This window comes from Mustela putorius, unplaced genomic scaffold, assembly GCF_011764305.1.
Source record: "Mustela putorius furo isolate JIRA1106 unplaced genomic scaffold, ASM1176430v1.1 tig00000228_pilon_pilon_pilon, whole genome shotgun sequence".
Lineage (NCBI taxonomy): Eukaryota > Metazoa > Chordata > Mammalia > Carnivora > Mustelidae > Mustela > Mustela putorius.
Window position 1 is genome coordinate 21,714,487 of NW_025421322.1, and position 279,079 is coordinate 21,993,565.

Below are 279,079 nucleotides of genomic sequence, written 5' to 3' on the forward strand. Positions count from 1 at the left end.
AGACTGAACAGGAGAGGCATACACTTTCTGGAACATGTAGAAATGGTCAGGAAGTTACAGTCTTTGCTCAAGGCCATTAAAAAAAGAAGAAGAAGAAGTAGTGTCATAGAACATGACTGCTCTGCCCCCCCACATGAGTTATCTCCACTTCAGCACATCAGTCACATCAGCACTACATATGACCTGTAACACACGGGTAGCATGAGTTCACATGAAGCAAGAGTTATGTAAGGAACTGGGGGTTTTGCTGAATAGTCCCGTCCATTGTTGTTGTTTTTCCCTTTCTTGGGCTTATGTCTCTCTCTTATGTAAGGAACTGGGGGTTTTGCTGAATAGTCCCGTCCATTGTTGTTGTTTTTCCCTTTCTTGGGCTTATGTCTCTCTCTCATGCTTCTGAGTCAATAGTTGTGCTTTCTCACTTACCAGACTCAGCAAGGGGAGCAGACATATGGGCCAAGGGTGGAAATGTCTAGCAAGATTCTCTCTTACAGCTGCGTTTCATCTGCAGCTCACATGTGCCTAGATGAACCAAGGGACAGATGCCCTCCCCATCTTCCTCTTGGCCAGTGTGGTGGGACAGAAGGTGAGGCTGGTCGCCTTTCTGTCTTAAGAGAATTGAAGCTTCACTTTGCAGACAGCAGCTTGGTCCTTGGAGGCACAGGAGGTGTTACCTTTGGAAGGCTTACGCTCAATATTTTCTGATGGCCAGTACGTCACCCCACTCCTGGATCTGGGGGACATGGCACCTCTCCCAGGCTCAGAAAAGAGCAAGGGATTACTGCCAATATTTCAGTCCCACTGGTGCGATGAGATCGCACCTTAGTGCAAATCCATCATTGAGCTCCAAAGCAGTGACTTCCTCTGCCTTTTCCAAAACCAACACTCGACTATTTGATGAGTCATCGGTTCCCTGACATTTGTAGAATAAGCTTGAACTTCTCCCAGAGGGAGGAAAATTATACTGTGATCACACCACATTCTGGCTCTCCTTTGCCTCCCCTTCTTCTCCAGCCTCTACAAGCAAGGAATCTGTGAGCTTCACAGTGGAAGCCTCTGGAGCTCCTCTGATCTAATTCAAGTGAATGAGCTGAGCTGGTCTGTGGGTTTGCAAGAAAGAAAGGAACTAAGGCTCTCACCAGCCTCATGCAAGATCTGGACACTCAGGTTTATCCTTATAACTGAGAAATCTCAGGAGGAACGTGATGGGACCAGTTGCTAGATTAGTATCAGTTATGTGTTTGTTCACTATTGCCCTTGAAGGGTGTGGGAGGCCAGGTTAGAGTCAGTCAAAGACCAGTAGTTACTGATGGCACTGGGAGGGAGCTCATAGGAGGATATGACGGTGCCCAGGAAGGTCATGGACAAGATGAATTAATGGAGGTGGTAGTGTGGCAAAAAGAAGTTGAAGCAAGAGCTTTGAGATGAAGCAGTTAATGATGGTAGAGGGGAAAGGGGGCTGTGTCACTACGACTGCTTTCTCAGTCTGGGGTTGATTCTTATACCTTAATCTGCAGAAGGACAAATGGAAAAAATGACCAGCTCCTGTGTGAGTCTGAACTCTTTCAATTATGTGTCAAATTCAAGCCCAAACCAGCTGAAGTAAAAAAGACATTTGTTGGCCCATGAAAGGGTTAGTGGTAATGCTTGGCTTAGGCAGGGAACCAGGTTGTTTCTCTTTACCTTGTTCTATGCCCACTATAATACACCATATCTGGAGTGGTCTTTTTCTCCAGGAAGAAGAATATCTCGTTCCAGCTTTACATCCTCCTGGGTTCAAGTCTAGTGGGAAAGAGAATCTCTCTGAATGTTCGAGCCAAAGTCCCACTGTGTTTCTGGTCCTGATTAGGTCCCATGCCATTCAGAACCACTCACTGTGCCCAGGGAGAAACAAATCAAAATTGGTCAGGTCTGAGTAATATGCCCATAAAACTGGAGTGGATCCTTATCACTCAAATTGTGTGAATCCAGAGTGATAAGGGAAGGTGGTATCTTAGGAGGAGATTGGAGTTCTTCTACCCAAAGGGGTAAAGGTGGATCCCAGTAGCCAAAGACACTGTAAATTCCCCTCACAGTTTACCGAGTCTTTTTTATAATCTATATATTCTGATGGCTTCAATGAAGATAAACAAGAGTCAACTAAATAGTCTGACTGATGTGACAGTTTAATTGTGTGTGTGTGTGTGTGTGTGTCTGTGTGTGTGTGTGTTGGCCAATCTTCATGCCAGCTTTATCGCAATTATCTAATAGAATTCTCCTAATGCTCCCTTGAGGTAGGTGCTTTATTAACCTCATTTTACAGATAGGAAAGTGAGCTTTGGTGAAGTTAAGCTACTGTTGCAACTTTTCATTGCTAATAAGTGAATGAGTCAATATTCTCAACCAGCCCAACCTAAGCTAGAGATCGTGTTTGAAAATTAAGAATCATAAAATCTGGTCCAGAGTTTTCACAAGGATTTTCTCTTCATAATCCCTGGGGGACAAGACGTCTTGCCCACAGTCAGGTAGGGAATATGTGTAAAAGAACCTATATAATTTAAAATCACATAAAAGAGCTAGAGTGCCCAGATCTCTGCTAAGAATTCCTTGAATTTATTTTGTCTCAAAGTTAAAGGAAGGCAAAAACTTGACTACAAAGACAAAATGTCACTGGGTTCTAGAATTCAGTCCATCTTGCTGGATGAGTCAAGTCTCTCCAAGCAGCTGACTAGGGAAGAAGAAATACAAAAGGAATAAAGATCAAGAGGGAAGTGTGAGAAGAGATGGGTATTGAAATGCCCAGCCATTGTCAATGTCTCTGGGCAGCAAAAATGTAAAAGCAATTTATGTTATACATATTTTGTTAAGTAAGGTAATTTGATGTTCTTTTCTCCCTATGAAAATCACTTAAAACTCCTTGTTCTTAGGCACTCATCCATTCCTGGGACATTTATCAAGTTCTTATTGGATAGCAAGAATACACTGATGCATAATGGAGACTTTTTTAAAATTTAAATTCAAATAGCCAACCGATAGTACATCACTAGTAATGGAGATTATGATCCAAATAGCCCCAGCCAGGGAGGAAGCAGTGGCAAACACTCACCAAAAAGTGTCAAGATAAATATCTCTTTGATAGATTGTGATGGAAACACAAAGATGGGAGTAAATAATCTTGACTTTGGAACAAACTATTGGTGAAAGTTATATAAAGAATTCTACATTTAAATTGAGTAGACAAAAAAGTTAAGAAAAAATAAATAAATTGAGTAGATGAAGATCCAGAGATTGGGGTGGAATGGGATGTAAAGTCCAGAAATTCAAAATTACAAAATTCTAATCATTGACTTCAGCTAGAGAGATTCTCCAACTTGCTCTCCTTTTATGTTTGAGACAAGGCACATAATTCCAAAAATTAGTGGCAGCTTAAGATTGAGAACCCTGGTTTTTAAATTCATGATTTAACCTGGGGCTTATCTTACTGCTGATTCATTGAATAGCTGATGAGTCATTGAATCAGACATAATACTAGGTGCTGAATACTCATTATCTCTACTTTTCACAATATCCAAAGTCGTACCTATGACTATCCCTATGTTACAGGATGAGCTGGTCATAATGTGAGAAACATGTCTGAGAACCAGCACATGGTGGAATCCAGACTGGAACCCACATCTGATTTCAAAGCCATAGAGTCTTTCCTCATGTCCCTGATTCAGGCTGTTTATGTGAAAGGGGACAGTGGAGAGGCCGGACTCATTTGACCAAGTCTGAAACTGGGTTTCAGCAAAGGAGGGGAACAGGACAAAAACACTTCAGGTTTCTGGCTGGGGTATTTTCAAGGCCCAGAGAGGATGTCACCAACACAAAGAAGAAACAGAGTTCTCATTTCAGGAAGACAGAAGTTGTGAGTAAGATGGGGGCCTCTAGATTACCATTAGATCTTCATCTCAGCCCAGTTTTTCACCCATAATGGCATTAACTGTCTCAGAAGGTGAAGAGAGAATGAGGTTCATCAGTCACCATCTATCACTTGATGATAAGAGACCCTTCAGAGGCACTATGCAAAGAGCTCTGAATAGATAATGAATGAGACAAGATCTGCCACTTTGGAGATGAGGGAGATAAAGAGATTAAAGTATAACACTGGCTAAAGTTACTAAGAGATGGCAAACAAAGCCCTATGCAAGGAAAGAGATGAAAGATGATTGAAGATTATTACATGAGGTATTTAGGGGACTCCTGGGTGGCTCAGTGGGTTAAAGCCTCTGCCTTCGGCACAGGTCATGATCCCAGGGGCCTGGGATTGAGCCCCGAATCGAATCGGGCTCTCTGCTTGGCAGGGAGCCTGCTTCCTCCTCTCCCTCCGCCTGCCTCTCTGCCTACGTGTAATCTCTGTCTGTCAAATAAATAAATAAAATATTTTTAAAAATGAGCTATTTAAGATGCAATGCCTTTCCAAAGGCAAAGTACTAACAGAAATGTAAAATAATATAAACTAGCTCCTCATGGTTTGCCCAAAACTTTCCTGGTTTTAGTACTGACAGTCCTTCAATCCAAGGCATCTGGTAACCCTACATGGGGATCAAAGTCAAATGCCTAAAGACAAGCAAAGTAAATTGATGTAGTAGGGCAAGTTGGAGAAAAACAAATTGAAACAAAATTAAAATGCAAAACACAATTAAAAATGGAATTGTACACTATCTAGAGTAGAAAGAACAATGGGACAGGTGGTGATCCAAAGCAGCAGTTAGGAACTATCCAGCCAACCACCTGTTTCTATCTGGCTACAACACTTAGAACAGTGAAAAATTTGTCATGGTTGGGAAAAAAGCCAAAGAGCAATATTTCTTGATGCATGAAAATGAAATGAAATTGAAATTTCAGTGTCCACAATAAAGTTTAGTGGGACAAAGCAAAGATTCTTCTTCATTGACGTGGTGCCCATGGCTCCTTTTGCACCTACAATGGCAGAAATGAGTAATTAGAAACTAGATGGCAAAACCTTTTATGGAAAATATTTATGGCCAACCGCTGTTCTAGAGAATGATGGCCTTAAGAGCAGCCAAATGAGCTTCCACTGATTGTTGACAAAACAATAGCTTTCAGGGACTAACCAAAAAACTCTTAATGTTTTAAGAGAAGTCAAAAAGCTGGATTTTTATGTGAAATCTGTTGATTTTCAAATTTGGCATCTAACTCCTTTTTTTAAAATACCCCATGGGCACAACAAAGCAATCTGTGCTTTGTATCCAGACTTCAGGCTACTATTTTGCAAAGTGTGATGTACACAATGTGTGCTATGCTAACACTTACCCCAAGAGGTAATTCTATGAGTTCCTTAATTTGAAGGCAGATCTATTACTACTGCCTTCATCAATTGTTTTCAATTTCAAATGTGTTTGCCATGCAACTGCTTTACCCAGTAGTGCTTTTGCAGGGTTGTCAAATCTCAACAGCCTGTGCAAGCTTTTTCCCATCCTAGATAGAATCAAATCCTCCCTCAACTCTACCCTCAGCCTGCATTTTTGTCTATTTATCCTATTTCTTATGTCTTATTTCTTCAAAGAGTTGTGTCTACTTACTGCCTCCAGTGTACTCTCCCATTTTCTCCTCAACCCAGTGCAATTTGACCATTCTTCAGGCCACTTCACTGAATGTCCTTTCAGGATGGTCAAAGATGACCACCTTATTGCAAAATTCAACAGATGCTTTCAAATTCCCATCTAACTTCTCTCTGGCATTTGATGTCACTGACCACCACCTCCATGTTAAAAGTATCTTTATCCTTGAGTTTCATAATACCCACTGTTTCCTAACTCTCAGGCTGCTCTTTCCATGCCTTTTTCTTTTATTTTCTGAGCTTGATTTTGTCCCAGTAATATTTATTAAACACCTGGCATGTAGCAAGCATGGTGCTAAGCATTTTCCAAATGTAGCTGGTAGATATCTCACTCCACAGGAAGTAGAACTTTATTTACCTTAAATAAATTTCATTTCTAATCTATGTGTCCAGCTTACATGGCTTACATCATGTTTTCATTTAGTCTTTCTTCAGGTTCCCTCCATCCCCCCCCAGGGTGATGCCAGAATCTAGTAAAGGAAAAATGATATGAGAAGTTCAATTGATGTGCATATCTTCACTGTGCATGTGTCTAGGTCCCTTAAGGTTTGTTGATTTCCTGTTTTCAAGCTCTGGCCAGGACCCCCAGGGCCTAAGATTCCAGCTCCCCAAAACGATCACATAGCACATCCTGGAGTGGAACCATAAGCTCAGATCCACAGACTGCTCTCCAGTTCTGAATCCAAGGAAAGGACCCTCCTAAAAGCTATTTCTTTTCACCTATTCAGTGGATTTCTGTTTCACAAAAGAGAAATCTATTCATTTCAGACTACTTCAGCTCCTTGTCCCTCTTCTGCAAAAAGACCCAAAGCCAAAAAAATACTTCAAGAGGGTATATCTTCCTTGGTGGGAAATAGAGATAAAAGTGAAGGAGCAAATTTACAAATTAGGTTTCAATGAGATATCCTACCATAATTCTTACACCAACTCTGAGAAATAGGTATTATTATCGGTGTTTTACAGATGAAAAAATTTGAATTGGAATTTATGTTGCCCAATATCATGTAATTGCAAATTTATTTGAGAGAAAGAGTGCAAGTGGGGGAAAGGACAGAGGGAGAAGGAGAAAAATCTCAAGCAGACTCCGCAATCAGAGCCGAGAGCCCACTCGGGGCTCAACCTCTCGACCCTCAGATCATGACCTAAACCGAAATCAAGAGTCAGACTCTTAACTGACTACACCACCCAGGGGCCCTGGCAAATCTTCAGCTTTTAACAGTGGCCTGATACGGCCTGTCCCCTTGCCTCTAGCCTGAAATGTTGGTGCTCTTCCTTTTCCAGAATGCTGCAGAAGGTCTTTAACATTCAATCGCTCAACGGCACACTGATCACCACTTGAGGTTTTCTGGGAGCAACTACCTAAATGCAGGGAAGGAATTAGAGGGAACAGGGCCCAGTGTCATACAAGAACTTGAGTTTTGCCTGCTCCCAATAGCCAGAATGCAAAATTTCAAAGGGCAGGGTCATCCATTTTATATTCCATTTTATATTCCAGCCAAAATGGAACATCCCTGCCAAGAGGGGTCAAGGACATGTGCTTCCTAAAAATGCAGCCCAAACAGGAACTCCCGCCACTCTTGGTGGGACCTCCGGCAATGTTCTATTTATCCCCAACCTACAAACTCAAACATCTAACACTGGTTCCTCACTGTCCCATACTGTCCCTCTGCTCAAGTCATGGGAGAATTCCCATTGCTTTAACCACTTCCCACCCACAAGGCAGCCTGGTCCTGACTCAGCAGAGACACAGTGAGAGACAGTTGAAGTGAGAGAAATCCAAACAGGAGGAGTCATCGGGACCTACCGCACCCACCCTCTTCCCAACCACCACGAGGAATCATGGGCACTGGATTTGGGGGCAGTGGCTCTTGGGGCAGTTCTACAAACCCAACTGGCCCCAAACCTTACTTTTGTTCAGAGCTTTTTTTTTTTTTTTAAGTTAACTCTCCTAAAAACAATTCCGAATGTTTTTCCTCTTGGGAAACTATGTGGCTTCTTTCCTGGTTTACACTATTTACAATGAGCTCATTTTAGAGGCAGTTTCTGAATCCATCCCCATGCACAGGACCACCATGCTAGCGAGCCGCTGGCAACTTGCTCAATGAAAGCATGAATGGACTAAGGTCTCAATATAAAAAAATAACAAATACCCCAACTTAAAATAGTCTTTCAGGCCTCATTTTAATAGAGGCCCTGTCCATTCAGGGACTTTTGTAAATAGCCCCACAATTAATGACATGTGTTTATCGGCAAAGCCACTCACCTGAAATACAGAGTGGTTGATGTTCTCTCTGGGGATAAAGTTTATTTATGAGAAAGAAAGATTTGACCTCCAGATAAAAATAGAGCAACTAAATTTGCCACCACTCACCCCAAAAGCCTCGCATATAACCTATTTTGAGAAGAGTTCAACTTGAGGTGATACAGAAAGCCAGCTAAGCAAGGAGGTTGCAATGGTTGCCGCTATTAACAAAAAACAGAATTGACCCCTCTCTTCTAATGTTACTGTTGGGAAACAGCATCATAGCACTTAATAGGTATCAGGTGTATTTTATACAGAATTACAGTTAGAACATACCATGTCATTGTTGCAGATGTATGTCAATAATACTGAAACACTAAATCAGATTCTGCCTCACCTTTGCTTGACATTTCTTCATTTTCCATCCAAATGCCTCAGTTGGCCTCTAAGGATCTAGTCGCCTGGTCCCTATCCACCTCGCCGCTGTGCTCAGGTACATCTGTCTCCTTTTGGGTCCTAACACATTCCAAGATCTTTCCCACCCCCAGTCCTCGGCCACACTATGCTTCCCGGTCCCTGCCCCTCTCACCCTCCAAGTCTTGGCTGTCAAGTCATCTACAAGGCTCTTCTCTTCCTACCCCTTGTCCCCCTGCACCTGTCTAATTTCTTCACAGCATATACCACAAGCACAACATCAGGAACCACATCTATATTTTGCAATGTTGTCCCCAACAGAAAGTATCAGTCCCAGCATGTAGCAAGTGATCAGTACATCGTTATTGCCTATCAGATGAAGACTGGGTCATATTCCAATTCATTTCTTTCATACTTTCACCCTCACGCAAACTAAAAAGCCCAATGCAAGCATTCTTCCCCATTGCCATCCTCATTTTTCTCCTTTCTGTAAAATCTCCCCTGAATTCCTCATTTTTCAGTGTTTAGAGACAAGGCATACAAAGGGCTAGAGATATGCGTGGAACATAGTGGGTGCTCGGTAATTACAACAGTCTTTAGTATCTTCGTGTTCACTTATTCCCAGGGATTCCAACAGCTGGTTTCCAATTATGGCTTTTTTCCCTTACTACTGTTGTCATGGTTCCCATATCCCAGTCAAACCTCTCCTACTTCTACTGTAATGGGTTTTTTATTTGACACAATGTTCTCCTTCTTAATTTTTAAAGGAAACAAACTTTATAAAAATTAAAACCCCATTTCACTGACCATAAAAGGGACAACTATAAAAATTCACATAATCAAAACAAAGCCGTATGTTTTCCTCTTCTCTTTTTTAAAGGGGGATTAGCAACTATTAGAGATATGAGGACACTAATGTGATCCTTTCTCCAAGACACAATCAGAAGGACTGAAAATCTCTCAATGACTTCCTCACTCTGTGTTTCATTACTTAAAGCTGTGTCCATCTACAATCACCCCATCTACCATTACGACCCTTGTCCTATTCTATTATTACTAACACTTTTCATGTGGCATTTATTATTTTCTATCTAAATGGGTTAGTTACACTTTTATAACTATCCTCCATCGCACTATCTTATTTCTCTTTATATCCTCCATAGCTCATAGGTTGACCTTAAGCAAAATATATCCTTAAGAGAGTCTCAGTTGAGTTTAATACGTAGAGCTTTGAACCAACTTATCAAAAGAACCTACTCCTCCAAAAGTCAAAATATTTTTGAAAGAGATTGGTGAGAGAGGGTATTCAGAAGTTCTTCTGGTTCCCCTCCCCCTCTGCTCTCCTGATTTCTCAGAGATGCGTACCTAAACTATTTCATCCAGGCCCCTGTAACTGAATATCATGGATGTCTCTTTGACTATTTGCATTCTATTCAGCGAGGTAGAGAGCTCAATACAAAAAAAAAAAAAAAAAAAAGAGAGAGAGAGATGCTTTTTATGCATGAATATACCCGAAGCAAACCCTCTAAGTTATAAGTGAAACAAAGGCCAAATAAACCAGAAAAAAACTGAATGTGTGATTTATTATATTTAAGATTGGTCTATAAGGCTTAAATATGTCTGTCATAATTAACAGTAAATGAATGCAACTTTACAAAATCAGTATTTTGATACAGTACAGGACTACATGTGGCAATTGTGCATTGGAAAATTAATATTTCCTCAATGCAAATATCAAATTTGCAGCACCATTTAGAAGCTTCCACTAAAAATGCAAGCTGCAGTATTTATTACAAGCTCTACTCAGAACACAAGACTACCTAAATCAAGCGTTAGAGAAAAACAGTGGAGTCATTCAGGCGTAACATGTCAGATTTGGTACAGGATTAAAATACTAACATTTTTTTTAATGTCCTGGTTTCAAATTAATAAATACAAAAACAATATAAAAATATACACCAGTTGATAAGACTGCACTGCAGGTGATCAGATAGTTAGATCTCACTCTCATATGTATGCAGGTATGTCTTTAGTGCCAGAATTTCTGGATAGCTGCGGCTTGTCTTTCGGAAGAAATCCAGACTGGTGAGCTGTTCGATGTCCCGCACCCGAGCGGTGTGCATCTTCATGAGTTCTTCTACCCATTGTGACTCGTCCTCCGAGCTCTGCAGTGGAAATAGAAGACAATCAGAGCCAGACTTTTCCAGAGCAGGTTCTCCAAACAGTCAATTTGCTGCGAGTCCACAAATGAGCCCTCCATCCTCCTGAACCCAGAACCGGTGTGTCTTGTTCCTTCCTGGCCTCCGCAGCCACTCTACCACATTCCTGCTGGGAATGTACCACAAATACATGCCCTTGGCTGTGAATGTTTTCAACAGCAATTAGCTGTACCAGATAAATGAGACATGTGGTGTGAAAGGGCATTTGACTCAATAGGTTTTCAGAACATAAAATTACAAAAACAAAAGGCCCTGGAGGATTCAGCAATGTGTTTCTTTCCCCGCTACTGTTAAACCACACAGGTGAGCACAGAGCAAGGGTAATCTGGAATGCTCTTCTGGCTCCTGAGGAAAGCAAAGAGCTGATGCCCCACGCACAAAATCTCACACGTGCTTTCTTAGTCTTTCAGAAGAGCCCACAATCGAGTACATACATGGTCTATCAAATGACAAGGAATTGATATTTTTAATAATGAGTTCAACTTAAAGCAGCTCAGTAGCTACATCTGGTGCATTAAAGTCCAAGAAACCAAGGTTGGAATTGTGGCTTTATGACTCCCTAAAGAGGAGACCTTGGCCAAACTACTTAACCTCTCTAGGCTTTCTTCATTGGTTCCCATGGTAAATAATGCTTACTTCATCAGCTTTTTTGGATAGTGGGAAGAAGAAGAAAAAGGAAGGCGGGGCGGGGGGGGGGGCAAAGATAAAGTAAGGAAACAGCATCATAGAAAAAAGGAAGGAAATCTCTTTCTGTCTTAGCAATTTGCCAATATGGCCTCCTTGGCACAAATTCCAATGACGGATGTTCAGATGTCCCACACCAAATAATTCATTCATATCTATGATGAAACTAAAAAGTAATTCAGGAGGAGTAGTACTTTGCACTTTATAAATATCTTCTTTCACTTTTGTGAGAAGTCAAGAGAAAGAATGAGATCTGAGAGCACTGAGAATTCTGGGGGATAAGCCTACCTTCATCAGTAGACCTGAGCAAATAATTTCATTCCCAAATGCCGCCCAGGATTGCAATAGCTCCCAAGAGCCATTCTACAAGTTGGAAGGGTGGCTGTGTGTCCCAAGGCTGAGCATGTTCAAAAATGCCCTCGCCCAACTCCTTCACCGCACGTGTTCTCAATGAATTCACCACCAAAGCCCAAGAACCTGCAATGGGTTTTCTCGGAAAGCTCCAACCCACACAGACCTGGACACAGGGCTCTAGCAGCTTTTGCCAGTGCTAAAAATGTACCACGAGGGTGTTGGTTCAGGAAGCTGAGGGCCTGGTCATCCCAGGCAAAATGAAGAAATAGGAAGAAATTGCTTTTCAGGCTGGGGAAGTAAGGATTTTAACCCTCCGTGCCCCACCCTCCTAACCCAAGCTAACCAAGTTCTCTACGATTCACAGGAAGAGACAAGCCTAAATATAACTCTGCCCACAACGGTACTGACCAATCCTCACTGTGACCATATAATTAACAAAGTAGGAGGTCTCCAAATGGATCAGGACCCCCTCAGAGTAAGTAGAGTAAGCATGAAGCTATATTTTGGGAGAATTTTCATATTCAACTCTTTATTTGATTTTTCAGTGGTCTAATTTCTCTTTTGTAAATGCAGTCACTCAAATGTACAAAGGGGTGGAAAGGTTTTTCCTAATTTAAATACTGGCCTGCTGCGATTATAAGGATTCAAAGAAGAAAAAAAATTGTCTTTTGCTATTTCTTTCCTTGGGAAGTAATTTGCCAATTTCACTTGAAGGGCATTTTCTTCTGGTTCTCACATGCAGAAATCTCACCTGCCACTAGTGGTTAGGAAATACTGGCCATACAACACAGGAAGAAAATATCTTCTGCCTGATGCAAGCTGGCAATCCACAGAAATATTTGCTAGGGGAGACTCTGGTGTGAAAGGCAAAACTAGGAAAATTCAAATTAAAGTTCATGTGCACCAAGGGAAAGGAAGGAAATGCTTTCAAAATAAATAATTAAGAAGATAAATGCGAACAAAAAGCCCACCCATCAACTTGCTTATTGTCTTTCTTGCTACAGACATTTACTCTTCACCTACCTTTTCTCCCTGACTTTCTCCTAAATAAGTTTGTGATTTCAACCCCCAGCAGTTGTAAGGTGACCTTCAAAGCAAGGACAGGCATCTGTGCAGGCAGAATAAGCATAAGACACAGGCTCGTCACGAACTCTACAAGAAATATCTTTAAGTTCTATGCAGAGTCCAGAGCCAGAAAGGATCGGAAGACCTGGGAGGATGTCTGTGGATTCCATTTGGCAGTTGTGCAATTTGGGGTGACTGAAGATGCCATTGAACTGAGCGTCCCATCACCAAATTCTCCTAATGACAGAGAGACCAGAACATATGCTCCCCAGGAATCTGTGTGTACCTTAAATGGCCCACTATCAGTCTGGAATGTCTTTGTAGTCTTCTGTCTTAAAAATGCATGGCAATTTACAATTTCACCCCATAATATATGGGGTGGTTTTTTGTTTGTTTTTTTTTTTTTTTTTGCAGAAATTTCCACCTCCCCATAAGCTTGTAGTAAAACTCAAGTCCAAAGACAGTATATCATGTTTTGCCAAGGCATTACATCACGCTGGTACACTGCTGGCTACACTTGTGGTTATGAGTAATCAAAATGGAGGACACTGAGCTAATAAATTGACAACCGCCTTTCACTTTCAGTTCCCCCGCTTCTCCACCTCCCATCAAATTACTGATAAGATCTTACCGATCCTTCAGTATTATACTGCTGCCTTCCACCCTCTTTTTGAAATTCCCAAGACCATAGCTTCACTTCCTGTTCTATGACCTTAATCAAATGAATCTTGCCAAAGCACTTTGAGCACCATGCTTGACCCATTCCAACTTCAATTTATCTCCCTAAAGCCTAAAATGTTGCTGTTATGTGTCAGCATTTTCCATAGCTATGTAATGCCTGTGCAACTGAAGCTTCTAAGGTCCCAAGGTTCTGCTACGGAAATCTGATAAACTTGAAAGAGGATGGGCTTTTGAAGTCAGAAGACTTGAATCTGAAGTTCTGCTCTCCTACTGACTGTCCAGGTAACATTGGATCATACTTTTCCTTTATTACCTAGAGCTTTCAAAACAGTGAATAAAATGGGAGTGGAGGGAAGACCATATATGCCTGCCTGGTAGAGTAAAGAGATGATTAGAAATAATTTATGAGGAGGAACGGCACAGTTCTTGGCTGGCAACTCAGACTCAGAAAATGGCGGCAGTGATTACCTCTGCCACTATGGCTACTATGGCTACTATTTTTATTTCAAGTTTGACTCCAAAAACTTTTCAAATCTTATGTCCCACCATTACCCTCATTTTCAATATTCTGGTCAAGCTTCATTAGCTTTCTTGGCCATATTTCAAATTTCCATTTTTTCCTGTATTGCTTACTTGGCTTTGGATATATCCACAGTTGCCATCTTTACCCACAGCTGAAGCCATAGTCCAATAGCTACCTTTCCCATGCAGCTGATAATCTGTGGTGAAGCCATTTTTTTAATTCAATTAGTCAACATATAGTACCTCATTAATTTTTGATGTGGTTTTCAATGATTCATTAGTTGTGTATAACACCCAGTGCTCATTCTTAGAGCTCTTTGCCTTTTGTAGCCGTTTCTGCCCCTGTTTTATTTGCTCTGGCCCACAACAGACCCCTAGAGTAGTAAGTATGTTTAGCAGACTGCTGCTTTACCCACCACAACTTACACAATTTAGGAACTGAGTAGGATTTGTGACTAAAACCCTCTTCCCTAGATTACATTCCTGCTCCTTGTAGTCTATAAAGCAAAATCATAGGGACTATTCTAAAATCAATCTTGGACTGCAGCTGTTCTGTCACATTAAAGAGATCTGGGGAAGAGATGTGATCGGTCCCCAAGTGTAGGCAGAATGAGCCCAGAGCCAGGAGCCCACAGCACGACTCCATCCCCTGCCAAGGTGTTCCTCAAGATGCCTTCCTGCCTCTGTGGACAAGTCATCTGTGCTATTTGAGAATGGGGTCAGAGTCACCTGTTACAACTGTTCTCATAACTAGCAGTAGGTAAAATATCTGATTTATAATGTCTTTATGCCTCTGTGTATGTATCTTTTAAAAAGTTCTTATTAGAGACACTTTCAAACATCCACAAAAGTAGAGACTAATATAAAGAACCCCTGTGAATTCTTACCTAGTTTCCACAAGTATCACAATGTTGTTCCTGTCATCTTACCTTTACAAAGTATGTCTCTTGCAAAAGCAAAGACATTTGGGTACTTTGATCAGTGGACAAAATCGAACACATAATTAGAGCCACAGGAAATAACACCCTCACACTCTTCCTCCCCACACCCTTACAGGGAAGGTGACAAAGCTATTCAAACACCAAGTCCCCAGGTGATAAGTCAGGTTTTGTTTGGATCCTTTCTTCGTTCTACTTGGTTACACTATATAGTCCAAAAGGCTCATAGTAAATGTGTAAGTTTCCCCGGTGGGAATCTACATTAAGAAACAAAGGTGACTTGTTTTTTAAAGGACTTGGTCTTTTGAACTCACATTGCAGCTCTCATCATTGTCAGGTCGGTGAGGGAGGATGAAGGAGGAGACGGAGAGGGGGCCGTCACACTTGTCGGCCGGCTGAGTGAAATCCAGGCAGCTGGTGATGATGCTGTAGTAGTGAGTGGGTATGGGAATAGAACTGCCCTCCACGTACCTGGAGGGAGAAGGAAAAATAAAATGACCACTGATGTAGTTTGTCGTAGTAGCTTTCTTTTTTAAATGGTGACCAATGAATATTGTCTAAGTCATTAAAATTAACTCCCATTCAACAGAATCATTTTTCACTTCTAAGAACTAGCCTTCTTCTGTGTTTTGAACCTAATGCTTTTGCTGCCAGAATCCCCTCTTTCTGTAGACTTGGCAGAGTGAAAGTGATGGTCCAGGCAAAGAAAACAACACAAGCCAAGACTTAGAAGCTAGACAGGATGAACATATCAAGAGAGTAGAAATATGAGGCTGGAAGAGTCAATAAAAAGCCATAATTTGGGGTGCCTGGGAGCTCAATCTGTTAAACATCTGCCTCAAGGCATGATCCGAGGGTCCTGAGATCGAGCCCCACATTGGGCTCCACGCTCTGCCTCTCCTCCCAACTTGTGCGTTCTCTCACTACCTCTCTCTCTCTCTCTCAAATAAATAAATAAAATCTAAAAAAAAAAAAAGAGCCATAATTTGGTGACTTCTGAGGGCTAAGTTGTGGGATTTGGGCATTATGGTTTAAGGAGTAAGACCTCATCAAAGGTTTCTGTGCCAGGAAGAGTCATCACGAGATCCCATGTTTCAGGAAGATAGCTTGCACAAAATTGTGTAAAGTGGACCTGAGGGAGGAGATACTGGAGAAAGGGGAATAACAAGCCCTTTCAAACCACAATGAGATGCTGAACTTGGTACAGAGACCTCATTTACTCAAGGAAATACTAAGGACTGATGAGCTAGTGATGAACCAAGAAATTAAAAAAAAAAAAAAATCTTTTCCAGTAAACTGAAGTACAGAAACTCACAATTCCTTACCTGGTTTTTATTAATTTCAATCATTTTCAAAATATATGATTGAAATATGATAACTTAATTTTGGCTAAAACCTGTTACAATGATTAGCAATAAAATAAATGTATAAATAAGATGAAATTTCTCTTATGGATGATGAGAAAAAGAGTAGGAGAACTGCTGTTTTATTAATTATATATATGAAAAAACAGCTTTTTATTCCTAAGTATCTGTAAAGCACAATTAAACCCTCCCATATTTTGTGCCACTCTCTGTTTCATGCATGTATAGAATTAAATGACTTCTAAAGAGGGGAGGCTGGGTGGCTCAGTTGGTTAAGCAGCGGACTCTTGATTTCCACTCAGGTCATATCTGAGGATCCTGGAACTGGGCCCCGTGGCGGGCTCCCTGCTCAGTGGAGAGTCTACAACCCCCCCTCCTTCTGCCTCTCTCCCTCCACTCATTCTCCATCTCTCACTTTCTCTCTCTCAAATAAATAAATAAAATCTTAAAAAAAAAAAAAAAGACATACTGAACCAGAAAATCTAAGGGATTCCAAAAGCCCCCCCCCCCACAAAAAAATAGAGATAAGGGAAAATGATCATCTTTCCACTGAAGAGTTGTTAAAGAATAAATGACAAATTAAAAAAAAATCTTTTGGTGCATTTCTCTCATGGAATGGAAAAGTCTATGTTTTCACCACAAAACTCCATTCCATTCCAACCACCATTACCATGTTTCATCAAAGGTCCAAAAGCACCAAAGAAGTCATAAGGAGATTCAAAGAGCAAAGGATTTCAGGGGTATCAGCTCTTCTTGAGTGTGTGAATATTTGAAAAAGAGCCCTAAGTGAGCTCTTAGAATTTAAAACACACCCTGAACAGAAATGACAAACTTACTGTTTGATTTTATCCTGTGTGTCATGTAAGCCATCGTAGTCATAGTCAAAAATTGGTCCACTTATCACATTAACTCCATTTCTTTCTGAAGCATATTTCTTCACCAATACCCTTTGGAAATAATTCCAAATTCCTGTGGGGGGAAAAATTCTGTAATTTATGAACAAAAACTCCTTGCTGTGGTTGAATTCTCTTTAGGATGCATTCTACAAGCCAAAGGTCACAAGCCAAGAGACAGTAGAGCTGTTGCGATTCTTGAAAAGAATTCTCCTTGAAGTATCAGCTGTGTGTGGGTCATTTATGAGCCAGCAAAGGGAAAGGTATGGAGACATTGGTAGGGGAGTTTAGCTCACCTAGCCCAGTGAGTCAGGGAAGGGTTTCTCACTGAAATTGCTCCTGAGTTCTGAAGGATAAGTGGGTGTTTTCTAGGCAAAGTGGTGGAAACACACCAGGCAAGGGAACCGTGTGTACAAAAGAGGAAGTACAGTGTTTGTGAGAAACTGAAAAAAAGGCCTTCATCTACCTTTTCTTCCTTCCTTCCTTCTACAAGCTTATTTCCAAGTTTGTGTCTCTAGCCCTTCAAAGGAGCTCCAGATGTGTGATTCAAGCATGCATTTCATGGTCCTCTTGAATACCTAATAATCATGGCTAGCAAAAATTTATCAGAAGAGAATTCTTGGTCTTCATTCCCAATCCTGCTTGAACTTCTGGCATCTCCATCAGTTAATTTCACTCACTCACTCACGTGATCAGGTCCAAATCCTAGGAGTCATTGTCAAGTGGCTCCTTTCACATACACGTGAACAAGCCCTTCCAGGTTTACCTCTGTAATACTTTCCCATCATCCAAACCTGACCACCTCTCACCATCTTCACAGCATCCAACCCATCTCAGCTACTACCTTCTTAGCAAAGAACTACCGCAGAAGACAGCTTCCCAGTTAGAAACCCTTACTTTTGCACATCCCATTACGTAACAGCCATTGGGATTATTTTGCACTGTAATCAGATTGTTTCACGTTCTTCCCAACTTCCTGTTCTAACATTCCAGGTGGTATCTTACTGTAATTAGAATAAAGTCCCAACTTTCCACTGTGGCCCCTGCCTGTCTGCATAACTTTACTTCCTACTTCTTTCCCCCTCGGGTACATGGCTTTCGTCCTGCCTTCCTCTTCGCCGAACTTGCTTCAGACTAAGCTTTTGCATTTGCTCTTCCCTTTGCTGGGAAACCTCCCTGATCTGTGCACGTCTGCTTTGTCCTCCTTCTTCATTTCTCATGTTCAACATCACCCCTGGGAAGGACTTCCCTGCTCATCTTAGCTCCAGCTTATAGTATGGTCAGTCGGACAGATGGAAGGAAGCAGAGTGGGGGAAAAGGAAAAGTGAAAGAAGGGAATGACAAGAGAACAGGAAAGGCACGTAATGAGCTGGTTCTAAGATGTTAGGTATAACTTAACTGCACTCTGCTCTACATGGGGATGGGGATGGCGAGGTTCCAACGATTATCACTTCTTATCTCCCCTTATTAAAAAGCACTTGGCTATTTTTCTCATGGTGCTTCTACTGTTCTTTATACCTCCTGATACTCTACTCTGAATGAGAAAGACAGAGCAGCCCCCCAGAGCCCAAATGCCCCAGATATTTGTAAGCGAGAAAGGAGGCCAGGGGGAGAGTATTTCAAACGTTAAGCAGAAAAACTGGAAAGGCAGAGAGGGAAAGAAGTAACAATGAGAACAGTCAAAAGACCAAACCCACAGACATGTGGCATGTGAAAAAACCATTCCCCTAGGGAAGAACAGGGAGCCCTCTGTGAAAGGCCTCTTGCCATGCCAGCCTCAGGGTGGTACTGTGTGTTTCCTTTATTACACTTGGTCAAAAGAGCATCAGCAAAGAATAAAGAAATCCTGGAAACCCTGATTTGTGGAAATTAAATGAAGATGCATTCCATGTAATATGATGGCAAATGTATCTATGTGGATTTCTGAAACATTTCTCAGTGGGGCCTAAGAAAAAACCCAGGAAATCTCCTTTTAAAAGCTTACTTTAATTTTCACTCATAAGCCATGGATTCTAAACCCTTGAATAAACCTTCACTTACTAGCTAGGACATCAAATAAACATTTTTTTTTTCTCTAAATGATGTTGGCCATTTCGCTGATGTCAAATTGGTGGAGATTGGTACTTTTGATGGCACTCTACCGTCACATGTTTGGATTCTGAAACTTTATTTCAGCCCCAAGGGTCCTGTAACACAGTCAGTGCTTCTTTGCCAAGTGGAAGCTGGTAGAGGTGCTTCCCTTTCCTATATTTTCTATAAGCATATAAGTCTCTTCACGGAAAGGGAGGTAAATGTTATTCCAGAATGTTTTCTCTATCTCTGAATACATGGATGGATGGATGGATGGATGGATGGATGGGCAATTGAGTGGATTCTTTGTAATCAGAAATAGGAAATGGATTATTCTGGCCATTGGACAATTAAGTCATAAACCCATATAAGCCATAGAGATCATGCAATCAAATCTCATAATTTTATAAATGAGAAGTTAAATGACATTTTTATGATTATATAGCTAAGTGGTCTACTCGGGGGACTAGAACTTGGCTTTGGGGGCAGGGCTTGCTATGCCATTCATAGCATCACTATCATCCACCATCATGTCATATATAAAGAAATTACAAGTGTTCAATGAAACTAGAATAATTTTCAAAGCTCTTTCTGGATTTCACAGTCAACAGTCAGAATACATCATCACCATCAACCCTAAAAGAGAGAAGTGCTAGTAGCTTTTAACAGTCAGTAAATAAATGTAGGTGTTGTTAAATGCCAAGTGGCCTCCATAACAGTTGATTAAGCTTCTGTCTTTAGCTCAGGTTATGATCTCAGGGTCCTGAGATTGAGCCCTGCATCTGCCCCCCCCTGCCCCCCCCCCCGGCTCAGTGGGGAGTCTGCTTCTCCCTCTCCCTCTGCCCCTCCCCCCCGACTCCTGCTCTCCCTCTCTCACTCTCAAATAAATAAACAAAATCTTAAAAAAAAAGAAAGTTTTTAAAAAAATAGAAAATATAAACACATGAAAGATACTATTATTATAAAAATTAATATAGAGGTAGAAAATGTAAGCAGTAAATTTAGAAATATTTCTTTTCATAAGTAGTAGTTTACTAGGTAAATATCAGACTTACGTTTGAAAGCAGGGTACATCGGAACCATATTGGTTACCAGGAATGCATCATATTTAGCTTCTGGTGAAGAGCTCAGATCTAAACATTAGGCAAACAAACAGTGTCCATCATTTACCAAAATCTACATCAATAAAAAATCAATTTTCTAAAATGGTCCAAACAGCATGAAGTAAATGGCGAATGGATCTACTCCTTTATTTCTACTCATTCCCTACTTGACACAGCATTCCCTGCTTCCCCTCCGACCCAATCTCTTTTCTTCACCAAGAGCTCTCTCCCCAAAATTTTTACAATGTTTCTTCTTCCTACAGAGTTTTGGGTCAACTAAGTATTATGTAAAAGAATTCCTTGATTTCACTAGTCTAATTTGGACTTAAAAATGTCATCAAGCTACTGAGAAATAATAAAAACACTTCCCATATTCTTAAGCGACCACCTGTATAGAATTTAAAACATTAAAGTCTTAATGATAAACTATTTCACTTTCAGGTTCCCACTTAATGATGTGAATGAAGGCTCATTATTATTTCTTTCCCTCTCTGCTTTTCCAGTTTTTCTGCTTAACATTTGAACTACTCTCCCACTGGCCTCCTTTCTCTCTTACAAATATCTGGGGCATTTGGGCTCTGGGGGGCTGCTCTGTCTTTCAAATTCAGAGTAGAGTATCAGGAGGTATAAATAAATCACATATAAATAAATATATATATACAATGTATATTCCCTTGTACTTCAAAATGCTCCTAGAGAACAGGATTTGTGAAAGGTGGTCTCTCTTCTGACTGATTTTTGGAAAGATCCCACAGAAGTTCACCTCTTCAATCTCTTCAGTGTTTCTCCAGAAAAAAACATGAAGACCACTGAAATCTTAACAGTCCAAATTCCAGAAAATAACATCCCTCAAGAATGGTCAGATCCTGATGTTCTATAACTTACAAGGAGGGAAGAGGAATCCATAGGACATCTGTTTATCATTTTTGTAGGCCAAACAGCTTTGACTGAAACTCGGAGACACGCGGACATCAGGCCGAACGCAGCTGGTCAGGTACTCAGGGACGCCCGAGACCTCTGCCTGCATGGTGAGTCAGAGGTAGTTAGGAATGTCATCACAAAGACTTTGCTGAAGCAATGGGGAACTACAGAAGCCAGGCTGAACCAAAACCCCTCTAGCTTTCCCTAGAGCTCATACTCTGATATCCTGACTCCAAAACAAAAGCCTCAGTTTCAAATACAGTAAGCCAGGAATTTTCAAACTCCTGTATTATTTAGTGACAGAACTCTTTTATCAAAATCCTAAGTAAAACAACAATATAAAAAGCAGAAATTGCACGGTTGAAAAAAATGGGTAGGATTCCACTGAAGATAGCTTAAAAAATAAAAATAATAATATAGACATATCATCTATACAAAGAGATACTGAACATACAGCTGTACCAGGGGCACAAATGAACAGGAAGCTGGGTGTGCAGCACCGGAAGTATTCACTTTCTAATCAAAAATCAAAAACATGCCTCAACTGCCAAATACATTTTTTTTATTCCAGATATAAATTTACCTATCTCATCTTCACCAAAACTGAGACGCCCAACATCTTTATTAAATTAAATCTTTATTAAATATTTTAAATCTTTATTAGTTAATCTTATTAATCTTTAATTAAATTAAATCTTTATTAAAAAAGAAGAGGTTGGCAGTCAAGGACGCCATGCAGGGGTGAGGCCAGGGGTATATGGGAACTCTGTGTCCCGATGCAATTTTGCCGTGAGCTTAAAACTGCTATAAAAAAAAAATAAATAAATAAATAAAGGCTATTAAAACAAACAGCCAAATCTGGGTGTCTTCAGTAACTACTGGGCAACAGCAAGCAGAGTTAAAGCGATGACAAGCATTAGAATCCTCCCTTCGATGTGTCGATAATTGAACATATTCCCGTGAAGTTGTTAGAACATTGAATAGAGCCTAATGCAAAATATCTTGCAATAGATTCGATGTCAGATTTCTTTCATCAAAAAAAATTAAAATCTTTTCCAAGACAGATTTCTGTTAAGCAAGCAATCATTACGTGAGTGCAAGGCACGTAATCGCAAGACGAATATAAAACCCAACTTTTTCAATGACCTGTTTGGAAATAGTGTATGATGTCCAGAGTGGCATTAGGAATATTTCACTATAACCACTTTCAAAGTCAGTGTGATATAAGATATCATATCTCGTCCGATAAAGCACTGCGGGCCGACCGTAGAGGAGGTGTCTCTCTAAGAAAAAGAAAATAGACTGTGTTAAACACACATTAAACTTTACAACAAATGTGAAAGAAATATTGGAAGAGTCAAGTTGTCCAAAATTTGCTTGCTTACTTATTAATAGTGTGGTTCCTTCTTCTTAATTTAATCAAGTTAGTTTTCCTAACACTTTGTGGTTTATCTGACCACCTAAGCATGGGTCAAAGCTCACTGTTACCAAAAGTATTATGTAAATGCCATATTTGTGTTGAATGCTTTTTTTTTTAGTTGTAAAGAATTTTAATCTGTAGAGGAAGGAAACATGATAGTAAATATTACAATGATTCAGCTCAATGCAAAGTCAATAGGATTATTACAGAATTCATTCATTTGACCCCTGAAAAGGCTCATCAAATTAACCAATGATTTAATTAAGAGGAAGGCACTCTTTGATCATTATTTGCAAACTGCAACTCAAATGATGCATTATTTCAGCATAAACGGTGAGTAGTAATGAGCATTTAAAGTAAGCAGCTTTGTCACATGGAGGAGAACTCTTTAAGTAAGAACTTAAAGGAACATGTATAGATAAATTAAGTGGGCATTCAGGAGGGTCCTTTAAATACAGAAAAGGGAACATCATTACGGACCAAAGAATTCAGTTAAGACCCAAGAATGGGGACCTCCAAGAGAAAGCTCTCCTCTTGGGGGGGGGGGGTGTCTAAAACCTTACTCTCTTAAGAAGAAGAGAAGTGACTTTATTGTGCAAACCTTTATTCCACACCCACGATAAATGCCTGGAGTGTGAGCTGCCCGTTTTGGATAGGCTAAAGTCAGAACTTCCATAGATTCTTGGAAATTGAACGGACCAAAATGTTTAGAGATTGAGGCTGAGGCAATTCACAATTCCCTAAGTGATCATCAAAAAAATTTTTATGATTATTTTTATTACAGGAAATCAGTTCCGGCAATCACTTATTAAATTATGTATACATGTTGCTTTAATTAAAGTATTACCATTCTATGCAAGTAACAGAGAAAACTCTTTGTAGAATGTTTTGCAAGACTTTCCCAAGTAGAACTGCTGATTTGAGGCAAAGTGACCCACACTGCTATCGCAAAAGCCTGGCTTCTTCAGCATTGCAGTAAAATGGAGAAGCCTTGTTCAAGCTGCCAAATTTGGGGACCCACCCTAAGAATTAGGACATACTAGGATAACCTTATATAAATGAAATATAATGAAGAAATAAGAAGCCAGCAAATCATAACAGTAGTACTTGGGGACAGTTAACCAAGTCAGACTTTCCTTCAAAACTCAAACCAAACCTTTTCTAGGTTCAAAATTTCCATTAACGTTTTCCTTGTTTTCATTTTTGCTGCCTCTGAACTTCCTGGTTTCAGCTGGAAGCAGAAGTATCAAAATTCTTTGAGAAGCTATTCTCTTTTTATCATTCAAGTTTTAATGCTTACCAAACACATTCCTCCAAATTCAAATGCAGGGCTAGCATTCAATCTATCCCATTGAGAGACAACAAAACGGCAGCCATGTTTTTCCTTGCAACACCCCTCCTAAGATCAGCCACCAACAATAGTCTTGGGCAGTCTAGGTTCCACCAAATCTGGCCTCCTCTCCAGTCCTCATTTACTTCTGCGAAGCCTGGTTTATTTATAATACTCTGGTCATTATCATCCTTAGCAATTCTATGCTGATTTGTTTTCTTTCTACCAGGAATGGCTTCTCCAGCAGTCCTGTCACTGATCTCCCTTCAAATTTTTCATTAATGTATTCTCTCTTTTCAAACATTTACTGAGCACCTTTTTTGTGCCAGCCCTTGGGCTATAGTAGAGAGATACTGGGCCAAGATAATGATGAGAGAGTTCTTACTGATGTAGGAAAGATGTTAGGGTTCAGAGTTGAAGGCCAAGAAAAGATTCTTGAAACATCTTTGGTGCAAAAAGGTGGTTTTATTAAAGCACAGGGGCAGGACCCGTAGGCAGAAAGAGCTGCCCTGGGGCTGTGAAGAGTAGCCCCGATTATCTACTTTCAAGTTGGGAGAGCTGTTAGGATAGCATAAGTCTCTAAGGAATTTGAAAGCAAGGTTTCCAGGACCTTGAGGGGGCTAGCTGTTGTTAGGAAAAGGCCATTTATCTAATAAAACCTTAGTCATGAGACCCTTCAGATGTGTATCAGTGGGTCATATGCTTGGGGGATGATTGCCAACATGTATCTTGGGGGGTAGAGATAAAGGAAATTTCCAAAGGAATTTTTACATGTTAAAGTAGACTTGCAGGATCCTGGGGGATCAGGCTAAGATTGCCTTTTGCCTTTAGCAAAGTATCAACTTCGAAGCAGCTGTGTTCCTAGAGGAATGTCACTCTGCCTGTTTCAAGGACTTGTCAATGGGCTATAAGTGGTCAGGAAATTTAATTTTTCTTTTGCCTCTGTTTCCCACAACATTACCTTTGAAAAGCTCACAGTTCAATGGGAGAGACAAACATAGCACAAATAACTCAAGTGCAATAATGTATGAACTTCATCAGAGATATTTACAGAGTGCGATGGGAACCCAGAGCATCATGACTGCCATGGATGGGGGTGACATGGCATCAGTACAGTCCTTACAGAAGGTAGAAAGCTAAGCCTGCTTCCCTAGCATAATTGTTAACAGTGCCCCTTTCCATACTCAAATGTGGATGACAAATAACACGCTCACATAGTCCAGCGCCCCATGGAAGAGAAATGAAGGAGCGAGGGAGAGAGGAAAGGAAAAGTGATATGTTAAGATTCACTTTCTTCTGAAAGATTTCCCCAGTTGAGCGTCTCCATCTCTATTCACTCTTCTGCTCTGAATTTAGAGAAATGTGCACTTCAGTTGTGCCTGGGTGGCTCAGTTGGTTAACGGTCTGCCTTTGGCTCAGGTCATGATCTCAGGGTCCTGGGATCCAGCCCTATGTCAGCTCACTGTTGAGTGCCTCTCCCTCTGCCACTGCCCCTCCCCCAACTTGCGTGCTTTCGCTCTCTCTCTCTCTCTCCCTCAGATAATTAAATAAAATCTTGAAAAAAATTAAAAAAAGAAATGTGCACTTCATCATAGCTCCCAAGCTAAGCACAACTGCTGTTTTGGGCACATATCTGATCACAAACATATCATTATGTGACTAATTTCTTAACTATTAACGGGTATATACAGCATGAAGGAAAAACAATACAGTGGTTTTGACGGTTTCCTAAAATCTAACCAATTTCCCTGATTATCCCAAAGAATTTACCCAGGTCTTCCTAAAGCAGAATTGTTTCATCTAAGAAAGAGGTGAAATAATCTTTGCAGAAAGAAACACAAGTTTTGTGGTCCAGAGTCAAAATTTAGATTTTCCTTTTTCAGTTTGTCAGAGTAGAAAAGAACCACTGATTCTTGGTCACAGCCTGACTCTGCTACTCTTTGTAACATCTTGGACAAGCCATCCATTGCATTTCTGTTTAGCAAAGAGTTCCTGCTTGAGCCATAAAACTGTACTTGAGTCTCAGTCTCTGGACACATAAGCTCTTCATCTTGAGACCAGTCATCCCAGAGAGGAGACTGCAAGTCTCCACTTGTGAAATACGTTCCTCTTCATTTCTTGTTATGGGTCTAGACTCCATGTCTTCTCAGCCTGGGTTCCTGTTCCATGGAATTCCAGACAGAGTCTTCATTCCATACCCCAGTTCCCTGTTTACAGTAATCTCTGGCATTTTGGGTACATGCTAAGGTTCTCCTCCAGATACCACATTTGGCAAAATACTGTGAGGCAAATCTTTTTAAGTGGTGTGGACTTCCTCAGGGCTCATTCTTTTGTCTTCCAAAATTTGGTCATTCAGACGTTGAGTTTGTATTTCTTTTCCCTCCTCAGCTTCCTGATTCATATTCCCACAGATTAGGAGGCTGACTTGAGAACCACATGAAAATCTCTCTTTTTTAGTCTTTAAAAAAAAAAAAAATTCACCCCTACGTAATATGCTGTTGGATTTTACCACATAATCTCTATCCAAGGTCTTTCCTTTTCCTTCACATCCTTTCTCCTCCTTTCCCTTGAAGGGCCTGCTATCATTTATCACCATGTCAACCTCCTCTGAGATTTGATTCAATGCCTGTCAATGTCCTGTTCTTTCTTATCTTAACCCTTAATATACTATGCTGTAATTCATCAACCGGCTAAATCTCATGATAAAATAATAACTTCATGAGATAAAGATTTTCTCTGTTTTGTTCATCATTGTATCTCTACCTCTAACAATACCAAATGCATAATATCTACCTGGTAAATACTTGTTGAATACATGCATGATTGTATTATTCTTTTTTAAAACACGGTTCTTTATGACTCTCAAGAACTAACTTTTTATATATGACCTGCTTAATAAAACCCTGAAAGATACACTAGCCAGATCAGTATCATCTTCATTTTACTAATGAAGGAACTGGAGGCTCATGATTTGTACAAGATAATTCAGCTACAAAGCAGTACCCAGAATGTAGGCCTCTATCCTCCTGGTCCATTATTCCTCTTTAGCATTTTGGGCGGCCTCCAAATCGATGCTAACTCCTGGGTTATCTAAGGAGGGCATACTGGAATTAAGATCTGGCTACTCCCAGGCATGAGTTCTGCCTGACTCATGCTTGGCAAGAAGCTAATAAGAACAGCAGTGCCTTTCTCAGTGCCTTGAGAAAGAAAAACAAACATGGAGGCATCACAATTCTGGACTTCAAGTTATCTACAAAGCTGCAGTAATTAAAACAGTATGGTACTGCCACAAAAATAGACCCACAGAACAAAGGACCAGAATAGAAAACGCAGAAATGAACCCACAACTATATTGTCAATTAATCTTCAACAAAGATGAGAAGAACGTCCAATGGAAAAAGACAGTCTCTTTAACAAATGGTGTGGGGAAAACTGGACAGCAACTCACAAAAGAAAGAAACTGGACCACGTTTTGTCACCATACACAAAAATAAATTTGAAATGGATTAAAGACTAAATATGAGATAAGAAATCATTAAAATCCTAGAAGAGAACACAGGCAGTAACCTCTTTGACATCTGCTATTGCAACATTTTTCTAGATATGTCTCCTGAGGCAAGGGAAACAAAAGCAAAAATAAATTATTGGGACTTCATCAAAATAAAAAGCTCTGCACAACAAAGGAAATAATCAACAAAACTAAAAGGAATGGGAGAATATATCTGCAAATGATATATCTGATAAAGGGCTAGTATGCAAAATATATAAAGAACTTAAACAACTCCATACCCAAAAAACAAATAATTCCATTTAAAAATGGGAACAAGACATGAATAGACATTTTTCCAAAGAAGACATACAGATAAGAGACACATGAAAAGATATTCAACGTCATTGATCATCAGGGAAATGCAAATCAAAACTACAACGATATATCACCTCATACCTATCAAAGTGGCTAAAATCAACAACACAAGAAACAGGTGTTGGTGAGGAGGTACAGAAAAAGGAACCATCATGCATTTTTAGTAGGAATACAAACTGGTACAATAACTCTGGAAAACATTACTGAGTTTCCTCAACAAGTTAAAAATAGAACTACCCTAAGACCCAACAATTGCACTACTAGGTATTTACTCAAAGAATAGAAAAATACCAATTCAAAGGGATACATGCACCCAATGTTTATAGCAGCATATCTACAATAGCTAAATTATGGACAGAGCCCAAGTGTCCATTGACTGATGAATAGATTATATATATATCTATCTATATATATATATATATAAAATGAAATATATATATAATAATACATATAAAATGAAACATCACTCAGTCATGAAAAATAATGAAATCTTGCCATTTGCAGCCACATGGATGGAGCTAAAGAGTATTATGCTAAACAAAATAAGTCACCAGAGAAAGATAAATGCCATATGATTTCATTAATATGTGGCATTTGAGGAACCAAACAATGGATCAGAGGGCAAAAAAAGAGAAAGGCAAACCAAGAAATAGACTCTTAACTATAGAGAACAGATTGATGGTTACCAGAGGGGAGGTGTGTGGGAGATGGGCTGAGTAGGTGATGGAAATTAAGGAGAGAATTTGTGCTAAGCATGGGTGTTGTATGGGCGTACCGAATCACTAAACTTTACACCTGAAACTAATATACTATCTGTTCATTAACTGGAATTTAAGTAAATCTATTAATTTTCAAAGAAAGAAGAGCAATTTGTATCAAAGCATCTAGAACTTCAGAAACCACATCCAGACCCTGAGAAGCACTGAGATTCTCTTGATGTTTTCTCTTTATATCAGCCCTTAGAATGGGAAGCATTTACAGAGAAAAGCACAAGGGCTTTAGTGCCAGGTAGAACCGAAGTCAAATCTCAGCTCACCTCTTGAAAGCTCTGCGATTCCGTTAACTTAACCTCCCAAAGCTTCCTATTTCCCTGGGACATCGCACTGTTTAGAGACGAAGTAGGTAAAGCACCTAGCTCACTCTTGATCCAAAAGTGGTTGTAGTTGTAACTGCAGCGATTTTGTAAAAGGCATATCCTTAACTTCAACAGCACCATGAATACTGGTAGGCAGAGGCTATTAAATTTCAGTGTCTGTTCCATCTAATTCATCTTGAATCTTACTATAAATCATAAAGAATTACACTATTTATTGATTTCTTCCAAATCTTCCACAACCCACACAGAAGGATAAACACACAGATCCTTTCTCTAGATAGCTAACATCTCCAGAAATAACAAAAATTAAAAGATCTCAGCATCAAAAAGAGTGACACAGAAGATTCCCTGCTAGTCTAGTCCCTTTCTGCTTTAAAATTCATAAGAGTTATTAGTGTTTCAGTCATTTTTCTATCTAAACTACCTTCTTATTGTATGTGATAAAGGGTCCAATACATTTGGTGTTAAAATGATTTTTAATTCCTTTCTTCATGAAGATGATAGTGAATGTTAATCTAACAAATTATAAAACATTTTTAAACCAATGTAAATAGAGGGAAGACTAAGGTAATAATAAATAGTATAATTATTCTGAAAGTGAAAATTATACCTGGCTATGGTGCCCAAACTGCTTGCTGTAAGAAATTTAAAATTTTCCATTTTATTCATTCATTCATTCATCCATCTATTGACTCGATGGCTCAAACAAAGAAGTTTTCATTGCACAGAAAATTTGTTAAGACATGACATACATGTGATTTGGAAACAACAGTAGTCATGCAATTAAAATCCAGAAATCTCCACAAATCTAAAAATATTAAGGCTTTAGCAAGCAGTTTAGATCACTGCCTTTGAAGATTATCTATGTTTTTTCCTCTACATTTTAGTGAAAGACTAGATCCTGTAACAGTTTAAATATTTACAACAAAATACTGCCTGAGATTAATTTAATAGACCTCAAGTATCCCCTGGGTTGTTTCACTACTGTGATGTACAGCTTGTACACATGTATTATGTGTGAGGAAGTTTGTAGCATATGACATTAAAATGGCCACATATGAAGGTTACGAATGGAATGTGCAAAGTACATGATTTCTTATAGAAAAAAAAAAATTAGCTACCTATAGGTGTATTAAGGAAAAAAACTAGGAAAAAGATAATACAACTTTATATTTGTATAGGACTTTAGGTCTGCGAAATCCTTTAAAAGTCTCAACATATATTCAAAGATATCCAGAAGGGAGAGGTGATATTCTGAACATGACATCGGCATGTGCTCACACACACAGGGATTCAGCCTCGTGAAGATCTCCTCTAGCGGAGGACACATCCAAGATTTCAAGTGGGAGACTAGATTTATGACCCCAGAAACACCATAAAGACTGGAGAGAATTCTGACAAAGAAAATGTCACCTTGTAGCTTCATAAATGACTGAGACAGGACACATGAGGAGACAGCCAATGACCAAGAGGCAGAGATACAGGAACACAAGGGAGAGACTACAGAGACTTACACATTATCCAGAGTCTAAACAAGGAAATGCTTTGCACATAATAAGATAATGGTATATAATTATTTTTATTCCATGTCATAGTGCTAAAGTCTCTCTTGTACCATTAAAGACTATCCAGCTAGGTCAGGAGCAGACCAAAGAGAGAGGCTACCATGATTCTCCCTTAAAATTTTCTGTCACCAGTGTGATGTCCATATGCACGAAATTATCAGTGTCATAGCTGACAGAACCAAATTTTCTCAGAGAAATCAGTTTCCAGTCCCAGGCTGGCACTCAACTCACACCTGGGAAGGTCTAGTTCCATGAAAGCATATCAGCTTTAAACTTCAGGGATGTGAAATTATCTTGAAATAAGACACTTACATTGACTTCTGAGTGGAGCCATGAGGAGGAAAAGTCACTAACTATAGCTCCTTTCAGCCCTGAAAGTCTGTGCTTCACCTAGAAGGTATTTATTTTCATGTTCAGAAATTTGAGACTGCTGTTTATGCTGAGTCGTGAGACTGGTTCTGTCACATGAGCATACTGCCACCAAGATAAATGCAGGATTTTTTTTTCCCCCTAAATTCAGGACTTAGTATCCTGAATAGCCAGAGCCTGAACCAGCAAAAACACAAGAGTCCATTAAGTTATCATATTTAACTATTTTATGAGTGCCTTCTAGAGGAGAAACATCTAGATTATTTCTCTGCCTTAGTGACTGAATATTTGAAAAACTCTGATCCTAAGACTCTGTACCCTTTGACCCTGGCAACGTTTCCATTTTTCTAAGTATAATGACAGTGTAGTTCACTAGCAGCTAGGTGTCAAACATTTCAAATCACTTTTAGAGTTTGTGAGAGATGTGCAGACCTTCTACCAACTGAATCCTATTTTCAAAGCTGTTAATCCAATTACATACCCAAGAGTCTGTGGGCTCCGTGAGGCAGAAAGGGAAAGAGGAAGAAGATGAAAATCTTCCTCAAAAGGGCAAATAAAGGCGGGGCGGGGGGGGGGGTTCCTGGGGGCTCAGTCTGCTAAGTGTCTGACTTCAGCTCAGGTCATAATCTCAGGGTCCTGGGATGGAGCCTGAGGTGAGCCCCATCTTGGGCTCCCTGCCTTGCCAGAGAGTTTGCCCATCTCTCTCCCTCTGCCCCTCTCCTTGCTTGTGTTTTCTCTGTGCCTCTTTCTCTCAAATAAATAAAATCTTTTTTTTTTTTTTAAAGGGGAAAGTAAGGGGCACCTGGGTGGCTCAGTCGGATTAGTGTCCGACTCTTCATTTCCACTCAGATCATGATCTCAGGGTTCTGAGGTCAAGCCCAGAGTGAGGCTCTGTGTTGGGCGTGGAGTCTGCATAAGATTCTCTCTCTCCCTCTGCCCTCTCCCCCAAGCTCCCTCACACTCTCTTTAAAAAAATAAAAAAGAAGAGTCAAGTAAATAAAATCTACTGGTTTCCTTGTCCTTGAAAACAACACATATGATAAACAAGGCCCCACCTAAGCTAATAACCCACATAATGCTCTCAGGAGAATTCCACAATGTGTCTCTCTTCACTGCCTGACTTGGAGCCACTGCGTTTGAGTTCTGTCTGCTTTGTAATACACTTCTTGTCATTCCTTTGCTGTTGTAAGAAGCTACGCCATCTCCTGTAGTAACCTACACTGAAGTCTTTCCCTCCCTTTCTATGTTCTTCTCATTTTCTGGAATTTCGAAACCAGAAGGAAGAGCCTGCGAGGCAGCCTGCATTATTGTTCCTTCTTATTGACTGCCTTTCTGGAAAGGACTACATATGACCACCCATTGGCATGTGTCTTACTGGACAGCATCCCTGTGGAAAGAAGACTTCCCTGCTCCCTTGGTCTCAAGTGCCCTGGTTTTACCAGTCCACCAGGAACCGTCATCACAAACGCCTTATAAAAGCAGAAGTACTGAGGATCACTTCACGGGCCTGCTCTTCCTCTCTTCCCTCTTCCAGAAGAAGGGCGTGCCCCAGTGGGGGGGCTGTTCCCTCAGCCTGGATTCCAGAATAAAGCGTACCCACAGCCACACCAGGCCTATGGTCAGCCTTCCGAAGTGCGAGCAAGAAACGCAACTTTCTTGGTACAAACCACTGAGACTCTCTTCTTTAGTCATAAGCTTGCAAAAGTTGACTAATACACACATGTTATCATTGTATATTGTATTTTTGTACATAAAATAAGAGGAGAATGAGTTAGAGGGCTCAAGAGGATCCTTTTAGAGAGGGGGAGTTCTGATTTGGTTCGTTCTGCATGTCTCTCCCCATGACATATCATTGCCTCTCTGGTACCTCAGCTCCCTCATAGGTACCAGCTGCAATTAGGTATTACTGTGACTTCCAGTCCCTTCACAGACGTCCCCATCAGCACCTTCACTTACAGCCCACCAGATCACAGTGCTATGCCTGTTTGTTCAGAGAGCCTAAAAGCGACTGAGAAAAAAGCTAACGGCATTTTCCTGGCTATTAAAAACTGGCATCTTGCATACACAGAATAAACCAATACCCTTTGCCAGATGGATATGAAAATCACGTCACAACCCAAACTTTAATTTTCAAACATATTATGCTTACACTATGAAATAAATAAGAAGTCTCTTCAATCTCTGAAAACTAAAACCGAAAACTTATCTGATTGTTTCTCCCCCGTCAACTCCTCACCTTCTGTAGACCCTTTTATATGAAGGCGTCTGTTGAGTTCATCCAATTTGTTCTTCATGTGTGAAAACCAGAAAAGGAAAGGAGAAAAAAAAAAAAAAGCAAATCAGAAATGTCCTATCTTTTCTGCAGGCTTCTTTCTACTTAGCATCTTGCTAAATTCAAAAGAAGACCCTAAATTCCGTGGATTCTGTGGAGGAATTACTATGGGCATCTCAAACTGACATTTCAGGTTCTACCTCCGAGATCTATGATCACGAGCACCTTCTTTAATCTCTCCATGACTTTGTTTCCTTTCCCTAAAGCTGTGGATAATCGTGGAAGCAAGTTCCAAACTACCTGATAAGAATGGTTATCTGGGCAGATATGTAAACTAATTAGGATATTACCTCAATATTTCAGATTAATCCTAGGTACACTAAGGTGATTCCTAAACTAATAAACCAAATCACTTTTTCTAAGATTGGAAAGTAATGGCTCAGCAACTCTATCCTTCGTTATACGTCCTAGAGACACTCTCACATACGTGTATGAGAACATGGGCCATAATGTCTACTGCGGCCTTGTTTGGAGGATTACCAACTGGAAATTACCAAATGTTCTCAAATAGGAAAATGAATAAAATCATTATGGTATATTTACACAATTAAATATTAACAATTAGAAGTAAAAATGAATGAGCTAAAATTATGTATTAAAGTGCATAAATCTCAAAACACGATGAACAAAATAATTGCAGGACACATTTAATATAGTAGTGTTTACATACAAATGCATAATATACAAAACTACACTATAAATTATTTTAGGGAACTATGTTACAGATTAATTAATATATTATTTAATATATACTTAAATATATATTTAATATATTAATATTAATATATTATTTAATATATACATATGGAGTAGAAGTACAGAGACCTGCCTGGCAGTTATATATATTCAAGTTACTATATTCAAGATGCTAATTACCTTTAGGGCAGGAACAAAGTGGGATTGGCAGGAAGGATATACACATAGAGCTTCCCCAGAATCTGTGACATTTTCTTTCTCATGAGTTGTGTATTGTGGAATTTATTTTATTAATCAGTATACCTTCTCAGGATGTCTGCATTTTTTTTTTTTAAGAAAAGGAATGAAGTCTCTTGGGAAAACCCAGGGACCAAATAAAGACAATCCAGAATTCGTCTAAAATGGTTTCCGATAACAAAAGCAAAATATCTCTTGTTTTCCAGAAGAAAGGTAATTCAGAGAGCAAGATACAACTAGGAGATTCCTCTAAAGTTATATTTGGAATCCAACTCAAAGGCTACTTCCTATTGCCTTTGGCAATGCAACACCTGCAGCTCAGGTCTAAGAAATTACCTGCCTTACAGTAATTAGCTTTGTTGGTTCTTGTCAGGAGCAAAAGTAGGAAGGAGAGATAAAAGGGGATGGGGGAAGAAGAGAAAACTGAATTCCTCCAGTGGTGAGCTTTTCCCATCCTGTGGCTCCCAGGTCCCTAGGAATCCTGGAAGGTAGGAAATAGTAGGAGGGAATAGGACAGGCAGGAGAACTATGTTCCATTTTTCCAAGGTCTAATAGACAGTTCACACATTTATCCATAATAAAACCACACATGCAAAAATAACAGATCTTTTTCTTTCTTTCTTTTCTTTTTTCTTTTTTTTTTTTTTTTTTGCTTTGCGTTGGAATCACAGCCACTCAGTGAGTGTGGTAACACTGATTATTTCTTGCTGTCAAAGCACAGATTGGTAACTATAAAGGTCTTTGATCAATATAAAATTCAATAAGCAAATTGTTGCTTAACACTTGCAGTGTGGTGTTCAGAAACTACCCAAACACAATGTGCTGGGTGGTTTTCTATTCGCACCATCCTCCTCCCCAGCCATGCTACACACCCACCTCTACCCTGCTCTGCACCCCGGGAGACTGACCTTGCACCAAAAAGCCAGCTTGCCCTCCAGCTCCCTGTCAGCCTCCACCCACGCAAGGCACCAGCGGGGCATTAGAGGAGGAACTACAGAGAAACAATTTCCTACCTAAACGGAAATCAGGTACCCTCCTCTTATCTCATGCTTGCACTGAGCAAAGCATTTGTCACAGGTCATGTTCTATCTTCCTCTGGGCTTCGCTAGCTCCAAAACTGTAAGATTTTCCACTCTGGAGCCATATTTGTTCCTCACAGTAGGGATATAGGAGTGAATAATGCCAGGTCCCCCCCACCGGGTTGCGGTGTACTAGAAGCACCCATCTATCCTGTAACTCGTCCCTATATCGTCCTCTCTCCATGTTCAAGGTCAGGATTGACACCCCGCTAGCCCCCAGGTGCTATACCATCCCTCACTACCTTGCCTCCACCTGGCCCAGCCTGTGTAAATAACCCTTTCAGTAAACATAATTCACATAATCCCTTTAAATGCTCTTTTTTAAAAACCTTTGTGAATAGGCCATCTGTTTCCTATTGGGACCATGACAGATAGACACACGATCCAGGTTGAAAAAAGAAAGCATCTTTGGTTGGGAATTGTGACTACAGAACAGCATCATGAATTCTACTTCTCTGCCTTTGTTCTCTCTACACCTATGAGCCCAAAATCGTGGCCACAGGCCATATACGGCTCTTTCAATTTAAAGTAATTAAACAAAATGTAAATTTTTGTTCCAAGAGCTTAAAAACCATATCTGCCCAGTGGCCAGCACAGATACAGACACAGACTATTTACATCATTACAGAAAGTTCTAGTGGACAACACTGCTCTACACCCAGCAAGTTCTTCCATGATAAACATAAAGATGATTTCTACCTTTGGCTCTACCTTATCGTCACAGTTACAGCCCAGGTCAAAATCAGATTGAAGGTACATAATCCCTGGGTAGTTAGGCCTGGTAACTTCCTCTGGCATGGTCGGCCTGAAGGTGTTAGTGCGCAGGAGATGATTCAAACTTCCGTGGGTCCCATTATTAGGAGCTGGCTTCAAGCCCAGGAGATCTGGTGAGAAGAAAGAAATAAAGCCAGGTGCTTTACAAACATTTTTTGATGAGATTCAGTAAGTATAGAAAACACTTATATTCCAAGGGTCTGAAAACTCTGAACACAAATCCCAATTAGATAAAGCCAAAATTAGTTGTAGGCACTCTCTTCTTAGTTCCCAAACCACGCTAGCCTGACCATGTCTTGCCACAGCTTTCTGAAATAGCCACGGTCATTGCCCGACCATAGAGAGACATTCCCAAAAAGAAAAAGGGAAGGAACGGGGCCCTGCCTAGTTATGGCTATGTCTGTGACCTCTTCAGGGACTACCAGCATCAGGGTCAATGCCTTTCTATGGCACTGAGACTTTTTATCCCAGCTTTTGAAATGAGACCTATAATCAATAAGTAATCTCGAGCCTGCCCTCTAATGCACTCCACAGAAGTATGGGGAGAAGAGGAGGCGTTGGCCCGGTGCCTTGAAAGGCTGCTGTGAAATGAACAGGCTGATTTCATAGCAAGTGAACAGTTGCCAAGCGGGCACACAGTGACTTGCCTAAGCTGAGAGGCAGGACAGGGGAGTGCTAGCAGCCAAGATGGGAAAAGAACCCAGGAGACCCGACTTTCAGACTCCCCCTCTAACCACTAGACTGGCACTCCCTTACTAAATAGGAAAAGTTGTCCTCACTCAGTGACTAGAAGCTCAAGGAAGAAAAATAATTAGCATCACATAAATAGCTGGCCAGGATGCGAGCTGGCAACAGTTTAACTGGGCTGCAGCACGAGAGATGGAGGCGGGGAAGCTCTGTGAGGAACTCTTCTTGCTTCACCAGGTCTCTGACCAGTGGTGTCAAATTGTAATGTGATGTGAGATCAACCAGAGGCTGCCAACAGCAACACCATGAAAACTCCCCATTAGTCAACTGTTAAAGGAAGACAAAGGAGCCTTAGAAGGGGATGAGATTCTGTCCTTTGAACCAATGGGCATGTTACCACCATTTTTTTTTCTTTTTTTTTTTTTTTTTCTGGCAGGGAGGTGAAGTGGTCCTAGAAAACAGACACCTCAGTTCTTTCTCTGACCTTGAAGAAGTTCATACGATAACTCAGATCGCTTCATTGGCCTTGATTAGATAAGTGACTTACCACACATAACATTGTAAAGTTCAATGTTTTCAAATGGAGGCACTTTAGTCTTGTACTTAAATGTTGGGCCATAGCCTACAAAAACAGTCTTCCAAAAGAAAAGAAAATGAACAAAAACAATTAGACATTGCTACTATCTAGTAGCCACCCCTCCCCTGTTCATGAACACTGTATAACTTCATTCATGCCCCTCTTCTCCAGCCCGCCTGAGAATCACCAAAATACATTTTCAATGCATAGGTCTGTGGTCATACCTGCATGCTGTTAACCTTATTATCAAATCCATGGTCTCCCTGGAAAAAGCATTTTCCTGATGGTTTCTTATATACATCCAAAGGTTTCCTACATTGAAATAATTGTAGGATTAGCCAGGATTTCTCATGAAAGCCCTCATAAAAAGGCCATTTAGGCACACAAAATATCCCTCGGAAGCAGATTTTACAGGCATATATGTCTCTATTTTAATTGTATCATTCTTGCAGTGTTGAAAAGATGATGCTATTTATTTTCCCTAAGTGGCTTTATTTTGACAATTGGCCCCCAACAAATGGGAACCCTGAACAGAAATCAGGTACCCTCCTCTTACCTCATGCTTGCACCAAGCAAAGTTTTTGTCAAAGGTCATGTTCTGTCTGCCTATATGCTTCTCTAGCTCCAAAACTGTAAGATTCTCCACTCTGGAGCCATGTTTGTCCCTCGTGATAGAGATATAGGAGTGAACAATGCCAAGGCCATAATAGGCTTGCTATTACAACATGGGATGTTTCATCAATGAATGGAGGTTAGTATTTTATAAAAATATTTGCACACAAATTTACCTATCAGTAGACTACAACTAGAGAGTATAGCTGAGTATAACTGAGTGGTAAACCTAACATATAATAGTAACATGTTTCACCAAAGCCCAGACTCACCTAGAAAACATCTCTATCTAGAAAGAGCAAGTGAAAACATTGCTCTCTAGGCATCAAAACCACTTGACCTTCCTCCCTGACAGGAAGATGCCTTTTGCTTTGTGTCACAAAGCACTTTTCCAAAAACACTTTAATGTTTATTAATACCAATTTTCTCATGGGTCCCATTTCTATGGATCCTTGTAAGTATTTACTGGGTCTATTGCATGGAGCTAAAGTGCTTGGTGGGAAACAAATTGAACATCTGGGACCTCACTCTTAGGAAAAGAACTTTCCACTTGGGATAATGAGATATGTGCATATGATAACACAACAATGCAAGAGTTTGAAATGCAAGAATTAAAAAGATTTACTGATGATTAAAATATCTGGCTTCGGTCTCCTCTAATTTGGTCAATTGCTATCATCTCTTACTTCTGCTCAACTCCCAGTTTTCCATCATTATCAACCTACCAATTGCACGGAAGTTGCTCTCTTTTCCAAGCCCCCCATATGTAAAAGGCCCTGCAGAGGACACACTCAGCCAAGCCCATGTCTTCTACATCTTCCCAACTATTCCATGAAGATGCTCTATATCCATTATAAATGATTTCAATAATTTCTGGTCTTCGGATATCTCTCCTCATAACCCTACTATTTAATTCTGTGTAGCCCCCTAACAATTGCCGTAGGATATTTATGTATTTGTCACGTGTGTCCCACCAGGTGTTTCATACTGATGTCATTTTCTAGAGGACCACCATCTTCTCGTCATCTTTGCTCCCTTATAAACTCATTGACGTTCCTAACGAGAGTGTATATAGTACTTCAATTATTACCACAGACCAGCTCACCAAGCTTTTCTTAAGGAGAAAGTCAGAGCAGGACTGAGTGGAAAAGGGCTTCTGCCAGGTCTGTTTGAAAATGGATAAACTTTTAATGATTAATTCTGCGGAAGTGCTTAGAATTTCCAGATACATCCTATATCAGATTCAAGGGCAAAAAAATGGTCTCTTAAATATTGGAAAGTCTTTTATAGTTCAAAAGAAGGCGGACATCTGAAATATTTAAGGCAATATAAAACTTGCCCGCAGTAACAGAAGTTTTAAGATGAACAACATTTTCTAAACTCTTCTACAAATGCTGCTACGGGGTAAGTCTTGTCAACCCAGACCAAATCAGTCCAGTTGTGGTAAGTTAATGTCCCAGGCACACTTTTGACCTGATAGGTAATAAGAATAGAGAGTAGGTTGTAAATTTAAAAAATAAAAGGAAAGAGAAAGAGAGAGAGAGACCACACAGAGATGCACTGAGAGACTTCAAAGAGACACCAAGAGGCTGGGATCCAGAAAACAGAGATGCGTTGGCTCAGCACGTAAGTGTTTATCTAGCATAAAAAGTCTTTGCAAATGGTGGGATTTCCAACAGAGATTTTTTTCTTCTTTTTCTTTTATTTTTGATTCTGAATGGCTAAGGACCTTATAGCACTCCAGTTACCAAAGAGGTGGTTACGAAGATCAAAAACAGTCCCTGCCAATCCCCAAGTTACCTTGCGACGTGCCATCTGCGGTCCACCAGTAAATGGATGTCCTCAATTCTTCTGTTGTTGGCATAGTGCAAGCGTTTGGGAAGGTGCTGTTTCATGTAAGGCTTAAAGTGCTGATCTGGTTTCTTACACTGAAACAGAAATGCAAATTGGACTTTATATGGAGTATTTTCTAGGGAAAGTCCTAGATAGTCTGTCTCTCTCTAGAATCGAAGGAGGTTTTTTAAGTCAAACAAAAGGTTCGTTAGTGAATAAGTGGAATTTGTTATCCCCCATCAAATAACACAAGCTGGAAACAATTAGGTTTAAAGGGGATTTGACAGCTTGGTAGATGACACGGAAGGTTATCAGAGGGTGTTAGGAATTTTTTAAGATACATTCTTGATTTGTGAGACTGTCACTAAAAGCAACTCAAACTCTAAAGCCTTTTCCAACTACTTTAAGTCAAGGGATAGGAGGTTGGGTGGAGGAGGACGTTGACTTGGGCCTGTGTGATGACATCCTGCATGGGGCATGGCGGGGAGGGGTGATGGAAGGGGTGATGGGCAGATCTGGTTCAGAGAGAGTAAGGATTTGTTTACTCATGAATGAGTATTTTTCAGTTCTAATGGAAAGATCAAATATTCTGTTTGTATCACTGCCAAGACCATTAGGGAGCCTGCAGCTGTCCACAGTTTTGAAGTTTTGAAAACTCTTAGAGAAACAAATATATGGGATCGCCGGGCAGTAAGGAAAATGTTCCTCCCGCCCCTCAGGGTAAGGGATCCTAGGAAGTGAGCGTGTGGAAGCTACTCTGAGGGCAGAGGCCGGGTGACCTTCAATACTTACCGTGAGGTTAGCAATAATGGCTTTGGGGTCATCTGTTCAAAGAGAGAAGGAGAACAATTTCAAAAGAGATGACAATAATCACTAAGAGAAATAATTTTTACAGCAAGACTAAATTCTTTCTCTTTCTCCCCACCCCAAAGAGTTATCAATTTAAGATTTGTTTAAAAAATATATATAATTGGGGCACCTGGGTGGCTGAGTCAGTTAAGAATCCGACTCTTGGTTTCAGTTCAGGTCATGATCTCAGGGTCCTGGGACCCAGCCCTGCATCAGGCTCGCCACTAAGCAGGGAATCTACTTGTCTCCCTCTCCCTCCCCCTGCTCTCTCTCTCTCTTAAGTAAAGAAATGAATCTCTAAAACACACACACACACACACACACATACGTAAAATTGCATGTTGGTATTTTAAAATTTTGGCCAGTGAAATGGAGCAGAAATACTCCAGTGGTAAATTTCCCTGCTAGATCTGGTTCTCCTCTTCTGGAACGGAATTCCTCCTCCCAGAGCACAAGGATAATGGAAGATAAACATCATTAAGTTACCCCCAAATGGTCCCTCCAGATCTTGGCTTTAGTTTATTTGCAATTTGACATCAGGAACCCAACTGGGCATTTGGGGCTTTTAGCATAACTTCCTATTTATCTGCATATCTAGGAAACAAGTTATCAACTTTAAGATGAAACTTTAATCCATTGAGTTATTTTTCTCCACAGAGAGTTTGGTTTCCTCAGTAACACCATGGGTCTAATTCCACAGGTAGTTGTCCCTCTCCAGACACACACTCACACATGAACCTCCTTTATTTTCACTACCAGTGGACAAAAGATATTTTAGTCAGTACCCTGGAAGAGCTAAAAGCAAAACTATGTAAATGATGGCTATGTATAAACTATGGATAGGATTATATTATCTGAAGGCCCCTTTTCGGGGGGAGTGGTGTGGAGAGAAGCAGCAGATTGTAGGTTGGTTGAATTTCATTTTGTTTTCAAAAAATCTGCTTTAGTGTGTCATTATAGAATCAGCAGAAAAGGAAAGCAGCATACAGAAGAGATAGCAACTCTCAAGAAGCAATCCTCCCTGAAATTTACATGTCAGTAGAGTAGGTCATGTCTATACCCCAGGGCCTCATTCATACTAGGCGCTCAATAAACATGTTAATAAATACAAATAAATATTTGTATTTTGTTGAAAATGCATGACTAAACTTGCCTTGCAGTGTAAGTACACACCTGTCAAAGACAGTTTTCAGAATCTTGGTTCTAAAGCTATGAAATCTGAAGCTAAAATGTGTATCCCATTCTTCTTAAATTTCTACTTAAATTGGGGCTCAATTTTAGGTGCACCTTTTTTAAAAAATATTTTATTTATTTATTCGAGAGAGAACCCAAGCGGGTGCTGGGTGGGCAGAGGAAAGGGAGGAAGCAGACTTCTCACCGAGCAGGGACCCTGATGTGGGATGGGCTCCATCCCAGGACCCCGGATCAGGACCTGAGCTGAAGGCAGACGTTTAACTGACTGAGCCACCCAGGCATTTCTTAGTCTTTTAATGGAAAGCAAGTGGAAATGGAAAGCGTCTTTTAATGGAAAGCAAGTAAGGAATCATGGTAGCAAAATGATTAGCCCAAATTGTGTCCCAATCATGTGCAAGCTTTGCAGACACTTTCTCTCTGGTCTCCCAGCTACTCTGGGAGGCAGTTGCTATTAGAATCTTCACAAAGCCAATGGGCATTTAGAAGAGAGGGGCTTGCCCACAGGGACTCCAGCAAACTGAGAATACTATGCTTCAAAGCTCTGCACTCTGCGAGCTCATAAACCACAGTCCTCAAAGGGACCCCAGTGGGCAAGTTCACGTTCTTTGATAATGAAGAAAAATAAATAGCATGAGGCAATCTTGTGCTGAGATAAATCCCAGAGAATGACTGGAAAATACCAAATGCCCAAGCCCATGCTTAAGACACCAACCCTTCAGTCCTGAAGTTCTCAGGCCTCTCTTGCTGACAGCTCCCACTTTGCCTGCGGGGAAGAGGTCCCCCAGCACAGGCTGGTGCTTGAGGACCGGGAGTCTGGTTTCACATCCCAGCTCTGCCACTTCCTAGCTCTCATCCTCCTAGTCAGCGACGTCACCTCTCTCTGGGCCTTGATTTCTACTCTGCAAAATGGGACAGTAACACTTGGCCCACAAGGTTATTAGAAGGATTAAAGAAGACTGCATGTTTAGCTGAAATAGTGATATGACCAAGACGTCATCACTGTAGCGAACATTTATACAACTCTATGTGCTAAACACTAATTCATGTGACATGCAGATAATCTCTCATTAATCTTTCCAAAAATCCTTACTTTGTAGATGAGAAAACCAAGGCATGGAGATTATAAGTAGCTCATCCAAGGTCATGGAGGGACCACCTGGCAGAGTTAGGATTTGAACCCAGACATCCCACCACCAATGTCCATATCGTTCACCACCCCCTCTACTGACCCTCACCAAAAGAAATCACATATCTGCAAGTGTTTGTATGGTATGAAATATTTAATTATTGGTGCTTATTATTTCATTGGCCCCAAGAAAATTTTCCTTTTCCCCTAAAATGGCTTTCCCATTACATTTACTGATTTGTGAAGGACCTTTCAAAATAGACAAAGCCTTTCTTGCCTAAGCTCTAATATAAAAGTACTAAATCAAGAGGTATCCTAGTGACTTGTGTCCTGTCGCTGGCCGGGGCCGGCCTGTCTCAAGTAAGCAGAGAACTGGGGAGGACACGGAGGACAGAAAGGGCATGGAGAGAAGCAGCAGAAACACTGATCATTTGTTTATTTTACAACGTTGCCTGGAGCTGACCTTGGAATAGTTCCCTTTTGTGTTGACTCAGGAACGCAGTTCGGGAAAAACTTAATTTTCCAAAGCTTTGCACTTGTGCCAATGGTTTCTTATTCCCAAGGCTAAAACCTCTAAAAGATTTTCTTCCCCCCAAAATGCAGCATGTCTCCAACAAAACTGTGGACTTTTCAGAAGCTACATGGGCACCACCTAAAACACCTTAGTCTATAAATAAAAGTTCTCGTCAGTAGCATATGTAACCTGAACGTGTACAACATAAGGGACCAGATTGTTCCTGTTCATATCTTGTAGAACAGCCACGATTTCCCGAGGGCGTCATCATTCTCCTGTGTTCTGTCAATCACTTTCATAAAGGTGAAGAGTCCCCTTCAACTGGGCTCCTAGGGGCATCCAGGGTCTGCGTGTGGTTCTGCCAACCCTGTCCTAGACTCCCCAGCTTCAGCGAGAGAGCAAGCCTGCACCTCTTGTTGAAACAGTCCTCTCCTGTAAAAGCTTATGGTTATATGCATGTCTCAAATTAAATGTATTTTCCACATAAAGAAAACAAGAGCAAATATTTACATAATGCTACCATGTGCCAGGACGCACTCTAAGGGATGTGCATAGATTCACTTTCACAATAACTCAAAGCTTCCGATTTTTCAGATGAAAAAAATGAGGCTTAGACTTTACATGACTTATTCAAGGCCACCTAGCTAAGAAGTAGCAAAATTAGGATTTTTACGCAAGTAGTCCAGCTTCAGAGAAAAAGCCCTTACATACTCTACTATATTACCATTCTGACAACTTAGTATTTTAAGACTCAACTTACATTTTGCATTATTGTTAAATTTGGGCCGAATTCTTCCTAGAGTTCCGGGCACTAACGTAATGTCATCCACATTAGTCAGATAATTGCTCAAGAACTCCGTTCTGTCGCATGTGACATCTTCCATTCCTAAGGGAGAAAAAGAAGTGTTTTCAGGCCATGGTAAACTTAAAATCCTAACACAGACACTAAAAATATCATCCAGGCATCTCCTTAGTTCATTTGTCACAGCTTAATGTGAGGACCCCTCTTGATTTTAAATTTTTTAATGCTTCTTTATATCACTTTTCACCAGGTTTTGATTTAGTCACATCATCTCGCAGTGCTAGAAGACTGAAAATGCATCATCTCAACGATCATCTTAAGTCATTCAGCAAAAACAGCAAGACAAAGGAAGTAACTATGATCTTTCTTTTAAGCTACTTACATAGCCATTACAAAAAAGATCTACTCTAAAAAACAAAACAAAACGAAACAAAACACAAAGAATCCTAGATTTCCTCAAACTCTTCCCACTGGGGGTGGTGTAAATGACCAGAATATATAGTCCTGTGTCTCTTTTATAAAATGTAATTTTTCAATTCTCTTTCTCTCCAATATATCTCTTGACTTGAGTACATAATCACCAGTCCTCACTCTGTCTCCACTGGTGACCTTGGATGTTACTGACAAAACAATACTGGCAAGAAGAGATGAGAAAAAAAAAAAATGTCAGCCCCAATGACCACCCAAACTGAAAAACAAAATATTGCTGAAAACAAGTTGTAAACAATATAATCAGTCAAAACTAAAGGCTAGTGACTAGAACACAAAAGGGTCTAGGGAATTTTTTTAACCAAAAAGTATTCCTCCTTCATACAAGATTTGTTTCCTGCCCCCTTACAAAAAAATGTCTTGATCAATGTTAAAAATAAATAAATAAAAAACAACACAAACTCAAATCTCAGAATAACAGGCTAAGGAGGCTGGTCATTTTGAGATTTCTGAGATGACATGGAACTGTGAAGATTTAATATCCTTCTTGGCACAATCCAATAGATAGATATTCTTTAAGAGCAGGGAAATAAGGGATTCTGTAAAGGACACCTTAAGGTTTTGAAATAAAGAAATATAACCCAGAGTGGCACAGACCTAATAAAATCCTAATTATTCCCTCTTGATAGTCCCAGATCAAGACACCCCCACCTCTTTCTTCAATACAAATTGGAATGAAAAAAGACAAAACCATATTCCAACATAGCATAAAGGGTATAGAACTTGTCCTTTAACATTTAAACTCCCAGAAAGAAAAAGTAAAAAAATGAACAGCTACTGTTTTAGTACACTGTTAATTCAGGAAAAGGATGTCTACAAATCCATATTAGTGGAAGACTGGAAAGATCTTCCACTGGTTATATGTCTAGGAAGTCACTTCTGCTGCCCCAGGGTGAACCATCCCTCTTGCTCTCAAAGACCATATGTGAAGGGCTTCTCAAGCATCATCCCCTCTCATCCTTCCAACTCTGTGTAGAAAGTGTTAAGTGTTCTCTTTCTGCATAGGAGAAGGCCACATCTCACGGCTCTTGAGTGGCACAGTACAATTTGAACTCCATTGAAATCCACTCTTACTCCAAATCCCAGGCTCCAAAACACTAAACCACACTACCTTTCAAGAAAGGGATGCTATGGCTTTCCAAAGCCAACGCGATCTACTCAACTCAGAAGCCTGCTCCTGGTAAGACAAGGTTTTAATCTAAGACCTTTAAATGCTCTAGTATATGATTGGGACCCATCCACTTCTTAGATATCAAGCTTCAGCCTGTGAGCAAAGGCTCTTGACATGTCTGGGCAACTTAAATTGAATCAGCTGTGTTCCATGTTCCAGATTCTCTGTCTTATCTGTAGCTCTACACCAAGTCAAATTCATGGAGCATGATTTCACAGAGGGTTGCATTTAGCCCCTGCCAAAGATCAAGTCAGTCCCACAACTTTTTAAAAATTTCTCCTAAATGTTCTAGAATATTCTGGAAAGAAAATTACATACCCAAAACAGACCTTTGACTAGGGAGACTTGTCTGCCTTTCTTAATATCAAAGAGTCTGCCAATTTTATCCCCCAAATGCTCTCCTAGAAGGAAACATGAGACCACATTCCAGGGTCACTCTTTCAAACTGAGAATTCTAGAATGCAGGAGGTACTCTCTAGAACTCAAGATGCACAGCTAGGAGATACAAATGCTCTCTGAGGACTCCCTTCCAGCTCTCTAATATCTAATGTTTAGGATGTTCAAAAAAGTGGTCATGAATTTTTCTCCTTTATACAGTGCTTTAGAAAAAATCTGCTTCTTCCTCTCTTTAACAGTTTCTGTAACTGAAGTAGGGCCCTCTGGTTTGGGTTTCAAATTCCCTCAGTGAATACAGGGTTATCATTTGATTTAAACACCTCTTTTTTGCTAAGGACCCTTGTCTCTTCTTCCTTATATTTAGATTTTTTTTTTTTTTTTTTTTTTTGCCACATAAACGGATAGGATCCTTTGGGGGAGGTGACTAACAGAGATGCGGTAGTAGGACTCGATATGTCACATTCATGGAGGAAGTGATTAACACCACAAGCAAATCTTTAGTAAGACACACACTTTAGTAAGAGACAGAATTTTGTAGAAAGACTTCCTTTCCTGCAAAGAAAAGGAAGACACAGGAAGTCCCTGGTTTTGATCAAAATGGTTGGATCATCTCATACCTTGAGTCATGGCCTGATTTCTTTCCCTACCCTGAAGAAAGGGGGAAGGTGGTGAAGAAAGCAATCTGGGATTCTGAGGGCAAGAGTTCCTCCCCCAAACACCATCAGAAACATGATCTATGTGGGTGCCCTATCAGCAAAGAGAAAACAAAGCTTTACCATGGTCTCCAACAAAGATGACATTGACACAGCGATGCAGCTTCAGCTGTTTCAGTCCATCCATTAATTGCCCCACTGTTTTGTCAATTTCCCTCAGAGGATTTGTCATCTGGAAAAAGGAGCAAATTAGTCCCTGCAGGTATTTTTTTATCCTTCCAGTTTCTCATAGTTCTTCTATCCCTAGAACATTCTGGAAAGAAAACTTTGGGCCCAGAGGCAGAGCTTTGCCTGCCACTCTTAATGGAAGCCTGTTCTGAGCACTTTTATTTGTATTATTTCAGGAACATAAAACCTCTCCTCATCCAATCCCTTTCAAAATTCTGTGATACAAAAATATCAGAAATATGAAGGATAATTCTTTTCTTTATCAGAGATAAAATGACCTTTCTAAAATGTAAAAATGTTATTTAAATCCAAGAATTTTGAGAGTGAGAAGAAAGTCAGATGGATAGTTAAAGCCTCTTGTTCATTAGGTTAAATCACATCAGATTTTGAACCACGGCAGAAGATGGAGGCTAAGTGAATCAAAAGCAGTTCTGAGGTAAAATGGTACCCTTCCACTGGATGCTAAAACAGAACCTTATTACTACAACAGAATCCATCTAATATTTCAAAGAATTGAACTGCCAATGTCTGAGAGCAATTGATTCTTGATAGAAGAACCTCTTCCAAGAAATAAGCTGCTATTTCTCAATTTAGTCCCTTTCAAGCTGATTTTGAGTTAAAAAAAAAAAGAAGATTCTATAAAAGTCCTAACTTCACAAGAAGGGAACCACTGAGCTTGTTCTAGATTTCTTATTCAGCCTGAGGAAACACAAGAACTCAGTTCCCTGAGGAACATTTCCAAAGCCGAAGAAACATAATCGGTCTCTCATATTCTTGCTTCCAGTGGAAGCATCTAAGAGAATGAATGCTCCCGCACAATAAAGGCTTCCCCTCTCATGGCATCTCTGTGCAATGGAAAGGTTTCCAGGAAACACCTCATCAGACAAACACTTGACAGTACTCTGGATGAATGTTACAACTTAGCTTCAGCCAAACACATACACACAGGAAGACTGGTCAGAACAGCGGGGACTACGTATCATTTTCTTAAATTTCAGACATACAATATTATCTTCCATTAGCATCTTCTCAGATGACCCAAGACCTTTCTTCATATCATGTCCTCAGTAAAAATTAGGTGTAAACTTGTTTTTCTTCATGACAGGGGTCAGTGTTTCAAACTCTGTCCCAAAGAGTAAGCCACAAGTTCAAGTCTCAGGATGATACGTGCAAGGAGCATCTGAAGCATTAATATGTGTGGGACTAACTGGTATTTGCTTCTGAGAAAAGCAAGCTCTCCTCTAAGACCTTCACCTCGACAAAAAAAATGTGCCATATATATCAGTCCTTGGCGATGACTCAGCTGAAATCCAGGACCTCCTTCCAGTGATTAGCTCAGATAGTCATAAGCAAGACAGTGCCTTGGAGATATCGGAAGGTTTCAAGAGAAGTGACAACCTATAGCCTGTTCTGAATGTACTGAAAAGAGCAAATATCACTCATGTATCTATGAGAAAATACACACAATGCCAACTTTCCATTGTTTTCTCTTTCCTTCTGTCTCAGCCGTTCTCTTATCTACAAACTAGGACCTTTTCTGAAAGGTACAGGCCATTAATCTAAGCCAATTTTCTGTTGAGTTCTAATTTACATTGTCTTTGAAGACTCCCCTCACTGCTTTTCTGGATTGTTCTCAAGAACCAAGGCTACAAAGCATCGTAACAGATTCCATGAATAAGTGCAAGCAAATCCAATAGCCTTCCTAACAGTCATTCAAGCCTAAATGTTAATACCAGTTTTAGGGCAACTAATTCTAGAAGGTTCTTTTTTCCTATCTTGCTGAAAGCTCAGGAGGTCATCACATTAATGTTAACCTCTGAAGTATCAGATTCTTCTGGACTCCAAGCCAAGGATGACACAACCTGAGTTTTTCTGAAACTTATTCAGCTGATTTTCAAACCAAGGCGCTGAAGGAAACCTTTGACTCAGACCTGCCCGCCACAAAGCTTTGGAACAATAGATAAACTTACTTTGTCCTGACGAGTTTCCGCAGCATAATGATCCATCCTATGTAATTTTCTTCTTCTTTTCTTTGGAGGAGCAACTGGTCTTTCCTGTCTCCTCTTAGGGATAACCTTCCTCTTAGGTCTCTTAGCCGGAGTAAGAGGTGAGCCATAACTACTCTCCTGTACTGGCGGATAGAGATGTCTGGACTCAGAAGTCGTCTGTCCCTCTGGGTCAGATAATAAAGCTCACACTTTGCCATCTGGGGTCAGCAGAGCCTTAATTAGAAAAACTAAGGCTCCTTAAGTGAGAAAAAGTGGGTATGAGGAGTGATTCCAGGAACTCTATAGAGAGAAGCCTCCTCAATCTACCTTGACACAGCCGTCAGTCTCTTCACGAGAGCAAGACAGTCTAAGAGAATCTACCTATGTGGGTGACATACTGTTCAGCATTCCATAACTCCTGCCTTGGAGAGAGACTGGTCCTTCATTATCCAAACTCTCCATTTTTAAAGTACTAGAAGAAAACCAAATAGAACACTAGCCATTTGGTCATTTCAAGGTGACAGCGGGATACATATAGGTGACTCCCGTTCAGAATCCGATGGATATCTGTTCACACCACCGATATATATCAAAACAAGGGTCACCTGCACTGGTGAGGATTAGGAAAAAATATTTTTAAACCAAGGGTGGAGTGACACATAAATAATAAGCAATCCTCCTTGGTCATGAATGTGTACTTACACAAATCGAGACTTTCAGCAGGAGAGAGAACTTCTCACTAATAATTTAGGTTTTCAGCACAGGGGAACTTTAACCCCAAGATAACCATAAATAAGACTGTCTTTTAACAAATTATCTTATAAAATTAGGTAACATATAAAAAGTCATCAAGATCTCTTCATCTTGGTCTTAATATGAAGAACGAATCAACGGGCTGATACTCTTCCTATCAGAAATCCCCTTGTTGCGGGAAGTGAGGACAGTACTTGGCGTCCTATTTTGAAAATCTAGAGAGCAGTGAAGGTGACACAGAAGCTGAATAAGGAAGATAACTTTTTGGGATTTCCAAATGCTGGAGAAAAACAAGCCCCTGATTTGTTGATGGTGCAAAGGTGAATTAAAGCAGCAAGCCCTAGGGTCTCCCTAATTGAGCCTCTCTCTTGCTGGGACTGCTCCAAGAACCATTCAGTTGCAGGAAGGGGCAGGAGGAACAATGTTAGTGTATCCAAGGAGGAGGCCATCCGCCATGCCAGGTCACTGATTCTAGAGCAAGCGACTGCAAAGGCTTTTCTATCTCATCCTCTCTCTCCCGCAGAGCGATGGAAAGACCCAGCCCCACAGACTCCGTTTGTTTTTTGTTTTTTGTGTTTTTTTTTTTTTTTTAATGCATCTAGTATTCAGGCAGTTCTCCATGAGAAGAGAAGCAAAAGAAAAAGAGGGTTTCCCAGTTCATGGTCACCGAACCCATTTCAGCTAGCACTCGTCCGCCCATCAGACACTCGGCCATTCGCAAGACAAGAGACCTCAACATTCCGAAGACTCCGCAAGCGGGCCCGTGTGGTTGCAGCGGGTTAGAGGAGCAGTGGGAGAAACAGAATTTAGTCAAAATGAGTTTTCATCCAAGGATTACATCTCAGGTAGTTTCTTCTTCGAATGTTAGAGGTAGACGAAAGCTGTCTTCACTGACCAGCCATACTTTAGTCTGACTTAGAAGATTTAGCCTGAGGTTATTAGGAGAATGGAAGGTAGAGGGGCAAATTTCCCTGCTTTTCAGAAGGATACTTTGCCATCTGAAGGTAGAAACTAGCCAGCCAAAGCTCTGCCTCTAGGCCTGGAACAGCAGCCGAACAAGGAGTCATAGAGAAAGCGGAGAAGGTCAAGGAGAAAAAGATTGAGCCAATAATCAAAAGCAAGCATGTTTCTGAACATTCACCATTACACTACGAAACCAGGAGCAATAAATACACCATTTCTTGTGACTATTAGCCCACCGTTTGGTCATCTCATTTAATAGCCTTTGAGAATCGTCCTGAAAAAAGTATACTTAGATAGTAAGCAAATAAAGCACAGATTTTTAACTGCATCATAGCATGTAATATTCTGCCAGACTGAATTTCTTCAGTTCAACTTCAGGTATAAGGTATTTTCTCCTTAGATGTAAATGATGATATGTCACTGATTTTATAAATAATATTTTGGCTCATAAAGTCTTTATTCATATACCACATGTATATAATTGACAGAAACCAATTAGTCGACTACAGAAGAGAAGTTTTGCTGGCTTGTTTTGGTTTCATGTTTTTAAAGTGTAAACAGTTTTGCTTTTCACTCATTAAAAATAAGATTCCTAGAACCAAACGAAAAAGAGTTGAAATCTGAAAATATTCCTTGCCTTACCAGAAGAAAGTGGCCAGGTTTCCAGGTTAGCCAGAACTGAAGATACATTCCAAAATATCTAATTAAGAGTGTTTTACCCAGTGGAAATATGAGAATATTCCAGCTTACAAGAGGTATTAATATTAGAAAGAACATAGCATGAATATTTCCAAGTCTTAATTTGAAACTTCTAGAGGGGGAAAAAAAATCTTTGTATATTTCTGAGTAGCCTGAGCACAGTGCCATCATTAACAACAAATTCAAGCAGCCTCTACTGTGTTCTATTATGACTGCTCAGCACTTAAAAAAAATAAGCTTTTCGCTTTATTTCTTGATTAAAACACACACACGCACATACAATTTCAAGTATGTTAATTACAATGGAACTACATGTATGAGAAATCCAGGGATGTTTGCGGGTTACGAATGCTTATTGCTGAGCTGTATAACTTTCAAAGAACTGAGGACTGTGAGAGTTCCACCTGTTCATAACGTAAAAAGCCAACTTTTGACCTAAAGAATATGTTCTGTCTGAATCAAACATGGCTGTTTACCTGACCGCTCTGCTCATCTCCTGGAGGTTTAAAGGGTTCCATGGGAAGAACCCAGGAGCTCTAAGATTCTGCCTCTAAGTCCACTTAAAGGCCAGGTGACCTGAGTCACCCCATATCTCTTTAGGTACCAACCTCCTGCTTTTAAGAGAGTGGTTATACCAACCTCTGGCTTGCCTAAGCCATAGCATCTTCTAAGGGACATTATTATCCAAGCAAAGTTCAACTTTTAAATAAGGCACATGGAACTGCTTAGGATTTTTTTTTAACATTTTAATAAAATGTGGTTCCTTTGGTTCACTTTAGATTAATCTCAAAGAAAGTTATCCTAAAGATAAAACAGCCATGCTTGCACTGGCAAGAGTAAGATTTGCGTTTCATACAGATGTTTATCTCATTTTATCATTTGTGTTTCATAATCATGTGACACTCGTTAAACATCAAAGGGAGAGGAAAAAGAGCATCAGACTTATAGAGCTGCAATGATTTAAGGCAAACCAAGAATGCTTTCACATAGCCATTACTTTGCAGTGTTTGAAAAAAAACACCACAGCATTGATGCTCAAACATTCAAAAATACTTGGGTATTTCTGGTGTATACAGTATTTATTGCCTTTAGCTACATATGCTGCATTTTGCTCAAAAATATTTAAACCAAGACATACTTCTCTATGTTTCTTACTCAATCTTATGCTGAACACAATGAACTTAATTATCATCAATGGTGCTATTCTAGGCTATTAGAGAATGGGAGGCAGTTTCCATCAGCAGAGTTTTTGAAATGATTTCTCCTCCCCAATCAAGCTCAAGCATTGATGTAGACCTCACCACTCTAGTTAGAATGAGAGATGGAAACCATTTTAGATGTGCAAATCCCATCCTGTCTTAAAATGATCTATACTGCAACACCAGGAAGATTTCCATCTCCAGATGACGGAGGGACATCATACATTACAGCCCTCCTCTTCTTCCCAACTCTGAATTTGAAATTCGACTGGTTAGCGTCTAACAAACAGATGGCTTTCAACTGAGATTCCTGACTGTTTGAGAAAAGGGCATTACATTGCTCTGCTAAATAGATTCGTCAGTAGCGCATTTCCCTTAATTAATGATCACTTTCATTTGGGGGAGTAATGGATATGTTCACAGTTTTGATTGTGGTGATGGCTTCACAGGTGTCTATGTCCCTGTGTCAAAATTTATCAAACAAAAAAGTGTCCAGTGCTAGAACAGATGCCAGGTTGATTGTACCTGCTAAGGCTATTAGGGCTACTTAGCTGACCTACCTTCTCTGAAATGCATAATCCTTTCAAGGGAACTGAAATTCAGCTGGAGTGTTTTGTACTGCAGGTTTCAACCTCAGATGCCTTTCCATTCCTAAGCCAGGGATGGCAAATGCCAACCTTTCCTGATCCCCTGCCTTCTGATGCCTTCAGGGATGGCACATACCCCTCGTATGAACACCAACTTTGGGCTAGGTTTGAATAGCAAATCAATCGGAACAGAAATTCCTGCTTAAGAAGTAGGTGTGTTTAAGATTTTTTTAAATGTTTTTTAATCTTGTAGTTTGAGAAGTAGGTGTGTTTAAGATTTTTCTTTTTAATGTTTTCAATCTTGTAGTTCTTTGACTATATATAAACCTGCAGATGCAAATACCCAAGAGACTTTATACAAATCCAGAAATCCAGTCAATAGCCCGGGGGCCCAGGTTCTCCTCAGGAAGATGATAAGCTACTAACCTCAGGGCCAAAAGGGCCATATTTGTGTCCGGAGAAATCAGGTTGTTCGGAATAGAAGGCATAGACCGAAGGCCTGCGGGGAAATTGGAAGGTTCAGAATCTCCCCCAAACCACAGATAGCAAAGAATATCAAGTATCCCTCCACACTGAGAAAAACTCCTCTCAAATCTAGTTAAGTAATCTCCCAACCACTATTAATCTTAACACGGAAAAGATCTCTTTTGTTTCTTGGGGGGTGGGGACAGGAGGGGATTCTACTCTTTCCACATCTACCACCCCCTCCACTACCCCCACTGTGCTAACTGCCTGGTACCACCTTCAGGGAGCAAATGTCACCAAGGATTATCTGAACGCATACTCAGGTCTTTGATCCTCAAGATAATAGAGCCCAGTGGAAAGTCACATGGACCACAGGGCCAGCGGCCTGAACGAACATCTCCATTAGAGGGAGAACTCAGTCTTACTGTTTCCCCAGTCCTTGGGAGGCTGCTGCTGGCTCATTTATCAAAGCCAGGAACCCCCCAGAGCTCTGCTGTAGTGTCCGGGATGAACAGTTGTACTAGCCCCTATAATTAAGGGGTCCCCTATGGTCTATGTCACCATATCTTTCTTAGGGAACTAAGGCTCAAGGCTGAGAACCACAAAACTTAGGAATCCCACACCTCGACCGTGCCCATCTAGTCCTGATCCTGTTCTGACCAAGGAGGGAAATGTGCTAGAAAGAAGAAAGAGGGCAAGTCAGGGGGACAGCAATAAATACCTTTCGTCGTCTGGCAGGGTGAGCCACTGCAGAATGGTTAATATTCTCCGCTCATGAGGGATGACCCTGGTGTGGGGTGGGGGAGATCATAACAAGCAAACATGAGGTGAGGTCACAGTTCTACACCCTCCAGCCTGCTTAGTCCTTGCTCTGGTAGCCAGGCCAAGGGCTCTCTATCTACCACCACCTGTTTGCACTTCCTTGTTGCAAAAGGCCTTTTTCGAATTCGTGTTTAAACTTCCAATCCATCTGCAACATACTGTATGGCTCAACCTCTGTCGCATTAGAGAGACCAGAAACTCTGGTTCACAGTCAAATGTGGAACCTGCCCCATTGATCAGAGACTCTGCTATAAGTGGAAAGGACCCCAGGCTCAGAAACCTCACCATTGAGTGAGTAAAGCCATCAGCTGTGGCCGCAGAGGGACCAGAACATTTATCCCCAGTCAGCATCTTGCTGGGGCTGTGACCACACTTGACCTCTATGCCACTTTGACCTCTCCGGGCCTTAGTTTACTTATTGATAAAAGAAAGATGACTGTGAAGATATAATAAGACAAGACAGAGGCACCTGGATGGCTCAGTCAGTTAAGTGCCCGCCTTCAGCTCAGGTCATGATCTCAGGGTCCTGGGATGGAGCCCGCATGGGGCTTTCTGCTCAGCAGGGAGCCTGCTTCTCCCTCTTCCTCTGCTCCTCCACACCTCATGCACACATACACACCCTCTCTCTCAAATAAGTAAATAAAGTCTTTTAAAAAATGAGACAACCCAGGCAAAAGGGCACATGCAGTGCCTACCACATAGTATGTTCCAAAAAATTTTTAATTTTTATTAATGATCATGAGTTATCATTCTAACTCTAAAGACCTATATGACTTTCAAAATGTTAATCTGAAACTCCACTCTTCCTCTATAAAATAAGGGGTTAGGAAAGGTAGTCTTGAGATTCTCTTCTAGCTCTATAAAAATCTATCAAGAACAGGCCCATATAATTATGAGACTGACAAAAAGGGTATAATCTTCATTCACAATGACTTTTGTGTTTAAGTCTCATTCCTCTGTTGAAATATAATTACCCGAGATCTGGCACCAGCTTTAAGGGCTCTCTGCTAACATGACAGCACCGGAGCTGGGGCTGGGTTTCGTTAAGACGTTCATGCGCAGAGCAATGTTTTTATTTATGGGGGAGACTGGTTTGCTGTTTCCTAACAAGGAGCACCACGGGCTTTTCTGCTCCCCCATCTGAGACCGGGAGTTAGAACTTGTTTATGGCAAACTCAAACTAAAGCCCAAGTTTAACCGTGGTTACTAAAAATGGCTGCGGCCAAGAATGAACCCTAGCATAAATTACGTTCCCCAGGGGGTAATGATGTGTCAGTGTGGGTTCATGGGTTGTAACACACACACACATGCACACGACTCTGGTAGGGGACACTATAATGGCGAGCATGTGTTGTGGGGACCGGCGGTCTATGAGGATTCTCTGTACCATCTGCTCAATTTGCTACGAACCCGAAACTACTCTAAAAAATAAACTCTACTGAAAACTTCTGTGGGATGCTGGTGAGCGATCTACACTTCTGCTCTTGGTGGATGTGAACAAGGCCAAGCCACGAGAAAGACGCATCTTTCTCCAAGGCAGAAACCTCCAGCCGGCAGGAGCGCTAACCCTGGAGCTCTTCCCCTATGTCCACCCTCTACCAGCCACACTCGCCAACTCCTAGATGGGACATTTGTCATTCCTCTGGCCCCCTCTCAGACGAGGACTATCCCACCAGCCCAGAAAAAGAGTCCTAATTTAAACAAAATCCAATGCCCTTGAATAAACAGGCCCCTGTTTATTATATCCTATAATGGAATTAGGACTAGGCACAGCAAAGCCACGTTAATCACTTCAGGTATTTAATTCAGCAGCCTCAGAAATCCCCTGTATCTGGACAAAATAATTACATATTTAGAATTCTTTCCTAACTTAGAAAAAAGCAAATGTTGTTGTGCTTCCATTTTACCTCACTTCCCTACCTATCTACAAGCTGCTTCATATTGTGTAATCGGTGTTAAGTCACAAACGTGGACTCTGACGGACTTGCTTGATGCCAGTGGAAAAACACAAGCTAATGGAATTTGTGTGGCGCTCACAACACACACCTGCTCACACCTCTGCTAGATACAGGGTTTGGTCAGTGGTGAGCAAGGAATAAAAGTGTCCATCCCAAGGCCAGAAGGTTTGGGGTTGAATCCTGACTCCAAAGTATTATCGTGATGACACTTCGCCAAGTTACTTAACCTTTCAGGGCCTCTATAAAATGAGGATAATAATAATTCCTATCTCATAAGTTTGTTGTAAGGATTCACAGAGAGAACACATGTAAATCACTGCGGATAGTGCCCAGGACATTGAGTTTAGAGAACGTTAGCTTTTGTCTTCATGTAATACTGGCTTCACCAGTCCACAGAGACGACACACTCATTCGTGACATACTTGTTCAACATGTGTGATGTTCAAGGCTTTTGTGTGAATGTGAATAAAGATACAAAATACTCCTACTAAAAAGACCCTTACAGAAGAGTCACAGTCCTCTGTTTAGGAAGACAAGGACGGGATTGTCACTTCTGGGCAGGGGCTGAGTGTGTGTGCGCCTGGTAAGACCCGGAGAGGGGCACTGTAGAGGACTGGGTATCCTTCCTAAGTATGATCCTGGGCACAACACTTTACTTCTCTCAGCCCCAGTGTCCTAATCTCTCCAATGAGGAGGTGGACAGAGTGGTCTTGAACTTTCCTAGGAGTTCTAGATTATCTCTATGAGATTATCCCAGGAACCAAAAAGACATGGGCCCTAGCCATGTTTTTTTTTTAGCCTAGTGTTTTTTTAAAAATATTTTATTCATTTATTTGACACAGAGAGAGATCACAAGTAGGCAGAGCAGCAGGCAGAGAGAGTGGGGGAAGCAGGCTCCCTGATGAGCAGAGAGCCCGATCCCAAGACCCTGAGATCATGACCTGAGCTGAAGGCAGAGGCTTAACCCACTGAGCCAACAAGGTGCCCCGCCATTAGTGTTTAAAATCCAACACAGAGACAGCGCAAACCGACGTGGCAAAGGAAGACTGTGAGCCCAAACAGAAAGGAAAATGGAGCTCATGCTGTTGTCTTCACCATCATGGTTTGATAGAGAAGTTGTCAGGAGACCAAGTATGTCAGACATGGTTGGAAAAGATAATACTGACTGGATGGCTCAGTCAGTTAAGCATCTGCCTCAGGCTCAGGTCGTGATTCTGGGGTCCTGGGACTGAGTCCCACATGGGTCTCCCTGCTCGGTAGAGAACCTGCTTCTCCCTCTTTCCGCCGCTCCCCTTGCCTGTTCTCTCTCTCTCACGTGCATGCTCTCTGTCACTCTCAAATAAATAAATTAAATTTTTTTTTAAGTTTTTTTTTTTTTTTTAAAGGAGGAATGGAAAATGAAGGGCTAGATGAGGTATTTAGTGTTCAGGGGGGACGAATTACCTCAGGACACATATCCTCATTGCCCACTCAATGTCCAAAGAGATGATGTGAATTAGAAAACAAATACCATTTATCGGTTACTTTCTATGTACTAAGTACCCTCTTACTCTCTTTCGATAAGTTAGCCCATGCCATCTTCACAACACCCTATGATGAAGATGTTCTCATTGCCATTTAAAGATGAGGACATTAATATACTGAGAGATTTAACTACTTGTCCACAGTCAGCAGACTATGAACTGGCAAGGTGGGGATTAGAACCAATGTAAATACGCGTACATTCAGGGAATTACTGCCTTTGAACATGAATTTACACACACACACACACACACACACACACACGCAATGTAATGGGGCATCAGCTGAGGATGACTTTAGAATAAAATGTTATCATGTAGGGACACCTGGGTGGCTCAGTGGGTCAAAGCCTCTGCCTTCTGCTCAGGTTATGATCTCAGGGTCCTGGGATCAAGCCCCGCATCGGTCTCTCTTCTCAGCAGGGAGCCTGCTTCCCCCACCCCCTGCCTGCCTCTCTGCCTACTTGTGATCTCTGTCTGTCAAATAAAGAAATAAAATCTTTAAAAAATTTTTAAAAATAAAATGTTATCATGTAAATAGCAAGAATAATTCTAGGTTGCAGTCCTGAGCCACGTTAAAAAGATGGCTTTCAGAGTCTAAGTCTGCGGTCTAAATCTAGTTCTAAATTCAGGAATTTTCAGAATGTACCATGTGTCGATTCCCCGGATGTATATTTCATTAAATAACTGAAAGTATAACCCTGGCTTGTTTTTTTTGCTTTTGTTTTTGTTTTTTTGTTTTGTTTTGTTTAGTTATAAAAAGATTAAAAAAAGAAAGAAAGAAAGAAAGAAAGAAAGGGAAAACTGACTCCAAGTCACTCCCAGAATACAGAGACAAAAGAACAATAGCCTGGAAAGCAAAGTAAAACTAAAGACACATTTAGAGCACACAAAAGCTACCTTCTTAGAAGTAGCTCGAAATGGGTGGAGGAAATTACCATTCAAAATCAGAACACTGGGCCTTTTCAATGAAGCTCCACGACAGAATGGGGGGGGGGCAGGGTGGGGGACTAGGTATTAATTATGTTATTGGCCTCTTTCCATTCTGCCAAACAAGTATGTTGTGGGGCAGAAGAAATCATTTCTATAAACATCTATGACCGTCCAGGGTTAAATTGGTAGATCAACATGTCATTTACGTGTCATTTCTAACATACCCACACTTAATTCTCAACTCAAAAAACCTCTTAAAAAAAAAAATAGGCAGGAAAAGGAGACTTTTACAAGGTCACTGTCTTACCTTCAAATCACCACACCCAATTTCAATTTAGTCCTTCAAATCTGAAAAAGCTACTTTTATTCCCGAATTTGGAGAATATAGACGGTCCCATTCTAGATTAATGTGAACCTGTGATTGCTTTCAGCACACTACTATTATAGAATAGTCAGATTTTTGTTAAGGCATAAGAGGCAAATATGGAAAGAGCTTTAGGTGGTTAAAAAAAAAAAAAAGGAAAGAACATCTCAGTGGGAACAAAATCCCCATGAAAGTTGAAACAGATTCCTTTTCTTACTAAGGAGCCTTAAAAATAATCAACATGTTGCCACTTCTATTAGGTAAGTTTCATCATAAGACTATTTTATGAACATTAACTACTAATACCCCATTGCCTCTGTGGGGAGAAGAAGTAGTTCCATCTTTCTTATTAGGGAAATCCTAGTGTTTGGTGGAAAATGGATTGGAAATCCATTTGTCTCCTATCTGGAATTTCCAATCTCTAGTCCTCTACATCAGCTGTCTGAGACCACACTAGACTTTTAATGTTGTCAGCCAATATAAATATAGCAAGTCATAATATATTGAAAGAAAATGATAATGCAAACCCCAGCAATAAATAGTCTAAGAGAAACATACATTCCCCAGGTGGTAAGTTACCAAAATCAACAGGGACAGAAAAATCTTTAGGATGACAAGAAGAAGAGAAAATATTCTTTACATTCTGTTAAGAACGATGGGGGGAAAAAAGAGAGAGAAGACCTCTAAAAAAAATACTTGGGAGATCATTCTAATCAGAAAATATTTAACAGCTTGAGTTCTTTTAGATTTAACTGAAGTAAAACCAAACTGAGTTCCTGTTTCATCAGCTAAATCATGACTGCAATTTTACAAACATTGACAAAAAAAGATAACTTACACCGACCAGAAGAATGTCCCAGCTTTCACCCCTTGCTTGATGGCTGTGATCCATAGCTAATGAGGAAAATATAAGAGGCTTATAAAATATTCTGAGTTTTTGTCAAAGAAGAAATTTTTAAAATATATTAGGTCAGATATCTTATACTTTACCCACATCCCACCATAAATTTCATATTATTTGTAATCATTCACTTTTCACATCTGGAAGTCAGAATTATTATTTTCATAAATGCCATTTAATACATTCTCTGCAAAAGCTTTCAAAAACTCTTCTGTGATCCTAGTGGCATTTTTAACTCTTATTTCATCTCAAAAGTCTCCCTGTACCTGTCTTTTCTGATCATTGTTTTGAACATTTCACTTATATGACGGAATTCTGCTCATCAAAGGACCCAGGAGTGGACCATATGTTTCCTGTACTATTGAAAGCCAACAGAGGAGAACCCCAATGGTACACAGATGCCAGAATCTTGGAACTTGGTTTCGTCTTGTTTTAAACAAGGTGAATGAAAATGACGAAAAGAAAAAAAAAAAGGCTATTTTTTATCCTGGATTTTCTCATGTATCTTTTATTTAGCCTTTCAATAAATAGAATTTAAGGAATAAGCTCCTGGGATAAGTTAGGGGAACCAAGCATTTCATTGAGGCTTTTAAAATATTCTTTCCAGCACATGTTGTAGGGCACAGAAGATTCAGTGGTTAAGAACCGGAGCTCTGCAACCAGATCACTGGGTTTAAAGCCTTGCCTCTGTCACTTACCAATGGTGCAGTCCTCCAGTGAGTTCCTTAAGCTCTCTGGGCTTTGGTTTCCTTTAAAATGTAGATAGTATTACCAAGCACGTGGGATTATTCTAAGCTTTAATGAGTTAATACTTTTAAAGTCCTTAAAGCAGTGTCTTAGCATTTGGTGACCGCTGGATCAATTTTAATCTTAATTATGATGCAATGGAAAGAAATATAATCCACTTATTCTAGGAACATTAAAAACAGCTTAGGATGGCCAGTGTCCCACTGAACATAAGTGTGTACAAAGAACCTTCCCCCCACTCCTCAGGAGGCAAGCAGGAAATGTGGCTGCTTTGTTATAAGACCCAAGCAGAAATGGTCTAGGAATTGCAGCAACCCTTTTCAGGTTTCCTTGTATCCAAACTTCCAGAGGGTCTTACAGACTCCAGGGGAAACCTCTGGGGTTTGAGGAAAGGGGAAAATTGGGAGGTGTGGTGTTTCCATGAGGTTGGCTATGTCTTTGGAAGGGTCTGAGACATCCGGCCTTGGGGAATTCTGCAGATTCCCAAACCCCTGAGGAAGGACTGAAGATCTCCAGCCTGGAAGAATCATAGCTCTTGCAGTTGGCAAGAAAGGGATGGGCAGGAGAGCTTGGAGAACTCTCTCAGACTGGAGGAGGTGTGAACTGCCTTGGGAACACCAGCATGGGGGAGGTGGTGCCCTCATCCCATAGGGATGGGTCATAGCGATAAGGATCTCTGATGGCTCTGACTGCCCTTCCAGACTTTAGTTCAGAGCATCCGTCTGCTTTACAGACAAACTCTGACATGCTGTACCGCAGGCCAACCAGGATTCAAAATTCATTTCGTTTCAACCAGAATTCATTCTTTTTTTTTTTTCCCTTGGTGATCACATTTTTGAAAGGGTTAGGGGAAAAAAGATCCCTTTAGTTTATGAATTTTTGAGTTATCTGCAAGCCAACTCATTTTGGGAGTGGAAGAATCCTTGGTCATTATTTCTTAATCTCAAAATCTGGGCAGGGTTCTCTTTTGAATGTCTTCTACACTTGAAGATGCGATCATGCAAATCTCCCTTTTTCCATACACAGTAAATTCTTTGTTTCAGCTAACTCTTCAGAGAGGGCAATTAGTACAACACCATCTCCCCAAACAAAGAGCATCGGGAATATTCCAGTTTATTGATCTATATATCTCCGTGTGTTTTCTCATCGATTTCTATAGTAGTCACAGTTTCTTCCACAGTTTCCAGTATCATATTTAAATGTTGATCATAAGCATGTAATCTGCCTCAAATTTCTCTGTCCTTTCTCATTTCCATATGAATTTGTTCATCTAGACCGAGCCTGATGATACCCAGGGACTCTTCTAGAGTGTAGGTGGTTTGCTGCTGGTCCACGTGGTCTACCAAGTTTCAAACCTTGCGCTCTATCCCACCTCTGGCAAGAGAACACGAGCCCGTCCCCTACCCACCCCGACTGCCTCTAGAAACTGAGAAAATGCAATGTCAGGGAAGTAGAAAGAAATTTGCCATGCACCCTTTGCTTTGAGGGTTTGCATTGGTCATTTGAGACTGGGGCAGATCTTCTGGGGGAGGCATAAGCTGGGCTCATAAGGAAAGGTCATGTCCAGGCACTGGGCACGTCCATTCTATCTCATTGGCAGCAACCCTACCGTCAAGATTCAGTCAAAACTAAGTTCTGGGCATCCACCAAGTGACTCAAAACCACATCAGATCCCAGAGAGACCATTTCTCACACACACACACACACACACACACACACACATACACACATATATATATAGAGAGAGAGAGAGGAGGATAAGGAGGGGTTCCGAAGGACAGAGAGAATTTCAGGCAGACTCCCATCTCAGCTTGAAGCCCTCACCTGCCTTCTGGATCCCACGACCCTGAGATCATGACCTGAGCTAAATCAAAAGTCAGATGCTTAACGAATTGAGTCACCCAGGTGCCCCAACCAGTTTCTTACATTAAATGATCTATTTCCAAACTTACTTTAATTTCAGAGACTCACGCTAGTGTTTTCCTATCCAAACAACTGCATACAAAATCCAGTGCCTTCATATTTACAAAGAAGTTGTACTAGGCATTATCCTGCAGTTGCGAAATATAAGATTAATCTGGGGTTTTCTAACGGAAATTTTTTAATGCAATTTTGCCAAATCATGAGCTCGCACTTTCAAAAGTTATGTTGTAGAATTATGCTGATGTTGACGTTATCTGGGCAACAGGAAGCCCTATGGGTAACCTTTAGCTCAGCAATGCACAAGGAAAAGAGCACCAGAAGGATCTTTGCAATGGTATAAGGAAAGAGCACGGGGAGAGAGAGTGGCAGAAGGGAGTATGCTAGAATGTTCCCAAGGGTAAAGTTAGGGTCATGTGCCCTTTATACTTTTGTGCACTTCCCCAGATTTTTACAGTGACAATTAACATCTTTGTAATTAGAAAAAAAAATGGTCAACTGTAAGAAGCAAGCAAACCATGAAGACAATTAAATGGTAATTGTTTATTTATATATATATTTATTTATATATAATTGTTTACATATCTAATTTTATATGTGTATGTGTATATATGTGTGTGTGTGTGTATTTTTTTTAATTTAATTTAATTTTTTTTTCTGGAGCACCTGGATGGCTCAATTGTTTGAGCGTCTGACTCTTGATTTTGGCTCAGGTCATGATCTCAGAGTCCTGGGATTGAATCCATGGCAGGCTCAGTGATCAGCAGGGAGTCTGCTTGAGGTTTCTTTCTCCCTCTCCCTCTGCTCATCTCCCCAGCCCCCCAACACTCTGTCTCTCTCAAATAAATAAATAAATCATTTTTTAAAAATTTATTTCTTCTCAAAAAAAAGGAAGCAAAAACATTCTTCCTGCTTTTTGGTACAAATCATATTGGCCATATTTTCCAAAAGAAAAGTGGGAGCATGGTCAGAAAAGTGCAAAAAGTGAACAAATGGAAGAATATTTAAAATTTAAAAACATTTAAAAACCTCAAACAAAGGGATCCTCGTGGTAATGCAGCCATTCTGTCAGGGTTTAGCAAATGGTGGGAGATTAAAACATGACATTCTTAAGTTAAATCAGATCATAAGTAGCTCTAAAAGCTCCTTTGTAGGTCATATGTATATATTATATTTCTGAACACAGAAATTAATTCTAGTAATTACAGAGGAAAAAAGTCACTAAAATGTTGTTTTAAAAAAAAAAAATTGAAACTGAGCTTCGGGGGCTATTAGAGAAAGAGAGAGAGAGAGAAGTTTCAAGTTCCTTGTTAATTCAGAGAAAAGGGAATCAGTATTTCTCTGAATTTGAATGAATATAAATTTCCCCCCAAGACTGGTAAAACAGCACAACAAAAATAACCTGACAGGATACTGGTTTGGTTTCCCCACCTTTAATGCCAATAATTCTCCATTGCTCTGCTTTATCTAGAGGCAGCTTTCAACATTTATGTCTTAGTTACGACATTTTGAAGAGGGAACAAGTGGGAAAATTTTTGCACCTACTTGATATGTTATTAGGAATTTTTTTAAAAAATGCTTTTTCATTGGAATCAGAGGATTTAAATGTGAAATCCAACACATGATCACATTAAATTAAATGTGACTAGGAGAAGGGGAGAAGTTTTGAAAAACAAAATAAGCAAATAAGTTTTTCAAAGACAGGAGCTACTATTATAGTGTTTCTAGCAGTTCTTCGCAGGGAAATGATTCCTTTGCATTCAAAAGCACAGAGCCAGGATGAATGGAATTCTGGGAGACCAGAGAGATTGGCTGGGGCTGTAGCATCTGCTGTAGGAAATCACCTACTGAGATTCAGATCAGAACAAGCTACCATATGAGGACTGGGGTTGCAGCAGAGCAGACTGTGAGCCCGCTTAGGAAGTGCTTAGGGCCTGAAGACAATGACTGATAAACTACAAGGAAAAAGTACAGGCAAATATGCCTCAGATATGGTCCAGTTCAAGTTCAATCCAGGACACAGTAGTGGGGTCCCTGAATGCATCAGGCTGTGGATTACAGCCTGAGAATAAAGAGATTGTACCCCCTTGGGGTCCAAAGTCTAAATTTCAAAAATATATGGTCACATTTATGACAGAAATAATGTGAAAACCCAAAAGAGGGTCCCTGAGCTTAGCCAGGGCTGGAGGAGCTTAGCGACCGCCTGGGGACAGATATTTCAACTGAAATTTGAAAGATAACTAGGAGTCTAGGAGCAAAGCGGTTAAGTGAGCTTAGAGACCCCTCAGTGCAGAGCAGAGTCCAACCTAAGTACCTTAGGATACAGTAAAAAGAGGGGGAGAGAAGCCCAGATTTATAGCAATCTATAGGAAAGAAACAACAGAATAAGTAAAAAGTAAAATTTTCCTGACAAGACAGCAAAACCTCCCACTAGCAGGATAATGAACTAGGCAGGAAGAGAGGTAAACAATGACTGGCCCTTTCCGTCAAGCCAACCCTTTAGGGCGGGAATTTCACGCCTGCTCTAATGTCACCCTGCTTCTCTTTGCCATCATTCTTGCATTTTCCCACTACAGTAGTTCACGAGGGTGGTCTCTGGACCAACTCACTGCGTGACCGCTGCTGGCAGACGCAGCAGCAGACCAAGCCTCTAAAGGAGTGGTAAGAAAGCACCTGCTCTTCCTGGAAACGCCTGGCTCTAGAAACTGTGGCTTCGGAGGACTTGCATTGTTGAAGGTGGGGGGTGTTGGGCTTCTCAAATCCCCATCTTTTGTGGAGTTGGAGTCTCGTAGGGAGTCTCATTCATTGTCCACTTTGCTGAGTCCAGATTTAAACTAAACAGAGAATTTCCCACTGAGATATCTTCGGTAATTGCAGGATTAGAGCGGAGAGATTTTTCAAAGAAATGAACACGCTTAAGGAATTTCAGTAGAAGTATGGAGCGTACTGTCGTAATAAGAACCGAGTATAATTTTAAAGCAATGACAACAACAAAAAGAATCCCATTAAAATATGTATGAGAACTGTAGCATCATAAAGTGAATGACAACTTTTAATAGCCCATTGGGAGGACTAACAGATTAAAAGCAGACCTGAGTTGGCTAAAATGGCTATATCTGTGCTACAAAAAAAAAGGGGGGGAGGGGTGAAATTAAATTAAAGAAATTATTTTTGGAAGCCTAATGTAAGATTCAAATTTTCAGATGCATGATATACAAATGCCTCACTCCATCTATTAAATTTTAAAGTAGGATTAGAGTGGTTCTTATTTATCATTTACTCTGACTCCTTTCTTATTTAGCCAAATGTCTTTCATGGTTTCATCATTCAGTAAAAACAAACTGAGTTTAATTTCATTACCTAAGATTTTTATAAATATTTTCTCAACCCCAGTTATTTTTTTCCACTGGTGATTTTGGGAAATGCAGAAGCCTCTGAGAGGATAGGATAAATGCCTGAGAAACATTTATTAAGGCTCATCTCTTCTTCTAATATTTCTAGTTTCTTATATTCTTATTCTGTAGTTCCTTACAGTTTCTGTCACTATATTCTTTGTATATGCTTAATTTCAATAATAAATACATGTTTAAATTATAGCTACTATGTTCCTTGAAATTTTTATGGTGTCCCCTTTGTTCAAGAAGATAGAAATACACATCAAGAAGAAGACCGAAGTACAGATTCCACTGTTAGTCGTTGTCAACACTAGGAAAACACTAAACTTGGTCAAATCTGTCAACATTGAGAATCAGGAAAGAGGCAAACAGAATTGAAAACGACTTCATTCCATGCGGCAGCTTAGCAGCATTCCCTCTGCTCTGTTTCTGCAGAAGTTAGTGAAGGTGTGGACGGATCTTCTGAGCCACGCCAACCCAGAGGGAAACTAACGTCAACACTTGGGGTAAGGTGATCCAATTTGATAAAATTACTATTGCTCTCTATCTCCTGTGTGGTTCCTCAGGCAACTTTGTTTCCATGACAAAATGAATATAAAAAACCAATGAGCAATATTTGACAGAACTCTCATGTTAATAATTTTATTTACACATAAAATGTTCCTCTATCATAAAATTTGTGAAATCCACCCTGTAAACCAATTTCACTAAGCTCACAGCTCAGGTCATCACAGACTTCTGGGAGTCCAGCCTGAACAAAGACAGCAGAATCAGAACCTCTACTATAAAGAAACACTTTACAGACATACAAGGAGTCTTCCAATACTTATTATTTTTTTTTTTTAATGAGAAGCCTATGTTTAGCTTTGCATACGGTTTTGTTAGGCATGCATCTATTTTTGTAATCATGAATGACCTTTAATCAAAGCAATACCATTTTTTTCTGACTTTTTGTTCTCTAGCTTGCCCGCAGATTGGAGCAAAGATTTCTGAGTATGGAACTGCTCGGGGATGGTAGATTCACGGACGTGTGCAGACACTGGCCATCTGCATGTCATGGCCAATACACAAGGGTCTCAGCCCTCTGTCCTAACCAGAGCTCTGGGAGGTCATGGCCTCCAGTCAGAGTTGACATAAGGTGGGACCATTTGCTGTCTTTCTTCTTCTTTTCTTTCTTCTACATGTTTTTCACTGGCTGTGTATACTGCGCCATGTTCCTGTGGGGAACTTGGCCCTTTTACCCTGGGGCGTGTGTCCTTGGGTCAATTCTGCACATTCAACAACCTTGTCTCACGTTGCCCTTTTGCTCATGTCTGACCAAATCAAGTTGCCTAACCTCGCATACAGTCATGGGAAAAATATGATGTAGAAAGCCACCTACATCCTTTTTTTACTTTCTGCCCATCCATTAGATCCGAAGTAAACAGGATGAGTTCTTTCAAAGTATTAATTTGCTGGTCCAAAATGAAGATAGGGTTCCACTTACATGTAACTTCCAAGAATTTCAAAAAATGGATTAAACAAAAGAATTCATGAATTTCCAGTGGGTTCATTGAGCTCCTTCTTATCAGCAAGTTTCTCTGTCTCTGTTCATATGGTACCTGGGCCAAAATTTGGGGGTAGTCCTAATCATTCACTTCTCTTTTTCATCGTACCCCTAAATCTAGTAAATCAGTAAGATCTGACTATATATTCCTTCCTCAAAATGTCTCTGAAATTCACCTTTCTGTCACCATTTCCATCACCAGCATCTAATAAAGACATTTATCCTCTGGCACATTTATAATCATAACCTCACCTACACATATACACACATATATAGAGACACACGTGGACATAGAGATATACACATTATTTACACACATATATATAGGTATTATGTGCACAGATATATATACACAACACTAAAGGGCAGAAACATTGCCAAGTCTGAGGAAATTATATGCATCTTTTATGCAGGTAAAAATTTGGGGATGAAAAGGTTCAGTGCACAGACACACATACACAGAAAATGCAGAACTTACTGGTTGACCTCCCCACCATCTGTGATTGAACTTCTCTCGTCCTCGAAGGTGGAAAGTGGCATCAAATACAGGATCATACATTGAATTGCCAACAATTCCATGTGATTCTGGATACAGTCCCTTTGTGTAAAAGAAAATTTATTGTTAAACTACCAGTATGATAATCTGTACATATGAGTTATATCACATATTTTCTTATCATAGGAAGTTTTATAGCAATGTTTAATTCCCAAATTTATATAAGATACATGTATACTCTGTGTGTGTCTGAGAAAACATGAATGTTGTCTTATTAATCATAAGCGATCTGAGAGACTTAACATGATGATAATAAAGTTAATATTTGGGTTTTTTTAACTGTTGCGATTTAGTAAGATGACAATAACTTTTATTGCAATACGTTAACCTGCAAATTGAAATTTACTTATGTGCCTCCAAAGAAGCTTCTATTTATAAATACACTTTTCCTTTTCCCTAAGTTCTACTTCTACCTCAGAACCCCTCGAATTCATCATAACAAAATAAATAAACAAACTGTGTTTTTAAAGAAGAAAACAAGGTAGGACTGGGAGTATCTGAAAACGAAAACAAAGTGCCCCAAAGTCAATATTTTTATTTGAAAACCCAGAAAATAAACAACAGATTCTGTGGTATCTGACAGAAGCTTAATGTATATGTTCAAACAGAACGGTACCTAAAAAAAGTTTTCAGTTTTGAGGTGACCGTGAGGTTCAGTCGCTGACAAAGTTGTAAAAGACACTTACCGTGAACAGCTCAGGCAGACAAGATAAAAAACAGACAGATTTTCCTGGACCACTGAGAAACATGTTTTTTTTTAATCACCCTTTAAGTCATTTCAGGATGAAATCTACACCCACTCCCTTTGAATCTACATCCTTTGAAAAAATACTTAGGAGGCACCCTGGTGGCTCAGGCAGTTAAGCGTCTGCCCTTGGCTCAGGTAATGATCTTGGGGTCCTGGGATGGAGCCCCATATGGGAACCTCCCTCCCTGCTCAGCAGGGAGTCTGTTTCTCTCTCTTCCTCTTCCCTTCCCCACCCCGCTCGTGTGCTCTCTCTCTCTCAAATTAATTAATTAATTAATTGATTAAATTTTTTTTAAAAAAAGAAAGGAGAGAAAAAATACTTACAGTGGCCAAAGTGTATAAGTTAGGGAAAGTTTTCGTTGGGTACACGGGCCTCATGTAGGGAGAGTGTGTGCCGCAAGACCCTAGGGACAGAATTTTAGACATTAGGACAAGAGACCCAACAGGAGTCACTTCACGTATGGGACTCCACTTCAGAAACCACCAAAGACTTGAGTTACAATCACTTCTGTATTTCAAATAATAGACTACATCTACTTGTCCAGAGCTCTCAAAGCTCATAGCTGAGCATGCACTGGGCAGATCATGGATACTGACGAGAATACACTATGAAAAGGACTTACGTAGCTTTTCAATGTTAGGCATGACCTTGCTGCCTTTCTTCATATATGATGCACGGAAACCATCGACCGAAAAGATGATTAACGGAGGGCGAACAAACCTTCAAGAATAACATATTAAGCTTTAGAAAACATCCTGCTACAAAGTTTCCATTGTGCCTTCTCATTCTGCACAACTGAGACCAGGAGTTTCCAAGATGAAACTTCAAGTGAGGCTATTGATTAAGGCCTGGGCTGCCAGCCACAGGGCATTTGTGATTACCAAAGTCCAGAGTTAAGTGACCAAGGTCATAAAATGGCCAGGGAAGAGACTGGACTCCAGATTTCCCTTGCTGCCTCTCACACTGCAAACAAGGTTTTTCACACCGTATAAAGTTGTTTTATTTGCCTGGAATAGGTGTTCTCCCATTTGCTACCCATAAAACTCCTATTCATTCCTTAAAACCCACCTCAAGGTTTTCTTTTCTATAACATTAGCTGCTCACACTTCTGAATTCCTTTAAGATATTAATTCATACCTCTTTTTGCATTCACATACATACTACATTATTTCGATGCATAGTTTATGTCTTATCCATCTTTCTATTTCATAGACTTTTAGTAGGGCTTCAATAAATGCTTATCAAATACATGAATGAATGAGTAAATGAGAATGAAATTTATAGCAGTGGCACTCTTGTCCCTAAAACTTATAGAAGAATTCTTTTAGGTTTAATCATAAAATAACTTTAAAAATAATCAAAATTGGGACGCCTGGGTGGCTCAGTTGGTTAAGCGGCTGCCTTCGGCTCAGGTCATGATCCCAGCGTCCTGGGATCGAGTCCTGCTTCTCCCTCTGCCTCTGCCTGCCTCTCTGTCTGCCTGTGCTCACTCGCTCACTCTCCCTCTATGCCTGACAAATAAATAAATAAAATCTTTAAAAAAAAAATAATCAAAATTGATGAAGACCTTTAAAAAGTTCATCTTTTTAAAAGCCTCTGAGCCTCATTTAACTACAGCAGGATCTGACAAAATAGGTCCTCAGTTATAGTCTGAGGACAGAATTGGCCAGTCAGACTTGAGAATACTAAACTGCAGGAAAACATTTTTTCCTGATAGTTTGACTTGAGTTTATTGAAGCCACATAACAAATTAGGCATATTTCAGATGCGTCACAGATAAAGCACATAGAATGATACTATCAAAGAGTTCATTATAGTTGTGACTATTCTCCATTAACAGGACTTCTACTGCTAGACTGCTTTGTCCCCCAAAATAACTGAACACATGTTAAACAGTCAGAAATGACGGCCATTCCATTCAGAAAGTCCAAAGAGGTACAAGTGGCTCATTAAAGCCAAAGGAGGAGATGAAAATCAAGACAATATCAAAATACTCAGATTTTGCATCGCAGGCTATGCTACCGAGAAACAAAAATCCACTTGAACAAATACATTCATGATAACACACTTGTTGATAATTTATTTTCTGCCAGGCATTTTAAGGGTCCATGAATTTTCAGCAGTTTCCTGGAAGGCGTAGTAAGTGTCTCACGCCGGTCGCCCTTGAGCTGTGGGGGTCACTCAAGCTTTGTTACACCCCAGCGATCAGTAGTTGTCAAGTTCCTGCAGCATCCAGTAGGAGTTACCAGCTTGGATGATATTTTTGAGAAGTTCTGTAGTCTTCCCCACACCCCTGCCCAAAAAGGCAGAAGCAGCCTTCCCAGAAAAAAAAAAAAAAAAAAAAAAAAAAAACCTCCAAAAAAAAAAAAGAACACCAAAAAATAAATAACAAATCAATGCCAGAAATGTATCTTTCCTTCTCTGGTGGTATTTACATACACTTTGTAAAATCTTCAGCTACGGTAAAGTACAGAGATATTCAGTCTTTAATATGTGCAGAGGCAATAGAAGAAAAGGTTTTAAAAAGTCCCTACTTTGGGGTTCAGTGGTTAAGCCTCTGCCTTCAGCTCAGGTCATGATCCCAGCATCCTGGGATCAAGCCCTGCGTCAGGCTCTCTACTCAGCAAGGAGACTGCTTCTCCCTTTTCCTCTGCTCCTCCCCCTCTGTCAAATAAATAAATGAAATCTTAAAAAAAATAAAAATAAAAATGTACTACTTCAAGATGTACATTCTAGCTTTCGATGAATTAATCACTTACAAGTACTTGAGTATAAGTTTACCTGTATAAGATGATCTCAGCTTTTACATTGTTTGTCACCATTTACCTATCTGCATCCTGGGATGTTTTATCAACTAATATGTAAAACTTCATCGTGTTTATAAAAGGCACTTACCCTGCAGGGCATTCCGGGGTCTTTATCTCCTCACAGTTGTCATCTACCCAGTGTGTCTCTCCTATAAGGGAAAGTGGGTAAATTCACTTGTGAATCTCATGGTCAATGCCAGCCAGAGCCCTAAAGACCGCAACCCTAGTCCCCGTCCGTGTCTTGCTGGATACTCCTTGCTTATGGAACACCATCTAAACAGAAACTCTGAAATAAAGTCCAGTGGTGGTTTGGCTTACTAAAGTACACCCATACATAATGGAAAAGCTAATATTTAATAGCCCCAAGTGGTGTTTATGCGAGCCTTCTGAGTCTAAATGGTTTGTAGATAAAAACACCAGTGGCGTCAGTGAACAAAATTTCATGTTTGTTTCCCTCCAGAAATAAACTGTTTGGTCATTAGATGGAACATTCTTTTCTCCACCACTGAACATCTCAGAGCCATAGAAACTATGGCACAACTTCCCTTCAGTTGCGGGGAAAGGCTTAGAATACTCAGGAATGATAGATTGGAAGATTGCAAGAGAAAGATGATTTGCCACTGGATCAGCGTTCAGCCTGTGAATTTAGGGAAAAAAATCAATGCTCTTTCAATTTTCTCTTCCTCCAAGGTCTAAGAGCTTTCCTGAGTTACCCCGTCAAGAATGGAGAACAGAAAAATGTTCAGGTTTAAAACTAAAGAAACATTAACAACGAGGAGAAAATGAAAATTATCAAAAAGCATTTGCTTTAAATGGCCCTAAGGCAAATAAACATCACATATTTTGACCATCAGAAATCGGAAATCGCCCTGGTCAATAAGAAAGAATCTGACTCCTGACAGCTGGGTAGGTTAGTAACATGCTCCTTAAACTGGGGGGAGTTTTACCACGTATCTAGTAACCCAGGGCTCTTACAAAAGTACTACAACTAGAAGTTTTAACCAGGAAAATCCAATGTTGAATGGTTCAGTGACCAGCGACACCTAGGACTTTTTCTGGTCTTTTCTCTTCTAATAGCCTCTGTGGTTTATTGTTACATTTACTACATGGGGGGGGGGGGTGGGGGCGGGGAATAAGAGTCTCAGTTGATTGTATGCTTTATCAAAAGTTACAATAACTGTTTGGGCAGGGGAAAGTTTCCAAATTCAGGATTTATGGAATACCTTCCCGCCACAAACTGAACACGAAACACGTTCAGAACGGATTTGCTTTTTTCCTGAAATCTTTTCACAGAAACTCTTTTTAAAGGTTCCATGGCACAGCTAGGAAGAAGGACTTAATTTTGACAATAAAGTGACTTGCAAAGTTTACATAAAGATTCTTGGATCTTTCCATTAACCTCTGTAATTGGGTGCTATGGTAACTTGAAATCCTTAGAGACAGAAACATCATCTTTTATACTTTTGTTAGTTCACCGACTGGTATTTACTATTAGAATAAAACCATCATATTCCCCAATTGACCATACCAAGAGAACAGATATGCGTGCAGAGCTTTGGGGTACAGCAGGAACTGTGCGTGCCCCGACCCTCTTTACCAGCTGGTATACACATCTTCAGGCTGCTGCTAGTGCCTCAGTTTAGAGCTTACATCCAATGGGTACAAAAGCCATATTCCCCCCACCTCAAAGGGTAAGAACGCTATTATTTACCTTCCAGACCTTGCAGTAAATCACGCCAAGGTGAGGCTTCCCCTAAAACCACATCCTTGTCGGCTGCCCCCTGCCCTGACCTCCTTCTTGCTCCCTGACGTGGTTTTCCCACAGAGCACTCCCTCAACACGTTCCACGCAAGGCATTCCATCTCAGGCTCTGCTTTCAGACAACCTGATCTAAGACCAAGACAGGAACTTTAGTAAACTCTTCATTATTAGGAGTCCACCACCTTCTGGAATTGGGGGCGATTTCCTTGTTATTTCGGATCCATGAAATGCAGGGAAGCAAAACCAAGAAAAAAGCACGAGAAATTTAAAAACACAACCCCGTCCCTCCTTCCAAACCCATATCCAAGGTGTTACAGCCCCAACATCCAAGACTCCTTGGAGCATCTCCAGTTTTTAATCTTTTAAAGCTCTAGCCAACCCATGGAAACATGTACCTTTGCAAACCACTTGGTAATTAGTACAGCAGTCCCCCCTGGCCAGGCAGTCTTCTGAGCAGTGACAAGCATGGTCTTCGTTTCTTACTTCTCCGCATCTGTCCTTGGTACACTCCCAACCGCCCGCTGAAATCGGCACAATAAAACACTGTCACTGCCTCTCACAGACCAAATGAAAGAGGCCACAATTGCTCACAAGTGTTGCCAACAAAAAGAGCTAAAAATCCCACATCATTTAATCTGCTTGTGAAATTAGAGTTGGCCTGAGGCCTAGATGATATTTGGAGGACTTACAAATAGGTTGAATTCCTAATTTTTCAAATCAGAGTACGAAGCCAAACATAATTGGGCTCCTTTGGAAAAACGGAACCCTTACCATTTGTACACTGTACTAAAAAAAAAAAAAAAAAAAAAAAAAAAAAAAAAAAAAAAAAAAAAAACAACAACAACAACAAAAAAAAAACCCAGGAAAATGTATGGTATGTAAGGTTTGTGATAGGTGTTTCCACCATCTTAGGCAGAGTAACTACAGCTGGGCTCTTTTATTTCCCAAAGTAGCTTTGCTTGACATTAAGGAACTTGATTTAATTACAAACGATAATGCAACCAAATCCTCTCCTGCTCTAAGTTGCAGCTGGAGGGTCCAGTCCTAAACAGAGAGATGTAGAGTTTAAAGGGATATGAAAAACACTCGCAATGCCAACCATCAACCAAAATATGGCCTCATCTACAATGAGGGGTCATAGCCCCTCCTCTCCGGAGGCCAGTAGATGGGTTACAGCTAGGAAGAAGGACTTATGGTCCTTCAGAGCTCATGGACTCTATCAACAGTAAATATTTAAGAAAATTAATATTTTCATTTAAAAGAGAGTGCTAAGCGCGTCCCGGCGCGCAGGTTTAAAGACCCTTTGGGGGTCGCCCGTCCACCTCAGGTCGGGCGGTCGGCCGGTGGGGAGGAGGGTTCCCTTCTCCCAGACTCTGCCACACGTACGACCCCCCGGGGCCGGGGTTGCTGCACCACGCCACAGTCTTTGCGCGGCCATCGGGAGGGGGCTACCTGGCGGCCCCGTCGGGTCATGCGTGTGCGTGTGCCCCACATCCCTCAGTGGGGGGGGGGGGGTAGGTGGGAACCCACTGGGAAAAATAAAAATAAAAGAGAGTGCTAGGGGCACCTCGGTGGCTCAGTGGGTTAAAGCCTTTGCCTTTGGCTCGGGTCATGGTCCCAGGGTTCTGGGATCGAGCCCCGCATCAGGCTCTCTGCTCAGCAGGGGGCCTGTTTCCCCCCTCTCTCTTTGCCTGTCTCTCTGCCTACTTGTGATCTCTGTTTGTCAAATAAATAAATAAAATCTTTAAAAAAAAAATAAAAGAGAGTGCTATATTTTTTTGCTTGCATTTTCATCTACTAGACTGGAAGCTCCATAGTAGGGGGGGAAAAGAAAAACACATCTCTCTTCACCGTTATGTCTCCAATATCTGAGACTGTGCTCCACACATGCTAGGTGTTCCCTGAACATGCATTCCATCTACTTGCAAATTATCATGAAAATAAAACACAACTCTTTAAATTCGGGGTTGATGTACTAAGAAACTTCATAATAAAGTCATTTATTCAATACATATTTCTATTATGTTTTCCATGTTCCAGGTGCTGGGGGTGTGGGTCATGAAGAACAAGAAAGACAAGACAAGACATCTTCGTGGAGCTTCTATTCCAATTGGGAAAGACAGACCATAGGCAAGCAGACCAGGAGAAACAAGATAATTTCAGCTCATGTCAAGTGCTATGAAGGAAATAATACGATGGTACTGATAGAGAGTTACAGAGTGGAAAAGGGATGCTACTTGACATAGATTGGTCAAGAAAACCCTCTCTGAGCTAAGGACACTTGAGGTCTTCACCCCTTATTTTATGTTGTAAGTGGAAGGCAGTGGTTTTAGGAAGCTATGTTGCTACTTAGTAATATTCTACCAATAGACACTTTGCTAAATGAATAAATGAATAAAGAAGTACTAGTTGCCATGCTAGAAAACCATACAACTATTGTTTAATTTCCCTTCTTTTAGAATTACATTTATATCCAAATTTTCTCTGATTTTTTGATATCCCCTCTTCCTCTGCCTTCACTTCCCAAGCAGATGAAATGCTTAAAATTCCTTTATCCAGGACCTGCTATTCTCAATGGTTAGCAAATTTCCAAGGATACTTAGACTGATTTTTTTCCCCAATTCAAGGATAATTCATATAACACATATACTTTTATTGCTGCTCTAGTTTCATAAGAAAATCCCTTTGTTTATTAAAAAAATCACTATTAACAAGCTGAACTTATTGATGAACTACTGGCTTTGTGTAAAAATGGAATTTTTAAAAGCCAGGGTTCAGAGTGAACCACAAGCAAGGTAGAAGTCAGTCAGCTGTATAATTTTGAAAACAAACATGGAAATAAACAGAAAAAAAAATTAACCTTATGGAATAATAAGAAAGTTACCTATTAGATCAGAAAAAGCAATTTTTTAGTGAAAATATGTATTTTAAAAGTGAGAATGTGTTGAAAAGGGAGTGCTGAAAGGTTCTTGTGCCTTTTGAGAGGAATATAAACTTTGAGAAGTGTTAATTGTGTATCATATATTTATATTTTTAAAATGTACACTTTGCTTCAAAATCCCACTCCTAGGAATTTGTCTTAAGGAAAACAAAATTCAAATAATCATGAACCACATTCATTGATACATTCTTCATAATACCAACAACTGGGGAAATCTAAATAATGATCAGTTACTCAAAAAGCAGGTTGCATCTGTTCAATGGAATACTATTTAGACATTCAAAAAGACAGTGTGTAAAGAGATATATGAGTATAGACACATCCCCTTCCAAACATATACATATATACACTCATATAAATACATGTACACACACACTCATAGTAGTCAAGGTCTACACTGAAACATTGTGCTTATCTCTGGAAAGTGGCCTGTAGGCCATCTCTGAGGCCTGTAGGATCTCAGGGACTTTTATTTTTTCCTTCAACCTTCTGTTATTGTTTGATATTTGATTCTTTGACATTTGGCATATGTTATCTTGGTACACAGGAAAATAAACTACTTCAAAAATGTTGTTATCATCTGTATTTATTACATCTGGAAAGAGAGGCATGAACGACATTCGGAAAGAGCAAAGGTAGAGTGGGGACATCCACTCAACTTTGCAAGGAGCTCTAAGATCAGGAATCTGGACCTCAGAGGCCATGTCAGAGGCCAGATGCTCGTGGTGCAAAGGAAACGAACATCGGTTAGGTCCCCAGTGCCAAGCAATCATAGGCTGCTGGTTTGAAATAATGTTTCGGAGCCAAAGGGCTCTACTAGAACATCTGTTCCATCCATATGTTCAGTTTACAAGGTTCTCAGCATTTAAGTTTGCAGACCCACGGCTAAGGAACCTGGGAGAAGTTCCAAAGAAAAGTAACAAGAAAAAAATGGCTACATGTTTGGAAAATGTATTATACAGAATACAGCCTAATAAAACTCTTCTTGTTTGGTGGGGGAAAAGCAAACAAACCAGAACTGGTAAGGGAGTTGGCATCGGTTTTTATATAAATCAAGGGCTATTTCTTCAGTAAAGGAGAATAACGTGTCTGTTTCTAATGATATCATTAGAAATATGAGGCTAATATCAATGATAATATGAGTCAGATTTTTGAAAGAATCATTTAAATCATAAAAGTCCAAAACCAAGTCATAACTTATCAAGGAAGCTGTGTCTAGAGATCTTAGCACTGTTGACAGTCATCTTTTCAGAGTTTACATACAGTGCTGCCCAGAGGCGTGCCGGATAGCCTGCAAGGTTTCTCCCGGGTCCTACTTAAAGTGTTGGGCTTTGGAAACAGAGCAGGTGGGGTGGCAAATGTCTCCAAACCGCTTCTTCTCAACTCAAGTGTATTCATTCTGAAGTCCATATATTCTACTGATGGTTCCAGTAGAGCAGACATGGCAAGAAAGGCCAGGATGACTGAGAGGACTATTTCGGAGCTACCCTGAGCATGAGACCCCAAGTAGAACTCCATAACAACTTTCCACCTGCACAGAGAATGGGGAATTACATCAGAGCAGGCCAATAGTTACTACATGATAAGACGAAATAACGCAAATGTTGTATACTGAGCAGGGAAGCAAAAATTTAAAAAATTAAAATTAAAACAGAAAATTAAAAATAAGAATGCTGTTAGTTTCAGTCCATGTACCCTAGCAGTGAATGTGGGAATTGATAGCAAGAGACAGATGATGAAGATTGGGGGGAAAAAAAGCCTGGCCATAAATATTTCCAAAATCAGTAAATAATGACCGCGGTTGCAAAGAACGTTCTTTGAGTGGACTTGGTATGCAAACAACAGTCACAATCAATAATCATCCAAGAAACAAAACTAACGCACACAGTTTGGTTTGACTAAAGCAAGGTGCAAATGCCGGGGAGAATAACAGTGAGGGCATTTAAGCTCTCCAACCAAGTCTCCAGAGGACCCAAAATTTACCCACCTGTCTTCAGACAAAGCTCATCGAAGTCATGGCAGCAACTGCTGTAGCTCTTACATAGGTTATCACAACGACAGTCAGGGGGCCCAACTTCTTGAAGTTCAAAGCATCTGCCCTTGCATGATCCAGAAGTGTTGGTCCAGGGGGAGTCAGACAACACTGCAAGATATAAGAGGCAACGGCGATGGGATTGGGAAATGGGTCCTGTCATCATGGAGAAGGGGCCGTGGGAAGGAGCACAGCATGGTGACACAGTCAGGCTCTAGCTGAGCAGCCTGGCACCATCACCTTCTAGCTGTGAACCCTGGGCAGGTCACTGTGGACCCCTGGCAGGTCGCCAAACCTCCTGCCAGTTTCCTCATCTGCAAAGTGGGGGGATTAACAAAAGTAACTGGAGATTATAATGAGAATTCAAGGAAACAATCCAAGCAGAACACTTAGCAGTCTGTCAAACACAGTAAGTGCAATGAATGTTGGCCGATGGTTTTATTTTACTGTTTACAATTATTATTACTACAAATCTGGGAGGGTTAGTGTCTCTGCGGATGTTAACGATGCCAACAGAGAAGAGAACATTGATGTACACATTTAGAAACAAGAGTTCATGTCCCTCTTTGAAAAGCTGTAACTTTTTGTAAGGAGATTTGAGCCTAAATGATCCGAGAACAGTCTGAACATACGGAACTGAAATAGAAGACTTGTAAGACCTCTTCCAGCCATTAAATACATCTATACTCATAACTGGGGTTACACAAACATGAACACCATAATCTCAGCTTGTCAAAAATAAATCCTTTTTATTTTCTATGATATGACTATATATCTAGAAATCTCAGGATCAACTAAAATTTTAGGGAAAAAATAGGTGAGACAAAAATTCTACATGTTTGTATTATATAAGTTCAAAAATTCAATGGAAGTTCCATTCCTCATAGTTCTTAAAAGATATGATATTAGGTATAAATTTCATCAGACGTGTAGGACGTACCTGAAGAACACATTAAAACTCTACAAGAAGGTATTTCAAAAGATTTCATTAAATGGAAAGATATACCATCTTAGAGATAAAAATAATATTATAAAAATATCAGTTTTTCCTAAATGAACCTAAAGGTTCAATGCAACCACAATAAAAATATAAAGAGGAGTTTTTTAACTGGAGAGGATATTAAAAATTTATAAAAAAATGAATAAATGAAATGAAAAGCACTTGAAAGTAAGAGTAATTTGGTGAAGACTAGATAGTAAAGTATATTCTGGAGTTAAATAATTAGAACAGGAAATAAGTAGATCAATGCTGAAAGTGGGAATGGGAAATAGAGTCAAATATATGAGAATTTATTTATGATTAAAGCAATTGGAGAAAGAAAGAGGCATTAATCAGGAGGTAAAAGAAGGATTAATTAGTAAGTAGTGCTGGAATAACTGGCCGACTGGAAAAAATGCAATTCTGTTGTCATCATAGCTTACAAAATAATTAATTTCTGATGAATGGAAAGCATAAGCAGTGTCCTACCTGTTGCTAGGAATGAAATTTTTTGTAAAACAGAACACATTTTGGTAATGCATATGAATCTTTCACCCAGAAATTCCATTACTAGGAATTCACCTCTCATGTATATTTGTACAAGTTTACCAAGATACATATAAAAGAATCACCGTATCCATTAATGGAATATTGCCCAGCCCTTAAAAAGAATGAGTTAGAGCTGTGTAGGGTACTATGGAAAGATCTATAAAATTATATTAATGTGTTTTTTTTAAGAGCAAAGCAGCAGAACAGTATGATAGTATTAAACATCATATTCTGGGTCATAAATAGAGGTAAAGAGAGCGATAAGGATATAAATAAATATAAAAATAAAAACAGAGCCAGAGAAGGGGGGGCAGAGGCATTGAGGAAAGGTACAGGTGTCAATAACCTTCCTCTCACCCCCGCATAAGAAACTCTTTACAGGAATTATATTTGAGCAAAATGACTGAGAACAAGAGAAGCAGAGGGATTTTTCTTTTCCTTTCTGTAGTTTGAAACTTCTAGGATTTTATCAATTCTTTTGTTTGTTTGCTTATTTCTATCCCTCTTATACATATAACATATATATTTATAACTCTGTGTACATATTTATGTATAAAGTATATATTATATAATATATACTATATAGAAATAGCTTAATTGTTATTGATGACATGCTATGTATACTCTTACTTCCTTTTTTCTGTGTATGAATTTTTCATTTTTTTACAATTGGCATGTATTACTTTTGAAAACAAGCAAACAGAAGAAGCAGGCGGAGAACAGAAGTTAAATAACATTTCCAGGTTCGCTGAAGCCATTCATCTGAACATCCCGTCCATCCCTCAGTCCTTTGTCCTTTTAAAAGTCAGAGTCACCCCATCATAGCCTTTATGGCATCAGATCAGTTCAAGTAAAGCAAACAGATTCACTAGACCATGAGATGTGAAACACTTGTGCATGGTTGATTCTGGGATGTTGAAACACATACAAACCGCACCAGCTCAGTTTAGGAAATAATGTCGGGTTTCCAATGCAGTGCCGTACCTCTGGTTCAAAAACCACATTTTTCTATTGACTTTGGCCAACCTAGCAACAGTGCATGCTGGGCCATAAGGAACTGCAGGGGGAGGAGAGGTTGAGATGTGCAAAAAGTAAAAATAGAGAAAGTCCTATAATAAAAACAAAGATAGGAAAAGCGCTTATAATTGAATTATTCTTTTATTTAGGGGTACCGCTTAGACAGACCCTGTGGCCATTTAATAAATTCTGAGCAGAATTCACTCCCGTGAGCTGCATACACAAATACGCTCAGCGAGGCTTATCGCTGAGATGATGCTACGAGGTCCAAAGGCACATGGTTCGTGGTTGCTGACTCGTCCTGTCTTCTCTTCTTTATGGCGTCCACCTGGCATTTGAAATATTCCTCTGGGCATGCCCTTTGCTTTTCCTGCATCACGACCTCTTCCCTATTTCTCTCTTTACTTTTAAAACATCTGTGTGGAATTTTAGCCATTTTAAGCCTTTCTCCATCCATGTCAGTCACGTGATTTTTACTGCATCCCTACCGCATTGATTATCCTGACTGTATCCCCCACTTTGTTCTTGAAAATCATTGACTCTCTCTCAGTTGCTTCCCCCTAATGATCATCTTTGCCAAGCCTTAAACGGAAGACAGCTTTGTGAAGGAAGTGTTGCTCATGTGTTCATCACGCAAACACACAGATGGTAAAAAGTGTTGGACTCAAGGTTTACCAACAGCTTGCAAGTAAGGCTAAGTTCGGGGGCCGGGACGGACTGGGGACACACAGGCCAAATTCGTTCTTGGCTGGCTTGGACTCTGCTGACAATGGCAGCCGGAGATATGCAAAGATGAATTGATCCATGTAGTCCTTCCAGTCCAATAATCTGAAGAATTTGAACTTCTGCACCTCTGTGAGTCAAGTCAGGTGGTAGAGTAGAGCCACATTCACTTTGCCTTTCCAGGGCCTATCCCATCCCCACCATCTTCCTAACAAGCTCTGACCCCCATACTCTTGTTTCTGGCTTTTTCATTCCATACCCGTGTCTCATGTCTTTCCCTCCGCCCCACACCAGCCTAAGGTATTAGGTCTTGGCTTTTTATTGGAAAATGTTAAACCTGGTTCCATACAGAAATATTCTCTGACTTATTATATGTCTAAATTCTAAAATCTGTAAAGCTTTCCTTTACGTGACCTAAACCAGGAGTACATCGATCTGAGCGCTCAGGTTCTATAACTTACTGAATGGGGTGATAAAAACTGCAGGATCAGTTTGATGAGGACTTGTGGTGCCTCATAATTACGGAGACGCCCATAAAAGTTCAGAACCAACAAGGAAGACAAATGACAAAAACAAACACCTAGAAAGGATCAAGTCGAAAATGTGGGAAAAGTATGAAGGTTTAGAATTTCCTACGAGACATCTGCCAGTGCTTTTGTGAGATTCAAATTCTATCGCTGCCTTCCTCATTACATATTTAAATAATGCTATTTTGCTTAAAGTTGTAACTCAGTTCCAGAATCTTAAAAAATAACTCTTACAGTCTCTACAGACCCTTTTCTTAAAATAGGGACTTCAAATTTTAAAACAGGTATATATGTACATATATGAGAGGCATAAAAGTGTTACATGCTCCTTATTTTTCACAGAAGCGTTTTGTGATTTAAATACCACCAATGTAAAAATGTGATTTATTATGCTCAAATTCATAATTCTGATAGACCCAGGTGAAATTGTTTTCATTTAGGTAAGTAAAATCTTATTTCTAAAACATTCCATTGGGACGCCTGGGTGGCTCAGTCAGTTGAACATCTGACTCTTGTTTTCAACTCAGGTCATGACCTTGGGGTCATTGGGTTCCACACTGGGCTCCACAGTCAGCAAGAGTCTGTTTGAGATTCTCGGTCTCCCTCTTCCCTCTACCCCTCCCCCCTCCCCCCACTCTCTAAATAAATAAATAAATGAAGTCTTTCTAAACGGGTAAAACAAAAAATACAATGGGGGTGCCTGGGTGGCTCAGTGGGTTAAAGCCTCTGCCTTTGACTCAGGTCATGATCCCAGGGTCCTGGGATCGAGCCCTGCATCGGGCTCTCTGCTCCGTGGGGAGCCTGCTTCCTCCTCTCTCTCTCTGCCTGCCTCTCTGCCTGCTTGTGATCTCTGTCTGTCAAATAAATAAAATCTTTAAAAAAAAAACACACAATGTTCCATCTTAACCATACATAGGCATCTTACCACACAGAGGCAGTGTCATAGACTTCTGGTGCCATTTATATGGGGAAAAACTACCGATAATTTAACAGGCCATTGGGAAAGGACGTAATCCATGACAAGAGTGGTGACCTACCCATGAGTTCATCCCAGACGCCCAATCCTATCATCCTCTAATCCCCATCAATCCTCTAAATCCCTCGGCAAAATGGAAATTTTCATATCTGGAGGTTGATCAGTGAGGGAAGCAGTACTGAAGTTTGAAAACCTTTCATTTCCTAAAGCTGGAAGACTCTTTCTTCAAGTTTTGTGCGGTGGCCGTGTGTCCAGGGTCTGAGAGATGGCGCCCTGTCTCTTCCTCCCGTTCTCTGAGGTCTTCAGCCCAAGTGCTTCCTGAAAGTGAGAGGGAAGCCTTACAAGGGGCTGTGGGCTGTGGTTATGTGGCCTCCTGTTTAAGGGCACTGACACAGAACTGGTTCTCCTCTGTCTGCCTGCCATGTCTGAAGTAGAAACCACAGGGAAAGGAGGCTGTCAACATGGATGACATTCAAGATGCTGACCAACTCTAGCATTTCATGTTCTCTTATGCCTCTTCTGGAGTATATGATTCATCCTTTCTGGTCATACTCTCTCATACCACCGTGGCCATGTGTTCCTGATACGACTGACCTTATCCCACAGGGAGTAGCCCTTACAGACAAGTCTCCATGTCAGCATCTCTGCTTCCTAAAGACATCAGTTCCTATAGATGCCCACTCTGGTGACACCACTCTTCTCTCCTCCTTGTCAGATTCTGGACCAGCTATCACGGACAACTTTTTCAGTAAATGGGCCTACCTGGGAAGTTTTCAGACACCTGCACTTTTAAAGAATTTATTAACATATCATTCTCATGTAGAAAGTTCTCATATACTAGAAGAAAACTGATTTATGTGACGTAAATAAAATAGATTAAAAACTTTAGCTCAACTTTTGAACCCCCCGGGTAGCATTTAGGATGGTAGTCAGTAGAGTATGTCTGAATGGTTTGCAAATCTGCCCCCAAACAAGGAAATATTGTTGTCAAAATCACAGGTACCAGCGACTTGAAAAGGTAAAAGGTTAGACACTGGCCTTCAAACATAAGTGAAGATAAATTAAATGTATCATCATACACTTAACACCTTATATTCTCATCACCCCTAATATGGCATTTTGTTTTCAAAAACCTTTTCTGATAAAAAGGTAACCTTATGCCTGTTTTCCTGATTGGAAAATCCGAACCCTCAGGCTAATCTGAGCTAAAAAAGGGCCTGGTTAAAATTTTAGATCATCTGAATACAACTATCGCACTGTTTTTGTTCACAAAGGATTTTTCCAAATTCTGTACACAGTCTATGACTCTGATGAAGACATGATTGGGAAAGGTTTTTGGTTTGAGAATCTGTGTGGTAACTATGGGGGACTAAGATTTCTGGGTATACCGACAAGATAGAGAATTCTGTGTAGTTTTAAGATAAATGAAAAACCCCTATTCCAGAGCTTCATTTAACAAAGCCCTGAATGACCTGTGCCCTCTTTAGACTCTACTCTGCAAAGTTTTATTCCATTTACTTAAATCACCCCATGACTCGAGGTGCCTGGGTGGCTCAGTCTGTTAAGCGACCGACTCTTGATCTCGGCTTAGGTCATGATCTCACTGTTGTGAGATCAAGCCCTGCGTCAGGCTCCATCCTGGGTACAGAGTTTGCTTAAGATTCTCTCTCTCCCTCTTCCACTGTCCCTCCCCTCCTTGCCTTTCTCTGTCTCTCTCTCAATAAACAAACACCCCTGACTCCACATTTTATTTAACATCAAGTCCCAAAACCTGATCTTAAGTCATGACAGGGTCTTCCTTCCAGAATCACGGCTGTTGTATCTGTCTGCTTTGCAGCTTCCTACATGCTGCTCTGCCACCATCGAGACAGTTTTTTTATTGTAGAAGGCAATTCTCAGACTTATCGGATGAACACGAACCTTCTCGTCCCTCTTACCCTGGTTGTCTTCTCTGCGATTCACAAAGACTCACTTTCCTCATAAAGCTGTGAGAGACACTCCTCCTTGTCTATCTGCCCACGAATTTCATTCACACTCACACACTTTTAAGCTCTGGAGTCACTAAAAATGATGACGACTTGGGTGGGGCTTTCGAGTCTCTCTTTGCCAGTCACTCACAAGCTCACAAACTTTCCTGGGCCTCGAAAGTATTAAGTGGCTTGAATTTCAGAGGATAGCCCATTTCCATCCGGAGACTGAAAGGGAATCCATCACAGATTTCAGTGAAATCGCCTCCACTCCGCACTACAAACATACGCATACACATATGTCTTTGAGTACAGACACACACACACACACACACACACACCTGTATGCATACCAATTCCCTCACAACCTTAAAGGTAAATCAAGCTGGCTACCCCCCAGACATATGCAACAAAGATGTCAAACGGATGTGCACTTCCTATTTACATTCTCTTTGAAAACATACTCCATCCATCCCGTGCCCCTGATTGCCCATTATATTTACCCAAGAGAATTATACTTAGCTCTGCTCGTTTCATATCTCCTAAGAAATCCGTGGATCTCTTACCATCTGGTAGAAGAAATCCCATTCTAGCATTACTTCCGGTGGGTCACTAGGCCCTAACAATAAACCAGCCAACAAGTGTGCTAGTTAGTTAATTATAACAGTCTGTTTGCACAGCCACAGCCTTGAAACTAACATCCCAGTCCAGAGTACAGCAGTGAGGGTCTGCCCCATGGGTAGAACTTTCTCACCTAATCCTGAGGACTCTGAGAAACTACGTTTACCAAACAAGAAGGTGCGTGCTTTTGAATGGGAGCTCTTACTCTGGACAGTCTGAAGCCAGCCATAAATTAATACCCTTGGAGTTCCATTTGGTCACACAGTCTTGGAGCTCTGAGCTTCTCCGGATTTCTCTGGAATGTGAAAGCATTGCTGAAAATTGGCATGGCTGCCTTTCCTTTTTAGTATCTTGTCCTAATACACATATAAAAGTTTGCCCAGGGTTTTCTGATGTGAAGGTCTTGCTTACAGAGCAACTGGCCTCATACATTCTCTGAGGGAGGCCCTTTCAGGGCACATAGAACATTTAAAAAGATGAACCTGATTAAACTTTCTGCATGATGCACTCATCCTGGTTTCCAAAGTACATCTCTGGGCTTTATTCAGGAGAAATCAACCATTAGTGCCCCAAACCCTGGTAAATTACGCAAACAGATAAATTAAAAATAAGAAGCGTGCAGGCATACCAAAATCCTAAAACTCAGACATAAACGTCATCGTATCCCCACTAAGATTCAAAGAAGTAGGATTTCCACTAAGATTATTTTAGAAGATACCATAAATTAAATAATCCACAATTTAATTAAATAATTCAAGGAGAAAATATGCTGTGCTACATTTAAATTCACTTAGATGTACACATTACAATATAAATTACATTATTTTTACAGACGTAACATAGACTCAGTAGTTCTTAGAGCTGCTTCTTATAATGTATGGAGATAATTATGCATAAAAAATATTTCAGGATTAATAAATCTGTTCTATACTTTCCAAGTTCTCCAGTAGAGCGCATCCAAATTCAAGGATCAATGAAACAGAATGGATAGAATCATGAGCTATTTTTTTTTTTAATCCAGAAGGAAAATTAGAAATCATCTAGGCCTGCGTCTCGTTATACAGCTAAGGACACAGACATCCCAAGTGACTTGCCCAAGGCCACACAGCAGATTCTAAGGATCCGAGTGGTCAGTCCAGGACCTCATGACTGTTTGCCCCAAAAAATCAACTATGAAAATAATGAGTTACTTCATTTTACACATTCATTAAGAAAACAGCTTGTCCCCTCTTGGTTTTGGCTGAAGTAATATAGGACTCTAAGGCAGAAAAGAGGTTCCTTCTAGAAAGAACCAGCAGTGGGCTCTCAAGGGGCTCGTTTGCCCACAGGATAACACTAAGGCTCCAATCCTCCTGTCAGTCTGCGCAGTTACAGTCAGTGCTAATGGGAGTTATACTTGTCTAGAACAAGAAAAATAGGTCTTTGAAGACAGCATTTGTTACCAATAAAAACAGGATTCTCCAGCCCAGTGATCTCTCCTCTTTCTCCCCAACAGAAGACAACTCATTTTGCCCATTTGGCTCCCTGGGGTGCAATTTTTATGATCTATTTTCTCACTTTGCACCCCAACCACACCCCACTTGGACTCACTAAACTACTCCCCATATTATTCTTTCAATCTTCTGGCATGACTCAAAAAGCAACTTACTTGAGGTGAGGATGACCTAGTATTCCATATATATATATTCCATATATGATATATGTATATATATATCATGACTTGGTTAATAAAAGTTCATGCTGGCTCAGTAGAGACAGGTGATCGTCTTTGAGATCAGTCAGGTCAAAAAATACGGAGAAATCCAAAATCCGCAGAAAGGTAGACAAACATGCTGAGATGTCAGAAAAAGTCAAGAAAATATTGCCCCCTAGAGTACCCATTACTTAATATGTAATTTTTATTTATAAAACCATCAGCAGCTCCAATTTCCAGGAAATTAACCAACTCATTACTTAAGACCTGGTCAGTTAAGCCCCCTCGGTCTGCACAAGGAGCTCCTTTATAAGAATTCCCACACTGCTTATGGCACAGTGTATTGTAAAAGGAAACTCTTTCACTTTGGTTCTATTAGTTAAGTCAAGGTACACTATTAAAACTTACCTGCCGTTATGCCAAAAGAGAAAGCTGGGTGCAAGTCAATCCTGGGAGCTCTTCAAAGCATCTCCTCTCTCTTATATTTTTCCTATTCTAGGTAAATCATAATCTCATAGTCCTAAATTCTGAAGTCTCAGGAAGACAGTTCACTGCTTTTTTGCTCACTGACACCCCCTTTATAAATTTTTTTTTGGTAGATCAGAAGTTTCTGGAGACAAATTCTACATTCTATGCCACGTGACAATAAATCAAAGTCATGTCTCTCCAGTATTAAACCAGCACCTGTTCCCACCACTTCTCTCTCAGCCTTGTCTGCTAACGAGAGTTTTAATTTTATCTTAAAATGTGTGAGTTTCAGAGTACAAAGATTGAAATAGCCAGTTATCACGGAGCGAGCCTACATGTTCTTGTCATCAAAACCACATTCTCTCACCTGAATTAAACACAGAGCTCTTTTTACTCCGAAGAAATCTGGGACTCAATTAGTTACACTGCAAGGTTAGCTTAAAGATGCATTTCATTAGGAGCTGACAAGGACTACCCAGTGCCTAGTATTTTAAAAGGACTGACAGCACGAGCAGTGGCCACACTTACCTGTAGGAGGGCCTTCATCCCAACCTTCTGCCCTCTTTATTCGATGAGCTGTGAATCCTAAGCAGATATTGACTCCGACAGCAAAAGTGAACAGGGATATGACCTAAAGGAATAAGGAGATTGAGGTGTCAAACCAAGGAGTCAGATGTCAGGAAGGCAACCGGAAGGACTTCAACATCACCACCCTACCCTATGCCTTCCGAAATGCACCACAAAGCGCCGTCTTCAGTTTTAAAACAAAAAGAAAAAAAATCCCAAATCAGGAACCAGTTCTCCCCTCCAGTCCTTCCCCAGCGATGCCGTAATCTCTCCTACCTGATAGGGCTGGCCCGGGCTTCTCCTGGCCATGGCCGAGGGTTCTTGGAAAGCCTTCTGCAGTGCGCTGTTCTCTTTTGCCTACACTGAATGCACTGCTTTTTGGGGCTCTGAGTCCAGTCTATTAACTACAAGTAATCCCACCTGGGAGGTTGACAGCCGCCTCTGATTTGCCCGGAGCTAGATTTCATCACGATTGGTTCACAAATGGCAGCTCTGAGCCCGAGAGGCTGGAAACATCCCTCTCCTTCTCCCCACCCCCTTATCAGTCCCGCCCCTAACACACACACACACACTTTCATGTGGTTTCCTCTGGTAACATGAGGGTTTCTTATGTTGCTGTGGTTAATAACAGTGCATGTTCATTTTCCTTCCCTCACAAAAACATGGTTTTTAAAAAAGAAACCAAATGTATTTGATCCGATCAAAATGAAACAGAGCTGCAAAAGGGTTTCCACCAGCTTTAAGCTTTTAAGGTTTACAATGTCATTATTCAATGTAGTCAACCTCACGGCTGTATTTAAACACACACACACACACACACACACAGACACACACACACACACACACACACACACGGAAAGTTTTATAATTTATGAACCTAACAACTTTCCCTGTCTTTCCCATTTATTTATTTTTCTCTGGCAGTTTAAATGACCCTGTCCCTACTGCCACATGCTCGGCTACTCCCGACTACTCAAATATTTCTCACGATAAAATCTCCCAAGATTGTAACTAAACACCAGAGATAGCATTATTTTTCCTCGTGGTATTGTTAGCGTTTAAAGAAGTAACTTTTATCAAAATGCTGGGAATGCCAGCTAAGCAGCAGAGAGTCCTTCTGCTCTGTGAGGAAGGACAAAATAACTTCAGCCTGTCTCTTCTTCCTGAAAAAATACTGTCAGCTTGGTTTATATTTGGAGGGGGAGGGGAGAGAAGGGGAGGACGAAGGGGAAGGGGCGCTGGATGGGGAAGCTTTATTAGTAATTGAATTTAGGAAGGAAATCCCAATGACAGCAAGAAGTTAGCTTTAAAAATTGTTTCCCTGATTATTCCCCAGTTGTGCTGTCCTCTAGCCGCCGCCGCCCCCCCCAATGCTGTCCTCTAAGGCCGTTGTCAATGTTAAAATGTTAAGTTTCTTTAGGAAGCATTTGGCAACCAGAAGGCTTCTGAAAGAAATCAAGGTCTCTAAATCTGAAAGTTATTTAAATATTGTCTGCTTTTAGGATTCAGAGGAGGGAAGAAGGCTTGCCTTCAGTTTCCCTTGCGCCCGGGGGGGCGGGGCGGGGGGACCATCAATCTCGGCTGAGGGCATGTGTGTACATTAACAAATACAGCACTTAGCATGCAACAGATTGTGAACCGGGCAGTAGCTCTGCTCAAATCAAACACGAGAGCACAAAAGCAAGACCTTGTTTACAGCGGGTTGCACAGTCGGCCTGGGTTTCATTATATATTCTAGAATTCAGTAACAGCTAATTGAGAAAAGGAAAACACACTGCCAAACTTCAAGTTGCCTTTTTAGAATCCGTTCAGCTTTGTACTCTCACAGAGAGGGCAGGCTTGTGGATTTTTCTCCAGAAGTCCCTTGCTTTATTTTCGGTGCCATACTGAAATGATTTGGAGTCGGGTATTGAGCAAGGCTTAGGAACGATGTTCGACCCCTGTAAGAGTCCTCTACTCCTCAGGTTCGAGTTCAAGGTGCAGCCTTGCTTTTTACAGCAGAAAATGATACACCGAAAAGGAAAAGCTCAAGGCAAACCTGGGATTGCCTCGTATTGTATGCCAATGGTGTTCTGAATGTTCCCCTAAAACCCTGCTTCCCCTTCTCTCCAACCTCTCTGGCCCTTGCCAACAACTTCAGATTCTGTCTGACATTTGATTATAGAAACCCAGCTTGAGGATAATGAAGCCTCCTCTTGAGGGGGGAAAAAAAGACTCAGAAGCTGAGCATCGTCCATTAATTTTTTTTTTTGACATACAGTGAAGCTGTGCAGAGAAAAAAGCCTTAAGTGTAATAGTCGATCCATAATTGGCTTCTGTACAGCACTTGTTACCAATTATCTAAGAGGACTGAGCTCAGGCATTATTTCCATCAACCGTTCTGTCAAGGAGTTTTGTCTTCAGGTCATTGTGCACACGGAACCCATTAAAACACACATATTCACATGTGCATGTGTGCATGCGCACGCGCGCGCGCACACACACACACACACACACACACACCCCATCTAACCATACAGAGTTAAACAGAATTTTATTACAAGACATCATGATGAATTACCTCTCGGGGGATGACCGAAGTCCCCACCTCAGGCTACAAATACAATTACAATCGACTACAATCGACTACAAAATACAATTACCTTTCATTATCAAAAACAGAAAACCAAAAAAATCTGGAAAAGCATACCGTAGGTCTAGAAACTCAACCAAGTGACTGCAATGTGGTCCCAAACCTTCTGTTAACACAACCCAATCAAGAAAGTCTACCTAATCTGGTAGTTTTCAGATTCTGGAATAACGCCCCCCGGGGCTGGGTCAGTAAACAAGGAAGTGTAAAAGAAAGACTCAAATTAACTTCCAGAATGGTTTATCAATCCAGCCATATGTCAGAGAACACTGCCCCCTGGCAGAAAAAAAAAAAACAAAACCCAGAACTATAACAAATCTTGCTACAGACTCAGGCCTTAGTAATCACTCTGTGGTTCTCGAGCTTTATTGGGCATTAGAATCAGGCCAGGATTTGTGGCCTGCTCCCCAAGATTTGGAGTCACCCCTATGGGTGTAGGGGGCAAGGCAAAGAAATGAGGATTCTAGAGGTCAGACAAGAACTTTGCAGTAGGTTTTTCTGACACAAGGGATGTCAGAAACACATTGAGAGCCCAGAGCATTGTAATAAATTATTCTGCGTTAATAGGTTTATGTCCTGTGTGTTGAATTGCTTGGTCTCCTTCCTAATGTAATTTTCATACATGATGAAAAGCATTCATTCCCTATTAAGTGGACATAAAAGTCGAGAGTTCTTCATGACACACCATGGCTGTTCCTCCATGGGAATCATCTCCAAACTGTAAGCAGCAGAACAGAATTTTATTTACTTTGCTGGTGGCACAAAGCCGCAGTGTGTGTGTTGCCTGATCGCGATACAGTAGTTGCATTTATACTAACTAACGCACAGTCTATCTTTCATGAAATGGTTCTGTGAATCCTTGTTCCAGAGCCCTGATGAAGGTAAGAGGGCTTGAGGTTCGTAGTGAGATTCGAAAGATACATAATTGAAGGTTGTCATTCTAACCTCCTGCGGTAATTACGGAATGTTCATGAACTGATTCAGCCTTTATCGACATCCACTTTCTCGTGATGCAGAATTAACTGCATCATGGCATCTTGACTGCAGCTTGACCCTATTCCTGGAATTCCCTTAGAGGTCGGTGTTGGGCAGTTACTAACCACCTGATTTTTCAGCGGTATCTCTTGGCATAAATACAGAACATATGCTCAGAAAGTACGAAAAGAGCAGCCACGTGTCTTCTCCCTATTTTAATTTAAAACTCTCTGAGCTGAGTCTTGCTTTTAAATTCTGCTGTGGTTGCCGGCTGTTAGAAAATTCAGGAGAAAAACAGGATAGCAGTCTTTGCGAAAGGGGTTTACCAATCTAAATTGAGCAAAAAATTATGGTGGCTAATGGAGGAGCGAGCGCGCACAATTGCTCCCACAAGTCGGGACAGCAGATGTGTACAAAGCAGACACCACTTAAGATTCTAAACCACTGATGCAAGGTTTTATGGGTAATCTATGGCCCCAGGGGGTTCTTCAGTGGAGAAATAATATACATCTATTCAAATGCGAAAAGGACTTATGTTATTAGTTATTACACCATTGAAAGCTGAAATCAACACTGGCACATCTTTCAATGACCACAATTTATATAGTAAATCTCTCTGCATGATACTTATTTCCAATGGAATCTAAGCATATGCCCCCCCCCTCCACTGCACACACACCAGAACAATCTCTTTCCTCTAAGAATCTTCATTCATTGCACAAATATTCATTAGTTTCCACGGCATGCCAAGCACTGTTCTGAGCACTAGGGGTATATGGGGAGCTGAACCAAGCATTGCCCCCTGAGCCCCCTAAAATCAATCAAACAGACACAGAAATAAAAGCAAAGTTGCACCTGGCTACCTGTAGAAATGCAGAGGTAAATTTGGCTATGAGAGCATACAATTTTGCATTGATCTAGTTAGGAGGCTCATGGAAGACTTTGTGGGGTATCAGTGGGGTGGAGATGTGCAGGGTAAGTGGGACCAATGAGGTAAGAGAGGAGAAGATACTAGACAGAGCATACAGCATGAGCAAAGCTTCTGTATAGGGTGGAGGGCCAGCGCACCCATGATACGGAAAGACAGCTGGTCGACTAGAGCTGCAAAACACAAGTGAGGGTAGCGCGCAAGGACCAAGGGGTTAGCAGGGGCCAGCTCGGTGGGGCTTCATCTGTCATGTGGGGTGTTATTGCCTGGCCCTACGAGCAATGGAAAACCATAGAAGGGCTTATGAAGGTGATTTACCCAGATTTGAAGGACAAATCTCTGTACAATGTAGACAGGAAGTGGAGGGAGTCAAGGGCAGATCCCATCAATCAGGTGGGAGTGACAGAGCTAGTGACAACTGGCACCAAGCCAGGTCGTAGCAATGGGGACGGAGAACACTGGGAGAATTAGGGAAAGACCCGTCAATGAACTGGGTTCAAGGAACAAGGCGCAGGAAGGTGTGAAGTGTGACTCCCGAGCGAATTAAGCTGGAATTGGATGGTGATGACCAGGTACACAGAGCGCTCAGGAAAGTCACTCCTTCGGTGCTAACTGGATTAGAAAACAGACGTGGAGATACGCACCCGCTTGCTAACACTCCAGAATTAGTTCAAATGAAGGGATATGGCTAATAGCTTTAACACCTTTGTCCCTAATTGTAAAAAATCACCTAAGGCAGTTGCATTCAAGTTACCTTGGACTTGAAATACTGAAGATACACGCATTCATGGCTGAGATTCAAAAGGAACTGCTGCCAGGAACACTCCAGTCCGTTGCTAGCTCTAGCTCATAATACAAACACTTTAAAACGTAGAAGTCAGTTTGTCTACTTGTTCTCAGCTACTCTCAAAGCCGCATGCTCAATTTCCAGGTACGTGGAGGAAGGACGTAACAGGTGGGCGAAATGGCTCCCCTGCGTGTGCAGGAGCTCGAGCGAGGTTCTGTGGGCGTGTCGGCTCTGTACGGAGCGCTGTGGAACACGCTGCACGTATGGCCGCGTGTGCAACTGCAGAAAAGACGTCCACCCCCGAGCTAAAGGCTCATCCTTTGCCTTCCCATCTCTCACCCCAGCAGGCTGCAAAGCTGCTGCCCGTTCCACTTGCAGATGAAGAAATGGAAGATCCAAAATTAAGGGACATCTCCAAGACAGATCTAGAACCCGGGTCACCTAAGCCAGCTTCATTCCCTCTCCCACCCTCGCATGACTTCCCTCTGTTACACCACATGAGGGCCTCGACTCTACACATGCAGAATGCAGCTGCCCAGGCAAGGGGCTCACCTCCCAAGTTCACTCCTTCTCATGAAAACCTCCTGCAATCCCTCCGTCGCTTGTTCCTTATCATCAGACACCAAGTCTATGGGTTCTAGATATTGATTCCAGCTATTACCATCCTTTCTCAGAGCTGGCTGAGCGTTACTAATATCTAAATGGTCTTCCCATGTGAATATTTTAGATGCTCCCCTCATCTTCATTCTTTGGGACACACATGGGCAGTTTGTCTCATGCAAATGGTTCTACCTGTTTGCATCTTCTGTCCCCTCCAAACACCCTTTCTTTGAGACCTCTCTTTTTTTATATATAAGATTTATTTATTTGTTTGAAAAAGAGAGCATGAGCAGGAGGAGCAGAGGGAGAAGGAGAGAATCTCAAGCGGGCTCCATGCTGAGTGCAAAGCCGCAGGTAGCTTTTGACCCTGAGATCACCACGTGAGCTGAAGCCTAGAGTCTGCCGCTTAACCCACTGTACCAACCAGGTGACCCAAGTTGTGGTCATTAATCAAGCCTCTTTTAATTCATTCCCATTTAGTGCCCAGAGAAGCTGGCATAAAATGCAGATCTGCTGATTTTCCTCCCAATCTCAAAATCTGCAGCAGTTCTCCAAGTGCGATCCCTGGGCCAGCAGAGCCGGGGTCACCTGGAAAGGTGCAAATCCTTAGGTCCTACCTCACGTCTACCTAATCAGAAATTCAGGGGGTTGCAGTGGGTAGAGCCACCACTCTGTGTTAACAGCCCCCCCGCCATGTGTTTCTGCTGCAAGTTTGAGAACCACTGACCTAAAGCATAAAATCCAAAGTCCTTGGCAAGGCAAATAGGATTCTAAATCCAAAATTAAGTTCCCCGGAGTCAGATCCCAGCTCTACTACTGTTTAACTGTGAGACCTTACATTACCTTTGGCGAACTGCTTCTCCACCCTAAGACTCTGTTTTCTCATCTGTATCCAGCTCATAGGATTCCTAAGAGAATTACCTGGAATAATCTGGGCAAATTGCCTAGCTCAATGCCCAGCACAGAAGAATGTTTAGTAAATGTTAAGTTTGTTTAACTAGAGAAAGATTTGCTGTTCCTCGATTAAGGTATGCCCTCTCGCACATCCATTCTTTAATATAGATTGTTGCTTTGGTCTAGAATGCCCTTCTCCACCAAATCTCCCTGGCAAACTCCAACATATTCATGAAAATTCAGGTCAGGGGTCATTCCTCTGCAAAACCCTCCGTGATTTTGCCTCTCCTATACAGACCAATGGACTCTTCAGCTCTGCTCCCTTATTGCTGATAAATCCCTTTTGAGGCCTCTCTGTCCCTTGGGATCTCTTTGAACTCAGGGACCAGTCATCCTTGTACTCCACAGCGCTTTGCATCTTTCCTGGGATATAACAGGCAGACAATAAACGTTTGTTGAAGGAAGTACTTGGTGTCAAGAACTTTGAATTGGAACTTCAAATGAACTTCAACCAAACTTCAACCCTTGCTCTCTTACTAACTGATAAAGTTCTAGAACCTAGGTGAGGTTCGGTGGGCTGAGGTCCGGAGCCGATAACCAAGAAAGAATTCTTGAGACATCTTTGGTGCAAAATGATGGTTTATTAAAACACGGGGACAGGACCCGTGGGCAGGAAGAGCTGCTACCCTGGGTTGTGAGGGATGGCAGGTTATGTACCCTGCGGTTGGGGGGAGGTGAAGGAAAAGGGGGGTTTCTACGGAGCTTTCATATGCTAAAGAGGGCTTTCATATGCTAAAGGTGCCAGGATGTCCCAGGCCTGCCGGAGGCCTTGCCCTTGCCGCTGGATCAATGTTGTCTTTAGACCAGCCATTAACATTAAGATAGTTGGGAGACTTTTTGGTGGGGTGTCACAATCCTGCTATCAATCATCTTTGTTAGTGAGATTTAGGACATTTCTAAGCCAAGGGAGACTCCTGTCTAGCCGGATTGTGAGCTCTGCAAGTTAACTATTTGCTTATTGTTCATGGCAGTCAGGGCTGCCTGAGGGATGCTACACATATGACAGAGGGGAAGCGGATGGGGGGTGGGGGTACAAGGCTCCAGCTTTTGCTTTGTCTTCAGCCAGCCTCGTGCTCCCTCATCACTAACTACTACCTGGGTCACTTCAAGCCCATGTTTCTGCATCGATAAAGCAGAACTCTTGGGTGAATGTAGTCCTTTGTAACATTTTTAAGCATAAAAACCTTATTTTCAAATAAAATCTCAAAATGAATAGTAACATCTAAATTGGGAGCTGCTCCGCGTTAAGTGGGGGGAGCCAGGATCCTGTCCCACCAGCCGCCTCCCCGTCTCCAAGTTCGAGCTAATTTCCACACAACTCCTCATGCCATTTTTCAGCTCTGAAGTCCTCCTCTTTCCATAGTGCTCACCCAAATCTCAGTCGACTCATAGACTTTCCCAAGGCTATGGGTTATTAACAAAAATAACGTGAGTTCTTACAACACGGAGCTGATGTGAAGACGAACTGGTAAGAATGCATATTAAGCAAGTATGTTTGAAACACTGCTTGAAACATAGAAAATGTACAAATATTAGCTATTATTGCATATAGGAGGCTAACGAGTACATCTGTTATCATATTCTCAGCAGTCAGCAAAGATCTGAGCACGTAATAGGTGCTTAGTTGTGACACAGGTTCTAGGAAAATTCCTTTACTTTTCGAGAGACGATATGGAGCTTAAAGTTGGAAATGTTACAAACCAGCCTTGTCACATTCTCTCTGACCTCAAGAGAAAATGAGCGGCTTTTATTTGGCAGAAGGTGGGGTGAACCTGGGGACAGCCTTGAAGGCATGAGTTTGAATTACAATAACAAAGAGCCTCCACTCGATTGGAAAGCCCCAAGAATTTGAGCTTCAACTCAAGAAATTTGTTTGAACACAAACCTCAAAGGAAGTTTATGCTTGCTACTGGAATGGTATCATCACATGCTTAGCAGCACAATGGTACCCTCTTGGAGAGGAAGCAAAACTGCTCTTTCTGTGATTTCCCCTGCAAGCAAACAAGAGCTAGTAACATCCAACCAACTCGGACCAGAAGGGAATTTCCTCCGCCTGAGAAAAGATTTCTGTGAAAACCTACAGCCAACATCATACTTAATGCTGAAAGACTGAATGCTTTCCCTCCAAGACCCAGAACAAGACGAGGATATCTTTTCTCACCACTTCTAGTCAACACTGCACTTCTAGCCAGAGCAATTAGGCAAGAAAACAAACAAAGGGCATTCCACTTGGAAAGGAACAAATACAGCTATCTCTATTCACAAGACAACATGAACTTGTATGTAGAAATCTTAATGAATCTATTTTTAAAACTCTTCAAATAGCTAAATTCTGAAAAGTTGCATGATACAAGCTAAATACTTTGAAAAATCACTTGTGTTTCTGTACACTAGCAATGGACAATCTAAAATAAAGTTAAGAAGACAATTGCACTCATAGCAGGATCAGAAGGTATAAACTACTATGAATCAATTTAACAGAAGAAGTATTAGATTTGTAAACTGAAAACTAGAGAATGTCACTGTAATACATTGTGGAAGACCTAAATAAATGGGAAGACATCCATGTTCATAGATTGGATGACATTATTGTCAAGATAGCAAGAACATGAAAAAGGTGGTCCACAGCATGGGAGAAAATATTTGCAAATCATACATCTACTAAGGGGCTAATACCCAGAATATACAAAGAACTCTTGCAACTCAGCAGTTAAAAAAAACACATAACCCACATTTTTTAATGGACTGGAATAGACATTTCTAGAAAGAAGACATATAAATGGACAATGAGTACAAGAAAAGATGTTCAACAACATTAGTCATTAGGGAAATACAAGTTAAAACAACCATAAAATACTACTTCACACCAACTAGGGTGGCTAAAATTAAAAACATGCAATAACAAGTGTTGGAAAGGATGTGACAATAATTGGAACCCTAATATATTATTGATAGGATTGTAAAATAGTGTAGCCACTTTGGAAAACAGTTTGGTAGTTCCTCAAAATGTTAAACATGGAGTGCCCATATGACCCAGCAATTCCACTCCTAGGTATACACTAGAGAAATGAAAACATATGCTCATATAAAACCTTGTAGACAAATGTTCATAGCAGAATTATCAATTCATGAATGGATAACTAAACTTAAGTATATCAATACAATTAAATGTTATTCAGCAATAGAAGGGAATGAAGTCCCAAAACACATTATAATATGAATGAACTTGGAAAGAAAATCAGGCACAAAAAAACTAAACACAAAGGCCACATATTGTATTGTTTCATTTATATAAAACATCCAGAATAGACAAGCCCATAAAGAAAGAAAGTAGATTAGTGGTTGTCCAGTGATGTCGGAATGACTGTTTTGTTTGGGGGTGATGAAAACATTCTAAAATTACACAGTGATGATGTTTGCATATCTCCATGAAAGTAATAAAAACCACTGAAATGTACAGTTCAAAAGGATTGGTTTGAATGGTTTATGAATTATATCTCAAAAAATGCTGCTTAAAAAAAGAGAGAGAGAGACAGAGAGAGCTAGTGAGATTATCCCTGCAGTGAAGCAAATTCCAAAGCATCTGGACCCACAGGAAAGGAACATTAACCCTGACCTTCAGCTCTCAGGTCAGTGCCTTCCAAGCTGTGTACAGAGTCACCTCAGTTACCCTCCAAACCTTTCAATTAACAGGGACAAGCATTTGAGTCGTGGTGTGGACCTATTTAAACCAGCCCCTGTGTGTGATGAAACCCTTCACATTCCTAAAAATAGGAGGATCTCTTTCGGACTACTTCAGTCTCGGTCATAATACTTTAATCAAGTTCCCTGTTTCCTTTTTACTTTAAAATAAAATGAAAACCCAGTTCTCGCCTACAGATCTCAAGGGGCTTGGATCTTAATGGCAACACACTGTAATCAGAGTTTGTGGGACAGCTGTGGGAATTCAAGAACAATGTCTTGGAACAACATGGACGGCCCTTGAGGACGTTATGCTCACTGAAATAAGTCAGACAGAAAAGACAAACACGGAATGAACTCACTTAATGGCTGGACTCTAAAAAAAGCTCATACACCCAGAGGCGGGGGACAAGGAGTAGGCAAAATGGGTGAAGGGGGTCAAAAAGTACAAACTTCTAGATACAAAACACATAAGTCATAGGGATATAATACACAGCATAGTGACAATAATAATACTGTATCGCATATCTGAAAGTCAACAAAAAGGTAGACCTTAAAAGTTCTCGTCTCAACCAAAAGAATTCTCTAGCTATGTTTGCTGACAGATATTAACTAAACTTATTGGGGTGATCATTTTGCAATGCATACCAATAGAGAATCATTCTGTTGGACACCTGAAACTATATAATGTTATATGTCAAGGCATTTTTTTAATTTAAAAATTAATTAAATTTTTAACTTTAACAATTAAAAAAAAAAAAAAAAAGCCCTATGAGAAGAACCAAGGCCCGCTCACTCTTTCTACTTTGTGATCAGGAAAACCAGAAGTCTACTCATAGGCAAGATCACAGAGTTAACATACCTTTGACTGGGAGAGATCATGGCAGCTCAGACAAGGTGGAGGGAAAGGGGAAAGCAAGTATGTATGCATGATACCACCCCTGGCATGGACCAGACGCTCCTTAAGTGATAGCTAGTAATTTCCTAGGTCTGCTCTTTGCCAGACAACATACTAGAGACATTTATATACATATGTATTGCCTTCTGTAACCTTCTTTAAAACTTTCACGGTATTGGTATTGTTAGTATATGAGAAAACAAGCTCAAGTATATCAGGAGACCTGCCCGAGTTCAAGTATCAGTTAAATGGGGGACTCCTCTGTTCTCCATGATTTCCTAATGAGGATTACAAAACTGGGAAAATCTAGAAGGGATGGGAACATTAACTATTTGCTGGGAGAAACATGAGTTTATTCAAAGTAGAGAATCTGATGAATGTTTGATAAGTCTTAATACTTGATAATGTCTCCGGATTCAGAACATATCAGAAGCCACAGATTAAATTCTATTCTAGGCTGACTTAGTTCTCACCCCCCCCCCAAAAAAAATTGGTTGGAAGTGAGGAAGTGACTGACCATAACTGTGGGCATCAAAACCATGTCATTTCAAGGTTCCCAGGAGATTAGAGAAAAGGCCCATCATTGTCAGACAATTGCCCTCAACTTTGAGAATCCAGAGTTTTACAAATTCATATAACATTGATTCAAGGCAGATTTCACAAGCACTCACTACAACATAAGCTAACGGTTATCGCGAGTGTACGCTATGCCAGGGCTATGGGGATATTGACATAAAAAACATGTTTTGACTGGGAGATGTGGAAGTCAACAGGTTGTTAAGCACACTCTGGTGAGTTCTGTCACAGAGGTATGCAACGGGTATGTTAGGGGGACACTGAGAACTGGCTCATTCCATCTCTGTTCCACTCCACTCCCAGGGAGCCCTCTCGTCTTGCAGATTTTTTGTTGGAGGCATTATAGATGCAATTTACATATTCTGCCAATTATACTCCTGAGATTGTCTTTCTGCACAGGATATCTGAATGGCAGAATGGGACACAATCCATCTTCCTGCCCTTTTGGCTTTTCCTCCGATAACAATTTTTGTAAAAGAGAGCTGGGAGTTTTTGTTACCTGCAGGTTCTGTGGAAGGCGATGCTTGACCACAGCTCTCAATGACCTCATTATACCTTGGGTTCCTTTCAAAGGCAATTACTCCCCAATCCAGGAGAGAGAAGTTCAGCTGAGCCTGGCACAGCCTGGACTCCCATCTGGATTGGGTTTACTTTGGAGGTCGTTTCAGTACTTGAGAAAGGCTTTAGTAGGATGATGAGGAGTCCATGTTACCCAATCCCCTCATTAATTCACTCATTCATTAGCTTATTTAAACTTTTATTGAGCCCTTAATATGCATCAGGCATTAAGGACACAAAAGGAACAGGACAAAGCCTCTTCCCCAAGATCCCACACTCTAGCGGGAGAAGAAATGTATCATAATGCCAGATAGTTGATAAGTGATAAGGAAAACAAAGCTGAGCAGAGAACAAAAAGGAAAGGGGGCAGCTATTTTCAATTGGATGGTAATGAGGCCTCTCTGCAGAGAGGACATCTGAACAAAAATCTAGATAAAGTGAGGGAAGAACCATTTGATGGACTTAAGTAAGAGATAAAGCAATCCGCTCTGGGTAGATCTAAAATATAGGCATAAAATGAGCTGACCTTATACCTCTTCTCCTAGCCTTACAGGTCTCTTATAATACTCTGTAAACAGAGGGCCACTGCAAAGTTGAAATACAATGACCTCAGCTTTCCAATAGAGCATTATGCAAGAGAATGCAGACGTTCTGAACTTTACAGCATCCCACTAAACTTCAGGGGCTCTAATGAGAGATGTTATACAACTTGGTAATTTCTAAAATACTGGGCTGTCAGGCTTGGTTAAGGTCATAACTCAGATGTTCACTAGCTGTGTGGCCTGAGTTAGGATACCTCACTAGACCTCTGCTTCCAAATATGTAAAATGGGAGTGATACCAACCCCTCCCTCACAGAGTTGTTGGGGGGATTAAGTTAAAAGGTCCTTGTGACATTAATTGTTAATTATAATAGCTACCATCTATTGAGCACTTAGAATATGCCAGACATGGCTCAGAGATTCTCTCAACAGTCTTGCAAAGTACATATTGATTTCTCTTTTTGACAGAGGCTCATAGAAGTTGAAGGGATTTGCCCAAGTTCATGCAAATTCACTCAAACTCAGGTCTGTGTAACCAGAGTCTAGCTTCTAAGAACTTCTATTAACCTTCTAGTTAATATAGAACATAGTCTACTGTGCTTTGATATATTGAGTTTATTACTTTAAAAAAAAAAAAAGTCATCCAACCTCACATGTAGAGGGCAGTTGAGGGGGTTTTCTCTTGGTATCTTTAAGAGTTCAGATACAGGGGCGCCTGGGTGGCTCAGTCAGTTAACCATTGGACTCTTGATTTCAGCTCAGGTCATATCTCAGGGTCGTGGGATTGAGCTCTGCATCTGGCTCTGTGCTCAGTGGGGAGTCTGCTTGAGATTTCCTCTCTTCTTCTGCCCCTTCCCTGCCACTCTTTCTCTCTATCTCTCTCTAAAATAAATAAGTCTTTTTTTTTTTTTTTTTAAGTTCAGATACAGAACAGACTCTGTAAAGAACAGTTTCTCATTTTGGCACCAACTGCTGGTTGGAACGATTCTACCGATGCTCTCGGTCCCCTGACCGAGGCAGCTGGTTTTGCATGCCTTCAAGGTTTGGAGTTGGCGGAGCTCCGTCACAGCTATGTAGCCGAAGGCCTCAGGTCACAGAGCACTTTGCAAAAGATGCCGTTTTCTCCTTTTCCCAGTGTGCTCTCCCTTTCGGCTGCTGCTTCCCCTTCTTCCTGAGAATTGACCAAAATGCTCTAACTCTTATTTTTGCAGTTAATCTCATGTGACCTTACTATTGACAATGACCCAGTTGTTTTACCCAATGACAACACCGTTGATGAGATGCCAGCGCTAAGGCCAAAGATCGCCGCCTGACGGAGCTGGGAGCAAACTCTGTGTATTGGTTCCTCTCACTGCACACAACACATTCTAATCATAATAATGGCCCCGAGCGCAGTCACCCCTACCGGGAGCAAACCATGGGCCAAACATTTAACATAGGGGTCAGCACGCTCTCGCTCGTTCATCCATTTAGGCAGCAAATACTCTTTTAGGCAGAAAAGGCACCAGCAATTAAGAAAAGAACCCGAAAGCCTGCTTGAGGAGCTTATATTTTGTTGGACGGAAAAGACATAAAATATACAAATATGTCAATTAGTGTTAAGAGCTCTGAGTAAAGGATAAAACAGGATGGTGGGAATGATGCGAGACCACAGCCAGCCCTGGAACCACACAAATAAAGCCATTCAGATTATCTGATTTTACAGATGAAGAGTTTGAGTAATTTGCCAAAAGTCATCCAAAAGTCATCCTTGTTAAAACAAGAATCTGCCAAAAATAAAAAAATTAAAAAAAAACAAGAATCTGCCATATTCTGATAATGACAATAATAGATATAACAATGATTATAATAATTAACCACCCGCGAAGGTACTATATAATGACCTTATATGATCGCATAACCTTCTATCATCGAATCCTATTTTACGAGTGGTGGGGAAAGGATTTACACCTCGTCTGAATGGCTCAAAGTCCCTGATCTCTCCACCGCACCTTGCCCTCTCTGTTGTGTTCGTTCTGTCCAAAATTCTCCCTGAACCAAAAGAGTCTTGAGGACGGGGACTGCATCTCCACCACCTCCTGAAAGTTTGCCAGGATTGAGCTGAAGCTCCTGCCTCTGGACCGGCCGCATTCCCCAGACAGATAGAGAGATGGCTGCCCACGCAACCTCGCTTGGCAGCGGGTCCCCGTGTGTAATTAGCACGGCGGGCAATGCTACCCTTGAATCCCAGAGTGCCGGGGGACATTCAGAGCTCACGGTGCAGCGGCAGCTGGCTAGACGCAGCCTAACGTCTTGGAAACACCTGCATTCCCAGGCGGACTTGTGTCCTGCATTGCCTCGCTTGCCTCTTTATTAGACTGGTGTTTGTTTAGGAATGAAAGGAATACACAAGTGGGAGGCACATGGCCTGCATTTTAATGAGGGCCCATCCTATGGACTCAAGGACGCATTGTGAAGAACTCGAACGGTATGCCGACTGGCAGCATCACGTCAGCTCCAGCCTGACAAGGCTTTCCTCAGCACCCGAGGTCGTGGTGATCACAGCTGTGATTTGCGCTTCCACGCGCTGTGTGGCCCACCCCTCATCGATGACCACACGGGGTGAATGAATGATTTCCTTCATGCAGTTCAAGCTGCTTCATGGCAGTCCAACACAGCCAAATGGAAACATTCTGAGAGCAAGTATGATTCTTCTTTTGGTTATAATTTAGGGAAAAGTAGAGAGTTCTTAGAGTCAGGCATGAATCTAGGTTCAATGTTCAGCCCTGCCCCTTTCTGTGAAATGGCGGCAGGGTTGGCTGGGGCCTTCTCCTTCTGTCCTTCCCCAGCCTGGTCCCCGAGGCTGGAGTTCTCTAAGGCTCAACCTTAGAAAATATGGCCACTTTCTTGTCCCTGTCCCCACACACCCAAGACAGGCTGGGGAAACCCCAGACCCATGTTGCTGATGTCCACACACACGTACGCCTCTTCACTGGAACAAGGCCTCCAGGAGCCTCAGCCGTGTCTTCAGTTACTTCAAATTGACTAGCCAAAGTGTTTGTACACAGCATCAAAAACTTTTCCAGGCTTTTCAAGCCTGCCGGAGACTCCCATCCTTCTCAGGGAACAACTTCATCTGCTCATCTCCTCAACAGATCAAGGCTATTCTAAGACGCTCAATACATCCTACTTACAAATTTTATTCCTAGGGATTCCACACAGAAAATTTGCTTTGGAGGGTGAGAATACTGGTAAAAACTGTTTTTTTTTTTAAATTTTCCTTGTTTTTGCCTAAGGATCAAATTATAGATTGAGGTGTTTCTTAGGAAAATTGCTTGTCTTGTGTTATTTAGGAAGGTCATTCCCTGGCAGGCTGACTACATTTTTAGTCAGTTTAGAGCCACTGGGAGTGGATGGTAAGACTATAAATAATCGGGGGTAATAGTAATAAGGGGTTTAGGATCCAGCGAACTCGGGATGAACATCCTGTAACATCTCACAACACGCCTTCCCAAGGCAAACATGGCCAGCCAAGAACATGCTCAGACCAAAGACGTCTGTGCCAGTGAAGTTGGAAGAGCATCCTTCCTAACTGTTATCCAGCCCGCAGGGGTAGCTATGCTAGGCAAACTTCCTGGTTGAGGTGTTCTGTCCACCAACCATGGCAAATGTTCCCAACTTTCCCAAACTCTTCTTTAACCCTGAGTTTGAAATAATAGTCATTGGAACTAAAAATAACATGTTGTGTGGATTACATGCACTCTGCTAATTTCTTCTTAGACATCATCTCATTGAATCTGGGTAACAATCACACCTATAGGTACTATTATCATCTGTAAATTACGAGGGCAGAAGCAGATGTACAGAGAATGAAGGGGCATAAACAGAGCCTGAGTGCTTGAACCACTACCCATCCCGTCTTCCTGGTCTCAGAGATGGATGGCCTTTAATTGTTATCAAATCATAACTCATATTCTGCATGGTTACGCCCACTTAAGACAGGTACAATCTAAAATCAGCCTTCACATCAGCTGTAGAAAGAGCGGAAGTTTTGGAATTCAGCAGACCTTTGTTTGAATTCGAAGAGCTGTGAGAAGCCTCCATCGCTTCACGTCGAAGGCACTCCTAAGAGCTGAGAGACATTGCTGAATTATTGAACCCCTAGAGGCCTTCATTTTTTCTCATTCTAAAAATGAGAATATCAGTAAGTCCTTCAAAGGGTGGTTTTGAGCAGGTGCGGGCAATCTTTGTCTATAAAGGGCCAGATCATAATATCTTCAGTCTTGCAGGCCACGCAGTGATCCTTCTCATAACTACCCAACTTGCTCTTACAGCGTGAAAGCACACACAGACTCTCCAGAAACAAAGGGGTTTGGCTGTGTCCCAAGAAAATTTTATTTACCAAAGAGGCAGCAACCAGATTTGGCCTATGGGCTATAATTTGCCAGCCTCTGATTTTGAAGATTACAAGAGATAATGTATGTGCTCTGCGTGATCCCTAACATACAACAACTCATCAAAAAAGATAGTATAATTATGGTTTCAGCATGAGATGACCAGTGCTTTCAACTTGGGTCAAAAAAAATTCCAACCTCAAAATCAAGTAAATTTAACATTGTTAGGAACTTCTGAAGCCTTACTTGGGTAAATGGATAACTTTCATAGACTTTTTTGAAATGTTGAAAAATTACCAACACTCTATCCCTAACATCACTTTATAAGTAGGGCTGCTGGAGACCATCATCTTTTAGTATTTGCAATATTGAGGACACGTTCACAGTAAAAAGGCATTCATTGATTATTTAAAATTGAAGTTTAACCAGAGAATCTTGGGTTTTTCTGTTGTTATTGTGGCCTGTTTTGGTTTGCTTGTTTTTCCTAAATCTGACAAACTTACCTATAGACCTCTATGATTCCACAATTTGGAAGACACTGGTCTTGTCCCATAACAAGAATAACCCAACACAAGCAACATTTTGTTCCTTCAGGGAGGAAAAGAATTACATTCTTATGGAATTATCCCCAAGGTTCAAAACTAATAAGTCCCCTGGGTAGAAGCCACTGAAACACTATGAGACAACCAGTGCTCTGCGCTCACGGGTGCCAAGAACAAGCTTAGGTCACCCAAGGAAAAAGTGCAATAATCTTGCATTTGTTCCTGCTGATTAAAGTCAAGCAGCTTCTGGAAACTGTGAGGCACCCTTCACGACACTCTGTTGAATTAATATCTGAGCGGTATTAATGATGGAAAACCCCAATTATATCCAACATGTCCAAATTTTGCAACTGGATTTGTCAGCAATCAAACTGTGCACTGAGAAAGCCCGGTTTGTCAGTAAACAAAGCTTCTGAGTGGAGAAGAAATATTCTGCACGCATAAACACAGGCGCCTCAAGTCCTGATAAATATTTGATAATGAAGACGTGGGAGAAGTAGGTGCCTTTAGGCATCAGATATCTTCCAACAAGTAGGATTATAAAATCTTTCTCAGGGGATTTAGAAATAAAAAAGAGGGAGGGAGAGAGAGAAATATGACTCAGCATGCCACAACCCATGTCTTTTCAAACTTTAAGACAAAAGATGGTATTTGACATGCCCATGAAGGTGAAAGTAACAAAGTATTTAGTATCAAAAGTTCTATGTTTGAGTTTCAGCTCTACCACATCTAACCTGCGTAATCTTGAATCTCTCTGAACCTCCAATTCCTATTCCTAAAACAGAGATATAAGAATTATCATCTCTCATGCTTTGGTCGGGGTCAAAGAAGATTGTGAATATGGAAATGCTTTGCTAACTAAGAAAAGCAAAACATTGTCATCTACCATTCCTGCAAATAACAGCAGAATCTCAGAAATAAATAAATAAATAACAGTGACTGAAGAGCAAAATAATAATAATGAGTGTTACTAGTTGAAACCATGCCAAGGAATTAAGCGCTCATGAAATCTGTACTAATTTAAGCTTGTATTAAGCCATAACAAAAGTATCACATACCAAATGGCTTGAGTAACGGAAACTTATTAACTCCCAGTGCTGGAGGCTGGAAGTCCAAAATCAAGGTGTGGGCGGGGTGGGTTCCTTCTAAGGGCTGTGAGGGAGGGATCTGTTCCAGGACTCTCTTCTTGGCTTTATAGATGGCCATATTCTCCCTGTGTTTCTTCCTTCCTCTTGTCTCTATGTGTATCTCTGTATCAAATTTCCCCTTTATGTAAGGACACCAGTCCTATTGAATTAGGATTCACCCTGTTGATCTCACTTTACTTTGATTACCTCTGTGAAGACCCTGTGATGGTTAGTCTTATGTGATAATTAGATTGGGCTAAGGGATGACCCAATACTTGGTAAAAAATATTTCTGGGTATGTCTATGAGAATGTTTTTGGAAGAGATTAGCATTTGGGTCGAATCGAATAAAGATGACCCTCACCAATGCATCACCCAATCCACTGAGGTCCTGAATAGGATAAAAAGGTGGAGGAAGGGCACATTTGCCCTTTTTGCTTAAGCGGGGACATCCATCTTCTTCTTCTGCCCTCATACATCTATGCCCCTGATGGACTTAGACTGGGACTTATACCATCAGCCTCCCATTCTTTGTACTCAAACTAAATTACACCACCAGTTTTCCTGATTCTCCAGCTTGCAAACAACAGATCTTGGGACTTTTGGCCTCCATAATCATGTGAGCCATTTCTCACCTCCAAATAAGGTCAAATTCTTAGGTACTCAAGGGTTAGGATTTCACATGGGAGGTAAAGGAAAGGCACAATTCAACCCATGAAAACATCTTTCATTTATTTTGTTAAGAAGTAGCAAACCGATTCACAGTGTTTCCTAATCAAGGCCTGCTTCTCAGATGAACACACTTCACTCTACAGTGGAGACCTACCTGTTTGCTGAGTGTCTAAGATGATAAATTATTTACTTCAGAATAAGGATCTAAAGCCATGGCCATATACCTTCCCCAGACAACAAAATATTAGGTAGTGTCCTTCGTTTTAGAGAATTATCTTTATCCTGTAACATACTTGTTATCATTTTTCCTTATATTTAGCATAAAAATAAAAATTTGTCACACTGATACTCACAGAGATGTTGAAGTTTTTAGATTTCAAACTCAGTTCTTTAAAAAATGTATTTATTGGTTATCTCTCACTTCTGCATCAAGCTTACTAACTGTTACCACATCTCCAAATCAGAAGCTCTCATTAAATCTTTCTAAAACGCTCGGGACGCCTGGGTGGCTCAGTTGGTTGGACGACTGCCTTCGGCTCAGGTCATGATCCTGGATTCCTGGGATCGAGTCCCGCATCGGGCTCCCAGCTCCATGGGGAGTCTGCTTCTCTCTCTGACCTTCTCCTCGCTCATGCTCTCTCTCACTGTCTCTCTCTCAAATAGATAAATAAAATATTTAAAAAAAATCTTTCTAAAACGTTAGTAAATATATAATCACATAAAAATTTTAAAATCTTGGGATGCCAGGGTGGCTCAGTTGGTTAAGCCGCTGCCTTCAGTTCAGGTCATGATCCCAGGGTTCTGGGGATCGAGTCCCACATCAGGCTTGTGGCTTAGCAGGGAACCTGCTTCTCTCTCTGCCTCTACTTGCCATTCTGCCTGCCTGTGCTCTCTCTCTCTCTCTTCTCTCTCTCTCTCTCTCTGACAAATAAATAAATAAATAAAATCTTTAAAATAAATAAATAAATAAATTTACATGTCTTATATATTATATATCTATATAGCATGGAATAGGAATGAAGTTTTTTAAAGTAAAATCAGGGGAGCCTGGGTAGTTACATCGGTTGAGTGCTTGACTCTTGATATGGGCACAGCTCATGATCTCAAGGTCATGATCTCAGTTTTATGAGATCAAGTCCCATGTCAGGGGGCCACTGTGGGGAGTCTGCTGGAGATTCTCTCTCTCCTTCTCCCTCTGCCCCTCCCCCTGTACTTGTGCTTTCTCTGTCTCTATCTCTAAAATAAGTATGTAAATCTTTATAAAAATTTTTTAAAATTAAACTTTTAAAAAAAAAATCTTACTTTCTTAGCAACTCAGTATCCTTATTTTAGTCATAAACCATCTTGTCATTAGAGAAATTATAAACATCCCATATAGAATAGATATGTGGGTGCATGGGGACCTGTCTTGGGGATAATTATAACATCATTTGTGCTATCAAAAAAGTAGAAATAGCCTGATGTCCACCAAGAGGAGTTTGTCAAACAAGTTATGAGACAGCAGAATGGAACACAATGCACTCATTAAAAATCATGTTTTTGAAAAATACATACTGTCTTGGGATAATACTCTTGGTATATTATTAAGTGAAAAACAGGCTACAGAATGATTCGCAGGATTTTAAGACTAAATGTGCATAAAATCATAGGCGGGTGTTTACCCATGTGTTCATATGCTTATCTCCAGGTACTGAGACTGTAGACAATTTTTTTTTCTTCTGGATAATTTCCTTATTTAGCTTTTTCCTACAAAATGCATGTTTCCCTTATAAAATGAAAATAGGACTTTTTTAACAAGTGGAAATTTCCTTCTGAAAGGTTCTTGCCTTAGACCTAACACCGTTCATACCCCAGGGTTACTGAATGTTTCATAGATGTCAGTACTGGACTTTTAGGGGATAACAGAAGGAGCCCAGGTACGTATAAAAATAATTAGGTACTCAACACTATAATTCAGCCTAGGATGCTAAAGGAGGCCTTGATGAAGGACTCAGCATTTGATTTAGGTCAAGCCTTGATGAAAAAAGTATCTTCTCAATGAGGTAAAGAGGTTGGGCAGAGGAGGGGTGTTCCTGACATAGGAAAGGGCAAAAGTAAACAAACACACAGCAAAATGCCGAGTCTCCTCGGAGAGTAACAAATAGTTCAGTATGCTTCGTTTCTAGGGTTTCTAACAGGATGCCAGGGGACTAGGCAGGAATATTAAAGCAGGGGGATGAATGGTCAGAAAATTCATTGTTCCAGCTAAGACCCTTGGACAGTGAATGTGGGAATTCTCAAGAGCTACCAGGAGACAGCAGGCCAGCACTAGGACTGCTCAAGGAAACCAGGACCTATGGGTGCCGCGCAAAGGCCCGGATCACCCCGGCCCTTAAATGCCGGGCTGAGATAGTGGAACTTCACACACAGAACCCTGGAATCTCGGAGTTGGAAAGAAATGTCAGCGCCCACCCAGCCCGGCCTCCTCTTGACAATACAGTTGACAAGAATAGTTACCTACTGTTTTTGTTCAAATACCTGTGACAAAAATGCTCGTTGCCTTGGAAGAGGTCTGTTAGAAAATTCCTCCTTGTATGGAGCTAAAATGTATCTCCCTGTATCTCCCACCCATTTGGCCCAGCTCTGCCATCTCAGAGACACCAGCACAACACTAATCGCCCTTCCACATGAGAGTGAAAGATGGAAAGACATCAGACCCCTCTAAGTCTTCCCTTGGGCAGGCAGAGGTCCTGGGCCACCTTCTTACAGCACTCCCGCAGGTGGTCACTCTGCTTAATGTCTCCTTGAGAGCTTCTGAATCGGTCCACTCTTGTCCTCTTCTCTCTGCCATGAGGTTGGGGCCATCATCCTCTCTAGTTTATGGTATCACAACACCCCCCCTCCTCAACCATCCCTCCAGCCCATTGTCCATTCTGCGGCCTGAATGATCTTTCCGAAACTTAAAACTGATCGAGACTGCGCCTTGCTTACAGTGTTAATGATTCTCTTAACGAATCCCTCCCAGGGATCAAGTACAGCTGCGCTACATGATGGCCCAGCCCCTCCCACCCCGCTATCTCTCTCTCTCACCCCCTCATCTCTCTGTCCCCCTGTCTTAGTTCAGCCTACTGAAGGCACCGTCTCCTATGTTTGGAATCTCTTCTCTCCATCACTTGCACCTTGAGAACGCCGACTCACCCTAAACATCACTTCCTCTAAAAAGTCTACCCTGGTCCCACAAAGTCTGAACTAAATATCCCTTGTTAGGTGGTTCCACAGGGACCTAAGTTTCCCCTATTATCACACTGGATTTGAATCAGCTGCTTATTCTTCTAGTACCTTTGCTATATTCTGAACTCCATGAAAGCAAGTCTATATTTTTTAGCACCATTGGCATCTGGCACAATGATTGGTGCATAATAAATGCTTTAAAAATGCTAATGGATTAATATGTATCAACCAGAACTAGAAACAATAGTTCTGATATGGTCTGCACAATACAAAGGAGAATGACTGTCACCCTCCATGTTCTATATTCTATACTTTTTAAAATAAAACCTAACATTATTTTAGGGCACCTGGGTGGCTCAGTGGGTTAGGCTGCTGCCTTTGGCTCAGGTCATGATCTCAGGGTCCTGGGATCGAGTCCTGCATCGGGTTCTCTGCTCAGCAGGGAGCCTGCTTCCCCCCCCCCACCTCTCTCTGTCTGCCTCTCTGTCTACTTGTGATCTCTGTCAAATAAATAAATAAATAAATATTTAAAAAAAAAAAAAACAACAAAACCTAACATTATTTTAGAGGCTACATCTCACTATTGATTCTGTTGTCAAATTCCTAAACCTTAATTGCACGAAGCCATGACTTTTATCTTAAACTTTCCCTCTCTGTCACTTCCTGCCCCTTGCCTCTCTGCCCCTCCTTTCTTCCCCTCTCATTCTCCCTCTTCCTCTTCCTCGCTCTACTTCTCACTCCCCCACCCCTCTTCCTCTCACACAGATACACCCAATCCTTTGCAATTGACTTTTAGGACTCATGCACAATACATTTTATATCTATTTCTGCGTACATCTCCACAATGTAAAAAGCCAAAATAGACTATAACTGATTATTAGTTTTTGGACTCCTAATCCTGATGCCTTTTTCTAAGCAAATGTGATCAATGTATTATGCCTTTATGGATGTCAGTGATATTGAATAAAAGAGGGGTAAGGACAGAGCCCAGAGCATACCAGCAAAGACATCCACCTGTTAATCCAGTAGCCTTTAACAAACACACTCAACCAGGTCGTCATTTAGCCCACATGCCTCCTTCTAATCCAGAAGAAGAGGTAAGATCTGGGCCCTTCCTGAAATCAAGGTTTTGAACTGACTGGTGATCATTAGGTATAGCCATATTCCAGGTGCTTTATTTTAGTAAAAATTTCCAAAATCTATTATCCCTCCTTAATACAAAATACAACCATGATCCAGAGAGAAAGTCACACAACTGGTGAGTGCCAGCACAGGAATGTGAGCCCAGGTCCTGTGACTCAGGTTCAACACCACACATTATACTGGGATCCTCTCAAAAGAGAAAATATGTTTAATTGGATGTATTCTAATCACCACCTGCCCTCCCAAATATCTGTCCAATGAATTAACCCTTTGAGTAGAGATGCTTTCTTTTTTTCAACCCTTGACTAGAGATTCTTAACCTGAGGTTCATGTCAACTCAAAGGAATCTGAGAGTGTGGACTTGCACGAACTTTCTTAGAGTTACAGAAAGTGGCCTGTGCTGCATCTTGTCATTTTTGCTAAGAAGAGTTGGGTCCATCCAGATCTTGAAAGTACCACAGCTCTAACAAAAACAACTTGCAGTTTCAGTAATTCTTTATAGAACCCATTCATCATTCACCTCTGTCTAGAGGTTCAGCCGCACATATTTCTCTCTTTGGAAAACCAAAGCTGCATTTTCTGCTCTCTAGTCTCTCCAAACTTCTACCACACTCGAGCCACACTTAACTCATCTGCTGGTCCCTCCCAAGGCGTTGCAGACTGGTATCAGAAGATACCAGCTAGCATCTTTGGAAGCAGCTTAACAGAAGGCTCTCCTAGAAGCCCGCCCATCTTGGCCTTCAGGACCCTCTTGCCATGCCAGGTTCCAGCTGAAAAGGATTCCTTCGCCTTCACAAAGCCAAAGCAAACCTGCAAAAGGGTTTTCCTGCAGCTCTTCCCGGCCTTGAACAAGGTTAGGATAGACGCAGGGAGTTATCAGAGAAACTCAGAAGTTGAGATGTGGATTGGAGAGTGAGCCAGGAGACTTGAGGAATTATCTCAAATACCTAGAAAGTCTAAACCCTTCCTTTGTTAAAAAGGTGAAGACCATGCCTTTTCCTGATAATCACAGTTGACCTTCGCTCTTCATCCTCCACCATACTGTATTTGTAGATTGTATCTCTCTCATCCTATTCAAGGCCTGAACAAGAACTGCGCCAGAATTCAAACAAATTCACTCAGCATCCCAGTCGAGTCCAGGTTATCGGCTCCAAGGACACTAAGGCAAAAAGTGCTGATCCCCGCCCTTGAGGAGTTCCCAGGCAGGTAGGAAACAGACAGATAAAGAGATATGTGAAAGAGGACCCGGTAAATGCACTGACAGAAGGACTAGAGTAAGATCTGGAAGAATATGGGAGGGCCATCTCACCCATTCTGGAGGATGGGGAGCAGATGGTCTGGGTAGTTTCCAAGAGAAAGTTGCTCTCAGCTGATTCTTCAAGGAAAACTATAGACACAGACCCAAGAGAAGGGCAAGGAGGAAAGTCATGTTTCCTAAATAGTTTAGTATGTCTCAATTTGCAAGCAACGTGCATGAAATGTGGACAGGAAGTAAAGGATAAGAGATGAGATTGTGGGGCAGGGTAAAAGGCAAGGCCTGGAAACACCTGTGCACACAGACTCAACAGGAAAAAAAGAGGAACCTACTGAAGACTGCAAAAAAGGATGATGATATTTACATTTTAGCAAGATCATTGGACGTAGTGTGGTGGGTAAGATAGGATACGCAGGACGGGCTCCGGAGCGGGCAACTGTGACCCAGATGGAATCGGGGAGGTACTGACTTCAACTAAGACAAGGCCCAGTAAGATGGAGACACAGGGACGGATGTGAATTGTATGATGAGGGTAGAAGAGAGCCTTGGTACCGTAGGGACTCGGAGACTGATCGGGTTGAATGAAACAGAGGTGGTCCCTCAGGATGAGATTGGGAGCCCCCACTTGGACCCTGGGCAGGCCCTGAGTAGGGGCGAATGGAAGAGGAGGAACAAGCCCAGAAGGAGGAGGGAGAAGACAAACTCAGTTTAGAACACCTTGATCTGAAAACCCACACACCGAGTACACCCCGCCCCCCACAAAGTGAAGATGTTCCTTATAAAAGATTGCTACTTAGGAGAAAGATCAGACTAAGCCATAGGTTTGTGTTCCCAAGGTTTGCAGCCTTGGGAACCAATGAGATTTCCCAAGGGAGGAAAAGGGAAGAGAATGAAGAATTCTAGGGGTGCACCAGCACTGCTGAAGGGGAGACTTTTTGAGGTCTTCAGGTTTCGCTGGGAAAGTCAGAGGGGATCCAGGACAGAGTCACGAGATAGAGAGGGGGGGGGGGGGAGGACGACCAACGGTTCAAAACCACGCAGAGAAGCCCAGAGAAAGCTGAACTTGCTCTAGGGCTCACAGAGGTCTTGGGTGGCCCTGCCCAAGCTTTGCCCCTTCAAAGCCATCACAGAGGCCAGCCAGCTGACAGGGTGCAAAGCCGTCACTGAGCGGGGAGGGAGTGGAGACAGCCGGTGTCACCCACTCTCAAGAAGTTTGGTGTGGAAGGTGGAGGGCAAAATGGAGATGGCGAGGAGCAGAAGTTCCAGTAACATCTAAGGGACTGAAGAGTGGAGAACCTCCTCCCCTCTGTGGCACTGGCGATAAACACACCAACAAACACCACCGCCGCTTCCCTCTCCGTCCTGCTGAGCTCCTGCTGAGCGCGAGAAAGGCTTTTGTTTTCATTCCCTTTATCAGGGAGAAATGGTTCTGGGCTTAACCTGTTAAAATGAAACCAGAGCGTGGCAGGGCAGCAAAGACAACCCTTTGACCCAGCGCTTGCGCCCGCACACCGGCTGTGCCCACCTGCTCTGTCTGCCCTGGGAGATGGCCAAGTCCGGATCAAAAGCACGCCTGCTCCGTGGAGACCCCAGGCTCTCTCAACTCCTATCCCAAATTAGCCGGATCCATTTGAAAGACCTGTTCAAATAGTTAAGTTCAAAGGGCCCCGAGACTGGCTTGCCCGGCTCCGCGCACGCCAATCAAATCTTTCCTTTGTGGAGCCCGGGAGGGGCCCCGGCCCTGCGGAAGGGGCTCCCTCCAGCTGCGAGATGATTCCCTTTCCTCTGGACACAAGTGTGGGATCCCAGAGAACATTACCGAAACAGATGGCTTTAAAAATCCCCATCCTTCCTGCAAAGCCCTTGTGCAACAGGTAATAAACAAAACGCGGAGCGTCCCGCGGCCCCGGGAGCGCACGGCTCACAGCACCCTGAGCCGGGCCGCGGCCCGGGGAGCTCCCCTCCGACACGGGTTCGAGCACTTGGGTGAACGGAGGCTCGTCCACGACCCCTCTCCGCAAGTTCCACCGGCTCTTTTTCCAGAAACGAAATACACAGTGTTTACAAACCCAAACATTCCCTGGCCACGAAAACTCGATACGAGTTAATCTCTGCATCTTGCGCGCCTGGAAATTGCTCCAGCTGAGTGCACGGGAACGCAGCCCAACAGGGACCGTTTTCCGGCAAATCTGGAGGCCCTTTGCAAGGTTTCCCCGGGCGGACGGAACAGCGGCTTGGACTCGGGAGCCCCAGCAATGGAGGACAGGGAGAGAGAGTGGGGCGCCTACCGTACCCGATCGGCGCGGCGGGTCATGCTGCGGGCGTCTGGGCGCCTGGTCCGGGCCCCCGCGCTGCGGACGCGGCCTCTGCTGCGGGGCCGGCGGACCTGTGAGCTCTGCCCCGGGACGGCTGCCCCGGGCTGCTCTTGTTTGCACTGGGCCGTTTGCTTTTGGGATTTCTCCAATGCAGATGTAGTCAGGGGGCCGCTGTCCCGGGGGACAATGATTCCATTGGAAGCTGGCCTTTGACAAGACTCACACATGACCTTTGACTAAAATGGCTTTGGGGAAGGAAAAGTGTCCGGAGGCTGAAGACGGGGGCATCCAGGGCAGCCGTCCACATTCCCGCCCCCAAACAGTGCCAAGTTAATTTTTCATCCCGTAATCTTCCAAGGAGAGTCTCCACGAGGTTTGATTTGCGGTTCTATCTCGTTCGGTGGGATTCTTCCCCTGCTTCCAAAAGGATTTTGCTGCACGAGTTTCCTGCCGTGCTGCTGCTGAGTTCCCCGAATTAGCCTCTCCAGGTGAAACCTGGGGGGGGGGGGGCAGTTTGCTGGAGAAGCGCCTCTAACGGTCTCCGGAATAATACCATTTTCCCCATCTTAGAGCATGCTACGGTTTACAAAGCGCTTTTCACAATCCTGCTGTCATCTGGCCTCAAACAATGCCGGGGAGGCTCTCCCATGCCTGCCATTTTACACACAGAGAGAAACAGGAGCTCCAGAGAAATAAGGTCTTTACCCCAATCACCCAACCAGAAAGTGAAATCTCCGTCCTCTGAATTGGCGGCCTGGCCACTTCCACAAAGCACCCACCTCCCTACGGGTGGCCCAGAGCCGGAAGTCAGTTAGGGCACAAACACACACACTGGAACACATAATTGTAGCATGTACTATATAGTCGTGGCCTCAACTGTTTTCATTTTTGAATTACGAAAGGGTTGGAAATTGCTTTAGTATAATAGCTGTGATATCATATCCATATCATGATACCCACAGATGTCTCAAATTTATTGAGTACATTTTTTTTAATTGTCTGGTTCCCCCCGGACCCCCTTTAGCAGCTGCTAAAAGGAGGCTAAGGGACCAGCCTGGCCACTTTGCAGTCTGGGTACAAACCAGGGTTTCCTGAGGCTGCTACCAGAGGCCATCACTGGTGATGATCAGAGCCTGTTCCCCCTCTCTTTTCTGGGTCCTTCTAGATGATGAAAGGGAATGAGGGTGTGGGATTGTGATCAGAGCCCTGAACAAGGAGTCAGCATCCCACAATTTTATTGTGCAGAGAAGAGCTGTGATGCTGGGATGGTCTATAGCGATGGCCTGGAGACAGGTGGTATTGCTCTCATTTTTTTTTTTTTCAGCTTAGGGAAGGGGAAAGCAGGTGATACTCACATTCATTTTGGAAGGATTCTAAGAAGTCAGCCAGGAGGAGAAGAAGGGGAAGGACATCACTTGAGCCAGACACCAACACCTACAAAAGCTGTCCCGGTGCCTTGGGAGACTGAAAATAATTCCTGCAGGCAGACGCACGGGGTGTGGGAGGCTGAGCCTCGAAAAGAGGGTGTGGGTTTGGACTCTGGCCAGGCACCTGTATCACTCCAGGGAATCTGGACATCATCCCGCCATGGTGAATGGATAAATACAGCCAGCCTGGGTGACCAGCTCACATCAGGATGCAGGAGCCATAGAGGTGTTCCTACAATAAGAAAAAAATCTCTACCAACCCAGCTTGGAAGTTAGGGGCATTAGCGACATCAGACACATGTGGTTTCCTCTTCCCAGCTACAAGAACAGGAGCAAGCTATTCAACCTCACCGTGCCTCAGTTTTCTTATCAATAAAATGGGGGTTATGGTATCTGCTATGAGAATGAGATGAAATTGGGTAGGGAAAACTCTTCCCTTTTCTTCTGATACACACACTCAATAGAAAGTAGCTCTTGTTGTATTTTCTAGTACTTGGACGTGTGCAGTGCCTCCCGTGGAGAAACGAGGAGAAAGCAAGGCTCTCCGTCCCGTCCAGTTCTCTCATTCCCTTCTCTCCACCACACTCTGGCCTTCGACTCAGGAAGGTCTGCCCTTTGCTCCCTCCTCTTGTTACCGCTCAGCTCTTCTACACGACTTCCTTAATAACAGTTTCAATCTTTCTCTCACTCCAAACTCGGAGTGTGTTCATTTCCGTGTCCTACACCACGGGCACACCCATCCGTCAGCAGCCCCCGAAACGCAGTTATCTGCTAACACGGCACGTCCTCATGCGGTCATGTCCACGGCTACCACCATCTACATGTGGTTGGTCCGCAGCCTCGGCTGGGCGCACACACCCACGCTTGTGATCTTTCCAAATGTCCCTGACCATCCCACCTCTCCAGTTACACAAAGTCACTCTTCCCACCTCCTCAGAACTCTGAGCTCACGTCCACCTGGCTCGGTTCGAGCCAACACCCTCCTCTCCTCCAGCGGAACACTGTAGATCTCAGGAGAGAACGCCACTTCCTGTCTCTGCACTAGGAATCGTGTTTCCTGCCCGGGCTCCTTCACTCCCACCTCGGGGGCACCCCTCCTGCTGTGTGCTTTGGAGTCCCCCTCTTCTCATTTCCTCTGGAACATTCTTTGATCAACCATCACCCTATCTTTCAGTTTCTCCTCTACTGACTTCATTAGTTCATTTATTCGGTAAATATTTACAAAACAACCATAACATGCAGTCAGCACCACTGATTCTGCGCATAAAAGGATAAAGAAAACACCATAACCTATAAACACATTCAGGTCTCTTCTATACAATGAACTCCTTTTTCTCCTAATGGGATTTGAATATGTGCCTGTTCCTTATAATGAAAACAACAATGAACATAACACACACACACACACACACACACACACACACGTGCCCACTGCCTGGAACATACTTCTCATGAATCTTCTAAGGCCAGTTTTTTCTTTTAGAACCCAGCTGAAAGTCACCGCAAAGAGACCACCCTTGACTGGCCGATCTAATGACTGGGCGATCTAATGAACCATCCTCTCCCTCACGGTTGGCTGTTAATCTTTATTTACTTTCTATCATTTATTTCACATTGTAATGAGACTCCTCTGTTTGCTGGCTTGCCTATTTTCTGTTCCTTCCACGAGTCTGACCTCTATGGGGTCTGGGGCTCTTATTCACTACTGTATTCCCAGTGTCCAGAATGTACCTGGTGGGTTCTCAGAAAACATCTGTTTAGTGTGAATTCGCAAGTGCCAGGACCATTGTTGCTCTGATCTTTAGTTTTGGTTTTTGTTTCATCTCCATTGTACAGTCTTTTGGTTCCCAGGGCTGACTGCAAACAGAATTCCCTGAGCAGCTTTAAAAATTCTGATTGAAGCACCCTAACACCAGTTACTCCTAGGGTGAGACCCAGCTATCAGTTTTTGTAAGTTTCCAGGCAATTCCGAGAGCCAACTTTAACACCACTATAACCTAACCTCTGCCTTAGACACAGGTGTTGATCAATAAAGAAATGAATGGATGAATGAATATTGAAGGAATGGAGTCACTTAGCTCCTGCTTGTCTTCCAATCTCCTTCTTCCCGGTCTTCCCACACAATGGGCTGTTATCCAGGCACATAAACCACCAGATACTCACCTGCGCTCTCATTTCTCCAAGCTTTCACATGCAGCAATTTCTACCTAGAACACCCAGATGCCATCTTGGCTACCTGCTGCTGGTCTCCCTGGTAAGGTCTAGGTTTGGGTTCAATACTTCCCCTCTCCCAGGTCATCCCAGTGCACCAACAGAGCTCTGAGCCTCCTCTCTCCTTGCATATATGTCTGTGAGACAAGGCTTGCTTCTGCCTGCTATTGTGTCAGGACTCTTCTTGAAGTGGGGGGGGGGTGGTGACGGGCCTCCGTGTCTACTCCTGTGTAGCAGACTCCCCAGCCAGAGATGGCTCTCCAGGGACACCGTGGAATAAATTCACAGCTTAACAAATCACACATGGATGAATTTTTAGAGAGATAAGCCCTAGGCTTACTTTTTATTTTTTGTTTTTGATTTTTATTTTTTAAGAGCTATATTGAGTTATAAATCATATAACATCACAATTCCTCAATTTAGATCATACAACTCAGTGGTTTTCCAGATATTTACAGAATTCTAGAATATTCTAGAACAATCTCTAGATTCTAGAATTCTAGAGTCTAGAATCTAGATCTCTATCTATAGAGTCTAGGTTCTAGAGCTCTAGAATAATCCATTCTAGAATTGATACTTCTAGAATATTTTTATTACTTCAGGATGAAACCTCATATCCATTAACAGTCACCACCTCCAACCCTATTGTCTCCCCAGCTTTGCAATCCCAGGTAACCACTCACCTCTACTTTCTGTCTCTGTAGATTTGCCTACTCTGGACACTGCATATAAATGGAATCATGTAATAACTGTTTGCGGTGGGTGTGCGTGTGTATGTGTGTGTGATTGGCATCTACTTTCACTTCTGAAGACTTTTTTAACCTCAAGCATTCCTTTCACATTGAGTTGCTATGACAGAATACAGACTCTGGAAGAGATCTTAAAGGACAAATCAAGGCAGTATTTCTTAGACCTTACTACACAGCAGTCTGGTCAATTATCCCAGTTCCTGAGCTGGGAGAAAGGAGATATAGAAGCTTCCTGGGATGGCTCACCTGTGCCTCACCAGCCCTGTCTGAGCTCCCCTATTGGGGCAGGACCTTCTGTGCAATAGAGAGTCCACACTAAGGGCCAATGGCCTAGGTCAGACTTGAGTTTTGTGATGCATGAGCTATAACTCTTCATTCCCTGCCACCTCATCTCTAAAAAAGATGATAAAAATAATTCCTGTCTTAAAGCCACACATCATGGTATTGTTATAAGAGTAAATGAGGGGATGAAGATCAAGTGCATAGCACTGCGCCTGAGACATTATCAGTGCCTCATAAACATTTATGCTGCTGTAGCTCTTGAAATTTGGCCCTAGCTGTTTATATACTGTTCTTCTAAGTAAAATTTAATGTAGAAAGATGGTTCTAGTGCTTTAAAAAATAATGCAAGTCACTCTTCGAGGAAAGTTTCATACACCATGCAGATGGTCATCTGCATTCTGCTTGGTGAGAGTGGGGGACAGTGGCAAGATTTAGCTGAAGCTGAAGAGGAATTACAAATAGCGAGGGGGGTTGGGTAGCAGGTTAGGTCCATTCCTGGCATAAGAAGCTGACAGAAATAACCTCGTTCTTCCCACCAAATGTATATCAGTTCCCCTAGCAAGCAGGGGTTATAGGTTCCATGGACCTGAGGGACTACACTCTGTAGTGATTTCTTTCTTTTCCTTCTACTGTTCTTACATATGGACCTGTCTGTGGCATCCTCTGCTAAGCCCTCCTGGGGTGTCTCTTCAATACACCTCAAATCAGCACTTGGTGGCTGACCCTCGGTGGCCAAGCTCATGACCAGACAGACACAATCATTGGTAGCAAGTAGACACAGGCTGTACCAAATTAACTACCAGCTGATCTGACACTTATCCTTCTGGCTCTAAGGGCAGTTGTCCTTTCATGGAGGCATTAAGGGTCTTAGTAGATCCTTCCCTGATTCCACTGTTTTGCATGGTCTTTTCTTTACATCTGGCCAACCTCCATTCAGATTCTACTCAACTGTCTCTTTCTTGACTTCCCCCCTCTGTGACCTCAGAGTCCTCTGTACGTGCCTGTGGACAGCTCTCTAATTCCAGTTATCACCTGGACAAATGACTATGAACAACTACAACCCAAGGACATTTTTTCACTTATCTTTGTGTCCCACAAGCATAGCACTGGGCCAAGCACACAACGGACATTCCTTTCATTTTAAAGATATTACGTTGCGAGCCTACTCGGTGCTGATACTTCAAAATGCCAACATTCACAGACGCATGGAATTTTCACTCTGAAAGGAATTTTGAGACAAGGCCATGAGGCCCGGGAAAGGTCGTGTCTTATCAAACATCCTGATGCCTGAGTAGGGACGATGCTGGAGATAGAATTCAGCTCTCCCGATACCTTGTTCTTGTATGATAGTTTTTCCCCCTTTGGTTAAAATAACGGATTTTTTATGTGTTTAGGAAACCAGAGAAACTATGAATGATTATTTTGTTCATTAATGGTTCTTTGAACTCAAGAATTAGCCCTCAAAGCACCCCTGAGTTGGTGACTAAGGATATTAACACAGACCAACCCAAATTGCCATATAGCTAATGCCACTAGGGTCTGACTCTCCGTGCTTCTCACACCCCCGCCCTGCAGGCTCACATCTCACCCACGCCAGGCCAACAGAGGGCCTGTAAAAATTTAACTTGATGTGATTGCACAACCGTGAAAGCCCAAGTTGCTTTTTGAGGTAATGAATGAGATTCTTTAATTGCCTCGTGAAAATGTTTCCAGTGGGAGGAAATATAGAACACGTTGTCACAAACATAAATGTCCCTGTCAGGCTCTGGTGAGGTTATTCTCCTATGTAGGGGGCACTGATTTGGGGCCAGCTTGGGAGACAAACAATCTCGTTCTGCTTTTCTTCCTACTGCTTCGTTGAATTTTTATTGTTAAGAGTTGTTTTGGGGTGATGGATAGATTTATTACTTCAACTGGTGTATGCATATGTCCAAACTCCCCAAATCCCATTCATTAGATACAGGCAGGTTTTTTATATCAGTTATAAACTGAAATAAATTCAACAATTTTGTTGTTGTTGTTGTTTTAAAAAACAAACAAACAAACAAACAAACATTTTCAGGGCACCTGGGTGGCTCAGTGGGTTAAAGCCTCTGCTTTTGGCTCAGGTCATGATCCCAAGGTCCTGGGATTGAGACCCACATCAGGCTCTCTGCTGAGCAGAGTCTGCTTCCCCCTCCCTCTCTGCCTTCCTCTCTGCCTACTTGTGTTCTCTGTCAAATAAATAAAATGAAAATCTTAAAAAAATAAAATAAAAAATAAAAAAACCTTTTCTTCACTGAGTTGAAATCATGGTCCAACAAGCCCAGCGTTCTGTGCCTTTCAGCAAGGCAGACTTTCGGTGAGAAAGAGCAAGACTGTAATTCCCACCAACTCCTTGACCTCTGCTGCTGAATTTCTTTTAATGACTCATGATGGCCCTAATTCCAGTGAATGCCTCTACCTGAAATTAGGCCACCATCATCTCTCAGCTGGACCACCGAGAAAGTCTCCTGGAAGACTTTGAAGTCTTCTAACTTACTTTCCAAGATACAGCCAGAGAGATGGTTTGAAAATTCTAAACTAACCACCTAAGACCTCTGCTGAATACCCTGCAGGGTGTTCCATTGTCCTGAAGATAAAAGATCAACTCCTTAAAACAATTTAGCAACAATCTGGTCAAAGTGCTTCCTATAGATAAACGTGTTGTCCATAGCTAAGGAGCTCAGTGAGTTGGAGCCCAGTCCGTGTTCCACAGGCTCCGCCAGGAGCCCTGGCACTGTCCCAATGGAGGGCCTATTACTTCCTGCTGTAGATTCGTATCTAATCTCCACGTTTGCTTCTATCCTAACCTCAGGCACTGTAATCCCACCATATTAGCATCTCGAAATTTCCCTCTGTCTTGCTTCTGAGACTTTGCCGATGTTTTCCACCACTTGAACTTCTCTTCATTCTTCTTTTCATCGAGGTAAGTCATATTTTCTTTCTGCTCTCCACTTCAACATACCTTCCCCGACCTTCCTTGGACTGCGTTAGGTGCTCCTAATACGTGTTCTCAAAACACCCTGTGTTTTTTCACAACAGAGCGCTCATTCTTTGGTCTTATAATTAATTGCCTATTTATCTGCCTTTCCTTGAGAGCAGAGACTGTATCACAGTATTCTTTAACTCCCTTGTCTAGGTGTTCAATACTTATCTGTTGATCAAAGAAGTGAATGAATAAATGGATGGATACATAAGTATGTTATGAAAAAAACCCTTGAATTCATGCTTCCAATAAACATCACATTTTGACTAAAAGAGTTCCAAAACTCATTACTTTGTCTTTTTTTTTTTTTTAAAGATTTATTTATTTATTTGACAGAGATAGATCACAAGTAGACAGAGAGGCAGGCAGAGAGAGAGGAAGGGAAGCAGGCTCCCCGCCAAGCAGAGAGCCCGATGTGGGACTCGATCCCAGGACCCTGAGATCATGACCTGAGCCGAAGGCAGCGGCCTAACCCACTGAGCCACCCAGGCGCCCCTCATTACTTTGTCTTAAATCTATTTTTTTCTGCCTTCACAGAAGGCAGTTATGGCTAGAAGAGAGACAAAGGAAAGAAATGCTGGGAGATGAGATTGGGCAAGGTCATCTAGGTTAGGTTGTTAAGTGTTTACCATGGCGGATGGATCTCTAGGATCTCTAGGAACTGGGAACTCATCTTAGTTCATCCAAAACCACAGCTTCCCCATTTTACAGAGCTTTGGATATTTCCAAATGAAAAGATGGTCTTTATATGGTGTCTTCACTTATGAGTCTGCCCATCCTCCCCTCACTTGGCAGCCAAGGCAGTATAGTGGAAGGCTTTGGAAAGTCTTGAATATCCGGGCATTCATCCTGTGTGGGATAGTGAGTTCATGAAGTGTTTTAAGCAGGGAAGTGACATATCCTACTTCTGCTTTGAGTAACTGCTCAAGCAGGGATAAGAAAGATGAGAACTTGAGGGCAGGGAGCAGAGAGAGAAAGCTACTAGAACCTTCAAGGCGAGAGACGAAGTCCTGAACCAGAGAAAAGACCATGACAATGGAGATGAGGATGCAAAATCAAGAAATCTTTAGGAGAAAATGTATTACTTGGATTTGCTCTATTATTATAGTTATAAATGAGGGAGAAGAATAACAGATGATTCCCATGGTCTGAGCTTCAGCAACTGGATTCCTGCTGGTGTCATCATCAAAACTCAGGTCAGTGAAGATAGTGAGCTCACTGTCAGATGTGTTCGGGTTAAGTGATGGACTATTATACAAAATCAAGGTAGTAACCATCTCTGTATCCCCATTTCCCACATACCTCATATATGGTAGGTTCTCAGAACGTTTCTTGAAGTTACAATACATCCTACATACAGAATTCTCAATATCTAACTTCAACTGTGTGTTTTGTCAAATTCCAAGCAAAGACCTATTGAACCGTACTGCTCTATAGTAACATAATATAACATTTATCCATATGACAAGCGAAGAAATTTCAACCCCCTGGAAAGTATGACTAAGAGATTTTACTGCAATAATAATTTTCACTAAGTGGTGGAAGGAGTCAGGAAAGGGGATATTATAGCAACCGCAAATAGGTCCCGGGCTACACTTGGCTTGCAATTTCACTACAAATTTCAGAGAAGCCATAAAAGATTCAAGTAAAATCTGGTTGGTTGATTAGAAACATGTGAAGGAACCCCGAACAGGCACGTGTTTCACATTTCCTACTCTGAAGTTGGCCAAGTATTAATCATCATCTTCCCTGTGTTATTCCAGAAAACAGAATCGCTCCAGCTGGCCTTTTCGAAGGACAGGACCTAGGTCAGGAGAACATCCACAAATCTGGGACTTCCAGAGGGAAGGAATTAGCAAATAAATGCCATATTGAACTTTCTCCATCTGCCGTAATGTTACTCCTTATGTTATCCTCCACACCTCTGCCCTCAGCCCAGTCTATGCTCACCTCCATATGACAAACCAAGAGAGACTTTGGGATAGAGCCTCTCAATGAGAACACTGTTACTTCATCCTGAATCCCCCTCCCTCCACAGAACACAGATTCCAGAAAGGAACAGGCACAGACTTTGCAGCCAGAAAGTCCCAAATTTGAAACCAAACTCTACCATTTACATTGGGTGATTCACCCAACCTCTTTGAGCCTCAGCCTTCTTCATTTACAAAACAAGGCTAATAAGACGGACTTTGAAGGGTCAAGACCAAACAAGGTAATTTATGTAAAACACATACATGTGTATCAGCAAACATGTTTTTGGAGCCTTCCTGCCCCGTCCTTCTGTATGACGACCTGCCCAAGCAAATGTGAAGTCCAAACAGTCCTTCAACACAGACCTCACTCACGGGAGTCTCAGAGGGATGGTTCCAATGCACACAGCAACTGGAGACCAGATCAGGCTGTTCTGTAGAGAATCAGCTTCATCTAGTCCTCCTGGGACTCACAGAGCAGGTGAGATGACAACAAATCTAGCCTCCCTCAGAGGAAAGTGCTGTGAGGGCAAGGAGCTCCTATGGGGTCTGAACAGTCAGAGATAAGGCCTCATTTGAACTTGGCTTTAAAGGATGAGTACCATTTCCTGGGATAGAATCAGAGATTTCACACAAAAGTGGAAAATAAAGACACTGAGGTCATGATGTGCTCAAGAAGTGATAACTGGTTAGTTATGGCTAGAAGAGAGACAAAGGAAAGAAATGCCAGTAGATGAGATGGGCAAGATTCACTAGGTTAGGTGGCTAAGTGTTTACCACGGTAGGCGGGGCTTCTGAACTTAATCCTATAAATAATGCAGGTGCATTAAAAGGATCTGAAATTTTCTCTCTTGCATCCCATTGTATTTTGTTTTTATCATTTTTCTATTCTCACTATGAAAACCAAGCATATATTAGAAAGCATTCAAACAGTACAAAGAGATATAATAAAAAGTGAATCTCTCTTTGGTGAGTGCTGTGAAGTGTGTAAACCTGGTGATTCACAGACCTGTACCCCGGGGGATAAAAATATATGTTTATAAAAGATTAAAAATTTAAAAAAAAAAATCAGAGAAAAAAAAAAGTGAATCTCTGTCCTTATCCCACATTACTGTGTCTACTCCTTATTCTATCTCCTTTCATATAAATACATATAAATACTCTTAAAATTTGCCTGTGAGCAAATACTTACACACTGCATTGTATGCGCTTATTTCCTGCTTTGTGATATATTGTGGAGATCTTTATAATTCAGCATATATAATTCCATCTCACTATTTTTTAAAAGATTTTATATATATATGTATGTATGTATTTAGAGAGTGAGCACAAGCAGGGAAGGGGGAGGGACAGAAGGAAAGGGAGAAAATCTTAAGCAGACTCTGGGCTGAGTGTGGAAGGTGATGCTGGGGTTGACCTTGAGATCATGACCTGGGCCAAAATCAAGAGTCAGATACTCAACCTGGGTGACTGAGCCTGCCAGACTCCCCTCACCTAGTTTTTTGAATAGCAGTATGGTATTCCATACTTTAGTTGTTGCTTATCTTTTGTTTAACTGATTCTCAGCTGGTAGATATTTAAGTTGTTCCCAATGGTTTCTTATTACCAACAAGGCTGAAATCCATCCTCATATCTTTGGAAGTATGTGCGAATATTCCTGTGTGTGGGCGGGGAGACACTAAAAGCAAAATTGCTGGATCAAAAGGTATGTGACTTTTAAAATCTGAGAGCTACTTTCAGCTTGCCCAGTAGAAAAAGTACCTATTTATACTCCCATCACCGGAGTATGACTCTATCTGTTTCAACATATCCTTGACATTACTCTGTTATCAAACTTTTAAATCTTGGCCACTCTAGTAAGTTAACCTTTCTTAACTTCCTGTTTTGACTTATAATTCTTTCACTGAGTGAAGATGAGCAACGGCTTGTATGTTCATTAACCATTTTTGCTTTTTTTTCTCTGGGAATGGGTTTTTATTTTCCTTGCCAATTTTTCTATTAGTTTGTGGTCTTTTCCTTGCTGATTTATAAGAGCTCTTTATATATTGGGAAAATAAGCAAATTGACCATGATTTTATTTATGGCTTCTGGGCCCCATCCAGGTCTTAGAAATGTCTCTTCCACTCCAATATTATTTTAAAATCCACCCATGTTTTCTTTCATACTTCTAGGACTTCCATTTTATGTTTCCAATTTTGATCAACAAAGAGTTCATTTTGCTACAAGGTATCAGATATGGATTTTGTTTTGTTATTCATTCTCTATGTCTTTCTTTTAACAGATGATTTTAGCCCCATTTAAATTTATTAACAATAGATGTGCTCATTCTTTGTTGCCTTCTCTTAGTTATGTTTTCTATTTTTAATGCTTCCTTTGTTTTCTAATTTTTACTACATGGTCTGTTTTTATCTTCTTTGATATAGCTGCTTTTTTTTTCTTTTTCTTTCTGGAGAACTATGGGATGGAAGAACAAGATCTGACTGGCACACATATGAAGCCTCACCTATGTGAGAAGTGTTTTGCGTGTGTCTGCTTATATATAACAAATGGCTCAGACGGGATTGCCACCTACCATCTCTACTGTACTCTCTCCTCTGAGAATTCTTGTAAAGATGGCACGTCTGCAGGATTCTCTCCTGGCTCTGCTTCTTATGACATTTCCCAGGGAAGAACAGGGACTTGGACACTTACCTAGGCTGCCCACAACCCCACATAATGCTGTTCCAGGCACAACTGTCTCTTCAACAATGTGCTGTCTCTTTCTGGAGACCACTATGGAAAAGTGGATTTACTCTAAGTGTCTTCCCTCAATTAAATCCAACTGTTAACTGAGTTCAGCAATTATTTTTCAGAGCTTAGGGTTGTGGGTATTTTCTAAGTTATTTGAAGATGAAAACTTTCTTTCCCTTTTTTTCAGTTGCTTTTAGAAGACAGAGTTGGGGTAGAAAGAGCTTTACTGCCCTGTTTTAGCCAGAACTTCTCCAGTGAAGATCATTAAGCAGGAGAGAATATATCGATCTAAATTTAATTATGATTTTAACAGGCACACTAGAGGGGGGAAGAGAAGGGAGACAGGGGAACCAGTTAGAAAGCTAGCATGGTCATTGAAAATGGAAGAGGTAAAGCTAACCTGGGCTAAAGTAGTATGGTGAAGAAGACAAGTCTGGGAGAAATCCTGTGGGTCAATCAACAGGACTTTGTAACTGATTAAAAAGAACGGTTAAAGAAAGGTAAGTTGATAGATGGCCATGCACTCGTTGAGAGAGGAAATCTAGCAGAGGGAAGAAGAGTTCGTGCTTTCGTATGCCGAAGTTGCTGGGACATTCAGAGGAAGATACAAAGCAGGCTGCTGGAACCCAAGGTTTGGGAAAGAAGGCAGTGGGTATGGATTTATGTCTCCAGCAGACTGAACGCTCTGGTGGCTGGAGCCATGAAATAGATTAACTTGCCAAGAAAGACAGGATGAAGTAAGAGGGTGACGATAGACACTGGAGAATACCAGTCTTTCAGGGGCTGTGCAGAAAGCTGCTTCAGCCACGGATAGAATGGTAGGTAAGAAGAAAATAAGAGATGGTGACCTTGTGCAAAACGATGGGAGAGGGTGCCCAGAAAGGATGTATGGTCAGCCGTGTCTAATGTTGAGAAGGCTTAGGAGGCAAGCACTAAAAGTCGCCCACAGAATTTGGTCATTGGTGAGAGCAATCCGGGGGACAAGGAAGGCAAGTGGAGGAGAAGATGTTAACTAGTATTAAGTACCTAATACCTCCCAGACAATCCACTGATTTGCACATGTCATTCCAGTTAATTTCCACAAAAATCCCCCAGAAGAGGAAACAGAAGCTAACAAACAGTAAGTAAGTCTTGCACCATCCCAAGGAAGCCAAGGAGGCAGCTGGATTTACACCCAAATCCTGCAGTCAAAGCACAATCCTGTCTCCACTATGTTATCTTTCAAGTCAGATTATGGTAAATCAATGAATGCCTGCAGCCTAAAAACATGTAGTATGTTTCAGAGCATCGTTTCCTAGTGACTTCTATTAGAAAATTATTGCTGGACTCTGGCTGTCATGCAAAACACAATCACGGCGCTCAGCACTGTGTCGGTACGAGGCTAGCACACCAGGCTCCCTGCAGAACAGGCAGACTGCCTTGGCTTCCATCCTGGCAATGGTGAGAGCCCAGAAAATGCTAACAGACTACTAGAGGTCACAAAATTAGTGTCCAAAGAAAGGCAACAAGGCAAATATCTCTATGTTTTCCCTGCCCATTCTTTAGTAGAAATTTCTCCATCCTGAGTTCTGTATAATTTCCAGCTATGTCATAGAATGATGAGTATGTAACCTTTCTTGACCTGTGAGCTTATGTTGTAATTCCTCTTTCTCAGGGTATCATCTGTCTTGGATTCTGTCTCTCCTACAAGACATCAGTGCTCTTTGGGGCTTAATACAGTGCCTGACACATAGCAGGGTTCAATGAATATTTGTTCTCCTGAGGGCTGTGTGTTTGTTCTTTTTTTTTTTTTTTTTTTTTTTTTTTTTTTTGTCCAGGCTGAGGTCACTGCAGGTGGTTCTCTAACCCATTTGCCTGTCTTTTTAAAAAGTATAAAAACATCAAGGCTGGGGCACATCATTGGTGCTCAAGTTCATTGCTCCACTAATCCACAATCAACCAACCAACAAAATTGGCTGGAAGGGGTACCAGCAACTTTATAGTTTTTCTCCTTATGGGAAAAAGATGTTTAATGGACATACTTAATAAGGGGAACATATTTAAGGGTTCTGGAATTCCTCTATGCCATTTCTATCCAGAGCACCTAGCTCCCAAATACACAGAATCCCACATGTAATGACATTTCCCATGGGGCCACAGGTCAGGACCCATATATACAGAATATTCGCAGAAACAATTCCCCATGCCAGCTCATCAGAAGGAAAGAATGATTCCTTGCTTTTGGCACTTTGGTGAGTGAGTTTATAATTCTCCCTCTATCTGATGGGAGAATGACGAAATCCTCACATCTGTTATAGATGTGTTTTGGGGTATACATGTTCTTAAAGGGAAAATTAATAAGAAAAAATGACAATAAACACCATCATTTATTGCCTATGGCAAATGTGCCAGGAGTGTGGTTTCATTCATCCAATAATCCTACAAGTTAAGGTCCTTAACCAAAGTCACACACATGTAGTAATCGGCAGAGCCAGGGTTCAATCTGTTTCTTACTAAACCTACAATCTTTATCACAAGACCAAAGACTACTGGCCCCCATGAAAAACAAACCAAAACTAAAAACCAACCAAAGAAACAAAAACCTGAAATACCACAAGGAAACTTTCCTTTCAAGAGCTTGGAGTTGTGACAGATCCTGTCAGTTTTCTTCCAGACCCTCCCCCACCTTCCCTAATGGAATCCCTCTAAAGGTTGGCCTGTGACTCCCTCGGGGGAAAAAGACTACATTTCCTCCCCTCCTTTGCAGCTAGCTATGGCCACGACTGAATTTTGGCTATTGTGCTATAAGCAGAAGTTGTGTACATAGTTTCTTGGAAGTCTTCTTAAATGGAGAGGGCACATCATTCTTCATCACTTCCCCCCTTCCTATTTGCTAGAATTTACATGTAATCACTAGAGTTCTCACAGCCATTTTGGAGCGGAAGCCATACTCCACAGTTTATAAGAAAGAACTGTCTCTTGATCACTTGCACCATGAAGTGTTGGCTACCGCCTATGAACATCTTGAATGTGGGGTAGGAAACATTTCTACTTGTTTAAGTACTGCCTTTATTTCCTGTTCCTCCCCCGTGGGGTCTAATTCTAACCAATGTAGGAATCTTATGATATCTTGTTCCAGGACATCTTTTATTGTTGTTGAATGTGAGTTCATTAAGTTAAACTGGTATTGGTCATGCGAAGTATTATAGATAAAAGTGATTGAGATACAGTCTTGCTTCCAGAAGGTTTCAATTTGTGGATGGAGAGAGGAGACAGGTCCACGACACTACAATAAAAGAAATACCTGGTATGTGAGTTCGTTTTATGCACCGTGTATTTTTAGGTATGCTTTGAAATGTTTTTAATCTAGTTTCCCCACACTGAGAAGGAAGAGAGCACAAAATCATTTTTCTGTTTTGTTTTGTTTTTGATCCTTGCTTCCTAGCAGGTAGTCTATACTTGAGAAACACATTCTTCAAAGGATCCACCACACTTAAATAAAGTTGGAACTCTGTCTGTGTCCTTGTTGGAATCTCTAACCCTGTCCTATCTTCTTCTTCTGTAGAAAAGGAAGATAAATAGTACAAGAAGCGGAGTCCCAAACCCTGTGCTTCCTATCCTTACTATAAGATAAGGACTCGGGGCCCTTGTCAGTACTTTTGTGCATAGGAGACACACAGGAGGTGCTAGGAGAAATCCTGGAAGGGTGTTCTCAGAACTTGGAGAATAAAAATGTAGGTTCCACTTCCTACCTTCAATTCCCTGTGACCTCAACAGATTGTCTCGCCTTTCTGGGCCACCGGGCCCTTAATTAATAATAATCAATGAATTAATAGTAACAAGAGGGGTTGACTCCATGGTCTCCAAGGTCCCATTTGGCACATGCTCTGTGACTCTAAGGCTAGAACAAGCCCTAAGTAGGGAGTTGGGGAACCTTGGATTCAGTTGGGTTGAATTGTGATTCTTTCACTGAGAAAGAGAGAGAGGCAACATCTGCTAACCTCAGGTTCTTCCCTATAAGATAAGGAAGACGAACAAGATAGGCATTTTATAATATCTCCTAGAATTCAACTACTCTAGGAATACTTTATACAAAGTTGTTTTCTTCATGGAAAAAAAAAAACCAAATTGGTAATATTATTAGATTTAAAATCAGTAGGTGGCACTATTTAAAATAACCCCAAACTCTACTCCATGCACAGAATAAGGATTTTTTTTTTTTTTAAGTTGCCACACTATGATAATCACAAAATTGGCTCAGGGATGGAATTTTGCAGTATCTTTCATCATTTCACACAGGCACTTAAAGGTCATGACTAAGGTCAGAAATGAAAATGTCCTCTATGGGAACAGAAGTGACTTTAACAAGCATAGAGGTTCCTGTTGATAAGCATAACGAACAATCTTAATGTCATGTTGTTCCCCTTGATCCCAAGTCAAAATGTTTCCTCTTATCCAAGTCCAAAAAAATGCGTCTCCATCCACTGGAAGAAAATCATGCAGCATCATTTATCCCCTTCTCTTAACACCCTTGAAATCCTCCTTTATAGTAAATTTCAGCCTAAGGCCAGCAAAGTATGTTTTTTCCTCTTTCAGAGCTTGTACATTGTGTACACATTGCCAGAGCAAGACATTCTACGTCAGCTCTAGGCTGTAACTAAGGACTTAGTAAACAAAACAGGGCTGGTTAACATAGCTTAGTGCCAAAAAAACTGAAAAATTACTATCTTCATCAAACAATAAAATCCTGAGTAAATGGAAAACTTTAACGCTTTGGCTTTTTCAAGCTGGTTTTCATTTTGTTGAGGAACATGGATTTACTTACCTATTAAAGGTAAACTTTCATAAAATAAACACCTCCACGCTTCTCCCCTTCCTGTACTGAGGCTGTGAGTTTGAAGTTCATGTAATGGGCTGAACTGGGTCTTCTCAAAATTCACAGGTTCAAGTCTTAACCCTTAGTGCCTTAGAAGGTAACTGTGGAAACAGGACTTTTAAGGCCATAATTAAGCAAAATGAGGTCATGAGGGGGAGCTCTAGTCCAGTCTGACTGGTGTTCTTATAAGAAGAGATCAGGACACAGGCAACACACAGGGAGCTGTGAAGCCATGAGAAGGGGGCCATTTGCAAGCCAAAGAGAGAGGTTTCAGGGAAAACAAACAAACAACAAAACAAAAACAACAATAAATAAAAACAAACAAAAAAACACGGCTGACACCTTGATCTTGGACTACTAGCCTTTAGAACTGTGAGAAAATAAATTCCTGTGGTTTAAGCCACCTACTCTGTGGTACTTTGTAATGGCGGCCCCAACAAACTAATACACTTTGCATTCTCTATCTCAGATTTAATTACATAAACAGGGAGATGCTAGGGTCTCTCAGAGCTCGGCACACTGCCTGAGTCATCACAGACGCTCCACTTGCTTGTCGAACGAAGTAACTAGCTCGTTTCAAAGCAGAACCCCCCACTCACCTAGACCTTCCATGCTTCCTTCTTTGGAAGGAAGACACATGGCAATGAAAAGACCCGCTGTTTCTGCTTTCATCCTCCTCGCCCTTCCCCTCAATCTCTGGCCAGCTCTTGCCCTTGAGTTCTTGCTCTGTCTGTGATGAGAACCAATACTTTCTATATTGTTTTTATTCATGTTTGGGGTTCTGCTGGCTAGACACATGGCTACCCAAAAGTCAGGATGTGATCTGAGCCTCTCGAATGGATAAGATGCCAGAGGGGTGAAGGAAATCCAAGAACCAGCATCCAAGGCCTAAGGAAACTGATCCACTTTGAGAGTGGAGGGGCTGATAGGGGGAAAACCAAAAAATCGTCTGGCTCTCTGGGGCCATATTTGCCCATTCTATGTCTTCTCTTTCGGTTTTATCAAGTTGAGAATTTACTTGCACTCTCCCTTCTGGTCTACCCAAATTGGGAGGGCCTCAGTTACATTTCTCTTGAGGCATTCTTCCCTTTCCACTTTGCATTTCTGCAATTTATGATTACACCTCTACGGGATTTTGGAGTTGTGTGAAAGCTGCGTCAGGATCATTTTCATCTTTGCAAGGAGTGCCTGGCCCCCAAAGGGACTGATAGAGTTGTTGTGGTGGTGGTTGTTTAAATGAATGAACATCTCCAAAATATGTCAACCATTCATCCAACCCATCATCTATTAAGTGCATCATCAGTGCTGGCACTGTGCCAGATATGGAGATCTACAAGTGTCATCGAGGAACTCCAGACCCTATGAAAGTGCGATTAAGTGAAAGGCCCTGATGTGTCACGAAGAGACCTGTAATGTGTGTGCAGTGCTAAAGGGAACGCAGCAAAACAAAAAACCAGACGATACAAGGGCAAGGGATCCCCTCTTGCTCCCTACCTCTCCTAGCTGTCCTTCAGCTTGAATACTCCCCTGGTATTTGCCTCATGACAGAGAGCATGGATTCATCTTATAAATGTTTATAAGTCCAGTTGTCTGAACTTTTAAAAAGCCCAGCTTTTTTTATCCCCTTGGGGAACTCCTAGATGGAACCAGGATTATGTTATCTCTCTGCCTACCTTACAGTCTTTCTCATTGATTTAGCACTGACTCCCAGACCACCTAGAGAGATACTTCACTTATTCACTTGAACTTCTACTTTGCACCATGCATTGCTTGTGTTTTTCACACCTGCTGGGAGATCACGAGCTTCCTGAAGCAGGCACCATGTATACTTGTAGAATGTTAGAACTAAAGTCAATGAACTTCATGGTCATTTGATCCAACTCCATCTTTCCTGGGGGAGAGAACCCAGAGTTAAGGACACTGACACATGCCCGTATGAACATACAGAGTTAGTGAGAGAACAAAACTAAAATGCAAAGCCAAAATGATTTGAAACAGCTATTAGGAGGCTGAGTGAGAGTCCTGACCTACTTTTTCCAAGGGCCAACATACTGAGGGGTGGTGGGGGGGGCTGTTTCTTTCCTCTACTATCCTCTCTCTCTTGAACCTGAACCCTATAAAATGAAATAAAGCAATATTTTGTCCCTAATAATCATCCATCTGTGTGGGCACATAGCAAAATGCTATGTCTACAAGCCTAGGGTTGTGTTAACTCTACAGACTTTGAAATCAGATGGTCTTGGTTCCTATCACATATTTTCAGCCGCTTTTTGTCGTTCTTGTTAGCTTCGGGCATCTCCAAGTCTCAGTTTTCTCTCTATAAAATAAAAATGATGGTACCTACCCCTTTTGATCTCTTAACAAGATCAGACTTCCAAAGCACTGGCACTGCTCAGGACAGAGTAAACGCTCCTTACGTTTACAAATGTTACGAAATCACCTTTGATACAATCTTCACTTGATGAACATGACAAGTAGAGATAAAAATGATAAGAAAGCTCACCATGATCATGTAAACCTTTCTTGTGCAGTTATACAATTCAAACCTCAGCCTTCATATAGGACTACTGTTCTAAAAACTAATTCTTTTAAAGATACAAAAATCCTGCCTTTCCCACCAGAAACCACACCACTAGAGAGGTCCTGTCACTTGGTTAAACTAGTGCTCTCAGAAAATTCCTCAGGGAGGGCGTTTGTGTTTGCAGGATTGGAGCGCAGGCATTTAAGGTGAAAGCCATTATTCGTCGTATCTAATGCCCTTTCCACTCGATACAAAAACAGGAATCAATTAATTTCCTTCAGACATCAACCAGGCAAGTCGGCCTGGCAGCACTAGAGGTTTCTAAGGACTTTCTTTTGTAAATGATGTCATTAAGAGCCTTGTGAGTTTCCTTCCTCCATGGCATGTGTCCTTCTTAAAGAGTAGAACATTCAATTTACTGCTCTTTTTCTTTCCTGATGGGTAAATAAAAATTTATGGTAAAAGTATGGAAAATAACCCCCATTACAGTTTCCCTTCGGCTCTGCCAAAACAAAACAAAACAAAACAAAACAAAACAAAGCAAAGCAAAGGTTTGCCGCAGAACTTGAGGAGTACACATACCAGGAAAGGCATTGAGCGAGTTTCTGAGTTAGAGCAGATTGTATTAAAGCTCACTGTACCATGTACCGAGGATCTTGTAAGAAGCTGCTAAATGCTTTTTCTCTCCTCCTTGAAAGTCCAAATAAAACAATCCAGATATGCTCACAGTGGTATCCTAGGAACACAATGGAGATCAAAGGACATGCGTCTTCCTACCTGGGAGGTGATGTAGAATAAGGAGTCGGAGTAGAGGGAACAAGAAAGGGCATCCTCCCCTCTCTTCCCACCTCTCCATCTCCGCCAGTCAGTGCACTCAATCCCCAAGCACTAGAGACCTACAGCAGGGTGTACTCCGGCAACATGGTTGGGGCACAGTAGATGAATTTCGTCTTCAGGTGCAATCACATAAGCAGATCTATCATATATTTGGCAGCTTAAAACGACACGTGGTTCACCCCATGGACTCTCCAACCAGGGCTGGGACTGAAACAAAACTGTGATAAAATTACCCTAAGGGTTTGTTAAACACAAAGATGTCCAGATCTTGCCCCTGGAGACTGATTTGGTGGAGCAAAGAAATCTGAATTCTTGGGGCACCTGTGTGGCTCAGTTGGTTAAGCATCTGCCTTTGGCTCAGGTCATGATTCCTGGGTCCTGGGATTGAGCTCCATATCAGGCTCCCTGCTCAGCGGGGAGCCTGCTTCTCCCTCTCCCTCTGCCTCTTCCCTCCACCCAATCCCCCCCCCCCGCCAACTCATGCTCTCTCTCTCTCTCTCTCTCAGATAAATAAATAAAATCTGTAGAAAAAAAATCTGAATTCTCTGGAAGTGGCCGAGGTAGAATGATGATATAGGTGCTCAGAGCGTACTTACTGAAAGACTTCCCAGGAGAGTGTGTCGGGCACCACGTCCTCCTCTTTCAAAATTCATGAGCCCCAAGTCCTTCCTCCCACTCTCAACCTATTGTCTCATTGGAAATCAGTAGTCTGACACAGCTAAGGACGTAATAGCTGGAAAAGTCCTCTCCCAGAAATGTTATCTATTTTAAGAGAGAGAGAGAGAGATTGATTGGTTGGTTGGTTGGTTGGTTGGTTTAAAAACAACAACAACCAAAAAAACCACCTTCACATAAAGGAAAGGTGGACACCCAAGGTAATGAGGAGCATTTCTTCGCAGGTGAAAGAGGGGACAGTTTAGATTTGAGCAGATTAATTAGAGGGACACCTGCTCATAAGTCACCGCAGGTGCAGCCCTGTCTAGCAGAACAGATGAACCCAGAAAGCCCATGTCTGGCTCTGTTGGGTGAGCCCAGGGCTGGTGATCCTATCCGGCGGTCTCATCCACTGTAACCCCGAGGGAGACACTGTGCCTGGCATTTCTACCTATGTGTCCTGAAATCTGAAATCTCTCTTTCCTCATTCTCAGAGCTTCTCGGAGACCTAAGCTCACAGTACAACAGACTCTTATCCCACTTTCTACCCGCCAGAGTCGTGAGTCACACCTGCTTTGTTGGGGATCACCGGTAACCAATTTCTTTCACCATTGTGTTTTATCTGGCACTCTACCAAGGCGGAATGTCACTGATCTCTGGAAAGCCCCAGAAAGTGCAGAAGATGATAACCTCAGTTCTCTGTGGCATTTGCCTCCAAGCACCTGCCACGTGGTATAAGAAAATGAAGATTGCTCTTCCCGAACCCAAGACACGTAATGCATGCATCGCTGACGCAGGAGGTTCAAATCTGATTAATTATTTTTGCTGACCAAGGCCATTAAGAGAGTAAGGCATGGCAATTCTGGTGCCAGCGCATCCACTAATGAATCCCCAGACACTGGGCTAAGTATGCAACACCCATGATGCAGTCTGAATTTCCTGGCTACCCTGTTCTGAGTGGGAGATATTATGCCCATTTAACAGATGAAGAAAGAGGAGTTCAGAGAGATTCAAGTGGCCTTGATGAGGCCTGGAAAGCAGACAGCTGGAACTTGTTCTTCAGACTTCGCATCCTTAAGCACACTGAGAATTCTTTTTTTTTTTTTTTTTTTAAGATTTTATTTATTTGACAGAGAGAGAGAGAGAGATCACAAGTAGGCAGAGAGAGAGGGGGAAGCAGGATCCCCACTGAGCAGAGAGCCCAGCTCGGGACTCGATCCCAGGACCATGAGATCATGACCTGAGCTGAAGGTAGAGGCTTAACCCACTGAGCCACCCAGGTGACCCTGAGAATTCTTGAGTAAAAGTGATTCCTTTGCAAGTAACCAATGTCCTGAATCAGGGGAGTGGGCACTCTGTAAAAGCATGTCCCTTTAAGTCCCCCAAACCCACACTCTGCGGGTGTATTAGGCACAACGGTTCCCCAGAATTGTGAATATAATTTAATCAAAACCATAATGTGCCCAAACACCCAACAGACATTCGTAAAGTGTTTAACACTCCAGAGAAGGGTATGTGACAACATAAAACCCATCCAAGCAACAAGCTTAAAATTGCATTTGCAAACTTCAGTCTCTCTTCAGCCAGAGACGGGCTGGCTCTTTAATCCCAGGGCATCAATTCAAATACTGTTCGCGATCTGACCTGACCAAATGTGGTTCCTCCTGGCAGCCACTCGGCAGTCCCGCCGGACTCTCTGGAAACTGGGGCTCCAGGGGGCAGGGGCAGAGTGGCCTGCACACAAGCTGACTGCTACTGGCCTTTGCCAAAGCCCAGGGCAGAGCTGGGGAAACCTGAGGTAAAGATCATCTTCCATTAACAACGTCCCCCAAGGGGACCTCATACTTAAGGCAAAACAGCTGCTCCTGAGAATCACTGTCTGGCTTGTGGGGAGCTCGTGTCCTGCCATAAGCTCTGCCTCAATTCCTCATCTTGCCCAAGGTTCCCTCTTTCTCCAGTCCTCTTCTTTTTGAGGGCTTGGAGGCAGTGTCTGCAGGTGCACCAAAGGGACCAGAAGTGCTGGTGTCAGATTTCTTCAACAGCAAATCTCCAGATGATGCAGAACCTTCTAGTTTTGTACCCAGTTTGCTGCACGGGACCCTATCCGAGAACAACACGAACAGCTATGGTTTTTGAGCACTTAATGCCAGGCCGCCTGGGCCAAGAGCTTCCTGGAGGGATGTAGTTGAGGGAAGGAAGACTTACAGAAGTGATTTCCAAGATCACACATCTCACCAGTGGTGGTCCCGTGGTACAAGCTCAGTGAATCTGACTCAAAACCCAAGCTCTCCATCCCCAACCTCTACAACCTCCCAAGTCACAGCCCCTCCACAAGAGAGCCTCGTGTGAAAAATGGGCAAATCAAACCAATTCGAGATTTTAAAGGGCCAAACCGGAATAGGTAAGGCATTGTAGGAGGCAATTTGTTTCTTTACTTTGCCTGTGCTTTGTCATTGTTTGCCAGAAGTGTTTCTAAATTTTGAATCGGAATGCTGTAGTCAGAACATCCACATTCTGTCTTCCCACTTTTGGCCATGCCCTTAGCCTCCTACATGCCTGTCTTCTGAAAGCATTGGAATTTTGAGTCCCTGAAGAATCTCTAAAAATTTCCTTGGCTTGATCATTGCATAATCTCTACATGGCTGACCGTCTGCAGCTATGGAGGCAGGGTAGGTGCGATGTGGAAACCAGTGAAGTTGGAGAGGCTCTGAAAGTAACTGATGGCTATATGATGAGCTGCGGAGCTGGGCCTTACAGGAGGAATGGCAGGTAGTGTTCATGGGAAGGGCCAGTACTGACCTGTTATTAGAACATGAGTGGAATACTGTGCTGAGGACTCAGGCTTCCCCCTACTCAGCAAAGAGTGCCAGGATTTATTCATAACTTGTTATTTAACCACTGAACCCTTTCTTGGAACAAAAGCTTTTAAAGACTCCATTAATACGACAGATAAAAGTGGACTTGCTCAGACCCAAGGAGAGTTGAGAAGCCTGAAGCACATGCTACTGGCTTCCTTGAATTCCTATAATCACTGGCATCTTACTTTCACAGATATCCTGTGGCTCCTTCGAGAATAATTTAAAAATTATTGACGAGATTGTTCTCCAGGGTTCTTTTATGCGCTGACTGTGATTCCCTGAGACACCGAGAGCTCTTACAGATCATTGGAAGCATCCACAAAGAAAAATGGAGGCTTTAGCTGAATGAAATCCATTGAATCATTCTTTACAGAGTGGTGAAATGACCTCAGGCAAAGACAGGTTTCCATTTCAGCCATTCCACAGATGTCTACATGGTGAGCCCCACCACCCGCGCGTTCCAGCGGTCATTATCTCGCTTGGACCTACTGGGCCTGCGTCCTCCTTGGCCTCTTTGCTCATGCTGGGCCCCCGCAGTCTGTCTCCAGAGAGACAGAGAATAGGTCTTCTAAAGGTCAGACCAACACACTTCACCATTCAGCCCTTTGCAGGGACTTCACCTTTGACTGAGAACAAATTTCTAAGTGCTCACCACGAGCTACAAGCTCCCACATGTGCTCCCGGATGGCCTCGTCACCCATTTTTCCTCACTTACTCTTCTCTTAGAGCAACGGTTCTCAAAGTGTAGTTCCTGACACCTTCCCAGGGGTCTGGAGGTCACAGTTATTTTTATTCTAATACTAAGATGTTGTTTTCATGCCTATTTTGTCACAGGGGTACATGGAACAAATGCTTTCTTGATATAGTTTCAGATTCCACATTGCAACTACCCTCTAAAGACTACCAGGTGTTGAGTTTTGATGTACAGTTTACAGCAATGCATGGTTTAGGGGCCCTGGCCCCTGTGTATAACGTTGACTCCACAACAACTTAACTACTGATAGCCTACTGTTGACCAGAAGTCTTACCAATAGTCAATTAATACACATTTTCCTTTTTTTTTTTTTAAAGATTTTATTTATTTATTGACAGAGAGAGAAAGAGAGAAGGAGCACAAGTAGGGAGAGCACCAGGCAGAGGGAGAGGGAGAAGCAGGATCCTGCTGAGCAGAGAGCCTGATATGGGGCTTGATCGCAGGACCCTGGGATCATGACCTGGCCTGAAGGCAGCTACTTAATGGACTAAGCCACCCAGCTGCCCCAAGACATATTTTCTATGTTATATTAATATACTGTATTCTTACAATAAACTAAGCTAGAGAAAAGAACATGTTGTTGAGGAGATTATAAGGAGTTACTAAACCAAATAAATAAATGCACTTAAAAAAAGGGAGGCAGGAGAGTGCCTGGCTGGCTCAGTCGGAAGAGCATGTGATTCTTGATCTCAGGGTCATGGGTTTAAGCCCCATGTTGCATTTAGAGTTTACGAAACTAAATTAAAAAAGTAAAAAATGAAAATGTAAAGAAAAGAAAATCATAAGGAGGAGAAAATGCATTTACTGCATTGGACTGTATTTATTGGGAAAAAAATCCATGTGTAAGTGCACCCACGAAGTTTGAACCCATGTTATTCAAGGGTCAGCTATAATAGCAAAGAAGAACAACTGCAAATATATAAAAGGTTATTAAAATACTTCCATTTTCCAACCATGTATCTGTGTGCGGCCAGATTTTCTTCATACACTAAAATCAAAACAACATACTACAACAGATTGGATGCAGCTATGAGACTCTAGCTGTCCTCTAGCAAGCCAGACATTGAAGAGATTAGCAAAAATGCAATGTTACCCTTCTCATTAGTTTTTGTTTTGGAAAATAGTTATTTTTCAGAAAATTTTTATATCAGCATATGATAGGTTTATTATTGTAATTTTAAATGAATCAATACATATTTTCAGATTTTCTGTTTCAACTTCTAATATGTCGAATATAGATAGAATCCATGTAACCAAAACTCTCAAGGATCCTCAATAATTTTTAGGAATGCTGTAGGGTCCTGAGACCAAAAAGTTTGAGAACCACTGCTCTAAACTCACTGGATCTCCCACTGTTCCTTCCTGTGCCAAAAAGAGATTTGCTCTAAGGAATTGGTTCACATGAATTCCAAGTTCAAGATCTGCAGTCAACAACCTGGAGACCCAGGAGAGATGATGGAGTATGTTCCAGTCTGAGACTAAAGGCAAGAGAAAACTGATGTCCCAGCTAGAAGACAGGCAGGCAAAAAGAGTTCTTTCTTAGTCAGCTTTTTATTTTATTCAGGTCTTCAATAGATTGGGTGAGGCCCACCCACATTAGGGAAGACAATCTGTTCTACTCCATCTACTGATTCAAATGTTAATCCTAACCAGAAACACCCCCACAAATACACGCAGACATCTGGCCCAATCCAGTTGACATATACAATGAGCCATCACACTTTCCATTGATTTGGATCACTACTCAAACATTATTTTATCAGAAAGAGGTTCCTCTATGCCACCCTATGTAAAATAGTATTATCACTCCAATATCCCTTCTATCTCTTTAACCATGCTTCTTCTTCATGTTTTCTTAGCATGTCTTACATTTATAAATGATATTCCTATTCTTTTATTTCTCCTTGTCCCACTACAATGTAAGCTTCTTAGTCTGTTGAACATTTTGGTTCCCTGTTGCAGCCCCACTGCCTAGAACTGGCACATAGTAGGTCTCAGTAAATATTTGTTGACTAGATGAATAACTACATCACACTATCTGGATAGAATTAAGATCATAATTAAGGTTGGGATGCCTGGGTGACTCAGTTGGTTTAGTGCCTGCCTTTGGCACAGGTCATGATCTCAGGGTCCTGGGATTGACTCCCACATCAGCCTCCCTGCTCGGTAGGAGCCTACTTGTCCCTCTGCCTGCTGCCTACCCCGCTGCTTGTGCTTGCGCGCTCTCTCTCTCTCTGACAAATAAATAATAAATATTTTTTTTAAAAAAAAGATCATAATTAAGGTTTGAAAAAGCAGTTATCAGGGAGGAAGTACTGACTTGCCCTGAAGTGGATTGCGATGTGTTTGTATCAAACATGGTGCTTTAAGCAAGGGAGATAATTATTTCTCTTTCACCTCAAAGTTTGGAACTAGGCAGTTCAGCGAAGTGTGGCAGATCTGCTGGACAAAGCCCCCAGAGACTCTCACTCACAGACCTCTCTTCTTGGCCCAATTTGGCAGGTCAAGCGCTAGCCATCCCATCTTAATTCCAAAAGAGAGGAGGGAAAAGACTAACAAGAAAAATGAAGCAAAGGGTGCATAGCTATTTTTAAAGAAGGATTTCCAGAAGATGTTACACAGCAACTCTACATACATTCCTTTGCCAGATTTCATCAAATGGCCACACCTGGTTGCAGGTGAGTCTAAGAAATATGCCTGTGAAATATTCTAGGTGGACACTACCTGGATAACACTGGGAGTTGCCACTTAAAGAGAAAAAGAGGAATAGATATGGAGGGACCATTAGCAGGCTCTATTACAGTAGCTACTGTTGGAGCCTGCCTAGGAAAGGAGCTCCTTTTTTATTAAGAAACTGCCTCAGCCTATACCATTTCTTGTGGCCCTGGAAATATGGTCTATCCAGTACTTTCTCTACCAGATGTGGGAATGTGACTCAGGTTGGATGAGCCATGACCGTCTATCCTCACCTCATTGATTGGTCAAGAGATGAGCACATGACCCATGCAAGGTCTGGGATGGGCAAAATGTGGCCAGATAGAACGTTCTTTAAGATGTATATACCATAGTGGAAAAGCTCTTTTGCCCTGGGACTCCTAACCTGGGAATTAGAGAATCTGGATCAGTAGTGACCTCCATTTCACCTCAGCTACATATAAGTTCTTATCAGCAATAGGAAGAAATGAAGCCACCATACAAAAGGCAGCAGATCCACAGGGTAGAGAGATGGCATCATTTGAATTCTTTGATCCAAGTGTGCCTGAAGCCTAATATCTTATTCCCTCTTCGGCTTACGTTGGTTTTTGTTGGTTATCTGTCCCTTTCATTTGAAATTCCTGACTGAAATGTCTATCATTGACATGATTTCTTTAAAATTATTCTAAAATGTTATTTACTATCTAATAATGATTAATTTCTGAAAAGGAGAGTGTATATGTTTGTACCTCAAACACACATTTTTGAAGTCTGGGTTGCCTCCTTTGAAAACTCCCCCTGACTGAGCTTTCCTTTCCACTCTCTCTGCCCACCCCTGCCGGCTTGATGCTCTCTACTTTGTCACAGAGCACCTGGGATTCCATTTAACACAATACCACACTGCACTGAAATTCCTTGTTTCCAGCACAAACTGTCCCTTGAGATGACCATTTCCTTGATGACAAGGAACTATCCTATCTTATTCACCTTCATATCTTCATTTTCCCAGAACTTACCTCACTACTGGGCATATAGTTATGCTTACATTAAACCTGATGCTGCAAATATGTACCCACAACTTACTATCACAACCTTGTGGTAGAGGGTCTAAATTACTCTTCCATTTCCTTTAGAAGGTATCAGTCAAATAAATCAGGTCACCTTGAAAGTGGAAACTACGAAACTCAAGTAATAAATTATATCACAATCACTGTTCAGCTGACTCAGTGAGAATAAGATTCTCGAAAATGGAATTGCTGAAAGGTTTCTAAGCAAAACCACCCCAAAATAGCCAACCAATGCCTGTAATTTTAAATAAATCTCAACAAGGATCAAATCATAGGAATATATTTTGACAGGTAAAGCTTGATTTATAATTGTGAAATTCATAATGCATTAAAGGATTTTTAAAATATTCTGATTCATTTTTGCAAAAGAAAAAATAAAATGGTTTGAGGTCAGCAAATTTCCAGTAGTTTCTCTCCTTGAGTTGAAAAGCAAGGTCTGATGCAATCATGGAGCCTAAGCAACCAATTATTCCAACTGGCTGCATTTCAGTGTCAAAAAATAAGTGTGCCTTTTGGGACACAAGTAGATATTAAATCAACTATGAATTTTTCCAGTTTATAAAAGAGGAAAACATGCAACTTAAAGCGTAGTGACTGCAAGTATTTGTAGGTCCTGTAGGGGACTCTTTTGAATTTTCTCAAATCTTAATATCCATTATGCCCCCTCCCACTCCTCACCTCTCTTTTTACTACCCAATGTCATTTCCTTACTTCAATACAACTTTGTTCCCACCAACTCCCATGGTGCTGTCATGTAAGATATATCACACTTCTATATGTTTATAAGTATAATTGTATAGCTATTGTTTGATACCATTGATTTTTAAATCAGGGAACAGAAAGGAAAATAAATATACATTTATATTGCCTTTTATGATAATGTAATTACCATTCCCAGTGCTCACTGTTTTTTCTCAAGGGTTCATATTACCATCTGCAGTCATGTGCCTTTATCCTAAAGAATCTTCTTTATTATTTTTAGTAAAGTGGGTCTGCTAGGAATAAATTCTCTCAGGTTTTATCTGGAAATGTCTGTATTTGGCCTTCATTTGGGAAGGATAGCTTTGCAAGACACAAGATTCTTGGTTGGCGGGTTTTTTCCTTCAACACTCCAAATATGTCATTCCACTGCCTTCTTTCCTCCATTGTTTCTGAGAAGTCAGCTATCACTCTTAGCAGGATTCATACACACACACACACACACACACACGTGTAGGCCCCATTTCTTCTGATGCTTTCAAAATTTTCTCTTTGCCTTTGTATATCAATATTTCTACTGTGATGTGTCTCTTAGTAGATCTCTTTGTGTTTATCCTCCTTACAATTCACTGAGTTTTTGAGATTCATTGATTGATTTTCATCAAATTTGTAATGTTTTCAGCTTCTTTGTGGCAGGGGCCCTTTCCTTTCTGCTCCTTTCTGCCTCTCTTTATCTCTTCTGGCACTCACATGACACATCTATTGGTATGGGTAATGATGTTCCTCATTTCTCTGAGGTTCTGTTCATTTTTCATCATTCTTTTTGTTTTCTGTCCTTTGGTTTGCGTAGTCTCTATCCATCTAACTTCCACTTCACTGATTCTTTTAAATTTGTTGGTTCCTCTAGTGAATTTTTCATTTCAGTTTGACTTTTCAACTCCAGAGTTTCCATTTGGTTATTTTTAAAGTAATTTCTCTTAATCGATATTCTTTCTTTGCTGAGATAGTGTCACCATAATTTCCTTTATTTCCTTAAGCATGGTTTCTTCACTTCTTTGAACATACTTAAAACAGCTGCTTTGAAGTCTTTGCCCACTAATATGACAACTAACCCCCCTCATAGTTTCTGTAGCCTGTTTTTCTTCTATGTATGAGTCAGACTTTCCTGTTTCTGTCTTTTTTTTTTTTCTTCCAATGGGACATTTTAGGTAATGTATAGCAGCAATTCTGGGTAATGATTTCTCTCCTCCCTTTCTGGGCTTTTGTGTGAGCATACAGCATATATTTGTTTAGTCATTTGCATATATTATTTTAATGAAATGTAATTTCCTCCTCCTGCATCTGACAGTATGAAGCCCCAGCATATACCCAGTCATCCTGGAAAGGCAGTGATTTTAGCAGGGTTTTTTTTTTAATCTTCTCGTTCCCTGACTTCTCTGTTTAGTTGTCTGCCTCTTTTATATCCCACTCAGCTATTGGACTCCACTGACTGCTTGTGATTTTTCTCTTCTTTCTCTCTTCACCATAGATTGCTCCTCAGGTTGATCTAATTAAATGCAGGCTGGGGTAATTGGGGTCCAATCTTTGAAACTTTTTTCTCACATCAGGAGGCTCATAGAAGCTACGTGTTTTCCTGATTCTTTCTTGTAAACTAGCTGGCCTAGATTTAGTTTGATGCACAGAACTACCAGCCCCTCTTAATTTCTTTCTTCCAGATCTTCATTGCTTTAGACAATGCCCTTAGGTTTGAACTTCCCCTTCTTCTGTTTCAAATAAAGTCAGTTCCTTTGGTGGGGGGGGAGCTTCAGAGCTCTATGTTTTTACTGGCTGCATCCCACCCCCTGGGCAAAATCTCTGAGCCACTGAACCAGGTGTTAGACAGTGACAGGGGCCTGCTTCTCTTAGAGAGACACCTCCGCTTTATAAGCAGAGACCTGGGGAGAGGTAGTAGCTTCTATCCTTCTCCGTTTGCCTCCGCTGGCATGGGATCTTCATCCTGTGTCCGCTACGGTGAGGATAATCAGGGACCCATTATTCTCAGACTACCATGCTTGGAGTAAAGCCTCCAACCTATGAGTAGGGGCTGGATGGAGGAGAAGAGAGCCCCGCCTCCTGGAAGCACCCACCAAGAACTTAGTGTCTATAACGTGAAGTTGTACAGGATTAGAAATGTTGGCCTGTTGCTCCTGGTAAAATACTGTGCCCTTTCATTGGGAACGGAGCGGAATGGCAGCTCTTTCTGGCCACACCTGCCTGGATCAGAGCTCCTACCAAGCTCAGCTAGTAAGGAGAGACAGTGAGGAAGAGGGTGATGATTCAAGGACACCGATTCTCACTGATCTTACATATTTAGTAGATTTTGCTGAACAAATATTTCTCCCTTTGCTGTACGTTCTCAGGACAATTTCCAGAAACTCTAAAGAGTTGTGGTTTGGTGTTTTTTTAAAAAAATCACTTTCACTAGTTATTTTGTAGCCCTGGAGAATACGTCTGTCAATCTCTTAACACCTTCCAAAAGTCTTAGCCCCTTTTAAAACACAGAATTCCATAAGCTAACATTATAATGGCTAGTTTTGGTTCTCTTTGCTGACTTTGATTTCAAGTTGTAATAATAACGGCTAGTAAGAGAGAGATGCTATTTTTTCCTGATCAAGTGGACTTGATTCCTTTCAAATGAACTAACTTACATGCAAATCTGAAACTGAAGTGGGGCGGGGCGGGGGGAAGGGAAGCAAGTGGGAACAACATTTTATAATCTGTTATTAAAAGTATACAGTGCTTCCCACCCCCACCCCCCAGTTTTAAAAAGCAAACACCAAGACTAAAGTGAACTTACAGTTTATGAAGGAAATCAAGCATGTGAGTACCGCCTACCAAGTGGAGACCCCCGTTTTTATTCTGACCCTACTCCATTTTAATGTGAGCAAATCACTATGAACCCACATATGAATTGCTGCATCTACTCCATGATGATCTTGTTTTCAACATGGTTTCACTAACTGGAACCACTTTGAGTAGGGTACATGTGAATTAATAAAAATGTTACTGTTGTAAGAGCAAACATTTGTTGAGTGCATATGCCAAACCCCTTAAAAACTGTTTTAAATTTATTATTCCGGTCAATTCTGATAACATTACTATGAGGGAATTTGGATTATTACTGTTCCCATCTCATAGATGAAGCAACTAAGGCACAGAGAGGTTAAGTTACTTGCTTAATATTACACAGTTTATCAGTTAGTGATGAGGCTAGATCTGAAGCAAGACAGACTAGTTTCTAGAACTTTACTGAAGCTTTGGACTATACTAATACTTAAAAAAAAAAAAATGCTTCATTACCAAAGAGGGATATAGTAATCTCTTAAAAGTGGTGCTTAGGAAAATTCTCTAAGAGAGAAATTATCAATAGATATTCACTTATTCAACAAACTTTTCTGAGCACCTATTACAGCCACGAACCCAGATTGTTCAATTAAGCACAGAAACTAAATACCAACCTTTTGGGAGAAAAGTTGACTCCTCAGAATGGAAAATAACTTCATGAGAATCAAAAACCAGGAGTCACACTGTGAAGCAAAAGCTGGGATTGTGGAAAAGGTCTTAAGATTTTAATGAGCATGTACTACAAGCCAGGCACCATGTTAAGCTAAAATGCTTTATGTAAGTAATTTCATGTCCTTCCTCCAAAAACCACAAGTAGTTAAGAGTTCAGATTGTAAGTCAGCCTTGGGGGGGAGTCTGAATTCCAATTCCATCAGAGACTAGCTGTGCAAATCAGATACATTATTTAACACCTCTGGGCCTGTTACCTTTTCTGGAGACTGAAGATAATAATACTTTGTAGCAGGTAGGGCTGTATTTCAGCGGCAAGTAAAGAAATATCTGATAATAGTGACCTAAACAAGTAAGGGTCTACTCCACATAACAGAAAGCCCAAGAAACAGAGACTATAGGTGTTGGCGTAGCATTTCCACAAGATCAGGGCTGGCATCTGCAATGTTTTTCAGCCTTTTCTTGGGAGCACGGGCTAGCTGTTTCAGTTCCAGACATCATGTCAGTATTTAGGGCAGAATGAGAACAGAAGAGGGGACCAGCCATGACGGTTCTCTTTGATCCATAAAACTAAGGCAGAACCAGCAGATTTCTGCTACATCTGCATGGCCAGAACCCTGTCCTATATGGTTACTCGAGCCACAGTGAAGCCTGAAAAGCAAATACCTAAGAGACACATTATCACCCCCACAACATCGGGGTTCTAGAAGCAAGGGAGGGGAGAATGAGTACTATGGGAGGAGTGCCCAAACAAGCGTCCACCACACGATTTCACGGAGGATTGAGAGAATTCATGGGCAAACTTAAGACAATCTGAGGTCCTCATCCAGGGCCAATAGAGGTTAGCTATTTTATTTGCAAATTAAGAGGTTGAACAGCTTACTGAATTCAAGGCACAGTTTCTCTACAACAGAGACAAGATTTAAAGGCAGCCTTGTGGATGCCAAAGCCTATGCAGTAACAAGTAGGTAAAGGGTATCTACAGTGCCCTTATCGTGATGAGCAGTGGGAAATGTATAGAATTGTTGAATCATTATGTCATATGCCTGAAACTAGCAAAGCATTGTACAGTAATGATACTTCAATTAAAAAAAAAAAGTCATTGGGGCAACTGTGTAGAGGCATTTACAGGGTGATGGGTATTGAGGAGAGCAGGTGCTGTGATAAGCACTGGTTGTTATGCTTAATGAATCGCTGATCACTACATCAAAAACAAATCAGGCACCATATAGTGGCTAACCAAACATAATAAAAAATTAATAAAAAAGAAAGAGTTATTTCCCTCCCGAACTCCTTTTTGTGCTCTACTTAACAGTCATGGTTTTTTCCTCCATAGAGGGGCTAAGGTATAGCTCAGCCAGAGCCCCTGCAGTCCTTCGTGGAAAAAGAAGCAATGTAGCTCTTGTCCTAAGTCTTTGAATCACCAGACAACTACCTAAGATGAAGCAGAAAGACATCTGCATTTAACAAAAAACTCTCATATTTAATGGAAAAATTGCCATGAAGCTCAATTGTTTGATTAAGCATGGAAGCCAAACACTGACCTTTTAGGATAAGCGTTGGCTTCTCTCCGAATGGAAAACAACTATATGAGAATCAAAACCTGATGTGTAAAGTGTCCCCTCAAAGCAAGATATTCGAAAGATGTTAGAAGCTTTAGCCAGGAAAACAGACATCTCTATTTTTCAGTTACAGAAACTTACCATTACTAATTAAAACCACAATATTGAAGTCGACGCCTCCCCTACCGCATGAAAGACTTGGTTCCGTCTCTGCAAGGTGTAAGGAGAACGTGAGGTCTGGTGACCTCATACATCATAACCCCACACATATAATTACTGTGTACAGAGGTGTCTGGAGAGCAGATTTTTAATCAATGCCAGGAAAAGCCTGCATTGCATTAATAGAAAATGTAGAACACATGGTTCCAAGTCTGTTTGCTTAACCATAAAATGAGCAGAGTCTTGCTGACTCGACTTCTTCCCATAGGGAGAAAGAGCAGAAGATAAATTTCCCGAAGACACAATCTATGTCCACAGGGCACCAACGGCAATGCTTATTATTCTTGAGAAGTTCAAGGACCATCAACTTTGACCTTGCCAAGTAGGAACATGAAACTGACAATCATAGCAACAATCAACCACCCACACAACAAACCACTGACCACCGCCATCACCATTTCATAAAAGGACATTTTGAACACCATGCTACCAGGATGGACATACTTATGTGCCAAGCAGAAGGCAGTACTTCACGTGGAATGAGTTTTACTGAAGTCTTACTGCCTCCTCCAATTTTTTCTTGCTTGATAGGCCACACATCAACATTTAGGTCACAGAGTCCGTCCTGGCATTGTTTTCTCGGATGGACTATCGGGACCCTGGGTTTCAAGGACAATCTCTGGGGCAGGATTATAGGCAGGACCCAGGAGTTTCAGGATGCAAGCAATTAAAATTCTGTATTAGGAAATTTTGACAGTGTTTATCCATAACGGAGCAGAGAATTTGGCAAGGATTCCCCAAGCGCCTCAGGGTCTGCCTTAAAGTAGCGCCATACTTTCTTTAGACTCTGGGTTCAAGTTCCTCATATATTCATTTTAATTCTATGCTTTGAGGCAGCGGACTTAGATACATGCAATGATATCTACTTACTGACATGGTGTGAGCTTGATGACTGTGCGTTCTGCAGAAATCCTAAAAGCTCATCATAGCAGCTGATGAATGTCCCTGTAAGCGGGTCTGGGGTAAAGACAGGTCTGTCCAAAGAGCTGAGAAAAGAGAAAACTGTTTACTGTCCCTGGAAAACTTTCACGTTCACACACCCAGCTCCAAGTTGTCTCATGCACAGACCGAGCATACGCAGATGGTCTGAGGCTGACAAAGAAGTTCTCTCTAGAAAATTCAAATAAAATTGTTCCAGGCTATCCACATTAAAAAGCTGAAATAAGAACTTTATAAGCTTATAAGCCACATTTTCTTAGACATGTGTGACCTTCTCCAGGTATTTATTGTGTAATGGTAACAGAATAATCACAGGAGATTGGTGCAGGCAGGAAACTTGGAGACCGTCTTAACCAGTCTTCTCATTTTTCAAGGAAACGGACCCCAGTGAGGTTGGTTGATTTATCTGAGGCCATCACAAGAGACACTCGTGAAGAAGCTGGGATATAAAACTCTGGTTTCCTGTTTTCCAGAACCATGATCTTTCTACAGTATTACCGACTCTCTGGCTGATAAAAACACCTTCTGCTTTCATATTCAATTCAATCAAAACAGCCCACGGTGAGTGCCAAGAGTGACTCGCAGTGGCAGTAGATAGTTAAGGGACAATAAGCATCATAAACAGGATAATGACATGACCTCCACCCGCAGTGAGTCATAATTAAACGGGAAGGACTTCACACACCCAAGTAACATGTTTTTGGGGTAAAAGTTTATCTTGAGAAATAATAAAATTGTTGAATTTTTCAACCCACCCAGTTTGCTGACTCCTTTCCTCTTTCCTACTATATTCCTAATATCTAACATGTGCGTGTTACACAGACTATCTGGTAGAGGCAACCAGATAGCCCTGTTGAAAAGAAAGTCCTCTAGTGTTTACTTCTCAGTGTTGGAAAGTAGGCACAAAATAATATCCTTTATGCAATTCTCCTTTGTACAAAACTCTGCACATTGATCTATCCTCTGGCATGCAGACTTAAAACTGTAATACCAATCAAAATAAGACTGTCACTCAAGTGAATGCACATTCATGTTCCAAATGAATACCATCACAGTAAAAGCCCTGAAGGAGACAACAGAACCTCCAAAACTGTATGAAAAATTCCAGCAGCCTCTAGGAGGAGAAAGGCCATAAAATGTATTGCATCCTGCTGGACGTCTGTCCATATATATATATGCAGCTCATTGACTAAGATTAGCTTGGTTGACTAAATTCTTCTTTCAGGAGATAATTTGGGTAGAGGTGGTGGTAGAAAAGAGAGGTGGTTCTAGAAATGACGGATCGGGATTATAATTTTGTTGCTTCTGCTTACATAGCTGCATAAACTAAAATGCAAGCTCAGCGAGGGGAAAAACTGTGTCCCTCTCCTTCATGAATTTATCTCAGTGCCGAGACGCAGAATGTACCTACAAAATCGTGGATGATAGATTTTAATCATAGTAGACACTTTAGAGTTTCTCTACCTGTAAAAAAAGGATACTGCCACTCATTTCACAGTGTGTAATGAGTCTGGAATGGGCAAATGCACACGTGGTAGGTAGCACGGTGCCAGGCTCATGGGAAAAGCTTAATGAGCAGCTGTGATTAGAGACAATAAGGCTTTGTACTTTCTTGAATGGGGATTTTCATCTAATTTTAATTAGAGATTTATAATAATATTCTCTCTTATAAGCCGAGAGACAGTAATGAGAGTCTGCAGTGAACAGTTAGCCCGAGAATTCTCAACCTGGGTACTACCCACTTCCGGGGGAGCACTGGAGATAGGCCAGGAGATTGATTGTTCCAGAGACTGGGCCTGGTTAGCATGCTGGGACCAGAGTGTCAGACGTCCAGTAACAGGTGGGATAGTCCTGCACAAAATACCCCGACGGCCCCCATCGTGCTCTTACTGAGAAGCACAGTGTAATCTTGAGAGGCAATGCGGTTACTCGTTTCCTGCCACCTTTCGTTTTAAAACCCAATGTAGGAGTGCCTGGGAGGCTCAGTCATTAAGGGTCTGCCTTTGGCTCAGGTCATGATCCCAGAGTCCTGGGATTGAGCCCCGTGTCGAGCTCCCTGCTCAGCAGGGTGCCTGCTTCTCCCTCTCCCACTTCCCCTCTTGTGTTCCCTCTCTCACTCTCTGTCAAATAAATAAATAAAATCTTTAAAAAAATAAAACACAATGTATATAACTTTATGAAAAGTATTTGCAAGTGAAATTACACTTATCCCTATTTTGTTGTCTCACATGTACACAAAGATGTATCAGGTTCTATCACAGTATACGATAAATTCAGTTAAAATGTCATAATCATTTTTTATGATTGCACCAAGGAAAAAAGTTCTCATGAAATAGTCAGTCAAAGAACACGGCACTGAAAGCAGAAAACGTGTTTGCAAAAGACATTAAGGATTTTCATCTTGTCAAAGAAGCAACTGAGACTTTTCATAAGAGTCAAAGAAAACCACTTTGAAGAACTCTTACTTCCCTCCTTCTGGCCCTGTATTCCATAGAGAGAACATCTGTGTCCCGTTAAGATTTTAGTTCCCCTGCTGAGCAACAGTCTTGCCAGTTTCAAGCCTAAGTTTTGCTTATTCTCTTGAAAAGACGAAGCCTGAGGAGCGATGATACAAGAGCAAGGCACGGAAGAGGGAGAAACAGCTCGAAAATGTGAGGTCGGAGATCTAGAATAGGGACCTTCCAAGTAGAGGGTTTGTGTATTCCAAAGAGCATACAAGAGATAGAAGACTGTTCTCGAGCTCTACTTATATGTATCTCTCTATATATAAATGGACAGTGAGATCATCTCCTGAACCCTGTGTCAGACAACATTGTGAGGTATTTCACAGCATCAAGGGACTGGGGACAGGGGCGCCTCACCCATTCCTCTATTTTGACATATTACAGTTTATTGTGTTCAGTTAAATGGACTTATGGGTTATGTTACCTGTTTTAACTAAACCAAACACCGCAACGTAGACAATGGTCTTTCAAAGATTTCTGTAAATCACACCAGATTGAAGACCATACCAATCAGGCGAGCACATGCAAACAAATGAGAAAGAGCTAAACCAATGCTTGCTTCATAGCATGAGTTCTACCAAAGCAACACCGCTAGACAGAAACATGAGACCGGCTGCCCGTGTCCGTGCTGCCTAAAAGGACTGATGACAAAATGTTCTAGAGTGGTGCTGTCCAACATGGTAGCCACCACCAGATAAAGTTATTAAACTTAAAAAAAAAGTTATTAAACTTTTCAAATACACCTCATGACACTGAAAAACTAAAAATTTTTATTTTTCAAACTTAAATAGCCACTATTTAAATGGCTATTTAAATCTCTAGTGGCTACTATCCTGGACAGTGCAAGTCTAAGAGGTAATAAATAGGGCCAAGTTCTTAGGTTTGAATGCAAATGCTGCCACTTACAAGCTGTGTGACCTTTACCTTAACTTGTCCATGCTTCAATTTCTTCATCATAATCATACTGCCTATGTCCTGGAGTTGTTGTTAAGATTAAGTTAGTTAATGCATAGTACTTAGAATATTGCATCATATATGGGGCATTTTTATTGGCCCTTAATCAGACTGGAGAAGAAAAAAAGAAATTCACTTGAAATACAAATTTATAGTGGGCTATAAGTTATTAAATACTATGAAGATATCACAAACTTCAGGACATTTACTAATAATTTGTCTCATCTTTATCCTTCCTTGTATAATTTTCTTACAGATTTTATTTACTTACCTGACAGAGATCATGAGTCAGGCAGAGAGAGAGGGGGAAGCAGGCCCCCTGCCGAGAAGAGAGCCTGGTGCAGGGCTCCATTTCAGGACCCTGAGATCACCACCCGAGCCAAAGGCAGAGGCTTAACCCACTGAACCAGTCAGGTGCCCCCTTGTATAATTTGATGATGAATATTGTAGCTATTAATCCAACTATATAAACTATGTAGTAACTTTAAATGTGAATGACATTAAATACACCAATGAAAAGACAAAGATCATCAGCACAGATTTTAAAAACCACCATCCAAAACCAAACTATGTTATGCACTATTATATACTTATAAATATATACACATTAGATACATGTACTTTTTTTTTTAACTAATGGAGTAAACAAACAAAACTGTTTAGAGATTACTGGGCTAAACCAAGAGAAATGTTTATTTTAGCAAAGCAAAACAAAACAAAAAACAGTGCTGGGTCTATTACCATTCAATTACTATGTTTAAGTCATGTAGATAGAGATAAAAATTTTTTTAAAGGATCACTGCCAAGAACTTTAAGTCTGTGATCAAACAGTAAGGATATTCTTAAGTAAGGTCTGACCATTAAGGGACAATAAATGCTCTAGAATAATTGGTTGAGAAACCTCTATTTCAGTGATAATATAGTCCAAATAGTATAAATTCCAGGGAAACATTTAAAAAATCAGACTTACAGAACAGCTTTTTCCAAGATTATAGTAGACGTTCCTTAGATTTTCACAAATGTGACAGAAGAAAGTTCCACATTCAGGTAAGTTTGGGAAAATACTGTGTTAAACAGGGTTCTTTACTACAGAACTTCTTGGAACTTGTGAGAGGCCTCTGACTGTTAAGTGAAACTGTAAGAGGGAATATGCATTTTCTCAATTATCTCCAATCACAAAAGTCTCACTTTTTTTTTTTTTTTTTTTTTTTACAGTATCTAATTAGGGAAAAAAAATTTTTTTCCTTTTTATGGTTAGCCCCTCGGCCTGTTCTTCTCTTCTCGTAAGAACTTTTATATTTCTGCTCTTAAGCTTTCCAGCTGTCACCCTTTGGGTCTTTATCCTTGCTCTCTGTGACCTCTCTCCAAATATTCCTCTCTTGTAAAATGCTGAGGTGAGGAAAATGAAATTTTAGCTCTTCAAAAAGTAAATAATTTAGGTTATAAAAATGATCAAAATACACACTCATACCCTAGAAGGAATAAAATTCCAAGATTACAATTCCTTCTTCACAAGTATTCCCAAATACCCTTCACCCAGTTTCCCATTAAGGTCAAAAATCACCGTAGTTCATTTGTCCAAACTAAGGAATGAACACCGGTGCATTAACGAAACTCCAGAATGTACTTGGATTTCACTAGTTTTTTCACTAATGTTCTTCTTCTGTTGTAGGATCCGATCCAAAAAAACTCACTGCCTTGTTGTCATGTCTCCCTCATCGCCTCTGGTGGGACAGTCTCTCTGTCATTTGTTTTTGTTTGTTTGGTTTTTAATTTTTTATTTTTTATAACCATGTATTTTTATCCCCAGGGGTACAGGTCTGTGAATCGCTAGGTTTACACACTTCATAGCATTCACCATAGCACATCCCCTCCCCAGTGTCCATAACCCCACCCCCCTTCTCCCAACCCCAAATTTAAGGGCTTTGAGGAATAACGGTCAGGAATTTTGTAGTGTCCCTCTGTTGTTTGTCTGATGTTTTTCTCATGATTAGACCAGATAGACTGGCATCGTAGGGTTTTATATCCACAGAGGTGTCCTTCTCACCACATCATGCTAATGAGGACATATTAACATGACTTACCACTACTGCTATTTACATGGTCACTTGGCTAATGATGCGTCTGTCAGCTTTAACTGGAAAGTGACTATTTTCCCCTTCCATAGTCTATCCTTTGGAAGTGAGTCATTCAGTCCTGCTTACACTCAAAGGCAGGGTTGCCAGAAGTTGAGTTTTAAAAGGACAATTCCACCTGGGCTGGAGCCCATGAGATATGTTGAAATTTCATGTCTTTATAGAGTAAAAGGTTGCAACCAGGAGAGATGAGTTAGGAGAGGCGGATGGGGAAACGAAGGAGCTTCCCAACTATTCACCAGACAAGGATTTCAAAGGAACCATGACACTTTGATCAAAATGTCTTGTTCAAGATTTTCTAAGACTTCAGTAGTAAGGTAGTGTCTCCATTCTCTCCTTGATAATCACCCAAAGGAAACAAATATCGTAAACTTCAACTTCAAACAAGGTGAAGAAGTGTGAAACACAATCCACAACCCATGAAGCAGAGAACGCGAAGCGGGACGCAAGATGATCAGAGACTATGCCATCCTGGCAACTCTCAGGCCACTTCAGCAAGAGAAAGAAGTCAGACAAAAAAATAAATTAGAAAACTAAATTTATCGGGGTGCCTGGGTGGCTCAGTGGGTTAAGCTTCTGCCTTCGGCTCAGGTCATGATCTCAGGGTCCTAGGATCGCGTCCCGCGTTGGGCTCTCTGCTCAGCGGGGAGCCTGCTCCCCACCTCCCGCCCCGCCTGCCTCTCTGCCTCCTTGTGATCTCTGTCAAATAAATTAATAAAATCTTAAAAAGAAAACTAAATTTATCAACATTAGACAAGAGGTAATAAGATTATCATCATTTACAGATATGGATGCTTTTAAGTAAAACCCAAGAAATACATGTAATGTCGCAAATAGTGAGAATTTAGTCATATAGTTATGCTGGCTAATTTTAGGTGTCAACTGGTCTGGGCCAATGGATGCCCCCCTACCTGGGGTGTGTTCGTAAGGCTGGTTCATGAAGAGATTTGCATATCGGAATTGGTGGAATGAGTGAAGGCGCCAGCCCTTCCCACTGTGCATTGGCCTCACCAGAACTGCTGAGGGCTTCCACAGAACAGGTGTAGGAAGGTTGAATCCTCTCTCTGACGAGTGGGGACAGAGACCTTCTGCCCTTTACAGTCTTGGTTCTCAGGACTTCAGACCCAGACTAGAATCTGTGCTGTAGGCTCTCTTGCTCTCAGGCTTTGGGACTATACCTCTAGGTTTGCTGGGTCTCTAGCATGCAGACAGCAGATTATAGAACTTCCCAACCTCCAAAATTGTCAATACCTTATAACAAACATCTACATATTTCTCAAGAACCCTGATTAATGCAGTAGCTAAGCACAAAATCAGCATAAAATAATCTTATAATGAAAAGACTTCATTTCTAGATAACCAAACAAAAACAAACGACCATATGGTGAAGTTAAAAAGGAATACCGTCCTAATAGATAGGAATACGGACATCACTAAGACAAATCATCAACCTCAAGATACCAATTTTAAGTTCACTCTTGATTTAACACACGACCAATACTCACTAAAAAGCAATTTCATGGGAGAGACTAAAAAGCCTAATTCTAGTATTTATGTAGAAAAATAAATCCACAAAAAGGCAAAATTATAGGAATGAAAAATCTGTCAGTGGAAGGCAGGGGTTGGGTGGTGGAGCTGCTGACTACAGAGTGGATTTTTGCAGCGATGGAACTGATGGTTGGAGATACAAGTCCAAGCATTTGTCGAAACCATAGGAATATACAAAAGAAGGGAGTTTTACTGTATGTAAATTAATAAACCAACTGGAAAAAGAAAACACACAGGGACAGCAAGAAGATCGTGAAAAGTAATGAAGGGAGACTAGGCCTACTGTATTGGAACATGGCCCGGTGCTACCATGATCTCATCAGCGTGGTACTGGCAGATGAGCAGACCCATCCATGATACCAGCTACAAGGTCCAGAAATGGGCCCAAGCTATAAGGGGATTTAGTGTGCAAGACTTGAAATCTAGAGAGAAAAGATGCGAGTTTTATTTTTTAATTAATTAAAAAAAATTTTTTTTAAGATTTTATTTATTTATTTAACAGAGAGAGAGAGAGAGAGAGAGAGAGAGATCACAAGCAGGCAGAGAGGCAGGCAGAGAGAGAGGGGGAAGCAGACTCCCCACTGAGCAGAGAGCCCGATGCAGGGTCTGATCCTAGGACTCTGGGATCATGACCTGAGCCGGAGGCAGAGGCTCAACCCACTGAGCCACCCTATTTTTTTTTTTTTAAGTAAACTCTACATCCTATGTGGGACTTGAACTCCCAACACGAAGATCAAGGGTCATGCACTTTAGCCAGGGACCCCAAAAAGACAGTTTTAAATACATAGTATTGGGTGACATTCTGGGGGGGGTGGGAAGGCTGGATCTCTCCACCTCCTATTTTCTATCAAAATAAAATCCAGATGGATTCTAGTTGGATAGAAACTTGAAACATAAAACTTTAAAACCAATAGAAAAAAAATGGGAGAATTCTTTTATAATCACAGAATAAGAAAGACATTTGTTAGTACGACACGAAATGTGTAGATAAGATATACCAAAATTTAAAAAATTTCTACAACTATCGTTTGTTAAAAAAAAATGTCCATACTCTGCATAGATGTATGTACAGACTAGCTCTGGAAAGACACACGTAATACTGCCCGCAGAGACTCCTTCTGGGGAAGGAAACTGGAGAGACTTACACTAGAACTCTGTGTTGTTTGCATGTAATTACATATTTCAAAAAAATATGAATAATTCTTGTGTTGTTTGCTCCTAACCATCAGTTTAAATAACTGAAAGCTTGCCATTAAAAAAACGTGCCTCACAAGAAACACCCAGTATAAATATCCAATTTAGAAACCCCAGGTAACATACAGTTCCCAGTACAATGCTGGATACACAACACGTCATTAAGTTATACAGCTTTGCTATTATTTGTCACCATCTTCCAACATCACTAATAATTATTTTGAAATACATCCTTACTATTTTCAAAGTTGGGAATTCTGTAAATGGTATCACACTACACACCGTGACAAAATGTTCCACTTTCCAAAAATAATTTCAGTGGGCCAACACTAAATTAATTGGAATCTTGAAATAACTGCCATGCAGGCCCTTCACCATCTCATCACATTCCCTTTCGCATACAGCCTCCAAGTCAACTGCACTTCTTTTCAACTCTGGAGCATCCCCTTACTTTCCTCCATACTTTTGGAAAAAACACCGTTTCTTTTACTGAGAGAACTTTCCCCATCTCTACTGAAATCATTCTCCCTAGCAAGACCAGCTCAGATCCCGCCGTAAACAAAGCCTGCAGCTTTGTGGACAGGTACGTGATATACATACACAAAGAGAAGGGTAACAAAGATATAAAAAGACACAAAGGCAGAATGGTCAATTTAAAAAGTTATTTATTAAACAAGTTAAACACAACTAAAAGTATATTTACTTAAAAGTCCAATATTACTGGATCCCTTTGAGACATCTATTCTGGAAGAAATACTTTGTCAAGCTAATGGTACGAGAAATGATAAAAATAGAACAGGTATGAAAAACATTTTAAATAAACAAACAATAAAGCACATGGTAAATTCAGAAATAAAAACACACTAACTATTTAAGTATGAAACCAAAATGTTTCATATATTTTTAAATGTTTCTGGTATACTTACATGAGGGCTGACTTGTCTATCTCTGAGTTAGTAAACACCATATAAACACCTTTTTAAGGTATTGGACTTTGCGTTATGTAGAAATAATTTTAGATTATGTGTCGGGTGTGTAAACTGTCTACATTTAACAAACATATTCTATATATGAACATATTCACTTATACTTAATGAAAAAAGAACTTAAAATTTAAACATCTTGATTTAAGAACTGTGGCTTTGAGAGTTCTATTAAATTCCAACATCATAATCCCCCCCCCCAAAATTTTTTTTTTAAAGAGCTGCTTCTAAAAATTTCAGTGTTTTAGGGCAAAAGAAAATATCATGCCATCTTGTTCACAAATTCTGATGTTTAGCCTCTATGGTTAACACAAAAAATACCATGTAATACAGAAGATTCCTATGGAAAAGCCTCAGTCTTTCTCAGTAGTTCCCAATAGTGTCATACAAGATTTCACTGGAAATAGTGGTTTCACCACAGATCTGGCAGTAGCTTGTTTAAAACATCACTTTGCCCCATAACATCCATCAAAGACTTTAAAACATAATTGATTTTGGCAGTACACATGAAGACCATGATGTGAATGGGAACTGCCAGTGGCTATGAGGGCCTTTACGAAGTTTGGCTGAGTGTGTGTGCGTGTGTGTGCACGTGTGTGTGGTCTAAGGAGGAAATGGGGAGGAGACGGTTGATTCGGAACTATAAAACATTCTTCTAATTAGTTCTCAACTGCATAAATAACACAAGTCAAATGTTTAGAACTTACATAGATTCTGAATTTCTATGAGAAAGGCAACTATTTTTTTGTCGGTTTCCTTTTATCATTCTTTACAGAGAACAAAGCTTTAGTTACATATATTCTTCAGGACACGGAGGCCAAGTGCCCTCTGTGCCCCTCTCAGTCTGAAAGAGAAGGAGAACGGACAGACCTGCCGCTGGCCGGGCTGGAGAAGGTGAAAGGCTCTTTGTCCTTCTCCTTACTCTCGTGCTTGTGCTTGTGCTTATGCTTATGCTTGTGCTTCTTCTTCTTCTTCTTGTGCTCGTGGTGATGGTGGTGGTGGTGGTCGCTATGTTTGGAGGACGCAGTCTCCTTAGTAAACACTGAGAGCGGAGCCGCTGCCACTGGGTGCATAGCCATCTCCAGAGGGGACTGTTCCTTCCCTTCAAGATTAAAGACACCCAGATGAATCCCACTGATAACAAGGGAAGTGAAATGAAAGTAAGAGAGAGCTGATGGGCAGCACAGAAAAGAGGGTCTCCCAAGTGCTTACCACGTCCGTGAGAATTATTAGGAATGGGAGAAGTAGCTGAAGAAGATATCCAGCCGGTCAGTCACACACACAGAAGTGTTCAGCATGTGGCCAGGACATAAATATTTCAATTCCTTACAGTTTATACCAATTACGATATATACCAGTGTGTTACCAAACCATCTTTTACAAGTTAGCACTTATGTTTTAAAGTACTATAATGATAAGAATGATTACATGAGTGTGTTATAAGTTAAGACCCACATTCATCCTTCCACTGTAGCCCGTTTAACTACAGCTCGAGCCTAAGGTACTGGGCGGGAAATGGCAGTACTTTACTTCTGCACCGAAGACCCACTTACATACACACGGAAACCTGTTACACTGGTTACGGATAATGACAGTGCAGCAAAAATTACATTTGGCTAAGTTCCTGAAGGTAAGTTCTTGGGAACAGATAGGCAAAAGTGAACTTTTAAGTAGGTTTAGCGCACTTAAGAAAACTAGAAAAGGCAGTTAGTGTATACAAGGAACATCTCTACTTAAAAAGATAAGAGTAGTGTCACACACACACACACACACACACAAGAAAAGAAGAGAGAAAGGTGAGAGACAGGGAGACCTAGGCTCTTGAACAGATCCAGCTATTAACCTTCAGCCTGCATCTTCCTTCTTTTTACTTCACCTAAAAAAAATAATCAAATGTTTTGGAAAGTTCTTTTCATTTAGTATTCTATCAGTCCAGGAGTCTACAGCAGGAGTTCGTAGACTCTAGTGTACAACAATTTCTCGCTTCCTGCACTGCTGCAATCCCGAGGAAGACTTCTCTCCGTTCGACTCTGGACTGAAGGCACTGCTGTACAGGCAGCCAGCTAAGGCAAGCCCAAGGTTCATCTTGGACACCCGCTTTTCTCAATCCGGGTGGTCACCAAATCTCGTTGGCTTTCACATACAAATACGCCATTCGCCTGCCCCTACCCTGTCTGTAACCATATGAATTCAAACCACTTTGCCTCATCTGGATGGCCGCCCCAGTCCCCTGTGAACTGATTCCTCTGCCTAAAGTGTATTACACTCAAACCCGTATTTTGCACAGCTGCACCGAAGCTGATTTCACCCCACAGGTGTTAGTCGGCAGTATCTGAAAACACTGTGGTCACAACTGAGGCAGGACTGGGGGTGGAAGTGATATGGGCCTCCAGTGGGTAGAGCCTTGGGATGCACAGGACATCACATCACGCACAGGACAGCTCCTACAACAACAAATTCTCAGGCCCAAAATGTTAATACTGTTTAAGCTGGAAGACCCTGCTGCGTAATGACCTTCCTAAACACAGAGCTATCCATAATTACCTGCTCAAAAACTCAGTTGGTTTTAAAAACAACAACAACAAAAAGAACCACTCAGTTGGTTTTACTAACAGAATAAAAGTCAAACTCCTTGGACTTAAACACAACAGTTTCTGAAAATATAGGTTTTTACCCAAACTAGCTAAAAAACCAAGCTTTTCACTGAAATGGACCTTTAAAGTAAATTCTCAGCACTAATTTTGATCCAAACTAGCCCCAAACCATGGATCTTACCACAACAGACATCACCACATAAGTTTCTTAAAAATCAGATTTTACTGATGACTTACAATCTGTCCTGAACCCACAATTCCAGCCTTATGTTCCCCTGTCACTTTCCATGCACTTGAGGGTAGCCCTTCGTTAACCGTGAATTTGTAAATGCTACTTCCTATGCTCGAAACGCCCTTCCCTTATTTGTATGACCCACAGATTCCCTTAACAAGTAACAGAACTATAGGGGGAACTGGGGAAAATAATGATAAACTGAACAGATCTCAGTCCTCCTGCCATTTACGAATGAGCTGACAAGAAATTGGGTAGGTATAACCAAGGAATAAAAAGACAAAAGAGAGTGAACCAGTAGCACAACAGGAAACTTAAATGAGTTGTGTGGGGATCAGAGGCAAACTTCTGCAAGGAAGTAATGTTTAAATGGTAACCTAAAGCAGACAAAGGGATTAAAAAGAATTTCATGCTCTTTAATGATTTAAAATAGCTCAAATGTCATTTCTTTAAGAAGTGTTCCCCAAACTGCCCAAAAAGAATTTGTTCTTTCATGTTCCCACAACATAATACAGAAAGGAAATTCTAGCACAGAGAACTCAAGTGACTTGCCCAAGGCAGCACAGGCAGCTCTAAACCTGCCTCCAGCCTGCATGCTTCCCTCCCCACCCCCGCCCCCTCCCCCACACCCCCACCCTCCTCTGGCACTGCTGTGCAGGCGGCTGGCTGCCCAGCTTTTCCTTGGTGGGTCTCTTTCATTCCACTTCCAGCATCTTGAGAACAGGCAGGTCTTTCATCTTTGTATCCCAGTGTGTCACCCGGCGTCTAGCACCCCTCCATTTCACCTCCCCACCCCTGCCAAAGCTTGCTAAACAAATGAATTCATACAACAGAAATATCTAGTAGCTGTGTTTCTTTTAGAGAGGATGTCCCGTGAACTTAATCCAACAAAATGAAATGTGAAGGTCACTAATTTTGCAACGAGAGGGATAAAGCACAGAAACTATTAAAGACCATTCATTCACCTGGTACTGACGGGCTACTATACTTCTTTTGTGTTGGGCACTGTGCCAACATTTCAGGACAAATGAATAAATCAAGATTCTTGATCTCACAGATTCATATTTTACTACTATAAAATTATAGTTTTATATTCATGATACTTTGGTAAAGACATTACTAATAATGATGCATGAGCTAATAGCAGAGATTATTTACATACACAGCAAGTTTAGGGATCTGTATCTTTTGCAATTAACTGGTAACCAAGAGAGTATTCAGAAAAATTTTGAGAGATATCAGCCAAATATACCACCATAAGTAAGATTTTAATTTAGATTTTAAATAAATTACACAAGTAGGTTTCCAAAATATGAGAAAATAAGTCCATACCTAACAGGATACAGAGCGAGGTGATAAGAAGAAGTGGTAAGAGACTTTAAAGTCTCATGAACAAATCCCTTCAGATCCTACCTCATAATTTAGTCAGTCTAAAACAACAGATTATGAGGGTTCCAACTGGCTGTCTGCACTAAGAGTCTAGGTCCTCTTCTGCGCTGAGAGAAGTTTCATCATCCTAAACACCTGCCAAGCTACTTGGATTGCAGAAAAACCAATAATTACATTGGAAACTGTACTTCCTAGCAGAGGCAACTGCCAGAGACAACTGAGCATACTTGGGTATATTCTTTTCCAAGGAATACTTATAATCACTTCAAAGTCCAATCTCTTGTCTAATGGCCTTATACTCAGTATCAAAGATACACTGAGGGGTGCCCGGGTGGCTCAGTCATTAACCGTCTGCCTTTGGCTCAGGTCAGGATCCCAACATCCTGGGAACGAGCCCCACATCGGGCTCCTGCTTGGTGGGAAGCTCGCTTCTCCCTCTCCCACTCCCCCTGCTTGTGCTCCCTCTCTCGCAGTGTCTCTGTCAAATAATTAAATAAAATCTTAAAAAAAAAAACACACTGATTGTAAATCTTGCATGTCTCTTGATTTGTATTTAGCCTATTAATAAGACAATGGATTAACTTGATCCAAAGATAAAGGTGTTAGGAACCAGGGTTCCCAGGACAAATGACTGATTTTTGACTGGGCAGAATATTTACAAAATGAACTTGAAATATCTGGTATAATGGCAAGGAAGTTACATTCTTCTCAAAAGACCCAAGAGTCAACTTCTAAGAGTTTTAACTGTCCAAAGATGAGAAAAATTTGAATAGTGATCAGAACAATAACTAAGGGACTAGAATTAATTAGCTCCCCACTGGAGGATGCTAGTTAGCCAAATTACTATTCAGGAAATTATTAAATAAAAAGAGAAGCCATTACCTTTCTCCCTCTATATAATCTATACCACTGGGTAATAATAGATGAGGGGGACTTCAGCTTTACAAAAATAAACCAGTTTATAAAAGTGGAAAGATGAATGAGAATAGCACCATCTTGTAAGGCGCCTGGGTGGATCAGTCCATTGAGTGTCTGACCCTCTTGATGTTGGCTCAGGTCATGATCTCAGAGTCGTGAGACTGAGCCCTGCATCAGGTTCCATGATCAGCAGGGAGTGTGCTCTAGATTCTCTCTCTCCCTTCGTCCCTCTCCCTGCTCGCACATGCGCACGCTCTCTCTAAATAAATTAATAAAGTCTTAAAAAAAAAAAAAGGCATATCAGCATCTTGCAACCCGTAGTGAAATAATGGATCTAGACCTTAATCACCTTAGCAGCTAACCTCAATTCTTAATCACAGGAAACCAACTGAGGGTTGCTGGAGGGGGGGGGGGATGGGGTCACTGGGGGATGGGCATTAAGGAGGGCACGTGACGGAATGAGCACTGGGTGTTAGAGAAGACTGATGAATCACTGAACTCCACATCTGAAACTAATAATACATTATATGTTAATTAATTGAATTTAAGTTAAAGAATTTAAAATATGTAAAAATAAATAAAATCTAACTTCCACTATTTAAAAAAAAAAATAAAGTCAACCAGACATCATACGTTACCAGATGGAAGAGCACGACGCCATCTATAAACCTGAATACAATTAAGCTTCTATACCCAACTACAAATTTACAGGAAATAAAGAGGACTCTAACACGTTAATTATACCATGGTATAGAATTACCAAAACACAGACTTGAAAACTACAATTAAAACCCTCATTTCTTTAACAATTACAATTATAGAAGGGAAGAAAAGAGAGAAAAAGGTAAAACTTGAACATTAAAACGATGTAAAGGATATAACCAACTGCAATGTGAAGACGTGGATAATGATTCAAAAAAATAAAGTGTTAAAAATAAATATCAGAATAACTGAAACTTATACAATGACTGGGTATTTAAAAGTATGAAAAAAATTAATTTTTTTAAAGTATAAGAATGTTACTGTGGTTAAGACTCTATTAAAGTCCTCAACTTTTAGAGATCTATATTAAGCTGTTCATGAATAAAGTGATGATATGTGGGATCTGTTTCAAAATAGTTCATGAGAGTGGAAATGGATAAGGATATAGACCACACAAGACTGACATGAGCTGATCACTGCAGAAGCTGAGTAACGGATGGATGGGGTTCATTACACTAGTCTGACGCCTTCACAGCTTTCCATAATAAAGTGTTTTTTGTTTTATTTTTATTTAATTTTATTTATTTATTTGACAGTCAGGGATCACAAGTAGGCAGACAGGCAGGCAGAGAGAGGGGTGGAGAAGCAGACTTCCCCCTGAGCAGAGAGCCCGACTCGGGGCTCGATCCCAGGACCCTGGGATCATGACCTCAGCCGAAGGCAGAGGCTTAACCCACCGAGCCACCCAGGCCCGCCCCATAATAAAGTGTTTTTTAAAAAGGAGAAGTTAAGGCAGTTGAATACTATCCATGAAAATGCTAAACGCCCATACTTTGTGATTTAGAACATTCAGTTCTAGAAATCTATCCCACAGGGGCACCTGGGTGGCTCAGTGGGTTAAAGCCTCTGCCTTAGGCTCAGGTCATGATCCCAGGATCCTGGGACAGAGCCCCGTGTCGGGCTCTCTGCTCGGCGGGGAGTCTGCTTCCCTCTCTCTCTGCCTGCCTCTCTGCCTACTTGTGATCTCTCTGTGTCAAATAAATAGAAATCTATCCCACAACAAATGTGCTCATGCATATGTTCAAAGACACATATACAAAAATATTCGCTGGAATAGTGCCCTTTAACAGCAGAACATCTGATAAAACCTAATGCTACTCCATCACCACCACCACCCCTTAGCTCTTAAAGTTTTCACTTATTATAGACAATATCTATTTCTATATACTGAGATTATTTGAGAGAGAAAACATGTACGTGTGCGGGGTGGGAGGAGGTGGCGCAGAGGGACGGAGAGAGAGAAGTTCAAGCTTGACTCCCCGCTGAGCCTGACAACAAGGCAGGGCTCAACCTCGTAATCCTGAGAGATCATGACCTGAGGTGAAATCAAGAGTCAGACCCACTGACTGAGCCACCCAGGACCCCCAACAAAATATATTTTTATGTTTGTTTGCCCAATCTCTCTTTCCTGGATAATTTTACCAGGTCAAAGCCAAGGTGATAAGAAAGTACAAATTCCTTCCCATGTGGAACTGTATTAACAGTTGGATTTGGGGCACATAGGAGTTGACTTTCACATTAGCATGAGGTCATGTTTAGAATCTCTACTGAGAAAAATGCATATATTACCATCCCTAAGACACATTTACAAACATAATTTTACACTATCATTTCAGGGGTTTATCAGATTCCTGGGAACTTGAGGCCCACCCAAGGTGAGGCAGCACTCATTTTAAGCTTAAGAAAGTCCTTTCAGTGACCTGAAAGATATGTCTCTATGATAGATAGCACATATATCAAAAAAAGGATATATATAATTCAGAATATATTTTCCTATTTCATGTTATATGAAAAGAAAAAACACATGGTCTTTTCTTTTTTTTATAACAATCTCACTTTAATTAACTTTTTTTTTTTTTAACTTATTTGACAGAGAGAGATAGCAAGAGAGGGAACACAAGCAGGGGGAGTGGAGGAGAGAGAAGCAGGCTTCCTGCAGAGTGGGGAGCCCAATGTGGGGCTCTGTCCCAGGACCCTGGCATTATGACCTGAGCCAAAGGCAGACACTTAACGACTAAGTCACCTAGGTGCCCACTAATGCTCTGTTTTGTTGTTTTACCCAACATTAAATCTTTCCTAGAGATCTAGTAAAATGCACTATGGATAAGGATTTTAGCTGCAGTCAATTTAACAAATGCAAAATAAACCAAACAGTACTTAATAGAGGGCTAATGTAGAAGCTTCTCAGCCCATCTGATTAAAGTGTTATTAACAGTCAGTAACCTGCTAATTCTCTTAAATTCGTTCACATTAGGTATATGTTTAAACTTAACACAAAACCTGCAGTCTTTATTAGGAAAAGTATGAAGTCTAGTCTTTGGATTCTTTAGATCACTGTAAAAAATAAAGTGAGTAAATTTTAAAATTTAAGTTAAAAAACCAAGTCTGTTTTTGATATTAGAGTTTCAAAAGAAAGAACCAGTACTCTCAAGATATATATGTATCTTTTTGTGGGAAAGAGTTTGTGCACTAGCACAGTGCTTTTCTGACTTATGCTAGGTGCTACACAACACAGGAGTCCCAGCTCGGCAAAACTACAGGAACTCTTCTTTCTTTCTGCCCCACAGAAAGCACGAGGGATTTCCCTCTGCCCCTGTGCCTGTCCCTCCTCTGTGCTTCATCACAAGCCTCCCAGCAACTTGGAAGATAGACAGGCATCACAGCTGCAGTGGGGGAGAAATCTTGGGAGGCTCTAAGGCCTCGGTTCCTTGCCTCCGGGAGTGGCTGGCCGGGGTTGGGGGGAGGTGACAGTAAAGGAAGGAAGGAAAATATCCCTGCCACTTCTCTTTTCTTACACCCAAATGGCTTAACCTGTCACACATATCATCCCTAAAATATTCTTCTATCATAAGCAAGGAATGAGAAAACTGGAGGGAAAAAAGAACAAACCAGAAAATATGACCTCTCCACCACTTAAAAGTTTCCACCTCTTCTTTATTTTACCTACAGCCCCATTTGTTCTCTATCCCCCACGCCCCAGATGACATCTGCAACACATGCCAGTTCTCAATTATCACCGGTTTGTTGGCTCTAAGGGAGCCATCTCAGAATTCATCCCAGAGAAGCAGGCGCCCAGCCTCAAAAGCCTTGGACCGAAGGAGACAGCATAAATGAGTAAGCACTATTCCAAGCACAACACAAAATGGAAGGCACATGCCAGCTTAAGAGGACCTCTCAGTTAACCCTTTTCTGATAGAAGCTAGAAATCGACATTTTTATGTGTAATCTCTTTTTAGTAAACTACTTCAAAAATTTTTCCAAGACTTCTATAGACCAAGTAAAAGATGCCTCAGTTGGGGGCATCTGGGTGGCTCAGTCATTAGGCGTCTGCCTTCAGGTTGGGTCATGGTCCCAGGGTCCTGGGATCAGGCCCGAGTCAGGCTCCCTGCTCTGAGGGAGGCCTGCTTCTCCCTCTCCCACTCCTCCTGCTTATGTTCTCTCTTTCCCTGTCAAATAAACAAATAAAATCTTAATTTAAAAAAAAAAAGAAAAGGTCCCTCAGTTGGATGTGCTGAGGAAGGTTCCAAATAAGGGTCATTTGTGAACTCTAATCTAGAATCCCTTAGAGAACGAAGAGAGGTCACTACTTCCCTTACTTAAACTGGTTCTACACCTCCTCTTCTCAGCCCTCCACTCACAACCCCAGGCCAGACTAGCTACCACCACAAGGGACCCTGGCTCCTTCTGGGAGGCAGGAAGAGAGGAAGTTCCTGTTTTACTGCCAATTTTGAGCTGGGCTGAAGTTGTGCTTCTAACATCCCAAAAGATGGAGCTCTAAGTGCCCCTTCTATCAAAAACATTGTTACACACAGTGGCTAAGTCTGACTTTTATTCTTCATGTATGGTGTACCTTAAAAGAGATTTTAACTTTGTAGGCTAGTTTGGGAGTTACCTATCAAATGTAACAATGTGTCTATGGGAAAACCACACTTAAAATTCCAAAATAAATACATGTACAGATAATCTTCAGGAACCATTTGTAAAATGAAGTTTTCTAAATTCTCATAATATCACTATTGAACTTTAAGACTTGCTCACTGGCCACAGGGTACCAAATAGCCTAAACATATTTAAAGAAAATTACAAAAGCACTTTAAAAATATATTCACAATTAAGGTTTTATAGATCAGTCTAAATAATATACTGGTATATGTGTTGCCTCATGTCATAAAAGGGTCCTAGCAACCAAAGTTAACATTCCTATTTCCCAGCATTAGCCCTACGTATCCTCTTCCTAATCTTCCCACACAATGTCATGAGAACTACAAGACCTAGTAAAGTAAGATTCCACAAAACAGTAAAGATGGGTTTTTTAAAGCGATATGACACTATGATACAACGGCACATCAGTTGGCACAAAAAGGTGTTAGTGAGAGTGCCACATCACAAAGAAAAACCAAGCATACTCAGATTCTTCTCTGGAATAGGAATTCATGCAACAGGCAGAAACATTACTCTCAAACTATAGCAAGAGGTCTGAAACACCCTGAGTGCTAATGTAATTAAAAATGTGGGAAAGTTTTCATGTTTAGTAAAATTTTAATAAGTATAATGGTAATAAAGCAAAATTAACCAAAATCAAAAATAAAACCAAGAGAATACAAAATTGCCAAGGCCAAGAAATGTCAAAATTCACTTATCAAACGAAGTGATAAGGTCTCCAGCTGATTTCCTTCTGAAATAAATTCTGTATGAATCAATATGAGTAAATGTATAGAGCAGCACACAGAGAGATATAAGAAAGCAACAGTCTGGGCTCTCAATACCAGAATATTCTGAGATGTTGCTTTGGTTTGATTTAATCAAAGTTGACCTTCAGCTCCTCAAATCAATAAACAGTTACTCTTTTGTTTGTATCATAAAAATATGGTTTATGTAAGCAAAATCCATCTGTTAGCATCTTAAAATCTGACTGATGACTTTTGGAAAAACTATTCTTTAAAAATAATTTTGCTCATGTATCCTGTTTTTCACTCCCTGTTCTTCCAAAACTTGAGGACTGAATCTTTGCTCAACAGCACTGAATGCTTACTCGTTATCTAGATTACAATCTTTTTTTTTTTTTTAGTAAGCAACTAAAAACATAGTAGCGGAAGACAATGTAAAACAGAACAGGTAAAAAACACATCTGAACTGGAATATTTTTCATAAACTTAAACCCAATTAATATTTAATAACTGAAAAGATAGAACATCCTAGTTTCATAGTATGGCATCTAGTCTTCAGGACTGACTACGGATGAACAATTATAAAATTTTCAGGGGGAGAGGAAAGGAGAAATAAGTGGGTGACTTTCCCATTTTTCAAAAGAATGTGAAAGGTGCAGATCTGATGGTGTCTACTGACGCTGGCATTTTTAATGTTATAATACTCTAAGAAAAATCATTGCAAAAAAAGAGCAATAATGGGTATTTTTAAATGGTATAATGAGGGATGATTTTTTTTTTCTCCTTTCAACTCTTTTCTCACTTCCAAGTTTTATATAATAGGAATGCACTATTTTCAAAAAGTAAAAAGTCTAGTCTAAAATATTCTTAGGGGCACCTGGGTAGCTCAGTTGGTTAAATGTCCAACTCAGCTTAGGTCTTGATCTCAGGGTCGTGAGTTCAAGTTCCATGCTGGGCTCCAAGCTGGGTCCAGAGCCTACTTAAAACTAAATAAATCAAATATTCTTTATGTTAGATAAAACAAAGTCAATGTGTTGCAAGAAAAGCAAGTCCCTAGATCTGTATTTTTCATGTATTTTTTTAAGTTGATAAACTCTGTAAAGTTTGTAGCTTTGTTCTTGAGCAAAATAATAATAGTAATAATAATTTCACCTGTTCCCTTCCGTGCAAGTTCCATACTCCACTGGGGTTTTGTGGTGGGTGTGCCATCGCAGCCTGGTGAGTGTTGGGGTATTAAAGCAGATCGGGAGCTGGCTGGCCGGTATTTAGAGAGCCCTAGAATGCCAAGGAAGAGGGAAAAGAGGTATTTATTTCTTGGTTTACTAAAAGAAGAAAAAAGCTTGACCTGCTTTTATCGGTTATCCTTAAAACCAGAAGCAGTTCAATAGTAGAATTCTAATAATAAAAAGAATACTCCTAACTACTAAAGATCCCATTTGATTTTAATCCTTTGTCATGATTCCTATATGCTTAAGTCTAAGAACAACACATACTCAGGAAAGACAGTGAAGTGTGACTGGCCTGCTAAGTACATAAAGTGGATTCTATATTTGAGGTGGAAACCGTATTTTATATTATGTGTGTGGAATTTTGCATATAGTCAAGTTTCTTTGCTCCCCTGAAAATTTGCTGATAAATTCTATTGTAATATTTACTCAAGAAAAAGGTAAAAGTAATCTAGGGGTTACAGAAGACATTTCAAACAGGAAATGTTTTAATGGCATGATGTGGACAGCACTGGAGGAGCTATCAGGAAACCTTGGCTCTGATTCCAAATTATCAACAAATTAGATAATCCTGGTAAGACATTATGTCATCATGTCTCAAGTCCTTTATTTGTCACTTGGAAAAGTTCTAAGGTCAGTCTAGATCTGAGCTGGCTATGAGTCTAGACCTCAGCTGATACCTGAGTACATCATTTAGGGCAAGTGACCTTATACTTCTCTCTTGAGTTTACTTATCTATAAAATGGATTGAACAGATAAATAGTTGTTAAGATCTCTTAAATCAGAAAAGATTAAGAATTCATGACCTTTCAGTTTTCAAATGTATCTCAGGCTCATATTCTTCTACCTGAAGTCAGTTCTCAAATTCTACTAGCTTATCTCAGATCCCTAAATAGTGAAAAATAATTTTTGTCTCAAAACTAAAATTTAATAAAAAGCAGACCAAGGTAGGTAAGGAGGCCTTTGCACAAATATAGCAAGAAAGAAAAACAAGAAGAAAAAAGAAAAAAATATCATTTAAACATAAAGGTCATAAAAAGATAATCAGTATGGAATATAAATAAATACTCCCTTTTTTTCAATAAAAAGAAAACAGGAACAGTACCCAGAAAAAAAAATAAAAAATACTCATATTTCCAATAAAAAATGAATTATAAAGTAAACTTGAGGGTGTCTGGCTGGCTCAGTCAATAAAGCATAATATGACTCTTGATCTTGGTATCACTGAGTTCAAGCCCACATTGGGCCTAGAGATTATTTAAAAAAAAAAAAAGTAAACTAAACTTGATTTATCATTTACAATTAATTAACAAGTACCTTTTAAGTTATTACAGTGGTAACAAAACAGTACTATGCATACAAAAATGATAAAGGATAAATAAATGAAAATTAATAAATTCCATCTTACATATCAACATGGATGACTTTAGAAGCATAATGTTCACTGAGAAAAGTTAAGCCACACTGGTATCATACCATTTTCATAAAATTAAAAAAACAAGTGCAAGGAAATCCTGTACTTATGTGGCATACTATAAAGAAAAGCAACAGAACGATTAAGAAAAAGTAAAAAAGGAAACTGAAGATAGTTTTTACTTCTAGTGCAAAAGCAGGTGAACAGAACCAGAAAGAGGCACAGAGGGAATGACCCTGGCATGGAGCCCAAGACAAAGGTTAGAATGTTGAGTACGTTTCAGGTTTTTGTTTGATTACTGTATTTCATACCTTACATGCAAGTTACAACAACATTTTATCCCTAAAAGTTATAAAATGATAACATAAACTAGGTATTTACTCTTCATAAATATTCGGCCCAATATATCTACAACTGTGAAAATCTTCCTTAGGTAAGTATCTCACAATACAGTTAAAACTAATCTTTTCACCAATAACATATTTTGGGAAATTTACCCAAAGAATATAAAGAAACAAAAGCTTCTGTATGAAGATATTCAGTGCAGAATTACCTATAATAAAAAAAATACTTGAAACTAGGCCTAAACACCTACCAACACAGAAAAATAAGGTACATTATAGTCTATCAACCCAATACTATCTCCGGTACTATTTTCTTTTCTTTTTTATTTTTTAAGATTTTATTTATTTATTTGACAGAGAGAGATCACAAGTAGGCAGAGAGGCAGACAGAGAGAGAGAGAGGAGGAAGCAGGCTCCCTGCTGAGCAGAGAGCCCGATCTGGGGACTCGATCCCAGGACCCTGAGATCATGACCTGAGCCGAAGGCAATGGCTTAACCCACTGAGCCACCCAGGCGCCCTCCGGTACTATTTTCAAAAGGAAAGATTATGATGTTTGAGAAATGCATGCAAATATCTCTAGGCAGGCAAAAAGAGAAAGCAGTGTTATGGGAGGCATTGCTTCAAAGTTTAAAATTATGATTACATTATTAAAAAGAAAATAGATCTGGTATTTTATTTTGAAGTTAAGTCAACTACAAAAAAAAAAAAAAAAAAAAAAAGCTTGGGGGGGAACCCTTAAAGCTACTGGTAGAATTGTTGAATGAATTAAAAAAAAACCACAAATCCAGGAGGAGGAGTCAAGATGGCAGAGAAGTAGCAGGCTGAGACTACATCAGGTAGCAGGAGATCAGACTACATCAGGTAGCAGGAGATCAGCTAGGTAGCTTATCAATCCATGGCAAACACCTACAAATCCAACAGGAGACCAAAGAGAAGAACAGCAACAATTCTAGAAACAGAAAATCGACCACTTTCTGAAAGGTAGGAATGGTGGAGAAGTGAATCCAAAGCCATGGGAAGATAGACTGCAGTGGGAGGGCCAGCTCCCAGCAAGCGGCGGAGCAACGGAGCACAACATCAAGACTTTTAAAAGTCTGTTCCGCTGAGGGACCTCACTCCAGAGGCTAAACTGGGGTGAAGCCCACGCGGGGTCAGCATGGTCCCAGGTCTGGCGGGGTCACAGAAGGATCGGGGGTGTCTGAGTGTCACAGAGCTTGCAGGTATTAGAACGGGGAAGCCGGCTACAGAAACAGAGCCAAGGAGTGAGCTCTCAGCTCAGGGTTACCTTGAACTGGTCGCAGGCTTGGTGAGCTCAGAGCACAGCCAGAGGCCAGGGACATGGGAGTGATTGAGCACTTGTCTCTGAGGGCGCACAGAGGAGTGGGGCCCTGAGCTCTCGGCTCCTCTGGGCTGGAGACCGGGAGGCCGCCATTTTCATCTCCGCCCTCCGGAACTCTATGGAAAGTGCTCAGGGGACAAAAGCTCCCAAAACTGAACCCGAGCAGATTACTTAGCCTGGGTAAGGGCAGTGCAATTCCGCCTGGGGCAAAGACACTTGAGAATCACTACACCAGGCCCCTCCCCCAGAAGATCAACAAGAAATCCAGTCAAGACCAAGTTCACGTACCAAGGAGAACAGCAGAATTACAGAGGAGGAGAAAGCAAAGCATGGAATTCATGGCTTTCTCCCCATGATTCCTTAGTCTTGCAGTTTTTTCTTCTTCTAAATTTTTTTTAACTTTTACCCTTTCCTCTTTTAATGTTTTTAAACTAGTTTATCTTAACAATACCTTTCATTAAAAAAAAATAATAATCGTTTGAAACTTCATTATTATAGTCATATTTTATCCTTCATTGTATCTAACTTTTTATTTTTTGTATATATATAGGGTTTTTTCTTCTAAAAAATTTGGGGTAGAACTTCTTCTAATAGATCAAAATATGCCCTAAATCTAGCTCAAGGCTTGATCTAGTCTCCAGCCTGAGCAAAATCTCTCCACTTTCTTTTTCTTTAGTCTCCCAACCAACTTAATCAACTCCCTTTTTAGAAATTAAAAATAAAAAAATTTTTTTTTTCATCCTTATAGGCATATTCCATCCCTTCATTGTGTTTACCCTTACATATGTTTTTCATTCTTTAACATTTTGGGAGGTAGTTTCTTCTAAGATACCAAAATAATCCCAAAATTAAGTGGGTGACCCTGTTCTAGTCACCAGTCTAATATATATATTTTTTTCTTTTTTATATATTTTTAAAATTTGCTTTCTTTCTTTCTTTTCTTTTTCTTTTCTTTCTGAACTTCTTTTTATTCCCTTTCTCCCCAACCATGATTTGGGGTCTCTTCTGATTTGGCTAAAGCACATTTTCCTGGGGTCTTTGCCACCCTTTTAGTATTTTATTTGCTCCTTCATATATTCTTATCTGGACAAAATGACAAGGCGGAAAAACTCACCACACACACACAAAAGAAAAAGAACAGGAGGCAATACCAAAGGCTAGGGACCTAATCAATACAGACATTGGTAATAAGGCAGTTCTAGAGTTCAGAATGACGATTCTCAAGGTTCTAGCTGGGCTTGAAAAAGGCTTGGAAGATATTAGAGAAACGCTCTCTGGAGAGATAAAAACCCTTTCTGGAGAAATAAAAGAACTAAAATCTAACCAAGTTGAAATAAAAAAAGCTATTAATGAGGTGTAATAAAAAATGGAGGCTCTTACTGCTAGGATAAATGAGGCAGAAGAAAGAATTAGTGATATAGAAGACCAAATGACAGAGAATAAAGAAGCTGAGCAAAAAAGACAAATACCGTACCACGAGGGGAAAATTCGAGAGATAAGTGACACCATAAGATGAAACAACATTAGAATAATTGGGATTCCAAAAGAAGAAGAAAGAGAGAGGAGAGCAGAAGGTATATTAGAGAGAATTATTGTAGAGAATTTCCCTAATACAGCAAAGGGAACAAGCATCAAAATCCAGGAGGTGCAGAGAACCCCCCTCAAAATCCGTAAGAATAGGTCCACACCCTGTCACCTAATAGTAAAATTTAAAAGTCTTAAGCAACAGAGAGAAAATCCTAAAAGCAGCCCAGGAAAAGAAGTATCTAACATACAAAGGTAAAAGCATTAGATTGGCAGCCAACTTATCCACAGAGACCTGGCAGGCCAGAAAGAACTGGCATGATATATTCAGAGCACAAAATGAGAAAAACATGCAGTCAAGAATACTATATCCAGCTAGGCTATCACTGAAAATAGAAGGAGAGATAAAAAGTTTCCAGGACAAACAAAAACTGAAAGAATTTGCAAACACCAAATCAGCTCTACAGAAAATACTGAAAGGGGTCCTCTAAGCAAAGAGAGACCCTAAAAGTAGTAGATCAGAAAGGAACAGAGACAATATACAGTAACAGTCACCTTACAGGCAATACAATGGCACTAAATTCATATCTCTCAATAGTTACCCTGAATGTTAATGGGCTAAAAGCCCCAATCAAAACACACAAGGTATCAGAATGGGTAAAAAAACAAAACCATCAATATGCTGCCTACAAGAAACTCATTTTATACCCAAAGACATCTCCAGATTTAAAGTGAGGAGGTGGAAAACAATTTACCATGCTAATGGACATCAAAAGAAGGCTGGGGTGGCAATCCTTCTATCAGATCAATTAGATTTTAAGCCAAAGACTATATATAACAAGAGATGAGGAAGGACACTATATCATACTCAAAGGGTCTGTACAATAAGATCTAACGATTTTAAATATCTGTGTCCCTAACATGGGAGCAGCCAACTATATAAACCAATTAATAACAAAATCAAAGAAACACATAGACAATAATACAATAATAGTAGGGGACTTTAACACTCCCCTCACTGAAATGGACAGATCATCCAAGCAAAAGTTGAACAAGGAAATAAAGGCCTTAAATGACACACTGGACCAGATGGACATCACAGATCTATTCAGAACATTTCATCCCAAGGCAACAGAATACACATTCTTTTCTAGTGCACATGGAACATTCTCCAGAATAGATCACATCCTGGGTCACAAATCAGGTCTCAACCGGTATCAAAAGATTGGAATCATTCCCTGCATATTTTCATTCCACAATGCTCTGAAGCTGGAACTCAATCACAAGAGGAAATTTGAAAAGAACCCAAATACATGGAGACTAAACAGCATCCTTCTAAAGAATGAATGGGTCAACAAAGAAATTAAGGAAGAATTGAAAAAATTCATGGAAACAAATGATAATGAAAACACAACAGTTCAAAATCTGTGGGACACAGCAAAGGCAGTCCTGAGAGGAAAATATATCACGGTACAAGACTCTCTCAAGAAACAAGAAAGGTCTCAAATACACAACCTAACCCTATACCTAAAGGAGCTAAAGAAAGAACAAGAAACCCTAAACCCAGCAGGAGAAGAAAAATCATAAAGATCAGAGCAGAAATCAATGAAATAGAAACCAAAAAAACAACAGAACAAATCAATGAAACTAGGAGCTGGTTCTTTGAAGAATTAATAACATTGATAAAGCCCTGGCCAGACTTATCAAAAAGAAAAGAGAAAGAACCCCAAAAAATAAAATCATGAATGAAAGAGGAGAGATCACAACCAACACCAAAGAAATACAAACAATTATAAGAACATATTATAAACAACTCTATGGCAACAAATTTGACAATCTGGAAGAAATGGATGCATTCCTAGAGACATATAAACTACCACAACTGAACCAGGAAGAAACAGAAAACCTGAACAGACCTATAACCAGTAAGGAGATTGAAACAGTCATCAGAAATCCCCAAACAAACAAAAGCCAAGGGCCAGACGGCTTCCCAGGGGAATTCTACCAAACATTTAAAGATGAATTAATACCTATTCACCTGAAACTGTTCCAAAAAATAGAAATGGAAGGAAAACCTCCAAACTCATTTTATGAGGCCAGCATCACCTTGATCCCCAAACCAGACAAGGATCCCATCAAAAAAGAGAATTACAGACCAATATCCTTGATGAACACAGATGCGAAAATTCTCATCAAATACTAGCCAATAGGATCCAACAGTACATTAAAAAGATTATTCACCATGACCAAGTGCGATTTATTCCAGGGCTGCAAGGTTGGTTCAACAACTACAAATCAATCAATGTGATACAACACATTAATAAAAGAAAGAACAAGAACCATATAATACTCTCAATAGATGCTGAAAAAGCATTTGACAAAGTACAGCATCCCTTCCTGAACAAAACTCTTCAAAGTGTAGGGATAGAGGGCACATACCTCAATATTATCAAAGCAATCTATGAAAAACCCACAGCAAATATCATTCTCAATGGAGAAAAACTGAAAGCTTTTCCACTAAGGTCAGGAACACAGCAGGGATGTCCATTATCACCACTGCTCTTCAACATAGTACTAGTAGTCCTAGTCTCGGCAATCAGACAACAAAAAGAAATGAAAGGCATCCAAATCGGCAAAGAAGTCAAACTATCACTTTTTGCAGATGATATGATACTATATGTGGAAAAACCAAAAGGCTCCAGTCCAAAACTGCTAGAACTTGTACAGGAATTCAGTCAAGTGTCAGGATATAAAATCAATACACAGAAATCAGTTGCATTTCTCTACACCAACAACAAGACAGAAGAAAGAGAAATTAAGGAGTCAATCCCATTTATAGTTGCACCCAAAACCATAAGATACCCAGGAATAAACCTAACAAAAGAGGCAAAGAATCCATAGTCAGAAAACTATAAAGTACTCATGAAAGAAATTGAGGAAGACACAAAGAAATGGAAAAATGTTCCATGCTCCTGGATTGAAGAATAAATATTGTGAAAATGTCTATGCTACCTAAAGCAATCTACACATTTCATGCAATCCCTATCAAAATCCCATCCATTTTTTTCAAAGAAATGAAACAAATAATCCTAAAATTTATATGGAACCAGAAAAGACTTCAAATAGCCAAAGGAATATTGAAAAAGAAAGCCAAAGTTGGCGGCATCACAATTCCAGACTTCAAGCTCTATTACAAAGCTGTCATCATCAAGACAGTATAGCACTGGCACAAAAACAGACATAGATCAGTGGAACAGAACAGAGAGCCCAGAAATAGACCTTCAACTCTATGGTCAACTAATCTTCAACAAAGCAGGAAAGAATGTCCAATGGGAAAAAAATAGCCTCTTCAACAAATGGTGTTCGGAAAATTGGACAGCCATATGTAGAAAAATGAAATTGGACCATTTCCTTACACCACACACGAAAATAGACTCAAAATGGATGAAGGACCTCAATGTGAGAAAGGAATCCATCAAAATCCTTGAGGAGAACACAGGCAGCAACCTCTTTGACCTCAGCCACAGCAACTTCTTCCTGGGAACATCATCAAAAGCAAGGGAAGGAAGGACAAAAATGAACTATTGGGATTTCATCAAGATCAAAAGCTTTTGCACAGCAAAGGAAACAGTTAACAAAACCAAAAGACAACTGACAGAATGGGAGAAGATATTTGCAAACGACATATCAGATAAAGGGCTAGTATCCAAAATCTATAAAGAGCTTAGCAAACTCAATACCCAAAGAACAAATAATCCAATCAAGAAATGGGCAGAGGACATGAACAGACATTTCTGCAAAGAAGACATCCAGATGGCCAACAGACACATGAAAAAGTGCTCCACATCACTCGGCATCAGAGAAATACAAATCAAAACCACAGTGAGATACCACCTCACACCAGTCAGAACGGCTAAAATTAACAAGTCAGGAAATGACAGATGCTGGCAAGGATGCAGAGAAAGAGGAACCCTTCTCCACTGCTGGTGGGAATGCAAGCTGGTGCCACCACTCTGGAAAACAGCATGGAGGTTCCTCAAAAAATAGAGCTACCCTGTAACCTAGCAATTGCACTACTGTAGTGATCCGTAGGGGCACGTGCACCCGAATGTTTATAGCAGCAATGTTCACAATGTTCACAATAGCCAAATTATGGAAAGAACCTAGATGTCCATCAATAGATGTATGGATAAAGAAGATGTGGTATATATGTATATATATATATATATATATATATATATATATATATACACACACACACACGCGCACACACACACAATGGAATACTATGCAGCCATCAAAAGAAATGAAATCTTGCCATTTGCGATGACACAGATGGAACTAGAGGGTATTACGCTTAGCGAAATAAGTCAATCGGAGAAAGACAACTATCATATGATCTCCCTGATATGAGGAAGTGGAGATGCAACGTGGGGAACTTGTGGGGGTAGGAAAAGAATAAATGAAACAAGATGGGACTGGGAGGGAGACAAACCATAAGTGACTCTTAATTTCACAAAACAAACTGAGGGTTGCTGGGGGGAGGGGAGCTGGGAGAGGGGGGTGGGGTTATGGACATTGGGGAGGCTATGTGCTATGGGAGAGTACTATGAAGTGTGTAAACCTGGCGATTCACAGACCTGTACCCCTGGGGACAAAAGTACATTATATGTTTATAAAAAAATAAACAAAATTTAATTATAAAAAATAAATCCAGAAGTATGCCAAATACTTAAAAAGGACCAAAATGAAACATAATTTTTAAAAATCCTTTAAAAATCCTTATTCCTTTGCTAATATGCATTATAATCTGGTACAATCTAGTATTTGATACTACCTACTTTTCAACTTTATAGCTGTTCACTTGTAAATAAAGCAAGAGGTCTTAGAACAGCAGTACCAGGAGAACTCTCTTCATCACATCCTGATTACTGTACACCAGTCTTACCTGGAGTCGATGGCCTTTCAAGCATGTTCAAATGATGGGAAATGAACGCCTGGCTATCATGAACTGTGTCCATGTCAATTTCCTCCTCATCTTGAGAATTTGAAAACTAAAACACACACGCAAAACAAAGCAGAAAAAGAGCTATTACATCGCTTTACGTTTGGATCTTAGCTCTTAGGAAAGGTAGCAGAGAGGCCACAGAACATACCCCCACATCTTAAAAGGAAAAGTAGTCTTTTTCTCAAAAAGTACTACGAGTAAGAAAAAATTAAGTGGGCCAGCCTTTAAAAGAAGCTGAATGGATATTACTGGAAATGAAACAGCAACTAAAATCTACTCCTATGTTGTAGGGAGAGGGAGTGAGCCATGGTAGACAACACACACATAGTTCCTCCCCCAAAAGAGAGAAGAAGTATGTGATAATAGAAGTTAAATAATCAGATGGAAGATCTTAAATGGACATTTGGGTTCTTTTATGAGTCAGTCTGCCCCATCTGTTCCTGCTAAGGAAAAACCAATGGAAGTATTCAAAAAGATTTATAAGAAGGTGAATATCCTACACTATTAATACAGGTTGAACCTGTATTTCTTACTCTGATTTTGAGTTTGACTTTACTGCTATCCTCATTCTTCTCCAGTATTTGACCAGGTTCTAGTGGGGACCCCAGTGGTGTATCAGCCTTCCTCTTCACTCCCTGCTGATGAGCTGACATATTACATGTTGCTTCCTTGGCAAGGTGATCATCTTCCTGCGGCAATATTCAAGATCAAAATTAGATTTCTGAAGACAAGTAGCTCATATTATAGCTGAACACTAATAGCTACAGCAACCATGCAGATTAGAACATGCCCAGTGCCTAAAAATTATCAGCAATGGGCTTAAAATAATCTTCACCTTTTCTTGTCTGCTGGTCTTTTTAGGGGGAGATGGGAGGTATATAAGCAAACTTCTAGAGCTTTCCCAAAAGAATGTATCTTTTGGTATCATTTCCTCCTCTTCTGAAGACTCCAAGAATGAATGTGAATAAGTTAACATAAATGGGCAAGAATTAGAAACATACTTATGTCTACAACTTTGTAAATATTCAGATTTGAAAGAGCACATTAATGAGACTCTTTTTTTTCCTATGGAAAGATCATCTTACTTCTTCATAACCCAAACTCTAGGATACATTTCAAATTTACAACAAATACGTACAGCTCTATTCCAGAAAATTCTAGGTGAATAAACAAATTTAAAATAATTATCACTAAGTAGCATGAAGAGAATCTCAGTTTTCAAGTGTCAAAACACCAGCAGGGAATTGCCAGGCAAGTAATCTGGTCTAAATATTGGCGAAAAATGAAGCATGAGTTATTAAGGACATTTTGTTATTAAAATGAAAATCATTTCTGGAAAACTTTCTTTGAATTACAGTAAAATGATTCCTCAAGGTCTTTCTGCAAAAAGTCTGGTAATTTTCTAATGCATAGCTAGAAATAAAAGCTTTTTTAAAAGGCAAACACAGACACACATACATAAATAAAAATGTAACATATCAAATCCTCCCAAATCAGCAGCTTACTCATTTATCTGACCATTCACTGTTATGTAATTTGAAAAGCATTTGCCAGGCACTTGTCATATGCTTAGAATTGTGCTAGGTATGACACAGAGTAGCAAAAAAACCAAACCAAAACAAAACAAAAACACAAAGTCAGGGCCCTTGTGTTCAAATAGTTTGCCAACAGCATATACAGATCAGATTAACTATTCATTTTATTTTTCTACTACTCGAGGAAGAAATTCAACAGTCAAGTACAAAAACACCAGGTCGTGACAAAAGGGGAAAAGGGACTGGCAGGACCTCATTTGCCACGTGCAGCCGTGCAGCTTGTCGGGAGCACTTTCCAGAGTGCTCTCAACTACTGTCGGCTGGCTGTTATTTTCAAGTGGCACATGAAACTCTTCATGGCTTTAAAGTCTGCCAGTCAAAAAAAGCCATTCTCCTCTCTAGAGAGCCCTCTATGATAAAACTAAACCTTCCATAATGCATGGGATTCTTACAGGGTTCGGAAATCCAACTAGCTGTGCGTGACTACTTGGATTAATCGTAGCTTCTTGGTTGCCTGCTATGGCCTCTGGAATTATGGTCGGATTCAAGACAGCTTTTTTCTCTTTTAGATTAAGAACCAACCCAAGCTCTGGTAAGGGCAAGCAGGAAGGTCTACTGAGGCCAAAGAGTGTGAAGTACAAGTCCACAGCACCACACCGTAACCTCCAGTCATGTGACGTTCCTAAGAAGTAAATAATAAAGAAATAAGTCAGTATGTACATTTATCCACAAATTTTTAACTGTTCCACAACCTACAAAGGGGAAAAGATTATGATGTCAAGGGGCCATCTAATGACCTGGGCTCCGCTAGCAAACCCTTTACTCTCAAGATGCAACTTAACATAGATATTCAGAAATCGTTATGGAAGCAGTAAATGCTTTTTTTCTTAAAAAAAAAAAAAATTATTTGAGAGAGATAGCGCATGCACAAACGTGTGTACAGGGGTGCAGGGGAGAGGGAGAGAACATCGCAAGCTGACTGGGGAGCCCACGTGGGGCTCGATCTTATGAGCCTGAGATCATGACCTGACCTGAAATCAAGAGTCGGGAGACTTAACCAACTGAGCCACCCAGGTGCCCCTGGAAGCAGTAAATGTCAGTGAATGAAGCTAATGAGTTTTATAACTAGAAAAAATGTTATCATTATACCATTTTTTTTTTTTAAAGATTTATTTTAGAGAAAGAGTGCAAGTGAGTAGCGGGAGGGACAGAGGGAGAGAAGCAGACTAACTGCTGAGTGTGGAGCCTGACCATGGGCTCCATCTCAGGACCCTGAGATCATGACCTGAGCTGAAAGCAAGAGTAAGATGCTGAACCAACTGAGCCACCCAGGTATCCCCATTATACCGTTCTTCTTAGCAAAGGCATATTAGACGGTCACTAAAAATTTAATATTCCCCAAACAGTATTTTTTTCTGGCTTTAAATCTTCCTTTTAATTCTTCCTCCTCAGTAACTACTCCACATTCATTCATTCTCTGTTCATCTTGCTGGATTTTCTTCTTGAACAGCCCATTAGGAAGATAGCATACCATGAGACTTTATGAACCCTACCACTTGAAACAAATTCTCCTGTCAAAGTTATTACTTTTAGGTTTAAAATATGGTAAGAAATCCTACAACTACTTAAAATAACATGATTCAAAACTTCATTGAGGAGGAGGAAAATGTTTTGCTAAATGTCTTTATATTTGTGTTGCTCTACTAGGTATTTGTTTAAAAAATAAAAATTAAAGAAAAAAGCAAATCCCATGGATAGCAACAGCTGGTAAAACACATACTGACCAGAAGACTGACTGTGAAGAAATTCAGTTTAAAGTCATTGAGAGATTAGAGACAAGTTCTTTCAATTTCTCTGATGAATCTTGGTCTTTTTTATCTCCAAAATAAGGGTTCTGATCTTAGATTACACCTTATCCCATATAATAGCAGATCAGAGAGCAAATCAATACCAGAGTTCTTTCTCACTTTCCTTTTTTTCCCCAAAAGAGCCCTCCAGGAAGATCCTGTAATCAAATGGAACTGACTGAAAGGACAAAATCTGTCACCTACGGTTGAAGAATTGCTATGGCTTCTAGGCAGAATTTAAAGTGAAGTACAGAATTTAAAATAAATGAAAAGTGATATGTAAATTCTTCTGGATAAGAAAAATCCTACAAATACTTAATTTTGATCAAGAACTGTGATTTCAAAGGAGGACCATAATGTAGGAAAAGAGGTTGCTACAGCAAATTTCAGACAGCATAAATACTAGGTTTTGTGGTTTTCAACAAATATTAGAATGAGTAAATAAATTGCCATCAGTCATGTAGTGGTTCTGATGAGACATACTCAAATAGGTAATAAACATGACATAAATTTTATGCCAAGGAAATTCATACGGGAGGAATATTATTTCGGAGAGCTCATACTATATACGACACTGGGCTAGGCACCTTACATGCCTAAATCTGATGTACATGCCGACATGATGTACATGAAACAGCTAACATCAATCCTGTTTGAGACATCTTAACTTTGCTACTATGTGAGAAGGTAACAGACAAATAGCACTGTTAAAAGTGAAAGAAAGGCAAGAGCTCCTAAGGAGGACGAGGTTTTTGCCATAAAAACTACAGAGAAACTAGACATGGCAAGAACAGTAGGGATTGAAGAGTTAGGATTTTATGCTGGAAATCCAGTTCTTTCTGTGGAATATGGAGATCTGGACCTTTTAATGGCCTACCACTGCTTAAGTTTTTGTAGGCATCCACTATTCTCCTCCTCAAAGCATTTTCCACACATAGGTTCCACAAAGGGCAGGTATTGGATTCCCGAGGCTTTTATTACGAAGCCTGGATAGGCTCAAACCTCTGAGGGGAAGAAAGGAATCCTGCCAGAGCAGTGAGCACTATCTACTCATGGGCGTCACAAGTAAAGGAGTGAACCTCAGGCATTTTATCAGCAAAGAAAACTGGAACGGTTTAGGGTACATTTATACTGGAAGAAAACTTAGCCTTGAAGATTGGCATCACCTAATTACATCTGCTGAACTACGTTGTGGATGACATCAAAACCAGCCAGGCAATTCAGTGTGAACTCCTAAGTTTAAAAAAAAATTATTAGCAAATGAACTAGGGTGTTTTGTTTTTTTGAAAAGTCAGCTTGAAGATAATTAGGCAGCACAGTGAAGGATGCTAAATGCACTGAGCCCCTAGAGTAAGAACTTTGATGCTTTTTATTTTGGGGCTTTCTGGTTTTGTTTTAAGATTTTATCTATTTCGGAGAGTGGGAGGGAGGGAGAGCATGTGCATGGGCACGAGACTGAGAGGAGGGGCAGAGGGAAAGGGAGATCACCTGCCCAGCAGGGAGACCAACGCCCAGCTCGATCCCAGGACCTTGAGATCATGACCTGAACCAAAGGCAGACACAACCGACTGAACCACCCAGGTGCCCCGCACTTTGTTTCGTTTTTTAAAGATTTCGGTAGATCCTCATTTGGATGGAGGAATGAATACGGTCTTGTTCCTGAGGGAAATTACTGATAGTGTTTCCTCCCTCAAAGAACTGATGTGTATGTATTAAAATGTAGGGCTGGTAAGGGGGAGCTAAAAAATGAAAAGCAATTACAAAAGAGAAAAAAAACCAAAGCTCTAATCCACTTCAAAATCATAGAACAGAATCTGAAAATGGCTGTACTACACTGTACCATATATATATGTACTTATGTGTACATATATATATACAGTGAAACTAAGTTGAAAGGCATACTGGGAAAAACATTTCTGCTAAACGACCTGCTGGCTCTGGGATCTTGGGCACGTCAGGTGCCTGGGCCCTCAAAGGAGAACACACATCTGAGGTAATGCGTAAGGTCCCCTCAGGTTAAAATTCTATGATTTCAAATCAATCAATTCCATTAGTGAGAAGCCCTGAAACAGTTCCTGACTTCTACCCTCAGTTACAGCATTTTGAAGACGCTCTTCTAGCTTACATGGCTCCAATCGCGGAAGCAGCAAGGAATGCTCAATAATATATGAACAATACAGTTATTTGCTCCTCTCGGGTCAAATGCTGTCCCATCCTGTCCCCACTAGCGGTTACACTCTGGGACCCACCCTGCTTACCTGAAACAGAAGAACAACACTCATGAAGAACGGAGGACACCCAGTACTGATATTCTCTACTCCAATCACGAAGTTTCTAAAGACAAACTCCCAAAAGGGCCAATCTGACACTATAAGAGCATCCTTTCATTTTTTGAAGTGATTGCTACTAAAGCTGATCAAGCCAAAACACTGCTAAGAAGAGAAGGAAAGCAAGCCACTGTTTCCAGGACATTTTTCAAGAAACCCAGCATTTCTTATTGATGAAAGAACCCTGGAAATCTGAGCAGAGCTGAGTCAGGCAAATAACAACTGCCCTAGGGCAAGTCTATCTTGATCTCCCCATGCCTAAAGTATAAAAATTTCACTCACAGCCATGTGTGTGTACATGGATGAAATTTCCTACAAAATATGTATTAGTGTGCTTTCATTTTCCTGACCATTGTTCTTCCTAAAAAAGAGTGTTTACAGGGAGAACACCAGAAGGCCAGAACTTTGAAATCTTCTGACGTTAATAACAAAACTGTCTATTTTCTTACTCTGAAATGTGGCAAACTCAACCGAACAATTTGAATTAGAAGCTTTCATTCTACCCCCTAGAGTATAGTTGTACACTTCCAAACACTAAAAAGTATGATGTAAACAGCCATCAATGTCCCGAGCAATTTCATAAATGCTCTCACGTCATTGTCACAGTATTGTGCCAAACACTGAAAAGCAACTTGGGGAATAATGGCTAAGATTTCTTTCATAATGACATACAATCTAATGGAGGCCTCTATCTTGAGAAATGAAAAAACAGTTAATCAGGAAAGACTTGAGAGAGTACTTACATTTTAAATAAAATGCACAGCACCAATGAAAAACTCCAAGTCCTAAGTTCTTAATTTTTAAATGTATTTTTATGGGGCCTCGGTGGCTCAGTGGCTTAAAGCCTCTGCTTTAACCCAAGATCCTGGGATCGAGACCTACATCAGGCTCTCTGCTGAGCAGAATCTGCTTCCCTCTCTCTCTCTGCCTGCCTCTCTGCCTACTTGTGATCTCTGTCAAATAAATAAATAAAATTTAAAAAAAAGAAAGGAATTTAAAAAATTGTCTTGGGGTGCCTGGGTGGTGCGGTGGGTTTAAAGCCGCTGCCTTCAGCTCAGGTCATGGTCTCGGGGTCCTGGGATCAAGCCCCGCATCGGGCTCTCTGCTCAGCAGGGAGCCTGCTTCCCTTCCTCTCTCTCTGCCTGCCTCTCTGCCTACTTGTGATCTCTGTCAAATAAATAAATAAAATTTAAAAAAAAGAAAGGAATTTAAAAAATTGTCTTGGGGTGTCTGGGTGGTGCGGTGGGTTTAAAGCCGCTGCCTTCAGCTCAGGTCATGGTCTCGGGGTCCTGGGATCAAGCCCCGCATCGGGCTCTCTGCTCAGCAGGGAGCCTGCTTCCCTTCCTCTCTCTCTGCCTGCCTCTCTGCCTACTTGTGATCTCTGTGTGTCAAATAAATAAATAAAATCTTTTAAAAAAATTGTCATAAAAGAAAATCACTGTCATGTTGGTGTACAATCCAATATCTTACATAGAACTGTAAGAGGTAGGATTCTCCTATGTTCTGAATTTTACAACATTTTTCTTTGGGAAAGGAAAATCATTTCTTTCACTGTGGGAGAAATATATATATACAGCTAATAGAAGAGAGCCAGGTCACAACTCCACCTGTTCCTCACTATGTATGGGATAAAATGCAAACTCCTGAGGGCTCTTCACTTTTGCACCCTAATCTATTTTTCCAGATAACCCTGTTTGCCAAACACCCTTTCAGAACTTCAGGCTTTTTTTTTTAAAAATAGAATTCTCTTACCTAAAACGTCTTTCTCCTGTGGCAAACTCTTCCATTCCTTAAGAGCTAGCTCAAAAGTCACCACCCAACAAACATTCTGCCATTCCGGGCAGGGTTCGTGGTTCTATTTGCAGTTTTCTGGAGTTCTTTGCTCTTTTCCTTATTTCGGCGACTATCTCTTTGTATTAAATTCTTGTACATACAAAACATAGTACAGTAGCTACTGGAAGTGCTCAGGAAATAAATGGTGAATAAATGAATACTTGAAGCTTTAAAAAGAACTGCCTATGAACAATGTTATACTTTTAATTGAAAATAAACCTATTTCTTTAAGATTCTTAAACAACTAGAGACAAAAACGATACAATGTGAAAGAGGTTTCTCTTTAAAAATGTTTATTCTTGGGGTGCCTGGGTAGCTCAGTGGGTTAAAGCCTCTGCCTTCAGCTCAGGTCATGATCCCAGAGTCTCGGGATCAAGCCCCACATCAGGCAGCAGGAAGCCTACTTCCTCCTCTCTCTCTCCGCCTGCCTCTCCACCTACTTGTGATCTCGGTTTGTTAAATAAATAAATAAAATATTAAAAAAATGTTTATTCTTTCTGAGAAGCATTATTCTTTAAAAAGCATATGAGAACAAGAACGACATTTTGCCATAAAACTGAGGAAATGTGGATACGAGATCTACACTGGAGTAGGGCAGGTTACCGATACAGTGGGTAGGTTAGAGGATGTCCTTATTCTTAGGAACATATACTAAAGTATTTTGGGAAGAGTATCATGATGCAACTTGCTTTCAAACAATTCAGGGAAAAAAAGAGGTACGTATAAACAAAGAAAGAGAGGGAAAAGAAAGTACGTATGGTAAAAAGTCATCTTAGTAAAAACCAAGATGAAAATACATGGTCATTCACTGTATTGTTCTTAAATTTTTTCTAAGCTTTGAAAGTCTTAAGAACATAATGTGGGGGAGGAAAAAAGTATGTGGGAAAATTAGAGGAATGGGGTAAGATATCTAATATCTGTATGTATGTGTATATACTTGTCCAGGTGTATATATGTGCAAGTGTTTTCAAAACAAAAACAGAGTAGCAACCCAGAATTTAAGACTGAGTGGAGCTACCACACGCCAGACAGACAGCAGAGACCAGGCAGCCGTAGATCTCAAGGCAGAAGTCTGGGAACCTTCCTTCTGGTATGTGGCCACTAGAATGACTCAGGTTCCAGGAGCCCCTACTTTCTTTATCTCTCAGCTCTAAATACCTGTAGTTTATTTCTAAAAAGAGTATTATTAATATTAATGACATATGATATAAAAAAGAGCATGAATATAATTTCATATAATTAGTTCACTTGTCTTACTCTCAAAATAATTTCAATTTCTGGAACCCTAATGCTATGTATCCTACCACAAGTACTCTCTTATTGAGAATTTTCTGAAACCAGTTAAGCAAACTTTGATTCTTCAGAAACACCTGATGACCACCGTCTAAGATGAGATTTTCTTAACTGCTATGATACTGTCTCTCTATACTATTTCAAATGGGTTCAACAAATTTTTTAACTATGCAAAGTCAACATATCTCAAATCCACTTCGGAACAGGACAGAAATAAATGAATATAATTAAATCCCCATTGTTCACAGTTTTTTGTTCTCTGTATATTTATCGCAAGTGACCAGATGACCAAGGAGCCCCAATAGGGAGTGAGGGACAGACAGATTTCGGTAGGATTTAGGGCCTCAGATGATGTTCTGGCTCCATTTGTTACAAGCAGATTCTCACTACCATTTCTTAAAAACAATCACAAGTAAGAAGATATATAGTAATGTGAGAAGTTATCATGATAAAATGCTGTTTTAATACATTTATTTCAACTACAACTATGTATATACAATTTTCTTCCCTAAAGGCTGAATATACTTAAGTGTTAATAGTGGGGATGTAATAAAATTACATAATATTTTGTTTTGGTTCAGATAAAACTCTGTAATATGATTATATTAATGTTACCATTTTTTTAAAAAGACACTTTAAAAATTATGGGGAGCCTGGCTGGCTCAGTTGGGGGACTGTACGACTCTTGATCTTGGGGTTGTAAGTTCGAGACTTACACTGGGTGTAGAGATTGCTTAAAAATAAAACCTAACAAAAAAAAAAAAAATCAAACAACAACAAAAAAGGGATTTCTTAGATCAGATTCATTCATGTATCCCAAAGGTTCAGGAGTGGAAGGGAAATGAGCAATCCTCTATCCAATCTTCTCTAATATCCAACGTCCCTCTGAAAACATAAAAAAACAAACAAAAAAAACTATTCCCAACTATTCATGCCACTCCCACTGTTCATAGTACTCCCATTTATTTATAACTCTGAAGAGCTGAGCAATAAATTATTTACAACTACAGATCTGTTCTGTTTAGAGACCTGCCATTGAGAATTCCAAGTCCAACCAACAACTGTACTTTATACTGAACACTACCAAAATTAAATACTAAAACATCAATCTGAGCTTGAATGTATATAACCACAGTTTTCCAATGGGTTTCAAATGTCTTAGAGAAATTGTCCCATTAATCTTAAACACATATTTATTTTGTTCAAGAAATCTTCTCTAGAAGGTGATAAGAGATTCTTTATTTCATTACTACGCTTTCCTCAAGGTTGTAACCCAACCCAGTCATGGAATCATGCATCTTGTTAAGAATATATTCAACACAGTACAGTTTGTGCCACATATTAACTGTTAAACGACCCTTTTCAAGTTCCTAAACTTGTGTATCCATCCCCCGGATCTAAATGACAGTAATCATAACACCCTTCAAGGTACAACAAGTAGCAAAATATAAAAATTATGTAAACAGCAGCAATCATTCTTCTAGGGATTAGGGAAACCATCAGAAAAAATAATTTAGGTTTATCAGTAGGAAATGGTTTATGTGTTATTTTCTGAATACTTCGAGGACAAGAGCCATACTACTGTGCTTCAATTTAATACCTTCTACAGTGCTTTTACCTGGGGTGCTGCACTATGATTATGAAACTGGGGGACAGAGTTATACAATTACTTAACATCACAATGCTAGTAAATAAAATAATTGTTTAAAAGATCAGAACTCAGTATTTAGTCATGATTTAGAGAAGTGGCCGCCAATATAATAAGGAGGAAAGTTATTTTCTAATACTCTAGAGAGCAGATAAAGTAACATACATATTGGAACGAACAGCAACTGCTCTCTCACCATCTACCTGGAACAGTTTATCTTCAAGTAAAATAAATTAACCTTTTAGTTGAATTTTAAACCAAAACTAGTACTACAATTTCAACACATCAGAGCCATACGGCAAATTTTCTTGAAGTATATACAACATTTACAAGTCAACTGGAAAAGATCAAAAATTATTTAATAGAAATGGCAGAGTATGAATGACCTACAAAAAAGGAACTACAAACAGCTCAATTATATGAGACGCATAATGATATCATTACTCTGTTACCTTAACACCACTGTTGGCACTTAATATGAACTAGATACTGTGCTTTACAGATAGTAACTCACTGAATTTTCAGTTTGCAGAGGCAGAAATCAGCACCACCCCCATTTCATATGGAGATACAAAGGCTTAGACAAGTCACACCTCATAAATCATTCAGCTGGGACCTGACCCTCATCCCGCTGGTTCTGGAGCTGATACGTAGGAGCAATACCTCTCCCAAATAAAGTGACTTCAAAGTGTGATGGTATCCACTGTGCAGAACGGTAACAACATACACTGCTCGTAAAAGGACACACAGGAAACTGGTTCCCCTTGGGAAAGGAAACTAGGTGGCCAGGGAAACCAGATGAGAAGACCTATTTCTCAACGTTTTGTAACCTTCTGAAATAAAAATAACAACAGTAACACTTTGCAGGTCCATATTTATAGCTCTTTAGACATGTGGGATACATCCATATAAATTAATATTTTTGTTTCCTCAACCACTTTGTGATGCAAAGGGAGTGAACAAATCCTTTGTAAATGTCACCATGCTCACCACTGTGAAGGCAGATTTGGTAAATATCCGTCTTAAAAAAAAAAATTAACCATAGTTCTTTAAGTACTGAAAACTTGTTGTAAAATGAAAATACTCCGATACTAAATTTTTAAAAAAATTCTTACCAGAGGGGCACCTGGGTGGCTCAGTGGGGTAAAGCCTCTGCTTTCGGCTCAGGTCATGATCCCAGGGTCGTGGGATCGAGCCCCACATTGGGCTCTCTGCTCAGCAGGGAGCCTGCTTCCCCCCTCTCTCCTACTTGTGATCTCTGTCTGTCAAATAAATAATAAATAAAATCTTAAAAAAAAAAAATTCTTACCAGAATTCATAAGTTTCCAAAGTTGATCTACCAAGGCTTCATTGCATAATGGAGACTCCATGTTCTTAGTAAATGGTGGGTTCTTTGTCAACATGTTTAGAATCTTATGTCTGAAAGATAAAGAAAAATCAAACTTTTGCTGACCATGAACTAAAAGCATTTGAAAATTATCTGTAGTATCTCCTTCCTATTTTATCATCTCTTCTTAGATTTATCTTTGTGTTTAAGTTTAATTTAACTTCAAAAGACATTATTTCACACATAATATTTACTATCGTTTTTTCACTGGAAAGTTTCTGGGGGCTTCGTTCTTTCTAAAATTACCTTAGTGTACAAGGAGGTCCTTTAAAACATGACTTTATGTATTCCTAACCAACCTTTCCCATTTCATTTCTAAAATGAACCTTTTATTCTCCTTAGAAAAATTTTTAAAGAAAAGACTGGTCAGTAAATACAAAAATCTTAAAATGGGGCAAAAAAAAAAAAAAATTACATATGGACCGAGAAACCAAGAAGCCTACACTGAGGTAATAAAATGAATATACACTTCATTATTATAGTACCTTTTAAAGCATGGAAATGTGCAGAAGCACTCAAAATATGGAGACCAAAAAAAAGGTTTCCTCAAAATGAGCTGAAGTTTAGAGGAGTTAATTAGTAAAAGCATCCTCATGCTAGTAACAGTTAAACTCTGCTACTGGGAGTTATCTACTGTGAGAGGCCATCTGAACACTTCTGGAGTCTTCTAAAAATAGGGTTGTGTGACCGAAACAATCTCTGAAAAAGAAAATGTCCAAAGCTATGTGTAGGAGACACTAAAGAAAGAGGATAGAGAAAGAAAACGAAAGGCAAGGAAGCTATGGCAGTAGTCTAACTAAATTTAGTGCAGGGATAAGAGCCAGGCCCAGGCCTAAGAGATTCAAGACCACAGAGTAATGGAATACTTGGATATAACTGGAGAAGAAACTTGGGTTGTAATTACAAATGAGATTAGCAAAACCTTAAAGGTGAACTCAGGCAGTTTTTATATTTAATTGCTGGTGGTAAGGCATCGAACTGGATTTGTACTTGAAAAAGAGAAGGGAGGAAAGTGGAGCAAATAGGCTGCAGATTAAGATACTTAACCCCTTTCGGCTTCAATTTTATGTCTGTAAAACTGGAAGATGTGGACTCCCACTTTAACATCCTCTTGTGCTTTGATATTTTAAGACTGCATAAAATAAAAATACTGAAAAGCTTTGAGAATGAAAAGCGAAATGGAGTTATAGATGCAATTCACAGGTAGGGAATATGAAAGGGGACACACATCTTCATGGATATTTCATATTCATATTTTCAAACCTTTAAAAATAAACACAATTTCTATCCTTAAGGACCTCAGAATCTCTATGTAAGAAGAGATCAATAATACAAGTAAACAATCTTTAAAAATACGGATGAGTTTGTTGTTTACAGCATGTTCATGTTGTTATACTTTAAGTCTGCATTAAGAAGAAAACCTAAGTTTCTATTCCGCTGCTTTCTCAGTTATCCTCAAAGACCAAAGTGGTAGCACCCAACTAATAACACTTTGTGGCATTTACTCAGATCATCACAAACTCTTTAGAGCTGTGCCAATGAACTGTAAAGATGAAACAGAGGGTATCTTTGAAACGGTCACTAAAAGAGCTATAATGATCAGCACATGTATTACTATCATCAAATTAAACATTTCTTCAAAAGCTTTGTGTTTCTCTAAAGTTTAGATGATAGAAGAAAGGATTTTACAAAGAAATACTTATAAATGACTAAATACCCAAAGCAATACTCAGGGGATGAAGTTTAAGGGAAGACAATGAGAATCTCATGCTTAATTTTACAGAGATTAAATATAAAAATTCAGAATACGCTTATATGCTTCAGACAACTGGAACAGACCTAAAGCAAATCCTGAGAAAGTCATAGGTTTATACTATTATTTTCCTAAACAGTTGAGAATCTTCTTGGTGGGCCAGTCCAATCTACTGTAAATCACTATCAATAAGAAACTCAAATCAAAACTAAAAACATGCTCAAAATCTCTCATGAGAAAAAGCACAAGATGTATGTGTATCTCTTGAGGGACTGATATCCTGTAATCATACGGATGCTTCATTCCAAAACCAGAACATAATTCCATGTCATCTTTAAAACAGTCTTATCCATTTTAAAGAATATAATTAATAGTTCTTCCTACCCATATAAAAAGTATATTCATGGATAGAAATGACTGGAAAGGAATAATCCAAAATGTTAAGTGTTTCTGGTTAAAATAATTATAGGCTATTTAAAGTTTTCTTCTTAATGTGATTCTGCATTTTTCCAAATTTATAGGAATAAAAAAGTCATGGCCAGTGATGAATCACTAAGTTCTGCCCCTGAAACCAATACTACACTATATGTTAACTAACTTGAATTTAAATCAAATCTTGAAAAAAAGAAAAAGAAAAAAGCTATGCCTATTGAAAGGAAACTAAAATTTTCAAAAATGTAAATTTCATTTCAGTTCAAAAATATAACACCTAGATTTATTTATTTTTTTTAAAGGTTTTATTTATTTATTTGACAGAGAGAAATCACAAGTAGATGGAGAGAGGCAGGCAGAGAGAAAGAGAGGGAAGCAGGCTCCCTGCTGAGCAGAGAGCCCGATGCGGGACTCGATCCCAGGACCCTGAGATCATGACCTGAGCCGAAGGCAGTGGCTTAACCCACTGAGCCACCCAGGCGCCCTATAACACCTAGATTTAATTATTTATATACTGCATCTAGATTTTTTTTTTCTTTTCCCTTTTTGGATTATTTCTCTGCCTAATCAGACATGTGAAATACACAGCAAACTTTATGGAAAAAAAGCATTAGTAAATGGTCAGGTGATTATACAGGTTACCTAAAGTGCATTTATTTAGTTTCAATTCTCAAGATACCTTAATGAAGAACTAAGCTATAATCTGAAAATCTTCTATTGCAAGAAAATGATACAAATAAAGTGGACAACCCTATTATTATATTTAAAACATCAAGCCAACATGAAAGACTAAAAACTTGCCCAGCATTTCAAGATAAACACCTTAAAACTTTTTTTTTTTTAAAGATTTTTATTTATTTGTTAGAGAGAGAGAGAGAGAGATACAGAGCGCAAGCACAGGCAGACAGAGTGGCAGGCTAGAGGCAGAGGGAGAAGCAGGCTCCCTGCCGAGCAAGGAGCCCGATGTGGGACTCGATCCCAGGACGCTGGGATCATGACCTGAGCCGAAGGCAGCTGCTTAACCAACTGAGCCACCCAGGCGTCCCAAAACTTTTTTCTATATACAGTTGTCAACATAGAGATAAAATCACTTCTCTTTAACATATGAAGGAAGTTAAACATACATATGATTAGGGGAAAAGCCATACAGATGTTTAGAGGAAAAAGGAAAAAATTGCATCCAATCACTCATTTCACATGTACTGAACCAACTATTTGTAAGGACAATGTTACGTTCCATACACACAGTGAAAAAGGAAACGCGGTCCCTGTCTCTTTGGAACTTATATTCCTATGGGGGAAACAAAAATAATCAAATAGTTCTAGCTATAAAATTAATATTTATATATACAGGAGGTATTTCTTTAGTATAGGAAGAACAGTAGGATTTTTATGGGTGACTATGATTTCAGGGACATGATCTAGTTCAAGGAATCAAGGAAGCATCCTTGCAGAAAGAAATTTCAAGTTTAGCTCTAAAGCAGCAAGGAGTAATTATAGGTAGTTGGGTTTTTTTTCCTCCAGACTTTAAGGTTTCACCCTAAAATTCTTCAGAGCTTTATCTAACTCCACCAAAATCAGTAATTCTGACATTTATAATAATAAACACAGAAAGAGAAAATCAACATATATTTTTAAAATTTAAGTCCTACTGGGATGCCTGGGTGGCTCAGTCGGTTAGGCATCCAACTCTTGGTTTCAGCTCAGGTGGGTGGTGAGATTGAGTCCTGTGTCCGTCTCTGCACTCAGAGGGGAGTCTGCTTGGTGGTTATCTCCCTTTGTCCCTCCCCCACTCTCTCTCTCTCTCTCTGTCTCTCAAATAAATACATAAATCTTTTAAAAAATTTTAGTTTTTATTGAAGACCATTTCATCATTAGCTTAAAAATCAACCAGGGCCATAAAAATAAAATGCTGTGTTTGGGGTAGGCGAGAATAATGCCAGTGACTAAAAGACAGACACCAATATTCACCCATCTTTAAGACTAAGAATTCTATCCCATCAATAAAGCAGAGTATGGTGGATCTGTACTGTAGTTACTTAACGAGTTTAAGAAAAAGTAATAGATTGGTGGTTCCAGGGGAAAGGGGGGCAAAATGGGTGAATCAGGTCAAAAAGTACAAAACTACAATTATAAGTCACAGGGATAGGATATACAACGTGGTGTCAATAGTTATTAATACTATGTTGTATAGTTGAAAGTTATTAAAAGAGTAGATGTTAAAAGTTCTCATCACAAGAAAAAAAGTCTGTGATTACGTATGGTGATGGATGTTCACTGAACTTACTGAGGTGACAATTTCCCAATATATACTAATATTGAATCACTGTGTTATACACCTAAAACTAACATAATGTTATATGTCAATTATACCTAAAAGAAAGACAAGAAAAAGGGAGAAAGAGTAATGATGGGAACAAAGAGAAAAGGACCGAGTTCCTATTCAAACTATTAAAAACAAAGAAACACAAAAATATGGACAGATGTGCCCAGATACTAAATACACACATACATTAACTGTTACGTGGTAATACTTCTATCCTCTGGCAATTAACAGTAAAGATTTTTAAAGACATGCTGAATTTTTTAACTACGAATAGAACTATGGGCTAGATGATATTAAGTACAGAATTAGAGCTTCCCTACTACTGATGATATAAATGAATCAGATCAACTAAGAAGAAAAGTGTCAAATATAATCATGAAGTGTATCTTTAAATAAGGTTTTCAGTTCAGACTGTAAATAACATACTCTCGAAATTTGAATGCTATTAATAGTTCCACAACAGAACTTCAAAAACAATCATTCAGGTTGTATATATAATTTAGAAATACAGAGACTTCAAATATTATACAGTACTACAATCTGCTAAAATGATCTTCAAAACACAGTTCCATGATCTCAGAAATACACGCTTTAATGTTAGTTTTGATGTTGTGAACTGAAAACACAAATATACACGATATACTTTGTTTATACTCTATTTTTAATTTCTGTTCCTACTTGCTGTCAGTAGGATCTTATAAACTTCCAAGTGCATGAACTCCTGTCAGGTAAGAGATGAAGCTGGTTTCCTGCTTCTCCTCTTTTATCTGAATATATACCTGAACACAGATGATCATTTTATCCATGTCAACCATACCTTTAGTACATATCAAGCAGAAAGAAAAATTATTTAAAATACAATTTAGATCACAAATCATGAACTATGAAATATTAACAGCAAAACTTTGCATGAAGGTACACGTATAATAGGCAACATTTAAAACACTGAAATGGGGGCGCCTGAGTGGCTCAGTTGGTTAAGCGTCTACCTTCGGTTCAGGTCATGAACTCGGGGTCCTGCAATGGAGCCCCACATCGGGCTTCCTGCTCAGTGGTGTCTCTGCTTGTCCCTTTCCCTCTGCCCCTCACATTGCTCATGCTCACTCTCTCTTGCTCTGTTCTCTCTCAAATACATAAAATCTTTAAAAAAATAAATAAAGTTAAAAAAAAAAAACAACACTGAAATGGTTAGAATTGAAAAAAAGACAGACAGAAAGAAAACACTGAGATAATAAGGTCCCTTAACCAAAAGCTCACTGCTACAATCCATCTCAAAAACTAACACTGGTCAAAGACAATGTCGTTATCAGGGAACTATAATCTCTTACATAGACTCCTCATGCCCTGACGCATTTCAGTAAGGGGAGAGAGCAGTTTGCCTGTACACCTTTTTGGAAGAAAACAACTATCTGCCATCTTACGTGTAAAGCTGAGTAAGACAACATCTCTAGGTTTATGTTCTTGTTTCTAGTGGGCATGACTATAAGTTACTTACCACAGGTCAAATTATTTTATGAAGTCATTATCTTAAAAGAAATGACAAAAATTTAAGCGTCTCATATATACAAAGAAAGGAAGACAGAAAAGGTAAAAAATTTAATCCTATTCAAATAACTAAAAATTATATGTTAATAAAAAATACACTATGAAGATCCTACTTTGCAAAAAGAAAGCAAGAGAAGTGAAAGAAATGAAGACTAGAAGAAACACAAAAATGAAGTCTTACTAAGTCAGGACTGGGATTTTCTTCTACTTTCCTCTTAGACTTTTTAAATCCCAGGTCTGTGTTTTAAAAATGGAGATTTTATAGGCGATAGAAAGAAACAAATGGGATACATCAAGACACTTCTCTCAATGACTTGTAAATAGACTGAATCAATCAGTACAGATATTATAAATTTGGATATATAAGGGATGTTCCAGGTATACTACAAACTGTTATATAAGCTTTTCTTTAAATTACAATGGAAGTTGTATATAAAGTTGCAGGAAATAAACTTTGCTTATTAACAATGTATTTTTTAGGGACCCCTGAGTGGCTCAGTGGGTTAAGCCTCTGCCTTAAATTCAGGTCTCAGGGTCCTGGGATAGAGTTCCACACTGAGCCCCACACTGAGCCCCCCATCGAGCCCCGCATCGGGCTCTCTGCTCAGCAGGGAGCCTGCTTCCCCTCTCTCTGCCTGCCTCTCTCCCTGCTTGTGATCTCTCTCTAATAAATAAATAAAACCTTTTAAAAAATGTATTTTTTTAAAATAAATAAAATGTATTTTTTTAAATAAATAAAACCTTTTAAAAAATGTATTTTTTTAAAGGTTTTATTTATTTATTAGAGAGAGAGCGAGAGCATGCATGAGAGCTTTACGTCATCTTCGATTAGCTAATAACCAACTGCAATTCCTACCTCCAGCTTTTGGTTCCCTGCCTTTCACAAGGGTAGTCAATTAATATTGAATGAATGAAAACAAAGTAAGAGGGAAAAGGCACATATCTGGGCTTCCCATAGTCAAAGTTTAAGGAGAAAAGATTATATGATCTGGGCACCCCAGGGAGAGAGACTTGTCACACTGGATCCTGCATGGGACCCTAAGATATTGTGCTATAGAAATTTGATAGTCCTGTTTTAGTCATCTGTTAAATATGTATGTGTATGATATATAATATGCATTTAAAAACATACCCATTATTTATGTTTTGGGAAATTAAATTTTTCTGTTTTGCAAAAAAAAAAGGGAGAAGGACAGGGAGAAATAGACTCCCTGTTGAGCAGGGCTCGATCCCAGGACCCTGAGAACATGACCGGAGCCCAAGGCAGACACTTAAACAACTGAGCCACTCAGGAACTCCAGCACACTCAATTTTTTAAAAAACACCTTAAAAATGACATTAATAAATGTATAACATACTTCTCTATTTTTAAAAAAATAAAAACTTGTTCCATGTATAATCTTCCAAAATTACTCATTTCACTTTAGGACTTGCAAAATCAAAATACAGCACAAAAACTAACCTTACATAGGGTACAGGGTCACTCTGAATCATATTAAGTAGCCACTGCAGTTCTTCATAACTCCTGTCCACTGAAAATAAAAATAAAGAAATGTGTGTTTTTAACTATAACAAATGAAATAATGAGTGACAGGAGAGATTTAAACTTAGCAATGCATTGGCTGTATTTCAAATCAGAGTTGAAGGCTGTAGGCGACTTCTTACATTTTTTATGAACAGGCCACTTTGTAAACTTCACTGGTATTGTGCTACATATAGCCAAAACATAAAACAGGACAAGTGCCTATTTTTTGCTAATGCTCAAATCAATGACAAATACAACATAAGGCAAATTATAATTTAAGATCCCTAAATCAGATGAGTAACTCTAAATGGACAAAATATACTTAAATAAAATAAACAGGAAAATTTGATACCCAATAGTATCTCAACTATAATTACAGTATACCATATGAAATACTGTTTTTACCCAAGTGGTTTCTTTCACTTAAGACTAAAGAGCAGTCTTAACTTAATAAGATAACATAACATAGTGCTATAAATATAAATGACCTGGATAAAAACACTCATTAGCAATTTCTGTTCACCTTTTCAACAAATTATGCTTTTATGATTTGAAAACCTTTACTATCAGAATTTTATTTCTGATCTCTTCTATTTTTTCACTTTCTAATGATCCAGATATATGGATAATACTAAAGCACCTCTCAATTATATTTATTAACTTAGCATTCTTTTGGAAATCGTAATATTAGCATTCTATTTCATTTCAGGTAATACTAATTCATGAAATCTTCATATTCATGTGGCAGTAAACATCATTCATGTATTTTGGGAAAGAAAGTTGGGAATACTGGCGTATTTGGTAGATCTCAGGATGTCGAGATTTCACAAACTGGTAAAATGTCCAAACAAAATAGGAGACTGATAGATTACATTATTTTTACTTGACAAAATATCCATTAAAAAAAAACACTATTTTCACTGCCATTTCTTAAGAGAAAGATTTGTTACCCTCAATAAAAAGAACAAATGACCATCCTTTCTGAACTTAGCCCAACATATATAATACACTATTTTGTTCTACACCTTTATAATTTCTGACTTATACACACACATACTTCTATTGAAATTTACAAAAAAATGATAAAAGATTTGAGTAGATTTCCTCTAATATGTAAAAATTAACCAGTATCTATTAAAGAACTTCGCTCACTCCTTCCTCTCTTCAAAGTCAGAAGAGAAGTATAACATACTCTAACTTCTTTACTCTTCCCAAATTTTAGCATAAATCTGGAATTCTATATGTAAATTAAATTACAGAGTTCTTATATTTGCATATTATTTTTTAATTTTTTAAAAGATTTTATTTATTTGAGAGAGAGAGCATGAGCAAGAGAGGGACAAAGGTGAGAGGAGAGTGGAAGCAGACCCCCGGCTGAGCGAGGAGCCCAAACTAGTTCTCAATCCCAGGACCTGGAGATCATTACCTGAGCCGAAGTCATACCCTCAACCGACTGAGCCACCCAGGTGCCCCTGCATATTATAAAGAATTATTTTGGAGGGGTGCCCGGGTGGCACAGTCAGTTAAGCCTCTGACTCTTGGTTTTGGCTCAGGTCATGGTCTCAGTGTCATGCGAACAAGCCTTTGGTGCGGCTCCTGCGCAGTGTGGAGTCTGCTTAAGATGCTCTCTTCCTCTGCTCCCCCCATCCCACCAAAATAAATCAATCTTTTATAAAAGACAAATTATGTTTGGAGTTTGCATTAAATTTTCTAACCATGCCATTAACAAATATTTAAGCTTAGTTCTAGTTTTTTGTTTTTTTTTTTAATAGGCATAGTCATTCATCACTGGGTCTTTCATTTCACGCTTTCTTCAATCTTGAGTTATTATTAGATTCACTTCCAGCTCAGCTGAAAATTCTTTGAGAATTTTGTTTTAAAGAGTGTTACAAAGGAGATGTACTTCTAAATCTTTAAGACTATATGAGTGACAACCTGGCAAAAAGAGAAGGTAGGATTGCACTTTTCCCTAAACATTACATTAACCCTTTGTTCACTATCTTTCAAACTAATCATATTCTGAAGAAGCCACAGGCCACAGGTAAATCATCATTTTTTTATCCTGTACAATAACGAGGTTCTGATATTCTTAGGAACTTATACACTTTTTCTTTAACCTTAAAATTTTAAATTTATCAGATTTTAGCTTAAGAAGTTTCATTTTACTCTTTCCAAGTATCCTATTTTGGATTATTGTTTTTCTTCTACCTGTTCTATTCTTCTTGACTGAATTCTTAATATTTTCATCTCTTTATTTTTCTGCCCTGTATATCTTTAAATGCTTTGAATATACAATATTCTCTCAGTCACTTTCTGCTCTTATATTTTTTTCAATTTCATGAAGCCTGTTCTAAGGTACAAGATGTTTTCTTGAGTCCTCAGTTAGAAACTTCCCAAAAATCTTCTAGTTTTAATAACTTGTAATTACAGCTATGGAGTAATACCACTGATTCCTTAGAAAAACCAAATATACCAATCTCTAATTTTATTCTTTTCCTTCACTTATTCTTATGCAAGTTCTACATTTATCAAAAATACTTTCTAAAGAATTTAACATTTAAAAACCTATTACTTAATAGGAAACCCCAATAACTAAGATGGCTTTAAATATTTAATGAACATCTCCTTTTAAAATGATAATGCACAGGGCGCCTGGGTGGCTCAATGGGTTAAGCCTCTGCCTTCAGCTCAGGTCATGATCTTAGGGTCCTGGGATCGAGCCCTACGTTGGGCTCTCTGCTCAGCAGGGAGCCTGCTTCTCCCTCTCTCTCTGCCTGCCTCTGCCTACTTGTGATGTCTCTCTCTGTCAAATAAATAAATAAAATCTTTAAAAAAAAATGATATGCACATATGCTTCTAAAGCATTACCTTTAGTATAATCAACGACTGCTTCCAAAGCTGCTATCCTGATGTCCACAAAGTGGCCATACTCCGCATAAGATTTAAAAAGAGCTGGATCACTTGGAACATGCCCATTCTTCTGAAGCACTCGGATGGCTCTCAAACAACTAGGAAAAAGAGTACTTGCAGTTAAGTATTTCCATAAAAATATATCAAATCAAACTTGTTTCCCAGACATTAGGAATCAATCTGTAACAGCAAACTGAAATACTGATGTGATCTGAATCTTTTAATTTTGTAACATTCATTTTTTGCAATAATTTAGTCAATAACATCATAAAAGTGAGAACTGATGATATCTGAACTACTGGATCAATTTTTTTTAGCAAACTTCTAAAGAAACAAGCTTTTACTAGCCATATACAAACAAGCTGACAGAACTAAAGTCATCTAAATAAGAAGCTTAATAATACAGAGATGTTTATACTATATCCAATGGGATAAAAACATTTTCCAGACATCAAAAATAATGCTTATGAAGAACTTCCGATGACATGAGAAAGTATTGTGATAAAAGCAGAATATAAAAATTTATATATACAATATGTATCACAAAATTAAAAATGTACTTAGTTAAAAGATGAAAAAATTTGGAAGGCCATTCTCCAAAACACTAAAAAATACATCTGTGATGGTATAATGATAAAGGATTTTAATTTTCTCCTTTTACTTTACTATATTTCCTATAATTAGAATAATTTCTACTATAAAAGCAAGTAACTTTTATTATACCTGACAGTAATGGTGTGTCTATAACTTGGAAGAAGTTTTTCCATATTCAAAAACCTAGTGATTTCTTCAAGAATGAGTCGCACATCTGGATTTAAGTTGTCCAAAGTTCGAACTTCATTATTCACACTGACTGCAGGCGTAACAGAGTTGGCAAGGGCATCGATCATTTCAGCACGATAATAGTTATCTGAAAACTAAGCCAAAAATAATCGCAAGAAGCAAAATTCACACTTCTATTCAAAAATTAATAAAATATTTATAACTTCAAAACATAATTTATCAGAAAACATATGCAAGTTCTCTGGTAATTATTTAACTATGTCTTTTGTGTAGTTATACATTAGGAAAAAGAGTAACTCACTAATTAGGAATACATTAGTTTACTCAACTAGTATTTACTGCATATAAGAGTAACCTAGTTAGATTCCTCTCAAAGGAAGACCACAAGCCACAAAGCCTACTGGTAACACACAGCTTGAAATCAGCTGTTTAGCTCTATTCTCACATATAAATTTATAATCACGAATCACCAGATATTTAAGGAAAGCATCAACATAAAAAAGGAAGACCAGAACAAACAAAAGGAAGAAAAGCAACCTGCTGGAAAGAGTTCACAAGGAAAAGAACACCGGTAAGGGGGAAGAAAATCCAAAATCTATCATTAACACTGTCTGAGAAATAACCAAAGGTATGCCTTCCAACTGCATAACACATTTTAAAAAGAAAAAATATGCAGAGATTAGGAAAAAAAATGCAGAGATTCAGAATCAAAGTTAAATTGGAATATAAAATTGAAAAAAGTTCCTTAAATTCTAAGCAAAAAGGAAGATACAAAGTAAAAAGAAAAGAAAAAGAGGCCTGGTGTAGAAGACATAAGGTACAAACAGGAGATCTAGCAAGAGAAGCAGAGATAGGAGAGGAGACAACCATCCAAAACGATTTCTAAATCCATATCCCAGTCAATTCCCAGAGAAACAATTTATTGAAAGGCAATCTAGGGTGGCTTGATTTAGCCTGGGAATTTGAATATGGAGCAATTAATTTTATCATCAGTGGGAATACGGTACAGTTTTATATCATTGGGAATATGGTTCAGTAACACAAACTGCCAGGGGACTGAGGGGGAGCACCTGGCCCCTGTGACTTCCACAGTGGAGGCAGAAGTTCACATTGACAGTTTTAACGACAGAATCCCAACACGTGCCTATGTTTAGATACTGGGCAGAAAAAAATAAGACACAAACAAAAAAACAAAAATCAAAGAAAAAATACTCTGCACATGTTCACTATGGACCAAATTTTGTTTTCAAATCATTTTCATGATTGCAAAATTAATCATTAAAACTTTAATCTCTCAAAGTCCTAATCTTTCCCTCCGGAGCCAGGGAAAAAAATCATGGATTTTTATCAGCCTAATTTTGTTTTAACATTGTGGCATTTATCAACCTTTTCTTTTCCAGGTTCTAAGTCTTGTTTCCAATTTAGAAAGACCCTTTCCATTCAGAGATTATTCAAATTACCAGTTTTCTTCAAATATTCTGATCTGCTTCTTATTACCTTCTGGTAACTACTTTGCCAACAAAGCAAGAGTCCATTTACTATAGTAAATTTACTATAGTCCATTTACGCTATTTCTGACTTAAGTATTCAAATCACGGAATGAACTTGGAAATTAAAAATGAGATGGGGGAGGGGCGCCTGGGTGGCTCAGTGGGTTAAAGCCTCTGCCTTTGGCTCAGGTCATGATCTCAGGGTCCTGGGATCGAGTTCCGCATCGGGCTCTCTACTCAACAGGGAGTCTGCTTCCCTCTCTCTCTCTCTCTACCTGCCTGTGATCTGTCTCTGTCAAATAAATAAATAAATAATCTTTAAAAATCTTTAAAAATGAGATGGGGGAGTGGGTGAACTAGGAAAACCAAAAAGATTTAATATTTATCCCTCTGAGCACGTCCAATTTCCACAGCTACTATATAATCCTAATTGAACAAGCTAGATTATCCCATCACCTTACGGTTATAAGAGACAAAGAGGAAGAAATAATTTGCAGAACACATGGAAGGTCGGAGGTATTCGGTATAGCGAAAATTCCTACAAAAAACAAAACAAAAAAATACCCTGAAGGCATCAGTATCAGTGTACTATAGCAAAGACTGACTGATGTTTTTAACAATGATCTTTGAGAGTCAGGAATAGTTCAACCCATGTTCTGTGTACTGTAATTAACAAAACAGAAATTCCATAAACATATATTATTTATTAGAAATTCACATATATGTATAAAAGATTATCATAGAAAATGGCTATTCACTAGGCTTTAAGGGGGTTTAATTTCAGACTTCTTGAAAACTTACCCAGAGTATTGAATTTCATGCTCTACCCAGTTTCTACCCAGTTAATGAGATGTTAAAAAAAAAATTTTTTTTTAAAGATTTTATTTATTTATTTGACAGAGAGAGAGAGAGAGATCACAAGTAGGCAGAGGCAGGCAGAGAGAGAGAGAGAAAGAGGAGGAAGCAGGACCCCCGCTGAGCAGAGAGCCCAATGGGGGACTTGATCCCAGGACCCTGAGATCATGACCTGAGCCGAAGGCAGAGGCTTTAACCCACAGGCGCCCCGATGTTAAAAAATTTTTAAATATTTTCCACTGATTCTCAACTTCTTTTTGGCATTTCTACACATCTGGCTTATTACCCTCAGGTAAATCTTTATTAGCTTCTAATCTCCTCAAAGGAAAATTGAGATAATAGTCTCTATTTCAGATATCTGATGAGAATCATATTAGATGATAAATATTTTGGTACTGGCCATGGAACACACAAAAAACAGTTTATTTTATTATTACTATTGTTATCATTATTGTATTTATTCTATCCTTAATATCTTCCAAGATTAGTATGCTAATCTTACAGCCACTAACTATAACACCTGATTAGCCTTCTTCTCAAAGTTACAAGAAATTGAGTCTTATGTCGTTCTGCAAAAAAAAACAATGGAAGTGTAAAATTTCATACTGTCAGTATGCACCTTACAAATATAGTGTCATATAAAGTAGCATGGTGCACTAAAAAGATCACCACATAGATAGGTGGTGACAGCTCACAGCACAATTCCCAGATTACACTTACTGTTAATTTTCAACTCTCAACCTCTGTGTTCTTCTTTCATTTGTCAACTCCAAAAAAAGTAAGGTTTAAAGAAATTAAGGTAGATGAAATCACTTTACAAAGTAAAAGTACTATACTGGGGCTACCATGATTTTAATTACATAAGCAACCCCCCGAAACAAGAACTGACATAAACAATTTTACAAAAAGTATTTTCCCCTTCCATCTGAATGTAATTTTGATTCGGTATCATCTGAAATAACCTAATATCTTCAAATAAAAGAAATTCATGTATAGAGGAAGAAAGGAATACTATAAATCAAAGTCAAAACAAACTAGAAGACTAGAAAAGAATCTTATAAAAATTTTTTTTTAAAGATTTTATTTATTTATTTGACACAGAGAGAGAGATCACAAGCAGGCAGAGAGGCAGGCAGAGAGGGGGAGGCAGGCTCCCTGCTGAGCAGAGAGCCTGATTCGGGGCTTGATCCCAGGACCCTTGGATCATGACCTGAGCCAAAACCCACTGAGCCACCCAGGCGGCCCTAAAAATGTTTTAACAGTATTCAAAAATGGAAAGAAAAAGTCTATCAACTATAATGTACTTTTAAAGTACTAATTTTTTAAGGACTCTTTTTAGCTTAAATCATTTGAATATTATTCTACGGACCTGAGGAAAAATTGGTCTTCCTGATTTTCATTACCAATCACCATTTTTTAATAAACATATTTGTCACTTTTTCTTTACTGTTGTGATGTTTCATTAACTGTTCCTGATTTCTAATTACCTGCCATATCAGATACATGTGTCTTTACATGTCCTGTTCCTTCTTCCTGGAATAACACCAGGAAAATCCTATTCATCTTTAGGACTCAGTTTGAAAGTCACCACTTGTATACAAAACTTCCCTGAGTTTGTCTCTCTGTACCCTTTGGAAGGCACTACTTTCTTTGAATTGCTCTAGTAAAGTCTAAACATATTCCTACTATGGATGACTATTAACTGTTTACTTGTCTGATTTCCCCATTAGGTTGAATCTGTGAGGGTCCAGAGTCAAACTGTGAAATAACAGCAGTTGTTCAAGAGATGTTTAATGAGTAAACAAAATTCTGGATGCCATCTACCAACTCTTCTTTCTGTTTAACACAGTATATTGCCTAGCATAGCATGTATTTTCAAAAACATTTGCTGACTGTTAGAATTACAAGATGAAATGATTTTTGAAGCATAGCACTCAACAGCTATTTGCTAAATAAATTAATAAACATACATTATAGTAAAAAGTTAAATTTATTAATGAATAAATTATCCCCGGAGGGAACTGTTTTCTCTGTATCACATGGCAATAGAAAAAAGAAAAAAAATAACTGGGCTGTCAGACTTCCCCAAATCAAGTTTTAGTTGGATTCCTGAAATCTGATACACTACTATTTCCACATTGCAACAGGTATGAGGAACATGCAAAAAAAACAACTAATTCAAACAAACAACTAATCTTGGGTTGTGTTCTACTGGTTATTATAATAAATCATATTTGTGTATTATATAACAAATATATACTGTAGATAGTCTCAAGAAATTTCAACTACCATGGACTCAACAATGATTTCACAGTCTAAATATTTCTTTAAGAACAAAATGTCACTAGGTAGTTTCATAATATTCGTTAAAGTATCTTACCTTATTTTTTCTGTTGTCATTGTACTTGATTAAGTCTAAAATGAATGTTAAGACTTCTTTGGGACAAAGGTTGTGAACATCTCTCAATAAAGCCATTGCAACTGGCATAGTCTACAAAAAAAAAAGGAAGAAAAAAACTTTTTAAGCATATAATAACCTCTTCTGTTACGACAATTCATTTTAGTATATGCAGAATATACTAACGCTTAACCCTCTAATTCTCACCCCTTCTCACTGGGAACATGGGACACATTGCAACTGAGAGCAGAGTAACAAACCAAGGGCAGAGTAGTCTGTAGCCTGTGTGCCTATGTCTTCATTTGATGAAGTAAAGTATATGTCATTATTAATTATGTAAATGCAGTTCTGTGTCTTACAGTGGAAAAGGAATGGGTTTTAACACTAGACAGACTATTCTTCAAGTCCCACTCTACTACCAAAACGATTATTTTAGCCAGCTGCCTAGTTAAGAGCCTTGCTTCCTCAAAACCATGTTTAGGATCAGATGATACAGTGGCTGGAAGCATGCGACAGACAGGAAAGAGATCACGAGTCTGAGAGACACTGATTCTGCAGTACCCCCCACTCTCAACCTAAAGAAAATGGTATATTACCTAAAATCCAGCCTAACTTTTCCCTTTCCAGATTTTCACAGGGAATTTTCCTAAAGAAGTGGAAACCTGACTCACACAGTGGTAACCTTTACCAGTAAAACCAAGCTATTTAAACTCAAGAAAGAACCACAGATGAAGTCATCACAGTCCTCAGTACCCAGGGAGATTTGGACTATGCTCTCATCTGATTCAAACTAACAGCATCTTCCAAACTGCAGGACAAAAAGGAGGGTAAACTCCTTTGCTTGCATGAAGGAGTAGAAGCGCTAAGACCGTCAGTGTTACCACAATGTAATAGAAGACAGTGTCCGTGCCCTAAGAACGGAAGGAAAGGTTCTTTTCCACAGAAATACCTGCCTAATGCCTGTTCTGCCCTTAAGAAACTCAGGTTTGACTTACAGTAATCTTTTCTGTTTTTTCTGGCACCAAAGTATTATGTGAAAGAAACTGGTCTACAAGCATTACTTTTCCAACTTTTTTGACTGCAACCCACAATAAGAAATACATTTACATCCCAATCTACACACACACAAATGTCATGTATACTAATTAAAACCACAAACACTTTATACCCTTATAAGATATGTTGCCTTCTGATACTGCCTATTTTATTTAAAAACAAAACAAACAAACAAACAAACCAAAACTTACAAACTGATCTCATCCCTCTCACTAATGGGACACACCTCCCAATATGAAACACAATATAAGGGATATGGACACAATGGCACAATGAAGGGAACATTCTGGTTAGACACAGAAATTAACTTGTCTCCACACCATGAATTAGTGAAATGGCAAGAGAGAGCTGGGCAACAAGTTAAGTACTAGAGAATGTTCAGTCCTTTAAAATGACACGTCACCTAGACTTCTTTGATCACACCAATATTGGCTTTCCCAAAACCTGGTTCATCCTGAATCTGTTCTGCTGATGAAATTCATTCTAATTATATCATGACTTCTGCTTTCAGTAGGTATCTCCCACTGCCAAATATAAATCTCACCTTACCTAACAACCCCTCAACATCTATCATTTCACCCACTTCCAATTTGCTTTCCACCTGCCTCAGAAAAAGGAATGTTCTTATCTTTTCTAAAAGAAACCTCCCAACTGCGTCCCACCCACTCCTGTATCTTTAGAATTGACTTTGCCTTCTCTTTTTTATATTTACTTGCTCCCACTTGAATATTTCATCTCACCCTTTCCACAGATTCCTTTCTCTGTGCCAAACATGCCTCAAGTTTCTTCTTCCTTAATACAAAATAACCCACTGCTTTATCCACGACATGTCTTTCTCCCACTCCTCAACACCAAAATTATTAAATAGGCTTTGTTAGTTTTTTCTACTTCAACTTCATTCCTCTTTCCAGTTTGATTTACTTAATCTGAACTCTGCCCTTATTATATATTCTTTTTTTTTTTTTAGAGAGCACACACACACACACACATAGAAGAGAGAGAGAGGAGGAGGAGGAGGAACAGAGGGAGAGGAGAAAGAGAATCTTAAGGAGGCTCCACACCTAGCACAGAGTCTGATGCAGGGCTCAATTTCACGACCCTGAGATCACAAACTGAGCCAACCAAAATCAAGAGGTGGACGCTTAATTGAGTGAGCCACCCAGGCACCCCTGCCTTCATCTTCATCATCATCATCATTAAACCAATCAAAACATTTTACAAGTGGTTTGCAAATTGCCCAGATGTTGAAAATCCTGCCATTTCCATATCCCTTCCTAAAACAGTGACACCATCACACCACTGTGACTTTCTATATATATATATAAAATTTTCTATCTGATATAGTGTAAAAACACTTTATATACTTGGTCTATTTGATTTTTAAAAAGACAAATTTTACAATTGAGTAAACTGAAGCTTACAGGGTTAAGAAACTTATCCACGTGCAAACTGCTAGTGAGAGCAGAGCTAAGACTGAAACCAGAGATGGGTACTGTACTTGTCTGTTTCGGAAGGGCTGTCCACATTCTGGAATGACTGCCATCAGAAAGACTCACCCATACCTCCATCCCCTAGATGACCAACCAAAAGGTCAAATTATCCATTTCTGTTTACTTTAGTATAAATGTTGACAGCTACTTACACACAGCTCATAATCTCAATGAATTATCAATTAAAATTTGGGGAACATTTTTTTTTTAAGATTTTGATTTTGAGAGAGAAAGAGAGAGAGAGCATGAGCAGGTGAGGGGCAGAGTGAGAAGCAGACTCCCCACTGAGCACGGAGCCTGAATCGGGGCCTGAGCCAAAGGCAAACACCTGACCAACTGAACCACCAGATGCCCCTGGGGAACATTTTGAAGAAACAAAAATAGAACAAAGGCAAACATTTTATACAAAAGTAAACATACCTGTTATTTAAATAGTCCCCAAGTTCAACTGAGATACACAGATAACAGCAAAAAACAATTATAACAAAGTAGAAAGTAAACTGTACCTTTTGTAGAAAATAGCTTTGAAAGCTCATAAAGTTGTTTGTTTTCACAATGTTTGGACAAGTTTTGCAACAAAACATTCGAGTAAAAAGTGATTTCATGGCTGGTGGTCCTGTCCATGTGCTCACCATTGAATTTGCAATCTGCAAATAATTAGAATGAAGTAATTTCCATTACCACTGAAAACATATTTTTAAATAAATAAAATAGCTTCTTAAAATCTATTAATACAATTGGATTTGTTTTCAACAATTTTAATTCTCAGAAATTTAATAATTTTAGCCTTTTATTACCATTTCCAAAAAAAATTAACTCACCTCCCCCCCCATTCTTATGTACACTTATATTTTCTGTAATTTCTAAGTTGGAGCATTCTGTTATGTTTTAAAAAAAAATATTTGCAAAAGGCTTCTATTCTGAATAAGTTTGTCCTTTTCATTTAAGAAAATATAATTCTAACACTTCAAATTACCAAACAGAATCATCACCATAAATTTTAAATAAGGTTTTAAAGTCTACCCTAACTGAAAAATAAGCCAAGTACAGTGCTAATGTTTAAGTCTGCAAGAATGCTCTACAGAAAAACCATATATTGCTACTGAAACTTTTAGAGTATATAGAAATTATGTCTGAAAAGAATAATTTATAATTTTAAATAACAATCTATAATTTCATGGACCTGCTAAGAATTTAGCATGCAAGAATCACAAAGATCTTTATAGAAGCAATGAAATCATATCCTTAGCAGATGATCTATCAAATACCATGCTGTCCCTCACATATCTGAGCAGGATGTAACAATGTAATACTCAATAGTGACCATTAAAGACAAAACGAATCTAACCATTATAATCTTCAGAAATGCTGGGCAAATGGATTTTAGCAGTGAGGAAGGCAGGGCAGTCACTAAATGCAAATGAACCTATATCAAGACTTTTTTAAAAATACCTGGAACCCAGTATTTCTGGACAAATTTTTGTCTGCGTTTTTCTGGTTTTCATTTGTTCTACCTTCAGTTTTTTTGCATCTAAAGAAAAATATTTAGTTTTCTTAATAAATTAACTTTTCTAGCACGTGAAATTATAGAACCTATCATTTTAAGTTATGTATCACTGATATTGGTTACTAAACCCAAACCAACATGAAATAATCACCACACAGACTAGTTAAGAGGAACTGATTTCCTATAATTTTAACGTAAAGCACCACTCAAACTAAGGAATTTCTTGCCAAATGCATTCTGTGCTTTAACAGGATGGGTTTGGCAATTCAATAAAATGGTGAGCAATCCTCTTTGAATTTAAAATCTGACTTTCGGGGGCGCCTGGGTGGCTCAGTAGGTTAAGCCTCTGCCTTCGGCTCAGGTCATGATCCCAGGTGCTGGGATCCAGTCCCGCATCGGGCTCCCTGCTCAGCCAGGAGCCTGCTTCCTCCTCTCTTTCTTCCTGACTCTCTGCCTACTTGTGATCTCTGTCTGTCAAATAAATAAATAAAATCTTAAAAAAAAAAAAAAAGAATTTTAAAATCTGACTTTCGGTTTGACAATAAAAAAAAATTTTTTTTTTAAACCTTGGTCTGAACTTCTAAGTTCATTCTGTAGGCAGAGAGGCAGGCAGAGGGGGAGGGGAAGGCAGGCTCCCTGCTGGGCAGAGAACTGGATGGATATGGGGCTCAATCCCAGGACCCTGAGATCATGACCTGAGCCGAAGGCAGAGGTTTAACTCATTGAGCCACCCAGGCGCCCCAACAATTACAAACTTTTAATGCATTATCTATTTTCAGATCAAAATATTTTCCTTTTGAATCAGTCTTATTAAACATATTTGGAAAAAAGGTTTTGAGGGACCAGCTACCAAGTAAAATTAAAGACTTCAGTAAATGCTAATTCATTACCAGAGTTTTTTGGGTTTTTGTTTTTGTTTTTTTTAATGCAGTAATCATGTTTTCTTTCTACTATGCATCACCTCACCTTTGCGAGGCAGAAGCAAGCAGACATTCTTACTCGGTAGAAACACTGCTCTTGTTCTAATATGTCAGTGAGTGCAAGGCGAGATGCTGGCGTAGGGAACTTCTCCAAGGCCAGAATGGACTCCTGCTGTGCGACGACATCCCTCTCATAGCGGAGCTGATACTGCCACATGAAATCAGCTTGCTCAAATTCTACTTTCCTCAGCACTGACATATCTGGGTCTATCCTTATCCACAGCAAAGGGGAATCAGCACTGAAAGAAAATAAAATTTTCTTTTGATTCAATTTTATATATTTTTAAAATAAAAACTAAGCATTTATTAAACAGATTCTCTTCTCTATGCAATACTCAAGACTGCCTGAACTTTTACTGTATTTTTTTAATCACAGACAACATTCTCATTGGATTTAATGTACTTCAAACTTTCTCACAATAGTTAATCTTTACTAATGTTACTTAAAAGATCCCTCAAGGATAAGACGACAGTGGTCACAAAGAAATTCCATCTCAAAATATTAATTTGGGGATTTTGATTTGTGATTATATAATGTGAAAAAAAAGAATGAGATCAAATTTCTTCATTCCATGGCCTATAGCCTAACTGACTATGGCTATAAACGCCATCATTTCTTGGAATCAATCTGTGACTAAGAAATGAATTTATTTTACTAAATTAACTGATTTTTAATACTTTTTTTAAAAAAAATGTTAGATTCATGATCATCTTTTTCAAATAGCAAGCTCTGAAATCATAGTTCAGAGGCATATCATGAATTTATTCTCCCATTCTTGTCAAAGTAACTCCCAGTTTAAAAAAATCTAGTCTATGTCAACACCATCATCAAAAGGACACTACCTAAAATACTACTTTAATTCACCAAATACTAGTGGGTGCTTACTACAGGAAAGGCACTTGATATGGAAAAAGTATATGTATATGTATGTGTATATATATATATAAACAGCAGTAACATTTGGCAACCAAGCCAGTAAATAATTACAGATATTTAATAAAAAAAAAAACCCACAGAGGCACAATATGGATGAGCAAAATGAAGTCTTTAAAAATTAAACACTGCCAATCAGTAAATACTACCACATAAAATTTAGAACAGTGATATTTAAATTGTATTTTGAAAGCACGGGGAGCCTCAAAATGCCCTGAAGCCTTGACCAAAGACAAAAAGAACCTGGATCATCTGAGAGCTCCCTAGAAATACAGACTATCAGGACCCACTAGAGAAGTACTAGATCAGAAACTGTATATTAAGAAGATCCGCATGTGACTGACACGCACATTACAGTTTGAGAAACACTGCACTTCTATGGACTTTCAAAGTTTTAAAAGCACCAATTTCAACACATTTACATACTTTTAGGTGTGTGTAGTAATGAGACAAACGACAAGGCATACAATATTACATCCTTAAACTCAAGTAACTTACTCCATCGCAGAAAGATCCATGTCAACTTCTTCTCCATTCATGAGTGGAATTTTTTTCTTCTTATTCCTACATTCAGGGAAAAGTTAGCTATGACATTTTCAATTCAGAAAGGAGATAAGAACAGCTGAAGCTCAAAATAAAAACTTCAGGCAATGTTATAAGACAGCTTAAGGAAGAAGGGATAGTGAATGTAATGGAATTTAAACACCAAAAAAAATCTATTTTGAAGCTGAAGGGAATGAAGTCAATGATACTCAAAACTCTTCCTGATGAAAGCTTAACAAAAAGCAAAAATATATAGCTAAATGCCTGGTTAAAACATGGATATACTTCTAAAAACTGGTAATCTGCAATTATATACAGAAAAGATCGATCTATCAACAAAGAAATCCTTTATAAAAAAAATTGAAAAAATAACCAGGCCTGAACCGAGACAAGGAGCAAGGAGCTATCCCATACGAAATGAAGTATGTGGTTAACTATAAAACATCTTAACAATATTAATAAACATGTACAACTGATCAATATGAAAAAGATTTAGGATAAGTCCTCCAAAAAGCAACTACTTCCATGCAAATTACTCTTGAATGATAAAATCTACTAAAAACTTGGGAGACTACAAATTAAAACAGGAACAGAGAACAGTCTTCCTGTGTTCCTCACACCAAAGAATACCCAAAGGACATACTGTTACTATAGAGAAAAATCCCTGAGGCAATGTTATGAAAAGGGTAGCAATAGGATGTTCCCAATTTCCAAGCCAGAAACAGAACAAAAGGAAGAGAAATTTCAGCCTGAACTAAGAAAGAATTTTTGCAGAGAAAAAATGGTTTCAGGGAAATTTCACAGTCAAGTTTCTGAAGGCCGTTACAATCAACTGACATCCTCATCTGTCTGACATGACCTCAATGTAGTCGTGACTGTAAAACTTCTGTTTCTGAAGTTCTGATATTACTACATAATCCTCCAGCAAAGCACAAAAATGTTCCCATCTTTTTATTCAGAATACATGCTAATAGCTAACAACAGTGGTAAAGAAAAAATATACTACATTGAAGATGAACGGTTGAATACTTTATTATTTTTTATTAACATATAATGTACTAATAGCCCCAGGGATACAGGTACTTTTTAAGGAAAATGACAATGTGCCTTTTTGAAAAACAACAAAAAGGGGTTTTTTTTTTGTTTTTTTAAGATTTTATTTATTTATTTGACACACAGAGAGAGATCACAAGTAGGCAAAGAGGCAGGCAGAGAGAGAGGGGGAAGCAGGCTCCCTGCTGAGCAGAGAGCCTGATGCGGGGCTCGATCCCAGGACCCTGAGACCATGACCTGAGCAGAAGGCAGAGGCTTTAACCCACTGAGTCACGCAGGTGCCCCAACAAGAAGGTTTTTTTAAGGGGCACCTGGTTGGCTCAGGAACTCCTGATCTTGGGGTCATGAGTTCAAGTTCCATGTTGGGTATAGGATTGCTTAAAATAAATAAATGAAGGAGCACCTGGCTGGCTCAGGTGGAGGAGTATGTGACTCTTGATCTCAGGGTTGCGAGTTCAAGCTCCACACTGGGTATAGAGATTACTTAAAATAAATAAATTAAAAAAAAAACAAAAAAAGAATGTTCTGTAAAGGCATACAGAAAAAAGGAGAAACATAAAGCAAAGAAAATGCAGCGGATTTTTATGACATAGGTATTCAGCGCCTTCCTTTATATTTAATGATCATTTCCCCAAGTTTACTATAGATATTAATCCAATGGGACTAATAAACCAAGCAATTTGCCTTGAATTTTTCCTGACTCCAAAAAAAAAATCAAACTTCTATTCCACCTCCCAGTGACCCTATAAAATAAAGATTCTTAAATCTAAGTTTTTAAATTAACTAATTCAAAGAAAAAAATGTCAAGAACAGAAAGCAAATAAAGAATATTTGGTAATACCAACTTGAAATAGAAGGAAGAAAAAAAGATATCAGATAATATGTTCTTTACTTGAAACTTGGGTATATATTGGGATTTTTATTTTGGCATTTTAATCTGTGAGACTTTCAGTTTAATTATCAACTGCAGTTTAAAGTTATGATTCAATGCCTACCTTCTGCTTTTGGAATGACAGGGAATATCATGTTTAAGGCTGTTTTCTTCGATTTGCAACGTATGATTGAAAGATCCATCTAACTCCTGCACTGTCACTTTAAGTGGTCCCTTTAAAAAGAAACAGTGTTCAAAGATAATGTTAGAAAAATACTATGTATGTATTCTTACATGTACAGGCATGTATTTCAAGATATAAAACAGTACTATGGAAGATTTGTATCAGGAGACACAGAAAGGTAGTTGGCACCAAAGGAGGGGAGAACTGGGGTAACCTGTGTCCCCTGAAATCTCCATCATAACCTCCATCATTGATAGTTTGTGTTTTCTCAATTTCCACCTTTGCAAACAAAATCCCATATATCTTCTAATCAGTTCTCCACCCATAAGCTCTTCCTATATTGAAACAGGGAAGAAAGCAGTAAAAAAGGCCACTTGGAAAAAAATCTTACCACATATTTCTGAGTTCCAGGGGATGTATAATCTTGCTTTATTTCTAATTCCAAAACATTTCGTTTTCTGTTAAATGCAAAACTTCCATAAAATTTTACCACTCCACTCTGGTCTCTACAGAACTGTAAAGGAACTTTTGAATTCTGAGATGAATATGTACTAAACAAAATAACTGACTCATTATAGTAGGTGATAACTTTCAGACACATTCTCACCAGTTCAAGGCCTGAGAACACACTTCAGGGTAAACCAGGTGGCAAAGTATTCAAAATTTTTGTGAAAACTGTTTCCCCAGATTTAAACAAAATTTCTGAAATATTAACAAATTTGTGTTTTGAAAGAAGTAAAACCACTGTACTGGTTTATTAATATAATAGTTCTTTGATATGAAAAAAAAATGTAAAAATTGAAAAGTTCCCAGATAGCACTTAAGTTGTGCCAACCCCTAACCACATCTAAAAGCCACCAGACCGCTACATCTAACGAGCCGTCCTCCAGGCCTTTGTGGTGGATTACTCACCTCCCCCACCATCAAGCCTACTGCAATACTCACATACTAAAAAAGCAATTCAAAATATGCCAAATTTTACAAGCATAAACATATATGTGTGTATATCTCAATGATTAATAGGTACCTCAGCAGAAATGATTTACAGTTCCTAGTTATTTCTACTACTGTTTAGCAACTTAAATAGTTCTCCTTTGGTCTCCCAAATCTTTCTTTTGCCTCCTTCCCCTGACACATATAACTTTATTCCCTTCCCCTCCTTGGTGAGCTGCTACTGAAAAGGATACACCCACTGCTTTATTAAAGGCTGGATGTCTTTGCCAGAGACATTTGAGATGGATTTCAAAAATCCAGATGTGGAAACCAACATCTGACTCCACATATGTGACTGGAACTTCTGTGATGAAGCAGTACTAGCCAAACTTAGCAGTTTATTGAAGACCTGTATGGATGAAAAGGGTCATTTAGTAAGTTTGTGTAACACAATATACATTGTTTTTAATTCTGTACTATACCCATTTTGCATTATGACTTAACTATAGTAAATTACAAAATTAATACATTTCATATCTTACTATATAGGCAGATCTAGTTAAAGACTATTAGCAATAAAAGTATGCAAAGATTTAAACAGCCAGACTATAAATCTGTTCTTCCTCAAAATATAAATCAATTTTAATGATGTCCTAGGCAAACAATGAACATTGTTTTTAAGGATTATAATAACAATAATATATAACACCTATAATTTATTGTATCATGAACTTTCAAAGAAACTAAACATTTTGCAAATTGAGAACACTCATTAAGACTTACACAGCTCTACAAGTTTCTTTATGGACCATCTCTCATTTAATATTGCTCCACTTTAAAGGTAAGGTGAAGGACAGAAAGATTAAAGAAACTTAATTTTAAGGCAAACAAAATGCTTTAAAAATTACTAAAAAATTTTTTTTCACTCACCTGTAAGAATGTTATCAGTGGAAAAAAAAATAGCTGACCATTTACAATACATCTTACTTCTACTACCTCAACCACTAGATCTCAACTATTTACACCAAAAGTTGCTTAAAATATATGACAGAATTTAATAGTAGCATAAATAAACATCTTTTAGACAGGTTTGGGTTTTTTTATTGAAAACACTCGTAAGTGGCAGTTCACCCTTAATATTTTAAATAATGCTAAATACAAAATCATATATACAAATAGGTTTTACTTTCATTCCCACATTCTAATTTTATAACCATGACAATCCGGCATTAAATGGGTAAGTATTGATACTCATTCTACATCTGAGGAAACAAACGAAAAGCACAGATTACTTTGTGAGCAAACAGCTAATTAGAAACAGAATTCCTCCTACAACCCCAGAGGCCTGACTCCTATTCTACAGAATAGCATTCAGTTTATATAAATAGAATGTATCTTTCTTTGTAACTGTTAAGTCCTTAACTTCAATACTACTTACCTGTAGCATGAATTCCATACTGATCCTATTTTCAATCAATCTCATCACGAGGTGAGCTTTACACTGAAACATAGTGTAGTATTCCCAGGAAAGTGTATGTGGATGCTTTATTGAAAAGTGTAGATGAGATGCCGGACTAAAAATATAAACAACTGTACTTAATAAGACAAATTTGTGTTAAATAAACAAGTTTCATGGCCACATCATGATAATATAACTCAGTAATGTCTTAGCATGAGAGCAAGACAAGTAGGAAATTTCTAAAAATAAATTAAACTGCAAGAAAATTATGAAGTTTCATGAAAAAACATAAAGGAAAATTTTAGTAAAAACAAATACAAGCTCCTAGATAAGAACAATGTCCATATTTTAGTGCTCTCCAAATTCATCATTATAATTAATACAATTCTAACCAATATTCCAAGGTTAAACCATATACACACAAAAAATTCCAGGTACACTGCATAACAAAAACAATTATAAAAGTACTAGAAGAAGGAAAAAATTTCTTGTCCTATTTTAGGGTGGGAAAAATCTTTCTTTAAAAAAAAAAGAAACTAACTAAATAAATAAAATCCAGGGGACAAAGACCAGACTGACTAGGTAAAAATTCTAAATTCTGAAATGATCATCATCATCATCATTAAAAGAAAATCATTAAAAGAAAAGTACAGTCTAGTAAAAAAAAATTATAACATATATGAACACTTAAGATGTTCTTGTTTTCACATGTATATGTTTCTTGTCTAAATGAAGTTGGAACCCAGGGTGTGCTTTCTGTAAGCAAGACCTTGTTTTCACATGAACACTTAAGATGTTTAAAATTTTTCATTATTTTAAATAATGCTGTAGTGAATGTCTTTTTACACATGTGCAAGTATTTCTGTATGGCAAATGTCTAGAAGTAGAATTTCTATTACAACAGAGTTAGAAATACAACTACTGAATCTCAAAATCACCTACTTTAAATGGCTATTTAATTGGTACCAACAAATTACCCAAAATTACTGTACCAAATTACACTCTCACAATTAATGTGTAAGGGTAGTCATTACACTTGCTTAATAACATGGCATATCAAAACTTAAAAGTATTTGTCAATTTGGCAGTTCCACAGTAATGTATGTATGACTGAACTACATTTGGTAATGCCATACATAAATAAAGGCGCACACACACACACACACACACACACACACAGAGAAAAAGTGGTTATGGCTATTTTCTAAGAGGAACTGATGGGAGGGAGTATATTGCTTCCAGACTTTTTTTGCCTTTAAAAATTAAACATACAAGAGCTAAATAAATGGGCAGAACCAAAGTAAAAGCCTTCAGTGTAAATAGTATTTACACATCATGGCAATGCTCTAATCATATGCTGGGACTGCCACATAGCAGGCAGTCAGGAGAAGAAAGTGAAAGGAACTAGTATTTATAAAACTTGATTTCAAGTAATCCTCACAACCAACCTGGTTAAGGACTATTACCATCATTTTACATATTAAAACACAAAAGGTTATGTGATTTTCTACGATCACTAAAATATTGACAAAAATCCAAGTTTCCCTAACTTTAAATTTCTATGCTTTCCTCTGAACTTATTCTTGTCTTGGTGACCATGCTACAATAAAGAAAAGGCTACTGATTATACAACTTTAAATTTCTTAACCTCTGTGGTGATTTTTTTAGACACTGGGGCAGCCTAGTTAATCTTATACGTCCTCTTTTGAGAAACTGCTTTCATATGCACAAAATAAAATATACAGAATTACATAGAAAACCAATTATAATGAAATGCAGTTATAAAAAATATTTAAAAATTATGATATGCCAATATATGTGCTAGTTTATTAATACATTAAATAATGAGATCTGGCAGTGGTCTATTATAGTAATGTTGAGGTGGTGATAAGTGCAGGGTATTTCAAAATATCTGCTAACAATTATAACATGACAGGAAAAGATCTATGATTTCTACTGTTGACAAAGTCACAGATACACTGTCCGTTGCCTACATTCATAGTTAAGGAAAATATAAAATGTCAGCTAACAATGAGTGAAAATACAGAAAAACTTCCCCACCCATTTCAATCCACATTCCTTTAGGGACTCCATGGACACTAGAACAAACAAGACTGCCTGCCAGTACCATTATTTTGCTGTCAGTGGCTGTCTTCTTTACAGGGATTTGCTACACAACATAAGGAGAGAAAGGGAAAGAAAGAAGGTAGGCAGAGAGGGAGGGAAGTAAAAGGAAAGAAGGGAAAAAGCAAAGAGTAAGTAAGTGTTTGGGCAGGTGACCATTCAGACCAACAGGTATAGGTAGGATGTCCGGAACTTAAAAATAATTGGTGGTCCGTAAGCGAAATACTTGTTCCCATTATTTTTAAACCTTTCTAAGAACAGTATAATATACTAGCATCTGGAAATCAACATGGAAAAGAGTAAAGCCTTATATTTTTTGAGAGTCTTTAATGTTTAAATCCATTTGTAGCCATCACATGCAGTAAGAACAGTAAAGTAAGGAAAGAAGTAATGAGAGTATTATCACTATTTGTGGATTCAATATTACATACTATTATTTTGGTCTGTGTGGGCCTCAACACACATCCCAAGTAATCCTCAAAGACTGAACCCCTAATACAAGGTTTATAATACCACCTCTGAAAAACAAACATACTTATCCTTCTCTTTTCCTCCACCAAATATGGGATGTAGCAAAACTCCACCAGTTTTTAGTTCATATGCCACTATTTTGTCTAGCTCCTAAAAAAAATAAAAATAGGAGTCAGTGCAAATTTCTTTACGTATCAAATTTTAGAACTGAACTGTGATTTCTCATTTCCTGGAATCAAAATGTAAATTTCTTAAAATACGTTAAATGTATTTACAAAGTAGTTTATGTTCTTATAAACAAAGACTATACAGCCAGCTCAATAATAAAGCCAAAAGCCTTCTCTCCTTTGTGACTTCAGGGCTGGCCAGCAGCCTGCCAATTTTTCTTAATGGCTCTTCCCAACCTTCTCTGACCTGTGTTCCAAGTTCATTTATTCCTTCTTTGTATTTTGTTTCTGGTGGAGGATTTAGGCAAGTAAAAAGAAATGAAAATAAAATTATGTCAGGAATCTACCATTTTAAAACTTCTTCAATCTTCTCTAATAGGATACAGATCAAAGCAAAAAAGAAAGTTTAAGTGGAAAAAAAAAGACAACAGAACTGTGTTACAAACTCATGATTAGTTTAAATAATATGTAAGCTATATACAGAAGTGGTAAAAAATCATAGTGAAGTAGTTAAAAACCAGGTTTGAATTCTGGCTCTACTACTTACTAGCTGTGTAACTTTGACCGAGTAATTTAACCTCTCTTCGTTTCAGTTTCCTCATCTGTCAAATGGGAGTACTAACAAGCTACTTAGGAAAATTAATAGTTAATATTTGTAAAATGTTTATAGGAGTTCCCAAAACACTGTAAGTGCTATATGCTATTTTTGCTCTTCATTAATAGTTTTTGAAATGAAGAATGGACTCTTCCAGTTTAGATGTATAAATTCTTTTCTGATTTAGATGTGTTTGAAATCCTTTACAATTATCTTCCGGCTTACTTGAGTTTAGGTTGGGATGATGAAGATACATAAAATGAGAAAAGGGGAACATGGAGGGGTTTATTTCATAAAGATATTAAAGGTTGAAATTTTCCCACTTGAGAAGGAAGGAGTTAAGCACAAGATGAGTAAAATGTATATGCACGTGAACAGAAAGGGCTAGGCAAAATACACTTGATTTTTTTCTTTTTGGCCAAACCTTTAATGAATAGGAAAAGGACGTGACAATGACAGAGAGCATACATGCACTGAAGGGCTAGCTGGCACATAAGAACTTGTGATGTACAAGGCATCACGCACACTTCATGTATGATGTCTCATAGTCCCCATCTACTCTCCTTATAAAGATGACACTGAAAAAGATTAACCAAAGTCACAAAGTTTGTAAATGCTATGAGGCAGACTGAAAAGTAATCTGACTCCAGAAGCTAGGCTCTAAATCTAAACAAATCTAAGCAGCACAGAGTTATGTTACCAATAACTACAAGGAGCTTAGATATATCTAATGACTAATTTGACGTTGAAGGAGCCTAAATATTTCCTTGCTTATTAGCAAAAGAGTCTTTGGAAGTCAACGCTGACAATGGAATTAGCTAAAAGAGACCATTAGTCTTACTCTGTAAAGTGATTTTCATTTTGCTGGGAAAAATTAGGCACTTTCAAATGACAGTGCTTTACAATTATGGAAAGTAAAGGACAAGTGACTTGTTGACTTCTAAATGGGAATGGATCTGGCTGTTTTTACCTCTTTAATCCAATGGCGGTATTCATTAACACCGAAAGTTTTTTTCATCCAAAGTCCATAAATATAGCCAGAAATTCCCTTCAGTACCCATTCATCAGACCTATACAAAAAGTTGAAATATATTCTTTTAATCATAAAAACTCTTGATCATAAAAATTTTCAGGTAAGGCCAAAGAGGATAAGAGAACACAGAGCGTGTACTTTAATGCATTCTTTAAAAAAATGAAAAATAATTTAAAAAATGTATTAATAAAATATTTGGTTTAACCACTTCCTACCAGTAAGTTCTACTTACCCATCCATTACACCTTCCTCACATCTGCTTTCCAGTCTTATTTCAAGTAATGTCCCTACATTTGCACTGCTTCCCTCCTGGCCAACCCTGTCCATACCATCTGCCTCTAAGGAAATACTTGCCCAAAGCCAGGACTGTACTGCTCAATTTGTAAAGTTCACATTTGCCAATCCCATGCAAAATTATCAATGGGATTCTGAGATCGAAAGTTCAATTACTTATTTTTGGTTTTCCAAGAGGAAAGGGAATTAATACAATCCATTCATCTGTTCATTCATACACTTATCCATTCATTCATTCATTTTTTCAAACATTTTGCCTACCATGTTCCAGGCACTATTCTTCACTGAAACTATGTTATTCTGGAAAAAATTACAAATCAAAAGAACTTAACCTCTGCCAACAAAAAAGAAAAAGAAACCAACCAATATTCGTTTACCACATATAGCACAGAATGGTCAGAAAAATAAATTATAATCCTAAGGGAGTTTCATGTATTTCTTCAAATTCATCTCAAGTTAAAAAAAAAAAAAAAACCAAAAAAAAACCTATGTTCTTAGCTCTTACTTCTTTCAAGTATATTAGTACAAAGGTAAACACTAACAGGAAAATACCTACATCATTATCACTACTGTAGAAGACTGTTATTTTGCCTTATACATGATCTTGACCATTACCAGTTACATTGAACACTGACATTAGAATTCTAACCAGTTTTCTGCACATTCAAGGACTTATGTCTATAGTATTCATTTAGTTTTCTAATAAATTGTTGCTATCAAAATTCTTTTAAAAATTACAGAACTACCGTGCATTGATAGTCAAAAATTTGGAGTGAAATTTATACTCATTATTTTTCTCTAAATATACAGAGAGAAAAGAAAATACAGGAAAAGAAAACAAAATCAAACTTTCCCAATTCTTCATCTCAGTAGTTGTAAACTATGAAATTACTCACCAAGACATTCTGGATATGAAACACCCAAAAAACTGCTGTGCTAAGGACTGGGCTAAACACCTTCTAGTCAGAGGCGTCTCATCTATAATCATGGCACTATGTAACAGATTTGTGCTGGAATTTAAAAGAGACAGCTAATTATAACCAAGAAATAATTATTCAGTCAAAATAAAATAATCACACTTTTAAAATAACGGAATTCAAGTTCAACATGAAAGAGAAAAAACAGAACATTCTTCCAAAACTTTCACATCTTTTCAAAATTTAGGTGAATCCATAATCATAATTCACTTTTGCCTAAAACAAGGACTGTAATGTTTCCCATTGATTTCTGCGAAAAATCTAAGTATCTTTTTCTGGGGGAAGGGGAAATTATCATTAGCCTGAAACAGGTATGTTCATCAGAAACTGATCCTCCTATAAAGCACTCTTCTAATTTCAAAAACATTTTCCCAATAATAACTATTAATTTTTTTAAAGATTTTATTTATTTGTTTGAGAGACAGAGTGAGTGAGAGAGCACAAGCAGGGGCAGAGAAAGAAGGAAATGGAGACTCCCCTAATGAGCAGGGGGCCTGATTTGGGGCTCAATCCCAAAACCCTGGGATCACGATCTGAGCCAAAGGCAGACATTTCACCAACTGAGCCATCCAGCCCCCCCGCCTACCCCCGTTTTTAAAAAAGTAAGGTCTACACCCAGTGCAAGGCTTGAACTCACAACCTGAAGATCAAGAGTCATATGCTCTACCAAGTGAGCCAGGCAGGCACCCCTATTAATTTTTTGTGCTTCATTGTTTACTTTCAAATACACTGACCATTAAGATCTTTCTAACATACTCCAGAAAATACAGGGGCAATAATATTATTCTGCTTCTACAGATGAGAAAGTTTAGGCCCAGATAAGAGAAAATGATTGAACCTAAGGCATAAAATTTATAAATCTGCAACTTTCCGAGGAAGGAAAGTAAGTAAGGCAGGAGCAGAAAGAAAATAAATGAAGGGCGCCTTGGTGGCTCAGTCGTTAAGTGTCTGCCTTCGGCTCAGGTCATGATCCCAGGATGCTGGGATTCAGGTCCACATCGGGCTCCCTGTTTACTGGGAGGTCTACTTTTTCCTCTCCCACTTCCCCTGCTTGTGTTCTCTCTCTGTTAAATAAATAAATAAAATCTTTAAAAAAAAAGAAAACAAATGAAGTTTTCTCTCTTTTATAATTTGCAAAGAAATTTCCAACATCAGTAAATTTTTAAATGATGCTAGGAAAAAAAGCCCATTAGACATTTTATAAGCTATATAACTTATATGATTTTTTTAAATGCATAAGAAGAGACTAAAAAAAATCTGTAAAATATCACTATCAGTTACATCTGGATAAAAGTAACAGAAGTGTTTTGGGTCACGTGGAAATTTTCTTTTTTATGCTTTTCTACATTTTGAATTTTAAAAGCATTAGATTTTCTACAAAATGAATCCTATTTAAATGAAAGGGAAAATGTTTGAAACATATCTTAAAACTGATCACAAAATAACCTGTCTTCATAACATTGCCCTCATTTGGGCATTGCAAATCTTAAATACCAACCTAAAAATGCTCATGGAAGCATAAGCAGCCACTTCAACATAAGCCTCATCAATGAATACAGTCTTAAAACAGGAGTATGGGTATCGACATGTAAGAATTTCTTCATAAAATTCAAAAACTTCATGAAGATATGATGTAGTATGTTTAAGCAATGGAAGAAGTTGAGGTAAACAAAAATGAGTAACCTGAAAATAAAAAGCAGGAAAGTTCATTTAAAGACAATGTTACCTTTAGTATTTTAAATTCCCTAAATGTCTCAATTTTAAGGAAAACTTCATTCATATAAATCCTTTTAACAAACTCATGGCAATGAGGGAAAATGCTAGTGTGCAATCAGTGATTACTTTTACTGATTATGTTTATAAAATATTCACTGTACTCAGAAATTAAATTCACGATGAATTTTAAGTCTGTGAAATGCTTAGATACACTGAAAATACAACTTTGGTTCAAAATTAAAATGCCCTTTGCATAATAAGCATACAAAAGAAGAAAGATTTAAATTTCTAAGGCTTATTACAAATCCACCTTCGATTCATAAATATCTCACCTAGTGACTAGGTCCACCTTGGACACAGCCACTCAAGTATAACATATCATCTCACCCCATATCATGATTCTGTGCCAAATAAATGGCATCAACAATGACAGAGATCACTCTGTTTAGAATGACCTACTAAGGTGTCATGTAGAGATTAAATCTGAGCTAATCTTTTTGAACTGGAAAAAGTTTGATAGGAATGAAGAGGTAAAGACGACATTCTCAAACAAAGTCAAAGATAGAAAAAAATATGGTATGGTTAGGAAAATCTAAGTACCTATATCAAATATAATAAAGAAACAGGAGGGCGCCTGGGTGGCTCAGTGGTTTAAGCCTCTGCCTTCAGCTCAGGTCATGGTCTCAGGGTCCTGGGATCGAGCCCCACATCAGGCTCTCTGTTCAGCGGGGAGCCTGCTTCCCCCTCTCTTTCTGCCTGCTGCTGTGTCTACTTGTGATCTCTCTCTATCAAATAAATAAATAAAAATCTTAAAAAAAAAAAAAAGAAAAGAAACAGTAAAGTAATGGAGAAAAAAGCTAGAAAGGAAAATTAGGGACAAATTCTACAAGATCCTGAAAGCCATACTAAAGAATTCTGATTGTTGCAGGATTGTGGAGACAAGGAAAGTTTTAATGTATGATAAAAATTATTCTTCTAACAGTGTTAGAACAGATTAGACACTAACATACATGAGTGATGAGGATCTATGTACGATTAATGGTCAAGGGCCCAAGGTGCATTATAATTAGCACTCTTCTAGGTATACAAACAAAACCCAAAATACTATTCACCAAAAAAAGATTCTCTTTTAGAAAGACCTACGTGACAGCAAATCCGATAATGCATTAAAAACTATTTATTTGAGACAGAGAAAGACTAAGTGGGCTCTAAGTATTCAAGAAAAATACTTCTTAACGATCATTTACCTTTCTCCCATCCAATGGCCTGGGAGTGGGAAAAAAATTCTTCTGAAACACAAAGTAGGTACTAACCAAATATTGATTTTACAGCTAACCATTTACCAAAGATAATAAAATTCTCTGCCAATCTTATCAGCGAATATACTTTTAAGAGTCATTGTCAAGCCAGTAAAAGCAAAACCATTCATAAAATATCCTGAATATTTTCCACAAGTGACTTTATAAATCTTGTGAATTTCAGGAAAGCAAATATAAGAACATACTGAGGAGCTTACTGACAGTCTAAACCTAACTGCCCTCCATCTTGCTAGCATAACAGAAAGAAATACTATTGAGACATATAGTCATCGTGTATCTTAGCTTTATACTAAGAAATAAAAATCTAAAATTGAAAATGTTATGGACCGAGAGTAAATAAAAAGAGATTCATTCAAATGTTACTTTAAACAGGTACAGAAGTAGAGAGGGTCAATAACCAATACATCACTTCCTGAACACCAGAAGTCTCACCCTTAGGGAGGCCTAAAAGGGCTAACTGGTCCGCCAATTAATATACCTTTTATAGCAAGATATGGGATGGAAGAAAACTGCAAGAAGCCTTCATGAGTGTGCTGAATAGAATTCTAAACTCAGCTTCAGCCTGCTCTTTCTTCCTCTGTAGCTGCTTAAGTGAGAACAAATCTTCTTCTTTAATTTTAAAATTGCAGGATTTCAGATTCCAGAGATGGGACCATAACATTCATAAACATAAGCCAAACAAAAAGGTGACACTAATACAAACTAGTTACATAAATCAACTCCTATTCTAATCAAGGTACACTTGAAACTCATTTGGAACTCTAAGCTCTCTGTTGAAAAAAAAATCTAAAACTTTAATACACCAACATTTTAAAAGGAATTCATTCAAGCATTCACATCAGTTAATATATGAGATAAGGAATCCTTTTTCTCTCTAGTAATATTCTGGATAATTAGAAAGAAGAGTTGGGAAAAAACTCAGTATTTCTTTATATCCTTCCCTTTATCAGGGTGAAAGGCTGGGAGGAGAAAGGAACAAGAAGCTATGACTTACCTCATGCATATACGGATCTACAAGTATTTCAAAAGGTCCAATGGCCAAAGAGATATTTGATGCAGCTGTTGGAATGGTAAGCATGTAATGGAAGGTCTTCTTCCTCATATCATGGGTATACACTGTCTCCACCAAATCTCCATTAGAAACAGCCACCATTGCGGCATCTACTGTAAATTCTAATTTCCATGTACATAATTCAGAGTATGAATCAACACATGGGAACCAAAATCTAGAAAAAAATATCAACAGCATAAAAAAAATAGTGCAAGTATATTCCCTCCCCCTTATAAGCTATTCTAACATTTATAGAATAGGTACAAAATGGTCTTCAGCTATTTGCCTACTGCTTTTTACTGTGTAACTTGAAAGAATCTGATTAAAGACAGAAAATTTGCGCCAAATATTATTTGGCAATATCAAGAAAATATATCATATGATACTGCCAGTTCAAACGCTTCAAAAAGAGATAAGGAGTTCTTAGCTTTGAATCTTTAAATTAAAAAATTATTTTCACTTGCATATTCACAATAGTTTTTATGTAGTATTCATTTCCGGAAACTAAGAAAGCTTATAATAAAGTCTAAAAAAACACAATATTCAGAATCTGAATAAGTTAGAAAACTGTTTTTGCAGAACATGATGCACTGTATTAATTCAAATGGTGTTAGTAAAGCCAGCCATTAAATTTCTATACCACCTTCTATCAAGGTCAGGTTTTACTGTCAGGGTCTGTACCTAATATTGCAACACAAAAAAGTATAAGACATCATCCTTGGCTTGAAGGAGTTAATAATCTGAGGATTACTAAAAATCTGAAGAGACTATGCATACTATAATATTTCAATAACATACAGTGAGCTATTGAACTCTGGGAAGGAACTATAAGTATACATAACAATGAAGGTAAATCTCACTACCATTGTGTTGAAAAAAACCCAGATATAAGAGCATAATGCATAACTGCCATCTATATAAAGTTCAAAAACAGATAATTAAGCTGTGGTATTTTAGAAATAAAAACAACGGTTAACCTTGGGCAGGAGGACATCAGGTGAGCAAGTAATAAATGGAAATAGGTAGGAGGGACGATTCTACAATGCTATCATGTTCTTTTTCTTGATGTGAGATTACATAGGTTTGTTCACTTGTGAAATTCACTGAACTTCTTTTTACTTACAATTTGTATAATTTTCTGTATGATATTTTACGTCAGTATAAAGTTAAAAAATAAAAAGTTGAAGTGATTTTAGAAGCCTCGTTTTTGAGAGGCAAAGAGAAAACGTAAGACAGGACTAAAAATGAATGACTAGTCGAACAAGACTCAGAAGACGTAAATTTGAGGATCAAGCTCACACTTCTCATTTTACACGAAACACATGTATTGCACATACACAGAAAAAAATGCAACTGGAAAATGAAATTAACTGAAATATATAAAAATAATCTACCTTGTGGAATTTTGATACCCACAAGAGAAAACATGAGCACCTCTCTCTGCCATACTTCCCTCAACACTGGGTACCACAAAATGGAGACCTCCTTTTGGCTGATCCAAAGAAAAATTGATGTGTATCTTTAGGACCTTTAATTCTGCAACAAATAAATATATATATATACATTGATACATAAATACATAATTAAGTAACAGTGGTCTATATAATAAGGGCAAAGACTTACACTAAACATAAAGTGGGAATCAAAGCTCAATTTTAAATGAAAAAGCTACACTACTTACCCTCGTTTAGGCTCTCACCTTCTCTCCACCTACACGAACTCAACAGCCTGCCTCCATTGATGTCCTTCCTTCCACTCAATTCCACTCACTGCTAGCTGTGTTCTCCCAAAATATGGCTCAGGTCATGCAAGAACCCCCTCCCAACATTTCTGACAATGTTATACTGCCTCAAGAAAACAGTTCAAAACTAGATTCAGTGCAAAACTTGAAAAATAAAAACTTAAAAAGCCTCCCAGACTTTAGTTGACTTCGGGGAATAGAAGTAAAGGATGAGTGGGAAAAGCTACCTGAGGATTTACATAATGCATTATTTATTATGTTACCTTTGATTTCTACATAACAAATACATGTTGCTTTCATAAGATTAAAAGGGGTTTCTTAAAATTTCCTTTAAAACCCTATACTCATATGGACTATCTCCAATCCCTGAACATGAAATTATAGCCTTCTATGACTGTCCCCTAAATTGGGCAACTCCCCTTAAGAAAAATGCCCCCCCCCAAAACACACCAACTATTTAAAAAAAAAAGCAAAACCAAAACAAAAAGTTTTTTTACTTCCTTATCTTGGTTATAGGTTAAATAAAGGTAGGTGAGTTATATATAGTAAATATAATGGCTGTGATTTTATACAAGAGAATATGAAGGTTTAGAAATAATAAGACAGAGTGTGCTCATAAGTGCAGAACACAGAACCCTATGTTCTAGCACTGATTCGACTACTAATTAGTGACCTTCAATAGGTCACTTACTGTCTGGACTTCAGATTACTCTTCTGTAAAAGGAAGGAACTGAACCAGGTGATTTTTTAGGATTCTTCCTGCTATGACATGTTGTAACTCTAAACCACTTTGACACTGCATGGGTTCTCAACTCTTGGCAAACTGTCCCAACCATCCAATTTTTTAAAATAATTTCCACTTTAAAAACAACAGTGAATGGGTTTTGTCACAGCCCTTAATTGCTACTTTCCTCCAGTGATCCTTAAGAAAAAAAAAAGAGCTTCCAACTTCTGTACATTTCAACTTATTAATCTACAACTATGACATCATTAATTTTCATAGACATTTTCAGTCACTGAGCCTAACATGATTCTACTGTCCAGTCAATATATTTTTGGTATTTTACCATCAACGTGTTTCCATAACTCTGATGGAACCTTAATGCAAAGTTCTCCATTTCCTGCATCGGGATCCACAGCACTAACTGCGGCTGCATAAGCATTGGAAAAATAATTTAGATTTCTCCTGGAAGAGACAAAAAAAGAGCCTGTTTTACTAATAAGCCAAACATCTCACCAACTATTTTCTTAAATATTTGATAGCATTTGTTAAGTATTGTATCATTTTATGTAACCTATGAGAATATTTTTTAGCCAAGTAACTATTACTCAACCCATCATGACAAAACCTATTAAATAATAAATATGTCATATTTAATCTACTTGCCAATGCTATGGTATTATTATGATTATCACATCCTTCATTAATTTTGGAAGGCCAAAGCCATTATACCTTCCTGAAAGAAGTGAAAAGAATATATGTAGAATTATTATTAATTAATAATTAATGAATAAATAAATATTCTTGATCATGCTGGCAAAAATTTCAATGGATTCACAAGCTCTACGATCTGACAGAAATTAAGAAATTAAGATGTTTTAAACAGGTTAGGATGAGTATCAAGTCTTCAAAATATAATACTTACCATCACTCACCAGTGCCTGACAATATAAGCTTAAGGAAGGAGGGAAACTTTGGCTGCTTCACTGTTTTATCTCCTATATGCCAGGGGGCTACTCTATCAATATTTGTTCAATAGTTACTTGGCTTTATTTCTCATTAAATGAAAACAACATAGAGAAGTCTTATGGAAATATTAAAACACTGTTCCCATCCAATTTTCCAATTTTATTTCACTAAAAACAATATATGTATGTGTATAATTCACTAAATACACACACAGCGCACACACATAAATACACACCCATAGAGATCTCCTTCCATTTACAATGGGTTTATGTCCTAATAAACCCATCATAAATTGAAAATATTCTAAGTTGAAATACATTGAATACACCTAACCTACCAAAATATCAAAGCTTCACCTAGCTTACCACAAACATGTTCAGTACACTTTCATTAACATACCACTGGGCCAAATCATCTAACACAAAGCCTATTTTTTAATGAAGTGTTGAACATCTCAGGTAATTTATTGAGTACTATATTCAAAGTGACAAACAGAGCGGCTGTATGGATGAAGAATGGTTCTAAGTATATAGATTGCTTAGCCTTGTGATCACATGGCTGGCTGGGAGCTATGGCTCACCGCACAGCAACACACAGGTACCACATACTGCTAACCTAGGAAAGTAATCAAAATTCAAAGTATGGTTTCTACTAATTGCGTATCACCACCTCTGCACTATCATAAAGCTGAAAAATCTTTAAGTCAAACCGTCCTAAGCTGGGGACCATCTATACACCTATTACATTTTCTCACTGAAATCGGTTAAAGGAATACGGACAAAATGGATAAAAGAAAAAAGACAAGGAATGATGTAACAAGAAAATGAGATGAAAGACAACCCCATGAGTCATATTCTTGTTGTGCACCTTTAGACTTATCCTTTGGCCACTAGACGAATCCAGAAAGTAAAGTTAGTTACATTTCACTAGCTTAATAAAATTTTAACTAGTTAAAAGGCAAGATTTATAGACTATACAGAGTGATTATAGGAAAAATTAAATGGGAAAAGCCATTAAAAAAAATTAAAGTTATAAACTCCGAAACTGTCAGAAGTCATTCCTCTCCCGCTTTCATCCTCTATTATCTAGGAAGTACTAACTATGTACTTTAGTTAGTACATAAAGCTTTTAACAACTACACTACATAACGTTTTGGAAGCACTTAATCAGACTTCTCAATAATTTTAACTATTCCGGGACACCTGCATGGCTCAGTTGGTTAATCGTCTGCCTTTTGCTCAGGTCATGATCCCAGGATCCTGGGATCGAGTCCTACATCAGGATCCTTGCTCAGTGAGGAGCCTGCTTCTTCTTCTCCCTGCGGCTCTCTCACTTGTGCCCTTGCTCGATCTTCAAAAAAAAAGTAATAATTTTAACTATTTCTTCCTGTCAGATAAATGTGTAATGTGTGAAATGTGTAAAATAAATGTAAAATGTAAAATGTGTAGAAACTACAGGATCACAATAAAATGAATAAATCTGTGTTCTTACATACCATCTGTTTTGTTAAAATATCATACAGCAAAAACAACTCTTTTTCCTTTGGTATGTAATTCTGTAAGTTCTTACACATGTGTAACCACTACCACAATCAGGATATAGAAGAGGTCCAGCATCCCAAAGAGTACCTTGCGCTATGCCTTGTGTCAGATCAATGGAGTCATATAGAAAGCAACCTTGTGAGGCTGGCCTGTCTCAATCAGTAGGTCTTTGAAATTCACCTCAAGCATTACATGTATCAATAAGTTTTTTTCTTCCTATACTGAACAGTATTTCACAGTATAGACTGGACCACTGATTATTGTTCATTCATTCAGCCACTGAAGTACATGTGGGTTGTTTCTAGCTTTTGGCTATCACAAACAGAACTGCTATGAACAACTGTATATTTTTTTCACGTGATTTTAATTTTCATTTTTGTAGTACAAATACACAAGAGCGGGCCTGCTGAGTCAGATGGTAAAATATGTTTAGCTTTGTAAGAATATGCCAAACTGTTTTCCAGAATGGCTATACCATTCCATATTCCCACCATCAATATATAAAAGTGGCAGTTGCTTCACATTCTTGCCAGCACTTAGTTAACATACCATCTAATTTTAAAGGCTACTTTGTATATCAGAGATTGCAATTTCTTTTCAATAGAATTTCAGAAACATGAAATATGAAAGACAGTGGAAGAGACCTGTAATTTCCCCCCCAGTTATCTGTAAAATTCAAAAATAAAAAGCAATCATTACATAAAAAGCCATATTTAAACATTACATATTAGACCACTCAGTTTTTTTTATGGGAAATTATTCTCACTTAATCTCCTCATTTCCTGAGAAAAGGTAAAGTGGTCCAAATAAAATGGTGAGTCATTTTAAGTGGAATCTATTGGAAAGTTAGTTATGAGGAACAATCTTCTCATGGTTTGGATTTCAGTGTTTCCTTTCATAATATGAATCAAATATGTTTCTTTTCATAATAACCTCACTAAAGCCAAAAATCACAAGGCAGGATTATAATAAGTGTTTTCAATTTTCAGAATAATAGTGACTGCAAAATATTAATATGTCCTTGCCCTGTAACCACGATCATCCCCAAACTCCAGCTCCCAATCCTCATCCCCTCAAGGAGACAAAGCTTATAGAAACAAGCAATGTTGTAGGAGATACTGAAAAACTAGTAAACTAGATTAATCAAAAGAATTTTCTCCAAGAACCTATTATAAACATTTATATTAAAATAATCTGGTAATTCTTTGTCAATAACAATATAACAATATACTTCTTTAAACTATAAGTGCAGATTTTATAAAACTTAAGATTCAGTTATTTGTAAACTTCTCTATTAAAAAAAAAAACTCATGGAAGTGCAATAATATCAGAAAAGTACATACACTCTAAATATACAGCTAAATAAATTTTCACAGAACGAAAGTAGCCAGAATACAGAGCAAGAACAGAACAAAACCAAAGTAGCCATTTGTAAAAGGCTAATGTATTTCAAACTATAGAATAATGAACACAGATAAGGTCAAAATGACTCTACAGCTATGCATCTATCATTTAATTCAAATAGGAAGAACTATATCTAGTTTCAGGGCTACCACATTTAAGAAAAAACAATGACAAATCAGAGTATATTCAAAGGGTGAGAATGGTAATAAATTTGGAAAGAGTTTTAGATGAGGAAGGGTTGAAAGTATTTAGATCATGTAGACTAGAAAGGGGAAAACAATATTTAATTAGGATAAAACAATATTTAAATGGATAATTTTGTGAATATCAGAGCAAAACAAACTGTAGTTTGATATAATAAGGAATTTTCTAGCATTCAGAAATAATGAAAGGGGTGCTTTAAAATATAGTGAGCTCTCCAGAGCTAGAAGCGTTCAAGCAGAAGGTGAAACAGTACAAGAAAAATTCCTGTTGATGTTTTGACTAAGTCAACTTTAATGTTACTCCAACCACCATAACTTAATCCCAATTAATACTAGTAAAACAACTGGCAGTGAGGCATCCTAGCTGAGTTAAAATATAAAACTATCTTAATATAAAACTTACTAAACCATAATCAATAAGGGAATCACCTATTTCTACTATGTATTAGTAAAATAACATTTAAAACCTTTAGGTAGTAGAAGCCTGTATTAAATAAAGGACCCACAAAATCTTTTTTTTTAAAGTAGCAAAAAAATAAAATTAAATAGCAATTAAAAAAAATCAACTCCAATTACTCTAAAAATAATCATTCTAATCACTCAACAGCTACTTCATTTATATCTCAAGATTGGTCATTTCTACTATCATTCCTGAGTGAAAATGAACATAGAAGACAGGAATTAAACTGATGCTTGGAACTCTGGAAGACTGAAGCTTTTCAAGCAAAATAAAAAAGATCTTCTCAAAGTCGCAAAGCCTACCTAGGGAAGGAAAAGAACCAAAGTAAAAAGATGTCAGCCACTGTAGGCTATCCACAGAAACAGCTTCTCTTGCAAAATCTACATTTATTTCATTCTAAGAAAAAAGAATATAGCAAGGAAAAAAAAAGAGAACCAAAAAGCCATAACTCCTACAGGACCAACTGTAATTTATCAACAATATATAAGATTCAAATATAAAATATACTTCGAAAAATTGCTGCAATTATTTTACTGGCAGACAATAAGCCTCCCCCCTCCCCGCCCCAAAAAAGAGTGAGAGAGAGACTGAGTGAGCAAGGGCCCTATCCATGTAACATAACAAACAGGGTTTTTAACTGCATCTGGTCATTTAACAACTCAGTTAACACTTAGTTGGGTAAAACAGGCGAAAGTATAGACACAGAAATGTCTTTTAGTCTGTTATCTAAATGTTTCCCTTCCTTACATTCTCCCTGCAGTAAAAAGATACTGAATCTCAACCAAGGTCAGCACACACTTTCCATTAAAAATAAAAGGGCCTGGCGCCTTAACTTTAAAACAAATACGAAAAAATGTGACGAAGTAGTATATTACTTTGACTGTTAGGGCATTCTTGTTTGAAATACATTTAAACACATTCTGGTAGTAAAGATCAAATGTTATCACAGAATCTAATTTTCAATTTCAAAACTGCTATACTTAATTTCTGTTTCAGCTTCAGTGTGAATTTTATTGGTTTCTGGAAGTTACTTTAGAAACAAAGGTGACGGAAGTATCCAGGGAGCACAGTAAGGACCTCAACTCTCGGCCTTTCCCAAAGTTCTCTAAAAGTAATATAATCCAGAAGAGAGATTTTCCACATCTAACTTCTAAGGAAAGCAGAATTTCCTCTGAATATCTGGCATGCTTCTATCTTGTGGCTTATCAATCACATAAACAACAGAATTTCCCTCTTCGGTATGGCAGCCAGAAGTACCAAACCCAAGTCTAGTTCTCCCACAGTAACTGTGCAGTAGCTTTTGTTAGCGTGTGCCCACTACCTGATTGCTTTTCACTGTTCATACTACTTTCATTAGCTTCTTTTTAAAACTGGTGTCTAAGAAAATTCTACAACCAATTTCAAACCCTTTTTAAAATGAGTCAGAGAATAAAAACCAGGAAAAAGTAACTAAGGTCCTCTCTCTTAAAAAATAAATGAGATTCTAGCGCTTGGAAGAAAAGCAGGGGTAGGGAGCAAGTATTTGCTAAGTGACCATGCCTAACTGAGCTATGGTTCTAGCTGAAAAGATTAAAGTGCATTTTTGAAAAGATTTCCCTTTATAACCTCCTTTCCTTTCCTTATAATGCTGTAAGTGATAAAGCATCTTCCCTACCACTAGAGAAAAATTTTAGGGGATATGATCACCTCAAAACAAACATGGCAAAAGTACAGCTTGCTTCCTCAACAGCTGTGGAGTCCACTGTTCCTGTCATTGGACTGGCACTGATTATATTCTCTGAGACCTGAGCAACAGGTAAAGCAGATGTGCAAGCCCTGTTCTGTGACTGGCAGATGGAGAGGCTTCTTACCCTGTCATGAAATGCAGAGTTCCAGTACCAAATGGGTAGTTATTCTAGGCTCTAGGAAGGCAATGGCTTCCCTACCTGCTTTTTTGCAGGTGCCTTTTCTTTTCAATAGTGGTGTATATTTACTATCCCAAAGGCAAGTCATTTCTACTTCTCCCCCCACCCTCCCCACCCCCACCCCGCGCCCCCAGGGGGAAAGAGGATGCAAATGAGCAAGTGTTTTTTTTGTTTTTGTTTTTGTTTTTTTAAAGATCTTATTTATTGATTTGACAGAGAGAGATCACAAACAGGCAGAGAGGCAGGCAGAGAGAGAGAAGAGGAAGCAGGCTCCCCGCTGAGCAGAGAGCCAGATGTGGGACTCCATCCCAGGACCCTGAGATCATGACCCGAGCCTAAGGCAGCGGCTTAACCCACTGAGCCACCCAGGCGCCCAGCAAGTGTTTTTATGAGTTCTACAAGTGTGGCTGAAAAGTAATGTAATTTCAACAACTACTCATCTCTGTGAAATGGGAAGTTAAAGAAGCAATTCAGAGATTCCCTGAATTTTTCCAACAGCATTTCCTTTTCTCTTCCCTGAGTTGTAAAGCTTCTGAACCAATGATAATTGGAACCAAAAATACATCTAAAGCCTCTTTTCTCAAACCTTCTAATCACCTGGCACACTAGTTAAAAACGCAAATTGTAGAACTATATCCCCAGTTTCTGATTCAGTAGATTTAAGCCAATGCATGGGAATCTGCATTTCTTTTTTTTTTTCTTTCAAGATTTTATTTAAGTTCTAGTCAGCTAACATATAGCGTAGTATTAGTTTTAGGATTATAATTTAGTGATTCATCACTTGCATGCAACACCCAGTGCTCATCACAGTAAGTGCCCTCCTGATCACCTATCACCCATGTACTAGATCCATCCCCTTACCACCTCCCCTTCAGGAACCCTGTTTGTTCCCTATTGTTAAGAGTCTTTGATGGTTTGCCTTCCTTTCTGTTATTATCATATTTTTTTCCTAACAAGTTTCCAGGTGATGCTGATGCTGCTTGTCTGGAAATCATATTTAGAGAACTGCTGCTTTAAGGCAATGTTGTACATCTAGAGGAATTAAAATACCATCCTGACTTAAAAAAAGTTTTAATGAAGTTTTGGCACCTGACCCCAAAACAGAGACTCATGATACAATCCAATGCTATCTAAACTTTGAAAAAACATGTGCCCTCAAATGTAGTTGACAGTACTTAACACAAATGTTACGGGGCACCATGAAGTAAAATACTAAGTGCCTTAAAAATAATAAATAATGCTATTTGCCTAAGGAAATAATTCAAAGGAAAATAAACTGATCTGGGACAAAATATTCACTCAACATTACTTAAGATCTCAAAAGTAATACTTTTACTTAGGATACAAAAGCTGAACAGCTGGAAAACATGCGAACTATAGAATACTGAGTAAATGGAATATTAACCTGACCATAAAAATGACAGAAAGTAAAGCGTATCATATTTGGGAAAGTGAAGACAAAGCACTTAATTGTAAAAAGTAGGACACAAAACTCATCACAACACATTTACTGATAAAAAACAGAAGTAACCTCTACAGATCTAGTATTTATGTAGTGAAGCAAAGAGGCATTTAAAACAATATTTTTATATGATAGTCTGAAACTGTCTAAGTAAGTGGTCTCTGCTCCAGGGATTATAATAAACACCTAATCTACTAAGATCACATTTAATATTTATGAAGTAATTTTTAAAAACCATTAAAAGTAGGAAAATGGTTAAAATTTATTTCAAATTCTCAGATAATACTTCTTTAAAACCAGTCTGAAGAAAGGAAAGTTAGGAACTTACTATTTTGGGCAGAGCTAGTAAAATTTCAGCAGAGCGGTAAAAGAAAAATTATAATTCGGAAAAATATTGCGATTTGAAGTCTAATAATCAGCTAAGAAAAATCTATCAAAAAAATTAATCCAATAATATCGGGAAAATAAAGCTGTTAGAAATATTAAATTTTAATGTATACAACTTACTGTTTTGATTCATTGTGACAGACTTCCAAGGTTGGATCATTATAAATAAAAGCAGCTTCTAAATCATTTATCCTTACTCGGTATATTCTACACTGTTTGCTGTTCAATTTGATTCTGTTCAAGTTCGCAACTGTGGGAAATATAGTCAGTTCCACGAATCCCTGCAAAGATAAAGTATAATAACTTCATTATAATTAAGAATGGTAGGTTTTAGAACATATTTTTTAATCTCTACTACTTACACTTACTTATACTTTTATTTCTACTATGTATACTACACTTCAGAAGCAGAATCTCAAATAGCTACATACAAACAAAAGCTCTCCAAGTATCTTCATTTCAAACATTACTGTCCTAATGAATGAACAGGTGTGAATTATAAATACTTTATCTTCTTTGTGATTCACTATCAGTGAAAATTAGACATTCTGCTAATAGAAAAGTAAAACGACTCACTACTGTCAAATTCAAGAATTTCCATACAGACTGGAACTCAAACAGGGAAGAAAGAAAAAAAAAAAAAAGAGCAGAATGAGAATCAAAACCAGATTGGTGAGTAAAAGAACATGGCCCTCCAAAATGGGAATCAAATGGGAAATATGGGCCATTGGAAAATGGCATCTAGTGCACTGACTTTACTATCTCAAGTAAAAAAACTGATGTACTCAAATGCCAATTATGGGAGGCATGAAACAGTAGCCTTTAAGGGGCTGCAGGGTGAATAGGGAAACTGGAGAAACTACAATGGGAAAAGCTAAGATGAAATGAGGCAGCAACATAAAGGACTAAAGCATAGCAAGTAAGATGGCTGCTATTTAGTGAGCGCTACTATATGCCAGACATTACACGCATATGTTCTCTCCAATCCCACTAACAACCTAACAACCGAAAAAAGTACTGCTTTATACTTTCCACAGATAAGTTAACAAAGTTAAGAAAGTCATATAAGTAGTAAGTGGAGGATTCACATTCAAACCAGATCTAAATGATTCCAAAGGATTCCTACAATGCTAGGTTTCTCGTACAAGGTTTTAAATAATACACAAGAAAATTTTTTTTTATAACATTCAGCATAACTGCTCAAATACTTAGAGATTCTGCAGCCCCAATCCCTCTAATTCCCAAATATGAAGAGAGCCGTACATTCTTAAATTATACTATCTATGCAGATCTATGTGGTAGCAAATGAGAATAGAAAGAAGCCAAAATACTGCTGATGAAAGCTGTGTTCAAAGGTGTAAACTACTGGGGTGCCTGGGTGGCTCCATCATTAAGCATCTGCCTTAGGCTCAGGTCCTGATCCCAGGGTCCTGGGATTGAGCCCCGCACTGGGCTCCCTGCTCAGTGGGAAGCCTGCTTCTCCCTCTCCCACTCCCCCTGCTTGTGGTCCCTCTCCTGCTGTCTCTTTCTCTCCCTGTTGAATAAATAAGTAAAATCTTAAAAAAATAATAATTATAAAATAAAGGTATAAACTACTAGCTTAATTAGCCTATCAGCAATCCAATGACCAATCTATATGAACAAACTTGGATCAGCTCAAAGAGAGCAAGCAGAATCAAGACAACAGCAAAAGTGAGCTCTACTAGAAAAGATTATGGAAAGTGCTTTAAGTCAGTAGCTAGCTACATGGCTGGGACTAAGAATAGGATTTGGCTTTCTAGACTAAGGTTAGCAGTGACAGAACAGTGAATGGAGTGTATTTCATGAAGATAGGGAAAGCCCAGTTTCCATGCATCATCAGGTCTCTGACACCACCTAGAGCCCTAACCTATATTTGCTTACAACATTCAGATCCTTTAATTTCTACATGCCTCCATTCCCTGTCATCTCTGAGCAATGGCATTACTGCAAGCCCCCAGTCACCTAAGCTCTCACTTAGTCTCATCTCCTTCCTGCTCCTTGTTCCCTCCCAAACACTTCACAGTTGATCATACTCCTATCCTGTTCTAAATCTCTCTTTTGCTATTCAACTTTTTCAAATACTTGTTCTATACCTTCTGGTTTTAGATAAAATGTCTCTTGAAATCCCTCTGACAAGATGTTACTTATTCTTTCATTCACTATAAATTATGGGAGGGGAAAACAGGAGACCTAGTTTCAAATGCTACTCTAGACCGCTCATAGGATTTTATATAGCATATGCTATAAGAGCAAGGGCAGGATAATGTCATGTTTAAATGTTATGCTTTCTGGAGGTAAACTGACTGCATTCAAATCCAAGCTCTACCACTTAATGAGTGTATGATCTTGGATTAGTCTAGCTCTGTCTTTTCCTCATCTGTGAAATAGGTGATCTGACAACTCAGCAATTTAATACATGGAAAGCCTTTAAAATCATAGTGAGGGGACGCCTGGGTGGCTCAGTTGGTTAAAATCATAGTGGACATCCAATAAATGCTTAAGACATGTCTTTATCATTCTTTTCTACTTCTTTTCCCATACATTCATGCCGTATAGGTCCACTACCCTTTATTCCTCTTTATTCAAATCTCCCAAATTCTTCAACATTTATCAAAGGCTCACACTCCCCCTTTTTAACCTCTGCCATCACTCTAAGTGATATGAATGTAGATATATTTGATCCGTGCAGTCACAGCTTCAAAGTTCCTTGACCTTAATTCCTACAATCTTCACTTCAGCATCGAGACCACACTCCAAAAGACATATCATTACTGCTGGTAATTACTCCCACGCCGACACTTCAAACTTGAGTGCCCGCCATGCTTATTCTTCTGCCCCTCCTGTTATTTCCCGCCCCAGTCTTCCTGGTCAACCACATGAAGTCCTCCAATTCCTTAACCTCCTCCAGTTTCTTACACAGTCCTTCTTCTCCATTTATTCAAGATCCTTTATTTCAACCATTCTTCTGCCATCTACCAATTCTCTTGCCCTCCTGCTGCATGTAGCCATCTTTACTGTTCAAGAGTGATCCTTCCACTGGTCACTGGAGGCCATACCCTACAGCAGCCTTTAAAATTCCACTCTATTAATTACCCTCTCCTATAATTACCATGCCTCCTCCCTGTAGAATTTTTTCTGTGCCTATAAACATGTACAAGTCTCACATATCATTCCTTAAAATCCTGAGATCTATCACACTCAAATGAACTAATTTTTGCTCTCTTCTTGGAGGTATTGTATCTTGATTCTGAAACAATTCCTGGAGTCCCAAAACCTTACCAGTCTACTAGTCATACTGGAAGTCTTTGGGGGTCAAGTACTAATGGGGATAACAGCCCAAGGCTATTTCAGAGTAGGACTCATGCTTATTTCCCCAGTCTCAGAACACACAGTATATATTTTAGTAACTGACAAATCCCCATATTTGTTCTCTAACCAGCACAGTGAGGACTACTATAGAAGGACTAGACAGTAAGTCAAAGCAAATAAACATCCCTTGGGGAACTGCAGAGATTCATGCCATCAGATACTTGAAAGATGCCTACTACATCTTCACTTAACTCTATTATTTGGCCAATACAAAAGTTGAGTAGGTTTTGGAGAATGACAATGAATTATCACAAACCTGCCAATTACAACCACAGTTTCAGATACAATTATTTTTTTTAAGATTTTATTTATTTATTTGACAGAGAGAGAGAGAGAGAGATCACAAGGAGGCAGAGAGAGAGGCAGAGAGAAAGGAAGGGAAGCAGGCTCCCTGCCTAGCAGAGAGCCCGATGTGGGACTCGATCCCAGGACCCTGGGATCATGCCCTGAGCTGAAGGCAGAGGCTTTAACCCACTGAGCCACCCAGGTGCCCCCAGATATAGTATTTTTACTGCAGCAAATCATCATAGCTCTTGGTAACTAGTATCGAAACTAATTACCAAGCAAACGCTTCCCCCACCCCACCAATTCTTACCAGGAAAAAAAAAAATCAGACACAGGTTTTCTTCAAAACAGCAGAACCCCTTCACTGTCATCTAATAACTAAAAGCTATTATCAATTCTCCTGCTCAATCAAAATATAGTCCAAAAGTCACTTGATTCCAAGATAGGCTATAAAGAATTACACTAGAATATTATGAGAGAATTATGCTAACTAGACATGATGGGATGAAAAAAGCAAGTTCTCCAAATGCTTTAAGAAAAAAATACATGGATGGCAGAGGATGCAGGTTAAAAAGCATCAAAGTTCAGGGGCCTATCATATTAATAAAGCTTCTAAGGCTCCAGTATTGAGGCATATGAAAGTATTCCTTTCAAAGAAAAGATAAGTTGCTTCATTTCATACTGCTCACCAAGGTGGGGAGGAGAAGAGGAAAGGACACAAAACTCGGTAAGCTTCTTTGAATTCCGGAGGCAATATCTAGATCTGGGCGAACTGCTTACTAGGCAACCTATTAAGTTACCAGCTTTGAGAGGGGTCTAGACCAAGAAAAGGTTCTGCAGCAGGTCCAGGCGTGGTTCAAATCACCCTGACACTTGGGCCTTACAAGTCAGTAGATTCGATGGCACTAGGAATGTCCATGACAGACAGAGGTGCTCTACAGACGCTGGTTTTTCCCAATAGAATGACAGTGCAAATTCCTGAGCTTTGAGAGGAAGGCCACAAAGTCTTCTGTCGCTAACCATACTCAAACCAACTACTGGTTTGCTACTAGACCCTTCAATAGAAACTCAACACTTGACCATAGGACTTCCAAAGACTGTTACCTGAAATGACCATAATGATAGGAGAGTAAAATAAAGTTCTGAAAAATAAAACTGGGCAAGTGCAGCAGTTTTCACTTTTAAATAGAGACAAGAGATCTGAGCCAGGGCCAAGCAGGTTCATAAAGGAGAGACAACACATGAGCAGGTGCTCAGAATCCGGTAAGATGTCCTCCCACTGCTCCTCTACCTCTCCCTCAATCTACACCCATTGTGTCACTGAGAGTTCCCTATGCTCAGCTAACAGCACAAAGCACAAACCCGAATTAGGAGTAAGCACGCAGAATGCTACCACCAGCTGGAAGTGGAGGGAACTGCCATTAGAATGCCACTGAAGTGTGGCCCTAAAAGACAGTGGAAGAAGTTCTACAGCCAGCAGAACCTTGGGAAATTTATCTCGCCATACCCACACTGTAGAAGCAGAGATGTCCTGAAGTATACAACTACACAGATCTATGGACAATTGCTAATAGGCTGGTTAGGACTTTGGTAAGAACAAAATTAAAAGACTGAAAACAGGAAGAGGGCAGGAGAAGTTTATGGATGGATTTCTCAGAACAGGTACAATGTGAATATATCCATGTTGTTATCACATAAATGACCATCAGAGGGCACCCACAGCAGAAAGGACCTCCCCAAAACCAATGGGCAAGATGAGGTAGATACAGCAGACTCTTTCCCTAGACACCCTACCCAATGCACAAGGAGGTCATAGTGGCAGAACAGACGCTCTACATGAGCCCTATGGCATGGTCTTCCCTCCATCAGGGATGTGCTGACTACCACCACTGCTGAGGGCCCACTGCCACTAGCACAGGCTCATACTAAGCATCCAGTATGGTACTGGAAGGACCAGTCAGTCACTTGGTAGGAGAATGACTATAAGACAGCGCACATCAAAAACATATCTGTCTTTATAAGAGCAGAAATATTCTAGATTTTCCTCCCAACCACAACATAGTTGTATAAGACCATACATATCATTATAATATCTCACACATGCCTCTAAGTATACAGGGAAGTGTGGTGATGGGCTCTTACACACAAAGTTTACTCGTTTCATCGTGTGCCCTATAATCCAGAAATGCCGGCGTGATCAGCTACTGAAGGCTCAGGTACTGCATCAATTGAGAGACCTCCAACAGGATGCTGTTTGAACTAGTGGACAATATACAAGGTCTTTTCCATGGCCAAACTAGATCTGCATACCAAGGGTAAAAGCTGGAGTAACTCTTCTCACTGTTATATTAAAAAACAAAAAAACACTGAAGGAATCTTTGCTGTCTTTGTAACCCTGGGTTTGGCGTATTTGGTCAGGAGAAACATGCATCCACCAGGGCACATAGTCCTGGTTCCATTACACGGGAAGCTGAGACTGTCCCTTGACCACTTTGGGTTCCTCATGCCACTAAACCATCAGGCAGAGAAAGAGGCCACTATACTGACTAGAATAACTAATCCCAATTATCAAACAAAGAATAGGTTCTGCAACACTGTAAGGACAACAATTCTGTCTGCAGTCCAGGAAGATTCATGGAACGCCTCTTATGGCTCACCTGGCCAACAGTCCTCATCAACGGAAAAGTGCAACAACTCAATAAAGACAGGACAGGCAAGGCTGCAGATCCTACAGGAATGAAGGTCTAGTCAGACCAACAGAAATATCAGCAGAAGAAAAAGGGAAAACGGAACGGGCAGGAGAATGAGAAAGCTGTGCTTATCAAATTTGGCCTTGACACCAGCTAAAGAAAGCAGGGGCTGTGGCAATTAAGTTTCCCATTCTCTTAACTACTTTTCTTTCAACTGTTTTGGATGAAAGATACTGGTGGGAGCTAATACTTCAGTGAGAGTAGAGCTGAACTGCCATATCCTCACATGAATTCATGAGATGAGGGACTGGCAAACCCCCTCAAGGGTCAGGTAGTAAATGGGCTTTGTGGGCGACAGAGCCTCTGTCATAGGTATTCAGCTCTGCCAGCGCAGCTCCAAAGCACTGGGGACAATATATAAATAAGTGGATGTGACTGCACTGCAACAAAACTTGTTACAAAAATAGGTAGTCAGCCATTGCCAACCTCTACAATAATGGGTGAGACTTCATTAAGTTCCCTGTGTTGGGAATGCTAGCTTTTCATCTCAAAAAGACAAAAACAAAAACAAAAACAAAAAAAACAAGAAAGAATGTTTTTGGGGGCAAATGGGAAGACTATTCTACATATTCTCCTTTTGCCCCTCCGAATCCACTCTCCATTCTATACCCCGGGATTTACATTAACTGGCCACTAGCTCTTTAGCTTCTAGTTGGGGTGGTCCAATGGGAAGCATGAGGAGAAAACTGGAGAAGAGAAGTGAGCTCGTTTCAGCTAAACTTCGGGTTCCCTGCTACCCAGCTGAAGGAGGCAGTAGCTTTTGCCACCAAAGGCCACACATCCTATAAGGTGACTTTCCCACAGCTACTACAGTCTGTTATACCGTAGTACCCTCTTCCTTTGCTTTTACCTGAAATGACCAGGTAGTCATTTAGAAGTGTTAACTGTTCTAACATTTAGAAGTGTTAACTGTTCCTTGTTGCTAACCCAGCGTGCCCCACCATCTCTCGGTTTCTCTTAACCCTGTTTGTTCTAACTAGTCCTTTCACAACCTTCCCTCAATTAACCTGCATGAATATGCTGCTTATTTCCTTATAGGACTCTAATCCATTCACCACCCAACCAATTTTTCTAGTGGGAAACCCCAGTTCTTTCACAGCTCCTTCCTAACATTTTTAGTACGAATCATCTGCAATTCCTTCCCATCTGTTATTTTGGCAAAAAAACAAAGCTCACTAAGATTTTGTCTCTTTAATACAGGTCCTCCCAAATTAAGCACTTGGGCAGTCAAAGACTGTCCCAGACTGGATTATATATGCAGAGGCAGAGGAGGTGGAAAGAGGGAACAGACAGTAAGGAGCTGCAGAAGACTCTTTAGTCATCTTGGATTTAAAAATGGCTCCATCACTTGTTAACTTTATGCCCTGAAGAAAGTTACTTAGTCTCCAGCCTTTCAGCCACTTTAATTTTTAAAATTATGATTAAAATAGTGTCTACTTCATGGGGTTGTGATTGAGATCACTCACATAAAACCTTAGTAAAGTCTCATACATAGAATGTACTCAATGAACATTCACTGCAATTCAGTCAATCATGTCAATTCTATTTCTACACCACTTTCATTATTGTTATTTCATTCAGGGCTGCATCATTTCTCCCCAAGATTATTACAGTAACATCTTAATTAAACTTCCTAATTCTCCTATCTTCCCTGCCCAACTAACACAACACAACACAACACACCTAAATATCCTTCCATGAAGTACAAGGTAAATCTAGCTGATCCCTGAACAACACAGATTTGAACTGCACAGGCCCACGTATATGTGGATTTTTTTCCTAATACAGGGCGGTACTGTAAATGTATTTTCTCGTCCTTATGATTTTCTTAATAACACATTATTTCCCTACCTTACTTTATTACAATAACACAGTATATAATAAACACACAAAATACACGTTAATCAACTGTTCATGTTACTGGTAATACTTCTGGTCAATAGTAGGCTATTAGCAGTAAGATTTTGGGAAGTCAAAGTTATACCCATATTTTTGATCATGCAGGAAGTCGGAACCCCTAGCCCCTACATTATTCAAGGGTCAGCTGTAATCCTATGCAAGGAATATTGACAGAGAAATTCCCTAAATAAGGAGATGGAACTTAGTGAACCTTTAAGGATTCTAAGATTCCTATAATAGGTTACTTTTTAATTTAACTATACAGCTCATCTTGAGTAAACTTATGCATACAGCGGTAACAGTTCCAAAAGGAAGTTCATGCCATCAGCCACCCCCTGCAAAAACCAAAACAAAACAAATGAAAACAAAAGACAAAAAAACAAAGCTCACTAAAATTTTGTCTCTTTAATATAGGTCCCCCCAAACTAAGCACTTGGGTAGCCAAAAACTGTCCCAGACTGGATTATATATGCAATCTATAAATATCAAAGGAAAGGGGCAAGGTCTGAGAGATTTCAAACACCCTAACACCATACCTAACCCTTTAAAAAGCAATGCTCCTAAACCAGGTCAGCCAAGTATCAGAAAACAAAACCGGCCTCTTAGCAGCCAAGTTAAGTCTGTGAGAGCGCTAACCTTAATTTTTCTCACAGAAGAAATTTCACTATGGGCTTATTCTTGTGTCATGCAAAATTCTAAAATGCTTGGTAATAGAGACTTTCACATTCCACAACAGATTAAACAGAGTAAAATGTTAATACAGAAACAAAAAGAGAGAGAAAGAAGGGAGATTTGAGGCAGTTGGAACAGCAGCAAGACTATGCACCTTGGAGTCACACAGATCTGAATTCTGAATATTACCTAGTCTTGAAGCATAGTCATCTGGAAGGGAACATTTCTAAATATTGTAATTTGTTACTGCTTATAATTGTTGAGAATATACTTACTACAACAGATTTTCTCTGGAAGTTTATATTGTTGATGCAGACAACCTGATGGGTTGTATATTAAAAAGAAAAAGAAAATACTACTATTATTAAATAAAAACATAATTCTGCGGAAGAATAATCAGGAAGTTCTAAGCAGCTCACAATCCTACTAATTAAGGTAACTGCACGTTTTAAATTTAGCAACAGCCACGAAAATAGATCTCTTCGTATAAAAATAGGAAGCTAGGTATTTTAAGAAAAACACTTATTGACCTGCAAGGGACATTAAATATGTTGAACACTGCCATTCAAAACCATACATACTGCCCACATAGGGTCCTACAAACGGCATTTCCACCACCGTGAGTGGGCTCTCGTTTCCCACTAGATTTCCCAGGGTCACCAAGGGAGCGTCAAGCAATCACAAAATTTAACTAATAAGAACTAAAGCTAGAAAAGGAAAGGAATACGAAAAAATACTTATAATTTATATGGCCTTGGGCTTTCAAAGCCCTTGTCTCCTTTCTTCCTGTTCATCCTGGCGGGCTCTAAACCAGTCGGCGGCATGAAGCGCTCCCACCGAGTCTGGCTTCCCGGTTCCCGGGGGACTGCGAGGTGTTACCAGCCTCCGGCACCTCCCACTCCCCGCTCCCCCACGTTCCCGACAGTCATGCCCCGCGGCCAGGGCTCCCTCGGCGCCCACACCCCGCCGCGTCCGATCCGCCGCCGCCTCAAACTTGCTCCCGCGATTCGGCTCCTTTTCGCCGTCTCCGGCGAGCTTGTCACGAAGATGCTCCTTTCACCAACCGCTCCAAGCCACAGACGGCCGACATCTTGCCTGTCACCTCTGACCTCTGGCGTCAGCGGAACTGGGACGGCGCGGAGGGCGGGAGCCGGAAGTTCTGTGCCGGTGGGTGGGGCTTGCGCGATCGCATTGGGGGTTTTGCTTTAGCTTTTCCCGGCACTTGGATGCCTACTGTTAAAAATTAGGAAATATATAATGGTTGGGGAAGAGCGGAGCGGGGAATGGGGGTGGGGTCTTAGAACCAGGAGCACATGAAACCAGGAGAAGAGGGTCCCGCCGGTTTGCTGAGTGAAGGGACAGCATGAACTCATTGAGCCCCAGTGACTGTAGCTGTGAGACCTGTAATTAGACCCAGGTAGTCCTAACTCAGAGGCCTCACTAGGTACTGCTGCCTCGGTATTTTTTTTTTTTTTTTAAATAATCGCACATAGATACAAAACGTTTATTGAAACGACAAATATTTTGAAACCATCGACATGTGCAGTTTATGTACAAGAGAATAAAACAGTTGCAAATTTCAGGAACAGTCGAATCTTGGTTAGGTAATTGTGGATTACCCATTAACATTTTTTTTTTTTTAACCTTGGATCAGATTTATCTTTCGCCTAACCGCTCAAACTGTCCTGGTGACAAGCTTATTAGCAAAGTTAAAATTAATTTGAACTTTGGTCAAATGAATACAAATCAGGAAAATAGAGCTATAAAGGCATTTTATCAAGCATTCCAAAACCCATTAGACATTACTTGTAGATTTCCAGTATTAGCCGTGTCCCTTTTCTCCATTACAGGATTATAAATTGCTCTATGAGTATTCTTCATGTAAGATTGAGGATCACACCCATTTCACATGGACATCAGCCAGGCAACATAGCAGCTATTACCAGGCCAACTTCATCAATGTAAATGACTAATTTAGATAACAGAGGATCTAGTGACTCTCTGTCTTGGTGGAATGTTGAAAATAGAGGGGAAATCACTTGAGAAATGACATTTTAGTGAACAAATAGTTTTTCTAGGAAAGTATTACTATTTACTTCTCTGAAAAAAGCCTTTAAATTTGTTAATTATTAGGACGTCAAATCCTAAAGGAATGCAATTTTAAATATAAAAAAGGCCAACACTTTTCTATAAATAAAACCATATAGACTCAAGATATACTAAATATAGAAAACAACACTTTTGTCGTTATTTAATTTAGTCTGTATGCATAATAAAAAAATAACTTGAAAGATAAATGTCCTATTTCATTTAAGGGAAAAAGAGCCGTAGTTTCAAAACACTTAGGATTAGGAGAAAAACGTTTCAAAGTATGTTTTTAAAATCTGTATATGCAAATATATGCAAGAATCTTTTTCTTATAACCATCAACTTTATGAAGCAACTTCAGTCCCAAAGAACAGACTGTTCTTCTTTTAAGAAATGGGTCTTCTTGAATTGTAAACTTTAACACCATTCTGTATTGACGAGCGAGAATATTTAGTGAGCAATGCACCTATGGTTTGCTTCTCTCCACACAAGTCTCTGTGGGGAAAAAAAACCAAACGAATAGCATGAATATTTATAGAGCTATTTATATATATTATACTCATTATATTCATATACATATACACTATATATATACTATACTCATAGTGTTAATTACTTGTATCTCTTAACTATATCCATCTTTCCAATAAGCATAAGGATGTGTGTTTGTGGGAGAGATAGGGTATGGAGTGGTTACTAAGCCTTAATTGAAATAGGTACTATACACCTATTACCTTGTTTAACCACAGAAAGAGTAACAGTATTATATCATTTAACCCCACATTAGATATGGAACTTAGGTAGTCAAGAATGGAACCAAACTTCGCTGCCAGGTCTGCATGACTTCTAAGTCCAATTTTTTTTCACCACTGTATCACACAGTCTCCAAATCAGAAATACAAGCCATGCAATATAGGAGGGTCTAGACAGAGACCCTGGGTCCCAGGCTACCTGTGGGTGCTTATCTATGTTACCCACCCTCCCTGAACTTTAGCTTCATCTTCTGTACCCCAAAGAGGAGAAGGACTATCACTGGAATGTATGGGTAAAGAAAGAATGAAGGGACAGGAGCTGGAGAAGGGAGCAACAGCATGGTCATACAGGCTTTAAAGAACATGGAAAGGAGCAGTTGGGATTTAATTCTAAGTATAAAGGGAAGTCACTAGGTGGGTTTTCATTAACATAAAAGCAGAACATGATCTAAGTTTTAAATAATGGAGTTGATGATTATGGAAGCTAAGTGGTGAGTACCTGGTGCATTCATTATGTTATACTGTCACTTCTGAACATTTGAAATTTTCCAAAATAAAAAGTCTGAAGCACAGGACAGAAGAGGGAAAAATATAAGTAGGGACACCAATTCAGAGGCAGGTCCTAGAAGACCCATTAGGATTTGCTCATAGTTTGGACCAGAGAGTGAGAGAAGAAAAAAGAAAAAAGACGAGTATGATTCCCAGTTGTTTTGCTTGAGTAATTGGACTAATGGTGGTGATGTCACTGAGAGGTGGAAGATAGGATTAGGACAAGGCGGAACCACAGTTCTGTTGTGAGCATGTCCGGTTTGAAACTCCTCTTAGATATCCCAGTGGACGTGTTCAATAGAGAGCCAGGTAAGAGAAACTGGAACTCAGGGAAATATCTTCAAATATGAAGATAAAATTAGGAAGTCATTAAGTTTAAATCCAGGTCTAGATGAGGGCACCAAGGAAAAAAATACAAATGGAAAAGCAGACAGTCAAGAACAGTCCCAGAGCTCAGAAGCATTTACAGGTTGTAAAGAACCGGAACATCTGAGCAAGAGACAGAAGGAGCTGCCTTGAGAGAGAGGGGACAAAAACGGTGTGCTTCAAGTAGAAAATGGTGCACAGTGTCCCAACAGTTCTAAGAGGCCAAGTAAATAAGGATAGATGGTTGACCGCTGAAATGTAAGAAAGACAGATGCCAACAGGTTAAGGAAAGAATGGGAGACAAAGAAGCAGAAATGAGTGCCCAAACTTTCAAAAGGAATTTCTTGTGAAACAGAGCAGAAGGTATGGGGTCCAGTAGGTTGTTGTTTTTTAAAATGAGCACTAGTACAGAATCCCATATGTTGATGGGAATAATACAGCAGGTAGGGAGACATCAATAACAAAAGGGGGGACAGAGATAACTAGAGGAGGTACGTGTTTAATAAGGCCAGAGGGATGGAGCGCCTGCATGGCTCAGTGGGTTAAAGCCTCTGCCTTCCACTCGGGTCATGATCCCAGGGTCCTGGATCGAGCCCCACATCGGGCTCTCTGCTCAGCGGGGAGCCTGCTTCCTCCTCTCTCTCTTTCTCTCTCTGCCTGCTTGTGATCTCCATCTGTCAAAAAAATAAATAAAATCTAAAAAAAAAAAAAAGGGTATTTTAAAAAATGAGGCCAGAGGGAAGGATCTAGTGCAGAAGGACTGGCCTTAGGAGGAGAAGCAGGGATGGTTCATGCATTATAGAGGAAGGACTGCAAAGGACGTTTGTGCAGACATAATCCAAGGAGGCTGGCAGATTTAATGGTAGGAAAGATGTTGTTCTTGTCTCTTCTTACCTGTTTCTACGTCCAGCCTGGGTAAAGAGAGGACAGGAGAGCTGAGACACAGTGAAGAGGTGGCAGCATTAGTACAGTTGAGATTTGAGTCCTGTAAACAGTGACCAACGAGCTAGGTCGTTTTCCTGCAATCTGGTCTATGGGAAATGTTAAAGCGAGGCAGCAGGAAAGGGGGAGGGGTGTCCATCAGCGAGAGGGCCTGCTTTAGAGCCATAGTGGGGCATGTAGTCTAACTTGGCCTGGAAGAGCTACAGTTTGGTAGGAAGAAAGGCAGAGAAGTGGTTTTAGAGGCAGCATGAGGAAGAAAGACAACACATTCCCACCTCTGGGATCAGAGGTGAATAATGACAGAAAAGACAGCCACCACTTGAAAAAATTTCAGAGGAAGCCATGTCCTCAGGGAATACTCAAAAAAAAAAAAAAAAAAAATCCTAATAATAAGTCTCTTTATAAAAATCTCTTTATAAAATCTCTTTATAAAAAGAACCATCGCATCCACCTGGGTGGCTCAGTGGGTTAAGCCTCTGCCTTTGGCTCAGGTCATGATCTCAGGGTCCTGGAATCGAGCTTCACACTGGGCTTTCTGCTCAGCAGGGAGCCTGATTCCTCCTCTCTCTGCCTGCTTCTCTGCCTACGTGTGATCCCTGTCTATCAAATAAATAAATAAAACCTTTAAAAAAGAAAAGAGAAAGAAACAAAAATCCTCAAAATCCACTTTGGTAAATTACTTACTGAATATATGGAGCAATGTCTTCTTCTGTCCACTTTTCCCTTAGAGAGAAGAGACTGTTAAAACGTTCTTGATTATCCTCAGGCAAATCATCTACTTTTAGCAAAAATATGATTTCTGGTCTCGAGTGTCGATCCACCAAGGCTAAACCCTATTTTAAAAAAATGAAATGAAAAACGGCAGTTAGAATAATGGCTTAGTGTCTAAATATAACTCATTCTTTTACCTTTAGGTTTGGCTGAGCCCAAGCCACTCAAGACGTCAGCTACGTGAAACTTCCACAAACTTCCACCTCCTCTAGGAGAGACCCTCAATAGCGTTTTTCATAAAAAGAGCTCCCTTAGACGGTGAATTCTCGTTTTCCCTTCAACAATCTGACTTCCGTTGCTCAGTTTATCAGGATAGCTCTAGTTCAAGGTCACCAATGACCTGTCATTGCCAAACCTTGGGGCACCCTTCCTTGGATTTGCTAGCCGTCTTCTTTATTGATGTTGTCTCCTCCCTATTTGAATCTCCATCGCTGACATCACCGTCTTATCATTTTCCTCCTAACTCAGCGTTGCAGTTCACTTGGCTCCTACCCTGATACCGCAACTTGGTTCAAGGTCATTGTCCTGGGTGTCTCAACTCACCCGACTTACCCTCAGACTGCAAACACTACTCGCTAATGACAGCAACACATGCACCTTCAACTCAAATTACTCCTCTGAGGGAGTATCTATACCCTATCTAAACCTATCTAAGAACTCATTTGATACTAGTCCCATTATCCTAGGAAACTGCTCTAGTTTCCTGCTCTAGTCCCATTATCCTAGGAAACCATGAACACTCTGGGCATTATCCTAGATTCCATTATTCAAACCCCATACCTATGTGATCACTGAATCCTATAGATTTTAAGGCCTCAACATTTCCCTTAACCATTCCTCATCACCTAATTTCTTTGGCCAGCACTTTCTCTGTTACAAGTAACTGTAACTGTAGAAAGCCTGGAGATTTCTCCTTTTTCATAATCTAGCCAACCTTCCATCCAAACATCCTCAAGGTCATAGTGTTCTTTCCAAAAGGCAAAATTCATCAGGTCGTCTTCTCTTCTGATGTCACTAAAAGGCCTCCAAGAGCTTTCTATCCCTTTGCACAGACCCTAGTGTCCCTCACTGACTCACCAGCACATTTTATTCTAGTCCTGCATCTCTACCAATAGTGCCCAATTTCTCGCTCTCCATGCCTTGGAACAGGCTCTCCGGGGTCCTCATCCCTGCCCTTCCGTCTAGAGAGTTCATAGTTCATCCTTTCAAACTCGGCAGCTCAAACAGCCATGCTTTCAGGAATTCATCCCCGATCAACCAGTCAGTGAGATGCAGAAGTCCCCTTCCTTTGCTCCCATAACACCTTGTACACACCCTTCCCGTGACATAGATCATGCTACGTTGTAAGAAAGGATTTATGCATGTCAGAGGCACCCCCACTGCCAGAGCCCAGGCTGAGGACCCTGATGGCATGTGACATCTTCTTCTCAGCATCCAGCATGATGCCTGGATGTAGTAGGAACTCTCAGTATTGAGCAAATCCTTCCACACTGTAACAAACACTTACTGAGCATACACGACACTATTAACAAGCAACAGTAAAGAAAATTCTATCACCATGGAGAGTGGAAAACTCACATAATTAAATATTTTCCCAGAGCTAAGCAGTGAGCGCCATAAAGGAAAAATATTGGGTGCTCCGGTGAAGTCAACAGGAGACATTTTTTTTTAGAGAAAAGAAAAGCCTCCTTGAAGCAGTGACTCAAAGAGGAATAGGAGGTGGCAAGGCAAAATTACAAAAAAGGTTGTTCTAGAACAAAAAGCCTTGTGTGAAGGTCCTCAGGTGGGAGAGAGCTTGAGGATCTTGAAAACCTGAAAGACTGGAACACAGTGAGCAGGAGGAGATGGAGCTCTAGGGGGATGATGAAGCATTTTGCAGGCCAAGATATGGGTCCTGGATTTTGTTTTTTCTTTTTTAAAGATTTTACTTATTTGAGAGAGGGGGCATGCATGCACGCACACACAAGCAGGTGGTAGAGGAGGAGGGAGAGGGAGAAGCAGACTCCCCGCTGAGCAGGGAGCCTGATGTGAGACTCGATCCCAGGACCCTCAGACCATGACCTGAGCCGAAGGCAGATACTTCACCGACTGGGGCCCACCAGGCGTCTCCTGGATTGTCTATCTTAAATGCTACGGGCAACCATTACATCATTAAGCATGACGTTCGTCTCATCCACTGACATTTTCCAAGTCATTCTAGCAGCACTGCAGAGAATGGATCGGAGGGACACCATTGCTCTTTACAGCCATGTAAATATGGCACTTCGGGTTCCGACAGTGCTGGTGGGAAGACAAATGCAGCAAGATGAAATACACCAGGGGCAGGAAGAAGGATTAACTGTACACCAGCCTGAAGGACCTCACCAAGGTGACAGAAACATTCTCAAAGCAGTGACGGACTGAATGCATCGTCAGCTCCTAATGGAAACGGTGGCTTGGAAAATAAAGTGGCTCCCAACTCACAGTGTCAATAAAGATTTCATGTCACCCAGTAACGAATGAAAACCCATTGCGTTATGGCAGCAATCCCCACCACTAACCTCACCTTAAGCTGATCGAGCCGCGTTGTCATTCCTTCTGGAACGCTCTGTTGCCACACCTCTTGAAACTCAGCCAGGTTAAATTTCACTGCATTTTGAAGGAGCATCTGTGCTGTTGCTCTGCAAATTTTATCAGCACTCAATGCAAAATAAACTTCACCTAAGGAAAAGGTTGTTTCCTATGGTCTTCTGACCATTCAATGCACTACTCCGGTTTCTTTTTCCCCAGTGAAATTTCTCAGGAAAAATTACACCCAACTCACCTCCCGCAAACCCAGGTGCACATTTCAGAAAGGTGTACCAATTTGAACACAGACAAGTTAAAATACTTTCCAAATCTTACCTTCCTCTACGTATTTCTTCCCGTAACATTTAAGACAGTGTTCAATCATTGCCCTGAAAAATTTAAAACACTCCTTTGAAAAGTTGTCAATACATTTTTAGGCATTGTATCTTAAACACCATTGCTAACTAAAAACTTAAGATACAAATTTGAGATTTTACATACTAAGTGATTTTGGTTGCCAATTAAAATTTTTACAGCAGGAACTAAGTACAATATACTGGAAAGCTAATACATGACAGGCCCATACTAAACATTTTTTTTTCATGAATTATGTGAGCATACATTTATTATCATAAGATAGCTAAAGCATCATTATGAATTGTAGCAAGGACACTGTATTTTTTTTAAGATTTTATTTATTTATTTGACAGAGATCACAAGCAGGCAGAGAGGCGGGCCAAGGGGAGGGGGGGACAGGAAGCAGACTCCCAGCTGAGCGGAGAGCCTGATGCTGGGCTCCATCCCGGGGCCCTGAGATCATGATCTGAGCCAAAGGCAGATCCCACTGGGCCACCCAGGTGCCTCTGTCTTTTTTAAGGTAGTAAAACAAACAAACAAAACAGAGATGATGGATATTTACTCAGCCCAGTGACTAAAACTTCTAAGTCCTTCCTGGTTATATTATTTTTTAAATTTCTGTAAGACATCAAAATATTAATAGTCTACGCCCTATTTTAGTTCCACTCTGGGAAATAATTTTCTTTCCTTTAAGCAAGTTGGAGGGACAGTGATTAAAATACTCACTCTGGCTCCAAGGGTCCAAGCTCCTGAAGACAAATATTCAAAGGAACTTTATCAAAAGACCAAGATTCAGAATCCACAAGCTGAGTTACATGATTCAGAAGTTTCATCTCATAATCAAATTCAAGAAGCCTCCAATAACCTACCAATTCCCAAAGTAATAGTTACAAAGGACATTGTAAGCAAATTAATTGGCTAATAGGTTGATGAAGAAGCAGTGTGCTCTTGCGCAATACAAAAAAGATACTAGAATCTTAGTTTTCTTTAGAGGAAACACTTCTTTTTATGCTTTTCTCCTCATCATTACAAATTGTGTCTGGAGGGAAACCCAAGTGGTTTTTAAAAAGTACCTTACCTATGACTCACACCGATTTTTTCAAGTGCTTTAATAATTAGTTCAGAGCAATCTTGTCAATCTAAATGGAAATGCGGGAACCTGTAGCTGGTTCAGTGATTTCATTAGAACACTGTACAAAAGAGGCAAAGGTTGTAGGTTGAATATCCCACAGAGTGATTTCCACTCTGGGGCACTGGCATGGCTGTAACTCTCCTCTAGATGTCTTGCAGAGGTGTTCTCGTGCTCATAAAGGGGCCTAGGTCGCTCAAGAGTCAACAGACTCAGAGGTACAATATGAATCAATGGCAAGATAAAGGTTGGGCATCAAGATACCTTTCCCTGTCTTGAGAAATCACAAAATGCCAACTGATCCCCGAATGCAACACCATCTTCCCTGGAGAAACAGATCAAGTACAAATCCACCATTTCCAAGGGAGAATGTTACTATTGCTAGTCTGAAAAAATAAAGGCGACCTTAGAAAAGACGGTATGTGATGTCGACTGAGAAAACGCCAGGAATAAACTATGCGCCCCTCGACACATACCAAAATTTTATCCATCCCCATGCAAGAAGTGAAAAATGAAGAGGGTGGCATTAAAATCCATTGGTTTCTAACCTCAACATTCATGGTACTCCTATACCATAGCAATTAACGGCAGGCATCCATAATTTAAAACTTTATTTCCAAGGCTTAGGATCAACTGTGCCTTAAGAAAAAGCACCATTAGGAGTGGCTGGACTCACCAGTCGGTTGGACCTCTTCATGTAAACATGACATGTAGCCTCTATCTCCCATCCAAAAAGATAAGTATATCTTTTTTAACCTTAACCCTAACCCTAACCTAAGCTTTAAGACCAAAAGATAACTAGATAAATAGATAATATGCAGTGGGATGAAAATGTCCATAAATTTCTTCCTTACATGATTAATTCCATTGAATAATTATGGTAAGTAACGCTACCTTCAATCACACAGGCATTTAGAACTTGTAATTGGGCCATTATTTCTTCCTCGCTTGCCTGAATTTGATCAAGCAAATCTTCCGTTGTATACTGAAACCAGGGGAAAAAAAAAACAAACAAAAAACACTTTAAGGCCTTTGAAGAATATATTTTTAGACTCACTGAATTTGGGAGAATAGATACATAGAACAGATTAAGACAGTATTTATACATAGCTCAATTTCTTCTGATAACGGGTAATGATTATTACATGAAATCTAAGAAGAAAATATAGGGTCAATCTTTTTTTTTTTTTTTTTTTAAAGATTTTATTTATTTATTTGACAGAGAGAGATCACAAGTAGGCAGAGAGGCAGGCAGAGAGAGAGGAAGGGAAGCAGGCTCCCTGCTGAGCAGAGAGCCCGATGCGGGACTCGATCCCAGCACCCTGAGATCATGACCTGAGCCGAAGGCAGCGGCTTAACCCACTGAGCCACCCAGGCGCCCTATAGGGTCAATCTTTGTGAGGTCGACTATAGCCACAGTTTTGTAAGTAGGGCTGAGTGGGAGAGGGAAGTAGGAAAAAGTAAGATTAGAAGGTAACAGTTAAAAGTAGGAAGTACGGGGTTTCCTTGGGGTGATTTAAGTGTTCTGATTGTCATTGTGGTGACTGACCACACAATTCTGTGTATTTCCTAAAGCCACTGAATTAAAAGCACTTTAAAATGAGTGAACTGGGGCACCTGGGTGGCTCAGTGGGTTAATAAGCCTCTGCCTTCGGCTCAGGCCATGATCTCAGGGTCCTGGGACTGAGCCCCGCATCAGGCTCTGCTCAGTGGGGAGCCTGCTTCCCCCGCCTCCTCTGCCTGCTTCTCTGCCTACTTATAATCTCTGTCAAATGAATAAATAAAATCTTTAAATAAATAAATAAAATGAGTGAACTATCTGGTCTATAGGAAAAAAAGAAAAAGGAAAAAAAAATCAGTCGATGAAGAAAACGAGAACTAACATCAATACAGTCTTCAGAACGCCCATACAGTTCTATAATTTTGAATTATATTAAAAACTTGAGAATTTTTTTGACTTAGCTTGTAAATATTTTTCCATACTTCATGAATCGATCAGTTCTCACAGGAGAATAAGAATACTTTCCACTTCCATAATGTCTTTCCTGAAGAGCCCCTAATTATATTTTTAATTAAATAAAAAATAAACTTCTAAAAAATGTATTCCATAGTTAGGAACACGTGAAGCTTTCAGCTATGTAAATGACACCATGATATCTCGCATTTGCTTTAAAGTATTCCAGAAAAAGGAGGGAAAAAAAAAATAAGGTGGGATATAGCAGAGACAGAAGCCACAAGATTGACAAAATATTGCTAAATATTCAACTGAGTGATGAATATATGGGGGAGGGTCTTTCTGCTTTGGGGTATGTTCGAAATTTTCATAATATAAACAGTAAAAGTAAGAATGTCGCCATTAAGTGGCTCTAATTATATTTCTATTTTTTAGAAATTTCAAATTTCAAAGAAAAAAATGAAAATAAGTCTTACTTTTGAATGATTTGAATCCTTTTCTTTTTGACTGTTGGGTCCTTCATAAGTATTTTCCATCAAAAGTTTCTTTAGCTTCTTTAATTTAGGTCTGCATCTTCTTAATTCCCAATAATTATTAGAAAAACCAAAGATCTAGAAAATATAAATACAGAACCGTTCAGGAGCCTTTCTAAAAGAAAATTTCATACAAGCCCCTCCCTCTGTCCCCCTGAGAGAGAAAGCACACGCTTTCTCAAATAAATAAATCTTTAAAATAAAATCTTTAAAACAAAAAAACTTTAGTTGGTAGATCTTTGTGACACTTTCCTCAGTCTCAATGCACAGAATTCCCTTAACAAGAGCTCAGAGGTACTCCTTCTTCGTTATACACCTGCAAAAACACCTACGAAACAGGTACATGATGAAAAAATAACATCTTTTACAAAAGACTGAACTGCCCATATTTCTAGTTAATTACAATTGAAATACAGAACCACCCCCCCCACCAAAAAAAGAAAATTTACTAGAAGTTATTCTGTTCTAGCAACATGATGGATCACTGACATTTCCCAGTATTTTCCCTTATTTCTATTCCAATTCTTAGGCAGTCATTGGCCTAAAGTCATTCCAAGAGAATTAAGGGCTGTGTTTGGATCATGACATGTGTAAGAATCTAGACAGGATGGAAACTTCTATTTGGTATCAGTCATCAGTAGTCTCCATGATAATTAAGAATTTATTATGCATGGCTAGAGGCCATAATGAGCTAAACCAACTTCAAAGGTGAGAAACACACCTGCCTCAAAAATTCAAATTTCTTCATTTCTTCACCTCGTATACATTACTTAAAGCATTAGTTGTGGCTTGAGGGAGCCTCCTTTCAAACATATCTCCAGCAAGACTCACTAAAAATAGGTAAAACTTTTAGAATATGTCACCTAATCACAAACTTTCCATGTTGCAGAAAATGGTCATCTTCCCTATGACTTAAAAATCCAATAGGGAAAATAAGCCAACTTCACAAGACTCCAAACAATGCCGAGACATTTTAAATTGCATTAGAGAACTTTTCAGATTCCCTGTGATTATACTAAAGATTTTTTTTAAGATTTATTTATTTATTATTTTAAAGACAGAGGGAGAGGAGAGAATCTCAAGCAGACTCCCCGCTGAGCTCAAGCCCTAGACCCTGAGATCATGACCTGAGCCAAAATCAAGAGTCAGACACTTAACCGACTGAGCCACCCAGGTGCCCCCATACCTAGATTTTAATTAAAAGCAGTATTAGCACAGGTGTTGTGATTCTCACATAAATTAGAAGGCAGAGAACAGTACCTCAGCGTGAATAATGTTACAGTGAGTTTCCTCCTTCTTCAGCTGGTCCGGAGTTTTACAGTCAGGAATAAAAAGCAACATATTGGAAGTGTCCGCTATTTTCAAGTCATACGTTTTGTCTTTACTGCACAGGACAGCCCGCTCATCTTTGTCACCCCGAATCACAAGGCTGCAGGAAAATGGGAAGAGAAAATACAGGGTTTACTGAGACACCAACAGACATCTTCATCATAAACGGTTCCAAAATCCTCTAGGCTTGTAGAATGTAAAATTAAGTCTTGAGGCTCTGTCTGTCCCTCCACCCCAAGAATCTTGTTAAAAAACTGGATCCCAATCTGCCAGGCTGGGCTGGAAGCCAGAATTCTAATAGTCTCCCAGACAATCATTATACTCTTGGTCCTGGTACCCACCTAAGAGTGGTTCTTCTTGTTTTGTTCTGAATATCCCCCTCACAATCAAAGCAGCACACCCTAACCTACTCATCAGCTCTGCTGCAAAGAAATTGGGACTTTATAAAGAGAACTGCAACGCTGAATGAAAAAAAGAGGAAAAACATGTTTTTACAAACTGCAGTAAAAAAGTTCTGGCAAAGGCTCACGGGGGGAAAAGAGCCAGAAGAGGACGGGAAGGACAGAAGTGAGCAAGAAGAAGAAAGGCTAAGGACAAAGATGATGGCATTGACAGGGCAGAGGCTCTAGCAGTTTTGTTTATACACTAGTTACCTCTTTTAAAGAAATCAGAATAAACCCTGAAACAGAAGAATATGTAGAGGCTTTTTAAAATTAAGACTTGGGGCGCCTGGTTGGCTCAGTGGGTTAAAGCCTATGTCTTCAGGTCATAATCTCAGGATCCTGGGATGGAGTCCCGCATCGGGTTCTCCGCTCAGCAAAGAGCCTGCTTCCTCCTCTCTCTCTCTGCCTGCCTCTCTGTCTTCTTGTGATCTCTGTCTGCCAAATAAATAAATAAATATTAAGAAAACAAAATAAAATAAAGTTAAGACTTAATTTAAGTGAAAATAAGTAGGTTTTCTTTTTTGAGTTTCCTAGTGCTAAAAACTCTTAGGTTCCAAGTACCCACTCTTCAACATTTATTTCCACCTTGCACTATCCATGCTTCAATATTTTGTTTAAAGCAACTACCCGTCCCCTGGCAAAAAGGTTTTTAAACATTTCTTGAACGCATTTCTTGGTCCTTCTGGATTGCCAGGAGGATGAACAGTCACTGTATAAGAGCAAGTCCGCACACCTGAAGTCCTTTCTTAAACTCCGCCCCCTCCCCAACTCAGCTGGAATGAAAACCCACGGATGAGGCTCCGCTTAGGCTTCCTTAAAGATCCTTCGAGGCTAGCATCTGCAGAAGGCCCGTTAATTATAACAGCGTCAGACGAGTAAATGTGAAAACTGAAAGCCTGAAGAGTTCAAGTTAAAGAAATCTACAAGAGAACAGCCTCATAAGATACAGGTGTTGGAGGTGGGGTGCTGCAGAAGAGAAGCAAACCAGAGCCCCTAACTCCTTTTCCAGATGCTGGGCGTGCACAAAGTTGAACGAATCTCTAGACGTCTTCTCTGTATTTCTTATCCATGGCTTTGCAGCCCATGCGTAGCTGACCCAAAATGAGAAACAGCTTCAGATTTCCATTAAACGGCCCCACGCGAGTCGGCTTTTGGAGGCCTCCCACAATGACCAACCGTGAAGAACGGCTTTCAACTCATACACTAGTCCGACCTATAGTGGAATATAAGCGGAAGGCAAGGAGAACTCTATATAAATATTAGATAGCAGCACCGGATTTTAAGCTAGAATGGCCAATTGTTCAGCGCAGATCCTGACATCAGTGTTCAGGGCTCCAAAACTTCACTGAGGTTCTATTTCCCCATGTGTTCCCCCCAGATGAGCTGGGCCAGTCCCCTGGATCACCGCAGTCCAGCTACGTGGACGGACCCGCAGTGGCGTGGACCCCTCGTTAGAAAGGCAGCGCGCTGGAGAGGAGGCCTCCGGGCAGCTGCGAGCCCTCTGCGTTTCCCGCCCGGTTTCCCCGTCCCGCGTCTCCCCGCGGGGCAGTCACCTGTGCCCGGCCTCCAGCTGCTGGCACAGGGCCGGCTCCAGCTCCAGCAGGCAGAAGTCGCCGGCAGCCGCGCAGGCCCCGGGCCCGAAGGCCAGGCAGTGCGCCGCGGGCTGCAGCTCGGCCGCGTTCAGCTTGGCGATCTGGAGCGTCGCGTCCACCTCCTCGCGGGTCCGCTTCATCGCTGCGCCCGGGGGACCCGCCGCGCCCGGGGTGGGGGGCAGGAGGGTTGCCGCAAGGCTAACGAAAGAGAACCGAGCTGCGCGAGCAAGGGACAGCCTTCCAAAAGCGCGCCAAGGCGGAGGGGGCGTGTTTCCGGGGCGGAGCGTCCGCGGAAGGCTCCAAAGGTCCCCGCTGCTCGGGGGGGGGGGTGCGGTCCGCGGCGGCCCGTCACCCCACGCACGACCCGGGCTTCGGGAGGAAATCCACGCTTCCGCCGGGCCATCTCGGCGGGACCCCGTGAGAGCTGTGCTGCCACCTCTCCGGGCGCCGCGCGGAGCCCTCGCCCTCCCCTTCCGCTTTCCCGCCGGCGCCCCCATTTCCTCGCCGTCAAAATGGTCTCACCCTCCCCCACCCCCACCAGGGGCGGGCCTTATGCTAAGCACCCTGCAGGTATCGTATCCTTTGATAAATCCTTCACCGCTACCCTTTAAGGTGGTCCCGGTTCTTCCCATTTGGCAAGTGGGACCAGCTCCCGACCCGCGGTGGCACAGCCAGAGGTAGTGAAGTCTGATTCCAACCCCCCCACCACGCTGTTGGGGCTCTGAAAACAAGCAGCCGGGTGTTCTGCAAACACTTGGGGCGGGAGCCAGGCCCTGGTAGACGTGGTCAGGGAATCTCGCGTCTTTGCCTCTGGGGACCGTCATAGCTGGGAGACAATGGCTTGGACTAGATCCTACCACCCATGGAATACGCGGTCTGAGCTGGGTGTCAGGAGAGGAGCCGAGTCCCCTGTCCCGAGGAAAGCCACCTTTCTGGGGCTGGAAAGACAGACGGACTCGCCACTGCAGGGTGTGTGAGCTGTTCACGCAGCTTTCTCTGTGGTGTCTTCCAGACCACATCTTACGATGAAGACAACGTTTGAAGAGAAGAGCTCGTCCAGATACGCACGCACGTGCATTAGTAGCTCGTAAGGGCATAACGTGAACTCTCCCAGGACCCTGCAGCCCCAGTCTGGGACCCTTGCTGCTCCCTGGGAGCTGATGCAGCCCGGGAGGAACGTTCCACTAGGGATGTACATCAGACCTTGGTTAAAGCAAAAGAAGGAGATGGGTGGGTGGTGAGGGGTTTAACTCAAGGGAAATGAGTGGGCATTTTCTTTCCACTTCTGGGTGAAATTATACGCAATTACAGAGTAGGGCATCCCCGGGGCACGGGCGCTGCTTTAGTTGGTGGCAGAAAGGTTGGTTCCTACGACCTACTTCTTCATTAACTTTTTTTAGTACACCTGAATGCGAGGACTATGATGGAGAAAAAATGTTGAATATGTAGGCGGTTCCATGATGAGATATTTATGAATTGGAAGAGAATCAACCATTGCAGGTGCGCTGTTAAGTGGGAGCAGCTCAGTGTGTGAAGAATGCTGGCACTTGCCTCAGACACGCCTGGCTTGCAATCTGAACTCTGCTCTCCCTAGTTCTGTGACCTAGAGCAGTTTACTTCATTTCTCTTGTTCCAACTTCCTTGTCTGTAAAAAGAAGATGATAATAACTACATTCAAAAATGCATGGAAAGCAAAGGATACTTTTTCAATGGCAGCTTTTTGTCATGTATTAGTTATTATTAATAAATATCAACAATAATAATAATTATTAATATATCATATCAAGTATAATCAATATATTGATAATGTATATTATTACTAAATCAACAATTTATGTACTATGTATATTATATATTATTTTATATATTATATATGATAAATTATAAATTAATAATAATAACTAATTAATTGATTATTTTTTAGGTAACTTATGAAATGATTTTACTAATATCATTTGTAACTAATAAATGATATCCAATTTTGCTATTTGAACAGGGAGCTGGGCCTGGGTATTGGTATGATTAAGTGTCTGTCTTTGGCTCAGGTCTAGTCCAGCACTAGGATCCTTGCTCAGCAGGGAGCTGCTTCTCCCTCTCCCTCTCTCTCTGCCCCTCCCTTTGCTCATGCTCTCTCTCTCTCTGATAAATAAATAAAACCTTAAGGAAAAAAATACATTTTTGCTTCTTCATTTGAGAGAGAGAGAGAGCACAAGTCACAGGCAGAGACAGAGGGAGGAGATGCCCCACTGAGCAAGGTGCCCCATGCAGGACTCTATCCCAGGACCTTGAGAGCATGACCTGAGTGGAAGGCAGGCACTTAACTGACTGAGCCACCCAGGTGCCCCCTCATTATTTTTTTAAATTTAATGAACAGCACAGTGGCTTCCAGGCATTCCAAAAGCTTACAACGATTCATAACCATGGCCTTGGTTTGGGCTCTCATTTCCCACTACTGTGGCCTCCTGAGGTCTAGGCTTTCCTCCCTTCCATCCCTCTTTCCCACTGCCCAGACATCCCCAGGCCACAATGAGTAAATTGTCTAAACACTGAGTTCTCTAATAGCATTACTTTTTGCTCACAGATCATCAACATCTCCCACACCCTTGGAAAAAAAGCTCATATTCCTGCCAGCTTCCAGGACTTTTCACACTGGGTCTGTCCTGCTTTTCCAGACTCTTCACCCCCAAGTGCTTTTCACGTCCACTATAATCCACAGATGCCCCTGTCCTCCTCTGGTTTCATGTTTGTGGGTGTTGCGCATGTATTATTTATTTTTTTTTTTTTTACATTTCAGTCATAATTGAAAAATTAGTAGAGTTTCCACTAACGTGATTTTTCTTCTTTTAAAAAATCAAGATATCTGGTACATGGAACTCATATTCTTGCATAACAACAGTGAGCTGGAGCTCATGGTCTCTACAGAGATCTCTCCAGGCCTATGCTAGGCCCTCTCAGTCTGAAAATTCATATTCTTCATTTCTGGGAAATGTTCTTACATGATTTTCTTGAGAACATCCCCTCCCATGCCCCCACGTCTTCTATATTTCTGAGATCTATTAGTTGGACTTTCTTATATACATATGAAAAGATCAACAATAGATATTTGGCTTTAGAAAGATCTTTTACAGGGCACCTGGGTGGCTCAGTGGGTTAAGCCTCTGCCTTCAGCTCATGAGATCAGGTCATGATCTCAGGGTCCTGGGATCGAGCCCTGCATCGGGCTCTCTGTTCAGCGGGGAGCCTGCTTCCTCCTCTCTCTCTCTGCCTGCCTCTTTGCCTACTGTGATCTCTGTCTGTCAAATAAATAAATAAATCTTAAAAGAAAAGAAAAGAAAAGAAATAGAAAGAAAGAAGGATCTTTCAGGTAGCGGTTCAGAGAGTAGATTAGGAACCAAGGCTTAAACTGGCAAGAGGAGACAGAAAATTTAAATAGACAAGCGCAAAGCTTGGTAAAAACCTGAACTGATCCTGTGATATCAGGAAAAGCAGAAGGAGAAAAAACAAATATTCAGAAAGTAGGGTGGGTGGGTCTTGTGGATGCTGAGGGCAATGAGAAAGGGAGAAGAGTTGAAAAAGACTCTTGGAAGTAGGACCTGGGCAATGGGGAAGGTGGTAGTTCCCTAAAAGAAGGGAAAGTGCATAGGACATCATTGGGTTATTTGAAGCAGAGGAGTAACTTGATCAGATTTAGATTTTTCAAAGATTATTTAGATTATTATTAGATTTTGAAAGATTATTTACTCTAACAGGTGACAATTTGAAGAGAAACAGGATATTTATAGGATATTTACATGGCATCTTCCTGAATTACATGGTATCTTCCTGTAAAACACTAATTAATTACATGGTATCTTCCTAAAACATACTTACTAATTACAAAAGACAAAATAGCCACTTCACAATGGTAAACTTGGAGCATGTTGGAGGAGGTCACTGAGAAGACAAGATCGTCATTTGACCCCTCCAGCTGGATTACAGCCTCCTCCCCCGTCCCTTGAACTTGGAATGTAAGTTTGGCCCACCGATCCCACAGCAGGAGCCGTTCCAAGGACAGAGCCTTGAGACGGTAAGGCGTTGAAACCATCTGGATGGTATATGTAAAAGTATACAGGTATACATTCAAAGCCTCTGTATAATAAACTTTTAAGATTCTGGTGTGCAGGTGCTGATGTTTCTTTGTCTCTCACTGCTGTCTAAGACAAACCTTGTAAGAAGGTTCCCTTCCTTATTAAAAACTGCCACCTACTGGGCTGCCTGGGTGGCTCAGTCCCTTAAGCATCATGCTCAGGTCATGATCTGGGTCCTGGGATCAAGTCCTGCATTGGGCTCTTTGGTCAGCGGGGAGCCTGCTTTTCCCTCCGCTTGCCTCTCCCTCTGCCCACTGCTCACCCCACTTGTGTTCTCTCTGACAAATAAATAAATAAAATCTTAAAAAAAAAAAAAAAACTGTCACCTATCACCCTAGAGTGGTCTGCCTCTTTCCTTGGTCCCACCTTGCCCTCCGTGGCTGGGGGCCAGTGTGCAAACCAACAGAACATCACCTCGATGAGCTGATCAAGGCGAACATCACCAATGCTGGGCTAAACATCACGTGCCTTCTGATAGGATATATAGAGTTATTCCTGCCAAAATACATATCCTGAATCTAAATGTAAGGAAAACCTCAGGCAATTCAAGTAGAGGGACATTCTATTCAAAAAAAAAAAAAAAAAAAAAAAAAAAAAAACCAAACCAAACAAACCAAACAACCCCCAAAACCTGGCCTATATCCTTCTTCAAAAATAGTAGGGTCATGAAGCACAAGAAATACTGAGAAACTCTCTGATATTATATGAAAGTGAAGAGACATGATAATTAAATAAAATTAATTCAGGTAGGAGCCAAAAGATAAAGTCCTAGGTTAGATCTCGGACTAGGAAAAATTACTGCTATAAAATACACTGTTGAGATCAGTAATGAAATCTGCATATGGACTGCGGGCTAGGTCAGAGGTTTTTGGGTTGGTGGTTTGGTTTGGTTTGTTTTTTAATGTGACATTTCCTGCTTTTGATAACTGGGCTGTGATTATATAACAGAATGTCTTTTTTTCTTAGGAAATACACATGGAAATATTTAGGAGCAAATGAGCATGATGTCTTCTTCTTATTCTCAAGAACTTGAAAAACAGAATATCGATTAGATACATTGACAAAGAAAATGATGGAAGTGGGGCAAAATGTTAACCATCAATGAGTCTGAGTAAAGTATACAAAGGCTTAGGGGAATATCAAGTCCAGATAAAGAAGTGAGAGGTGGCTCCGGGGTATGTACTGGGATGACTGATGAGGGAAGATGGTCGCTTCCTCATGTCCACCCGTACTGAGGTAGCAGCAGCTCCATCCACCAGCCAAAGCGGTGCGTGGGAAGGCAGAGAAATGCGTGGTGGGTAATGAATGCCACGAGTGGGGAGCAAAAACCCCCCAAAGGCAAACCACCAACAGAACTCCCTACTCAGGCTCAGGTATGATCTTACCCTTTCCCCCAAATCTCTGGCGGTAGGTCGTGCAGAACAGAGGGTGAAGAAAGGGTGAACACAGATTCTCAAAGCTGAAGAGAGACAACCGAGAATCACCATTTATAAAAATAAATAAAGTAAAAGAAGTCACCATTCATGGATGACCAAGGACATAAGAAAGAGATCTAGAAAGTCATCAGATAAAAGAGTTCAGACCAAAGGAAACAGAGGTAATGGAGCAAAAGTCCCAAGACTTTGTGATAGATTTAATTAAGATTTTCAGAGAGGTGAGAGAGAATTCATAGACAATAGTCAACCAGCAGTCAAAAGTCATTTCCGTCTCCCAAATGTCATTCCCATTTTTAATGATATATTTAGTTGAGGACTCTCATATTAGCTCCTTCAACTCACGATGTCAGAATTACCAGTAGACGGGTGCCTGGGTGGCTCAGTGGGTTGGGCCTCTGCCTTTGGCTCAGGTCATGATCTCAGGGTCCTGGGATCGAGCCCCGCATCGGGCTCTCTGCTCGGCAGGGAGCCTGCTTCCCCGGCCCTCCCTCTCTCTGCCTGCCCTTCTGCCTACTTGTGATCTCTGTCTGTCAAATAAATAAATTAATTAAAAAAAAAAAAGAATTACCAGTAGAAAAGGCAAAATAGAAGTTGTGAAACCTCACAGAAATTAAGTTAGTATCTTTTTTTCTCTCTGAGTCTTTTGTTGTTTCTTTTTTTTTTCTTTTTTTTTAAGATTTTATACATTTGAGAGAGAGAGAGCGCACACAAGCAGGGGGAGGGGCAGAGGGTGAAGCAGACTCCTACAGAGAAGGAGATTTTTAGATTTTAAGTAAATTGCAATTTTACATTTAGTTCTCTAATTACTTGAACTTAAACGTCTCTCCCTACCTTTTTTTTTTTTTTTTTTTTTGACTCTAAGAGCCCACATGAGTGATGAAAGTAGCTGGGTTTAAGAAGTAATCTTTGAGGGGTGCCTGGGTAGCTCAGTGGGTTAAAGCCTCTGCCTTCTGCTCAGGTCATGACCTCAGTCCTGGGATCGAGCCACACATTGGGCTCTCTGCTTCTTGGGGAGCTTGCTTTCTCCTCTCTCTCCCTCTCTGCCTGCCTCTCTGCCTACTTGTGATCTCTCTCTGTCAAATAAATAAATAAATAATTTTTTTAAAAAAAGTAATTTTTGAACTACAAGGGACAATATTGACTACTTGATTAGGCATAAGGAATAATAAGAGGGAAAAGGATCAAATATTCTCAGTTCTGGTGTGAGCAACTGCATTTCTCTTACAACATACTGTAGGAAGGGTAGGGATAGATTTGGGATGAGATATCATGAGTCCTGGTTCTATTGTGTGGCAATTGATGTGCTATGAGAAGACACAAGGGAAAACACACTTTGAAGTTGGATTTAGAACTTGGGAGTTTGAAGAAAGGTCTGGCTAGGAGCTAAAAGATAATGCTTTTAAATATACATATATGGTGATTACAAAACTGCCTATAAATGAGATGGCCCATGGAGAGTGTGATGTAGGGAGGAAAAATTTCTAGGTTCTTTGGCTTTTCTTATAATTAAATTGGCATAAGATAGATTAATAGGAGAAAAACAAATGTAATTCATACATATGGGAGATCATAGAAATACAAGACTCAAAGAAGCGACTAAAGCCGGCAGCGATTTTTTCCTTTTAGACAAAACGATTGACATGATCAAGTTCGAGCTTGGGGTAGTGAATCAGTGAAGTGATAGGGTTTATTTATGCAACATCTGGGCCTTAAACTCCTTTTCTGGTGATAAGGGGATCTCTCTACCTCTTGGTACAGGTGCCTTTCACAAGGGAGATTTATTTCCTGCTTTTAAGGAGACCAAGGAGGGTCAGAGAGGCCTTCTTGTAACAGCTGCTTCTTAGGTTCACTTTAATTCAAAATAAGCAGTATGCCAAAGAGGCATGTTTTGGGGTCAGCCTGCCCTGAACCCAATCAGTGATTTTTCAAAACTCAGCTAAAAAGTGAAGCCTCACCAATATTTGAAGCGTAAGCCTTGAAGGAAATACCTCCTGGGGTGGCTGGCTGGCTCAGTCAGTAGAGGCATGGGAATCTCGGGCTTCTGAGTTCGAGCCCGTGTTGGGCATGGAGCCTACTTTAAGAAAGAAAGAAGGAAAGGAAGGAAGGAAGGAAGGAAGGAAGACTTCCATATAGAAATAATTTCATGAGATAGGAGAAATGGAATCAAGTAGTGTCTTGGAAACTGTATTACTTTGTTTTTACTTAAAATCATTTCAGATAAGGAATTTCTGATTTATACCAAGACGTATTTAATTCTACAGGAAATACAGCAGTTTAAATTTTAACTGCACCTTCTTTGTTAAGTAAACTTTTGAAACTTTGCTTAGAAAACAATCAGGACTTTGGCCACTAGATGGTGGTATTGTGTCATGTTTCACAGAGTGGCCCAGTTTTTGCCTGTTCACTCACTCACTACCTTAGAAAAAAGAAGGAATATCCATTAATATAGTTACCTCATCAAGCACAGAACCGAGTAGCCTGTTCTATCTCAAACCGTCTTTGTAGTAATGTAAGTCAGATGATGGCATTCCTTTGTTCAAAATCCGCCAATGTTCTCAATATACATACGCACAATTCAGTGTGCATATAAAAAAAAAATCAGTATGATGTCCTTACACTAGAGTATAAGAAGAAAAAGAAAATCCTTTATAGCAAAATAAAATCTATTTTAATATTTAAGTGAATATACAAAGTGTAGCGAGATGGTAAGATGTTTACAACTTTTTATAATGAATAATTTTTCAATTAAAAAAATTTTTAGAAGACTTTTTTATTTATTTGAGAGAAAGAGACCAAAAGCACAAGCAGGGGCAAGAGGGAGAAGCAGACTCCCTGCTGAGCAGGGAGCCCAATGCAGGGCTTGATTTGAGCCCTGGGATCATGAGCCTCCCAGACGCCCCTATAATGAATAATTTTAGAATAACAGAAGACAATAGTTTACTGAACACTGCTATCACTTCTTTTTTATATTTGGCATTCTAAAATTTGGCTAAATAATATCTTCCTATACAAACACACATAGAGTCACCATACAGGCAATCGCTAACAAGTGCAGCCTGAAAAGGGTGTTTTGTACTCACAGCGTGTTTACCACACAAATAACAAATGAAACAATTTTTTCTAACAAATCTTTCTTGGCAAAGTTCTGAGGAAAGTACATTTTTTTTTCTCAATGTACATAATAATTGTATTCCTGGACAAGTCAGAATTATATTAAAATTGTGCAAAAAAAAAATCTTGTGTTTCTATGTAAAACCAATTTAGGTTCTAAGTTCAGGAACAGGTTTTTCATCTGCAGGAATATCCCACAGGACCTAGGAAAGACATTCAGGATTTAATTCTTTATGAGGTCACAGTCCCTGGAAAATGAGGATATCTAGCATCCTTAGTTTCTGCTCACTAAAAGCCAGTAGCACTCCTAATACCGTGACAAACCACAATCCCCTCCCAAATTTTCCAAAAATGTTTTCTTGCGGGTGCTAGTCCTCTGGTCCAAGACCCACCGTCATTTGCTGTCATTGCAAAATCATCCACTAAGTGGCAGTAGAGACCAACCTATTGAGCATTTCGATGCCCTTACAGCTTTAAGAACTTCTTGGGGGGTTAGCGCGACTGGGATTAGAGCACAAAAAGACTTCACATTTATTTTGTAATGTTTTTTGCGCGACTGGGATTAGAGCACAAAAAGACTTCACATTTATTTTGTAATGTTTGTAAAGATGGATCAAACGCGACTAATATATTAAAAAGGGATGTGAATGATGACACACGAACATTTTATTTTATTTACATTTATTTTTTCCTTTTTTTTTTATTTACAATTTTTTTAAAATTAACATACAATGTATTATTAGCCCCAGGGGTCCAGGTCTGTGAATCGCCAGGTTTACACACTTCACAGCACTCACCATAGCACATACCTTCCCCAGTGTTTATAACCCCACCTCCCTCTCCCTACGCGCCCCCCCCAACCCTCGATTTATTTTGTGAGATTAAGAGTCTCTTGTGGTTTGTCTCCCTCCTGATCCCATCTTGTTTCATTTATTCCTTTCCTACCTCCCAAACTCCCCATGTTGCATCTCCACTTCCTCGTATCACGGAGATCAGATGATGATTGTCTTTCTCTGATTGACTTATTTTTATTATTGAGCATAATACCCTCTAGTTCCATCCACTTCTATTTTTTCCTTCTTAAAGGATCTATCAACAGAAATCTCTAGACAGGCTCATACTCAACCCATCCATTTGCTTCTATCCACAGAAAGGGAATAAAAATCATGGCAGCTGAGGAAGAGAGACTCCCATTCATGGGAGGAGACCACGCATGGGAGTAGCAACGTCGACCTTCTGACACCATGCGAGGCACAGGGAAGAACAACACAGCGTTTGAGGGAGCACAGGAAGACAGCTCAGAGAAGGTGGGGTTTGAGTTTGTCTTTAAGATCATGTGGGAGCAATACTGGTGTCCACGAAGAGGCAACACCACCACCCAGAGCTACCTGTTATTAAGCTTCAGAGCGGACCATACTCTCTCATTCCTTCTATTCAAGTTCGTCTTCTCACATTGCAGCTTACCCTTAACCAGTGCTCCTAAAAGGGCAGTCTGCCAAGGTGACCTTTATCTGTATTGAGAGACATTGAGACATACAGACATCAGGAGAATTGTTTATAAAAATTTGCCGATCTGCTATCTGTTGACCACAACAATGACAAACTGGGCTGTGTTTTGTGCATTTAAAAATTCCCTCCCCCAAAAATTCATTTCTGCAATATTTTATCCAGTATCAAGCTTGAGTGGACTGAAAGCACATACACACACGCACAAACATACCTGGTCCTCATCTCCCAAAAGTTTGAGAAGCACTGGCTCCAAGCACGGGAACAGCCAGAAGGCAGGATGCAGGTGAGTAGAGCAAGCCGCAAGAAAAGGCTTACATTTAATAGATCCCACCTGCAAGAAATGTGCTCCTTAAGTGTTACTGAATCCTCCCCCAAGCCCAATAGGATTAGTAGTATGATCTTGACTTTACCCAAGAGAGCAAAAATTAGAGATGATCATGAGCCTACCCTCAGTGGAGCCAGGAATCAAACCGAGGTCTGTTGGAATTTTCAGCCCTTCTAAGATCTTCACGCTTGGTTTAATCACCATGTCAGTGCCCATCCCTCTTCCAGCAACACCTGCAGATCCCAGTCTGTTGTGGAAGAGTGGCTCCAGGGCTGATGGACTCAGCATGGGTGATTGCACGTTCTTGGGAGTCAGACCAAACTTACCCTATGTTAGGAAAAAGGATCTGTCCTCTAACCCAGTCTCATGTGCCAAAGAAAGGTTGAAACAATGACAGCAAACCAGTTCGCTCTTCTCATTCACGTCTACAGACACGGAAAACCCTTCTCGTCGAGCAAGAGAAGCAAATTCTGCTCTTTCTTACTGGAGCAGTACAAGGTGTTTTCCTGACTTGATTTTTTTTTTTCCTTATGTCAAGGTGTTTTTTAAAATTGTAAACTTTCATGATAAAAGCTTTTTTTTAACCACAGTTTTTTAAATCATAAACTATTCAACAAGAAAGTATTCCGCAAAAAAATATTTCTTGGAATTTTTATTTTTCAGATGAAGTTGCCTAAATTTAAATGAAAACACAACTAGAGTGAACGGAAGAAGCAAAAGGCAATTGACAACAGTGATGATTTACAATATGTAGCCAGAGCTTTTTGGATAAAACACTGTTGAACAATGGATAATCAGAAATGTTTTATAGTTTATTTTTAATTTTATAATTTTATTTATGATTTTAATGATAATTTATTTTTTTTTCATTCTGCACTTCCAGAAAGCTTAATATCATTAAATAAAAGGGACTTAGGGGGGCCAGGCCTGTACTTCTCCTTTCTTCATTTTCAATAATTATAGTAATTTCAAAAATAATAATTGAGTCAATAATTTAAATAATAATAATTTAAAAAATAATTAGAGATAACTTTGAGAAAAGGTGTTTGGCCTTGCACCAAAACTCCTGGAAAATAATCCCACAAGAATTTCTTCTCTTTCCTCTCTTTCTCCCTCTTCCTCCTTCGTCCTCTTTCTCTTCTTCTTATTACAATCAATAAAGATATTACAGAGAACAGCTTTTGAACACATCATATGCATGATAACCTTACATACTGTTATTAAACCACACAACATCCCTGTAAGGTAGGAATTATTATTCCTGTCAGGAGATTGAGGCCCAGAGAAGGTAAGTAGGTAAGTAACCAGCATAAAGTTGCAAACTCTTGATATTCTGAACCATGAAGGACAGCCAGCTGTTAAACTCATTAATTCTGGGACCTCCATTTCTGTTAAATGATTTTTATACTTCATGCAGAAGGAAGTTCTTAGAATCACATTCATTTGGAACTATATCTCACTTGCTCCACATTTTTGCCAGAGGTTTATTTAAAGAGTTAAGGAAGTTAGATTATTTCTTTTGGAGAAGGCATTGCCTAATAGCTATTGTTGAGTTCACAAGGGAGTTGTACAATTGTTCTTTTTCTGGAGTGCGGTTGAGCATAACCTAGAGAGTCTGCAGACCCAGGGGTCAAGGGCTGCCTAACTGACTTTCCAGGTGTGAAATTTAGGCAAATCTCATCACCTTTCTATGCTTAAGCTTGTCCACTGTAAGCTGACAATAAGAATACACAAATATCAGGGTTTTTGTGAGGGCAAAGTAAATAAAATAAACAAAGTGCTTAGCACCATGTGAAGCACAGAATAAATGCTTGATGAATTGTAAATTTTAAGTTAGGTAATGATCTTGTAGAATACTGGAAAAGGCTACAGTGAACTTTTTAAAAATAAATGACAAGAAAACAGAATAACAAAATGCAATAAACCAGAAGGATAGTGAGTATAAATACTTTAGAATAGTATAATGGGTATAGAATACACAAAGATTATTTGAAGATAATTTGCTTTTCACCAGCCCTCTCATTTTCATGTCGTTCCATATAGTA

At 39.8% G+C, this 279,079-nt stretch overlaps 3 protein-coding genes, 1 long non-coding RNA gene and 1 pseudogene across 13 annotated transcripts; all 5 read right to left on the minus strand.

Moving 5' to 3' along the window:
* Positions 1-9,819: 9,819 nt before the first annotated feature.
* Positions 9,820-116,663, minus strand: ENPP2 (ectonucleotide pyrophosphatase/phosphodiesterase 2). 7 transcript variants are annotated; one of them, XM_004743486.3, is made up of 27 exons: positions 116,398-116,663; positions 88,618-88,720; positions 78,525-78,680; positions 73,992-74,117; positions 71,924-71,984; positions 69,651-69,748; positions 69,352-69,431; positions 68,202-68,321; positions 60,053-60,108; positions 54,339-54,404; positions 53,579-53,651; positions 48,934-49,089; positions 46,859-46,967; positions 43,985-44,110; positions 40,334-40,365; positions 39,509-39,636; positions 37,321-37,408; positions 37,067-37,154; positions 35,770-35,942; positions 32,951-33,002; positions 23,646-23,720; positions 22,216-22,352; positions 21,034-21,169; positions 20,101-20,178; positions 16,919-17,051; positions 15,033-15,189; positions 9,820-10,420 (listed from the first exon to the last, which is right to left on the minus strand). In XM_004743486.3, exons 1-27 carry the CDS (start codon positions 116,644-116,646, stop codon positions 10,250-10,252), a joined length of 3,027 nt encoding a protein of 1,008 aa, XP_004743543.1. In that variant the 5' UTR covers positions 116,647-116,663; the 3' UTR covers positions 9,820-10,249. The 7 variants fall into 7 exon arrangements, with proteins under 7 accessions (XP_004743543.1, XP_004743542.1, XP_004743547.1 ...); XM_004743485.3 differs by having other exon boundaries at positions 35,758-35,942; positions 116,398-116,662; XM_004743490.3 differs by lacking the exon at positions 116,398-116,663 and adding an exon at positions 88,933-89,159 and having other exon boundaries at positions 35,758-35,942.
* On the minus strand, positions 60,122-62,205 carry LOC123391438 (annotated as a pseudogene).
* A 15,239-nt stretch (positions 116,664-131,902) lies between the features above and the next one.
* On the minus strand, positions 131,903-135,640 carry LOC123391488. The gene is made up of 2 exons (XR_006606207.1): positions 133,600-135,640; positions 131,903-132,060 (listed from the first exon to the last, which is right to left on the minus strand). It is a non-coding gene; the product is annotated as an uncharacterized LOC123391488 (long non-coding RNA).
* Positions 135,641-160,989: 25,349 nt separating this feature from the next.
* On the minus strand, positions 160,990-252,301 carry TAF2 (TATA-box binding protein associated factor 2). 3 transcript variants are annotated; one of them, XM_004743492.3, is made up of 27 exons: positions 251,916-252,301; positions 251,450-251,504; positions 242,299-242,459; positions 234,195-234,313; positions 232,781-232,922; positions 231,330-231,561; positions 228,799-228,983; positions 227,220-227,333; positions 225,967-226,066; positions 224,299-224,384; positions 221,619-221,754; positions 220,435-220,589; positions 219,639-219,753; positions 219,188-219,297; positions 217,095-217,160; positions 215,649-215,901; positions 213,682-213,822; positions 210,612-210,722; positions 205,827-206,020; positions 205,062-205,201; positions 202,131-202,200; positions 194,535-194,644; positions 184,730-184,959; positions 183,276-183,431; positions 182,683-182,788; positions 173,039-173,161; positions 160,990-162,426 (listed from the first exon to the last, which is right to left on the minus strand). In XM_004743492.3, the coding sequence occupies exons 1-27, from the start codon at positions 251,996-251,998 to the stop codon at positions 162,164-162,166; spliced, it is 3,756 nt and encodes a 1,251-aa protein (XP_004743549.1). In that variant the 5' UTR covers positions 251,999-252,301; the 3' UTR covers positions 160,990-162,163. The 3 variants fall into 3 exon arrangements, with proteins under 3 accessions (XP_004743549.1, XP_004743550.1, XP_044934010.1); XM_004743493.3 differs by lacking the exon at positions 183,276-183,431 and having other exon boundaries at positions 251,916-252,300; XM_045078075.1 differs by lacking the exons at positions 232,781-232,922; positions 242,299-242,459; positions 251,450-251,504; positions 251,916-252,301.
* Positions 252,302-252,664: 363 nt separating this feature from the next.
* On the minus strand, positions 252,665-266,791 carry DSCC1 (DNA replication and sister chromatid cohesion 1). Of its 2 annotated transcripts, XM_045078076.1 has the most exons (9): positions 266,488-266,789; positions 264,423-264,591; positions 263,106-263,240; positions 261,570-261,660; positions 260,273-260,411; positions 259,526-259,578; positions 259,188-259,342; positions 256,556-256,704; positions 252,665-253,757 (listed from the first exon to the last, which is right to left on the minus strand). In XM_045078076.1, the coding sequence occupies exons 1-9, from the start codon at positions 266,664-266,666 to the stop codon at positions 253,649-253,651; spliced, it is 1,179 nt and encodes a 392-aa protein (XP_044934011.1). In that variant the 5' UTR covers positions 266,667-266,789; the 3' UTR covers positions 252,665-253,648. The 2 variants fall into 2 exon arrangements, with proteins under 2 accessions (XP_044934011.1, XP_044934012.1); XM_045078077.1 differs by lacking the exon at positions 256,556-256,704 and having other exon boundaries at positions 266,488-266,791.
* Positions 266,792-279,079: the final 12,288 nt, after the last annotated feature.

Bases quoted from the DNA above. Each gene is read 5' to 3' on its own strand.
- ENPP2 (XM_004743485.3), bottom strand. From the start codon at position 116,646: ATGTGTGAGTCTTGTCAAAGGCCAGCTTCCAATGGAATCATTGTCCCC. The intron at 74,118-78,524 runs GTGGGTAAATTT...TGCCGATTTCAG, and splicing joins TGAGCTTTGTCTGAAGACAG to CGGGCGGTTGGGAGTGTACC. The intron at 20,179-21,033 runs GTAAGTTATAGA...CCTAATGTTTAG, and splicing joins TGGATTCCTCTTCCCTCCTT to ATCTGAGCTCTTCACCAGAA.
- TAF2 (XM_004743492.3), bottom strand. From the start codon at position 251,998: ATGCCGCCGACTGGTTTAGAGCCCGCCAGGATGAACAGGAAGAAAGGA. The intron at 224,385-225,966 runs GTAAAAACAGCC...TATTTTTTTTAG, and splicing joins ACCGCCATTGGATTAAAGAG to GAGCTAGACAAAATAGTGGC. The intron at 206,021-210,611 runs GTAAGATACTTT...TTTTTGGCTTAG, and splicing joins ATGACAACAGAAAAAATAAG to TTTTCAGATAACTATTATCG.
- DSCC1 (XM_045078076.1), bottom strand. From the start codon at position 266,666: ATGAAGCGGACCCGCGAGGAGGTGGACGCGACGCTCCAGATCGCCAAG. The intron at 261,661-263,105 runs GTAAGACTTATT...CCCTGGTTTCAG, and splicing joins AGGATTCAAATCATTCAAAA to TATACAACGGAAGATTTGCT. The intron at 259,343-259,525 runs GTAAGATTTGGA...CCTTTTCCTTAG, and splicing joins GAAGAAATACGTAGAGGAAG to GTGAAGTTTATTTTGCATTG.